This window comes from Oncorhynchus mykiss, chromosome 15 (assembly GCF_013265735.2).
Source record: "Oncorhynchus mykiss isolate Arlee chromosome 15, USDA_OmykA_1.1, whole genome shotgun sequence".
NCBI classification, from domain to species: Eukaryota; Metazoa; Chordata; class Actinopteri; order Salmoniformes; family Salmonidae; genus Oncorhynchus; species Oncorhynchus mykiss.
Window position 1 is genome coordinate 32,557,421 of NC_048579.1, and position 288,358 is coordinate 32,845,778.

Here is a 288,358-nt window from a genome sequence, read left to right on the forward strand (position 1 = left end):
CCTAATGTTCCTTGCAGGGGAGAGAAGTGATTTATTTTTCCGAAGTACGCTCTCTCTCCATAGTTATTGCTAAAATACCTGAAGTACGAAAAGTAACTAAACACCTTTATTTTTTTGCTCTCAAAAGCGGATAATCAAAGCCACGTCGCAGACAAGTACACAGCACTTGACATTTAAAGTAATTCCCCTTTGAGATAACATCTGCAGTATTTACCATTATTGCCCATCTCCGCGAATGTCTTAAAAAAGGTGCATTGTGTGCAGTGCTTGAAAACAGCAACCATTTCGTTGAATCCCAGCCAACTTGGCAACTTGACTTGATGACAGCAAAATGTTTTATTTTCTTATTTTATTACCAAGTATACAACAAATATCTACATTCAAATACCACATACTGTAGCATAACTGACACCACACGTTTCAAGTCGAGTCCGCCCAATCAAAAATGATCAAAATGTCCTCCTATTATTTCACATCATCTTTGACAAAGAAGTCCCTTTGTTTATTTGGCGTCGTTTTGCTGAAGTACATTTTCTTCTTCTTTACATATGGCACTTGAAGAAGCAGATTATCAAAGTTATCAAAGTCTATGGGACGGGATGCGAGGGTTGAGATCAAGCAACAATGTATGGCAGAGTTGGACTACACCCCTAAGCTGATACCCTGATGAAATGCTTTTTACCATATCGTACAACCCCTGGTTTTACTCATCCAGCTATGTTTATAATGATGAGTAAAACATTTACGGTAACTGGCCATCCTTCATTTCAAATACAGATACTGTAATGTCCCTCAGTCTTGCTGTGGTATCATGGACAGTTTATTTCAAAACAAGAGTTTAAAGATTGTGTTTGCGTCCCAAAATGCACCCTATTTCCTATATAGTGCACTACTTTGCATTGTGTGCAATTTGGGGGACACACATTTCCTGATGAATGCATGATCATGCTTTATGCTCCTAACCAGCAGCAAAACAACAAAGGGTTCAAAGTAACAAAATATGAATCGATACATTTAACAAATAATCTTAAAATCCAAATAGGATTACAGAGTTTCCATCTCCCTTACTATGTCTGAAACAAGACACTGAGAAATGCCGGGAGAAACATTGTCTTCGAAACACAGAATTGTAATTAGACGCCATTGAAACATTTATGTTACATCATAACTCTTGAACATATTTGAACATATTTTATGCCGAACCCACAACCTTGGGATAACATCAAACCAGTGTTTGTTTGATTCCCAAAAATAAGTTATAAGAAATATAAATACAGCACATGAAAAAATAAATAAATTAATAAGAGACAGCCACATATTGAAGTTACCCTTAATGGAAAAAATTGCAGTTCTCAAATCAAAATGGTCATCAAAAATGTATCTTACTCTTCCTTTTTTTCCCTTGTGTCAGTGGCTTGGAATACAAAAAGCAAAGTCTTAACCGAAATATTGTCAAAACAAACCAACAAAAAAGAAGTCAGCATTTCAGAGTTTGTTTGTGTCCTGCGTAAGTGTGTGCAGGAAGGTAAGGCTAAGTATGTTGAGTCCCTTGTTTTCCCCTCATTCCCCTCTCTTGTGTTCATCTGAGGGGAATGGGACCCTTTGGACCAGAGAGCTGCTGGCGCCTGTGGCTAGGGCCTGGGTCGGCCAATAGAGTTAACTAACGTGTTGCTTTGAAGCCCTTTGCTTTGAGGGCCTTGTGATGCTAGCTGTCTGTCAGTCAGTCAGTCCAGGCTACTCTCAAGCCTCTCTTGGAGTTGGGGAAGGGTGGTGATGGCAGCCACACAGCTAGGAGGAAACCCAGCTCAGGGTTGAGTCTACCCAGCTCTAAGGCTATAGAGAAGAGGCGATGCTGCAGTGGTGCTATTGCAAATTCTGCAGTTCTACGGCGAACACACCTTTCAAATTCATTCTCTCTATTTCTCTCTCTCTCTGTTCCTGTCTATCTACATGTCTCCGTTTCAGCCATAGTCTCTCTATGTTTCAGTCTCTTCTTCCTATAAGATGTGTGTATATAGGGGTGAGTCTCTTGTTCCTTCCTCCCCTCTACCACATGGGAGGGTTGTTTGTCTCCAGAACCCCGTACATCTCTGCCAGTTTCTTAAACCTGGGCCCCCAGTCATTGAGATAATCATACTCGTGATCAGTATTGGAGCAGCCAGACTGCAGCGAGCTCAGGGACTCAGCCACCGATCCCTCCCCCTCATAGGCGTAGGTCTGTAGGGAGTCGTAAGGTGGGGCGCAGGGGTCCAAATCCGCCTCCAGAAGCTTGGATAGCACATACCCCTGCACGTTGCTGTCTCCACCAACACAAACGCTCCCTGGCCAGCCCACACATGCAAGGGGAACGTAGCGTGAAAGGCTCTCGATTTCGGGCAGCATGTCCTGACGTTGCTTCCCCACTAGGTGGGCCTCGTGGGGGTTCCACATGGCAGCGATGTCGAAGGCCTCAGTGTCCTCCTCTCCACCCCCCTCGTCATCGTAGCGGACGATGTTCTCGTGGACGTTGTCTTCCTCATCGTGCAGGTAGGGCTTCTTACGGTGGCTCCGGAGGGACAACATGAGCAAGATCATCACTAGTGGAGAAAAAAGAGACATGGTCAGATACAACATGAACCCCAAATATGGAAGATTATTAATGGTTGCTTCAGTGAGTTTAGTGAGTTAGTGTACTATACTAAGACGTTCAATATACGCATAGATATGGTAAAAGAGGGTTTGTATAGAGTGGAATATGATGTTGTTGTATACAAAGACAATACAAATATACAGTAGCTCATTAAGTACGTGTAAAGCAGATCAGCAGTGGAGAAAATCACTTCAAAGAACATGATCATGACCTACCAAGCATCACGAAGATACATGCCAGTATGGCGATGAGTGCCCCTCTGCTCAGACTAGCCGGTAGGTGGTAGGCCTCAGCATTACAGGACATAACGTTGCCCTCCACATCGCAGCTACACACACGGATAGTCAGGGTGCTGGTGCTGGTCTGGACCGGCAGCTCTCCATCTGAGATAAAGATTGGAAGGTAGTAGACTGACTGGTCCTGCTGAGACCAACCCCCACGCCGCGTCAGGATCCATGCTGTGTTATCTACATCGAGGACAGAGAGAGAGAGGAGCCTGGTTAGATACATATATACACTGAGTGTACAAAACATTAGGAACATGCTCTTTCCATGTCATAAACTGTCCAGGTGATTCCAGGCTACGATCCCTTATTGATGTCACCTGTTAAATTCACATCAATCAGTATAGATGAAGGAGGGGAAACAGGTTAAAAGAAGGATTTTTAAACCTTGAGACATTTGAAACATGGATGCCAGTCACACCGGTTTGAGTGTGTCAAGAACTGCAACGCTGCTGTGTTTTTCATGCTCAAAAGTTTCCCGTATGAAGAATGGTCGACCACCCAAAGGACATCCAGCCAAATTGACAGAATTTGGGAAGCATTGGAGTCAATATGGGCCAGAATCCATGTGAAATGTTTTCGACACCTTGTAGAGTCCATGCCCTGATGAATTGAGGCTGTTCTGAGGGAAAAGTGGGGTGCAGCTTAACATTAGGTAGGTGTTCCTAATATTTGTACACTCAGTGTATGTTACATCATTACCAAGAGTGGTGTTTGTCAGACCATGAGTCATCCCATGCTACACGTGAACATAAACGGATGCTACACGTAAACGTCTGTAGCATCCGAAAGGTTTGACCTACAAACTATTATGACTCCACGACCCTCTACGGCCCCCTTCAGATGTCAATGTGCCAACCTCTGTTTGGTAGCGTCTGAACCGTTTGGGCTACAAACTAATGTGGAAAACGGAGATTCTCACGAACACGCCTCTATGGAAAATGGAGATTCTCACGAACACGATGGTGTTCTCCGTTTTGTTCTATGTACCCCACAGTGCATAGAATGACTCATCTGAAGGTAATCAGTACTGTTTTTTTTTTTTTAAACACATGGAATATGAAGTAAGTTTTTCACCTTTATATATCTCCTAGCTTTAGGACAGGTACTTTTGTTTTTTTAGGACAGGCACCTTTTTCTTATTATTTATTTTTTGACTGTCCCTTTTTGCCATTTATGAATTTTATTTTACCTTTATTTAACTAGGCAAGTCAGCGAAGAACAAATTCTTATTTTCAATGACGGCCTAGGAACAGTGGGTTAACTGCCTGTTCAGGGGCAGAACGACAGATTTGTACCTTGTCAGCTCGGGGGTTTGAACTTGCAAACTTCCGGTTACTAGTCCAACGCTCTAACCACTAGGCTACCCTGCTGCCCCATTTTGTTTCTATGGGCTGTAGTAGTAAAGGCCAAAATCAATATTATATATTTTATATACCTGCATATATTTTTTTTAAATTGTTTTTGATACCTAAAGTGGTCCTAAAATTCAAAATCAAAATCAAACCCACACCTTAGACTCGAAAGAATTAAGCACAAAAGGGAAATTATGTCAACAGAAAATGGTAGTCCAGGTAATGATGTGGGTTTTACTGCTGTATAATAAAGCCTTTATTTACCTTGGTTGTCTCTGAGGGTGAAGTTGGGGTTGTTAGCAGCCTCTGGTGCCAGGCTGTAGTAGAAATGCTGACCTCCCAGAGGATCATCTGGGTCTATTGCTGTCACTGTCTGAATCAGCTTAGGTCACCAGACAACAAGACAACAGCCAGGAGATGGGAGAGAGAGACAGTTAGGATCGCTGACCTGAGACAAGTTGTGAGTGAAACTGTCAGATATTACATACATTCATATTATGCAGATATTTCTTTACAGTATTCCATCAATTTGAATAATTCTTCATACGATAAAATCACAGGTCTGCAAATAGTGGTTATTGGTCTGCCTCTGTTCACGTCTTGCGTGTGTATCTTTCTTGTGTATGTGTGTGTGTGTGTGTGTGTGTGTGTGTGTGTGTGTGTGTGTTTGTGTGTGTGTGTATGCCTCTGTACCTGTCCAGCCTTGGCGCTCTCACAGACAAATGCTTCAAAATAGTGTGTCAGCGATGGAGGGTTATCATTCACGTCCAGAATCTTCACAGCTACAGACACACTCCCGATCATACTGGGATTATCTGGAAGAAAACACACACACACATGCACACATACAAGTTAGTGTACAAGACACACACACACACTAGCCGATGACGAAAGACAGACTAGGATGAAATACTCAGAATGGTTGATTAGAATAAGATTAGAATAAGACATTTGAATACCTTAATCAGCTGTGTAATTGGCAATGGAAATGCTAGCAGGCAGTAACTACTTCCTCAGCTTTCATCAAACAATTGATCAATCAATAGCTTGACTTCGGCACTCTCCAGTTGAGGGTGAATGGCTCTCTGTGCTGCATGTGTGTGTGTGTGTGTGTAGACTCCAAGTAACAACTCTCTCTCTCCCCCTCCATCTCTCCCTGGGGCCTGCAGCTACAACACAGCCCTCCCACCACACTGGAATATTTACATTCTTCTGCTGTCTTTTCTTGTCCCTGTCCCTCTCCACCCCCCTCTCCTGATAACCAATTGAGTCATATGTGCCAATTTGACCCAATTCAGGTGTGTTTTATTCAATGAAGCCGTTAATTAAAACAAAGCTCCACTCGTTAGTGTGCATTCCAAACAAACAGAAACAAAACAAGAGGACTGAAGGTGACTCTCCTGGGTCCTGAATACTCCTGCTGTGTACAAGTCTGTTTTATATTATCACACAATATAATATTATAATGTGGCCTCATTCAAAATAAACCAGATATGTGTGTATGTAACATACTGTATGTGGCTTTGTCCCAAATGGCACCATGTTCCCTATATAGTGCACTTATTTTGTACTATTGTAGACAATAGGGTGTCATTTGTGTGTGTGCGCGCGTGTGTGTGTACGTGTGTGTGTGTGTGACGTACTCATCTCCATTGCCAGGACGGTGATGTTATGCCAGGATAACTCTTCTCTGTCCAGCGCCAGCACCGTCATCAACGCCCCGGAAGTGATGTCAATGTAGAAATATTTCCCCAGGTCAGTGGTCATCTCTATGGAATACCTGGTGACAGAGGGACACAATGGTAACCAATGTTGAGTAACACTTATCTGGTATTTACATACATTGCCTTCACAAAGTATTCAAACCCCTTGACTTCTTCCACATTTTGTTTTGTTACAAAGTGTTATTACAGTGGACTTAATTGTCATGTTCTTTCTCCAAGATCTACACCGAATACTCTGTAATGTGAAAGTGGTAGAGAAAAATTTTAACAATTGTTTAAAATCGATGAAAAATAAAACACGGCGATATCTTGATTAGATTCAACACCGAGTCAATACGTGTTAGAATCACCTTTGGCAGCGATTATAGCTGTGAGTCTTTCTAGGTAAGTCTCTAACATGCCAACCACACCGCTCGTGTCACGTGTGTGAGTGTTTCAAAATAAATGTACACATACATGTTACTCAATCATTGCACCCACTCTGCTAGCGCGTGTCAACGAGAGTCTGCGTAACCAGGCACTAAAATAGAACTTGAATCTATTTGTGACACTTGACGCGCTGCAAGTTCCACCTCTCCAATCTCCTGACTGGTTGTTAGGAGGATATGCAGTGGCTTGCGAAAGTATTCACCCCTCTTCGCATTTTTCCTATTTTGTAGCCTTACAACCTGGAATGAATAACTTCACCATGCTCAACGGGATATTCAGTGTCTGCGATCTACCAATAGGTGCCTTTCTTTGTGAGGCATTGGAAATCATCCCTAGTCTTTGTGGTTGTATATGTGTTTGAAAAGTCCTTGAAAAAATTGTTTAGGGTTGCCATAACAAAGGGGTTGAATAATTATTGAATCAAGACATTTCAGCTTGTCATTGTTAATTCATTTGTAAAAAAAACCAAAACATTTTCAACATAATTCCTCTTTGACATTATGGGGTATTGTGTGTAGGACAGTGACCAAAACTACTCAAGTAAATACATTTAATTTGTTATACAACAAAATGTGGAAAAAGTCAAGGGGTGTGAATATAAATCATGCACATATCTTTATCTATTGCATGGGCTGTTGCGTTTTCTTGTTCAAGAAATACTAATGAAAATTGTTATTTTTAACATGAGTTCTTCTTTATTCTAGTTAACCGGAGATGTAAAGAATAGTGAGTGCATTGAACTGGAATCTCCCGCGCTCCAACTGACATGTGTGGGCTGCACGTGGTCACGTGGCATCAGATACATTGTGCCACATGAGCTTGGAATTTTGGATGCAGTAATTACAGAATTACTGCAGTTGAACTGCAGTTATACTGTACTCTAACTGCAATATACCAAAATAACACAGTTTTTGCTGCAGTGTAACTGCAGTTAGAATGCAGAATAGCTGCAGCTCTGTAACTACTGCATCCAAAATACCACAGTTGACCGCAGTTACTACACTTTTACGACAGTTTCACAACTGAAATATTTTTGGGGAAGGGTCGTGTGTGTTCATGCACTTTCTAACATTAAAAAATGTCTCAATTCTGGGGGCACCCTCACAAAAACGTTTGCAGTCAGAGTGCAGTATAACTGCAGTACACATTTTTCAGTGTAACTGCAGTTCGAGTGCAGTGTCACGACTCTCCTGTGAAGATCTGAAGGATCAGGTTACGGTGGCTCAGCTCTACAGCGTCCTCTCTCTCTCCCACGCTGTATTCCAAGCAGTTTTGGTGGTCCGTGGACACTTAAGGAAAAGTCTTGTCGAGTTTGTTTCATTTGGTGACCTCATGAAGGACAGGAGACACTTTGTTTGTATACACTTCTCAATTATGAGGATTGCATCTGAATGTTGTGTAAAATACATGATTTATCATAAGAATACTTTTGGAAAGATAACAATGTGATCTTAGTCTTCTAAATAAGAATTGTTTTTCATAGTGACTTATGATCAGTCAGTTGCCACGCACCCATGAGCACAGATATTACACGGTGTCATGGAATGCCCCCTTTTCTACTAAAAGTATAAAACCCATTTACGACAAAATTTACATTAGACCAGAAAACATGGAAGCTGTCGCCACTTGTTGAAATGGTTGGCAACTCTACCAAAGGACAAGACCAGAGAACGTGGAGATCATTCCCACGTTGAAATGGCTAAGATATCTACAAACTAAAAAACAATTATTCAGGCTGCAGCTGTTTAAGTACTTTTAGTCTGGTAAAAGCAACTGGTTCAAACGACCGAATGGTACTCTGACATATCTATTATAACAAGCTACGACTATGAAATACTTTGATCTCTGGTGGACAAACCAGAGACTTTCTGTCGAATATCTGTCCAGCAGACGGACCGGCGATCGCAGAAAGGGACAACAAAGGCATACACTATGTCATTTGAAATGTATTTTCGAATCAGCTGTTGTTCATGTTCAAAGTATTATAATTTCCATGAATGTTGTTATCGACTCGGAATTTCCCCCTCTTGAGCTGTCCCCACCCTTCACTAGTGACTTTTCTTCGTGTCATGTTAGTAACCAATGTATGACCTACTGTGTGGGTGTTCATGTAATTATGTGATTGATTAGTTAGTTAAGCCAATTTCTATATCGCTGATTCATGATTAATGTTAGGGTTCGTGCAGATATCCAAGGGTTTGCGACATTCAGGAATGAGACTGATGAGGTAATAATACATTAATAGAAAACTGTAATCAATAAGATAATAAAATATCTGAAGAGATATTTTCGGGAAATTGTAACTCTATAAACAACATTTTCCCGTGGTGCCTCAACTTCCTAGTTAATTACTATTCCACGATTCGTTTAATTATGGAATAATTACACATAGAGAATTTATTTGATTATATAACAGTCTTCACATTTAATGACAGCAAACGCTATGAACAACAGTATAACTGCAGGACACTGCAGGTATTCTGCAATTACTGCGTCCAAATACCACAGTCGAATGCAGTTACTACACTTTGACTGCAGTTTCAAAACTGAAATCTTCTTTTGTAAGGGAAATGCAATTCGAGCTAGCTCCTCAAACCGTCTCAGTTGTGATCGAATCAGCAATATATCTGCATTCTGCCAAATTGAGCTGCAGCACAGAGCTGGTGTGTGTGCGTATACATGCAATGGGCTTTACTGTGCTGTGCTACACAGGCTGGCTCATCTCCTGCCACCACGGGCCACTTTCCAAAGCGCTCCTCAGAGAACATCACACAACAATGAGTAAACAGACAGCCACTCAGAGATGAAGCCAGATGAATAGGGGGGGGGGGGGGGGGGGGGGGGGCACTACTTCAGGACACAGCTTAATCCCATATTCATAGGGTCTCAAAGAAGGAAATTAAGTCGATTTAGAATCCTACTGGGAAAGACCTGAAAGAACAAACATAGGCTCTGTGTACAGTGATCGCTCTTTTTCCCTCCCTCCCTCCCTCCCTCCCTCCCTCCCTCCCTCCCTCCCTCCCTCCCTCCCTCCCTCCCTCCCTCCCTCCCTCCCTCCCTCCCTCCCTCCCTCCCTCCCTCCCTCCCTCCCTCCCTCCCTCCCCTTTCTGTCTCAGTGTGAACTAAACTCCCAAAGGCAGGCTTCCTGACCCATCATTGTGCAGCAGTACACACAGAGAACATGGAGAGAAAATGGAGAGAGTTCTCAGCTATACACAGAGAGAGTCCTTGGCAGAATCACCTGGTCTGTCAGACTGGTTTAGACCCTACACACACATACACACACACACACACACACACACACACACACACACACACACAAGATGTGGAATGGCAAGCTGTCAATGTTTAAGGCAGACCCAGCACTCTATGTACTCTCCTTTACTGATTTGTGTGTGTGTGTGTGTGTGTGTGTGTGTGTGTGTGTGTGTGTGTGTGTGTGTGTGTGTGTGCGCCAGCATGTGCGCCAGCATGTGTGCGCCAGCATGTGTGTGCCAGCGTGTTTTTGTGTGTGTTTTGGGAACCATGATCCCGGGGGCAGGGAACATGCCCAGCATAGGCGATGGTAGGGGAAGATCCCCCTAAAGGAGCACTATTAATATCACTCTATGGTGTGTGTGTTTGCCAGTGACAGTTAGAGACAGCAAGTGTTGGGAGAAAGCGGGAGAGAGAGAGAAAGGCCTTCTCTCTCCTGTTGTATTGATTCCCCCATTTAAGGTCAACCTTATTCCCAATGGGTTTTGGTCAAAAGTAATGCGCTACATAGGGAAAAAGGTGCAATTTGGGACGCATATGTTGTCTGTCATATAGTAATGTTAGCCACACCATTTGGCCACGGTGAAACAATTGCAATTCAAGGTTGATGCTCTTACTGTAGTCATGCTCACAGGGCTGGTTTGATTTGCATCCTCACACACATAATTCCCAGAGCTTTCCCTATCTGCTTCAAGCGTGTCCCCCAAATGGCACCCTATTCCCTATAGCACTAAACAGGGAATAGAGTACTATTTGGGACACTTGCTGAGACTGAGGGGTTTTAATATATTCACTAAAGCCACATTATCATTTTATTTTTATTTTTTTTATTTTTTTTACCCCTTTTTCTCCCCAATTTCGTGGTATACAATTGTTTTAGTAGCTACTATCTTGTATCTCTCATCGCTACAACTCCTGTACAGGCTCGGGAGAGACGAAGTCATGCGTCCTCCGATACACAACCCAACCAAGCCGCATTGCTTCTTAACACAGCGCCATCCAACCCGGAAGCCAGCCGCACCAATGTGTCGGAGGAGACACTGTGCACCTGGCAACCTTGGTTGGCACGAACTGCGCCCGGCCCGCCACAGGAGTTGCTGGTGCGCGATGAGACAAGGATTTCCATACCGGCCAAACCCTCCCTAACCCGGACAGCGCTAGGCCAATTGTGCGTCGCCCCACGGGCCTCCCGGTTGCGGCCGGTTACGACAGAGCCTGGGCGCAAACCCAGAGTCTCTGGTGGCACAGCTGGCGCTGCAGTACAGCGCCCTTAACCACTGCGCCACCCGGGAGGCCCTAAAGCCACATTATCTAACAGACAGAGCATTACAAAGAGGGATGACATTGGCATACCAGCATTCTGAAATAGCAGTTCATTTTAATGGCGAGAAATGATTTGTACTTGGATCCCATACAAATACACTATATATACAAAAGTATATAAACACCCCTTCAAATCAGTGGATTCGGCTATTTTCAGCCACACCCGTTGCTGACAGCTGTATAAAATCGAGCACACAACCATGCAATCTCCATAGTCAAACATTGGCACTAGAATGTCCTTACTGAAGAGCTCAGTGACTTTCAAGGTAGCACCGTCATAGGATGCCATCTTTCCAACAATTCAGTTCGTCAAATTTCTACCCTGCTAGAACTGCCCCGGTCAACTGTAAGTGCTGTTATTGTGAATTGGAAAACGTCTAGGAGCAACAACGGCTCAGCCATGAAGTGGTAGGCCACACAAGCATACAGAATGGGACCACCGAGTGCCGAAGCGAATGCGGTGTAAAAATGGTCTGTCCTCGGTTGCAACCCTCACTACCGAGTTCCAAACTGCCTCTGGAAGAAACATCAATAACTTTTGTCGGGAGCTTCATGAAATGGGTTTCCATGGACCAGCAGCACACACACAAGCCTAAGCTCACTATGCACAATGCCAAGTGTCGGCTGGAGTGGTGCAAAGCTCCCCACCATTGGACTCTGGTGCAGTGGGACCATGTTTTCTGGAGTGATGAATCACGCTTCACAATCTGGTAGTCCGACTGACAAATCTAGGTTTGGCGGAAGCCAGGAGTACGGTACCTGTCGCAATGCATAGTACCAACTGTTAAGTTAGTGGAGGAGGAATAATGGTCTGAGACTAGGCCCCTTAGTTCCAGTGAAATTTAATCTTAACGCTACAGCATACAATGACATTCTATACGATTCTGCACTTCCAACTTTGTGACAACATTTTGGGGAAGGCCCTTTGCTGTTTCAGCATGACAATGCCCACATGCACAAAGCAAGGTCCGTACAGAAACTGTTTGTCGAGATCGAGCTCTGACCTCAACCCCATCGAACACCTTTGGGATGAATTGGAACACAGACTGCGAGTCAGGCCTAATCTCCCAACAGAAGTGCCCGACCTCCCGAACGCTTTTGTAGCAGAATGGAAGCAAGTCCCTGCACCAATGCACATAGTGGAAGGCCTTCCCAAAAGAGTGGAGGCTGTTATAGCAGCAGCAGGTGTCCAGGTCATGTCGTGTATCTGGCTCCAGCTGAAATTAGCACATTGAAAGATTTTCAAATCTGACAATCCAAAAATGTTTAGCCTCAAGTGATGTGAATGTTGATGAGTAGCAGTGTGAGATGAGCCCCTGACCATTAGTGTATTCCCCATATAGTGTATTATCCTCTAGATATAGGGCTGGGATATTGTACATTGCTGCAAATTGACCTCAAGAAGCCCAAACAGATATAACATTTGACCGAAAGTAATGAATAGGGTGCCATTTGGGATGCACAGTGAAACTACGCTACACTCTAACCCAACATCTGCTCTGTGAGTGAGGTAAACACATTGCATAATTTAAAATGATGGGAAAGTCTCCTAATACCACACAATCCAGTACAGTGGACTGATTAGGGTCCTTAAAAATGCCAGATCATCATCATTAACACCATCTTCATTGCCAATGAACTAAAATCGCATAGCCCATTGTCTATATCACTCTGAGCTGTCACATCAGCTCAATGTTTTATTTAAACACAGCCTTGTACACTCCAATACCATACTGACACCATCTGGCCACAAGATGACATTACATGACATTGGTTAAAACATTTTGGGTGGTATTTTGCTGTTAACCATGTCCTCACCTGATGGAGTTATTGGAAGCATCAGGGTCTCTGGCAGAGACCGTCTTGAACACTGTGCCAATCTCTGCTTCTTCAGAGACCTCTATGTAGTATGCAGCAGAGCTAAACTCTGGGGGCTCGTCTATATCCTCTACGCTGACGTGAACAATGGTAACATGGCTGAACGGGCCCTTGTCCAGAAAACGGTGGTCCAGGTGTGTGTTGGCTCCTTCTATCTTCAGAGTGTAGCTTGCTTTGCTCTCAAAGTTCAGAGGCTAGAGGGGAGAGAGGCGATGTTTACCGCATTGGTAGGTACGTTGTGTCATAGGTGTAATTCATATGAATAGTTAAATGATGCGGCCGCGGAGGTTTCTGTGCACTTCGGCACTTCCACAAAAAAAAAAGGTTCACAGGTGGGTTGAGAAAGGATCCACTAGGAGTGAACCAACAATCAAATAATGAATCTAAATTAAATTGAATTCAACGTGACTTATTGCATTTGCATTTTAGTCATTTACGGCTGTGTCGACTCCTCTGTCCTCTGTCAGAGGCATGTCATTACCTTTCATTGAAGTCTAGCCCGTGTGTGTGTTTTCATTGGTGTAACCTTTCATTGAAGTCTACCCTGTGTGTGTGTTTTCATTGGTGTAACCTTTCATTGAAGTCTACCCTGTGTCTGTGTTTTCATTGGTGTAACCTTTCATTGAAGTCTACCCCGTGTGTGTGTTTTCATTGGTGTAACCTTTCATTGAAGTCTACCCCGTGTGTGTGTTTTCATTGGTGTAACCTTTCATCGATGTCTACCCTCTGTACCTTTTTGATGGTGATGATGCCAAACAGGTTGGTGGGGTCTGTGCTGATGTCGAAGGTGTCCCTCCCGTCTCCGTCAATGATGCTGTACCTCATCTCTGCGTTGATGCCAATGTCACGATCCTTCGCCCGGATACGACCCACAACAGACCCCACGGGAGCCGACTCCAGAACGCTCATCTGATACAGCTCTGAGAAGGGGAAGGAGATAGGAGAGAGAGTGTTAAATGCATTTCTTTAGTTGATGAGGTATTATGTAATAACATGTGTTAGCTCATTGTTCCTCTAGAGGGTGCCACATTTATGTAATTACACCAGGACATTAGAAGGATAAACCACAGACCGTTGAGCAGAAATTGGTTCAGTCTGAGAGACGGTTCGCAAAATGGGTTGTATTGTCTTATGGGTCAACGAGAATTAATTTCACCAATTTAACCTAATTTCAAAAACAGGGGTGACAGCGGTTCTCAATTTGCCGTGCTCCCTCTGTCTGAACTGAAACGGTCACACATTATGGTTGTCAGACAAGCGCACCCGAAGCTCCTCACAACGTATTAAAGTCTCACTTAAGCGACGTGACTAATTTGAGAGAAGAGAGGGGGACGTGGGGGAAATAAGGGGGAGAGAGAGGAAAAGTCGAGGCCACCAGTCAGGCAGAAAGCTAGGGGATATGGCTGAGGATAGACAGATGATAGAGAGAGATGAACTGCCGATCTCTCATTGGACGGTAATGTGGAGATCAGGAATGGGGCCAATCAAAGAGACAGCATTGGGGCCGGAATGGGACTGGTGGCCGGGTGAAGAGAAAGAAAGAGAGGTGGGGGCATGGGGCGACTGGTGGCCGAGGAGGGATGGAAAGAGGGAGAGTAGTGAGAGGGTGGGGGATGGGAGTTGATGGAGGGATGATGAGGACAGAAAGAATAGTGTGAGAGTGGGGAGGGTTAATGGGCTGGTGACAGACTGGTGGCCAAAGTAGATGATGAAGAGGAAGGAGAGAGAGAGAGAGAGCATGGTCTGAAGGAGAGGGACAAGCGAGGGGATACACTGTTGATTAAGTGGTGGAGAGGGTTGGAGAGAAAGAGCAAGAGGAGAGGACAGCAGAGACGGAACAGGAAGCGAGACATCCCACTACCATTTTTTCTGACTGATATACAGTCAATGAACTAAGTAGACCAGACCCAGCTGCTGTCACATTGGTGTCTATGAGAGAGCCACCCCTTAAGTAGACCTGAAACGTAAAAAGAAAAAGGCCTGAGTGGTAAATGGCCTGAGTGGGACGTCTTCATTTATCCACCATTTTTGAAGACAGAAGAGGCAGAACAAGAGGTGTGGAGAGGGAGGGAGATAGTTAATGAGAATGATGACAAGGGATTCAACAGTTGTGAAGATAAAATGAAGAATGGAATCCAAATAAACAAAAAGGCACAGGAGAAGAGAGGAGGCTCTGCTTCTTACTCTGATCAAACATGGGTGGGTTATCGTTGACGTCGCTGAGGGTGATGTTGACGACAGTGGTTCCAGCCAGACCCCCTAGCTGGCCTCCCATGTCCTTGGCCTGGATGATGATGGAGTAGATCTCTCTGACCTCTCGGTCCATGCCCGCCAGAGACACACGCACCTCGCCTGGGGGGACAGGGGGAGAGAGAGAGAGAGTGGGAGGACAATGAGAGAGAAAGAGGGGGACGGTGGAGAGGAGAGAGAGTTTGAAATGGTGTGATGGGAGGGTTAGCAGTGTAGTAGATGACGGGTCGTCAGGCAGATTAGGGACACATCTCAGACTGGGCACCAAATAACACAGCATTAAAAATGTAGTGCCTTTTTCTTTTAGTGGAGCCCTATAGTGCAAAAGGGAATAGGGGAGTGCCATTTCGGTAGCAGCCAGTGTCTTCTTTTAACGAATGAAGTCAGAATGTTATACTGTAGTTCAGGGATCTTCAACTTGATTCAGCTACATGGGAATTTTTTCTTGAGCGTATGGTCAGGTAGCCAGAACATAATTACCAATAATTTGGAGACTGCAAATTTATCGCAAGAAGCCCAAACAAATATAACATTAGACTAAAACATTACTTCAAACCTTGCTTACATTTGTATACGATCACATATACAGCGCAGTATTCAGACACCTTCACTTTTTCCATATTTTGTTGCGTTACAGCCTTATTCTTAAATTAATTCCCCCCAAAAATCCCCCCATCAATCTACACACCTTACCCCATAATTACAAAGCAAAAACAGGTTTTGTGATTTTTGTTTGCAAATGTGCCAGTCAAAGGTTTGGACACAGCTACTCATTCAGGCCTTTTCTTTAGTTTTACTATTTTATACATTGTAGAATAATAGTAAGACATCAAATCTATGAAAAAACACATATAGAATCATGTGTTAACCAAAAAAGTCAAACAAATCAAAACATATTTTATATTTGAGATTCTTCAAAGTAGCCACTCTTTGCCTTGATGACGGCTTTGCACACTTTTGGCATTCTCTCAACCAGCTTCACCTGGAACGCTTTTCCAACGGTCTTGAAGGAGTTCCCACATATGCTGAGCACTTGTTGGCTGCTTTTCCTTCACTCTGCTGTCCAACTCATCCCAATCTCAATTGGGTTGAGTGATTGTGGAAGCCAGGTCATCTGATGCAACAGTTCATCACGCCTTGGTCAAAAAGCCCTTACACAGCCTGGGGGTGTGTTGGGTCATTGTCCTGTTTGAAAAACAAATCATAGCCCCACTAAGCGCGAACCAGATGGGATAGCGTGTTGCTGCAGAATGCTGTGGTAGCCTTGCTGGTTAAGTGTGCCTTGAATTGTAAATAAATCATAGACCAGCAAAGCACCCCTACACCATCACACCTCCTCCTCCATGCTTCACGGTGGGAACCACACACGCAGAGATCATCCATTCACCTAACTCGTGTTGTCTGGTTTGCTTAATATAATACATTAGTAATTATTTATACTTTTACTTTTGAAATTTAAGCACATTTAAAACCAAATACTTTTTTACTTTTACTGAAGTAGTATTTTACTGGGTGAATTTCACTTTTACTTGAGTAATTTTATTTAAAATTGGGTTCATTTTACAACACTGGAAATAGAAAAAATAAAGAAAAACCCTTGAACGAGTAGGTGTGTCCAAACTTTTGACTGGTTCTGTATATATACTTATTTTTTGCTCAGAAATTCGACTTGCAGGCCACCAGTTGGGGAACTCCGCTGTAGCGAATGTATTTGCTTATTGATTTTGGATTTGCCAGTTGTTACATTGGCAGCCACAAGAGGGCATTCTTAACCCTGTTGATATGTGCCATATGTGTTTACATTCAAACTGTATTATATTCAGCCAGTATGTGTGTGTGTGTGTTACCTGGAGTAGCAGATGGGAGTGCCTCAGTTATGTGCCAAAACATGGAAGTCTACTAACATAACTAAAGCACATCCATTGTAACTACTATTGTTAATTAATGCAGGTCTGACGATGTTTTGACACTTTGGTTTTGGTTTCCCCTGTGCTTTACATACCAGTCTTGGGCTCTACAGAGAAGTATGGCTGTCCTTGCAGGATGCTGTAGACCACTCTGGCACTGTTACCATATGTAGGGTCATCAGCATCTGTAGCGGTCAGCCGAATCACCTCAGTGCCTGGGGAATGAGGCGGGGAGGGAGGGAAGGGGGAGAGAAGTAGAAATAGAGTGACCTGGTTGAGCAAAAATATTTCCACACAACTGGAATGACTCATTCTGTTTCTATATGGCTATTTCAACAAGGCCTGTTTACAAAATGCATCTGCATAAAACTGCTTCAATGTTAACAATAGGTGTAGGCTATTAGTAACTGCAGTTATTTTCCGCCTCAAGGTATCTGCACTCACTGGTGGATTTATAAATATTGTATCCCACTGGTGCAGTGTGTAAGTAGAGACATCATTTTGATGGCATTATGACGATACTGCAGAGACATAATTATTTTGGCAATTGTGCGCACATAACCGAACATCCTCATCTCCTTCCCAGCGTACACTACTCACAGAAACACACTGCTGTGAATAACCAGCACAACAGAGACATACTGTATAATAGAGAAACAGAGTTTGCTAACTGAGCTACTAGAATTAAAAAATAAGCAAAGACTGTTCATGAATGGATGAATGGAACGTGTAGAGGCAGCAGCATGGTGTTCAGCTACACTCTCTAGCTGTGTTTCTGAAAGGGTCCTGGTCAAAAGTAGTGAACTATATAGAGAATAGGCTGCCATTTTGGATGCACACTGTGGCTTTATATGCCGATTCTCCACAGTTCTCCCAAAATGTGCACTTACACACTTTCTGTCAAGGATTTAAAAACATTGGTGTAACCACTGGCTTGAGGGAGTTTCCACTATTGTAAAATCCATTCAAGGATTTTGACCACCACAATCTCTACTGACTCACCGATGGTTGACATCTCAGGTATGGTGGCTTGGTAGGGCCCATCCTGGAACCTAGGTTCATTGTCATTGATGTCCTGGATCTTAACGATAAACTCAGATTCAGGCTCTAGGGGTCGGTCTGTCTGTCTGTTCCAGGCCTGGGCTTTCAGCAGGTACTGGGCCTTGACCTCGCGGTCCAGCCTCTTGATGGCATGGATGTCTCCTGTACTGTCATCAATGGTGAAGGTGGTGCCGGCACCGTCTCCTGATAGTATGTACTTGATTGAGCCATCCCCTAGGTCCATGTCTGAGTGGAGCTGTGGGGGTCACAGGTCAGAGGTTAGGGGTCAGAGGTTAGAGGTCAAGAGAGGTTAGAAAGTACACCTTTGTTGTAGGGCCCTGGTCAAAAGTAGTGCACTAGGGTGCCATTTGAGACGCAGACTGAATATGAATATGTGATGCTATCATTTGACTTCACTGAATCTGTGACATTTCACTACTTCACTGTTTCACGTCACAAGATGGTGGTTCAGAAGATTTCTGTACAAGAAATGAATAGAACATGGAATAGAGTGCTTTTTTTGGGACAGTTCCACTATCTACAGATCTAAAGTTTAACTCCTGGCTAGACACCTTTCACACTGAGAGGGTCTCCTCTGCTTTGTTATATAGGCTCAGACAAAAAGGACAGTCATCCACACTAGTGCTCCATATAAATTAATGTGGAATGTACTGTATGTGCAGAGGTGTCACGCCCTGATCTGTTTCACCTGTCCCTGTGATTGTCTTATTTTCCCCAGTGTATTTATCCCTGTGTTTCCTGTCTCTCTGTGCCAGTTCGTCTTGTATGTTTAGTCAAGTTTTTCCCCATACTCCTTTTCTATTCTCTTTTGCTAGTCTTCCCGGGTTTTGATCACTGTCTGACTCTGGACTACTTTCCTGCCTGCCCTGACCTTGAATCTGCCTGCCCTTCGGTACCTATTGGACTCTGAACTGGTTTTGACCTTTTGCCTGTTCATGACCATTCTCTTGCCTACCCCTTTTTGGATTAATAAACAGTGCAAGACTCCAACCATCTGCCTCCTGTGTCTGCATCTGGGTCTCGCCTTGTGCCGTGATAAAAGCTTGTGTCCCAAATGGCAAATTCCCTACATAGTGAGTTACTCTTGACCATGGCCATATGGGAACCCGATGGGCCCTGGCCAGAAGTAGTGCACCAGGGAATAGGGTAGGATTTGGGAGCAGACACAGACATTCATTGGCACAGGAAGATACCTTGATCACTCAAGCGTTGAAGTGGATTGAACATTTGATCAATGATGATAAACCCTGCAGCTATCAGAGACCACATCCAGCCGACCACCACGACATTGATTGAAAAGTTGAGAACTGTCATCAAACAGTTCAATAGTAATGATGGTGGGCATTTAGCAGATGCTTTTATCCAAAGTGACATGCAGTTAACACATTTATATCATGACACAGGATATGACCCAGATGCAGAGACAGGAGGCGGGTAGTTCGGTTCTCCGAATATTTATTATAACAAAGCGGCAGAAAAAGGGCAGGTCGCGGGCAGGCGGCGGTTCGTAATCCAAGGCAGAGTCAGAAACCGGGTCGGGACCAGAAAGACTGGAAAACAAGAACTTGAGAAATGGGAAACACACTGGTAAGACCTGACAAAACAAGACAAACTGGCAACAGACAAACAGAAAAAACAGGTATAAATTCACGGGATAATGGGGAAAAATAGGAGACACTTGGTGGGAGTGGAGACAAGCACAAGACAAACACGAACACTGTTCAACATGTCACGGAGCACGTCGTTGACCTGGGCTTGGAACACCGTGGGAGTGTTGGTCAGTCCAAATGGCATAACCAGGTACGCATAGTACCCGCTAGCCATGTTAAAGGCTGTCTTCCACTCGTCTCCGAAACAGATGGTAGGCGTTCCGAAGGTCCAACTTCAAAAAAATATTCGCCCCCTGGAGAGGCTCGAAAGCCGAGGAGAAGAGAGGTAGAGTTTTTTTTTTAGCATTTATTTTTACTGTGAGGTCCCGGTAGTTGATACACGGGCGCAGGGTGGCCGGGGAGGAAGAAGGATGAATTAACCCTGCAGCTAGGAGGATGAATTAAGGATGAACCTTGCAATTAACCCTGCAGCGAGTCCTCAATGTACACTTCCATGGTCTTGGTCTCCGGACCAGACAGGGAAAAATGCCGCCCCCTGATGAGGTGTAGTGCCAGGGAGGAGGTCAATAGCGCAGTAGGGTTGATGAAGAGGAAGAGTTGTGGTGCAGGCCTTGTTTTTTTAATGCTTTTTTTTCACCTTTAGTAAGCTATTTGAGAACAAGTTCTCATTTGCAACTGCGACCCGGCTAAGATGAAGCATAGCAATTCGACACATACAACAACACAGAGTTACACATGGAATAAACAAAACATAGTCAATAATACAGTAGAACAAAATAAAATAAGTCTATATATAGTGAGTGCAAATGAGGTAAGATAAGGGAGTTAAGGTAATAAATAGGCCATGGTGGCGAAGTAATTACAATATAGCAATTAAACAATGGAATGGTAGATGTGCAGAAGATGAACGTGCAAGTAGAGATATTGGGGTGCAAAGGAGCAAGATAAATACATACTGTATGGGGATGAGGTAGGTAGATAGATGGGCTGTTTTCAGATGGGCTATGTACAGGTGCAGTGATCTGTGAGCTGCTCTGACAGCTTGTGCTTAAAGCTAGTGAGTGAGATATGAGTCTCCAGCTTCAGAGATTTTTGCAATGTCTTCCAATCATTGGCGGCAGAGAACTGGAAGGAAAGATGACCAAATGAGGAATTGACTTTGGGGGTGACCAGTGAGATACACCTGCTGGAGCGCGTGCTACGAGTGGGTGCTGCTATGGTGAAAATTGTTGAAAATCTCCTGGTCATTGTACTCAGTGGGAATGGCTGAGAGGTCTGAGGCTTTCCCCAAGCCCGCAGAAGGACGCCCAGGGACAGGCTGTGCCGACTTGAGGCAATGTGCATGACAGAAAGGGCTCCAACCCAAAATAGAATCCCTAGCCCAGTCGATCAAGGGGTTGTGCGTCTGGAGCCATGACCATCCCAAAACCTCAGCCACATGAGGAGACTCAATGAGCAGAAACTGCATGGACTCACTGCAGTTACCTTACACTCGCAGGTTGATGGGAACCATACTGTGAGTGACCCTGCCAATACAGCTTTCGTCCAATGCTCTGGTGTCCATGGGAATGGAGAGGGGTTGTGTAGAGATGCCCAGTTCGGACACCAGGGTAGCATCCATAAGGCTCCCGTCGGTTGCAGAGTCCATGAGCACCCGGAGAGATTAAGACCGGTCTCCCCACAGTAGGATAGCATGGAGAGGAGTGTGAGTAACGGGAGATGGGAGACTCCCTGTATGAACCACCAGCGTCCTCCTACCTACTGATGAGCCTGGTCTTTTACTCGATAGGGGGATATATAATGTCCTGAGATACCACAATACATACAACTTTTGGCACTCAGTCTGCATAAACGTTCCCCAGTAGACAATCTAGCCCTGCCCAGTTGCATGGGCTCAGGAGATGGCAACAGTCCTTGATGAATCCCGGGAGAACTCGGGTGACATCGGATTCTCTCGGGAATGCATGCGTCAGGGACTTCCGGGATTCTTTGGAGGCAATGGGGAACACGTGGACGAGTGCGTGTGGCTGGGAACAGACCTCCTCGCCCTGCTCCGTTCCCGTAACTGCCCATCAATTCTTATTGTCAGGGCTATGAGAGAGTTGAGGTCCATGGGCAGCTCCCTGGCTGCGAGCACAACTTTAATTCCCTCCAATAATCCTTGAAAGAAGGTGTCGAACAGGAACTCCGTGTTCCAGGCACTTTTGGTGGCCAAAAAGTCTGCCACATTACAGGAGTCTTGACGCAGCGTGAAGTAGCTTCCAGGCTACCTTTCTCCCAGACACAGGAGAATCGAACACCATCCTTACCTCCGCCATGAAATCCTCCAGACTAAGGCAAACGCTGGATTGCTGCTCCCACACAGCTGTAGCCCAGGTGAGCTCCCTCCCGGACATTAGCATTATAAGATACTCGAACGATCTGAAGGAAACAAGGAGGGCTGTATCTCAAATATGAGGGAACACTGGAAGAGAAAATGCCCAGCAGGTCCCAGGATCCACAGCGTAGTGCTCTGGAGGAGGTAAGCAGGGTTCTCGGGAAGCCGGGTAGGCTGGGGAGAAGCAACTCTGGTAGCGGGGTTACTACGAGTCTGGAAGGATACCGTGGTGGCTTGCTACCTAGTAGATAGTCCGCTGAATTGTTCCAACAATGCATTGAAGGCATGGTCATGGCGTTCCGCCAAGGTATGGTGTCCCTCCAAAAGGTTAAGCAGTAAGTCCTTGTGTCCTCCAATGGTGGCTCCTTGGGGGGAAACAGTATTGTGGAGCTGGTCTGAGTCTGCTGGGTCAGTCATGGCCAGTTCGTACTATCACGGCTCAGGATTTGACCCAGATGCAGACACAGGAGGCTGTGATGGTTCAGTTCTCAGAATATATTTTAAAAAAAGGGGCAGGAAAAGGGGCAGAACAAGAGTAGGCAGAGGTTCGTAATCCAAGGCAGAGTCAAAAAGGGCCAGAACGGCAGGCAGGATCAGGGACAGGGCAGGCAGAAAGGTCGGATCCAGGAAGACTGGAAAACAAAAACTTGATAACTGGTGAAACGGGAAACATGCTGGTAAAACCTGACAAAACAAGACAAACTGGCAATAGACAAACAGAAAACGCAGGTATAAATACACTGTCAGGGTGTGTATGAAGGCAAAGTCAGGTGCAGGAGAGCAGAGTATGATTAAATAAAGCGCACTTTATTATAGTTCCAAACTGGGAGCACAACAAAACAAACGCGCTCCAAAAAACGGAACAATAAAGTAAAGCGCTTAACGAACATCACTTGACATGAAAACAATTACACACAAAACATGATGACGGTTAAATACAAATAGATTGATTGGGGAAATGAAAACCAGGTGTGTATGAAATCAAGACAAGACACATGGATATATGAACAATGGAGCGGCGATGGCTAGAAAGTATGACGTTGATCACCGAATGCCGCCCGAACAAGGAGAGGAGCCGACTTCGGCGGAAGTCGTGACATACACGGTGAATAATGGGGGAAAATAGGAAACACCTGGAGAGGGGGTATGTGCGTGTGTGTGTGTGTGTGTGTGTGTGTGTGTGTGTGTGTGTGTGTGTGTGTGTGTGTGTGTGTGTGTGTATGTGTTCATGCATGTCTGTGTGTGTCGACTCACCTTTCCAATGTATAGCGGCTCCAGTCCAGTGTACTCCTCCAGCACAAAGAACTGGTTCCATACCCAGCCTCTTTTCACCCTCCTCAACAGCCCTGCTCTACTTTCCTCCTGTGACCTGGCTCTATCCATACGGCCCTGGGCCTCACACAACAGGGTCAGCAGGGCTAGAGCTAGTGGGAGTAGTAGGGTGTAGACAGGCCTACCACCCCCAAGATAGTGGTGAAGTCTTTCTCCCATGATGGATACTCAACCACAAAGCAAATTGTTTTGTGTTTTCTTTAGGGATCCAATGACCCACCGATGTCGTGCCTTTATCTCTTGCGTCCTGGGAAGGTCCTCAAATGGCTAGAGAAAAGAGACAGCAGAGATGAATTTCAAAACCCTTCAAATGTAGTTGTCATTGTTGTGTCATGACACTATCGTCCTTGGCCTAAAAGCCCCTTTGCTGTTTCGTTCTTCTTTGAAACTAAGGAGGAAAGGAGGAAAGTATGGATGAATGAAAAGATGGAAAGATGGAGGGATGACAATGATCCCAGCCTATTGTGTATAACCACCGATTCCTCTTCTTTTCTGCTATTTGGTGAGTGATATTTAATGTGTGTGTGTGTGTGTGTGTGTGTATGCGTGCTTACGTCTGTGTGTGTGTGCGTGTTTGATGTGGAAGTGCGTGCATGTGCTTGTGTGTGGTAGAAAGATAGAGAGCTGTATTAAAACTTAATTAGTGGGGCCTCTCACACTGCAGATGAGGTGTGTTTAGAGTAGGAGCGGAGAGGGAGAGATTGGGGAGAGGTATGTCCTCTAGGGGCTCCAGGTTAACCTGAGAGGGACCAGGCATGATGCTAAACTCTGATACCAGCTTGAGCACGAAACCATTCTGCATTTAGCTTCTCCCTTCCCCATTTATTGTGTTGTGCTTAGAACAAGGGGCTCCAACAGGTAGATCGCGAGCTACCAGTAGCTCTCAACCCATGAGTAGCTCCCCAAACAATTCTGAAAGCACATACAGTGCCTTGCAAAAGTATTCATCCCTCTTGGCATTTTTCCTATTTTGTTGCATTACAACCTGTATTTTAAATGTATTTTTATTTGGAGTTCATGTAATGGACATGATCTGTCTCAATATATATACACCTGTTCTGAATGGCCCCAGAGACTGTAACTCCACTAAGCAAGGGGCACCACTAAGCAAGAGGCACCATGAAGACCAAGGAGCTCTCCAAACAGGTCAGGGACAAAGTTGTGGAGAAGTACAGATCAGGGTTGGGTTATAAAAATATCCTAAACTTTAAACATCCCACGGAGCACCTTTAAATCCATTATTAAAACATTGAATGAATATGGCACCACAACAAACCTGCCAAGAGAAGGGACGCCCACCAAAACTCACAGACCAGGCAAGGAGGGCCTTATCAGAGAGTCAACAAAGAGACCATAGACAACCCTGAAGGAGCTGCAAAGCTCCACAGCGGAGATTGGAGTATCTGTCCATAGGACCACTTTAAGCTAAGAGTGTGCAAGAGTGAATGCCAAGAGTGTGAATGCCTTGAATGCCAAGAGTGTGCAAAGCTGTCATCAAGGCAAAGGGTGGCTATTTGAAGAATCTCAAATATAAAATATATTTTGATTTGTTTAACAATTTTTTGGTTAATACATGATTCCATATGTGTTATTTCATATTTTTGATGTCTTCACTTTTATTCTACAATGTTGAAAATAGTAAAAATAAAGAAAAACCCTTGAATGAGTCAGTGTTCTAAAACTTTTGACCGGTAGTGTGCAGAGATGTATAGTGTTATAAATGTATTATGGATATTGCATGTTCTGATATTTCTTAATTCCTTTCTATGTTTTGTATTTGTGTGTATTGTTAGGTATTACTGTCACGTTCTGACCTTAGTTCCTTTATTATGTCTTTGTGTTAGTTAGGGCGTGAGTTGGGGTGGGTAGTCTATGTTCTTTTTTCTATGTTGTATTTCTGTGTTTGGCCTGGTATGGTTCTCAATCAGAGGCAGCTGTCGATCGTTGTCTCTGATTGAGAATCATACTTAGGTAGCCGGTTTTCCCCAGTTTGGTCGTGGGTGATTATTTTCTGTGTCTGTGTTTTCCACACAGAACTGTTTCGTTCGTTCTCCTTGTTGTTTTTACTTTTTTTGTGTTCAGTGTTAATAAATATCAACATGGACATGCACCACGCTGCACCTTGGACCTCTTCTCCTTCACCAGGCGAAAACCGTTACAATTACTGCATTGTTGGAGATAGAAACATAAGCACTTCATTGCACCTGCGGTAACATGTGCAAAATATGTATGCGAGACCAATAGCATTTGATTAGATTTTTTACTATCCCATCAAAGCCAAATTGACATTATCCCACCGCTGGTTAGACACTATTGGCTCTAAAAGCCAAACGTAACACAATATCTGCCATTTCATTTACAGCAATATTACCCATCTGCCTGTGTGGTGCGTGAGTGCATTTGTGTATCCCTTAGTTTAGCCAGTTAGCGATGCTAATGACAACCATCTTCTGGGTAGACAGAAAGGCTTTCCCCAGAATCTTCACAATAAAATGTTAACTATAAAATAGGCTTACCTGATAGAATGCTATCATGATTATTTGTCTTAAGCAGGTTCACATTAGTTTTGCGAACTATACCATGATGCGTGCAGTTCAGAAATATTGCTAGCCAGACACAGTCCTCAATTAAAGGTAAATTATAATATTATTTTCCCCCCAGACAATGGTATGGTGATGTATACATTTACATGCACTCTGAACATGCAACTGTGCTGTTTCTCTATAAATAATTGTCATTTTTACCATTATAAAATCTCTTTTACAGCAAAGACCTGGTGAAGAGTCGCAGGGGAGAAAAGAGCATGCCTATTTCAACGCTAAATACATTTGTAGCTGGAGACATTTTTTTTAAGTACCTCTTATACAAAAAAAATATTGTAAACCCCTGGCTTGGACTGTAGCAACCACCCTCAAACCCTATCTCTCTCTCTCTCTCTCTCTCTCTCTCTTCTTTCTGCATTGTTGGTGATTTCTGCTTCCCCCTCTATTTGCAGTTTCTAAGAACAACAGTAACTTCTTTCATTTCTCTCTGTCTGTCTTCTCTAAGCGTGTAGTTGCTTCTCTCCCTCTCCCCCTCTCCCCTTTTCTCCCTCTCTCTTTCTGCTGCCTGTCATAGAGGAAGTGAGAGACGCGCTGCTGTTTCTCCCTGCCGCTCTCTCTCCCCCTCTCCTCCTCTCTCAATCCTTCTCTCTCCCCCATCTATCTCCCTCTCCTCCTCTCACACTCTCCTTCTCTCATCTTTCTCCATTTCCCCCTCTCTCCCTCTCCCCTCTCTCTTTCTGCTGCCTTAGTAGAGGAGGTGAGAGGTGCACTGTCTGCCTTCTGCTAATGGCCTCAGGGTGTGATGTCATGAGATTGTAGTGTTTGTGTCCGAATAGAATTACCTTTGTGTACTAAACGCTACTCACACCGTGAACTACTGTACATGCTACATGCCTGATAGGGCAACATGCAACAAGTGGCGCACCGTTCCACAAAATATAGTTTGGCAAAGAGGAAGTGGAGAGAGTGGAAAGAGTGGTAGCGAAATGGAGAGACGGAGGAAGAGTATTTCCACCATTTATCGGGTGTAGGCACTGACTTGATAACGGATTTCCAAATGTCAAGTTTATTTGCTGCACTCGAACTGCCCACAATAATCAGAGCAAGCAAGGTCAATCATTATTTCATGGTGCTGTGGATCTTTTGATGTTTTGTATTGATTTCAAGTAATGTTTTACATTTAATCAATGTCTTTCATATGCTCTACTCAAACGGTGCCTTTATGACTCTTACTTGTTTTTCTTTCCATTTGTCAGTGAGGTGGTAACATCTGTTTGCCTCCACCACAATATATTTCCTCTCTATTAACAAGCTGCAAGGGGCAGAAAACGGACAGCTGTGTCGTGATAATGCAGAGAGGGGAAAGGGAAAAGAGAAAAATTGAAAGAAAAGACTGCTAGCAGTGGGCGTGGAGAAAGAGATGGGAAGTGGGGGGGGGGGGGGGGGGAGAACAAAAGAAAGAAAGAGAGCAGAGAAAGAAAGACTATGTTTAGCTCTATTATATAGTGTAAGAGAGAGCTCATTGTGCCGCCATGGACACTCCCAGTCTCCAAACACAGTTAATCATTATTGAAGAGTCACAAAGAGACTGGTGGCTAGGGGAGGGTGCTGAGCGTGGTGGTATTGTTGCAGAGCCCCTGATAGGAGGGGGTATATGGCTACTAGCCACCCTGGCCCTCGAACTCAGGGGATATGTCCCAAATGGCCCCCTATTCCCTATGGGCCCAGTTAAAAAGTAGTGCACTATATAGGGGATAGGGTGCCATTTGGGATGCACACTTGAACTTAGAGCCCCACGAGGGCCACTTGCAGGCTGGGTGAGCCCTGACCCCCATGGGCCCCTCCTGGTCCTACCCTATTCTGTCTGTTTCCATTCTCTCTCCATTCTTTATATTCAATTCCCCATGTTGTTCATTATGAAGTAAAATTATCTCCTCGCTAAACCCTCCACACACCCCTTCACCCCCCCCAGCCCTTCCCTCTCAGGGTTCACGACTCTGTGTTTGTGTGTGTGTGTGCTGCTCTCGGCAGAGGTCAGGGCATGCACCCATTGCATTCTACCTCTTTTTTTGTTGTGTCTAATGAGGTGACATGCTACATAGTTGTGCTGGCTAAACATTCCACATATCTCCCTCAGACTAATCTGATGGTTCTTCAGATTAGCAGCTGCTCTTTCTGCTCCTGCCTTTACAACCTACCACACAAGATTCCCCTGTCCAGAACAAAGGAATGGTTGGATAGATGAATGGATGGAAGGAGGAGGGTGGATGGATGATTGGTGTAGGAGACATCATATGAGAAAGCTTAAGTAGAGGTATTTTCCCACCACAATGACATGTTCTACTGACTTGAGGATTTCGGAGGGAAACGGTAAAAGACAGTTTAACTTTCAAAGAGAACAGCGTGCCTTATAAAGATGTGTGTCGTTCTCAAAGCGTCCTGTTGCGCTGTCTATGTGTGTGTTTGTGCATTGCATGTTTGAGTGCGTGCTTGTGTATCTAATGTGTGTGTCAATCAAGGAGGGGATGTAACAATCAACAGCAGTAACAGCTGGTGTTCGAGGAATTAAAGGACCATATTGTTGAGTCATCAAACTCTCAGTCAGTCTGTCAGCATGGCACCCTTTTCCCTATATAGTGCACTACTTTTGACCTACCATAGGGTGCCATTAAAGACCATGCACTAATATTTGGCGAAAAAATACCATCAAAACCACTACTTTCCCTCTCCCATTCCCTTAGGCCTACTAAAGAGGAAAACAAGGTGAAACACACATGAAACAAGGTTATCACAACTAACAGAACTGTACAAAAAACCCTCTGCTGTTAGTCACTCAGACTCTGTGAACTCAGCCTGACTTTTGTGCTCTGCTGCAGATCATGTGACATTTTATTTACATTTTTTTCACAAAGTCAATCTCACATGATGGTTGCCTACTTCCTGTCGAGCGAGCACTTTCTTCTCAGGAGCAGCGGTGTGCTTGTCTAAAACAGAGTTATACACTCTGCTTACCAAACCATCAACAATGACACTCCAACAATGTAGCCATTGAACACTGAACAGATAACTTTGACTTTCTCTCCACTTTGTGTGTGCTAACAACAGTGTGGTAAACAACATATCTGTTGAATAGATAACTTTCAGATATATAACTTAATGTGGTGCGGCAGTGTGTCGTTGAACAGACATGCCACAATGTAGGCCTACCTATTGAAGAGATAACGTTCCGACTTTCTCCCAACTTTGTGTGTGGTGTGACAGTGTGGTCCCATGTCCTATGTAGACCCAGGTCTGCCTTTAAGGTCATTCATAAGGCTTAATTTCACAGTGGGCATGTCCGTATCCTCCATTCACCCCTATCTAAGAGGACCCCCGTTCCTAAATGGATCATTAATGACGGAGTCACCGTGAAAGAGGGGCGGAGTTGGGGCTCCAGCATCATAAAACCACAGGGAGATACGTCATGGCTAATTTGTTAACCACAATTGATTTTGCATGGTGGAGAAAGTAGCCATCACTGAGACACTTCATATCTTTGACCCCAGAGAAAGATGGATGCACAGTATCTGGGTTATTTAGGGCAGCATTGATGGGTAACATCCTGGTGTGGGTGGCCAGATTCCCACCTATGTTACACTGAGAAAACATAAGCCATTTTCATATTCAAAGAAAAGTCAAAGAATTATAGATTTTCCATAAACTATTCAAAGTAGGTTAATTTTGGATTGAACCCCACTACTTTGCGGTACCTTAGCCTGCATGTGCCTTGTTGTAAAGCCCATTCCAATGATTTCTTGTAATCGGTATATTTTTTTATATGACAGAAGAAATTTACCAGGTTTTGTGATTTTCTCAGCGGCAAAGGGTCAATGGTATGGTGATATCACAGACAGTTCACAGAGGGAGGCAGTGATCTTCAAATGCTGTTTGGAGCAATAGGAGGTGTGTCTTCTCTATGCCATCACTCTCAGATCGCGAAGATGTTTGTGTATGTGCGTGCGCGGCGTATGTATGCAAGCAAGCGTGTGTGTGCCTGCACCCCTCTTGCCCCCAACACCCCACCTCCACCCCCCAGGACTGGAAGAAGAGCTGGCATGGGGCATGCTCTGAACCTGCCTCTGCCACACTCCCTAATTGTAGCTGGCACTCCCAACCCCCAGCCTCTCTCCGTGTAGCTGTAACCCCAGCCACTGTCTGTGCTGCTGCTGCAAAGTGAGGGTTCTCTATTTCCCTCCCCATGGGTTGTTTAATGTGGTGCTCCTAATTATGCCCTACCCTCTCTATATATCCCACTCTCTCTCCCTCTATCCTTCTTCCCTTCCTCTCCATCCTGCCTCTATGTGTTCTTGGAGGCCACGTGTGAGCCTCTGAAAACTATAGGATGTACAGTACATTGTGCTGTGAACCAGGTAGTGTTGCTGTCTCTGTCTGGAGCAATGGGCTAGCACCCTTAGTGCCATGGGAAGGGCAAAAGTTATCACCACATTTTTTCCTACCTGCTCCTTTGTCCTATTCTTTTCCATAACAATATCGTTTCGTCCTTCTTTTCTCTCAAGCTCATTGTCTTATTCCAACTATCTTGCACTTTCTTTCTCTTTCCATCGCTGGTGCTGCTCTCTCTCGCTCTCTCTCTCTTTCTTTCTTTCTCTCCCCATGCACATACAAAAAGAAACCTTGTGATTTATGGAGAAATTAAATCACACAAATTGGCATTCATCCCGACCACTGGTGCATGGAAATTATGTCACGGGGCATGAGTGTCACCAGGAAAGTTTGCAATCCATGTCACTCCACCACAAATTAACCAACAGAGTCCTGGGATTGCGTCCCAAAGGCATCCTATTCCCTGCACAGTGCACTACTTCTGACCAGGGCCATGTTCAAAAGTACTGTCCTATATAGGGAATAGGGTGCCTTTTGGGATGCGACGCTGCAGACAGCAGAGGGCCTCTTCAGTACTCGAATATCCCTTCATAATCACTCCAAAACATCTCTGCAGATGGAGAGATTGGGATAGGTTATTGTTGAGATGGAGAGGTACTTATTCTCTGCTGCATAAACGCTTGAGCATTTAGCGATTCAGAGATTCCTTTTCTGTTATCCTGTCCGTCTGTGTCGGAATGTTGTTTAAAAACACGACTGGGAGAGTAGAGCGTCGGAACGTCTGGGTGTGCATCTCAAATGTCACCCTATTCCTTTTGTAGTGCACTACTTTTGACTAGGGCCCATAGGACTCTGGTCAAAAGTAGTGCACTATATAGGGAATAGGGTGCCTTTTGGGATGTAGCCTGAGATTGTCTAGGAACCCTTTGAAGCTGTTGTTAGTTATTACAGAGACTACACAGCAAAACCTCAGCATAATGTGCGTCACTCAGTTCCGTGAATGAGCGTTAATCGTCCCAACTTCTGACACGGATAATAGCCACAATGTCTTTGTGTCTTTGTGCACACTTGTCAATCCGGTTTATTTCCCAGCTTCGGGTTGACAAGGAGACAGCTTAATGGTTTTGAAGAAGATGACAAAAGTCCTCGTCATGTTGAAAAATTAAAGCCTTCACTGTGACTGAGGTTTGAACACTAAACTAAAGTCCAGACTTTAAATGCAGCGTATTTGAATTGCCACCAGGGCTAGACGTGTACTGAAGGACCCCATACAGTTTTGAGCCCAGGTTTGTATTCGAGTTATACTTTGCCACAAGCATTCTCATAGATCAATTAATCTCTCCTCAAATTACTCAAGTCCATTCTTGACAAATAAAAATGATGTACAAAATGAACATACATTATAAGCAGGTTACAGCTTCAGTTAGCTTGTCTCACTTTGCACAGGTTTCTCATTTCCATTTCTACATATAAAAAAAAACAAATGTCAAAAGGATAACATCAAGACAATGACTGAACATTCTAAACATGCAGAAAGGAAATGAGAAACCATTATCATTGACTGCAATGTCCCAACAGTAACACCCATTGAAGAATTTAATTGAAATCTCTCAATGATGATCATGTAGAAAGGCATTTGAGAAGTCAGAATAATTAAAAATTCCAGGCCTTACCTTCTTTCTCTGTCCTTTTCAGACAGTTTTTGCAATTTTTTCTTCTTTTCTTATCCGTCTCTTCTTTTCTCTCCACTCTCACTAAATTGCACTTGGTAAAGTTGTGGAAGTAACTGCCTGCAATGCATCAGTTCCCCTAAAGTTACTTTGGGTCCATGCTCCCTCTAAACCACACTGGGTGTCCTTTGTAAAGTTTCTACTTCTATCACTCATTGTCTCCCTGTGTCTCTCTCTCTCTCTTTCTCTCCACGCTCTCTCTCTCCAGGCTCTCTCCCTTTTGCTTTCCACAAGCTCTCTCTCTCTCTTTCACTCTCCACGCTTTCATCCACAGTGTCATCTTGCCCAGGAGCCAATCAGACTAAAGGACCATTGGCTGCTGTGTACAATCAGGGGTCCGCAACCAGAAATATGCAACCTGAGGCAGGGGATGGGAATGCTTCTCAGAGCAGAGCAAGAGAGCAAGAGAGAGAGCGAGAGAGAGCAAGAGAGAGAGAGAGAGAGAGAGAGACAGAGAGAGAGAGAGCAAGAGAGAGAGAGAGAGAGAGAGAGAGTGAGAGGCACCAGCGATTGAAGAGAGAGAGAGCGAGAGAGAGAGAGAGAGAGAGAGAGAGAGAGACACCAGTGATTGAAGACAGAGAGAGAGAGAGCGAGAGAGAGAGAGAGAGAGACCAGTGATTGAAGACAGAGAGAGAGAGAGCGAGAGAGAGATAGAGAGAGAGACACCAGTGATTGAAGACAGAGAGAGAGAGAGAGAGAGAGAGAGAGAGAGAGAGAGAGAGAGACACCCGTGATTGAAGACAGAGAGAGAGAGAGAGAGAGAGAGAGAGAGAGAGAGAGAGAGAGAGAGAGAGAGAGAGAGAGAGAGAGAGAGAGAGAGAGAGAGAGATAGAGAGAGAGACACCAGTGATTGAAGACAGAGAGAGAGAGAGAGAGAGAGAGAGAGAGAGAGAGAGAGAGAGAGAGAGACACCAGTGATTGAAGACAGAGAGAGAGAGAGAGAGAGAGAGAGAGAGAGAGAGAGAGAGAGAGAGAGAGAGAGAGAGAGAGAGAGAGAGAGAGAGAGAGAGAGAGAGAGAGAGAGAGAGAGGCACCAGTGATTGAAGACAGAGAAAGTGCTAGAGAGCTGGAATAAAACAATGAGCGTGAAAGAAAAGGACAAAATTAAATTATATTGTTATACAGGGTGGGCAGGGATGGGTTTTTGTGCCACAAAAGCCACTAATTTTGTCTTTCAGTATTTGCAAGTGAATAAAGTACCTTATGTGGAGGTGGAGGCAGAGAGGGTTGACTAATTTCCTTGAGCAGCGAAGTAGAAAACAGAGAAAGAGGAAGGGAGAGGAAAGGAAGAAAGATTTTTTAAAATATTTTTTTCTCTGTTTGTGTATGTCCTACACAAACTGATCTACATAAGGATTTATAGGCACAAAATATGAAACTTAAAACTACATTATATTGCCTTGCCTTGCCCATTCAGAGACAAAGCAATTTGTTTTTCAGATTTCCGTCAAGATTTGGGAAATTAGATGCATGCCAGTACCTACAAAGCCTCCATTAAACATGGTCACAGAAAATCTGATCCCTGTTCAGAATAGAGAAAAATTATCATCTGGAAAGAGGAGAGGGAGGAAAAAACGATATTTAATTTAAAGCAATCATGAAAGTAATATAGTTAAGTGTTGAGTGTTTTAAGTGTGTGCAGATTTGTGCATGTTGTTTTTTTACTTCTTTCCACTTTAGAACAAAGTGGGAGAGGAATTACTCAACCATGAATAGACAGAAAATGTAAATATATTAGCTACAGGAAGGAAGTATGATGTGGCGTGGCTTTGTTCAAGCACTCTGGGTTTATGGAATGTGCTATACCAAATAAAATGCTTTATCATTGGTTTTTAATTAGTAGCATATTATAATGCAACCGGTGGCTCTTATTATCAACTGTTCCAAGCTATTTTGATATTGGAAAACTCCAAACATAACCGCGGCAGCAGGTAGCATAGGGGAAAAGAGTGTTGGGCCAGTAAACAAGAAGTCGCTGATTCGAATCCCCGAGCTGACTAGGTGACACATCTGCTGATGTGCCCTTGAGTAAGGCACTTGACCCCGAATTGCTCCTGCAAGTCACTCTTGATAAGATCACCTGTTAAGTTATGTAAATGTGAATTACCCATATTTGCACTGTGAGTTGTTTATTTTCTTTTCTGTCAACATATTTGGCTCTTTTTTGCTTCCTCTCCAAGCCTTTCCAGTCTCTTTCATCTTCCTGACAACATAATTTAGTCTGTTGTATGGTACTAAAAATACAGATGAGGGCTGTTGTCATCTTCCACAGAACAGATGGTCAAAAGGTTGCTCTCTCTATCAGTTCAATATGTTTCTTTCCCTCTACCTCCTTCAACTCCTCTCTTGTCCCTTTCAATATGTCTCTTTCTCATTTGCCAGCCCATTCTTCTTCTCCCGGTCTCCCCACGACCTCTTTGTTTCTTTGAAGACCTGACTGGTTAGTGCCTCAGCCAATCTGTCAGACAATTCTTGACTGGGCCCCCGAGAAAAGGCAGGGGGTCTCGACCCCTCTCAGTCCCTCTTGGTCCTGCTTTGTCGGGCAGGCTGCGATAGGAGGAGAGGGGTGGGGTATGACAGGGTGGCATTCCACCCCATTGAGCAGTGGCCTTCATCACACTGGCAGGCTGGCAGATCGTAATTGGCAGAACAAATTGAACGTATGGGCTTATCGAAAGCAATGTCTATTTTTGGGGTATTTTCAGTGTTCTAGGGGTGGAGGAAGTCTGGGGAAACAGGGAAACAGAAGGGGTCCACCACAATAGTTAGCTTAGAAATAGATTGGAATCAGTTGTGTTCTGGTTGTTCTGCTAATCTGGACATAGGTTGGTGTGATATGCAGAACATTATAGGGACACGGTGTGTTGTCATGCCTTATGGATAATCTCTGCCCACTCAAAAGGTTTAGAGTTGTCGATTGGCCAAGGAGGAGGAAGAAACAACTTGTTCCTGTCACCTATTAGTTACATGAACAAATTGGTCATGATACGGTAGAACTAGACTATAAGATTTGTGACCTTTCAGTTGCGCCTCGCCCGACTTCCTTTACAGCTGAATATGACAGATAACTAATTTAAACTGACATAGAGAGATGATCGCACTAATTTGGAACCTTAACTCGGTTAAACATTTGATGTGGCCTGGGATGAATAAAGTATAAAGTATGAGGATTAATGTCACTACCACTGGTAGAGGGATAGAAAGAAGGAGAGAATCAGAAGAAAAGAAAAGACAAAAGGAGAAAACGCAAGTCCTCCATGTTGCCTGACTGAGATGAAAGAGGAAAGAAAAGAAAGCAGTCTTTTCTGCCCAAGATTAAAAGTGGCAGAGAGCAAAAAAACACCAAAGTGATCCCTCATGTCTTTGGGGCACGCAGCCAAAGCTTTTCATGTCTATCTCCACTTAGAGGTAGAAACAAAGGAACATTAAGAGAGGAAGTGTTGACTCCTAGCACAGCAGATAGATGCATCTGTTTGTCTGTGATTGTGGCGTAGAGTTGTGTACAGCATGGTCATTACAAATGTACCAGAGATAAATACTACCTGGTGGTGTCCCAAATGGCGCCCTATTCCCTACATAGTTTATACACTATTTTTGACCAGATCCATATTATTTGTTTTTCACCTTTATTTAACCAGGTAGGCAAGTTGAGAACAAGTTCTCATTTACAATTGGGACCTGGCCAAGATAAAGCAAAGCAGTTCGACACATACAACACATGGAGTAAAACAAACATACAGTCAATAATACAGTAGAAAAATAAGTCTATAGACAATGTGAGCAAGTGAGGTGAGATAAGGGAGGTAAAGGCAAAATAAGGCCATTGTGGCGAAGTAAATTCAATATAGCAAGTAAAACACTGGAATGGTTGATTTGCAGTGGAAGAATGTGCAAAGTAGAGATAGAAATAATGGGGTGCAAAGGAGCAAAATAAATAAATAAAGTACAGTAGGGAAAGAGGTAGTTGTTTTGGCTAAATTATAGATGGGCAATGTACAGTTGCAGTAATCTGTGAGCTGCTCTGACAGCTGCTGCTTAAAGCTAGTGAGGGAGAAAAGTGTTTTCAGTTTCAGAGATTTTTGTAGTTCGTTCCAGTCATTGGCAGCAGAGAACTGGAAGGAGAGGCGGCCAAAGGAAGAATTGTTTTTGGTGGTGACCAGAGAGATATACCTGCTGGAGCGTGTGCTACAGGTGGGTGCTGCTATGTTGACCAGCGAGCTGAGATAAGGGGGGACTTTACATAACAGGGTCTTGAAGATGATCTGGAGCCAGTGGGTTTGGCGAGTATGAAGCGAGGGCCAGCCAACGAGAGCGTACAGGTCGCAGTGGTGCGTGGTATATGGGGCTTTGGTGACGGATGGCACTGTGATAGACTGCATCCAATTTATTGAGTAGGATATTGGAGGCTATTTTGTAAAGGACATCGCCGAAGTTGAGGATTGGTAGGGTGGGCAGTTTTACAAGGGTATGTTTGGCAGCATGAGTGAAGGATGCTTTGTTGCGAAATAGGAAGCCAATTCTAGATTTAACTTTGGATTGGAGATGTTTGATGTGAGTCTGGAAGGAGAGATTACAGTCTAAACAGACACCTAGGTATTTGTAGTTGTCCACATATTCTAAGTCAGAGCCGTCCAGAGTAGTGATGTTGGACAGGCGGGCAGGTGCAGGCAGAGATCGTTTGAAGAGCATGCATTTAGTTTTACTTGTATTTAAGAGCAATTGGAGACCACGGAAGGAGTGTTGATTGGCATTGAAGCTCGCCTGGAGGTTTGTTAACACAGTGTCCAAAGAAGGGCCAGAAGTATGCATAGAGGTGGATCAGAGACTCACCAGCAGCAAGAGCGACATCAGTGATGTGTACAGAGAAGAGAGTCAGTCCAAGAATTGAACCCTGTGGCGCCCCCATAGAGACTGCCAAAGGCCCGGAAAACAGACCCTCCGATTTGACACACTGAACTCTATCAGATAAGTAGTTGGTGAACCAGGCGAGGCAATCATTTGAGAAACCAAGGCTGTCGAGTCTGCCGATGAGGATGTGGTGATTGACAGAGTCGAAAGCCTTGGCCAGGTCAATGAATACGGCTGCACAGTATTGTTTCTTATCGATGGAGGTTAAGATATCGTTTAGGACCTTGAGCATGGCTGAGTTGCACCCATGACCAGCACTGAAACCAGATTGCATATCTGAGAAGGTATGGTGGGATTCGAAATGGTCGGTAATCTGTTTGTTGACTTGGATTTCGAAGACCTTAGAAAGGCAGGGTAGGATAGATAGGTCTGTAGCAGTTTGGGTCAGGAGTGACCTCCCCTTTGAAGAGGGGGATGACTGCAGCTGCTTTCCAATCTTTGGGAATCTCACACGACACGAAAGAGAGGTTGAACAGGCTAGTAATAGGGGTGGCAACAATTTTGGAAGATAATTTTAGAAAGAAAGGGTCCAGATTGTCTAACCTGGCTGATTTGTAGGGGTCCAGATTTTGCAGCTCTTTCAGAACATCAGCTGACTGGATTTGGAAGAAGGTGAAATGGGGAAGGCTTGGGCGAGTTGCTGTGGGGGGTGTAGTGCTGTTGACCGGGGTAGGGGTAGCCAGGTGGAAAGCATGGCCAGCCGTAGAAAAATGCTTATTGAAATGTTCAATTAAAGTGGAATTATCGGTGGTGGCAGTGTTTCCTATCTTCAGTGCAGTGGGCAGCTGGGATGAGGTTTTCTTATTCCCCATGGACTTTACAGTGTCCCATAACTTTTTTGAGTTTGCGTTGCAGGAAGCAAATCTTTGCTTGAAAAAGCTAGCCTTGGCTTTTCTAACTGCCTGTGTATATTGGTTTCTAGCTTCCCTGAAAAGTTGCATATCACAGGGGCTGTTCGATGCTAATGCAGAACGCCATAGGCTGTTTTTGTGTTGGTTAAGGGCAGTCAGGTCTGGAGAGGACCAAGGGCTATATCTGTTCCTGGTTCTAAATTTCTTGAATGGGGCATACTTATTTAAGACGGTGAGGAAGGCAAAAAAATCCAAACAGGCATCCTCTACTGATGGGATGAAATCAATATCCTTCCAGGATACCCCAGCCAGGTCGATTAGGAAGGCCTACTCGCTGAAGTGTTTCAGGGAGCGTTTGACAGTGAAGAGTGGAGGTCGTTTGACCGCTGACCCATTACAGATGCAGGCAATGAGGCAGTGATCACTGAGATCTTGGTTGATAACAGCAGAGGTGTATTTAGAGGGCAAGTTGGTTAGGATGATATCTATGAGGGTTCCCGTGTTTACGGCTTTGGGGTGGTACCTGATAGGTTCATTGATCATTTGTGTGAGATTGAGGTTATCAGGCTTAGATTGTAGGATGGCTGGGGTGATTAAGCATGTTCAAGTTTATGTCGCCTAGCAGGACGAGCTCTGAGGATAGATGGGGGGCAATCAGTTCACATATGGTGTCCAGAGCACAGCGGTGAGAGACTTGTTTTTGAGAGGTGGATTTTTAGAAGTAGAAGTTCAAATTGTTTGGGTACAGACCTGGATAGTAGGACAGAACACTGCAGCCTATCTTTGCAGTATATTGCAACAGCGCACCCTTTGGCCGTTCTATCTTGTCTGAAAATGTTATAGTTAGGGATGAACATTTCAGAATTTTTGGTGGTATTCCTAAGCCAGGATTCAGACACGGCTAGAACATCCGGGTTGGCAGAGTGTGCTAAAGCAATGAATAAAACAAACTTACGGAGGAGGCTTCTAATGTTAACATGCATGAAACCAAGGCTATTACGGTTACAGAAGTCATCAAAAGAGAGCGGGAATAGGAGTGGAGCTAGGCACTGCAGGGCCTGGATTCACCTCTACATCACCAGAGGAACAGAGGAGGAGTAGGATAAGGGTACGGCTAAAAGCTATGAAAATTGGTTGTCTAGAACATCTGGAACAGAGAGTAAAAGTGGGGCGATAAAATGGCTTTGAGGTATAATGTACAGAGAAAGGTATGGTAGGATGTGAATACAGTGGAGGTAAACCTAGGCATTGAGTGATGATGAGAGAGATATTGTCTCTAGAAACATAATTGAAACCAGGTGATGTCATCGCATGTGTGGGTGGTGGAACTGAAAGGTTGGATAAGGTATGGTGAGCAGGGCTAGAGGCTCTACAGGGAAATAAGCCAATAAACACTAACCAGAACAGCAATGGACAAGGCATATTGACATTAAGGAGAGGCATGCTTAGTCGAGTGATCATAAGGGTCCAGTGAGTATTGAGGTTGGTTGGGGTCACGGCGATTCAGACAGCTAGCCGGGCCATCGGTAGCAAGCTAGCAGAGGATGGAGGTCTGTTTTTAGCCACCTCGTGCATTTCCATCGGTAGATTAGTGGGATTCCGTGTGGTAGAGGGGATCAATACAATTGGCAAAATAGATATAGTTATAGTGACCCAATAATTTTTTTCTGATAGACCTATTCAGATAGCAGCCGTTAAGACAGCTAACGATTAGCGGGCCGCAGATGGGCTTTCAGGTAACTTCGCGACGGAGGGGCCAGTTGGATAACTCTCTCGGGCAGATAGCGTCGGTAGTCCAGTCGTGAAGGCCCGGTGGGGCTCCGCATTGGCAGTAAAACGGATCAGGATAGGTGATTGTAGCACAGGAGTGGCTGATGGAACTCTTCAGCTGGCTAGCTCTGGAATAATTGATGTTTGCTCCGGGATCAACATAAGCCAATAGTCACACGATAGCAGCTAGCTAGCTGCGAGATCCAGGTGTAAATGTCCAGAGCTTGCGGTTGAAATCCGGGGATATGGAGAGAAAAATAGGTCCGGTATGTTCTGGTCTGAGTTGCGTTTTACAAAACTGCCGATAGATTTTTGAGCTAAAGGATAACTGATGACCACAAACCGTGGTTAGCTGAATACTAACGTTAGCCAGTAAATTGGTTAGCTTCTGGCTAGCTTCTGGCTAGCTTCTGGTTAGCTTCTGGTTAGCTTCTGGCCAGCTTCTTTTGTAGATTTCAGATTTGAGGTAAATAATATATATATTTTTTTATTGGTGAGGCCGGTTGCAGGAGAGTGTTTTGAAGTTGAGTTTTTGGAAAATAAAATATATAAAAGATATGCGACGAAAGGTAAATATATATATATATATATATATATATATATATATATATATATATATATATATATATATATATATATAAGGACGTCTGACTGCTATGCCATCTTGGGCTGAGAATAACAAAATACAGACTGTTCTGTATAATTATAAGACCCCAGGATTTAGCACTGGGCAAACTAAAGTGCACTCTGCTGTGTCCCAAATGGTACCCTATTCCCTATATAGTGTAGGGGAAAGTGGGGCATGTTCAGCCATTTTTTACATTCAGCATCACTACGTCAAGGGGAATATAGTATTACTTCTAACAAAGATATCTACAGAAATAATCAGAATACATGTAAAGATAACAGTTTTGAAAACAACTTCAAAAAGATAAGAAGTCTCTCCAGGTATGGGTTAAGTTGAGCATATAGGGACAGGGTAAGTTGGGCAAGGTTGATGGTGTCCTTTGACAGTGGGTGATGGTACTGGTAGATCAAAGTTTAATTCATGGAATGGGGGTGAGGTATGTTGTATATCATAAAGGTATGCCTACATTCAGAGAAACAGTAGATATCTCTGTTAAATATCACTTACCCTTCCACTTCTTGACCAGTTGTCTGGAACAGATTTGTTGTTTCGATGTGCCAATTTGAGGCTACTAAGCCCATTAAACTGGTTCACAAGATTCTTGATACATTTAGCAAGCTCAGACTTCATGTCATGCCATAAGACCTTGTGTGCCTCTGCTACTCTATCATAGCCTCCCTTTTACGCACTGTTAGATTCTGGGTGATATTTGGAACAATGTCATAAGCAAAAGCATAGTATATAAAGAAGTGAAAGAGACTGGTTTTTACATCAGAAGTTAATGGCTATCCGCAGGAGACAGATGGCTTTGGAATGTGTTGGGTGGACAGGAGGAAGTCACAGGATTGCTATAGGGGAAGCGGATGTACATCTGTGGATTAGGTGAAGGAGGGGTTGAGGTCAGGTCAGATCCCCTGAGGGGAGAAATTATGGTTTATTATCATATTACCCTTTTCCTGTCGAACCATAAGACGTAAGGATTGGAGAGAAGGAGAAGGGCCTAAAGTGGAGTATATATACTTGTGGTGGAAACATGTTTTTGTCCGAATGCAGCTGTGTCAACCCTTTGGGAAGAAGTCAACTTGGTTAAGCTTCTCTAGTGTCCGTGAGTTATTTACTCTGAAAATTAGAACCTAACAGCACGTACATGTTCACTTTCTTTTTTTTGTCATTGTACCTCTTCATTGTCATTCAGTCATTTGTTCATCCCTTGCTGCTGCTCAAATGGACGTCTTCACTTCTCTTACTTCCTTGGCTGCTCTCTGAAGAACCTCATGGGGGGCTAGACACCTGTTTGTTTTACATTTTTAAACAAGGGGCATGATGATGTCTGGTCTGTAACAATAAAAATGCGTCTTGATTTCATTGCAATATACAGTACCTTGCAAAATGGTTCATCCCCCTTGGCATTGTTCCTATTTTGTTGCAATACAACCTGCTATTTAAATAGATTTTTATTCAGAGTTCATGTCATGGACATGCACAAAATAGTCCAACTTGGTGAACTGAATTTTTTTTTGGAGTGCATATGTATTCACCCCTTTTCTATGAAGCCCCTAAATAAGATATTGTGCAACCAATTACCTTCAGAAGTCATATAATTAGTTAAATAAAGTCCACCTGTGTGCAATCTAAGTGTCACATGATCTGTCACATGATCTCCATATATATACACCTGTTCTGAAAGGCCCCAGAGTCTGCAACACCACTAAGCAAGGGGAACAACCAAGCAGTTGGCACCATGAAGACCAAGGAGCTCTCCAAACAGTCAGGGACAAAGTTGTGGAGAAGTACATATCAGGGTTGGGTTATAAAAAATATCTGAAACTTTGAACATCCCACGGAGCACCATTAAATCCATTATTAAGAAATGGAAAGAATATGGCACCACAGCAAACCTGCCAGGAGAGGGCCGCCCACCAAAACTCACAGACCAGGCAAGGAGAGCATTAATCAGAGAGGCAACAAAGAGACAAAAGATAACCCTGAAGGAGCTGCAAAGCTCCAAAGTGGAAATTGGAGTATCTGTCCAAAGGACCACTTTAAGCCATACACTCCACGGAGCTGGGCTTTACGGAAGAGTGGCCAGAAAAAAAGCCATTGCTTAAAGACAAAAATAATCAAACACATTTGGTGTTCGCCAAAAGGCATATGGGAGACTCCCCAAACATATGGAAGAAGGTACTCTTATCAGATGAGACTAAAATGTAGCTTTTTGGCAATCAAGGAAAACGCTATGTCCGGCGCAAACCCAACACCTCTCATCACCCCGAGAATACCATCCCCACACTGAAGCATGGCGGTGGCAGCATCATGCAGTGGGGATGTTTTTCATCGTCGGGGACCGGGAAACTGCTCAGAATTGAAGGAATGATGGATGGCGCTAAATATAGGCAAATTATTGAGGGAAACCTGTTTCAGTCTAACAGAGATTTTAGACTGGGACGGAGGTTCACCTTCCAGCAGGACAATGACCCTAAGCATACTGCTAAACCAACACTCAAGTGGTTTAAGGGAAAACATTTAAATGTCTTGGCTCAACATACACCAACGCAAACATTTGGACTTTATTAGCCCACAAAGCTTCAAGGATGCAAATTCATGCTAAGTTAGGACCTCATAGTGTAGCTTATAAAGACTCCAACTGATGTACAAAAGTATTTGCTTTGGTTTAGATACAAGCATCATGAAACATATAACACAATCAATTAATCTGACTTTGTGAAAATCAGGTATTTAGACTAAACTTGCTTATGACTTTTTCCATATGCTTTCTTCCTTTACACACTCAATTAAATGATGACCTCTTCCTAAATATTTGGTCACATGATAAACTGTGTATGGTTTTAGAAACAAGGGGTGGCTCAATTACCCTTTAGCTCAACTTACCCCACTCTCCCCTACTACTTTGGATCAGGGCCCATGGGGCTCTGATCAAAAGTGGTGCGCTATGTAGGGAAAAGGTGGACTATGGTCAGAAGTAGAACAGTATATTCGGAATACAGTGACATTTGGGATGTAATCAATATTGTATATAGTTAAGACAGCAAGATTAAGCACAGGGTTCATTTGAGTGAACATTTAGTATTTGATGACAGTAGTTCAATGTGCTCTGTCTTGGAGCTAGCTAGCTGTGTCTTCCTACTTCCTATTTTTTTATGTAAATGTGACCTTTCCACATTTCCCCTCTAGGCTCTAAACACTACAACCTCGCTAGACTATTGACTTTCACTACGACGTTCTAACTGGTACCCTATTCCCTATGTAGCGCACTACTTTTTACCGGGGCCAATTGAGCTCAGGTCAAAAGTACTGCACTATAGGGAATAGGCTGCCATTTGGGATGCAACCATTGACTTTCACTCTTCCCCAACTTCCCATCCACGCCGTGCCTAGCTCATTGTCAAGGCTTCGTTTGCTTCTTCCCTGTGACACGTAGCTGTGGCGTTCTCGTTTGGGATAAAAGGCTTCTCCTCTGCCGTTTGATGCTGAATTCCTCTGGGAATAGGGTGCTAGCTGGCCCTGATACACTGACAGGAGCCGAAGAGACAGCACAACCAGCAGATTTCAGAACAACGGGGTCCACTGCAAACTTTGGGAACATGTGTGTGTGTGTCTGTGTGTGTGTCAGGGAGACTGGGAAAACATATCTCTCTGTACTGATATAGCCCCCCCCACTCATCTCCGCCCCCCTTCCTCGAACCCCTACTCTCTATGACCCTGTCCTTGTCTCTGCTACTGTAATATGCAGCGCCATTATGCAGCAAAATCAGAGAACGACAAGAGGAACCATGGAAGCTGACTTAAAAGGTGCAGACTTAAAGGACGGATGATGACCATCACAAGGAAACGCAGCAACATAGAAACAAACACAGAAACATTGAAACACACGCAGAGGATGAATGAGTCCCTTGTTTGTTCTGTGTTTACTGGCTCACTCTGTATTGGATCTTCAACGATCCAAGAGAGGAGTGATACTTCAGAAAGATAAACTGTGTCTGGATGGAAACAAACCTGGTCTGAGTTCCAAATGGCACCCTATTTCATATACAGTGCACTACTGTTGACTACAACCCATAGGGAATGCGGTGCCATTTGGGATGCAGGCCTGGCTTACCACCATGGAATAAGTGGTTATTCATGTTTTTTTTCCTAGTCAGTCATGAAGTTTCCATGTAGCTGTCCATATTGATAAACATGAGCTTTTTACTCACAGTTTTCGGACAGCCGCAACACCCTGCCCATTTGTCAGACGAAAAGTAATTCCACTCATTCAGTAAATCACGGATCACTTTAACCCACTAACTGGGTCATATCTCAATAACCTAACATCAATAACCCAACCTTGCTTCTTAAAAAGAAAACAACACAACTAAGTGGCCCAATGCCATCAACCCAGCAAATGGGTAAATCAAACCACCCAGCATTTTATAGAGTTTATGTACTGTATGCGCTGAAGGCAGCAGACCTAACCGCTGTCAGGGGTATTCAACTCTTACCATATGAGGTCCAGAGCCTGCTGGTTTTCTGTTATACCTGATAATTACTTACACTGGTGTCACAGGTCTAAATCAGTTAGATTAGAGGGGAATTAAAGGGGAATTAATTTTTAAAAAGTAGTGGCACTGGCTTCGAGGTCCAGAGTTGAGCTTGAGGGCACTAGACCATCCCAGGCCACAAGTTGAATTGCTTTCAATGACAGGACAAGGGAAGTATGCTAATAATCCATTGGTGAGACTCACATCTCACATCTCAACGTTAGCTTCCCAGCTAGCATATAATGTTCGGATAACCATGTTTCTTAGAGCTTGGTGAGAGCGTGGTTGTTCTATGGTTATCTTGCATACAACCTTCCCACAACTTTCTGGGAAAGGTGCAGGATAGTTGCTTGGCTTTGAAACATTCTCAGCACATTTAAGGAACTTGACAAAATAACATTATTATCTTGGTATTTCATTACTTTAACAGAACGTTTCCTAAACGATCAAACATGTTTAGATTTCATTTCAATTTTGGTCATGTTCTAGGAACGTTCTTCAACTGGTTTTATATTGGCAATGTTATTATATTGGCAATGTTATTGATATTGGCAATGTTTCAATACTTCAGCATAATGTTTCCTACAGGATTACTCATGATTCCATTGAAAGTCATGTTCTCAAATTGTTCTGAAAGCCATGAGAAAACTTTATTAACGTTCAGAGAACATTCTAAGAATTGTATTTAAAACATCCATTCTGTTCTCAGAATGTTTTAAGACAGCTTAGAAACCACATTAATTAACCAATAAGGCACAAGAGGCAGTGCTTCTCGCGTGCCTTGTTGCTTTTATGAAACTGTTACTAACATATGAAAAATATATATATATTTTCATTAAAACTTTTTTATAATAAGTCAATTCATACAATTACATTCTTCCACCAGAAGATATAGACTCAACAAAAATCTGGTTGTTAGTTATTTTGGTCATTTTTTACATAGTTGCTATGCAAAAGGTCTGGTCATCCGTTTAAAACAAAATGGTTTCTATGCAGGTTGGATAACACTCTTGTCACATGCTAGCTAGCTAGTCAACTTCAGTTAACTCAGTCAGGTCATATATTGATCCTGGAATGACAGGACACAGCACGCATTTTTGTTTGTTTGAGATTTTTTTTGTATTGGCATTTACTTGGATATATCCATGATAATGATGTTGATGAGTGATTTCAATTTGTTCAGAAAAAAATGTCTTGTCTCTGTTATGGCCAACACAGCACGGCTTGGAACGCTGCTCGTCCAACCAGCATCCAGGATCCAAACAGCCAGTTTTATAAAACGTTATTAATGTTCAGAGAATGTTCTAAGAATGTTATTTAAAAACATACATTCCGTTTTCAGGAACAACAAAACCCCCTCTATCCTCTATCTTGTTAAGTGTGTTCAGGGGTGTTAGCCACTCCCACTATTTCAGCCACACCTGATGAGTGCCTGTTTGAATACACTAAAAGCTTGTATTCATAAAAATACATGGCATGCTAGCTCCATCTGGGGGGCACAGTGGACTAATTCCATGCATAGAGAAGAGTTTTGAATCTCACTGACAAAATGTTTTTGCATGATTAATGCCTAAGGAAATTAGTTTCCATGTGTCCTATCTGTGCTCGGGGGTCACAAAAGTGAGAAAAAAAAATAGCAGTGTTATCAAAAGTCTAATTGAAACATTCGGTGATTCAGTATACTCAGAGCGTTAATAAAACCTCCCAGGAAAACTTTCAACGGACCAGAGTAAAATATTTTCACAACCTCCCTGCAGCCTAAAAAATAAACGTTCCTAGAACAGGTGAAAGTTTCACTTCTGGTCTCAGAACATTTTTTTAAATGTCTGTTTACCGGTCAGGAAACGTATGGCTTCGTTCCCACAACCAATGTGAAACCAAAAACATACATTCCCATAACATATGCTAGCTGGGTTGTTTAGAGTCCTGGATGCCAACACATTTAACTTGTTCAACTTTAGTTCAGCTACTCCAAACATCACGTGATTTTTTTGGGGGGGCCCATTTTTTATTTATTTTTTGAACACTGTCTGTCACTGGCCTCTACAACAACTCAAAAGTAGTGCGACTCGGATATAGGATCTTAATTTGAGCCAGTTTGCTACTGCAGGAAAAGAATCCTGCAGGAACAGGACATTTGAATTATTATGCTGATCATAATGAATGGGCATTTTTGTAGGGGTTGATTCATTTTTCGCTAATCAAGTGTGAATGTTCAAAGTGGAACATTGTCATGCCCTGATCTGTTTCACCTTTCTTTGTGATTGTCTCTACCCCCCTCCAGGTGTCACCCATCTTCCTCATTATCCACTGTGTATTTTTACCTGTGTTCTCTGTTTGTCTGTTGCCAGTTTGTCTTGTCTTGTTTGTCAAGCTTACCAGCGTTTGTCCTGTCAGTGCCTGTCTTTTCCCAGCGTCTCTTTTTCTCACCCTCCTGGTTTTTCATCCTTGCCTGTCTTGACCCTGAGCCCGCCCGCCTGACGACTCTGCCTGCCCCTGAGCCTGCCAGCCTGTACCTTTGCTCCTATCTTGATTTCGACCTCTGCCTGACCTGACCCTGAGCCTGCCTGCCATCCTGTACCTTTGCCTCTGTTGCTGTAATAAATATTGTTACATCGACACGGTAACCTTATCCTGACAAGTTTGCGTTTCCTCTCAACAACAAAAGAGTAACCAAATGAAAATCCTACATCTGTATGTATGAAATAGGATGCCATTTTGGATGCACATATCATGTACTACTGACCCCACCATCTCGGCAGCTTTCTATCCAGATGCATTTTTTTTTTTACTGCAAAGACAATGACAGCAGAAGGGAAGGAATCTTTACCCCCCAAACCCTTTATCCCCAAGCTTGTGACATGTTCATTTCTCCTTTTTGTGTGATTACATTGATTGACCCATTGTTGACTAATTGGCTTCCACAAGGAGCAGTTGAATGTGTGTGTGTGTGCCTGTGTGTGTATGTCTGTGTGGCAAGACTGAATAAGAAAAAGGACGTAAAGTGAAGTAAAAAACAAATCCATCAAAAATTACTCAAACTGCTCTTTGTTTCACAAAAGAACAGAACATATTATTGAAAGTTCAAGAACAGGTAGACAAGAAGACACAAAACAATGCTCTCTACCCTACAGCTTGACTTTAGCACCTGTTTTTCCATAAGATTGAATTATGTATCATAATCACTCAATCCTGGATCACAACCCATTGGGCAGGTGACAGAACCATGTCAAATCGTTTCAATGACAGACTGCAGTAACAATAACACTACTGTGTGTGTGTAACAATCACACTACTGTGTTCAGATCCATTAATTATCCTATAGACTGGTGCTCTAAATGTCGCTCTGACTGTCACTCCGAGGCTGGAACGGTCGCTATAAATTATTTCAAAAAGAGAGATGCTTCTGAACCAGTTAGGCAGTCAGAGAACTGGGAAGTTTTGTGAATTGCCTGTCTGAGGTGATGCAATTCCCTGTCTGGTCTTCTCTAGGGGTATTTATAACTAGGCTATTCGGCTGAAATACCAACACCTTGGTGTGTGTGTAGCCCAATAGGGCTCTGATCAAAAGTAGTGCACTATGTAGTGAATAGGTTTCCATTTGGGATGCAGCCTAGGGTCTATAGATAGCTCAGGTTTCTATGGCCCTTTCAACCAGGGGCTATGAGTTTAAGGTAATGTGACATTTCTGGGACTTCTGTATCTTCCTATTATGACATTCTACTCCAGGAGAAGAAAGGAATATACTCCATATAGTCAAATCACATTGCTATGTATCTGAGTCTATGTCCCAATGGCACCTTATTCACTACCTACTTTAGGGCCCTGTTTAAAAGTAGCACACTACTTAGGGAATAGAGTACAATTTTAAGAAGCAGTCTAATGCTCTCATGATTCCTTACTAACTGTAATGATCAAATCCTTACTATGCTTAGAGGGGGGCGGTGGGAGCAAGGAGGTTGTCTGCCATAAGAGATTAGATTACTTCAGGATGTTGACAGTTTGGGAACACCTGTCCCTGTGTATGAAGAGATATAAAGAAGGGTTGTACTGAGTCACCTGACACAACAAGATACGTATCCTTTAAGATGAAGGACAAAGCTTGGCATATCTCTTTACCTCTCTCTATGTACTGGATATGTCTTTCACAGTCCTTTAAGATGGAAGACCACTTTCTGCTCATAAAGCTGTATGACCAAAAGTTTCATTCTAGTTATTTTTTAAGCACATTTTTACTGTTTCGGTGAGTCGAAATACAAGCAAAAGCGACACCAAAATAGTACCATACCGGTAGGTCACTTTGCCATTTCTAGAGGGAAACCATATTTTATGAGCAATTGGGGTTGACCTAGACCTATTACAACATACAGTAAGTGCAGCGCTTGATTGAGTACTGGCTCCTCAATTTTTCTTCTGCTATAGCTGCTGCACCTCTCACATAATATTATTTCAAAAGTATTGTGGAGCTCCTGCACCTAAATATAAACCGTACCAGCAACCAACATGAGTATACAGCAAATTCTCCAACGTTAAATCAACACTAAAAGAGTGGAGCCTTATACACACTGGAACCAGTGTTAAAATAAATCAACACTGAGAGTGTTAAATAAACACTGAAAGAGTGGGACCATATAAAGTACCAGTACTTAAGTAAAAATACTTGAAAGTAGTACTTAAGTAGTTTTTGTGGGCATCTGTACTCTACTTTACAATTTCTATTTTTGACAACTTCATACTTTTACTTCACTGTATTCCTAAAGAAAATGATGTACTTTTTACTCTATACATTTTCCCTGACATCCAAAAGAGCTTGTTACATTTTGAATGCTTAGCTGTACAGGAAAATGGTCTAATTCACAAACTTATCAAGACAACATTCCTGGTCCTCCCTACTGCCTCTAATCTGGTGAACTCACTAAACACATGCTTCGTTTGTAAATGTAATCTTTTTATTATTATCATTATTTTTATTTTTTTTACCTTTTGCGACAAGCAATCCCGTATCCGGGATCCTATTTATAGCGTCAAGCTCATTACCATAACGCAACGTTAACTATTCAATCGCAAATGAAATGAAATAAATATATTTGCTCTCAAGCTAAGCCTTTTGTTAACAACACTGTCATCTCAGATTTTCAAAATATGCTTTTGAACCATAGCTAAACAAGCATTTGTGTAAGAGTATTGATAGCCTAGCATAGCATTAAGCCTGGCATTCAGCATGCAACATTTTCACAAAAACAAGAAAAGCATTCAAATAAAATAATTTACCTTTGAAGAACTTCAGATGTTTTCAATGAGGAGACTCTCAGTTAGATAGCAAATGTTCAGTTTTTCCAAAAATATTATTTGTGTAGGACAAATCGCTCCGTTTTGTTCATCAAGTTTGGCTACGAAAAAAACCTGTATCCAGGAGTGTAATTATCGCAGCAAGCTCATTAGCATAACGCAACGTTAACTATTCATGAAAATCGCAAATGAAATGAAATAAATATATTCGTTCTCAAGCTTAGCCTTTTGTTAACAACACTGTCATCTCAGATTTTCAAAATATGCTTTTGAACCATAGCTAAACAAGCATTTGTGTAAGAGTATTGATAGCCTAGCATAGCATTAAGCCTAGCATTCAGCATGCAACATTTTCACAAAAACAAGAAAAGCATTCAAATAAAATAATTTACCTTTGAAGAACTTCAGATGTTTTCAATGAGGAGACTCTCAGTTAGATAGCAAATGTTCAGTTTTTCCCAAAATATCATTTGTGTAGGACAAATCGCTCCGTTTTGTTCATCACGTTTGGGTGAGAAAAAACCCGAAAATTAAGTCATTACAACGCAAACTTTTTTCCAAATTAACTCCATAATATCGACAGAAACATGGCAAACGTTGTTTAGAATCAATCCTCAAGGTGTTTTTCACATATCTATCGATGATAAATCATTTGTGGCAGTTTGGTTTCTCCTCTGAAGAAAATGGAACGCACATGGACCTAGAGATTACGCAATAATTTCGACGGAGGACACCGGGCGGACACCTGGTAAATGTAGTCTCTTATGGTCAATCTTCCAATGATATGCCTACAAATACGTCACAATGCTGCAGACACCTTGGGGAAACGACAGAAAGTGCAGGCTCATTCCTGGCGCATTCACAGCCATATAAGGAGACATTGGAACACAGGGCATTCAAAATCTGGACCATTTCCTGTATGAAATTTCATCTTGGTTTTGCCTGTAGCATTAGATCGGGGGCACTCACAGATAATATCTTTGCAGTTTTGGAAACGTCAGAGTTTTTTCTTTCCAAAGCTGTCAATTACATGCATAGTCGAGCATCTTTTCGTGACAAAATATCTTGTTTAAAACGGGAACGTCTTTTATCCAAAAATTAAAAGAGTGCCCCCTATCTCGAAGAAGTTAAACTAGGCAAGTCAGTTAAGAACAAATTCTTGGGGCCTCCCGGGTGGCGCAGTGGTTAAGGGCGTTGTACTGCAGCACCAGCTGTGCCACCAGATACTCTGCCCGGAGGTCTGTGAGGCGACGCACAATTGGCATATCGTTGTCCGGGTTAGGGAGGGCTTGGCCAGTAGGAATATCCTGGTCTCATCGCGCACCAGTGACTCCTGTGCTGGGCGCAGTACACGCTAACAAAGGTTGCCAGGTGCACTGTGTTTCCTCCGACACATTGGTGCGGCTGTCTTCCGGGTTGGATGCGCGCTGTGTTAAGAAGCAGTGCGGCTTGGTTGGGTTGTGTATTGGAGGACGCATGACTCAACCTCCGTCTCTCCCAAGCCCGTACAGGAGTTGTAGTGATGAGACAAGATAGTAGCTACTAACAATTGGATACCACGAAATTGGGGAGAAAATAGGGGTAAAAAAAAGAAGAAAAAATAACAAATTCTTATTTTCAATGACAGCCTAGGAACAGTGGGTTAACTGCCTGTTCAGGGGCAGTTGGGTTAACTGCCTGTTCAGGGGCATCTTGGGTTGGAGCATACCACTAGCAATCTGTTTGAAGTTTGAAAAAAAGGATTTATTTATTTTTGTTATTTTTTTTAGTCCAGGGGAGGGTCATGTCATTTGTAATTGATTAAATGTCATATTGCTCAAGGTTTGAGAATTAGATTCTCTGCTGGGCAAGCACTATCAAATGCACCTAGTGTGGTCTCAATAAAATTATCCATGGCCTATACTATATGAGATAGGCCTATGCTATATGAAGAGCATGCTCGGAGAAGCACAGGGAAAAGTGACATTTATAAGTAAATGTAGTTATTTCCAGAGATTTGCCCGACTGGGATGGTGTATATAAAACTGGGCTACCATGCATTACACACTGTCATGGAAGGCGTTCCCAATCATGAGCCCCCACAACATGATGCTGCCACCCCCGTGCTTCACGGTTGGGATGGTGTTCTTCGGCTTACAAGCCCCTTTTCCTCCAAACATAACGATGGTCATTATGGCAAAACATTTCTATTTTTGTTTCATCAGACGAGAGGACATAATTTAAGTCAATTGGAGATGTACCTGTGGATGTATTTCAAGAACCTACCTTCAAACTCAGTGCCTCTTTGCTTGACATCCTGGGAAAATCAAAAGAAATCAGCCAAGACCTCAGAAAAAAATTGTAGACCTCCACAAGTCTGGTTCATCCTTGGGAGAAATGTCCAAATGCCTGAAGGTACCACGTTAATCTGTACAAACAATAGTACACAAATATAAACACCGTGGGAACACACAGCCGTCATAACGCTCAGCAAGGAGACGCGTTCTGTCTCCTAAAGATGAACCTACTTTGGTGTAAAATAGTGCAAATCAATCCCAGAACAACAGCAAAGGACCTTGTGAAGTTGCTAGAGGAAACAGGTACAAAAGTATCTATATCCACAGTAAAACGAGCCCAATATCGACATAACCTGAAAGGCCGCTCAGCAAGGAAGAAGCCACTGCTCCAAATCCGCCATACAAAGCCAGACTATGGTTTGCAACTGCACATGGAGACGAACATTGTACTTTTTGGAGAAGTATTCTCTGGTCTGATGAAAAAATAATATAACTGTTTTTTCATAATTACCATAATTATGTTTGGAGGAAAAAGAGGGAGGATTACAAGCCGAAGAACAACATCCCAACAGTGAAGCACGAGGTGGCAGCATCATGTTGTGGGGGTGCTTTGCTGCAGGAGGGACTGGGGCAACTCAGAAGGACAATTATGTGGATATATTGAAGCAACATCTCAAGACATCAGTCAGGAAGCTTGGTTGCAAATGGGTCTTCCAAATGAACAATGACACCAAGCATACTTCCAAAGTTGTGGCAAAATGGCTTAAGGACAACAAAGTCAAGGTATTGGAGTGGCAACCACAAAGCCCTAAACCCAATTCCCCAAAAAATTTGTGAGCTGAACTGAAAAAGCGTGTGCGAGCAAGGAGTCCTACAAACCTAATTCAATTACACCAGGTCTGTCAGGAGGAATGGGCCAAAATTCACCCATTTTATTGTGTGAAGCTTGTAGATGGCTACCCGAAATGTTTGACCCAAGTTATATAATTTAAAAGCAATGCTACCAAATACTAATTGAGTGTACGTCAACTTCTGACCCACTGGGAATGTGATGAAAGAAAGAAATAAAAGCTGAAATAAATAATTCTCTCAACTATTATTCTGACATTTCACATTCTTAAAATAATGTGGTGATCCTAACTGACCTAAGACAGGGACTTTTTACTAGGATTAAATGTCAGGAATTGTGAAAAACTGAGTTTAAATGTATTTGGCTAAGGTGTATGTAAAAACTTCTGAAATCAACTGTACTTTAAAACCACGATACCATTACTTAATTTGTAATGGTTTAGGATGGTTCGGGACCATCACGTGACGTCCTGACGACTGGTAAAACAAATGTCCGGAGAAAATCTTAAGCATGAAATACACTGAGACTCTCACTGCCGATAGACTGCCAGTAGACTGCCGATAAGTTCTTATCACAGTGGGAAGACGTTCCTACTCTAGAACAAAAGCAGTACATGCTGTGTGCCGACCCAGTTCCGACGAACCTACTGTTTCTTCTTGTAGAATTGTAATTGTCGTCACTCGCCAATAGCTTGACTTTGAGCCAATCAGAGAGCACAAACCCCCATGTGGGGTAGCCAGCAGGAGTGACAACAAAAACAAAAAAAGACGGCATTTTCTCTGTACAGCCACAGATGAGCCAGGCACACTGCATATGCAATCTAGGACATTGGATGGTAGCTAAGTGCACAGACGCATTGCACACAGCACTAAATCCTTCCTTTAAGCTAGCTAACCACTAGCTAGCTTACATTTTTAATTTCAACTTTATTTAACCAGGTAGGCTAGTTGAGAACAAGTTCTCATTTGCAACTGCACCTGGCCAAGATAAAGAAAAGCAGTTACGACACATACAACAAAACACAGAGTTACACATGGAATAAACAAACATACAATCAATAATACAGTAGAAAAAAATATATACAGCATGTGCAAATGAGGTAGGATAAGAGAGGAAAGGCAATAAATAGGCCATGGTGCGAAGGAATTACAATATAGCAATTAAACACTGGAATGGTAGGATGATGTGCAGCAGATGAATTTGCAAGTAGAGATACTGGGGTGCAAAGGAGCAAGATAAATAAATACTGTATGGGGATGAGGTAGGTAGAAAGATGGGCTGTTTGCAGATGGGCTATGTACAGGTGCAGTGATCTGTGAGTTGCTCTGACAGCTGGTGCTTAAAGCTAGTGAGGGAAGTAAGAGTCTCCAGGTTCAGAGGTTTTTGCAGTTTGTTCCAGTCATTGGCAGCAGAGAACTGGAAGGAAAGGCGGCCAAAGGAAGAATTGGCTTTGGGGGTGACCAGTGAGATATACCTCCTTGAGCGCGTGCTACGGGTGGGTGCTGCTGGTGACCAGTGAGCTGAGATAAGGCAGGGCTTTACCTAGCAGAGACTTTTAGATGACCCTGAGCCAGTGGGTTTGGCGACGATGGTGAAGCAAGGGCCAGCCAACGAGAGCATACAGGTCGCAGTGGTGGGTAGTATATGGGGCTTTGGTGACAAAACGGATGGCACTGTGATAGACTGCATCCAATTTGCTAAGTAGAGTGTTGGAGGCTATTTTGTAAATTACATCGCCAAAGTCGAGGATCAGTAGGATGGTCAGTTTTACGAGGGTATGTTTGGCAGCATGAGTGAAGGATGCTTTGTTGCAAAATAGGCAGCCAATTCTAGATTTAATTTTGGATTGGACATGTTTAATGTGAGTCTGGAAGGAGAGTTTACAGTCTAACCAGACACCTTGGTATTTGTAGTCCACATATTCTAAGTCAGAACCGTTCACAGCAGTGATGCTGGACAGGCGGGCAGGTGGGGGCATCGATTTTTGAAGAGCATACATTTAGTTTTACTTGCATTTAAGAGCAGTTGGAGGCCACGGAAGGAGAGTTATTTGGCATTGATGCTCATCTGGAGGTTAGTTAAACAATAAATGTAACACATCTGAAATTGGATAGGCCTACACAGTGCATTCGGAAAGTATTCAGAACCCTTGACTTTTTCCACATTTTGTTATTATACAGCCTTATTCTAAAATGTATTCAATCATTTTTTAACACACAATACCCCATAATGACAAAGTAAATCAGGTTTTTAGACATTTTTACAAATGTATTAAAAATAAAAAACTGACAAATCACATTGACATAGTATTCACACCCTTTACACAGTACTTTATTGAAGCACCATTGGAAGTGATTACAGCCTTGAGTCTGATTGGGTATGAGGCTACAAGCTTGGCACACCTGTATTTGGGGAGTTTCTCCCATTCTTCTCTGCAGATCCTCTCAATCTCTATCAGGTTGGATGGGGATAGTCGCTGCACAGCTTTTTTCAGGTCTCTCCAGAGATGTTTAATCGGGTTCAAGTCCGGGCTCTGGCTGGGCCACTCAAGAACATTCAGTGACTTGTCCCAAAGCCACTCCTGCATTGTCTTGGCTGTGTGCTTAGTGTCATTGTCCTGTTGGAAAATGAACCTTCACCCCAGTGTGAGGTCGTGAGCTCTCTGGAGTATCTCTATGTACTTTGCTCCATTCATCTTTCCCTTGATCCTGACTAGTGTCCCAGTTCCTGCCGCTGAGAAACATCCCCACAGCATGATGCTGCCACCACCATTCTGTGCCGTAGGGATGGTGCCAGGTATCCTCCTGATGTGACGCTTGGCATTCAAGCCAAAGAGCTCAAGCTTGGTTTCATCACACCAGAGAATCTTGTTTCTCATGGTCTGAGAGTATTTAGGTGCCTTTTGGCAAACTCCAAGCGGGCTGTCATGTGCCTTTTTCAGAGGAGTGGCTTCCATATGGCCACTCTACCATGAGGGCCTGATTGGTGGAGTGCTGCAGAGATGATTGTTATTCTGGAAGGTTCTCCCATCTCCACATCGGAACTCTGGGGCTCTGTCAGAGTGACCTTTGGGTTCTTGGTCACCTTCCTAATCAAGGCCCTTCTCCCCTGATTGCTCAGTTTGGCCTGGCGGCAAGCCCTAAAAAGAGTTTTGGTGATTCCAAACGTCTTCAATTTACGAATGATGGAGGCCATTGTGTTCTTGGGGACCTTCAATGCCTCATGCATTTTTTGGTACCCTTCCCCAGATTTGTGCCTTGACACAGTCCTGTGTTGTGTCTCTACAGACAATTCCTTTACCTCATTGCTTGGTTTTTGTTCTGACATTCACTGTCAACTGTGTGACCTTATATAGACAGCTGTGCATTTCCAAATCATGTCCAATCAATTGAATTTACCACAGGTGGACTCCAATCAAGTTGTAGAAACATCTCAAGTATGATCAATGTAAACAGGATCCACCTGAGCTCAATTTCGAGTGTCATAGCAAAGTGTATTACTTGACCTCTTGAAGTTTGTGGGCACTATCTTTATGTTTGGAAAAATAACGTTCCCAAAGTAAACGGCCTATTTCTCAGGACCAGATGCTAGAATATGCATATAATTGGCAACTTATGATAGAAAACACTCTAAAGTTTCCAAAACCGTAAAAATATTATCTGTGAATATAACAGAACTGATATTGCAGGCAAAAACCTGAAAAAAATCCAATCAGGAAGTGACTCTTATTTTGAAAGCTCTGTGTTCCTATGCATCCCTATTGACCATTGAAAGGGATATCAACCAGATTCCTTTTTCTATGGCTTCCCTAAGGTATCTACAGCCGTTAGACATAGTTTCAGGCATTTATTTTGAAGAATGAGCATGAACAACCACATTACGTAAGTGGTCAGGTGTAGGCTCTGAGTGATTTTTGCGCAAAAGAGAGGCGGCCATTGTTCCTCCCGGTCCTAGTGAAAAGCCAACTGTCCCGGTTGATATATTTTCGAATAGATATCTGAAAAACACCTTGAGGATTGATTATAAAAAAACCTTTGTCATGTTTCTGTCAACATTATGGATATAATTTGGAATTTTTGTCTGCGTTGTCGTGAATGCTATTTCCGGTGGATTCCTGGGCATAACACACCAAACTAACAGAGATATTTGGATATAAAAAATATCTTTATGGAACAAAAGGAACATTTGCTGTCTAACTGGGAGTCTCGTGAGTGACAACATCCGAAGATCATCAAAGGTAAACGGTTAATTTGATTGCTTTTCTGATAATCGTGACCAAGCTTCCTGATGCTAAGTGTACATAATGCTATGCTATTACACAAACGCTTGTATTGCTTTCGCTGTAAAGCATAATTTCAAAATCTGAGACGACAGGGTGATTAACAAAAGGCTAAGCTGTGTTTCGCCATATTTCACTTGTGATTTCATGAATATGAATATTTTCTAGTAAGATTTTTTGACTGTTGCGCTATGCTATTCAGCGGTTGCTGATGACAAATATACCGGATCCGGGATGGGTAGTTCTAAGAGGTTTTAAGTAAATAAGGCATTTCAGTTTTTTTATTTGTATTACATTTGCAAAAATGTCTAAAAACATGTTTTTGATAGGAACAAAAATAATTTTATACATTTTAGAATAAGGCTGTAACATCACATAATTTGGAAAAAGTCAAGGGGTCTGAATATTTTCAGAATGTACTGTATATCGTTTTGGAATGATGGGAGAATGTATACAATCTTATCCTCTGCCCCATTTGAAAGAGCTTCTTCAATGTCAGCATCCCAAATAACACCCTTTCCCCTATGGGTCTTGGTCAAAAATAATGCACTATATAGGGAACAGGGTGCAGTTTGTGGCACACAGAGTATCAAACATGGTAACTGGACAAAAACAGTATTGTTGTTAAGGCTCATCTTATCAGAAACACTTATGAACGAGATCCAGTTCTGCTCATCCTCCTTTTTTTTCAGATAAAAACAACCTAGCAGATTTGTGTGAATGTTACCTAAAGGTGATTTGTTATTTTCTAATTTATTTGGTGTAGTATAATCTAAAGTTGAACTGGGGAGAGTAATAAGCAATTAGGCCTTGTTTATCCCCACAACTCAGAAAGCAGTAATCTGGACTAAACAGCCTGGGGACAAAAATAATGCAATTAATTATCTGCATTAAGGGCACATGACTATGAGAAAACAGAGAGAAAGGTGGAAATGTAATTATCCACAGAGGCAGAGAGGCAGACACCTCCACACTGCCTTGGTACATGGACTGAGATGGGCTGTGTCCCTCTCTCTCTCTCTCTCTCTCTCTGAGTTGCTGTATTTCTCTCTCTCTTTCCTTCTCTCTCTTTCTGTGTCTGTTTCTCTCTTTCAATTTCGCTCACCCTCGCTCTCTCTCTCTCTCTCTCTGCCACTCTCTCTGCTGAGAGAGAGTAAGAGAGCGAGAGAGAGAGACAGAGGGAGAGGGAGCAAGACAGACAGATCAAGGACCAGGTAACACGTGTTACGCTGCATTCTGGTTGTCTGTGCTGTAGTGTAGTGTGATAACTGTGTATTCAGGAAACACAGGGGGGAATGAATGAGGAGGGAACTATATGTGGACGTGCCACTGGCTCCAGTGGGTGATTGTCATGGGAGCACAAGCAGGATGTTGAGGCAGGTTGACATTAATTGTCTTGATTCTTGTCCTGGAGGCAGAACTGAGTCCTTGTCTATCCCCTTCGATAGGCCAGCTGCAAAACCGAAATATTGTAAACAAAAATCATTAAAACACATATGAGGGTTAGCAGTGTAGTTGGGGTTAAGGTTTGGTTTAAAATCAGATTTTATGACTTTGTGACTGTGCTAGCTAGTGACCACTCGGCAGAGCTGCCTCCAGAACAAGATTCATGATGAAAAACGCTAACCTATGATGTAGAGGCAATGCAGCTGGGGTCTTAGTCCAAAAGAGGCCGTGGTCAAAAGTAGTGTACTATATAGGGAATAGGGTGCCATTTGGGATGCACACAAGATTTATGCTGAAACACAAATCTCTAGCATAGAGCCATTGTTCTGGTTTCAACACCTCTGTTTCCCATGTGGGGGAGAGAAGACTGCCTTTTGGGGATACTGGCCCTGCTTACAGAACGCTGATGTACTTTTTCTCAGATGTACTCTGAATTTCTCAAAAACACACATTCACAGGCAGCAACACACACACACGTGCATGCACACATGTAAGCAAACATGCAAATATGCAAGAACAAATGTGCAAACACACAATCACACTGCATGTCTTTACATGTATCTATTGTCTATCCATCCATCTTTTCCATAACAAATAAACAGCTAACATACCGTCTCATACATGGTAGTCACTACCTTGTGCCACAGTCATAAACCACTCCCATTTCTACAATGAATCTTTTTAAATGTGATTTTAAACCTAACCACCACCTTAAACCTAACCTTAAACACTGCTAACCGTATGTCTGACCCTAACCTTAAATTAAGACCAAAAATGCACATTTTTGGAGCCAATTCTGATTTTCTGGCTGTGGAATATGACTGTGGCTGTGGAATCTGACGTTGTGGCCATGGAAACTAGTGGAAACCCACATACACTGTATATCAAGCCTTTCTAATGAAAAATGTATACTAACTCATTGGCCTCTCATAGTCTCACCCTCTCAGCCTCCTATCCTCCTTAACTCTGCCCTAGACCCGAGACACTCATATGGGAAGGGCTTGTGTGTGTAAGTGTGTCAAATCAAATCAAATTGTATTGGCCACATACACATGGTTAGCAGGTGTTGTTGTGAGTGTAGCGAAATGCTCATGCTTCTTGATCCAACAGTCTAGCAGTATCTAACAGGTAATATCAAACAATTCCACAAAAAAAACTATTATCTAACAAATTCCTCACCAAAACCTAATACAAATAATCTAGTAAAGGAATGGGATGAGAATATATAAGTATAACATATATGGATGAGCAGTGACAGAGCGGCTAAGATGCAATAGATAGCAAAGAATAGATAGTGAAGAATACAGTATAAAGTATATACATATGAGATAAGTAATGCGAGATATGTAAACATTCTTAAAGTGGCAATATTAAAATGACTAGTGCTCCTTTTATTAAAGTGGTCAATGGTACCAAGTCTGTAGGTAGGCAGCCACCTCTCTTCGCTAGTGGTGGCTGTTAAACAATCTGATGGCCTTGAGATAGAAGCTGTTTTTCAATCTCTCTGTCCCAGCTTTGAGGCACCTGTACTGACCTCGCCTTCTGGATGGAAGCGGGCTGAACAGGCAGTGGCTTGGGTGATTATTGTCCTTGATGATATTTTTTGCCTTCCTGTGACAACGGATGTTGTAGGTGTCCTGGAGGGCAGGTAGTTTGCCCCCATTGATGCGTTGTGCAGACCGCACCACCCTCTGGAGAACCCTGCGGTTGTGGGCGGTGCAGTTGCCGTACCAGGCGGTGATACAGTCCGACAGGATGCTCTCAATTGCGCACCTTTAAAGGTTAGTGAGGGTTTTCGGTGACCAGCCACATTTTACAGCCTTCTGATGTTGAAGAGGCGCTGTTGCACCTTCTTCACCACACTGTCTGTGGAACATTTCAATTTGTCGGTGATATGTACACCAAGGAACTTAAAACTTTCCACCTTCTCCACTGCTGTCCCGTCAATGTGGATAGGGAGGTGCTCCCTATTCTGTTTCCTGAAGTCCACGATCATCTCTTTTGTTTTGCTGACATTGAGTGAGAGGTTATTTTCATGACACCACACTCTGAGGGCCCTCACATCCTCCCTGTAGGCTGTCTCGTCATTGTTGGTAATCAAGCCTACCACTGTAGTGTAGTCTGCAAACTTGAAGATTAAGTTGGAGGCGTGCATGGCCATGCGGTCGTGGGTGAACAGGGAGTACAGGAGCGGGCTGAGAAAGCACCCTTGTGGGGCCCCAGTGTTGAGGATCAGTGGAGTGGAGATGTTGATTCCTACCTTCACCACCTGGGAAGGAAGTCCAGGACACAGTTGCACAGGGTGGGGTCGAGACCCAGGGTTTCAAGCTTAATAATGAGTTTGGAGGGTACTATGGTGTTGAATATTAAGCTGTAGTCAATGAACAGTATTCGTACATAGGTATTCCTCTTGTCCAGATGGGATAGGGCAGTGTGCAGTGTGATGGCGATTGCATCGTCTGTGGACCTTTTGGGGCGGTAAGCAAATTGGAGTGGGTCTAGGGTGACAGGTAGGGTTGAGGTGATATGATCCTTGACTAGTCTTTCAAAGCACTTCATGATGACAGAAGTGAGTGTTACGGGGAAATTGTCATTTAGTTCAGTTACCTTAGCTTTCTTTGTGGCCATCTTGAAGCATGTGAGGACAGCAGACTGGGATAGGGATTGATTTAATATGTCCGTAAACACACCAGCCAGCTGGTCTGCGCATTCTCTGAGGTCGTGTCTAGGGATGCCGGCCCAGACGGCATCCTTGCGAGGGTTAACACGTTTAAATGTTTTACTCACGTCGGCCACGGAAAAGGAGAGCCCACAGTCTTTGGAAGCGGGCCGTGTCAGTGGCACTGTATTGTCCTCCTAGCGCGCAAAGTTGTTAAATTTGTCTGGGAGCAAGGCATCGATGTCTGCGATGGAGCTGGTTTTCTTATTGTAATACGTGAGTGTCTGTAGACCTCTTGAAGCATGGAATCCGATTGGTCAGACCAGAGTTTGTGTAGATCTAAGCACGGCGCTTCCTGTTTTAGTTTCTGCCTACAGGAGGGGAGCAAGAAGATCGAGTCATGGTCAGATTTGAAAAAAAGCAGGCCAGGGGAGGGCCTTGTATGCATCGTGGAATTTAGAGTAGCAGTGGTCGAGTGTGTTACTCGCTCTTGTACTGAAATTGATATGCTGATAGAATTTAGGTCGCCTTGTTCTCAGATTAGCTTTGTTAAAATCCCCAGCTAAAATAAATGCAGCCTCAGTATGTGGTTTCCTGTTTGCATCGAGTCCAATGAAGTTCCTTGATGGCTGTCTTGGTATCCGCTTGCGGGGAGATATACGCAGGTGATGATAACCGAGGAGAGTTCTCTTGGGAGATAATACGGTCGGCATTGATTGTGAGGAATTCTAGGTCAGGTGATCAAAAGGACTTGAGTTCTTGTATGTTGTTAAAATTACATCACGAGTTGTTAATCATGAAACATATACCCCGCCCTTCTTCTTAACAGAGAGATGTTTGTTCCTATTGGCGTGATGCACTGTAAATCCCATTGGCTGTATGGACTACTACAGCATGTCGCCAGCTAGCCATGTCTCCAAAAAAACAGTATGTTACAATCCCGGATATCCCTTTGGAAAGCAACTCTTGCCCTAATTTTGTTGACATTGTTAACTAGGGACTGGACATTAGCGAGTAATATACTCGGAAGCGGTGGGTGGAGTGCACACATCCGAAGCCTCACTAGAAGATCGCTCTGGCACCCTGTCCTCCGACGGCGTTGTTTTGGGTCGGCCTCTGGAATCAGTTCGAATGCCCTTGGAGGTGCAGGCAATTGATCCGCTTTGGGAAAGTCGTATTCCTGGTAGTAGTGCTGGTTGTGCTGGTAAGTTGACGTCTCTCTGATATCCAATACTTATTCCCAGCTGTATGTAATAACACTTATTAAGGTTTTCTGGACAAACAATGTAAGAAATAACACTTAAAAAAACAAAATACTGCACAGTTTCCTAAGGACTTGAAACGAAGCTGCCATCTCTATCGGTGTCATCTTCCTAAGTGTGTGTGTGTGTGTGTGTGTGTGTGTGTGTGTGTGTGTGTGTGTGTGTGTGTGTGTGTGTGTGTGTGTGTGTGTGTGTGTGTGTGTGTGTGTGTGTGTGTGTGTGTGTGTGTGTGTGTGTGTGTGTGTGTGGCAGCTCGGTGGAGTAATTGCTGCCCACTTGACCCTGAAGGATGCACGGCGGGTGGATGGAGTGGTAGGGTCAGTTGTAGGGTTTTAATGGTCTCTGAGAGAATGTGAGGTCGTTAATAAACGCTAATGGGACTCTCTCAGCACTGTCTGTCTGCACCACAAGACACATACTGTAACGATCTTCTTCATCTGAGGAGGACTATGAAAGATCGGACCAAAACGCAGCGTGGTAAGAGTCCATTTTAATAAAATCTAACTGAACACTGAATACAAAATAACCAAAGTTAAACAATTAAAATCGAAACAGTTCTGTATGGTGAAACACATACACAGAAAACAACTACCCACAACCCATAGTGGGAAAACAGGCTGCCTAAGTATGGTTCTCATTAAGAGACAACGGTAGACAGCTGTCCCTGATTGAGAACCATACCCGGCCAAAAACACAGAAACACAAAAACATAGAAAAAATAACCTAGAACGCCCACCCTTGTCACACCCTGGCCTAACCAAAATAGAGAATAAAAAGCCTCTCTATAGCCAGGGCATGACACATACACACACAAGCAGACACACACACACACACACACACACACACATACAGTGCCTTCAGAAAATATTCACACCTCTTCACTTTTTCCACTTTTTGTTGTGTTACAGTCTGAATTGAATAATGGCTGTGATAGGAGACAATTGAGGATGGATCAACAACATTATAGTTACGTACTGGACAATACTAACCTAAATGACAATGTGAAAAGAAGGAAGCCTGCACAGAATACTACATATTCCAAAACATGTATCCAGTTTGCAACAAGGCACTAAAGTAGTACACCACAGAATGTGGCAAAGAAATGTACTTTTTTGTCCGCAATGCAAAGCTTTATGTTTGGGGGCAAATCCAACACATCATTGAGTACTCTTCATATTTTACAGCATAGTGGTGGCTGCATCATGTCATGTCTATGCTTGTCATCGGCAAGGACGAGGGAGTTATTTAGGATAAAAAATAAATGAAATTTAGCTAAGCACAGGCAAAATCCTTGAGTAAAACTTGATTCATTCTGGTTTCCAACAGACACTGGGAGACAAATTAACCTTTCAGCAGGACAATTACCTAAAATACAAGGACAAATATACAGTGCCTTTGGAAAGTATTCAGACCTCTTGACTTTTTCCATATTTTGCGACATTACAGCCTTATTCTAAAATGGATTTAAAAAAACTCCTCAGCAATCTACACACAATAACCCATAATGACTCATTCAAAATAAAAAACAGAAATACCGTACTTACAAAAGCATTCAGACCTTTTGCTATCAGACTCAAAATTGAGCTCAGATGCATCCTGTTTCCATTGATCATCCTTGAGATGTTTCTACAACTTAAATGGAGTCCACCTGTGGTAAATTTAATTGATTGGACATGATTTGCCTTGATGACAGCTCTGCACAATCTTGGCATTCTCTCAACTAGCTTCATGACCTGGAATGCATTTCAATTAACAGCTGTGCCTTATTAAAAGTTAATTTTTGGAATGGATTTTCTTAATGCGTTTGAGCCAATCAGTTGTTTTGTGACAAGGAAGGGGGGTATACAGAAGATCGCCCTATTTGGTAAAAGACCAAGTCCATGTCAAGTACAGCTCAAAAAAGTAATGCATAGAGAGTCCATCATTACTTTAAGACATGAAGGTCAGTAAATCCGGAAATGTTCAAGAACTTTGAAAGTTTCTTCAAATGCAGTCGCAAAAACCATCAAGCGCTATGATGAAACTGACTCTCAACAAATAGCACTTGTTGGCTGCTTTTCCTTTACTCTGCAGTCCAAATCAAAAATATATTTTGTTTAAACCTTTTTTCCTTACTACATGATTCCATCCATATGTGTTATTTCATAATGTAGAAAATAGGAAAATGAAGAAAAACCCTGTATATATTTTTTTGTAATTTAAATTTAGAGATGTGATTTTGTTAAATTATCCCTAGTTTTCTTTCAAGGATTAATAATATATAACAGCTAAAACCATCGAAACAATATAAATTTAGTAAGAAAAAGATTCAGTCTGTGATTAAAAAACACATTGTATGAGAGCGAGGCCATGATCGAGATTGAGCCCACAACCCAAATAGCACCCTATTCTCTATATAGTGCACTACAGAAAAAGCTCTGTTCAAGGGTAGCGCACTACAGAAAAGGGTGCCATTTGCGATGCTGCCGGAGTGTTATATCTATCCCGTCTCTCCCGCCTCTCGTGTATCGGTTGTTCTTTGAGGCGCTGCGATAAACACCCGTGTCGAGACGAGGAAGTGTTCAGACGTCTATGGGATCGATTGGGTGATGGATCAGGCCTGGGGATAAATTACACACAGCTTCAAAATCGTCGTAAATTTGTTAAGCAAACAGGGAATTGATCTACAGGGAGACTTGCTTTCAAACTGCTAACAGCAGAGACAGATAGAGATAGATTTCAAAAAAAGAAAAAGTTAATGAGAGAGAGAGACAGAGATTGACAGAGGTGAAGAGAGAAAGTAAACAGAGAGCGAAAGGGAGAGGAGAGTGAGTAGGTGATGTACAGATAATGGTAGTGAGTGCAGGATGGAAAGGCAGCGTGCCACCCTGCATTTGTAGTGACTTCCGCCAAGGTCGGTCCCTCTCCTTGTTCGGCCGGCCCAACACACACCGATCCACCTTTAATTTTCCATTTGTTTTGTCTTGTTTTCCCGCACACCTGGTTTGTATTCCCTCATTACTCGTCTTGCATATAACCCTCTGTTTCCCCCCATGTCAGTGTGTGGAATTGTTATGTGTAAATGTATGTGTACTCCAGGCTGGTTTGCACCGGGTTGTTGTAATCTGTGTGTGTTTAGTTTTCTTAGTACCGTGTTTTGTTTGCCTCAATAAAGGTCTCCGTTTGCTACCCATTTCTGCTCTCCTGCGCCTGACTTCCCTGCAGCCAGTTACGCACACCTTTACAGTATTTGCCACATCGTTACATAATTTCTGCTTCCCAAATGACACTCTTTTTCCTGTGTCGTGCACTACTTTTGACCAGGGCCCGGCCCATAGAGCAATAGAGTATGCAGATTATGACACTTCACAGACCCTATACAAAGCAATTCCTCACTCAGACTTCTGATGGTAATCAGACTTTTACAGTATGTCTCCGTTTGACAAATATATTCCTGTTTTCAAATGTTTACATCCTGAGAATGGCCACCTGGCATATTTCATACTATTTCAAATAAGTTTTTCTCCCACAACTCAGACCCCCACCAAGATACTTTCCTAGCGCCATTTCCTATGCCAAGGTTGTGCTTAAGGACAGAAGACACATGTCAACAGTGGCACATGATTTATGCCTTGGGACACTAACCGTGTAGACTAGACCTGAGTTCAAACATCTGACAATGTTTTCTACTCACTCCCAATGTGTAGGATGACCCTTTCAGCATGGACTATATTAGATGCGAGTTTGCCTTAACAGATCATTAGGAGAAGGGTATGTTTGCAAGGAATAACAATATGTCACGACAGAGGCATATTAGTTCCAACCACAGTATGGAAAAAGAAGCAGAGCCTTGACTTTTTCACAAACTCTCTTCCCTGAATAACTGAGCCCCCTGCTTGGCCTGGCCTCACACAGTTTATTCCTTGAACAGATAATCACTGCTATAAATACGAGAGGACAAAGAGAATCAAGGCAGCCGTTCAGACACAGCACCTCTTCCATACACAACCAGGAGAGAGAGTTTATTTGACTTAATCTGGGTGTTATGAGGGTGGGACTGTTTGTGTGTTGGGCCAGTGGGGACTGATTGGACGGAGAGCCTGCATCCAAAATGACACCCTATTCCCTATATAGGGCTCTGGTCAAAAGTAGTGCACTATGTAGGGAATAGGGTAGCATTTTGTGTGGAGATAGACGGAACCCAGAGCAGCGTGTGGTATTTGTTATTTTCCACTGGTCCAGATGGCCTTCACCTCATGTTGATCTTGAAACGCTGCGCCTGACAAGCCCGCCAAGCCTCTCCTCCACACAGCGGCCGACGGGAGGCAAGAAGAACCAAGATGTTAAACACGCGCCCCCCGGCTCCTCCCCTCACTCCTCGCCTCCATGGCGACACAGGGATTGTGCTTGTGTAATGGCTATGCCACGAACCGAGAACCAGGTTGAGCCAGAGGGAGAGAACGAGGGAGAGAGATTGAAAGGGAGGGAAGTTGGATTTGAGGTTGAGCCTGAGGGTGAGAAAAATGAGAGAAAGAAAGAGACAGAAGGAGGGAGTTTGCAGAACAAAACCCATCAGCTCCGCCTCAGTCTGGGTTCTGTGGGATGATGCCTGCCGTCTGTGTGTGTGTGTGTGTATGTGTGTGTGTGTGTGTGTGTGATGGGTTTAGGGATAAGGTTAGGGTTAAATTAAAGGTTAGGGTTAAGGGTTAGGGAAAATAGTATTTTGAATTGGAATACATTTTTACTCCCCAAAAAGTCCATAAAATTCAACAGAAAAATCTGTGTGTACAGTATGCGTGTGTTCTATGGGATGATTTCTGCATTCTCTCTGACGCCATGATGGGATAATTTGTTGGAATACCGCTCTACCATTGTGACCTGGAATCATTATAATGACTGTTGACTGCTACCCTGCTCTGAGCACACACATGGTTTCCTCCTAATCCCTCTCTCTCTCTCTCTGAGTGTCCTCTGTGTAGTTCGCTGTAACAGAACACCATTCTTTATGCACAGAGAGCAGCCAGAGAGCAGTCTCCATGCACCGCTGAGTGGTAAATTGCACATGATTATGGCTGCTCAGTCTCTGTACTGACCCCATGTCTTTGTCCTTAACCCTATCTATAGCCAGATAGACATACTACATAGCACCTCTTCACTTCTCCTCACTAACCCTATCGCCAGACACTCAACACACTGGATGATTCCCAAATGGCACCCTATTCCCTACATAGTGCACTACTTTGACCAGAGCCCTGGAAATATTAGTGGTATTATATAGCCTTATAAATCATGCCTCTATAGTCCTAGCATCAGCAAACAGGCATTCACTTAGCATTGTGGCCATTTATCCATAGCTTTTATAGTAACGACCAAGCTTCCACTTTGCATCATGATTCAGGGCTCATAGTGGTTCGCTACTACAGACAGTGACTCACGTGGTCGTGGCTTGCTATGTAATTGAGGTAGACAGGCATCAAGGCATTCCGTTACTGTTCAAATGAACGTTAGAACTTTGTGTTGTCAAGGATGGGCTATTGTAGCAGATCACCACATTGGGTTCCACTCCTATCAGCTAAAAACAAGAAGAAGCGACTGCCAGTGGGCACGTGATCACCAACACTGGACAATTGAGGAGTGGAAAAACATTGCCTGGTCGAACGAATCCCGGTTCCTGTTGCATCATGTTGATGGCAGAGTCAGGATGACTCCATGGCCCCATCCTGCCTGGTGTCAATGGTACAGGCTGGTGGCAGTGGTGTAGTGGTGTGGGGAATGGCACACGTTAGGTCCCTTGATACGAATTGAGCAATATTTCCATGCTCCGAATAATTCAGGCTGGTCTGGAGGTAAAGGGGGCTCCAACCTGGTGCTAGATGGATGTACCTAAAAAACTGGCCACTGAGTGTGTCTCTACATGAACTACACAGATCTGAAAAAGTGTCAAACTTTTAGATGAACGATTAAACAAAATGTATACCTAAAGAGTCTGTTCAAGTCACTTCAGGTAAACACCGCCAACATTACATTCAATATTACATCCAACAACAACAAAGCGAAAGCCGCTATATACACACACCACATGACCTGCCTGCACAGCAGTAATGGCTTGCCTGGAGGTGGAGATTTCTCATTCTCATGTAGAGCACACATAGCAGGGAGAGCAGGCAGAGCTTAGCTTTAAAGACAGAGATGCCTGGGGGACATTGGAGGGAATGGCTCGCCTGGAGGCAACACGGCCGAACAGCAAGGCTCAGAGTTTAGTGGGAAAGAAACACAACAGGAGGTACGGTAGTCTACAGACACACTCTGACATTTCAACAAACCAAGAGAGTGGTCTTAGAACCAACTGCTACACTGCATATCATTACAGCAGGGGAAAATGCAAAATAGCCTGGGACCAAGATATTTACTATGAGTCCCACATGGCACACTACATAGTGCACTACTTTTGAGCCCTGCACTCTTAGAAAAAATGGGTTCCAAAAGGGGTCTGTGGCTGTCCCCATAGGAGAACCATTTTTGGTTCCATGTAGAACTCTTTTGTGTTCTATGTAGAACCCTCTGTGCAAATGGTTCTACATGGAACCCAAAAGGGTTCTACCTGGAACCAAAATGGGTTCTTCAAATGCTTCTCCTTTGGGGACAGCCAAATAACCCTTTTTTGGTTCTAGATAGCACTTTCTTTTGTAAGACTGTAGGCCCTGGCCAAAAGTAGATCATTATAAAGGGAATAGGTTGCCATTTGGAATGCAACACTAGCTTAGTCTGCAGGGTGAGGAGAAGGTGTTATGGTGAGGTGAGGAGTTAGAGACAAACAGGCCGAACCAGCTTCGAACGTAGATCTGAGGGCCCGCGGGTCCACACATAGCACATAGGGCTTGTTGGTCCACAGTACACCTCCTCCAGTTGCTCTGTGCCTTCTCATCTTCCTGCTCTCTATGCCTTCCTTTGTCTTTGTCGCTCTTTCTTTCTCTCTCCTCTCTTTCTTTCTTTCTCTCTCTCTCTATTTTTTCTGATCGCTCTCCCCTTAGCGCTGCACTGCAAGAACAATGAAGTCTAAAGTCTTTCTCTCTCCCACTCTACCTTTGTCCTATTTGTGCTGAGTTGCTGCTGCTCCAGCCAGTCTAACCTCTCTCTCACTCTCTGTGTCTCTCTCACTTCTCTTGTTATCTGGTCAGGTGAACATGTTGCATTTGAGGGTTGCCATGCTCTGATTGGTACACTTTACCTTACTACCTCTTAAATAGTTAGATAAAAAATATAAGTAATAGAAGTAGCATCTAATACTAATAGCAGAAACTGAAGTCTGGTCCAGTGTGAGTTGAGTTTAAAGCCTAACAACTTCAGGCTATGGAAACAATTATTTATCTATCCTCTTTCTATCTCTTTCCCTCTCTTTCCTAAAGATGTGCACAGGTTGACTGTGATGACCTGTGTAAAAGGGTGAGAGTTTTTGCATCCAAAATGGCACCCTATTCCCTATTTAGTGCGCTACTTTTTACCTGGGCCCACAGCGTGTGATTTCCGACCTAGCCCATAGTTCTCCAGTTGGCAGCTGTGAAACGTGTTGAGGGGAGTGGGTGTATGTGTGTGAGAGAGAGTGAGAGCAGGTTGTAAGGTGTGGGAGTGGGTGGGTGGACAAAATGATTATCCTTCATGGTAAGTTTCTTTCTCTGCATGTTCCTGATCTGTCACTTCTATTTTATCAGTGTGTCTGTGTGTCTGTGGTGTAGTGTGTGTGTGTGTGTGTGATTGTTAGAGTCTGTGCATATGTGTGAGTGCATGTGGGTGGGTTTGTGGTTGGGTGTAGAAGGGCATCTTGGAGAGGGGAGAGGAGATCAATCACAAGATGTCTTAAAAGCCTCAAGCTTCTGTCGAGCGTCTCTCAAACCTTGTCACTTATGAATCATTGATACTTCGTTTTATTTTTAGCGTGATTCTTTTTTTAGTGTCACTTATTATTTAAATTATTTCAATATGCAGTATGCAGAAATCACTCCAACATTTCCTGGTTGCTATAATTCTAATAGTTTCCCTAATTTCAGTTTATGTGACAAAACAAGCAAATATTGGACCTCCCAAGTGGCTCAGTGGTCTAAGGCACTGCATCGCAGTGCAAGCTGTGCCACTAGAGCTCCTGGTTTGAATCTAGGCTCTGTAGCAGGCGGCCGCGACCGGGAGACCCATGGGGTTGCGCACAATTGGCCCAGCGATGTCCAGGTTTAGGGGAGGGTTTGGCCGGCAGGAATGTTCTTGTCCCATCACGCACTAGCGACTCCTGTGGCGGGCCGGGCGCAGTGCACGCTGCCACGGTTGCCAGGTATACAGTGTTGGCTTCCGGGTTAAGCAGGCATTGTGTCAAGAAGAAGTGCGGCTTGCCTGGGTTGTGTTTTGTTGCCTCTCCCGAGTCCGTACGGGAGTTGCAGCAATGGGACAAGACCGTAACTACCAATTGGATACCATGAAATTGCGTAAAAAAATTTTTTTTTTAAATCATTTGTAGTGTAGAGAATCATTAAACCGCTGTGAAATATATTTTCCATAACAAAAATCCTTGTTTTTTCAGCTGTTTGAAGCTGATGTACAAAACCGAAAGTAAAAGATGCAAAAACAAAACTTAAGAACGGGAAGCATAGAAATGCCGCACATAAAACAGATCTAACACTTCTTAGATTTGTTTTCAATGAGAATGACACATCCATAAGTCACATTTCTTTGTGAATTTGGTCGGTTCGCCCAAAACCTTTGCTACTGCTGAACTACGCTCCTGATAAATGTTAAGAATTAAAAGGTATCTTAATAAAATCAAGAATCTCTTCAAGTGTAATGCTTGTACATGCACACTGTGAGATATGTCGGAGGGTGAAGCCGACAGTGAAATAAAATAACATTGACGGTTTACTTGAATTATTGGTATTATCTTCAGAGCTGGCGGATTATTACTTATTCAATACACTCAATCGCTTATAGACATGCTCCGGTACTTTGGCGACTTAAGTAATTATGAAATCTCCCGCTTTGTGCTGGATGTATCAATAATCATAGATTGTGCATGCATAATCTATGAGTAGAACTACTGTTTTACATCAATTATCCACACAATTCCTAGTTTGAAAGAGACTGTTTTCTGGAAGCTGTGCAGCCTCATTTCCCCTACATTTCCCCTAATGTGGGCAAGCATCCTAGCAATTCCAGTTTCAGCCAATGAGTTTCAGACCCTCGCAATTTGAGTGACAGCTAGCAAGACAGTAGAGGGAGAGAGAGAGCATGGTGCACATATCTGCACATTTGTGACGTACTATGCAATTTTTGGCAACCAGTTTTGGCAACCAGTTTTGGCTCTTGGTTGCTACTTTCAGAATTACTGCAGACCGTCCAAGCTTGAATAATTTTTCTGAGTAACACTTCAGCGGTGACATCCCTGGTCCAACAATGGCATGATTGCAACACCAACACTGCTCAAATCATAGGCAAATGCAGCTTTTTAGCCTAATAATGATGTTGCCTCAGAAGGAATGGTAGGCTATAGACTGTTATGTGTACTTGGTAATTGGATGCTCTTCCGTAGCTAACTGGAAATATGTTTAAATGTACGATCAGGGCTCTCACTAGGATTTTCTGACATGGTATTACTGATGTAGGCCTATGGTTGGTTTAGGGGGGAGGTCCAAACTGGGTCAGTCAACTCGCCACTGAGGAAGTTGGAGCATTGAGCATTTTTGAAAAACCTGTAACTGGCTAAAAAGTATACCAAAGTACAGGGGAATATATTTTACACTGAACACAAATATAAATGCAACGTGTAAAGTGTTTGTCCCGTGTTTCATGTCTCATTAGCTGAAATGAAAGATCCAAGAAATGTTTCATACGCACAAAAAGCTTATTTCTCTCAAATTGTGTGCACAAATTTGATTACATCCCTGTTAGTGAGCATTTCTTCTTTGCCAAGATAATCCATCCACCTGACAGGTGTGGCTTATCAAGAAATGATGAAACAACATGATCATTACACAGGTGCACCTTGTCTTGGGGACAATAAAAGGCCACAGATGTCTTAAGTTTTGAGGGAGCGTGCAATTGCCATGCTCACTACAGCAAAGTCCTCTAGAGCTGTTGCCAGATAATCTTCACCCACGTATCGTCTGAGAACAGCTACCAAGACAGCTGATGAAATTGTGGGTTTGCACAACCAAAGGGAAGCTCATCTGCGTGCTAGTCGTCCTCACCAGGGTCTTGACCTGACTGCAGTTCAACATAGTAGCCGACTTCAGCAAATTCTCGATGGCCACTGCATGCTAGAGAAGTGTTCTCTTCACGGGATGAATCCCGGTTTCAACTGTACCGGGCAAATGGCAGACAGTGTGTATAGCATCGTGTGGGCGAGCGGTTTGCTGATGTCAGTGTTGTGAACAGAGTTCCCCATAGTGGCGAGGGGTTATGGTATGGGCAGGCATAAGCTACAAACAACGAACACAATTTCATTTTATCAATGGCAATTTGAATGCACAGAGGTAACGTGATGAGATCCTGAGGCTCATCTGTCACCAACACCTTATGTTTCAGCATGATAATGCACAGACCCACGTTGCATGGATCTGTGCACATTTCCTGGAAAATATCCCAGGAAAATATCCCAGGTCATCCATCTCTAAATTTCTTCCATTCTTCTCTGCAGATCCTCTCAAGCCCTGTCAGGTTGGATGGGAAGCATTGCTGCACAGCTATTTTCAGGTCTCTCCAGAGAAGTTCAAGTGGGTTCAAGTCCAAGCTTTGGCTGGGCCACTCAAGGACATTCAGAGACTTGTCCCAAAGCCACTCCTTTGTTGTCTTGGCTGTGTGCTTAGGGACATTGTCCTGTTGGAAGGTGAACCTTTACCCCAGTGTGAGGTTCTGGAGCAGGTTTTCACCAAGTATCTCTCTGTACTTTGTTAATCTTTTTACCTTTATTTAACGAGGAAAGTCATTCAAGAACAAATTCAATGACAGCCTATCGGGGAACAGTGAGTTAACTGCCTATCGGGGAACAGTGAGTTAACACGTTCAGGGGCAGAATGACAGATTTTCACCTTGTCAGCTCAGGGATTCGATCCATTAACCGTTCGGTTACTGGCCCAATGCTCTAACCACTAACCTCTAACCTGACGCTATCTTTGCCTCAATCCTGTCAGGAGGCCCAGTCCCTACTGCTGAAAAACATCATGGTGGTAGCATGATGCTACCAGCACCATGCTTCAATGTAGGGATGAGGCAAGGTTTCCTCCATAATTGTCACTTGGTATTCAGGCCAAAGAGTTCAATCTTGGTTTCATCAGACCAGAAAATCTTGTTTCTCATGGTCTAAGAGTCTTTAGGTGCCTTTTGGCAAACTACAAGCGGGCTGTCATGTGCCCTTTACTGAGGAGTGGCTTCCGTCTGATTGGTGGAGTGCTGCAGAGATGGTTGTCCTTCCAGGAAGGTTCTCCCATCACCACAAAGGAACTCTAGTGCTCTGTCAGGGTGACCATCGGGTTCTTGGTCACCTCCCTGACCAAGGCCCTTCTCCCGCGATTGCTCAGTTTGGCTGGGCGGCAAGCTCTAGGAAGAGTCCTGGTGGTTCCAAACTTCTTCTATTTAAGAATTATGGAGGTCACTGTGTTCTTGGGGACCTTCAATGATGCAAAACATTTTTGTTAACCTTACCCATACCTGTGCCTCGACACAATCCTGTCCTGGAGATCTAACGACAATTCCTTCGACATCATGGCTTGGATTTTTGTCTGATATGCACTGTCAACTGTGGGACCTTATATAGATAGGTGTGTGTCTTTCCAAATCATGTCCAATCAATTGAATTTACCACAGGATGACTCCAATCAAGTTGTAGAAACATCTCAAGGATGATCAATGGAAACAGTATGCACCTGAGCTCCATTTTGAGTGTCATAGCAAAGGGCCTGAACAATTTTTTAAAATAAGGTATTTGGTATTTAATGTACAGTATTTCTATTTTTTAAGGTATTAGGTATTTCATTTTTTTTGCAAAATTTTCTAAAACCTTGTTTTCCCTTTCCCTTTTCCCTGTCATTATGGCGTATTGTGTGTAGATTTCTGAGGATTTTATTTAATTTAATACATTTTACAATAAGGCTGTAACGTAACAAAATGTGGAAAATGTCAAAAGGTCTGAATACTTTCCGAAGGCGCTGTAATATTTTGGAAAAAGTTTTTGGCAAACACTTAGTTCTCCATTTCCCCTACCCCTTTACCTCACACATCAGTGGTATCAATGAACAAAGTGGAGAGCAGCCATCCAGCTACAGTGGTTCGTCCTTTAAAAGTTGCATCGTTCTGATGCGCAGCTTGCACTGGTGCCATTATCGGTAGTTAGTGCTAGTTTGACCACCAGAGGGCATCTTTGAGAAGCATCTGATAGCCTTCAACAGTGACTGTACTGGAGAATAAAAAAAAAAAAATTTGTAAGAAGGTAGTATATGGGATTGATTTTAGGAAATGTTTCTTCATTAATTTGATTAATATTATGGTGTTTATATTTCAAGAAAAATGAAAAACCCACTGGGTTTCCGTTAAGATGGAATGGAAAACATAGCGCTGTACAATATGATGAATCCCCGTGTCTTGCGGGCATGCGGGAGACCGGGGTTCAATTCCCAGACGGGGAGGAAGGAGTAGGCTGTCCTTGTAAATACGAATGTGTTCTTAATTGAATGTAGAAACATCTCAAGGATGTGTTATTCCATAGATGTGATGTCCTCAATATTATTCTACAATGTATAAAATAGTAAAATTAAAGAAAAACATTGGAATGAGTAGGTGTGTCCAAACTTTTGACTAGTACTTGCTTAATTCATTTGATTAATATTATGGTGTTTCTATTTCAAGAAAAAAAAAATAGCACCATTGTACATCTCCATATTTTAATTTCCATTCAGATGGAATTTAAAATATGGCGCTGTACAATGGTGCTAAAGTAATTGTAGGCTATTGCTTCAAATCCTATTGCTTCTAACTTCAATATGCTCTTGAAGTAAATAAGACCTACATCACTTTTACAAGCATTTCGCTACACTCGCATTAACATCTGCTAACCATGTGTATGTGACAAATACAATTTGATTTGATTTGACTTTTAACAGCATATTACTCAACACTAGTGAGACTCATGGCGCCAAAGGCAGGCCCACAGTATATCGAGAAAATATGACGTGACTCTCCGCCAATAATTACGTATAGAGGATTGGAGGATATTTCTGTAATTCAGTGATATTTATTCGTTATGGATCCATAACTAAATAAACATCGGCATTTTCAAAGAGTAGTTTTATCATTATTTTATTAATGAAAGCATAAAGATGGCATTATTAGTTACATTGTATTAGTTTGAACGTGCAGATGGCGCAAAGAACAGCGGGAACTTTTCCCTTGGCAGCATCATTATTAGTGCAATGCCCCTTAAGAGTGTTGTTCTCCCTTCCCCATGGGCTAGGTCTGTCTTCTGCAGCCCATCCCGTGCCCCCTGTCCTTGTGCCTTGAACCTTGCACGTGTTCAGTGGATACAACTGGAGAACTGCAAGGCAATCCCATTGTGCACCACTTGGGAGCCATGACCAATACGACCAATATATTTTGTCCTGAAAAATACAGAATAATATATCTGTGAGAATTTCCAAGGGGATTTTATATAATTATAAATCAATAATAATATTATATTAATAATTGCTTTGTTTAACAAAATAACAATATTTTGGAGATTATTTTGTTTTTAAATAACAGAAAATGAGCGAGGAAAAACACCATTCTTGAATATGGTGTGAGACATGGTTAATAATTTGAAAATAAAACCAGTTTGTAATTTAGAATGATTTATTTCTGTTTTTAGAGGGAGAGAAATCAAAAAACCTACAGTCATCTCATTGGTCTCCCAGTGGAGGCCGGCGTTGAACTGTAGCAACACAGCTGTAGCAACACAGCTTGCACTGCTATGCTGTGTCTTAGACTATTGCACCACTTAGGCACCATAAAACATGACAGGTCGGGAGTGGGCTACAGTAAGATCATAATAATCCTAACAAAATAAAAAAATTAAAACCTTAGTGTAATAACAGTTTTAGTAAGTAATACTGAAGCCGTGCAAAATCATCAATTTCTATTTAGGTTTATGTCGCCCATTCATTGTCATTTAGAGACATAGTAGGACCCAAAAGCATAACCAGTGCTCTAACTCCCCCTTGCGCTGGTCTGTAGCAATGAAGTGGTGATACACAGTACCGTACAAAACCACAAATTACCTCTTAATCTCGCAGCATAATTGCAAAACTTTTAGTGGAGCAACCACTGTAGAAGGAGAAAATAGTACTACGACAACGGGGGTGGGCCAGAGCGGAGAGCTAGGGAATAGGGTGCCATTTAAGATGTATTCCTACAGCAGTTCAGTGGGGTCGCCAAAATGTAGGAACAAAAAATGAAGAGTATACATTATTGTATGGGACAATATACAAACGTTTTTGAGAAAGATCATTTGAAATGAATTTATTGGTTTCTTTTAATTTTCATAAGATGTGGAAACATAATGAATTCAAGGTTATTTGTTGATGTAAAAATGTTAAGGTTTTAAGGTTGTGTCATAATCAGTGGTGTGTATTCATGGATGCCAAGAAATATCAAATGAAAAAAACATAAAATAATGTACCTTTCGTCTCTTCATAATCTTCCTTCAATTCGCAAGAGGCTGAATGTACAGTGCCTTGCGAAAGTATTCGGCCCCCTTGAACTTTGCGACCTTTTGCCACATTTCAGGCTTCAAACATAAAGATATAAAACTGTATTTTTTTGTGAAGAATCAAAAACAAGTGGGACACAATCATGAAGTGGAACAACATTTATTGGATATTTCAAACTTTTTTAACAAATCAAAAACTGAAAAATTGGGCGTGCAAAATTATTCAGCCCCCTTAAGTTAATACTTTGTAGCGCCACCTTTTGCTGTGATTACAGCTGTAAGTCGCTTGGGGTATGTCTCTATCAGTTTTGCACATCGAGAGACTGAAATTTTTTCCCATTCCTCCTTGCAAAACAGCTCGAGCTCAGTGAGGTTGGATGGAGAGCATTTGTGAACAGCAGTTTTCAGTTCTTTCCACAGATTCTCAATTGGATTCAGGTCTGGACTTTGACTTGGCCATTCTAACACCTGGATATGTTTATTTTTGAACCATTCCATTGTAGATTTTGCTTTATGTTTTGGATCATTGTCTTGTTGGAAGACAAATCTCCGTCCCAGTCTCAGGTCTTTTGCAGACTCCATCAGGTTTTCTTCCAGAATGGTCCTGTATTTGGCTCCATCCATCTTCCCATCAATTTGAACCATCTTCCCTGTCCCTGCTGAAGAAAAGCAGGCCCAAACCATGATGCTGCCACCACCATGTTTGACAGTGGGGATGGTGTGTTCAGGGTGATGAGCTGTGTTGCTTTTACGCCAAACATAACGTCTTGCATTGTTGCCAAAAAGTTCAATTTTGGTTTCATCTGACCAGAGCACCTTCTTACACATGTTTGGTGTGTCTCCCAGGTGGCTTGTGGCAAACTTTAACCGACACTTTTTATGGATATCTTTAAGAAATGGCTTTCTTCTTGCCACTCTTCCATAAAGGCCAGATTTGTGCAATATACGACTGATTGTTGTCCTATGGACAGAGTCTCCCACCTCAGCTGTAGATCTCTGCAGTTCATCCAGAGTGATCATGGGCCTCTTGGCTGCATCTCTGATCAGTCTTCTCCTTGTATGAGCTGAAAGTTTAGCGGGACGGCCAGGTCTTGGTAGATTTGCAGTGGTCTGATACTCCTTCCATTTCAATATTATCGCTTGCACAGTGCTCCTTGGGATGTTTAAAGCTTGGGAAATCTTTTTGTATCCAAATCAGTCTTTAAACTTCTTCACAGCAGTATCTCGGACCTGCCTTTTGTGTTCCTTGTTCTTCATGATGCTCTCTGCGCTTTTAACGGACCTCTGAGACTATCACAGTGCAGTTGCATTCACGGAGACTTGATTACACACAGGTGGATTGTATTTATCATCATTAGTCATTTAGGTCAACATTGGATCATTCAGAGATCCTCACTGAACTTCTGGAGAGAGTTTGCTGCACTGAAAGTAAAGGGGCTAAATAATTTTGCACGCCCAATTTTTCAGTTTTTGATTTGTTAAAAAAGTTTGAAATATCCAATAAATGTCGTTCCACTTCATGATTGTGTCCCACTTGTTGATTCTTCACAAAAAAATACAGTTTTATATCTTTATGTTTGAAGCCTGAAATGTGGCAAAAGTTCGCAAAGTTCAAGGGGGCCAAATACTTTCGCAAGGCACTGTATCTGACCGGAGAAAGCATCAGAGCTAGCAAAACACCTCTGTCTCTGCATGTGTAGCCCCTCTATGTGATGCTGTGTAGTCAAAAAGAGGATGATATTGTTGTTGCCTGTAGCATTGAACGAATGGGAAACCAGCGAGAATTTGACCTCCCTTGATAGAACATTTATGAAATAATGGCCAATCAGCCTTAAGCTAAACTGAGCGAGCTCAGCTGTGAATGGTCCTGGTGCACCAAAGAAAGTGTCCAGGGAAGCCACTTTGGATTTGGCTTCACACCAATCACATCACATCAAATACCAAACTTCATTGACAGAAAATAATTGAGTTGTTGCATCTCGTTGTGTTGTTGTCCTCCGGTGGCTAGCTAGCTAACTAAAATTGTCCCTTTCCTTTCATCGTTGCCTATGAAAGGAAGTTAGGCTAGCGAGCAAGCATTTTATCCAGGTTGCCTGGGACAAAAAAAGTTAAAGCATGTACTGTATGACAGAGTCATAGACCGTTTTGTCGAAAGAGAGGAGGATGACATGTGTTTCTCTACAAGTATGGTGTCAACAACTGTTTCTACTTACACGCACGCACACACACACACACACACACACACAAACACACACACATACACAAATCAGTGCCATGGACAGCCACATCATATTTAGCTTAGGTTTATTGGACTAAATTGTTTTTGGTATCTTTTAATTGTCACTCTATTTGACTAAGCATACTGTACGTGATTTGATGATGTTGAAATGTTAAAGTTGAAATGGTGCTGTAATAGTGGAGTCAATTCCTGTTTTCTTTGCAACCTCGGGTAGCCTAACTCTCCATGGTTCTAAATCAATAGTTGTTTAGTAAACAGCATATCACGGGTGCAAGGCTCTATGAACTAACAGGTTCTAGAGCAAACAACGCAATTATCACAACACATAGGTGGTAATATGGCAATTTGTTTTCCTGGCTTGGCTTTCCCAGTTGTTTTACCCACACCGCTACTGGTGTCATTCAATTTTTGGTAGGGTGTGGTAGTCTTTTTGGGTATGCAAAAAAATAGAGTTTTAAGTATAACAGTTTTAAATGCATGGATGTCATACTAATTTCGGCTTTTCATCTAGTAGAATTTTCTGCACACTATTGAGGAAGCGAATTGTATCATGACAATCACAATAGGGAATTCGCTCTACAAAAATTAACGAATGGCAGGCAAGAAGCTGTCACATTCTGACATTCGTTCGTGTGTGTTTTCCTTGTTTTAGTGTTGGTCAGGACGTGAGCTGGGTGGACATTCTATGTTGGATGTCTTGTTTGTCTATTTCTATGTCTGGCCTGATATGGTTCTCAATCAGAGGCAGGTGTTAGTCATTGTATCTGATTGGGAACCATATTTAGGTAGCCTGGGTTTCACTGTGTGTTTGTGGGTGATTGTCCTTATTCCTGTCTCTGTGTTTGTTTGCACCAGATAGGCTGTATAGGTTTTCACGTTACGTTTTTTGTATTGTTTGTTTTTTTCTTCGTCATTAAACATGTTTCAAGAATACCACGCTGCATTTTGGTCCGACTCTACTTCACCTAAAGAAAGCCGTTACAGAAGCGTGATTACACCTCCTCAGTATTAATGATTTGTATGTTGATATTTGAAACATTCTGCATATGTTTGTACTAAATGTACATTCTAAATAGTATGTAGTATGATTAGTACACAGTATGCAGTTCTACAGTAAGTAGAAGGCAAGCTAGATTTCGGCAATGGCCACTGTGACTCATGTCTTCCTATACTGTATCTGCAGCCTACACATCTCTGTTCCAAAGAAAGAACAAGATGTCACTTTGAATTGAACACGCAACCTCATATTTTAGAGTATTATATGTTCAATATGTGACTGTCAATATTATTGACCTTTTGTACCTTCTCCTTTCACCTTTGACTATGCTGTTACCAACATCCTGTGCCCATTCTTTTCTTTCTCTTTGCTTTGACAGCTGACCTGTCATAAAAATGCATACTATGCTATGCACTCACAAAAAGAAGAAGCTGTACATCTCATGTTGAAATACATTTGCGGCCACATATATTGGCACTGTGCCACTTTTCTTAACCCTTGTGTGGTGTTCGGGTCTGTGAAACCCATTTTCAATGTATACTAAAAGAAAAATGATACAATGAATTATTTTTTCAACCTGAGACTCCTTGGCTTGTTTTCTGTGAAGAACATGTAAAATAACATACTTCAATTGAGTGCACCCCCCTATGTGGACCCGAGGGTGATACATGTTTGTGTGTTTCTAGGTGAAAACAAGTAAAAATGAAACAAAACTGTTTGCTGTGAGCCTTCACTCTGTCTTTCTCCTCCCTGGGCCTGCTGTTTCAACATAGCACCAAGAACCTGGTTGTCTCCCTGCCGGTCTGCCTGTCTCCCGCTCTTCTCACACTCTCCACACTTTGTAGTGTGTAAAACTACACAATGTCTTGCGGGAACCTGCACAATGTTATTATAATACATTATTGTAAAAAAATGCAGGATTTTCACAAACTTTACTCCAGCCAGTTGCAAATTGGGGGAGGGACACAGCAAATAAATAGCTTTGCATGTGTGGCTCATTATCACAATCAATCAGTATGGCAAAAGTAATCTTTGCTCAGAGGGCCTTAGAAAAAATGTTTGCACCAAGAGAAGCTAGTGTGGAAGGAGTGTCTTCCACTTGGAAGATGAAGAATGTGTCAATTCGGAGTCTGACAGTGAGTTGGAAGAAGAGGATAAGATTGACCCTCAGCCAGCCGTAGGACCAGCCCATAAGCAGCCAGCCCCAGGACCAGCCCGTCAGTAACCAGCTCATCAGCAGCCTGCAGGAGGAGATACAGTGCCTTGCGAAAGTATTCGGCCCCCTTGAACTTTGCGACCTTTTGCCACATTTCAGGCTTCAAACATAAAGATATAAAACTGTATTTTTTTGTGAAGAATCAACAACAAGTCGGACACAATCATGAAGTGGAACGACATTTATTGGATATTTCAAACTTTTTTAACAAATCAAAAACTGAAAAATTGGGCGTGCAAAATTATTCAGCCCCCTTAAGTTAAAACTTTGTAGCGCCACCTTTTGCTGCGATTACAGCTGTAAGTCGCTTGGGGTATGTCTCTATCAGTTTTGCACATCGAGATACTGACATTTTTTCCCATTCCTCCTTGCAAAACAGCTCGAGCTCAGTGAGGTTGGATGGAGAGCATTTGTGAACAGCAGTTTTCAGTTCTTTCCACAGATTCTCGATTGGATTCAGGTCTGGACTTTGACTTGGCCATTCTAACACCTGGATATGTTTATTTTTGAACCATTCCATTGTAGACTTTGCTTTATGTTTTGGATCATTGTCTTGTTGGAAGACAAATCTCCGTCCCAGTCTCAGGTCTTTTGCAGACTCCATCAGGTTATCTTCCAGAATGGTCCTGTATTTGGCTCCATCCATCTTCCCATCAATTTTAACCATCTTCCCTGTCCCTGCTGAAGAAAAGCAGGCCCAAACCATGATGCTGCCACCACCATGTTTGACAGTGGGGATGGTGTGTTCAGCTGTGTTGCTTTTACGCCAAACATAACGTTTTGCATTGTTGCCAAAAAGTTCAATTTTGGTTTCATCTGACCAGAGCACCTTCTTCCACATGTTTGGTGTGTCTCCCAGGTGGCTTGTGGCAAACTTTAACCGACACTTTTTATGGATATCTTTAAGAAATGGCTTTCTTCTTGCCACTCTTCCATAAAGGCCAGATTTGTGCAATATACGACTGATTGTTGTCCTATGGACAGAGTCTCCCACCTCAGCTGTAGATCTCTGCAGTTCATCCAGAGTGATCATGGGCCTCTTGGCTGCATCTCTGATCAGTCTTCTACTTGTATGAGCTGAAAGTTTAGAGGAACGGCCAGGTCTTGGTAGATTTGCAGTGGTCTGATACTCCTTCCATTTCAATATTATTGCTTGCACAGTGCTCCTTGGGATGTTTAAAGCTTGGGAAATCTTTTTGTATCCAAATCCAGCTTTAAACTTCTTCACAACAGTATCTCGGACCTGCCTGGTGTGTTCCTTGTTCTTCATGATGCTCTCTGCGCTTTCAACGGACCTCTGAGACTATCACAGTGCAGGTGCATTTATACGGAGACTTGATTACACACAGGTGGATTGTATTTATCATCATTAGTCATTTAGGTCAACATTGGATCATTCAGAGATCCTCACTGAACTTCTGGAGAGAGTTTGCTGCACTGAAAGTAAAGGGGCTGAATAATTTTGCACGCCCAATTTTTCAGTTTTTGATTTGTTAAAAAAGTTTGAAATATCCAATAAATGTCGTTCCACTTCATGATTGTGTCCCACTTGTTATTGATTCTTCTCAAAAAAATACAGTTTTATATCTTTATGTTTGAAGCCTGAAATGTGGCAAAAGGTCTCAAAGTTCAAGGGGGCCAAATACTTTCGCAAGGCACTGTATATGTGGATGTAAAAAAAGTGAAATTGAATGGTCTTCTTGCCCAAGGAATGAGCCACCGCGCATGGCCAATGCGATAAGGATGCAACCAGGGCCGAAGCGGATGGCGGTTACTCATGTGCAGAACATAAATTCTTCTTTTGAACTGTTCATCCCAGACACAATCCAGAAAATAATTCTGGACTGCACTAATTTGGAGGGAAGGCGTGTTTTTGGAGAGAGATAGAAGGAGATGGACCAAACTCATTTACATACTTTGCGTTTTCAGACCCAATGGGGAATCCACAGAATCCCTGTGGGATGCAGACAATGGCAGAGAACTTTTCCGTGCAATAATGGATAAGGATTATCCGCTTTGATAACCGAGACACCTGACCAGCTTGGTGGCAGAGAGACAAGCTAACTGCAATCAGGTCAGTGTGGGACAAGTGGGTGGACCGTCTTCCCCTGTTTGACAAACCTTTAACCAACTGGTGGATCTGTCTATCTGGTTGGATAACCTGCTGGTCATCCATGCACGTCCTGTGGGAACCCTGTCGGTTCCATCTCCCAGCACTCCCGCGCCAGTGCCCATGGAGTTGGGAGGGGCTGCGCGTAGGGAGGCTGGAGGAGGGGCCTTCACGTGCACCATCTGTGGCCGCAGAGGGCACACTGCCGGTCGGTGCCGTGTTGGTCCCTCTGGGATTCGAGACAGCAGGCAAGGCACTCTGACGTAACCCCAGGTGAGTCTACACCACTCTCATCCAGAGTCCTCTGTTGTCCACCTGTTTGTACCTGAAAAAGTATTTTTTTGTGTCCTCGCCAGACAAGGTAGGCCATCACTTTACAACATTCCAATGTTATAGTCTTGTCAATCTCTCAGGCATACTTTTTTTTTTGCAAATGGGATCAATGGGAGAGATGGCCAAATACTGATTTCAAAACAAAATGGATGACATTCTTATTCATATTATCAAGACATGAGGTTAGTATCAAAATAGCTTTAAAAGATGCCCTGGCTATAAAGTTGAATCTCGGGTATAATATCCTATAGAGTCAACTTAAAATCTGGTATTCTGTTATTTTAAAATAGCCTAAATGTTCCGTATCATAATGAGACTAAATTAAATGACATAGGCCAAACCTTTGTGTCTTTCCTCACTCGAAAGCCTGCTCACTAATGTTAATACTGAAGTTGAAAATAGTAACTTGATTAAATTGGAATGATAATGATAATGATGATGATGGTGAGAGCCCAGTATAGCCTAACCCTTTAATCATAGGCTATTGCTACTTTGTCTCTCTAAAATCACAATGTTTCGATTTCTAGTCATGTCACAGTCTTTTTCAATTGAAACGTCTAAATATCAGCCTTATACCAGATAATTTTTTTTTTACATGGAATGTTCTGTTTTCATAATTGATCACAATTTGGTATGCTTTAGCCTATAGCTAATATTTGCCCATATGAACACATTTAATTTAGGCTATATAAATATGCATGATTTAATAATGAAAAGCAGCAAACAGACACAAATAAAATACTCATAAATAGTCAATAGGCTATAGAGCTGGCTTCACAGTTTCCTCGCCCAATAGCCAGCCTACAAGGAAAATCAACATATCTCAACAACATTGAGAGCATGAGGGTGTCTGTACTGTGTGGTACCTTTCACTAAAGGTTTTGCTCTACAAAAATACAAGTAAGCACTTGTTATGTGTGTTTGGGGTTGTTGTCATACTGGAAGACCCACAACCTTCAACAGAGACACAGTTTTTGAGTTGAACATTGCACTTCAAAACACCTTAATAATCTTCTTATTTCTTCTTGCACACATTCAAGGCCCTGAGTACCAGTATCAGAGGTAACAAAGCAACCGCACAGCATTATCGAACCTCCCCCATAGTTGATTGCAGGAAGTTTGTTATTTTCTTTTAACCCTTCATTTGGTCATTGGTAAACATAGAAAGACCCAAATGCTGAAGGAGACACAAGAGAGTTTCTCAAAAACCCACCTAAACAAGCCTAAATCCGGGGGGAAATGGTTTGTGGACCAATGAAATAAATGTAGAGCTCTTTGGCAACACAGATCAGCACTGTGTTTACGGATTACAAAATTAAGCATTGAATGAAAAGATGGGGGAGGTTTGATAATGCTGTGATGTTGCCTGGAGACCAAACAGTGAATTTCTAAATACATCGTCTTCACCATGACAGTGTTTGATTCTGGAAATGGCACTCTCAGGTCCTTTACAAGCCGGAATGTTGAATAAAATGACACTACTGTTCAAAAGTTTGGGGTCACATTTGGGGTCCTCAACCGGCAGCTTCATTAAATAGTACCCGCAAAACACCAGTCTCAACGTCAACAGTGAAGAGGCGACTTTGGGATGCTGGCCTTCTAGGCACACACATAGACCTACGTTTTAAAGTCGGTTTGATGATACTTTTCTGTGGATCATTTATCTGACATTTTTGTTTAGCTGAGGGACCAACACTATGGACAATCAGCATAATTTTATTCAACACTCGTGACATTTAGGATTTTTCTACGTAAATAATGTAATGTTTACAGACAGATTATTTCACTTATAGTTCACTGTATCACAATTCCAGTGGGTCAGAAGTTTACATACACTTAGTTGTCTGTGCCTTTAAACAGCTTGGAAAATTCCAGAAAATATTGTCATGGCTTTAGAAGCTTCTGATAGGCTAATTGACATAATTTGAGTCAATTGGAGGTGTACCTGTGGATGATTTCAAGGCCTACATTCAAACTCAGTGCCTCTTTGCTTGACATCATGGGAAAATCAAAATAAATCCAAGACCTCAGAATAAAAATTGTCTCTTCGCTGGCCATGGCAGGCCAACACTGACATGCCTGTCTTGCAGGAAATCACATACAGAACGAGCAGTATGGCTGGTGGCATTGTCATGCTGGAGTGTCATGTCAGGATGAGCCTGCAGGAAGGGTATCACGAGGGAGGATGATGTCTTCCCTGTAATGCACAGCATCGAGATTGCCTGCAATGACAACAAGCTCAGTCCGATGATGCTGTGACACAACGCCCCAGACCATGACAGACCCTCCACCTCCAAATCGATCCAGATTACAGGCCTTGGTGTAACGCTCATTGCTTCGTCGATAAACGTGAATCCGATCATCACCCCTGGTGAGACAAAACCACGTCTCGTCAGTGAAGAGCACTTTTCGCCAGCCCTGTCTGGTCCAGCGACGGTGGGTTTGTGCCCATAGGCGACGTTGTTGCCGATGATGTCTGGTAAGGCCCTGCCTTATTAAAGGCCTAAAAGTCCTAAGTCCAGCCTCTCTCAGCCTATTGCGGACATTTTGAGCACTGATGGAGGGATTGTGCATTCCTTGATGTAACTCGGGCAGTTGTTGTCGCCATCCTGTACCTGTCCCACAGGTGTGATGTTCGGATGTGCCGATCCTGTGCAGGTGTTGTTACACGTGGTCTTCCACTGCGAGAACGATCAGATGTCCATCCTGTCTCCCTGTAGCGCTGTCGAAGGAGTCTCACAGTACGGACATTGAAATGTATTGCCCTGGCCACATCTGCAGTCCTCATGCCTCCTTGCACCACGCCTAAGACACGTTCACGCAGATGAGCAGGGACCCTGGGCATCTTTCTTTTGGTGTTTTTCTGAGTCAGTAGAAAGACCTCTTTAGTGTCCTAAGTTTTCATAACTGTGACCTTAATTTCCTACCGTCCGTAAGCTGTTAGTGTCTTATCACAGTTCCACAGGTGAATGGTCATTAATTGTTTATGGTTCATTGAACAAGCATGGGAAACAGTGTTGAAACCCTTTACAATTAAGTTATTTTGATTTTTACTAATTATCCTTGAAAGGCAGGGTGTTGAAAAAGGGACGTTTATTTTTTTGCTGAGTTATATATTATATATATATATATATATACACCAGTTAAAGGTTTGGACACACATAGCAAGGGTTTTTCTTTATTTTTACTATTTTCTACAATGTAGCTGTACAGTAGAATGATAGTGAAAACATCAAACCAACACACATGGATTCATGTAGTAACCATAAAACGGTTTAACAAATCAAATATATTTTATATTTGAGATTCTTCAGTAGCTACCCTTTGACTTGATGACAGCTTTGCACACTCATGGCATTCTCTCAACCAACTTCCTGAGGTAGTCACCTGGAAGGCATTTCAATTAACAGATGTGACTTGTTAATTTGTGAATTTATTTTCCTTCTTAATGCATTTGAGCCAATCAGTTTAGTTGTGACAAGGTAGGGGTGGTATACAGAAGATAGGCCTATTTGGTAAAAGACCAAGTCCATATTTTGGCAAGAACAGCTCAAATAAGCAAAGAGAAATGACAGTCCATCATTACTTTATGACATGAAGGTCAGTCAATGCAGAACATTTCAACAACTTTGAAAGTTTCTTCAAGTGCAGTCGCAAAACCATTAAGCGCTACGATGAAACTGGCACTCATGTGGACATTTCTCACAGGAAAGGAAGACCCAGAGTTACCTCTGCTGCAGGGGATAAGTTCATTAGAGTTAACAGCCTCAGAAATTTCATCCCAAATACATGCAATTAACAGACACATCTCAATATCAACTGTTTAGAGGAGACTGCGTGAATCAGGCCTTCATGGTCAAATTGCTGCAAAGAAACCACCACTAAAGGACACAAATAGTAACAGTGCTATGGCCAAGAAACACGAGCAATGGACATTAGACCTGTGGAAATCTGTCTTTTGGTCTGATGAGTCCAAATGTGCGATTTTTGGTGGTTTCCACTGTGAAGCATGGAGGAGGAGGAGGTTTTATTCTGTGGGTGTGTTTTGCTGGTGACACTGTCTGTGATTTATTTAGAATTCAAGGCACACTTAAACACAAAAATAAGCCACCATATTTGGAAAAAGGTACTACGGTCAGATGAGAATAAAATTTAGCATTTTTTTTTTTTTTTGAATTTTACCCCTTTTTCTCCCCAATTTTGTAGTATCCAATTGTGTAGTAGCTACTATCTTGTCTCATCGCTACAACTCCCGTACGGGCTCGGGAGAGACGAAGGTTGAAAGTCATGCGTCCTCCGATACACAACCAACCAAGCCGCTGCTTCTTTAACACAGCGCACATCCAACCCGGAAGCCAGCCGCACCAATGCGCCGGAGGAAACACCGTGCACCTGGCCACCTTGGTTAGCGCACACTGCGCCCAGCCCGCCACAGGAGTCGCTGGTGCGCGATGAGACAAGGACACCCCTACCGACCAAGCCCTCCCTAACCCGGGCGACGCTAGGCCAATTGTGCGTCGCCCCACGGACCTCCCGGTCGCGGCCGGTTACCACAGAGCCTGGGCGCGAACCCAGGACTCTGATGGCACAGCTGGCGCTGCAGTACAGCGCCCTTAACCACTGCGCCACCCGGGAGGCCAAAATTGAGCATTTTAACCACCAAGGAAAATGCTATGTCTGGCACAAACCCAACACCTCTCATCACCCCAAGAGCAACATCCCCACACTGAAGCATGGTGGTGGCAGCATCATGCTGTGTCGATGTTCTTCATCGGCAGGGACAGGGAAACTGGTCAGAATTGAAGGAATGATGGATGGCGCTAAGTACAGGGAAATTCTTGAGCGAAACCTGTTTCAGTCTTTCAGAGACTTGAGACTGGAACGGAGGTTCACCTTCCAGCAGGACAATGACCCTAAGCATACTGCTAAAGCAACACTCAAGTGGTTTAACTTCTTATGGGCAGGTGGGATGGTAGCGTCCCACCTGGCCAACATCTGATGAAATTGCAGAGCGCAAAATTTAAACTACAGAATTATAAATATTTAACTTTCATAAAATCACAAGTGTAATAGATCAATATAAAGCTTAACTTCTTCTAAATCTAGCCGGTGTGTCAGATTTCGAAAAGGTTTTACGGCAAAAGCACACCATGCGATTATCTGAGGACAGCACCCTGCATACAAAACCATGAAAAACATATTTCAACCAGGCATGTTCGACACGAAAGTCACAAATAACTATATTAAATGTCTTACCTTTGATGATCTTCTTCTGTTGGCACTCCAAAAAGTCCTATATACATCACAAATGGTCCTTTTGTTCGATACTGTCCTTCTTTATATCCATAAAATCTCAGTTTAACCTCTCTGAGCACGGAACCCGCTAGCGGGCTGAAATTCCACAACATACGGTGATCGCTACTTAAATAGTCATATTAAACATTCATGAAAATACAAGTGTCTCACATGTATCGAAAGCCTAGAATCTTGCTAATCCAACTGCGTTGTCAGATTTAAAAAAGGTTTTAATGCAACAGAACACGATGCGATTATCTGGGCATAGAGCCCCATAAAAAACAAACATTTCAACGAGCACAGGTGTAACGAAAACCCAAACTGCATTAAAATAAATAGTTTACCTTTGACGATCTTCGTCTGTTTGCAATCCCAATGCTCACTGTTACACAATGAATGATATTTTGTTTGATCAAATCCATATTTGTAGCCTAACACAAAACATTTTGTGAACCGCTTGTGTCGTGAATTCCGTCTCATTCCATTTTCGACGACACATTCCAGGTAAATAACCCACACAGAACGTGACTTTTCCAGTCATGTTTGGTTTCACTGCAATCAACTGGTTTGTTTGAAACACAATCAAACCTGATGGGTCATTTCGCGAGACGTATTGACTGAGAGAAACCGACTTGAAGACAACAAGTCATGACATCATTGTGCACTAATGATTTGCCCGCTGTTTCGTTGATTGACTGAATTTTAACCCAATGACCACTTATCGTCTTGAAATCTAGCTGGGTAGATAGCCAATGAGCTGAGGAACACTGCAATATGCAATGGTTATGAAGACCAATCCATGTAGGAAACTCCTGCGTAAAGAGTAATTCGCTATTGAACAGTCATACTGGAAGGAGCCAAGCATGTGGCGCACAGCCCTTTTTCGGTAACGCGCATCCTTAGCTGTTTATATATCGAACATCATGGCGAATAAGTCAGGGAAAGCTAAATCTAAGACTAGATATACGAATGTAGACAAAATTATAGAGGAAATTGATCGTGACAGTGAAACAGATCTTCTTTTGGAAGAAGATTCAGCTAGCGACCATAGCTTTGACTACAAAATGGAAGCATATTTTTTGAACGGCGAGGACATCGTTTTGGACTGGTAAGTTCTTCTCATGCTAATGCCGTTGTTTGAAATTAATAATATAAAATATTCTTTGTGATTTTAAAAACATTTTATTTGCAATATATAAAAATGTAATGAAATGTGTTAAGTACACATTGTCTATGCGTATTGGGTGGGGGTATGTTTGTATGCATGTGAATGACCCTTAGCCTATGTTTGTGTGTGTATGTATATACACTGCTCAAAAAAATAAAGGGAACACTTAACTGGCGTGCTTCAGTCAATAATCCACCCAGTTTCCCTCCATCAAAATGCATACAAAATTAATCCCAAACGTTACTAATAAACTTTTCCAAACAAGTCAAACACATTTATAATCAAACCTTAGGTGCCCTAATGCATAAATAAACAATAAAATTGAAGACGTGCTCTCATTAACGCGCTTGGAAACACTACAGTCAAAATGGGAGCTACGTAGAAAAACTACAATTTCTGGATTTTTTTTCTCCAAAAACCAGCCTGAAACTCTTTCTAAACTGTTGACATCTAGTGGAAGCCCTAGGAACTGCAATCTGGGAGGACTTTGCCTTATAATAAAATTGACAGCCATTGAAAATAGTGGTAAACTGAAATTATTTTTGGGGGGGATGGTTTGTCCTCAGGGTTTCGCCTGCCATATAAGTTCTGTTATACTCACAGACATTATTTTAACAGTTTTAGAAACCGTAGAGTGTTTTCTATACCAATTCTATACCAATTCTACCAATCCTGGATTCTGGGCCTGAGTAAAAGGCAGTTTACTTTGGGCACGCTTTTCATCCAGACGTGAAAATAATGCCCCCTACCCAAGAGAGGTTAAGGTGAAACATTTAAATATCTTGAAATAGCCTAATCAAAGCTGACCTCAATCCAATTGAGAATCTCTGGTATGACTTAAAGATTGCTTAAAAATCCCAGTGGCTAGATGTACCAAGCTTATAGAGACATGCCCCAAGAGACTTGTAGCGGTAATTGCTGCAAAAGGTGGCTCTGCAAAGTATTGACTTTGGGGGGATGAATAATTATGCACGCTCAAGTTCTGATTTTTTGTCTTATTTCTTGTTTGTTTCACAATAAAAAATAAAAGTGCTAGGCATGTTGTGTAAATCAAATGATATTCACCTCCAAACAATCTATTTTAATTCCAGGTTGTAAGGAAACAAAATAGAAAAAATGCCAGGGGGGTGAATAATTTCGCAAGCCACTGTTTCTACCCAAGAACTAGTAGGTCTACCTAATATAGGATACCTACTTGAATCAGCTCAAATAGATAAACTCCATGAGGCTGATCTCCCTCACGTTCTCGCCACTCAGTGAAATTGCCCTCCACTGTTGTCCGCCACCACTCTCTTCCAGCCATATCTGGAACTCCGATACAGACAGACAGGCAGACAGGACAGACGGCTGGATGGATGGATGGACACACGCACAGCCAGTGTGAGACCCAGGCCACATTTTCTTTTACAAATGCATACTCTATTGAAAAGCTTTCCGAAAGTAGTGTCCTACCTCTCAAGAACCCAAGGCCAAACAGCACTGGAGTCATGAAAAGGGCTTCTTCTATAATAGACACATACCACTCGAGCAACTTCCAAGTATCTTACTTTCTGGTTAAGATAGAAATTATACATATAACCATGCTAGCTAATTGTTCCAATGCATCTTCTAAATGTGAAATTACAAGACACAAATAGGCACTTACCTAAGGGTGTTTCACAATGTCCTCATTGTTGTAAAGTTAAAGTTAGCTAGCTAGGCTAGTCAGTCCCAGTGGGCTAGCTAGCTAGCTAGTAGCCACTGAACCCTATTTTATACACTAGCTGGCTAGTTAGCAGAAAACACTGTTGCCTGTAAGCATTGCCAGCTAGCTAGCCAATGGAGACATGTCATCTATACCTCCTCTCTACACACTGCCTACATGGAATGTGTCTTGTCTTCTCCCGATCCTCCTCTGGGGCTCCTTGTAGCCAGTTGACTTATTATTACGCACACCTGTCACCATTGTTACGCACACCTGCGCCTCACGAGACTCACCTGGACTCCATCTCCTTCCTGATTACCTCCCCGATATCTGTCATTCCCTTTGGTTCTTTCCTCAGACGTTATTGTTTCTGTTTATATGTTTCATGTCTGTATGCTACTCGTGTTTCTTGCTGTAGTCTATGTTTGTTTATTTGCTTAATTCACTCCCAGTACTTACTTCCCGATTGTTAGTGTGTAGGTTACAGAATGAATATGCCAAAACTTTGCAAACGCAAAAAAGGCAGTGAAAGCAAAGGCCAGGCCATGTAACCAAAGATAGCAAAAAGGGAAGTGTTTCATCGCAATATCATTGAAAATGTTTCTCAAAAATGTTGCCCAAATACAGTTGAATGCGGATTTGATTATGCTGAGCCACAGGTCTGTGAACTGTTAGAAGCGGTGAGTGAGGAGCGTCCTTCTCAAATCGAAGAGTAATTTGCGTGGCTCGGTCAACAAGAAAGCATGGTGCATCGTCCAGAAACATACATCTTTTTTCCATAAAATATGTTTGAAGTTTCAAACACATTTTCATTGGGAAGGCAGATAAAGCAATCACCATTACATGTGAAAACACAGAATCCTACTCATTACTTTCGTTTTGAGCCGACTTCGCCATGGGCATTAAACGGGCACCTGTCTCACAAGAACCTAGAAGGCAGCCCAGTTCCAAAATTATTGCAATAACCTATCACCCATTACAAAACACGCCTACCCGGGCACCCGGGCCAGATTTATCAAATCCCCTCAATGGCAGATGCCTTCTGTCTATCTCCTGATTGCCTAGCCTTATGGGTGTCTTAGTTAGCTAGATTAGATTATCTCCCCAGAGACCAAAGAAAAATCCTGATTTTATATTTTTTATAGCGCCAACCATGTCCTTCCCAACACAGAGATTCAATCAGAATATCATTGAAAAGCATAATATGATTAGAATATCATTGAAATATGATTGTAAACATTAAATATAAATTAAAAGGCCATTTCTTTCTTCAACCTACAACAATTAATTCTGAATGGATAGTTCAGAACTTCTGCTGTTTTCTATAGACTGTATGGAACACAATATACACTGAGTACACAAAACATTAAAGACACCTTCTCTTTACATGACAGACTGACCAGGTGAATGATCCCTTGTTGATGCCACCAATTCAATCAGTGTAAATGAAGAGATAAAATGCTAAAGAAGGAGTTTTAAGTCTTGAGACAATTGGGAAGGGGCGGATTTCTCACTTATGGGTGGCACAAATTGGGATATGGTGGAGGGGAATGGGCAAGGTAAATACAAATTAAATGCTGTAGTATGTACTGTAGTTGACTTTTTTTTTGTGGACATTACTGTAGTATTTACTATAATATTCTAGGCCCTAGTCAAAAAATTATATAGGATTCCGATAACAAAATCCTGTTAGAATCCAAAAGAAAATATTATCCGATTTTTGAACCTATCCTATAGGATTTTATCCTGTAGGATCGCACCTACAAGTGCAATAGGACTGTTTCCTAAATCTGAACAGGGGATTCAAATAGGATTTTGTTATTTGAATCATATAGGATGTTTTGACAAGGTAAAACATTATTTAAAGGAGATCAGAGGATTATGGTATTTGACAGGACAGATGTAAATACAGATTGGGATACATGTAGAGAGGGTTTAAGGGCACAGGCAGTCAGTCATCCAAGCCGGGGCTCAAACCCCCATTGCCAAGGAGGCATATGTGGTCCACAGTCAGGATCTTAGACGACTACGCCAGACTCCGTCAGACTCAGTACACTGATATGATTTTTCTATTAGATTCTTAAATACAGTATAATATCCTTTTACTTCTGTTTTTACATAAAAAGTCCTATAGGAGTCCAATAATGTCCTATTAATTTTTCGATGAGAATTGCACAGATATTTATATTACATTCTAAAGGATTCATCCTCAAAACATAGCTATATACTCTGTAGTTAACTTGGTTGTTTAAAATATGGATCTCCCAAATTCCAAAGAATATGTACATAGTATATGGATGAGCGATGGCCGAGCGGTACAGGCAAGGTGCAGTAGATGCTATAAAATACAGTATATACATGTGATATGAGTAATGTAAGATATGTAAACATTATTAAAGTGGCATTATTTAAAGTGACTAGTGATCCAATTATCCATTTATTTAAAGTGACTAGTGATCCATTTATTAAAGTGGCCAGTGATTGGGTCTCAATATACGCAGCAGCCTCGCTGAGTTAGTGATTGCTGTTTAGAAGTCTGATTGGCTTGAGATAGAAGCTGTTTTTCAATCTCTCGGTCCACACAAGCCTTTAGATTATGTGAAACCTTGCAGAGATTGGGCCTGAGTGATTAGGCTACTGTAAACTTGGTATCATTTGATTGGTCAATGGTGGTTGGTTTTGGGTTGATAAGGTCACACCTTCAGATGTTATGAATGGAATGGAGGTCTATTCTCTCTTATTCTGTATCCTGTCCATTGGAGGCAAGTTTATGATCAATTCTCATTTCCTATGCTTCTAGTAGGCATCTCTTTGTTCATGCATTGTCTTGTAAGTTAACCTTAGGATCTATTATGTCTAGAATTATACTTTGTTTAATGTCAGTACTGCCTTGTAAATTTAAGCTTTATACCTTGTATGTGAATTCATACAATAATACCTACTTTGATATTAATCCCAAACGTCTTCTCTTGCTTTGAATTCAGATTGAATTGAATTTCCAACATCTCAGCTAATTTCAGTCTCCCAAAACCAGACATTTGGAGAGTCTTTGTAAGTGAAGTTTCTATCTGGGAAGTTCACTCAAGGGTAGAGTCCCAAATGGCACAGTATTTCCTATATAGTGCACTACGTTTGACCAGGTCCCATAAATTCCTGTTCAAATGTAGTGCACCATGTAGGGAATAGGGTGCCAATTGGGATATAACCTCTATGTAGTCAATCTAACTTTGACAATAGTCAAAAGGGAGGAGACAAAAAGTGTTTTCACTGCTACCAAAAAAGTGGCAGATTAAATCTTTCAGCCAGGTGAAGATTGACTTGTCTGCAGAGGAATGTGTGTGTGTACGCATTCTTGCATGCGTGTGTCCTTGTGTTGCTGTGGAGGAAAACAAACGGCAGACACATCTTCCTGTGATGCGTTGCCAATTCAGACAGAGGAAGATTGAGGAGCCCCAGCCTGGAGATAGCTCTCCTCTCCATAAATCATGTTGACAATTGACATCCCAAATGGCAACCTATTCCCCACATGAAAAAAGACAACACTATAGTATAAATACTATAGTATTCACTGTAGTACTCTGTAGTATTTACAGTTAACTATAATATAATTACTGTAATAAAATAAATGTAGTATATACTATAGTAATTAATGTAGATTTTACAGATTGTAGTATACTGTATTATTTACTGTAATGTTTTTTGGACTGAACTGTACTGTAGTATTAACTGTAGTGTTTTTGAGGATTTTAGTATACTGTAGTACATACTGTTCTATTTTTTCAGACTAGGATTTTGTTGTATTTAAAGTAGTATTTTTATACAAATTGCTGTAGTATTTAGTATAGTGTTTTGTTTTATTATATCTGATGTAGAATTGAAGGCTTTCTCCTTCTCCTTGAGGAAACCTAATTGAAAAATAAAAAAAAATCTAAATGTTCATAAACTTTAGGTAGGTAGGACTAGGGACTGAATGGATAGTTCAGTGCTGCTGCTTTTTTTGATAACCTGTAGGTGTCACGAATTTTACCGAAGGTGGCTCCCCTTCTTGTTCGGGTGGCGCTCGGCGGTCGTCGTCGCCGGTCTACTAGCTGCCACCGATCCTTTGTTCTGTGATCGTTTGGTTTTGTCTAATTGTTTGTACCTGTTCATTGTTTGGTTGTTAGGGTGGTGTTATTAAAGTTTGTTTAGCCCGCTTCTGTTTGTGCGGGCTTGTTCTTCTGTATTTTGTGAGAGGTGTTAGTGTTTTGCTGGGTTTTCTGTTATTTTATCTAAGGGTACTATTTGTTTTAATAGTTACGCCTGTGTTGGGTAATACTATTTTGTTATTTGGATTTTGGACATTAAAGCGTGTTTTTTCCCGCATCCTTTGCTCTCTGCGCCTGACTCCACACCCATTCACTCATTGAGCGGTACAGTAGGGAACACAATATATGATATTTACCTGGTATGTAGGTTTCTTACTTATGGGTGGCACAAATTGGCATATGGGGAAGGGGAATGGGCAGGGTATATGGTCATAAAATACTGTAATATTTACTATAGTAAAAAAAGTAATGTTTTAACGGACTGTAGTGTTTTTGCAGACATTACTGTGGTATTTGCTACATTCTTTTGTGGAAAATGCTGTAGATTTTACTATAGCACTATAGTATGTATACTACAGTATACTACAACAATCTATAGTAAGTACTACACATGATTGAGGGATACTACAGTGTGTAGTATAGTATTCTACAGAATTCTATAGTTAGTGCTGTAGTATTCTTTAGTAAACTGTAGTATTTTTTCATGTGGGTAGTGCACTACTTTTGACCAGGACCCATAGGGCTCATCGGGCTATGGTTAAAAGTATTGTACTATGTAGGGAATATGGTGCTATTTGGTATGCAGACTGAATAGGGGGAGTTATTCTATAAATATTGTCTGAAGGGGGCCAGATATGCGACCAATTACTTTCTGTGCTGTTAGTGGGACATAATACACTTCATGATATGGGGCTATGGGTGTCCAGGATGGGTGAGGGGATAGAATGCCTGATATTGTAACGTTCGTCGAATTGGGTAGACCAAGGCGCAGCGTGATTTGGGTTCATCATAATTTATTTAAATGTGAACCAGCAACAAAACAATAAAGAGAAACAAACAAACGAACGTACAGCCTTGTAGGGCTCATAAGCAACAATACAAAAACAAGATCCGACAAACAACAGGTGGGCAAAGGCTGCCTAAATATGATCCCCAATCAGAGACAATGATAGACAGCTGCCTCTGATTGGGAATCATACCAGGCCAACATAGAAATACAAAAACTAGACTACACATAGAAATAAAAAACTAGAACACCCTCCAGTCACGCCCTGACCTACTCCACCATAGAAAATAAAGGCTTTCTAATGGTCAGGACGTGACAGATATGGTGTCTTGAGGTGTGTGTCACACCCTGATCTGTTTCACCTGTCTTGTGCTTGTCTCCACCCCCCAACATGTGTCTCCCATTTGTCCCCATTATCTCCTGTGTATTTATACCTGCGTTTTCAGTTTGCCTGTTGCCAGTTTGTCTTGTCCTCTTCAGTCCTACCAGCGTGTTGCAGTGGTTCCTGTGCCCTAGTTTTTGGTTTTCTTAGACTTCCCAGTTCTGATCTTTCTGCTGATCCTGCCCGCCGTCCTGTACCTGCCTGACTCTGATTTGGATGGCGACCCTTTGCCTGCCTTGACTACCCTTTTGCCTGCCCCTTGTACTATAATAAACTCAGAGACTCGTACTATCTACCTCCTGTGTTTGCATCTGGGTCTTAGCCTGAGTCCTGATAGTATGAACTGGCCACGACTGACCAAGCAGACTGGGACAAGCTCCGCAACGTCTTCTCTTCCCACGGAGCCACCATTGGAAGACACGAGGAGATACTTCAAGGTGTTACGGATTCCAGACCTTTGCGGAACACCATGACCGTGCCTCTTATATATTTTGCTGGAGAAATTCTGTGTATTATCTATTAGGCAATACAGTAACCCCCAGACTGTCACTTACCCTGCTACCAGCGGTGCTTCTCCCCAATCTACCCCGGCTGCCCAAGAACCTCCTTACCTCCTCTAGGATCCTGCCGGGCGTTTCTTTCCCAGTGTTTTCTCAGCTTTGAGCTGCAGCCCTCTTAATTTCCCTCGGATCGCTCGAGAATAGCGTACTTGATAATGCTTTTGTCTTGAAGGGCTCTCACCTGGGCTACGGTGGTGTGGGAGCAACAATCCACTGTTTGACTCAGTCTGGAGGAGTTTGTGGCGGAGGTACGTAAAGTTTTAGAATCTCGATTGTCTGGGAGAGAGGCGGCTCATAAGCTGCTCCATCTACGTCAGTACTCCCGTAGTGTGGCAGACTACGCAGTGGATTTTTTCACTTTGGCGGCTGAGAGTGGCTGGAACCTGGAAGCTCTGTTCGATGCGTTCTTTCACGGATTATCGGAGGTGATTAAAGACGAGCTTGCAGCCCGGGAGCTGCCCGTGGACCTCGACTCCATCGTAGCCTTGACTATCCGGATCGATGGGTGGCTACGGGAACGTAGGAAGGAGAGGGACCTGCTCCCTGTCGCGCTCGCTCATCCTCAATTTCCACCTCGCCCCCGGGGAATCGCGGAAAACCCTGAAGTCCACATTTCCGAGTGGATCCGATGTCACCCGAGTTCTCTCGGAAGTTACCGTGGGCTGTCGAATCGTCTCCTCCAGAGCCCATGCAATTCGGCAGGGCTAGATTGTCTCCTGCTGTGTGCTTATGCAGACTAAACACCAAGACCTGGCTGTATTGTGGAGCTATGGTACATTTCTTATCTACCTGCCCATTAAAAGACCAGAGTCATCAAGTAGGTACGAGTATGTTGATCAGCCTTACAGGGAGTTTCCCATCTTCCATTTCTCATACCCCTCTCCATGCTATCCTGTTGTGGTGTGACCAGTCCAAAGCTCTCTGGATGCCCATTGACTCTGGTGCCGACATTAGCTTTATGGACGTTAACATGATGTCAGAACTGGGAATCTCCACACAACCCCTCTCCATTTCCATGGACGTCAGAGCGCTGGATGGGTGGTCTATTGGCAGAGTCACCCACACTATGTTTCCCATTAACCTGAGAGTGTCAGGTAATCACAGTGCATCTATGCAGTTCCTGCCCATTGAATCTCCTCATGCAACCGTGGTTTTGGGGTTTTCATGGCTCCAGAGGCACAATCCTCTGATCGACTGGGCTACAGGTTCTATCATTGGTTGGAGCCTGTTCTGCCATGCGTGTTGTCTGAAGTCAGCACAGCCCGCCCTAGGACGTCTTCCTGCAGGCCTGGGAGAAGCCTCAAATCTCTCCGCCATTCCCACGGAGTACCAGACCTCCGGGAGGATTTCAATAAGGCCCGCTACATCTCTCCCTCCCCATCGACCCTAAAACTGCGCTATCGACCTTCTACTACACCGCTTCGAGGTTGGCTTTATTCCCTGTCGGGTCCAAAGACCAAGACGATGGAGAGGTACATTGAGGATTCCGTTGCTGAAGGGAGTATTTGTCCATTTGCTTTCCCCGCTGGCGCAGGGTTCTCTTTGTGGAGAAGAAGAACAAAACCCTATACCCGTGTATCATCTAATGGCGCTACATTTTTGGGATAGGGGGCAAAATATTCACTTTTGGATGAATAGCATTCCCAGACTGAACTGCCTTCTACTCTGTCCCAGATGCTAATATATGCATATTATTATTAGTATTGGATAGAAAACACTGAAGTTTCTAAAACTGTTTGAATGATGTCTGTGAGTATAACCTGTTCATTTAAAAAAAAAAAATTTTCCCGAATTAAACGGGATATTTTGTCAGGACAAGCTGCTAGAATATGCATATAATTGACAGCTTAGGATAGAAAACACTCTAAAGTTACCAAAACTGTAAAAATATTGTCTGTGAGTATAGCAGAACTGATGTTACAGGCGAAAGCCTGAGAAAAATCCAATCCGGAAGTGATTCATCTTTTGAAAACCCTGCGTTCCGATGCGTCCCTATTGAGCTGTGAATGCCCTATCAACCAGATTACACTTTTTACGTATTCCCCAAGGTGTCTACAGCATTGTGACGTAGTTTTACGCATTTATGATGAAGAATACCCGTAGGTGGCTTCATTGCGCAAGTGGTCACCTGATGCTCCCAGAGAAATACTTGCGTAAAATACCCCGGCTGCCCAAGAACAATCGCTTCTACTGAGAAACCAATTGATATTTGAAAAACACCTTGAGGATTGATTATAAACAACGTTTGCCATGTTTCTGTCGATATTATGGAGCTAATTTGGAATATTTTTCGGTGTTGCCGTGACCGCAATTTCCGGTCAATTTCTCAGCCAAACGTGAAGAACAAACGGAGCTATTTCGCCTACAAAAATTATCTTTTGGGAAAAAAATGAACTTTGGCTATCTACCTGGGAGTCTCGTGAGTGAAAACATCCGAAGTTCATCCAAGGTAAACTATTTCATTTGGTTGCTTTTCTGATTGTCGTGACAAGGTTGCCTGCTGCTAACAAGGCATAATGCTATGCTAGCCTATCGATAAACTTACACAAATGCTTGCCTAGCTTTGGCTGTAAAGCATATTTAGAAAATCTGAGATGACAGGGTGATTAACAAAAGGCTAAGCTGTGTTCCAATATATTTCACTTGTGATTTTCATGAATAGGAATATTTTCTAGGAAGATTTATGTCCGTTGCGTTATGCTAATTAGTGTCAGATGATGATAACGGTCCCGTTCACGGGATGGGGTGTCACTAGAGGTTAACAGAACTCATGGCAGGCGAAAACCTGAGAAAACTCCAACCAGGAAGTTGGACATCTGATGTTTGTAGTTTGTCAAAGCTTGGCCTACCCAATACACATTGAGATATGGATGAGGTTGCACTTCCTACGGCTTCCACTAGATGTCAACCGTCTTTAGAAACTTGAATGAGGATTGTACTATAAAGGAGGGGCTCATGAGACCTCTTTGAGTCAGTGGTCTGGCAGAGTGCCTTGGACTCATGATGCGCGCTCCCGACAGAGTTGCATCTCGTTCCAGTGCTTTTCTGAAGACAAAGGAATTCTCCGCTTGGAACATTATTGATGTTTTATGTTAAAAACATCTTAAAGATTGATTCCATACATCGTTTGGCTTGTTTCTATGACCTGTAATGGAATCTTTTGAGGTTTTATCTGGACGAAATGCTCACGCCTCATGAAGATGGATTACTGGGCTAAACACGCTAACAAGTGGCTATTTGGACATACATGATGGACTTTATGGAACTTTATGGAACAAATCAGTCATTTCTTGTCGAACTGGGATTCCTGGGAGTGCCTTCTGATGAAGATCATCAAAGGTAAGTTAATATTTATGGTGTTGTTTCTAACTTCTGTTGATTCTAAAATGGCGGATATTCCTCTTGCTGTTTTGGGTTCTGAGCACCGTTCTCAGATTATGCTTTTTCCATAAAGTTGTATTAATCTGACATAGCGGTTGCATTAAGGAGAAGTCTCTCTTTAATTCTGAGAATAACAGTTATATATTTTATTAATGTGTATTATGAGTATTTATGCAAAATCACCTGATGTTTTGGAATCAAAACATTACTGCACGTAACGCGCCAATGTAAAGTGAGTTTTTTTTCTTCATATAAATGCACATTATCGAACAAAACATACATGTATTCTGTAACATGATGTCCTATGAGTGTATTCTGATGAAGATCATCAAGGGTTAGTGATTAATTTGATCTATATTTCTGCATTTTGTGACTCCTATCTTTGGCTGGAAAAATGGCTGTGTGTTTTTTGGACTTGGCTATGACCTAACATAATATGTTGTGCTTTCGCTGTAAAGCATTTTTGAAATCGGACACGATTGGTAGATTAACGTCTTGGTGACAGGGGGCAGTATTTTCAAGTCCGGATGAAATGCATGCCCAAATTCAACTGCCTACTTCTCATCCCCAGAAGATAAGATATGCATATTATTGGTTGATATCGATAGAAAACACTCTGAAGTTTATATAACTGTTTGAATCATGTCTGTAAGTATAAAATAACTTATTTAGCAGGCGAAACCCAGAGGACAAACCATTCTGATGTTTTTTTTTGAGGTCACTCTCTTTTCAACGTGTTTTCATTGGAAATCCAGGTTTCTAAGGGACCTTCTTGCAGTTCCTATCGCTTCCACTGGATGTCAACATTCTTTAGAAATTGGCTGAGGTTTTTCCTTTGTGTATGAAGAAATACGCCATCTTGAACGAGGGTCACTTGGAGTGTACTGTTAGAGGCGCGGAACGCTTGCCCTAGAAAGGTTAAATGACATCACAGTTAAAAACTGTTACCCTCTACCACTCATCTCCTCAGCTTTCGAGCCTCTCCAGGGGGCGACGATCTTCTCTAAGTTTGACCTTTGGAACGCCTACCATCTGGTTTGGATTTGGGAGGGAGACGAATGGAAGATAACTTTTAACACGTCTAGCGGGCACTATGAGTACCTTGTAATGCTATTCGTACTGACCGATGCTCCCGCAGTGTTCCGGGCCCTGGTCAATGATGTGCTCCGTGATATGTTGAACCGGTTCGTGTTTGTCTACCTTGACGTCATCCTTGTTTTTTTCCCGGTCAGCTCAAGAACACTTCCTCCACGTCCAATAGGTCCTTCAGCGTCTCCTGGAGAACCAGATTTTTGTTAAAGCAGAAAAATGTGAATTCCATTGCTTCACTGTCTCCTTCCTAGGATACATCATTGCTGCTGGAAATATTCAGATGACAAGGTGAGAGTGGTGGGGAATTCCAGAGTGCAGCGGCAACATTTCCTGGGGTTTGCTAATTTCTACCAAAGCCTCATCCGGAGTTTCCCCCCTCAGCGCTCCCAAGGTTCTGTTCACATGGTCTCCAGCAGTTGGCCGGTTCTTCTCAGAACTCAAGCATTGGTGTGGACTGATCACAAGAACCTGGAATACCTCTGCACCGCCAAGCGCCTCAGCTCTAGGCAAGCGCGATGGGCCTTTCTTTTCAACTGGTTTAACTTACCATCTCCTACCGCTCGGGGGCCATGAATGTGGAGGGGTGGCTAACCAGAAGGGGGGATGTTGGACCCTGCCCATTCCTCGGTCCTGTAATGGGCACATTCCATCAGACTTGCCTGCCATTCTGGCCTCCGTCGGACTCTGGCTTTTGTGCGACAACACTTTTGGTGGCCCAGCATGGTTCCTGACGTCTCCTTGTTCGTTGCCGCCTGCACTGTGTGCTCAGAATAAGACTCCACAGCAAGCTCCAGCTGAACTCCTTCAACCACTCCCTTTTCCTCACCGCCCCGGTCTTGTATCTCTGGACACTGGTCTCCCTCCATCAGATAGCAACACCACTATCCTTATGGTGGTGGATGCTTTCCAAAGCCGTCCATTTCATTCCCATTCCCAAGTTACCCTCAGCCAAGGAGACGGCCCATTTCATGGTGTAGTACGTCTTCCGGATCCATGGACTTCTGGTGAACATGGTCTCCGACAGCGGTCCTCAATTCTCATCCAGGTTCTGCACCCTCATTGGGTCATCGGCCAGCATGACCTCCGGTTTTAAACCCCCAATCCAACAGTCAGTCGGAGTGAGCCAATCAGGACCTGGAGACAGCTCTTCGTTGCCTCATCTCCGCCAACCCCACCACCTGGTGCCAGCAACTTGTGTAGGTGTAATACACCCTTCCCTGCTCGGCCAGTAGTCTCTCGCTTTTTGAGTGTTCCATGGGATATCAGCCCCTCAGGTTAGCATACCCTCGGCCCAGATGTTCATCCTCCGTTGTCACCATACCTGGAACAGAGCCCCGTCCTCTCTTGTCAAGACCACCTCCAGGTATCGACGACAGTCAGACCGCCACCGGACCTCTGCTCCCCGCTATCGTCTCAGGCAGAGGGTATGGTTGTCCACTCGGGACCGCACCCTCCGTATACATCCGACTTAAACCCCTGTCTTCACAGCCCTTTGTCTCCTGGACCCAGCCCTCATCACTGAGCTCGGCTGCCGGCACCCGGTCGACCAGGTATGTGCCCAGGTAGGGCGCCAGGTAGGGCGCCAGGTAGGGCACCAGAGGGGATGCTTTTCTCCACCCCCCCCACCCCCCCACCCCCCCACCAGGTGTCTCCCATTTGTCCCCACTATCACCTGTGTATGTATACCTGCATTTTCTGTTGCCAGTTCATCCTGTCCCGTCAAGCCCTTTTGTTTTTCTTAGTCTTCCCAGTTCTGATCTTTCTGCCTATCCTGATTCTGCCCGCCATCCTGTACCTGCCTGAGTCTGACTTGGATTGCAGACCCTTTGCCTACATTGACTACCCTTTTGCCTGCCCCTTGTAATATAATAAACTCTGAGACTTGGACTATCCGCCTCCTGTGTCTGCATCTTGGTCTTAGCCTGATTCCTGATAGAGAATGTGTGTGTGTGTCCGTGCCTGTCCATGCGTGTGTATGTCTACGTGCTTGTGAGCGTGTGTGTCGTCATCGATAGGAGGCCTAGTCAGGCCGTTAAGAGAGCTGTGTTTATGCAGCCTCCACCAGATGTTGATTCCTCCATGAAACAAATGACAGAAATGGCCCACATACAGCTGAGGAGACTAATTTGGAGTCAGGGTTCCCAGCGGGCACCACCAATTCTTTCTCTCTCTCCCCCCTCTGTCCATCATTCTCTCTCCCACCTCCCCACCCCCATCACTCTATCTCTATTAACACCTTTCCCCAACATAACATTGTAAAAGGAGTATTACACCATCTGGCCTCATATTATGAATTTGTACAAACTGTACTCTAATATAATAAACAGCAGAATTTAAAAGAGTACTTGTTGAATAGTGTAACGTGCTAAATTATAATTTGAGGGGCAGGGAAGGAGGAATAAGTTAGACTAACTGCTGCTGTATACTCCTTGGAGAAGTAATTGACTTTTATCGCTCTAAACACTCAGCTATAAAAAGCCTTAGGTCCAGAATGCCAAATGTGTAAAGCTATAAACATTACAGTGACAGAATGATTTTGTGTAACGTACTTGTATACAATTCTTACATGTATGAGATTCTTGTATTTGATAATACAACATAATCTGGCGAGGTCAATTGTTATTTGTAATCCCTAATCTTACTACATTTGCACCCACTGTACATATATTTTTCTATTGTGTTATCAACTGAACGTTTGTTTATCCCATGTGTAACTCTGTGTTGTTGTTTTTGTCGCACTGCTTTGCTTTGTCTTGGCCAGGTCGCAGTTGTAAATGAGAACTTGTTCTCAACTGGCCTACCTGGTTAAATGAAGTTGAAATGAAAAAATAAATTAAATAAATGTGTATTCTCTGTTTATTGCTTGGATGACTGCTCAGGTGATAATTGGTAATGTGCTAAATACTTTTCAGATCCCATCCCTACAGCACTGTGAATAATAAACTTGATGACCACGGTTAGAATTTGTCTCTACGAACGGTATATAGTTTGTTCTGCAAACATTTTACTTAATAACAGCTTCCCCTAACCACAGCTCCCCTTATCCCATTAAACAGTGTGGGGATCCACCAGGGATTCAGACTGGGGTGAAGGGGAAAATGGGTCCCTGACTTACAGAAATAATTTGAGTCCTATTCATTATTCATGTAACTCCACTGTCTTTATGTTCTTCACCTTGCTCTGCAGTAAAGACTTTGTTTTGTTATTGTTGTTCAAACATTTAAAGCCAGTGCTAACAACAATTGCTCACTTGAACTCCATGGTCTATAGCAGGGTCAGGATGAAGTGTGTTTCAACCTGGAGACATGTTCAGACATGACCGCATCTACTCCAACAGGATGACACTGCACTATCAACTCCATGATCAAATGTATGAGGACATGCCATGAGGTGTTTGCTTTTGCATTATTGATTGTGTTGTTCGTGATGTATAATAGTAGAGTAAAGCTGTGTTTTTCAACCTCTGGTTCATGGAGCAGGTGCTGAATAAAGTATGGTTTGTTTAAGCTAGAGAAACATGTCCATACATAGCCCTACTCTCACAGGAGGACACAAAACCATCAAATCCATCCGAAAAGGTTTCAGGCCAGGCCTGAACATGATAGCCTGGGTAGCAGACCTTGGTTATTGGATGTCGGGAGGCTCATTTTAGAGGGCACCTCTGTAGATACCACCTGTCTTATGTCTGATAATTGATTCTCATGGACAGATCTAGCAATGTACAGAGCCCATGCTGGTTTCACCCTTCCTCCCCTCTTTCTATCCCTCCATCCCCCAGCCCTTCCAACTCTGTGATTCCGTCAGATCTGTCAGATCCACTAGGCAGGTTATAGGATCTCAATGGGTGGGGTTGGAGCGGTAGGGAGGTTGTAGGTGTTGAAGGGGATCTTTTTCTCAGAGAGTGGGCTTAAGAGGGGGGGGGGGGGGAGGGGGGGGCAGAGATAGATCAAAAGACCCCGCAGCGAGGGGAGCCAGAGGATAGGCCCAGGATATGTCCCAAATGGCACTCTATTCCCTACATAGTGCGCTACTTTTAACCAGAGCCCTATGAGTCCTGGACAAAAGTAGTACTCTACTCTATAGGGAATAGTGTGCAATTTGGAACTTAGACGCATAAGCTTCCTCCCCCTATCCCATCAAACGGTGTGGGGCTCCACCAGGGATTCAGAATGGGGTGAAGGGAGAGATGGGTTCTGACATGAAGCCTGCGCTGCTGCTCCACTCCTCCCTCCTCGCCGGGATCCAACAGCTTTTTGTTTTCCACCGTGTCAGTCATTACAATCTCCCCTCTAACTATAAGTCTACTGCGGTATCGACTGGTATATTAAGAGGAGAATATGAAAGAATCCAGAAATAGAAAGAGAATATGAAAGAAAAATGGTTTTAAGGAGAAAGTTAGAAACTGTCCAGTAGAGTTTCTTCTACCCAAAACAACATCCTATACTGAACTTCTTTCTACGTCGGTGTTTGTTCATATACGGAGGGTTACAATATATTATGGCTGGGTAGAGAAAGGTTTGGAAATATCCCTCTGATTTCCTTTATGACAGTACAACCTTTCAACTTCACCCACTGTTGTAGATTATGTGGTTGAGCAGTGTAGGTTGCGTGTGTGTGCATTTTTCATGTATTTATCCTTTATTTAACTAGAAATAAAGTCAGTCATATAAGTCAGTTAAGAACAAATTCTATTTACATTGACGGCCTACCCCGGCCAAACCCTAACCCGGACGACGCTGGGCCAATTGAGCGCAACCCTATGGGACACTAAATCACAGTCGTTTGTGATACAGCCTGGAATCAAACCAGGGTCTGTAGTCACGCCTCTAGCACAGAGATGCAGTGCCTTAGACCGCTGTGCCACTTGGTAGCCCAAACATGCACGTGTGTGTGTGTGGCCTGTGTGTGTGCGCTTGAGTGTCTGTCTATGGCAAGCCATAACGGTACCCCACTGCTCTGCAACTGAGAGCTCATCCTTTTATCCCCTGCATGTGACTGTGGCAGGCTGCCAGAGTCCCCTATCATTTAACACAGTACACCTGTTGGGGTGAAACTGATACTCACTGATAATGGATTGGAGTTCAAAGAGGAGGCTGCTCACAGGAAACTTTTCCAGAGGTCAAATTTCAGAAGCAATCTTGTGAATCTAAACACGCATACACTTAGGGGGCACAGACAGTGACATGCACACGTACGGGCGTGTACGTGCGTAGGCACACACACACACACACACACACACACACACACACACACACACACACACACACACACACACACACACACACACTCCCGTGGAAGGCATGGCATGCAGCTCTAAAATATGTTAGACCTGGAGACAGTCCAAAGGAGAGAGAGAGAAAAAATGAGAGAGAGCAAGCAAGCTATCGAGTGAGAGAGAGAGAGAAAGCCTTTAATGCTGTGAGGGAGGAGAGAGTACAGGGACCTAATGGGTCTGTGTGACAGATTTATGACATCTCATCCCTCCATTTCTACAACAGAAAAAAAGTTGACTTGAGGGCTCCGACTCCACAGAGAAAGAGTGATTCATTTTCCACTACCAACTACCATGAGGTGAGAGTAGTAGACGGTTTAATATTGGGTTATTTCTATGAGTGGGGAGGAGAGTAATAAAATGTAATCACTTTCAAACAGGACCAAGGGCAAACCGTACTCCCTCATGCAGGCCTGATTATTACTTTGGCCTCGGCTGAAGGTCTATTGGCTGTTTATGTACGTGTGGGCCCAATAGACAGATAGTTAAATATACATTGTCTGAATGGTAAGAAATTATGATTACACTTGCGTTACAGTTGAGTTTCTTTTTATAAATATTATAATAATATATGAGACTATAACTCAATTGATATGGTAGCTGAAAATCCAAAGAAAACCAACCAGAATTGTTTTTTGAGATCCCCATGCTTTTTCAATGGAAAGCTATGGGTCCTATGCAATTCAAGCTCCCAGATTGCAATTCCTATGGCTTCCACTAGATGTCAACAGTCTTTGTTCATCGTTTCAAGCTTGTTTCTTCCAAAACTAGGAAGAATTTTGAGTTTCGGTACCGGGAGTCACTGTTGGAAATCAGTCTGTGGGCGCGCAACGAAGAGGACGCGCACTTGCTAATTTTACTTTGCTATTGAAAATACTTCTTTCCGTATGAAACATGATAGTTTATTTACATTTTAGGGTACCTGAGGATTACACTTTTTGGGATATAAAGAAGGATTTTATCTAACAAAACGACCATGCATGTTATAGCTGGGACCCTTGGGATTGCAAACAGAGGAAGACTTTCAAAAAGTTAGTGATTATTTAATCGCTATTTGGGATTTTATGAAGCCTGTGCTGGTTGAAAATTATGTTGATGTGGGGTGCTGTCCTCAAACAATTGCATGGTGTGCTTTCTCTGTAAAGCCTATTATAAATTGGACAATGCAGTTAGATTAACAATAATTGAAACCCTCTAATTTTTACCCCCTTTTTCTCCCCAATTTCATGGTGTCCAATTGTTGTAGTAGCTACTATCTTGTCTCATCGCTACAACTCCCGTACAGGCTCGGGAGAGACGAAGGTTGAAAGTCATGCGTCCTCCTATACACAACCCAACCTAGCCGCACTGCTTCTCAACACAGCGCGCATCCAACCCGGAAGCCAGCTGCACCAATGTGCCGGAGGAAGCACCGTGTACCTGGCAACCTTGGTTAGCGCGCACTGCGCCCGGCCCGCCACAGGAGTCGCTGGTGCGCGATGAGACAAGGACATCCCTACCGACCAAGCCCTCCCAAACCCGGACGACGCTAGGCCAATTGTGCCCATGGACCTCCCAGTCGCGGCCGGTTACGACAGAGCCTGGGCGCGAACAGAGCCTTGGGCGCGAACCCAGTCTCTGAATTGCGCCCCTCCAATTTCACTGGATGTTCTCGACAGGTGTCCTGCTGACTTGAAGCCCAGCCCTAACTACACCAGTACAGGTGTATTGTATTAACAGGCCACTGTTGAAGAGGGATTGTCCAGTCAGCTAGAGAACTGAATGCTGTAGAGTACAGTCTTAGAAAAAAGTGTTAATTGGGGTTCTTTATAGAACCCTTTTATCTAAGAGTGTAATATCTTGTTTAACAGCTAGACAGCACTCCAGACCTTGGTTTACTGTAAATCATAGGCATGTGTGTTTTCTTTCACATAGCTTTAGCTGTGTTTGATAGAGCTTGCCTGCATGGTGCACAATGGAATCAATGGCACATTCCCAAAGTGCAAACCCCGCCCATCTGGCATTGAAGGAAGCCTCAATTAAACACTTAAAGTATTTGAAATAGAACAAATGCTATTTGAACCCAGGTGTGTTGTGCCGTTGGATTGTATTACATTTGCATTATGTGGTCATGCATGCACGAACGCACACGCACACAGATGCATATGATTAAAGCTGTCATTTCATGACATCTCCCCTGCGCACATTGAAAACTAATGAACTGAAAACTGAGGCATTCAACAATTAACATGAGCTTTGGTATGCCACGAAGCATCCTCTCGCCCCAGACGCACACACTCACGCAGCCATACGTCCCAGCCCTGTCCTGTCTGACCTGATGTGAGCTCTTAACACAAGACAGCCCACAGCTCCAGCACGTCTCTCTCTAATCAACTTCATTAGGAAATTGATTTCTGCATGTGGCCTCACATGTTTGAAATATCCTCCTCAGGAGCCTTCTCTCAGTGAAAGTCGGAATGAGAGAGAAGAAAAAAGCTTTGGTGAATCAATTTAAGTTAATTTCAGTCTTCGTAGAAGTGTTGCTGTCTATTACTTTTAAGCTACTGTCATTTTGAATAGATTCATTGCCTGAGAGCTAGACAGGAAAAAAAAGAAAGAGAAAACATGATTGCTTTCATAATCCCAAGAGGGGAAGAAATAATTCAGTGTCTCAGGTTAGAGAGTTGCAGAAAGAAGTGGAGCATATAGATGCAGTAGATTCATCAGAAACCAAAGGTTCAGCCAAAACCCTTAAAACCCATGGACCAAGGTTGTTGTTCTGTTAGTGTTGTGTTGCATGCTTTAATTTGTGTCATTACAAACCATCTACCTTAAAAACAACTTCCAACAAGCACATATGCTGGCATTGCAGAATAACCCCTTTTATAAGAGTGATACAGAGAGGTGAGCTGACAGGTGAGGAGTCTACATGCTATAGTTCTGACGCATGACGCGTTGACATATACTGTAGCTTTGTTTATTGACATTTGGCTTCCTATAGCTAAAGCCTTAGAGAATACATTAAGAAACTTGAGAGAAAGCTGGATAAGTCATAGTATCTCCATTAAGTAGCATCACAGTGAAAGATGAGTCAAATGTATTTGATAGAACAATGGTTCTGCTGTGATATGAGTAACAGCACCGCATGTAGAGAGTACTGTATATGCTGCCTAGACATTTCAGGACATAAAAGTATCAGGGGAAACATTTATGAACAATACGTACATACAAAATATACCCCAAAACATGCGTGCGCAAGTTTTCCAGCAAAAGTTGGCATTTATGAAAAACTGAACTTAATGTTCTTAGCTCCACACAAACTGTAGACCATGCACATGTTTTCTGGTGGTCGAAGTACTGTATTGCAAGCAGGCAAGTAAGTATTTTGTGCAAATTGTGGATATGATGACACGCTTATTCATAAAATGTAGCCATTTGCCCTTAGTGAGAAGAGCAAAAATCTACTTGTTTTATTTTTGGAATCTAAAAATATTTGACATAGAAATATATTTCCTATTTATTTCATTTTAATAGCCGTTGCAGAATAAATTCCTTACCTTTGATGGGTTTATATTAAAGTAGACATCCTACTAATTACCATGCACATCTGTAATTTGTTTGGGCCTAGTTGCCCAATCAAAATAGATAGGCTATGTATTTCAAGTTTTGCTGTATGCGATCTCATTGGTAGCATGGTTTATAATACAGAGGTGAATTTAGCAGGTGAACAGACAGTTGATATTTTACATTGAAGTATGTATGTTACTACTGTAAATACAAAAACAATTTAAAATAATTGTAGCCTAGACAATGTTTCAGAATTCATGGGCAGTCAAGCAAATTTAGGTTGGGGGAGAAGTCAATGCAAAATATTATTGAATTCAAACGTTAAGCTGACAGGTCCTCAACAATTAGCCATTGTTTTTTCTTTCAAAAACTTGCCAAAGTCCTGCCAAATACAGCAGAAGGTAATGCAAAATATTTAAAGATTCTGCCAATATCACCAAAAATATTTTGATAGAATTTGCTCTTGCCCTTTGTTTTGGAAACTGCTGTGACTTAATTCCAATAGTTCCAAATTATACCATAAAAGGTGAATGGAGAGAATTGTCCATAGTTATAATGCTTGTTCAAGCGCACACAGTTTTCCACAGTTTTACAATGTATGTATTCTTTCCAGAAATATTTAGCGATATTTAGTGTGAAATTTACATGACAGTTATGAGGCCCCAGAACATAAAGACATCTGTCATCTGCAGCACCTTCATAGCCTCTTCCTACCACTCCCTCTAGTGCTCATCCTGTGTGTGTGTGGAGACAGGTGTGCTGGAATCAGAGCAGATTCCCACCAGCTGCAACCTGTTCCACAATCAAGACCTCTTCAAATGCTCAGTCTTGCTACTTCCACACGGCAAGATTGTAATCTCTGCCAGTCCATATTTCTAGCTGTTTATTCCTGTTGTCCTGTTTTCCCTTGCCTGACACTGTTTTCCTTTCCGCTACAGTTCTGCCCGCTCTGACTCTGGTCCCCGCCTCCAGTCCAACTTCTCGTTAGTCCTGCTACTCTGTCCTGGATTCCCCACTCTATGCTCCCTTGGATTTCCCCCCGGACCTGCTAACTCTGTCCCAACACCTCTCGCTCCAGCCTCAGCCTCCGCACCTGGTTTCCGGCACCCCGCCCGAGCTTCCCCTGGCCTGCACGCAATCTCCCCCCCATGTTTCAATAAATACCTTGGTTACCTCATCCCAGTCTCCTCATCTGAGTCTGCTCTTGGGTTCACTTGTTCCACTCCGTGGGACATTATACTAATTTCCAATAAATATTGAGGGTCTTATTCTGGTGACATGATGATTGATGCTTGAATGCCATTTGACCAATACAAATAATGTTGCTCTTATCCATAATAATCTCAATTTAGGTAGCCTACCCGCACTGAATCTGCGAGCTGTTGGCTAGAGCGTATGTGCCACGACCACAATGCGCACATTTGCTACAGTATATAGCGCAACAGTTTTTGTGACAAAACAATCAGTTGAAAATGCGATGAAAACCCATTTAACCCTTGTGTGGTCTTAACATTCTGTATACTCACCTTGTCCTAAGGGTGAAAAATGACCCGTCTTCACTAAGCCCCTATAATAAAGCAGCTTAATTGAATTTTAAACCTCAAATCTTGTTTTCATGAAGACACAACCTGTCATTCACCTCAAACTTTATGATTATCTGGGTTTTCCCTTTTCACATTGCAAAAAGACTGCATTTATCAGTGGACACCACTCATTTTTATTACACCTGTCTTTGTTTTCTGTACTAAAGTAGAGGTTGCTAAAGGTACTGCATAGGTGTAAACATGCTTTCTTTTAGCAAGAGATAGCACTTGTGTAGCCTAAGAAAGTAGCAGAAATGTGCAGAAAGTAGTTTTGAATGGATTTTATTGAAGGGAAACAATAACAGTCTTGAACTTTTTTGGCAACATAGTATTCTTATATACTGTACAATGAGGAATTCAACTACAAAATACTTGTCTTCTCCCATTTTTTGAACCATTGCTCCCACCCACAAGGTGTATAAACAACAACTAAGAATAAAATAATATAATAGATACAAAACAAATACATGAAGAACATAAATCAATCAACTCCAATTACCACATGTAGGACAGCATGCAATGTATTTCTCACATGTGCAGCACATAGTATTTGTTTTACAGTCCTTCTTTGGGGGACAGAATTGGCATCTCCTCCTCTTGCCTGCCCCAGCTGCAGCCTCAGGTGGATCAGGACAAGATGCAGCCCCCTGAACAGCTTTCAAAAGCACTACAGAGGATGCTGTGCGGGGGGGAAGTGCCTTTCCCAGCTGCTCCAGGAACACCCTCTTGTTCCGCTTATCAGGCATCCAGGTAGGGTTGATTTTGTTGTATGAGGACACATCAATGACGTTATGGAAGATGACCAGGGAACAGCGGGTAGTCATCTTGCACCTTGTCCAGGTTGTCCACGCCTCCTTTGTTGTGGTTGTAGACCAGGATGATGGCTGGCTTCCTGTCCTCACGATCACTGATCTCAGCTGTTTTGTACAGTTTGCTCAGGAGGACCACATTCTTGTTCCTCTTTGGGAGGTAAGAAAGTAGAGTGGTGGTGGGGGTGAAGGCAAACTTTGATGAGAAAGCCTCTCTCCTCCTTGTTGCAAGGAGTGCAGGGTGGAGCTCATGCTTGTTCTTTCTAACTGTGCCAACCATGGTGATCTTCCTCTTTAGGAGCTGCTGGCCAAGTTCATAAGAGGTGAATAAATTGTCACAAGTGACATTTTGCCCCCTCAGTCCATCTGTCACATCAAGCACAACCCGCATCCCCTGGTTCTTCTCCAGGCCTCCACTAATCAGCTTCCCTGTGTAGACTTGCATCTTCCAAGCGTAGCTGGATTGTGCGTCACAGGCCACCCATATCTGGATGCCATACTTTGCTGGCCTGCTGGGCATGTACTTCTGGAAATGACAGCAACCTTTTGACAAAAGAGATAACAATCAGTAATTAGTATCAGTTTCACAGAAAACAATCACATAAATCAATGATATTACAACCATACATAATACAATTAACAGTGAAAATCACTTACATTACAGATATGAAAATAAAAATGTACCTCTGAATGGAACCAGTTGCTCATCCACTGGTAATTCAGGTCCAGGCTTGTAGAAGTATGGCAGAGGCTTCACCCACTTCTCCCAGACCTCACTTATGGCTGGCCGCCAGTTTGTCTTGCATGTCTTGACTCACGGTTATCAAATCGTAGAATTCTTGAAAAAGTGTGAAAGACTCAGTGGCATCGTGGCACAGAAATCGCCCTTCCACTCTCTGCATCCCAGAGACTACAAGCAGCCTCGCCTCGGGACTTATACACACCCGCTAAGATTAGCAGCCCTATGTAGGCACGCAGGTCAATCTCATACATCCTTTTCCAATGATCTCCATATTTACTGAAACAATTCAAATTTGTCATCTCCAGGATGATTTGTTCGATGGCTGGTGTGATGAACATGTAGAATGTTGAGACGATGTCCTGGGCATGGGCAACTGCATGTCTTGTGGGCCCTGGGGTCATTCTTATGACATTTTGTGCTGCCATCCTGCCTTGTTTGTCATATGTTGACAAGGACCATGTTGTGTTGCTTTTCTTTGACAAAAATGTCTCTCTTTCAGCTTGGGAGATTTCTTATTGATCTGAAGACGATGCATTGAGCTCTGGGCTGTATTCTTCCCCTTCTTCTTCTTCAGATACCTCATCCTCTTTTAAATCATTGTTCTCTTGTTCCTCCTGGACATCTGAAAAAATCAGATCTACGACCTGTTGGGCACTGAAACGTGCACTCATGGCTTCAGCAAAGAGAAAACTGTAAGGACTGTCATCTGCAGCACCTTTATAGACTCTGACTGCATTCCCCATGAGTAAACAGTGCTTTGAAGAAATGTTTATTTTGTCAGAAATGTTTATTTTGTCTGAAATTGTTTTTATTTTGTCTGTGAACTTGTGTCACGTGTGCGGTCGTGGAGGGGAGATTCTGCACATACACAATAACGTTTTAGTCTTGTCTGAGTTCATTCAGTAGCACACAATCTAAATTTCTCATTGTGTGTGTGTGTGTCTTTGTGTTTTTTGTGGTATGTAAATAATTTTATAACTGCCGGGTCAAAAATGACCCTAAGACAATCTTTGTACCCTGGTGGTGTACAGCTTTGATGGAAATACGAACAAAGGCAATCTTTCACTTTTTCTAATGTTGGGGTCACTCTAGGAAAAGTCATACAATTTCAAGTTGAAAAAATATAATTTAGTGTTTGGAAAATGCGCTTATTATTTTATGCAGATTTTAGAATATTTGCATGAAAATCTGTCACAAATTGGATGGAAACCTAACTAATGATGTACATTTTTTCAGAAATCTCCCATTTGGCATGTCTCTTGTGAATCGATTCACAACATCACTGACGGATTTGTTGACTTGACCACTGCGTTTTGAACAACCCTAGCTAGATGAAAGGAGAAACATACAAGTCTATTTGCCATAGATGAATTGTGTAAACTTTTAATTATATTTGCTGACACCCAACAGTCAAGTATTGGCACCAGTAGAGTAGCTATATAGCAATGTAGACCACACCCCTCTGTGAACATGCCTTATCCAATGTTGGTTACAAGGCATGTTACCATTGGTGTATTAAAATGAGCATTAGGGTGATATCACCTTATCCCCTTAATAATCCCGCCTCCTGAATCCAAGTGTTTGACATGGGGGAGGGACCAGTAACTTTATCATCACACTTTTTCAATGTAAATCATCATACTTTGATCTGGTTTCATCCAAATATCAAATTGAATGAAAAATATAATTGTATCTGTTCATAACCTTTAAACACACCACAGTCATAGCAATTAAAAAGATGATGTTACCTTTACCGATACGGTTGTTGTAGTTAAGTGGGCTACTTACAGGTTTACTTTTGTATTAGAAAATACATGTATTCTTATTAATGGTAACAAAATGCATGACTTGTACTTCAGGCAAGTGAAGTACAAATTACACAAAAGATATTGAAACTATTGAAAGACGTATATCAAATACATGCGTGCATTGTACATCTGCAACAGTTTACTAACCACTGTTCTTCCAGTAATGCACTGTACATTCTAGAAATACAGTATGTTGCTGTATTCAGGTTTTGTGTTTAAGTCAAGGTCCTGTACATCTGTGTTGCCAGTAATTTACTGTAAAAACTACAGGACATTTTTTACAGTGTGTGAAACACGAATGTTGTGCTTTACAAGTCCATGAGGACTGGGCATTCTGATGAAAGACTCTCATATCAATATGTCAAATAATGTGGTGAAGTTACTCTTCACTGTGATATTGTATTGTACCAAAACCCAGCTGTTGACAATGTAAAGCACAGCATGTGTACACTACCAGCCTATGAGTGATTAACAGAGAGCTTTTCCACCAGCCTAAAACAATGCCATCAGGAATCTTACACACACACACACACACACACACACACAAAGAAAAAACTATGCCAACAGAGATCTTTCAGCATGCCACGCTTTCAAAGGAGCTGTATGTCTGGTACCCCATAAAACACTAGGCGCAGGACTCCTGCATTCATTCAATTAAGAATTTACAGCGCTATTGATTTCCACACAATCAAAGTACGTCAGAATTCTGCAAACACGATGCGGAGCAGTTTTCATTAGCCTTCAAGCTCTACCTGAGAGGATAAAGCCATTGGTCAGCAACATGAAGAGATGATGGAGAGATGATGATGGACAACTTGCAGATAAACTCAACACTTTTTACTTCTCAGTGTTTCCTCCTCGGCCCACAATGCCTTTCCTTTCCTCTTCACCCCTCTCTTTCACTGTCTTCCCCGTCCTCTCCTCCAACTGCCTCTGCCCTGCTCTCCTCCACTGCCTCCTTTCCTCCACCCTTCTCTTGATGGTTATTTATCATAGATGCACTGTACTGTACAACTATTTCCCTCCTAATTGTTCTGTTATTGCACATGTCTATTCTCTTTGATTTCTTGCCTTATAAATTAACCCTCCTGCTGTGTTCCAGTCGAATTGGACCAATTTAATTAATTTTTTCTCTGAAAAATGTAGTTCATTTAATCTGATTGTCATACGGTTCCATGACTTTGTCCACACAGGGCATCTGAACACACAAAATACATTTAGATGATTTTCATAAGGTTTTGGGCATTTTATTTAACTTTTGTGCATCTATGGTGTTCCCGGTCAAAAATGACCTTTCATTAGAAATGAATGGGTGAGACTACAATTAGTGTATAAAATTGAGTTCAGGCACATGCTCATTCATCAGATGGACACACTTCCTCTCCCAGACCCCCACATGCATGTGTGTTTGAGCACATACACCTCACTCCCCTTCTCGGCTTTCCCACGGGAACCTTTCCCCAATAGAATCTTTCCCCCACGGGAACCACACCTGTTGGCATTCTCACAAACAATCGCAACATTGTTTAAGTAATATATATTTATAACTTTTCTCGCAGCTCTGATATATATATCTTTTTTGAGGCCTTGCTCACAATTCATTCTGTGGCAGCACAATGACCAAACGATATACTGCATGTGAGGCTCTTGATCGTGACACTGGTGAGGAGGAGAGAGTCCTTGTTAAAATATAAAACAATGTAATCTGTGATAAATAGTACAATAACCCAAAATAACCCATACATTATGCTTTTTTTACTAAAAACACGAGGCCATGAATAGCAAATAGAAGTTCAAAACTTGTAATGTTCACAAGAACTTAAGTTGATGAAACGATCTAACAACAACGTTAGGTGATATTATGTGTATTATTATCGATTTATAATCAGCTACAATGGGGAGGTCATTTTGGACCGGGAAAACAGAATTGATTAACATGAAACGAACACAACAGGAGGGTTAACCGTAGGTGGCTGATAAGTGTGGGCCTGATTTACCTAAGAAAATGCAGAGATTAAAATTCAGTTTGTTGGGTATTCTAGGAGGGGAAACAGTTTTCAGTAGCTCAGAGTTTGTCTTTGCATTTCCATCAGATCAACCTGCCTTTGTGTTGCTGTTTTTCTATCCCACTTTTTCTACCATCTCTCACAGCTTTCACGTTAAACCTCTCCCCATACCCACATTAAAAAATACTATAGCATACAATGGTAGAATTCACTGTAGTGATATTGCTGACTTTACTGTTGCATTAACTGCAGTATTTTTGTGGACTGTGGTTAGTATTTACTTTAGTGTTATGGACATGACTGTAGAATTATGTCATATTGACAGTTTACAGCGTACTGTAGTATTTACTGCTGTGTTTTTGCCGATATTAATGTGCTATTTAGTATAGTGTTTTTGTTTTATTATAATTCACATAGCAGTGGGGTTTTCTCCTTGAGGAAAACTACTGGACAAAATACTCAAAGATTTAAAACAGCATACTGTATGGTCTACACTTGGCATGTGCAGATAACTGCCAAAATAAAGGAAATACCAATACCTAAGTCTTGGGGCGTTGTGCAACCACGAGCCGCAAGAACAGCTTCAATGCAAAAAAGGTGCTATCTAGAACCTAAAGGGGTTATTCGGCTGTCCTCATAGGAGAACCCTTTAGAGAACCCTTTTGGGTTCCAGGCAGAACCCTTTTCACAGAAGGTTCTGCCTGGAACCAAAAGGGGTTCTACTTGGAACCCAAGGGAGTTCTCCCATGGGGACAGCGAAATAACCCTTTAAGAACCCTTTTTTTTCTAAGACTGTACAAGTGTCTGGAGCTTTATTTGGAGGGATGTGATGCCATTCTTCCATGTGAAATTCCATCATTTGGTGTTTTGTTAACGGTGGTGGAAAACGCTGTCTCAGACCCAAAGTCTCTGAGATCTTTTCTTCTAACCATGGTAGCCAAAATAATGGGCAACAGGGCATACATGACGCTAAGTATGAGGGATGTTAATTATTTAATTAATTCAGAAACCACACCTGTGAGGAGCACCTGCTTTATATACTTCGTATCCCTCGTTTACTCAAAAGTGTTTCCTTTATTTTGGCAGTTACATGCAGTGGTGTAAAGTACTTAAGAAAGAATATCTTGAAGCACTACTTTTTTTGTTTTTTGGAGGTATCTGTTCTTTAGTTTTTGACAAGTTACTTTTACTCCACTGCATTCCTAAATAAAATATTTTACCTTTTACATTTTTCCTGACACCCAAAGGTGCTCATTACATTCCAAATGCTCTGATAGGACAGCAATAATATGGTCCAATTCATACACCTGCCAATATAATGCGCTGTCATACCTACTGCCTTCGATCTGGCGGACTCACTAAACACAAATAGTGTGTTTGTAAATTGTTTCTGAGTATTGGTGTGGGCCCATGTCTGTCCGAAAAATGTTAAAACAAGAAAATCTGTCCATCGGGTTTTCTCAATATAGAGAATTTGATTTGATTTAATTTCACTCAAGTATGACAATTGGTCACTTTTCCACCATTGTACTTAAGGACATTTCAAACCAGATACATGTAGTAATTTTTTATTAAGGTATTTTTTACTTTTAATCAAGTGTGACAATTGAGTACATTTTCCACCACTGGTTACTTGTAGGTTTCTCACTTATAGGTGGCACAAATTAGGCTGTGGGGGAGCAGAAAGGGCAAGGTATATGCAAATTAAATACTGTAGTATATACTATAGTAATTACTGTAGTGTTTGCTGTAGTGTTTTGGTGGTCTATAGTATATTGTACTATTTACTATAGTATTCTACAGTATACTACACAAATTGTATACTAAGTACCTCACATGATCAAGGGACAATACAGTGTGTAGTATAGTATTATACAGTGTAGTACAGTAATGCAAGCGGAGGAAATGGCACAGCAGCCATTTTGGGAGGGAGTGTGGATGACCACACACCATAGCAGTCAAACAAAAAATCGATCAGCTAAATTTGAGATACTGTACTGTAGTACTGTACTGTAGTATTTTTCATGTGTGAAGCTGGTGTTAATTGTTAAAAACTGTTTCCTGTAAAAGACTGATAGGAGTGTCCTTTGACTCTGAGCTCCCGAGTGGGTCAGCGATCTAAGGCATTGCATCTCAGTGCTAGAAGCATCACTACAGAACCTGGTTTGATTCCAGGCTGTATCACAACCGGCCATGATTGGGGGTCCCATAGAGCGGCGCATAATTGGCCCAGTGTCGTCTGGGTTAGGGTTTGGCTGGGGTAGGCCGTCATTGTAAATAATAATAAGAAGTGAGAGAGAGACTTAGAAAGAGATAGAAGGGTGGTGGTGTGGCCTTGAGAGCATACATGTAGCTGCTTAATTAATTCGGTCACAGCGCCCTATAATGAAACCTTTATTCAGGGGGAATGAGGGGGGATGGCAGGGGGCTTGGCAGAGAAGAGAGCGGTTGTGTTTCGGAGAGAGGGTGAAAAATAAAAATCCCAGTGTCCACAGTTGGCTTTCCCTCATGTCAGCTGCCTTGGTTACAGAGTTAGCTGCCAGCAAGCTCCAGCACTGCAGCTCAGTCCCACTCTCCCTCTTCTTTTTCTCTGGCTACCTCTCACTCTCTCTCTCTCTCTCTCTCTCTCTCTCTCTTCTATCCCTCTGTCCCCAACACCTCTCTTCTCTCTCTGTCTTTCTCTATCCCTCTCTGTATCTCTATGTCTGTCTGTGTGTCTCTTTCTCTCTGTCTCTCTCTCTCTTGGCTCCAACATATTATTATTTTTTCCAAGTAGACAGGATCTCATTCAAAAAACAACAGTATTCTATGTCCCTCCCTCCTGCCACAGCACCATTCTTTTAAAATCTCTCTTTTCTCTCCCGGCTCATTACATGTGACACAATCAGTCACATTGACAACAACACTAGCATCAACATCACTCCACACAAACAGAGAATAAAGTATTCACAAATACAGTATACAGCTAATATTGTACGTTGATACTACCATGTGTCAGATAGAGCTTCCCAACTTAATAGGTAATACACAGCTAATAAAAAATAAAAAAACTCAATTGTATTTGGTAGCTTTTTTTGTTCTATACAGTTCGAAATATGCTATTGTTGCATTTCATGTATGTCAATGTTAGCATACAATTCAAAAATTGGTGAGTTTAAGGAACAGTTTTGTTATTTTCACTGGTCGAGCATCAATGAAAAATTGCTTTTTGTTGCTTGTTTACATTTCACCAGATACATCTGCGACAAATAAAGACAACTCCTACCTGGTGTTGCACACCACAGCCCCTCCAGTACTGGATGAGTCTTCAGAAGTTAACTTATTTTTCTCCGTCTCTGTCGTTCCATTCATTTACATTCTTCTTTTGTCTGCCTATCTATTTGTCTGGAGTTCTTTTTTTCAAAACGTGGGCTTCCCGCTTATCGCACAGCTCTGGTGAAAGGTCTGGTGCACTCAGAAGAAGAAGAAGAAGTGAGTGAAGAGGATAGAGGAGACGGATGGAAAGAATAAGTCTGACACCTCGTGATCAGCTCAGCTCCCTGCTCTACCTCTGCGCTCCTGCCTGCCTGCCTGCTCTCTCTCTCTCTCTCTCCCTCTCCTCTTAGAGCTGCACTGAACGAACGACCAAGTCCAGAGGGTCCCTCTCCCTCACGCCACCTCCGTCCTGTGCTGCTGCTGCTGCTGCTTCAGCCAGCCTCTCTCTTTCTCTCTCCATTTCTCCCTCTCTCTATCTCTATCCCTACTCCAGCCACATGCATATTCAGATAAATGCACCTGAAATACACTGCACTAACCCAATGGTGTCAGATATCACCCCATCATTCTCATTTGCTTTCTAACTATTGATCTCTGTGTGCATTTTACTAGAATGTTGCAACCCTACATTCAGGCCTGATATGGCCTTTAAAGCATGAGTTTCAGGTCTCTATATTAGGGTAAGGCTAGGACTCAAAATAAGACCTTAAGAGATGTGTAATGTATTGCCATAAGACAGAAAACGAACACATTCAACAATGTCTCTGTCACTAACAAATACAGTCATGGGTGGTAACTCTACATTTCACTCAAAAAGGCATGGCACGTTGGGAAATTATATTGAATGCATGGCTTAATGGGGGAGTAAAAATGATTGATACAACACTGATACTAACACCAATCTGGAACCCCTAGAGCAGGGGTCTCAAACTCATTCCACAGAGGTTCGAGTGTCTGCGGGTTTTTGTTTTATCCTTTCACGTAGACCTTTCCTGAAATCAAATGGCTAAATCTCCCTCTAGTGGAATGTTATTAATATTTTTTATAATTTCATAATTAATAATCATTATTAAAAAAACTGCTGAAAATCCAGTGTTTCTTTATCAAATGCTTGTGTTATATTTCAGTTTTCTGTGATGTATGTAACGTGTAATATTGGGATGCAAACTCAAAACTGAATACATTTCATGTCACGCGGGACTAGGTGTGTGTGCAGGAATCAGACGCAGAGAGAGAGTAACGAAGTAAAGTGCTTTACTATTGCACACCAAACTGATAAGCCCAATACAATACAGGGTGCAGGACACTATACCAGACAACCCAAAACTACAGGGTGTCCAGTATAGAAAATAAAATACACCCCGACCTAATATGTACACACATAACAAAAGACAATCCCGCACAAAACAAGGGCGGGTCAAACTACTACATATAGGGAAGCTAATTAAACCAAAATACACACAGGTGAAACTAATAAGACCAAAACCAACAGACAAACGAAAAAGGGATCGGTAGCGGCTAGTAGGACGGTGACGACGACCGCCGAGCACTGCCCGAACAGGCAGGGGAGCCAACTTTGGCGGAAGTCGTGACATTTCAACTCTATATATCTTCTTTTTTATAAGCCCATAACCATGTGCATAACTAGGTTTCCATCCAACCATTTAATGCAGATTAATTAACTGACACATAAAAAAGTCACAACTGGGCTGATGATGCTGGTACAATTTTATAAATCCAGACAAAAAAGTTATTTGGGTAAAAGTCATTATGGCGGTGGAAACCCCTTTATGCGCAAATATTGATGTAATAATATTTACATCTATATTTACCATTACTACTCAGGAAAGCATACAGTTTATTAGGCTACAGAGGAAATGAATGATGATGAACTTCACAGAGTGGTGAATGTGCAAGGTGATGAGCTTGATGCTCCTTTCCAATAAATATCGAGGGTCTTATTCTGGTGACATGATGATCGATGATTGGCTGCCGTTTGACAAATATACGGAACAAAAATATAAATGCAACATGCAACAATTTAACAGATTTTACTGAGTTACAGTTTGTTTAAGGAAATCAGTGAATTGAAATAAGTTCATTAGGCCCTAATCTATGGATTTCACATACTGTAAGTGGGAATTCAGATATGCATCTGTTGGTCACAGATACCTTAAAAAAAGAGAGGGGCGTGGTAAAAAAAAAAACTGTCAGTATCTGGTGTGAAAACAATTTGCCTCATGCAACTCGACACATGTCCTTCGCATAGAGTTGGTCAGGCTGTTGATTGTGGCCGGTGGAATGTTGTCCCACTCCTATTCAATGGCTGTGCATAGTTTGTGCATAGTAGACTTTGGCGGGAACTGGAACACGCTGTCATAGACGTCGATCCAGAGCATCCCACACATGCTCAATGGGTGACATGTCTGATGACTATGCAGGCCATGGAAGAACTGGGACATTTTCAGCTTCCAGGAATTGTGTACAAATCCTTGCAACATGGGGCCATGCATTTTCATGCTGAAACATGAGGTGATCGGGGCAGATTAATGGCATGACAATGGGCCTCAGGATCTTGTCACCGTAGCCCTGTACATTCAAATTGGCAACAATAAAATGCAATTGTGTTTGTTGTCCGTAGGTTACGCCTGCCCATACCATAAGCCTACCGCGGGATACTCTGTTCGCAACGTTGACATCAGCAAACCACTCGTCCACATGGTCTGTGGTTGTGATGCCAGTTGGACTTACTGCCAAATTCTCTAAAACGATGTTGGATGACGCTTATGGTAGAAACATTTATATTAAATTCTTTGTCAACAGCTCTGATGGACATTCCTGCAGTCAGCATGCCAATTGCACGCTCCATTGAGACATCTGTGGTAAAACTGCACATTTTAGAGTGGCCATTCATTGTCCTCAGCACAAGGTGCACCTGTGCAATGATCATGCTGTTGAATCAGCTTATTGATATGCCATACCTGTCAGTTGGATGGATTATTTTTGGCCAAGGAGAAACGCTCACTAACAGGTGTGTATACAATTTGAGAGAGATAAGCTTTTTGTCCATATGGAACATTACTGGGATATTTTATTTCAGCTCATAAACATGGGACCAACACTTTGCATGTTGCGTTTTATATTTTTGTTTAGTGTAGAAATAATATCTCATCCATAATAATATCATAATGTCGGTAGCCTACCCGCACTGTATCTGAGAGATTCTGGCTAGAGCGCACATGCCAAGAGTGGGCACATTTGCTATATAATGCAACAGTTTTTGTGAGAAAACCATCAGTAGAGTTGACATGGGAATTTAACTGCAACATTTGTTTTACGTGCACTATGTCATCACGCAAAGCTATTTATCAGCAAAAAGTCTGTTTGATGGAAGCACATCTCCAATGGGAAAATGTGCTGGAAACCTAGCTTGTGAGGTGTATACTTTTATTTCAAAGTAGATTTATTCAAGATTACCAACAAACACTCTGTGTGATCCTGATTTAGCCCACTGCAGTAGACGTTTTAGACCTAGACAACCAGGTGAGGGGAGTTCCTTACTAATCAGTGACCTTAATTCATCAATCAAGTACAAGGTTGGAGCGAAAACCTGCAGACACTCAGCCCTCCTGGAATGAGTTTGACACATGCCCTACAGGGTCACTGTGACTCTGTCTGTTTGAGTAATGACAACAAAATCCCTGAACTAACTGTACTCAAATATATTAAGTGCAACAGGTTTCATCAAAAGTTTTGCGTAATGGTAGCACTTTGGGGTTTACAGTGTTGGGGTTTACAGTGTTGGGGTTGCATCCCAATTTGCACCCTTAAACCTACACAGCATACTACTTTTGACCAGGACCCATAAGGGATAGGGTGCCATTTAGGACGCAGCCTGGATCTGAATGCCGATTACCACATACAGTTATGTGGACCTTCTGTCCTCGAGAGTCTACACTGATTACATTAATAGCAGGCATACCATCTGCAATATGGCAAATTACTACACAGCATATTGACAAAAACACATTAATGATAGTAATAATAATGAGCAAAGATTGACTGTGAGTATTTGTGTTAGTGTGCGTGCGTGCCTGGTTAAGGTCAGAGATTATGCATGTGCCTGTGTCGGTGAAGTAGTGTTATGATATGAACACAATAATAGATGGCAGCACTGAGAATAGAGTTTGCTTCTGCAGTGGCTCTACTCTACTACTAATAAGCTGAGAACCTTTTTCTTCATCTCACACAAGTCAACCAAGTCAATTTTTTTAACATCCATTGTGAATGATAGTTCCTCAGTATTTGAAAAATATTTCCAACACTCCTAGCCTTGATAATCACCAAGCCTTGGTGTGAAAGAGCAAAAAATCATGAGCTGATGATCCCATTTTCAGTTGATATGTCATAAAAAAACAATGTCTTTCCCTAGCTCATTGACGCAGGAATTTCTGAGGGCCCGGAATGGAACAGTTGATACAATGTTGCAAGTTCACTAGCGACAACTTTCTGCCTGGACCAAGTGATGATTTGGTACAATGTTGCACCTCACAAGCAATAGCTTCAGTCAAAACAGATACAAAGGAGTAGAGAGATTAATGATGATGGAAGTTATAGGCCTACTGCTGCATTAGCCTATAGGCTATCTCTGAGTTCTATGCTTTCATTTCTTTAGCCAACAATGGATCACAGTGTATCAATGTGTCCATATTGCAGAGGCTGATGCTGTCACCATAGTTGAATTTTAACTTTTTGATTTTTATAATTTTACTTCAGATTTTTATGATTAACCACGTGACAATGATTTTGAGAAAAAAAACGTCATTATTTAAATGAAAGTGAAAATGTGAGTATAAAAATAATAACAGCTGGCATGCAGATCAGTAGAAACGGTAGGATAAATTGTAAGCTTCCCCAAACTTGAATATCCTGATCTGCCTATGGTCTTAAGAATTACACCTTTTTGAAAAAAATGTAATATGCAAGCGCGTCCACACATAGAAGATCCAAAATCGTATCTGCCTATTGAAATCCTAGGCCCTTACAACTGATTCGATCTGGTGCCGACCCTGCCTAAAACATTTAAACACGAACAACCATTTTATTAATGGGAACAACAAAATCAAACTAAATGCTTGGATTTGTTTAGAAAAATGTATGTTATTTGTCTTTGTGTAGCATAAGATGAATCACTAAATATTAAATACATCCACTCATTCAACAGTTTTTCTTTATTTGTACTATTTTCTACATTGTAGAATAATAGTGAATCGATCAAAACCATGAAATAACATACATGAAATCATGTAGTAACCAAAAAAGTGTTAAAAAAATCTAAATATATTTTATATTTGAGATTATTCAAAGTAGACACGCCTTGCCTTGATGACAGCTTTGCACACTCTTGGCATTCTCTCAACCAGCTTCATGAGGTAGTCACCTGGAATGCATTTCAATTATTAACAGGTGTGCCTTGTTAAAAGTTAGTTTGTGGAATTTATTTCCTTCTTAATGTGTTTGAGCCAATCAGCTGTGTTATGACAAGGTAGGGGTGGTATACAGAAGATAGCCCTATTTGGAAAAATACCAAGTCCGTATTATGGCAAGAACAGCTCAAATAAGCAAAGAGAAATGACAGTCCATCATTACTTTAAGACATGAAAGTCAGTCAATGCGGAACATTTCAAGAACTTCAAGTGCAGTCTCAAAAACAATCAAGTGCTATGATGAAACTGGCTCTCATGAGGAACGCCACAAGAAGGAAGACCCAGAGTTACCTATGCTGCAGATAATAAGTTCATTAGAGTTACCAGCCTCAGAAATTGCAGCCCAAATAAATGCTTCACAGAGTTCAAGTAACAGACACATCTCAACATCAACCGTTCAGAGGAGACTGCGTGAATCAGGTCTTCCTGGTCAAATTGCTGCCAAGAAACCACTACTGAAGGACACCAATAATAAGAAGAGACATGCTTGGGCCAAGAAACATTTTTTGTTCCCAACGCCATGTCTTTATGAGACTCAGAGTAGGTGAACAGATGTTCTCCGCATGTGTGGCTCCTACCGGTGGTTGCATTGCTGGTGACACTGTCAGTGATTTATTTAGAATTCAAGGCACACTTATCCAGCATGGCTATCACAGCATTCTGCAGCATTACGCCATCCCATCTGGTTTGTGCATAGTGGAACTATCATTTGTTTTTCAACAGGACAATAACAACAGGACACACCTGCAGGCTATATAAGGGCTTTTTGACCAAGAAGGAGAGTGATGGAACGCTGCATCAGATGACCTGGCCTCCGAAATCCCCCGACCTCAACCCAATTGAGATGGTTCGGGATGAGTTGGACCGCAAAGTGAGGAAAACAGCCAACAAATGCTCAGCATATGTGGGAACTCCTTCAAGAATGTTGGATTCCAGGTGAAGCATTCCAGGTGAAGCTGGTTGAGAGAATGCCAAGAGTGTGCAAAGCTGTCATAAAGGCAAAGAGTGGCTGTTTTGAAGAATATATAATATAAAATATATTTTGATTTGCTTAACACTTGTTTTGGTTACTACATGATTCCATATATTTTATTTCATCATTTTGAAGTCTTCACTATTATTATACAATGTAGAAAAAAGTAAAAATGTAAGAAAAACCCTTGGATTTTTTATTTTATTTTACCTTTATTTAACCAGGTAGGCAAGTTGAGAACAAGTTCTCATTTACAATTGCGACCTGGCCAAGATAAAGCAAAGCACTTCGACAGATACAACGACACAGAGTTACACATGGAGTAAAACAAACATACAGTCAATAATACAGTATAAACAAGTCTATATACAATGTGAGCAAATGAGGTGAGAAGGGAGGTAAAGGCAAAAAGGCCATGGTGGCAAGGTAAATACAATATAGCAAGTAAAACACTGGAATGGTAGTTTTGCAATGGAAGAATGTGCAAAGTAGAAATAAAAATAATGGGGTGCAAAGGAGCAAAATAAATAAATTAATTAAATACAGTTGGGAAAGAGGTAGTTGTTTGGGCTAAATTATAGGTGGGCTATGTACAGGTGCAGTAATCTGTGAGCTGCTCTGACAGTTGGTGCTTAAAGCTAGTGAGGGAGATGAGTGTTTCCAGTTTCAGAGATTTTTGTAGTTCGTTCCAGTCATTGGCAGCAGAGAACTGGAAAGAGAGGCGGCCAAAGAAAGAATTGGTTTTGGGGGTGACTAGAGAGATATACCTGCTGGAGCGTGTGCTACAGGTGGGAGATGCTATGGTGACCAGCGAGCTGAGATAAGGGGGGACTTTACCTAGCAGGGTCTTGTAGATGACATGGAGCCAGTGGGTTTGGCGACGAGTATGAAGCGAGGGCCAGCCAACGAGAGCGTACAGGTCGCAATGGTGGGTAGTATGTGGGGCTTTGGTGACAAAACGGATGGCACTGTGATAGACTGCATCCAATTTGTTGAGTAGGGTATTGGAGGCTATTTTGTAAATGACATCGCCAAAGTCGAGGATTGGTAGGATGGTCAGTTTTACAAGGGTATGTTTGGCAGCATGAGTGAAGGATGCTTTGTTGCGAAATAGGAAGCCAATTCTAGATTTAACTTTGGATTGGAGATGTTTGATATGGGTCTGGAAGGAGAGTTTACAGTCTAACCAGACACCTAAGTATTTGTAGTTGTCCACGTATTCAAAGTCAGAGCCGTCCAGAGTAGTGATGTTGGACAGGCGGGTAGGTGCAGGTAGCGATCGGTTGAAGAGCATGCATTTAGTTTTACTTGTATTTAAGAGCAATTGGAGGCCACGGAAGGAGAGTTGTATGGCATTGAAGCTTGCCTGGAGGGTTGTTAACACAGTGTCCAAAGAAGGGCCGGAAGTATACAGAATGGTGTCGTCTGCGTAGAGGTGGATCAGAGACTCACCAGCAGCAAGAGCGACCTCATTGATGTATACAGAGAAGAGAGTCGGTCCAAGAATTGAACCCTGTGGCACCCTCATAGAGACAGCATGAGGTCCGGACAACAGACCCTCCGATTTGACACACTGAACTCTATCAGAGAAGTAGTTGGTGAACCAGGCGAGGCAATCATTTGAGAAACCAAGGCTGTTGAGTCTGCCGATGAGGATGTGGTGATTGACAGAGTCGAAAGCCTTGGCCAGATCAATGAATACGGCTGCACAGTATTGTTTCTTATCGATGGCGGTTAAGATATCATTTAGGACCTTGAGCGTGGCTGAGGTGCACCCATGACCAGCTCTGAAACCAGATTGCATAGCAGAGAAGGTATGGTGAGATTCGAAATGGTCGGTAATCTGTTTGTTGACTTGGCTTTCGAAGACCTTAGAAAGGCATGGTAGGATAGATATAGGTCTGTAGCAGTTTGGGTCAAGAGTGTCCCCCCCTTTGAAGAGGGGGATGACCGCAGCTGCTTTCCAATCTTTGGGAATCTCAGACGACATGAAAGAGAGGTTGAACAGGCTAGTAATAGGGGTGGCAACAATTTCGGCAGATAATTTTAGAAAGAAAGGGTCCAGATTGTCTAGCCCGGCTGATTTGTAGGGGTCCAGATTTTGCAGCTCTTTCAGAACATCAGCTGAATGGATTTGGGAGAAGGAGAAATGGGGAAGGCTTGGGCGAGTTGCTGTTGGGGGTGCAGTGCTGTTGACAGGGGTAGGAGTAGCCAGGTGGAAAGCATGGCCAGCCGTAGAAAAATGCTTATTGAAATTCTCAATTATGGTGGATTTATCAGTGGTGACAGTGTTTCCTATCTTCAGTGCAGTGGGCAGCTGGGAGGAGGTGTTCTTATTCTCCATGGACTTTACAGTGTCCCAGAACTTTTTTGAGTTAGTGTTGCAAGAAGCAAATTTCTGCTTGAAAAAGCTAGCCTTGGCTTTTCTAACTGCCTGTGTATAATGGTTTCTAGCTTCCCTGAACAGCTGCATATCACGGGGGCTGTTCGATGCTAATGCAGAACGCCATCGGATGTTTTTGTGTTGGTTAAGGGCAGTCAGGTCTGTGGAGAACCAAGGGCTATATCTGTTCCTGGTTCTACATTTCTTGAATGGGGCATGTTTATTTAAGATGGTTAGGAAGGCATTTAAAAAAAATATCCAGGCATCCTCTACTGACGGGATGAGGTCAATATCCTTCCAGGATACCCCGGCCAGGTCGATTAGAAAGGCCTGCTCGCTGAAGTGTTTCAGGGAGCGTTTTACAGTGATGAGAGGAGGTCGTTTGACCGCTGACCCATTACGGATGCAGGCAATGAGGCAGTGATTGCTGAGATCTTGGTTGAAGACAGCAGAGGTGTATTTAGAGGGGAAGTTGGTTAGGATGATATCTATGAGGGTGCCCGTGTTTAAGGCTTTGGGGAGGTACCTGGTAGGTTCATTGATATTTTTTGTGAGATTGAGGGCATCAAGTTTAGATTGTAGGATGGCTGGGGTGTTAAGCATGTTCCAGTTTAGGTCGCCTAGCAGCACGAGCTCTGAAGATAGATGGGGGGCAATCAGTTCACATATGGTGTCCAGAGCACAGCTGGGGGCAGAGGGTGGTCTATAGCATGCGGCAACGGTGAGAGACTTGTTTTTAGAGAGGTGGATTTTTAAAAGTAGAAGTTCAAATTGTTTGGGTACAGACCTGGATAGTAGGACAGAACTCTGCAGGCTATCTTTGCAGTAGATTGCAACACCGCCCCCTTTGGCAGTTCTATCTTGTCTGAAAATGTTGTAGTTTGGAATTAAAATGTCTGAATTTTTGGTGGTCTTCCTAAGCCAGGATTCAGACACAGCTAGAACATCCGGGTTGGCAGAGTGTGCTAAAGCAGTGAATAGAACAAACTTAGGGAGGAGGCTTCTAATGTTAACATGCATGAAACCAAGGCTATTACGGTTACAGAAGTCGTCAAACGAGAGCGCCTGGGGAATAGGAGTGGAGCTAGGCACTGCAGGGCCTGGATTCACCTCTACATCGCCAGAGGAACATAGGAGGAGTAGAATAAGGGTGCGGCTAAAAGCAATACGAATTGGTCGTCTAGAACGTCTGGAACAGAGAGTAAAAGGAGGTTTCTGGGGGCGATAAAATATCATCAAGGTATAATGTACAGACAAAGGTAAGGTAGGATGTGAATACAGTGCAGGTAAACCTAGGTATTGAGTGATGAAGAGAGAGCTATTGTCTCTAGAAACATCATTGAAACCAGGAGATGTCATTGCATGTGTGGGTGGTGGAACTAATAGGTTGGATAAGGTATAGTGAGCAGGACTAGAGGCTCTACAGTGAAATAAGCCAATAAACACTAACCAGAACAGCAATGGACAAGACATATTGACATTAAGGAGAGGCATGCTTAGTCGAGTGATCAAAAGGGTCCAGTGAGTGGAGAGGTTGGTTGAGGGTCACGGCGATTTAGACAGCCAGCCAGGCCATCGGTAGCAAGCTAGCATAGGATGGAGTCTGTTGTTAGCCACCTCTTGCGTTCGGTCAGTAGATTAGTGGGGTTCCGTGTGGTAGAGGGGATTAATCCAAATCACACAACAACAACAAAAATAAGAACAATTGATATAGTTATAGAGGCCCGAGAAGAAAACATATTGATTATGCTTCAGGGGCTACAAAGTTTGAGCATGTTATAAATCACAGGGATCAGGCTGTATAAATAAGACCCTGCCTCCACCTCCACCTACAGCTATCCTGGCCTGTACCCTGCCCTGCGAGACAGCAAAGAGAACACAATTATCACTACCTTCTTCACAGCAGAGATAGGAGGAGAGAACAAGTGGGGGAGGTAGGGAGAGCGAGAGAGATATAAAGCCAGACTTTGGAATAGAGAGAGAGAGACTGGCTGGAGCAGCAGCAGCACAGACAGAAATAGAAAGACCGACATTGGAATAGAGATACGTAAATAGACCGTGTGGGACAGAGAAAGGAAGAGAGTGTAATGTTTTGATCTTACTGAATAGGTGTAGGCCACAATTTTCAAACAGTGTCTCATGGTGAGATCAAAACACAGCCATCTAAACTAGTCTCGACTTGTTGGGTTAATCAGTTGCTTGGTCACCAAGGCACAGATATACTTCTCCAAAACCAGCTCCATACTAAGTCTCAGATTAGATACTTTTAGTCTGAAGGGTAATTTAAACCAGTTCTTTACCAAAACTCTATGGAAACAAATGAGAGCCTTTCAGTCTGAGGTGTAACTGCAGTTTAGTTGTTACCTGTTTTGCAACATGGCAAGTCTGAAAGAAAACCTATTACAAGACATAGTGGGGAGACAACACGCAAATGCAGTCCTAAACAAACAAAACCTTTACAGATTTTACGGGTCAACATTTCTGGGGTTTCTCCTTTGAGTTCTTCCAGGCGTATACCAGAATACCAAGATTTACGGTGCATTCGGAAAGTATTCAGACCCGTTGACTTTTTCCATATTTTTTTACGTTACAGCCTTATTCTAAAATATATATTTTTTAAATCCTCATCAATCTACACACAATACCCAATAAAAACAAAGCAAAAACTGTTTTTTAGAAATGTTTGTGCATTTATTAAAAATATAAAACTGAAATATTACATTTACATAAGTATTCAGTCCCTTTACTAAGTACTTTGTTGAAACACGTTTGGCAGTGATTACAACCTAGAGTCTTCTTGGGTATGACGCTACATGCTTGGCACAACAGTACTTGGGGTGTTTCTCATATTCTTCTCTGCAGATCCTGTCAAGTTCTGTCAGGTTGGATGGGTCTCTCTAAAGATGTTCGATCGGGGTTCAAGTCCGGTCTCTGGCTGGCCCACTCAAGGACATCCAGACTTGTCCCGAAGCCACTCATGCTGTGTGCTTAGGATCGTTGTCCTGTTGGAAGGTGAACCTTCGCCCCTGTCTGACGTCCTGAGCACTCTGGAGCAGGTTTTGATCAAAGAGCTCTCTGTACTTTCTCACTTGCTCATCACCTTTCCTTCAATCCTGACTAGTCTCCCAGTCCCTGCTGCTGAAAAATATCACCACTACATGATGCTGCCTCCACCATGCTTCACCTTAGGGATGGTGCCAGGTTTCCTCCAGATGTGTCGCTTTGCATTCAGGCCTTAGAGTTCAATCTTGGTTTCATCAGACCAGAGAATATAGTTTGATAGTTGCCTTTTGGAAAACTCCAAGCCGACTGTCATGTACCTTTTACTGAGGAGTGGTTTCAGTCTGGCCACTCCACCATAAAGGCCAGATTGTTAGAGTGCTGCAGAGATGGTTGTCCTTCTGGAAGATTCTCCCATCTCTACAGAAGAACTCTGGAGCTCTGTCAGAGTGACCATCGGGTTCTTGGTCACCTTCCTGACCATATTAAACATCTCCAATCCAAAATCAAATCTAGAATCGGCTTTCTATTTTGCAAAAAAATCCTCCCTCACTCACGCCGCCAAACTTACCCTAGTAAAACTGACTATCCTACCGATCCTCGACTTTGGCGATGTCATCTACAAAATAGCTTCCAAAACTCTACTCAGCAAATTGGATGCAGTCTATCACAGTGCCATCTGTTTTGTTACCAAATCACCTTATACCATCCACCACTGCAACCTGTATGCTCTCATCGGCTGGCCCTCGCTACATATTCGTCACCAGACCCACCGGCTCCAGGTCATCTATACGTCTATGCTAGGTAAAGCTCCGCCTTATCTCAGTTCACTGGTCACGGAGCGATAACGTTCCAGCAGGTATATCTCACTGATCATCCCCAAAGCCAACACCTCGTTTGGCCGCCTTTCCTTCCAGTTCTCTGCTGCCAGTGACTGGAACGAATTGCAAAAAATCGCTGAAGCTGGAGACATTTATTTCCCTCACCAACTTTAAACATCAACTATCTGAGCATCTAGCTGATCTCCTCAGATGTACATAGTCCATCTGTAAATAGACCACCCAATCTGCCTACCCCATCCCCATACTGTTTTTATTTTATTTACTTCTGCACACCAGTATCTCTACTTGCACATCATCATCTGCTCATTTATCACTCCAGTGTTAAACTGATAAATTGTAATTATTCGCTCCTATGGCCTATTTATTGCCTACCTCCTCATGCCTTGTGCACACACTATATATAGACTTTATTTTTTCTCCTGTGTCATTGACTTGTTTATTGTGTTATTGGCTTGTTTATTGTTTACTCCATGTGTAACTCTGTGTTGTTGTCTGTGTCACACTGCTTTGCTTTATCTTGGCCAGGGTCGCAGTTGCAAATGAGAACTTGTTCTCAACTAGCCTACCTGGTTAAATAAAGGTGAAAAAGTATCTTCTCCCCCAATTGCTCAGTTTTGCCAGGCAGCCAGCTCTAGTAAGACTATTTTTGGTTCTAAACTTATTCCATATAAGAATGATGGAGGCCACTGTGTTCTTTGGGGCCTTCAATGCTGCAGACATTTTTGGGAACCCTTCCCCATATCTGTGCCTCAAAACAATCCTGTCTCGGCCCTCTAAGGACAATTAATTCGACCTCGTGGTTTTGTTTTTGCTCTGACATCCACTGTCAACTGTGAGACCTTATATAGACAGGTGTGTGCCTTTCCAAATCCTGTCCAATAAATGTAATTTACCACAGGTGGACTCCAATCAAGTTGTAGCAACATCTCTAGGAAGATCAATGGAAACAGGATGCACCTGAATTCAATTCGAGTCTCATAACAAAGCGTCTTAATACGTATGTAAATACGTTTTTTTTTTTAAACTAGCAGAAATTTCTAAAAACCTGTTTTCAGTTTGCCATTATGGGTTATTGTGTGTATATTGACGAGGAAAACATATCTAAGAAGTTTTATAATAAGGCTGTAACGTAACAAAATGTTGAAAAAGTCAAGGGGTTATAATAATTTCCAAATGCACTGTATAACTGACTGAATCGCCTCAGCATGCTTCCCTTCATTTTCTCTCTCTCCCTCTTTGTTTTGCTCTCTGCTAATGGACCCAGCAGCTTTACTGGAAGTCATAGGGAGCTAGTCGGACACACCAGATGCACCCCTCACAATGCGGGTGATGGCCAAATAGCCAGCCAGAAGTTGACAGGCGTGCCAAGTCTCTGTGATGCATCAACCAATGGGAGATTTTACAGATAACGAGAAAAACAGAAACATACATACAAGAAAACCATCTAAACTGATTACGATTGAATAAACTTGCGCATGTGATTGACCAGTCTGGCCCGATGGTCAATGTAATATGTGAATGAGTGTGCTTGAATTATGATGATTGCTCTGAAATTGCATTATCAACAATCCCTACTTTTTGTGACAGTTGTTTTTGTGACTGACTGGTTGGCCATTTGGCCATGACAGTTTGGCCTGAGCTCATCTAGCAGACTGCATAACAAACTTTGTCATTGGTCCTCTGAAGGACTCATGCAGCGTCCAGCCGTCTCACAGCTGTCTCCGCCATGATTCTTACTCTATCCCAAATGCCACCCTATTCACTACTTTGACCAGAGCCCTAGGGAATAGGGTGCCATTTGTGACACAGCCGCTGACAATTTGTACCTAGACACTTGAGTGACTTGAGATACTTCCACGACCTGTCAATGATAGATTGTCATTTGTTGACAGACCTCAAATCCCGATGAAGGCACAGTGTGACAAAACTGGCTAATTATGAGCCATGCTTTACATTATGGAGTTCTATCTCAATGTCTTATGAGTATGCTGGCATTACATCTAGAATATTGGTAGTATCACAGTCAGGCCTGAGGAGAAAGAGGAACTCCTAGTATCCCTGATAGCAAAGACATCAGTTGCTTTTTTACTTATTTATGTGGTCCGACCAACAGAAAACACACAAATTATTCAAGTGACAAATGTACAAATGGAGTAGATTGACGGACAACTTGTCCAATCATCACAGAGAATGTGTAGGCTGCATGTAGTATTGGGAGTGAGAGCAAAACAGAATTCGAGAGAGGAGTTTCTTGTCTTGACAGTTACTGAAGGGCAAGTCTCTCAGCCATCTCTATCTGTAGGCTGGATGTCTGTCTTCTCACAGTGTAACACACTCTAGAGCTACTATGTATGATGGGCATACAGTCCATTTAGGTCTGAAAAGAAAACTGGTCTCTAAAGCAATGTCATCTAATAAGCCAAGGAAAAACATTCAATATCTACTGAAGGAAGAATACTGCAAGGACTCAGTGATAAACGTTTGAAGTTTAAGTTTATTTATTGTTGAAATTGTGTTTCTTTTTTTATGTTCAAAGATCAACACACAACAACAGAGCATCTCAAATGCAATGACCATTCATTCACAACACAATACCGTTTTGTCCAATACAGTAATAACAAAATAATAAAATGGGTTCCCAATAGAAAGTGCATTAAATTGTGCGTGTCATTTCACAGTCCCTATTGTGCCATGAGATGTTGTTTTATAAAAAAATTTTGGACTTCACCAAGTGAGATGATAAGCGAGTATGTTATTGTAAAAAATATTAATATTTAACACAATGCGGTTTGATTTTCATAAGTCCTTATTTTGTGGGCTTAGTTTTACCATAGTACAGGGGCCTGAATCCCATACTCATCACTTTGTACCAAAACCAAGTCCATTATTATCATATTTCACAGCAAGCTCTATTGCAGGGAGATTTTTTGAATTGAGTTTCAATATCTATGTTTTTGCATGCACATTGATTGATTAATCTGCTAGTCAAATATATGACATACATTTTTCGAAACTATTCCAATCTATTACTTGGACTTATTGCACATTTTTTTTCACCTTTATTTAATTAACCAGGTAGGCAAGTTAAGATACTGGTTCCCATTTGGGAATCTACCCTCCCACGTTCAGCTGGAACGGTGGCGCATGGAACGCAAAAATATTCTTAGAAATATTTAACCTCCACACATTAACAAGTCCAATAGCTCAAATGAAAGATAAACACCTTGTTCATCTAGCTAGCAAGTCAGATTTCTAAAATGTTTTACGGCGAAAACATAGCACATATATATGTCAAACCACCACCAGACACAGCTCATTTGAATAGCCAAAACATGCAATCAACAAACGCAGGATTAAAAAATAAATCATTCACTAACCTTTTGAAAATCTTCATCAGATGACAGTAATAGGACATGTTACACAGTACATTTTTTTTTCAATAATATGCCATTTATATCCATAAATGTCCATTTACATTGAGTTCATGTTCAGAAATTAGTCACAAATGTCCGCAGGAAATCTAGGTAGCGCGGCAAGATAACGTAAATAGACATCATAAACTTTGACTAAATATACATGTTCTACATATAGTTAGAAAGATACACTGCTTCTTTATGCAATCGCTTTGTTACATTTATTTTTAACGTTACAGAAATCGCACACTATTCAATATTCTGAGACGGCGCTCAGATATAAGCTACATTTCTCCGTAATGTTGGAGTCAACAGAAACACAGATTTCAGCATAAATATTCCCTTACCTTCGATGGTCTTCGTTCAGAATGTTCTGGAAAGGTTCATACTTACCCAATACATCGTTTGGTTTCAAGTCTTGCGTCTTTGTATTAGCTACTGCTAATAACATCAGCTGAAATGCACCCAAAATGTCCTCTGGTCCGGAAAAGTTGCGCATCAAAACTTCAAAATTACATATTATATGTTGACTAAACTGGTCAAACTAAGTGCAGAATCAAGCTTTAGGATGTTATAGACATACAAAACAATTTTCAATTCAACCGGTCTTTGCTTGTCCTTCTTTTGAGTGCTGGAACAAAGGAATGGCTGGGACCAATTCGCGCCACAACGCACAACATATTTTCTCATGGCACACACTAATTTCACTCCCATAGGGCCAATTCTCGCGGGATTTGAACGATTAAAAGCTCTACTGAATGAGGACATCTAGTGGAAGACATAGAAAGTCTCCCCAGAATCATAACTGGTTGGGAAGGGTGGGGGCGATGACGTCAAAGTTGCTCCAACTTTCATGACCACAAAAACTAGTTTGGAAGAATGCCTGCCCTGCGAGTTCTGCTATACTTACAGACATAATTCCAACGGTTTTAGAAGCTTTAGAGTGTTTTCTATCCAATAATAATTATTATATGCATATATTAGCAATTTGTGACAGATTTCTTTTTTTGTTTACTAGGGGTACCCAATTCCTCCAAAGGGGGCATAAGTCTGCCATATCCTTAACAGGTTTTAACCCTGTGGCACCACCATAGAGACTGCCAGAGGTCCGGACAGCAGACGCTCCGATTTGACACACTGAACTCTATCAGAGAAGTAGTTGGTGAACCAGGCGAGTCAATCATTTGAGAAACCAAGGCTGTCGAGTCTGCCAATGAGGATGTGATGATTGACAGAGTCGAAAGCCTTGGCCAGATCAATGAATACGGCTGCACAGTAATGTTTCTTGTCGATGGTTATTTATTTCTTATTTATGGTTAAGATATCGTTTAGGACCTTGAGCGTGGCTGAGGTGCACCCATGACCAGCTCTGCAACCAGATTGCATAGCAGAGAAGGTATGTTGAGATTCGAAATGGTCAGTAATCTGTTTGATGACTTGGCTTTCGAAGACCTTAGAAAGGCAGGGTAGGATGGATATAGGTCTGTAGCAGTTTGGGTCAAGAGTGTCCCCCCCTTTGAAGAGGGGGATGACCGCAGCTGCTTTCCAATCTTTGGGAATCTCAGACGACACGAAAGAGAGGTTGAACAGGCTAGTAATAGGGGCGGCAACAATTTCGGCAGATAATTTTAGAAAGAAAGGGTCCAGATTGTCTATCCTGGCTGATTTGTAGGGGTCCAGATTTTGCAGCTCTTTCAGAACATCAGCTGACTGGATTTGAGAGAAGGAGAAATGGGGAAGGCTAGGGCGAGTTGCTGTAGGGGGTGCAGTGCTGTTGACAGGGGTAGAGGTAGCCAGGTGGAAAGCATGGCCAGCCGTAGAAAAATGCTTATTGAAATTCTCAATTATGGTGGATTTATCAGTGGTGACAGTTTTTCCTATCTTCAGTGCAGTCGGCAGCTGGGAGGAGGTGTTCTTATTCTCCATGGACTTTACAGTGTCCCAGAACTTTTTTGAGTTGGTGTTGCAGGAAGCAAATTTCTGCTTGAAAAAGCTAGCCTTGGCTTTTCTAACTGCCTGTGTATAATGGTTTCTAGCTTCCATGAACAGCTGCATATCACGGGGGCTGTTCGATGCTAATGCTGAACGCCATAGGATGTTTTTGTGTTGTTTAAGGGCAGTCAGGTCTGGGGAGAACCAAGGGCTATATCTGTTCCTGGTTCTAAATTTCTTGAATGGGGCATGCTTATGATGATTAGGAAGGCATGTAAAAAAAATAACCAAGCATCCTCTACTGACGGGATGAGATCAATATCCTTCCAGGATACCCCGGCCAGGTCGATTAGAAAGGCCTGCTCGCTGAAGTGTTTCAGGGAGCGTTTGACAGTGATGAGTGGAGGTCCTTTGACTGCTGACCCATTACGGATGCAGGCAATGAGGCAGTGATCGCTGAGATCTTGGTTGAAGACAGCAGAGGTGTATTTAGAGGTTGGTTAGGATGATATCTATGAGGGTGCCCATGTTTACGGCTTTGGGGTGTTACCTGGTAGGTTCATTGATAATTTGTGTGAGATTGAGGGCATCAAGCTTAGATTGTAGGAGGGCTGGGGTGTTAAGCATGTTCCAGTTTAGGTCGCCTAGCAGCACGAGCTCTGAAGATAGATGGGGGGAAATCAGTTCACATATGGTGTCCAGAGCACAGCTGGGGGCAGAGGGTGGTCTATAGCATGCGGCAACGGTGAGAGACTTGTTTTTAGAGAGGTGGATTTTTAAAAGTAGAAGTTCAAATTGTTTGGGTACAGACCTGGATTGTAGGACAGAACTCTACAGGCTATCTTTGCAGTAGATTGCAACACCACCCCCTTTGGCAGTTCTATCTTGTCTGAAAATGTTGTATTTTGGGATGAACATTTCTGAATTTTTGGTGGTCTTCCCAAGCCAGGATTCATGTTACTGAAATGGTTGTTCCAGTTTAGAAGTTTAAGGTAGTCTAATATATTAGTCTACCCAATCCTGGCAGTCATTGTGAATGCAGGTTGCAGGTGAATAGGAATTTAAAATGTTGGATATCCAATAGGAATTACATATCACTTTACAGGTTAGCATAACGGAACTTCCAGGACTGATGTGTCCTGTAAACTATGAGTTTCAGGCCACTGTAGTAGGTTAAAACTAGGCCCTCAAAAGAAGACTTTAAGAAACAAGTATTATCTTAAATAGTTGAATTTTAATGACAACATATTCTCTTAGGATCCCACTTGGTGATGACCACATGACTGAAAATGAAAGAATGCAACAACCATGTCTCTGTCATTAGCAAACACATTCATGGTTGGTATGGTAACACTACAATTCACTCGAAAGGCACCCTGGGCTATTATACTATTTCCCTTGAGGGCCGAAACATTTCAGTTACATTTTTTTGTATGGTTCTTCAAAGAACCATCCCATTTATGGTTCTTTGGGGGACCCTAAAAGGTTTCCCCTGGCCTATACCATCGCTCTCAATAACCTTATTTAGTTCAAACGTGCACATTTCTTTTTTATAGTGTGCACAAATTCTTATTAAAGAAAAGTCCCACTCAAAAGCTATATTTTCACATTTTTTCACTAGTCCACTGTGAAAAAACATCATGACTATGTATTTTGAAAGATATCTTGAAAAGTTGATTGCTGACATGCACAACATGTAAGAACATCGGACTATGAAACAAATACCAAAATACTTTTCGAGTGGAATTTTACTTTAACGTCACCTCAGAGATCATCACATCACTTCCACAATCTTAATAATTTTAACACATAATATTAATCTATTCCCACTGAATGGAGGGTTAATAATCTTGCCTTCAGAGCCCCAGTCCTTATAATGATTCATCCTCATTGGGGCGGCAGGTAGCCTAGTGATTAAAGCGTTGGACTAGTAACCGAAAGGTTGCAAGATTGAATCGCCGAGCTGACAAGGTAAAAATGTGTCATTCTGCCTCTGAACAATTCAGTTAACCCACTGTTCCTAGGCTGTCATTGAAAATAAGAATTTGTTCTTAACTGACTTGCCTAGTTAAATAAAGTAAACAAATATTTTTAAAAACTCCTAAATGGCACTCTATTCCCTATGTAGTGCACTACTTTGGACCCTAGCCCATGCGATATTCAAAAGTAGCACATCATGTAGGGGATATGGTGCCATTTGAGATACAACCTATTCATTCGTGTCTTGTTTGATAGGCTTCGCTCACCAGATGTTGATTGGTGTGTCCTCTGACACCACAAGCGATTTGCTACAGAGAACCAAGCCTGCTCAGCCATGCTGCATTCCAGGGGTGGGAGACTGGGGATTGTGCGTGTGTGACTTCCATGGGAGACCCTTGGCTCCATGTACTTTCTATTAAAATGGCCACGGTCTTTTTTGGATTAGTCAGGAAATTGATTGTTTCACTTTCATAATGTTGTGTCTCATAATAAATCCCCAGTGAAAGCCATATGGACTGACTGGAGTTTGGGGTTGTTTTTCCCGTCCTATCTCTGAGTCCATGGGGAACGACACTCGCTCCCAAGCAATGCTCAGCGGACATGATACAGAGATGAGGGGGGTGGGGAGGTGTTGCGATTCTCAGGGGACATGCTGGGGCAGGAGGGAGAGAGGGGTGTTGGGTGTGATGCGGCTCTAATGTGAGTCTTGTCCATGTGCACGCATGTTGTGGAACTAAGCCCCTAGCCCCAGGAGAGGGAGAGTGAGAGGGGGGACAGAGCCCTCAGCTGGCCTTCCTCAGCTGCCCCCTTTGTGGGGAGACACATGGTCACACAGGACCCTGGCTGGAGATCAGAACCATCAGAACCCTCTCTCCATCTCTCTCCCGCTCTCTCTCTTTCCTCTCTCTTTTCTCTCTCTCCCTCCTCTTCCTTCCATTCCCTCCCTCCCTCCACAGGGACTATGTTAGGTGGCAGTGGCCACAGAACAGCTTCTCCATCCCTCCTGCTGCTACCCAACCCCCTCATCCCTAACGAGTGGACTGCATCTGGATAACAAACAAACTACCCTATTCTGGTCCAATATGATATCTCTCTCTCGGCTCCAACATACTATTATTTTCTAGAAGTAGAAAGGATCTCATTAACACACCAACAGTATTCTAATCTCAATCTCCCTCCACAGAGAACACCCCCAACAACCCTTCTCTGCTACAATTGGATTGAGAGGGAAGCAGTGAATGGTATGGTTCATCCCCACTGTGATTACCCAAGATGGAGCTTGGAACTTGGAACGGAGGAGGGTTGGCTTGGCTGGACATAGGCCCCAGGTAAGAGTGAGGGGTTTTGGGGGACGTGGGGGAAGATGAGTTGGGGATTGTGGGGTTTTGCTTCCCAATGTGGCAGTCACACCATCCCCAAGAGAGACCGTCTGGTGGGTGGCTCTAGTTTTAGGAGTTAGACTGCCCATTCACTGGGTCCTGGGGTGTGTGCGTGCTTGTTGTCATTTTACAGCAAAAAAACCCACATTAATTCAGCTGTAAAAATTCTGTGACTTTTTTGTTGTTGAGTGTATTCTGGTCCAACATGGTCCAGCTGGTCTGCAAAACCACACCCATCATTATCAAGTTTGCAGTAAAAATAAAAATAAAAGTTTATTTCAACATCTGTGTTTTTGTACGTAATTAATCAATTAAGTCAACTTATGCTACACAAAGATACATAACATACATTTTTCTAAACTTATCCAATCCGTTATTGGACTTACTGCAGCCGTTGCCGAAATGGTTGTTTAGGTCAACTTTTGGTGGATAAATGTATGCTTTCAGGGTGGGTGAGAAAGAGTTGGATGCAGTTGAATCAGTGAAGGTAATCTATAGTGGACTTGTGACATTTGTTTGTGTTTCTTCTGACCAGAGGGAGCAGGCGCTCCGTGTCATGCAACTTGGGTCAAGATCTCTTTTCTTGCTTTGCTTTTAGGCGCAGGGAACAATTCAATTTAAATCACTCTGCCTGTTTCTAAGAATTTGTACGATCCTTATTTGCATAAAATGGACAGAGACCAGTCTACCAAAATTAGCCAATAGCATTTATTCTCGAGAGCGCTGCTCATAATATCATGTACATTGGTTTATATTCATCACATTTCGTCAAGGCATCTTGAAGGCTCTTTCTTCTCTCCGACAAGGAAAAAGATACTTCTAAAGTCCATTCCAATCCACTAGCGCACATACATGACACACAATATATCTGGATAAACTCCTGAAGTCTCACCATAGTTTATTACCACTTAGCAGACAGTTCCAGTCCCCCCCAGTTACGGAAAACCTGGAGGGGCTCTCGCTGTCCTATTTTATCGCCACAGATTTATAGCTGAGTCGGTTCAAACATAGGTTAATGTTCCTCTTTGCTTACTTTAGACACACACATCCATTCCTTCCTCCACAATGGTTATCATTTCCAATTATCCCTTATCCATGCTACATAACCTCTTTCTTATGAACTAACATAATACATCAGATATAGTAAAACAGGGTAGAATTCAATTAGTTATAGTTATAGTTAAATGTATACATTGTTTAGCCATTATTCATAAACAGAACCATTGAAAGGAGTGATTTTTGGATTAGCGTTAAAGTGTGGAGGTGGAGTAATTGAAGTTGAAAATTCCTGGTGTTTGTGATGCCTTTTCTTTGGTGCGACGTGGACCAGGTGGGGAGGGTGGGGAGAGTTGAGTCAGTCTCTCTACAAAAGTCATGTTAGGATATATAAGTTATCCTGTTAGAACTTTGGTGCAGAATTCACTGCGTTGTTTCTGGTGTAACGTTTATGGTCATGTTGCAGCAGTGTGTAGGAGGGAGATTCCAAGATGTTGGAAGTATGCAGGAGGGCATGGGACAGAGGATTGTTTAGTTTCGGTGAATGCATTTGTATGTGTCAACTGTAGGGGTGCTCATGTTGCTGGGGATTGGAAGTGTCAGGTTCGAGAGAGGCGGATTGAAGGCAGGTTGTAGTGGCCAGAGTCAGAGTAGTGGGGAGTAGTGTCATATGTTGAGGCAGTGAATAAAGTGGGGGAGGATGGGTCAAGGGTGAGGGATTCTGAGAGGATCCCAGTGAGTGTTTTAGTAAATGAACACAATATAATAAAAAAATAAAAAAACACGAACAACGCACAACGCACAGAAATTACACAAAAACAGAAACAATAATGCCTGGGGAAGGAACCAAAGGGAGAGACATATATAGGGAAGGTAATCAGGGAAGTGATAGAGTCCAGGTGAGTCCGATGACGCGCAAATGCGCGTAACGATGCTGACAAGTGTGGCCATAAAGAGCAGCCTGGTGACCTAGAGGCCCGGAGAGAGAGCACGTGACAAAGAAGAAGGAGGTGGTGGTGGTGGTTTAGGTCAGGGATGGTCAACTGGCAGGCCAAGTATCTTAACATACTGTTGAGAGCTAAAATAATAGAATACATAAGGTGCAATTTCTAAATTTGGTTGTGAATCAGCAGTCACACAATGATCACATTCTTTGATTGGTAAGTTCATTTAGTGGCCAGCTTTCTAAACTCATTGTCAAATTACCTACCGGGGTGGGCCTATTGATCATCAGTTATCATGTTAAAAACTGCCAACATTTGCCTCCACCCTATGTCAAAATGGGTAGAATTGTTGGAAATTAGCTGTAAAACTGGGGGAGGTCATGGATGTAGGTACACATACCCACGAGTCACTGCAGCCCCTCTTTCACTTTGCATGCCAGCATAATGTGACTTGATGCTGTTTTGCTTTAGCTTATGGTTGTCACCAATGTCCAAAACACAGCGAAGGCTGGTCACCAGCAAAAACCCAAGGAAGGATGCAGAACCAGCTAGACCATGCTGGTCAGACCAGTTTGACCAGCATTGTCCAATCAGCATGGACCAGCTTGAAATACATGCTGGTTTATGTTTTTTTTTCAGCCCTGTGCTGGATCCGGCCTGACCGAGATGTGCTTGGTTTTTCCAAGACAGAGGAAACCTTTTTTTGTTTTTTGTAAACACTTTTTGTAAACACTCCTTTATTTATTTTACTAGGCAAGTCTGTTAAGAAAAAAAATCATATTTTCAATGACAGCCTAGGAACAGTGGGTTGTTGCAACTGCAACTGCCTTATTCAGTGGCAGAACAACAGATTTTGTCCTTGTCAGCTTGGGGATTTGATCTTCCACCCTTTTGGTTACTAGTCCAACACTCTAACCACTAGGCTACCTGCTGTCCAACGCTCTAAACACTAGGCTACCTGCTGTCCAACGCTCTAAACACTAGGCTACCTGCTGTCCAACACTCTAACCACTAGGCTACCTGCTGTCCAATGCTCTAACCACTAGGCTACCTGCCGCCTCTCTAACATGGCACGTATTGTATTCCTTCCTCTATTGTGGGAGATTGACAGAGCAAATAGAGCGTGGGTCTTATTGTGATGCCATGCAACGTTTGTAGAAAGAGTGCGGTGGAATTGTTAGCAGTTGGACTGAAAGTCAGCTAGAGAAATATGTATTGAAAACAGAAAATAATCCTGCAATTAGTTCTGGTTAGAAAAAAAAACGAATAGTTTGAGGAATTATTTTTCATCATAATTTGCTTAATTAAGAAAAAAGAACTGCGTGCTGTTTTAAAATCACAATTCTCCGTCAGTTGGTTTGAATAGAAATAAGAACTAAACTATCAGAAGCTATTGTACATTGGAGAAAGTCTTATAGCCATCTGTTTACGACTTATATCACTGGAAGACATACAACATTACTTCAATATTTCAATTTTCTCAAGCTAGATAGACGTGTCTCTGGCTAAAAATTGCCATGGTCATCTTGAGAAGACCAATCTGCAGACAGTCATTGGACCAACGCACAATGCAAAGCATCTCCATCATACACATTGTAAATATGTCCCAAATGGCACCCTATTCCCCCAATATACCTGGTGCAAAGGAGTGCACTTTAAAGGGAATAGGGAGCCATTTAGAACACACCCTATTATTGTTGCGCAACCAACCTCCTCAGCATACACACCCTCTCAATACACTGACTGCACTCTTAGAAAAGCAATTTATTTCATGCCATTGCCCCCTGAATTGTATAAACCAGTCACTTGAGGTAGAGAAGAAAACAAAACAAATGCACTGAACATAATCAGTTGTTGGAAAGAAGTTCACATTTTTCTATGAACTGACTATTTATACTGAACAAAATATAAATGCAAAATGTAAAGTGTTGGTCCCTTTTTTCATAAACTGAAATAAAAGATCCCAGAAATGTTCCATATGCACAAAACCTTAGTTCTCTGAAATTATGTGCACAAATTAGTTTACACCTCTGTTAGTGAGCATTTCTCCTATGCAAAGATAATCCATTCACCTGACATGTGTGGCATATCAATAAGCGGATTAAACAGCATGATCTATACACAGTTGCACCTTGTGCTGGGGACAATAAAAGGCACTCTTAAAGTGCAGTTTTGTCATACAAGACAATGCCACAGATGTCTCAAGTTTTGAGGGAGTGTGCAATTGGCAAGCTGACTTAACAAATGTCACCAGAAATGTTGCCAGAGAATTGAAGGTCAATTTCTCTACCATAAGCTGCTTCCAACATCATTTTAGAGAATATGGCAGTACATCCAACCGGCCTCACATCCGCGGACCAGTAGTAGCAGCAGTGTGAAAACAAAGGGGGTGGGGGTCAATGTAAATAGTCTGGGTGGCCACTTGACTAAATGTTCAGCAGTCTTATAGCTTGGGGATAGAAGCTGTTGAGGAGCATTTTGGACCTAGACTCTGGTACCGCTTGACGTGCGGTAGCAGAGAGAACAGTCTATGACTTGGTTGACTGGATTCTTTGACAATTTTTTGGACCTTTCTCTGGTACTGCCTGGTATGTAGGTTCCGGATGGCAGGAAGCTTGGCCCCAGTGATGTATTGGGACATATGCACCACGCTCTGTAGTGTCTTACGGTCGGATACAGAGCAGTTGCCATACCAGGCGGTGATGCAACCGGTCAGGATTTTCTCGATGGTGCAGCTGTAGAACTTTTTGAAGATCTGGTGGCCCATGCCAAATCTTTTCAGTCTTTTCACGACTGTCTTGGTGTGTTTGGACCATGATGGTTTGTTGGTGATGCGGACACCAAGGAACTTGAAACTCTCAACACGGTCCACTACAGCCCCGTCGATGTTAATGAGGGCCTGTTCGGCCTTCCTTTTCCTGTAGTCCACAATCCTCTCCTATGTATTGTTCAAATTGATGGAAAGGTTGTTGTCCTGGCACCACTCTACCAAGTCTCTTACCTCCTCCTTATAGACTGTCTCATCGTTGTTGTGGGATCGTTGTGTTGGGATATGTACGTACGGTCACTGTGGGTATGACGTCATTAATGCACTTATTGCTAACTGAGATGGTGTACTCCTCAATGACATTGGATGAATCACGGAAAAAATTCCAGTCTGTGCTAACAAAACAGTCCTGTAGCGTAGTATCCGTGTCATCTGACCAATTCTGTAATGAGCGAGTAACTGGTACATCCTGCTTTAGTTTTGACTTGTAAGCAGGAATCAGGAGGATGGAATTATGGTCAGATTTGCCAAATGGGGGCCTGGGAGAGCTTTGTGTGCATATCTGTGTGTGGAGCAAAGGTGGTCTAGAGTTTTTTTCCCCTCTGGTTGCACATGTGACATACTGGTGGAAATTAGGTAAATCAAGTTTTCCTATATTAAAGTCCCCGGCCACTCGGAACGAAACTTCTGCATAAGCATTTTCTTGTTTGCTTATGGCCGTATACAGCTCGTTGAGTGCGGTCTTAGTGCCAGCATCGGTTTGTGGTTGTAAATAGACAGCTACGAATAATATAGATGAGCACTCTCTTGGTAGACAGTGTGGTTCACAGCTTATCATGAGGTACTCTACCTCAGGCGAGCAAAACTTCGAGACTTGTTTAATTTTAGACTCTCCTGCCCCTCTTCTTACCAGACGTAGCTACTCTGTCCTGCTGATGCAAGGAAAACCCAGCCAGCTCTAATTATCTGTGTCGTTGTTCAGCCACGACTCGGTGAAACATAAGAAATTACCTTTTTTAATGTCCCATAGGTAGGATAGTCTTGACCGTAGATCAGTGATTGCACGTTGGCCAATAGAACAGATTGTAATGGCAATTTACTCATTCCCCTACGAATCCTATCAAGGCACCCCATACTTTTCTTCATGCAATTGGCGGTTATTTGGGCTTGGCCTCCGGAGAGCATTATATCCTTCGCGTCGGACTCATTTATTTTATTTTTTTTGTCCAGTTCAAGGTTAGTAATCCCTTTTCAGATGTCAATAAGTTGTTCTGGTCATAAGAGACAGCACTAACAACTTTATGTACAAAATAAGTTAAACAAAGCCATAAAAACTAACAAAATAACACAGTTGGTTTGGAGCCCGTAAAGCGGCAGCCATCCCCTCCGGCGCCATTATAATAATGCACTACACAACTGATACATTCAACCATCAGTGCTGTTGCCATATTCTCCACAACAATGACTAGAGCTTCAACCATTCAACCATACAGTCAGTATACAACTTATTATGAAGTCCTCTTGAGACTAGTCTAGTGATCATCATCTACACGATTGTTTGACCGGAGGACTGTGTTGATCAACAAACTAAATACGCCAGGCAGTCACAATTGCAGTAAGTCAGCCAGTCAGTCAGTCCCTCAGAACTAAAACCTGTCTGCCCCCAACTGATTGCTTTTATCTATTCCATAGAGACAGCTGTGCATCCCAAATGGCAGCCTATTCCCTTTGTAGTGCACAACTTTTGACCAAAGCCATATGGGCCCTAATCAAAAGTAATGCACTATATAGGGAATAGGGTGCCATTTGAGACTTAATAATCACAGCATTAGGTGGCAGTGCATGCCTTTTTGTTAGTGTACCCTTTCATCAGAGATGTCACAGCTGACCTTTCTCCTAGAGGAATAGTCCAGTTATTTTAAACTTTTCTCTTTTCTTTTAGATTCTATTTTGGGTGACATTTCTTTCTATCAACCAAACACATTTTGACATAAAATGAGAGAACGATTGGAGGGCTCTTTTTAAATGCTTCATAAAAACATCAATTATTCCAGAGTGGGATAAATTAAACCATTTAATTTTGAAGCATGTTGCTTCTGTAAAATTAGCTTTTGCTCATTTGAAAACTCTCTCCTTCTCTTTCACCTCTCAAATAGACATGGGATATTGAAATGGGAATAGTTGATGCTTTCATATCAAAATCTCATTAAGGATATCGTGCCTTTTTACCGGGTTTGCACATCCCCACCCACCAAAAAAGATAGAAATAAATGTAAAACAGAACAAAAACTACATAGCTTCTGGCCCCATGGTGATCACTACAAGGAATTGATGCAAATCCAGGAGGTGAACCTAATGTCACACCATCAGTACTGAGAGATATTTTTGGAATTATAATTAAACCAGAGTTTTTCATCCGATGACTTATTATATGTCAGTATTACCAGCTTTTGAATAGTACCACACATGTTAAGGATTATGTTCTGCTGTCTACTGTCTAGAACTTCTTTGTACTGGCTGTTTGTGCAAAGACCGAAATTCATCTTTCCCTTTCCTCTATTCTAGTAATTGGGACTGGATCTTAGAAGACCAGGGTTAGCTAGCATTAACCCCCGATGCAATGGTATAGGAACAGGTGTTGTCATACAGTAGTCCAGGACTCGGACTTGACCTGGACTCAAGTCATGATTACCGTCCGTAACTCGTGACTCGACTCGGACTCGACCAGTGGTGACTCGGACTTGGACTCGGACCTAAACACCTTGTTGTCAGAAAATCTCTTTCCCGTGATTAATTGACTGCTGTAGCTACTGTATTCGCTAGCTAGCCCTCCTGACTTGCAACACTGTAAGTCGGCTAGCTTTCTACATTATTAAAATGTAGCTTCAAAGATTGTTAGAACATCTTTTAGGCTATCAAGGGACTTGCAACTCGATTTGGGACTCCATATGACTCGGACTTGGACTCAAGGTTTAGGGACTGCGATCAGGACTACCTTGACCAAAATTCAACAATCAAGACTCCATTGTATGGGTATACAGCAAATTATCAAGTGTTAATAAAATAAAATAACACGGTGTTAAAAAAGTGTTGAGTCTGTGGACCCATATAGACACTGGAACAGTGTTGATTAAGAGTCTATTGACGCACCCGTGCATCAATCCAAAAAACATAATAAAAAAATACCCATCAAAATCTGTCATTTTCAGCTAGAGACATCTGCATTGGCTGCTTCTCAATCCACCGCATCCGCCTATGTTGGCCTTCCACAGAGCTACTGCACTTTTTATCAGAACAGAAGACATTCTGAAAATTGGTCTTTCACAAAAATTTCTGTAGCATCCGAATAGTTTGGCCTACTAAGTAATATGGACACTCTATGGAAAGACTGAGACTCTCACGAACATAATGGTGTTCTCTGTTTTGCAAATGTCACGGGAATCTTCTGAAGGTAACCCACTACTGGTAAAAAAAAATGTAAATTTTTGTCTTACTTAAGTATAATTACAAGCATTTCATAAGTGCCAAAGGCTTTTATTGACAATTACATGAAGTTGATGCAAAGAGTCAATATTTGCAGTTTTGACACTTCTTTTTCTAGACCTCTGAAATCCACCCTGGTATGCTGTCGATTAACTTCTGGGCCACATCCTGACTGATGGCAGCCCATTCTGCATAATAAATGCTGGGAGTTTGTCAGAATTTGTGTGTTTCTTTTGTCCACCCGCCTCTTGAGTATTGACCACAATTTCTCAATGGGATTAAGGTATGGGGAGTTTCCTGGCCAGTCTGCAACACCACTAAGCAAGGGGCACCACCAAGTAAGCGACCCCATGATGACCAAGGAGCTCTCCACACAGGTCAGGGACAAAGTTGTGGAGAAGTACAGATCAGGGTTGGGTTATATAACACTATATCAGAAACTTTAAACATCCCACAGAGCACCATTAAATCGATTAAAAAAAAATGTGGCACCCCAACAAACCTGCCAAGAGAGTGCCGCCCACAAAAACTCACAGACCAGGCAAGGAGGGCATTAATCAGAGAGATAACAAAGAGACCAAAGATAACCCTGAAGGAGCTGCAAAGCTCCACAGCGGAGATTGGAGTCTCTGTCCAAAGGACAATTTTAAGCCGTACACTCCACAGAGCTGGAAAAAAACAGAAAAAAACATTGCTTTAAGACAAAAAATAAGCAAACAAATTTGTTGTCCGCCAAAATGCATGTGGGAGACTCCCCAAACATATGGAAGAAGGTACTCTGGTCAGACTTGAAGGACTGATGGATGGCGCTAAATACAGGGAAATTCTTGAGGCAAACCTGTTTGTCTTCCAGAGATTTGAGACGGGGACAGAGGTTCACCTTCCAGCAGGACAATGACCCTAAGCATTCTGCTAAAGCAACACTCATGTGGTTTAAGGGGAACATTTAAATGTCTTGGAATGTCCTACTCAAAGCCCAGACGTCAATCCAATTGAGAATCTGTGGTTTGATTTAAAGATTGCTGTACACCAGCGGAACCCATCCAACTTGAAGGAGCTGGAGCAGTTTTGCCTTGAAAAATGGGCAAAAATCCCAGTGGCTAGATGTGCCAAGCTTATAGAGACATAGCCCAAGATACTTGCAGCAGTAATTGCTGCAAAATGTGGCTCTACAAATTATTGTTTTGGGGGGTGTATAGTTATGCACGCTCAAGTTTACAGTTTTTTTTTGGCTTATCTCTTGTTTGTTTCGCAATAAGAAATATTTTGCATTTTCAAAGTGGTAGGCATGTTGTATAAATCAAATTATAAAAACTGCCCCAAAAAAATCTATTTTAATTCCAGGTTGTAAGTCAACAAAATAGGAAATATGCCAAGGGGAGTGAATACTTTCGCAAGCTACTGTTTGTCACTCTGGTTGTTGGAGCTGTCTTTTGTATGGTGAGCTTGGGCTTTATCAAGGTTTGTTTGTTCGATAATAGCCAGTGCCTACGTAGCCACAGACCTCACTGCACATCACTGTCAGACAGTAGAAACTAGCAACGATGTCCAGACCCAGGTGGATCCTACCTACAAAGGATCCCTCCCTTGCTTAGTTCCATGAAGTACCTACTGTATTAGCTGGATAGCTCTTCTAATGTAGGTAAAAGGAAGTAGTCCTGCACAAGCTGAATTGGCTCATTGGAGCAGGAGCCTTTTTCCTGTTTCCAAAGCTGGATGTTCAACTACACTCCTGGAGAGGACGCTAGTCTATCTCCTTAATGAGGAGTACAAAGCAAAGACACATCAGGTCCCATTTTGTCAGTCTTTTGTAGGACTCAGCTGGTGTCAAACTCCCAACCTTCCAATCCCAGGGTGGACACTCCAACCACAAGGCCACTGCGTTGTTCATGTAGAACACTGTAAGTCAGTGAAATGTTGCTTCAAAAACCTTTGGAAAGCAGATTTTAGCCTACCAAGGGACTTGTGTCTCGATTTGGGACTTGCACATATAGGACTAGTTAAGTTAGTGTGAAATTTAAAAATATATATTAAAAAAAACATAGGATATGGACTCGGACCAGAACACTGGGGACTAGGGACTACGTAATTTGTAGAGGAATACTGCTACAGTCTTCAGGAAGTCAAGAGGTCTCTGTGAAGGTTACAGTGAGTTGACGTCCTAACAAGCATCTCCTATGATGGCCTTCTGAACCCCGACCTGACACAACCCCGACCTTTCAGTCCCCCTGACTCCCCCACTGTTGTTTCAGATAGTATTACAGTACTTCCCACTATGCTACTTCTCTCTCTTAAAATCCTACAGTTCAACATTGTGTGGTACCTAGTTCTCTGGAGCCCTTTCAAGTTAAGCAAACATATCATGAGAAGGAATTACACTAGCTAGGTGGGAATAACACTCCTTGCACTCGAGGAAATAGGGTGATTTTCAAATGGAATCTTTGACAGCGAATTGGGAACATTTGTCCCTGAAACAAAACACTCCCTCAGTCCTGGAGGGGGCAGGTGGATAAAAAAATACTACAGAAGAAGTATGCGTCCATTTTCCGTATGGGCCCTGGTCAAAAGTAGTGCACAATATAGGGAATAGGGTGCCATTTGGGATGCACTACGTCTCAAAAGGATAAGGTGTAAAGAAGGTAACCCATTTAAATAATGATTGATATCTTAAGATGGGGAAAACTAGATTTCACTTTCATTAGGATTTCAAATGGTTTATTTACATGACCGACCGAGGGATACAGTATCATCCTTGGATTGTTTGGTCATAGGACCACTCTGTAATCATATAACAATTCCCATGTCATTTTGACGACCATACAATTTAATGTACAGTATGTTCTTTGAGTAGTCTTTACTGCAAAGGTCGGTCTTGCGGCTAAGTAGTCTAATACTGCTTTTCAGGTAGCTCTATGTTTGTGATTGTAGCTGGGCAGGGAGAGGTTAAGACACATTGCTAAAAGCATATTTTCCCAGTTGTGTTTTGCGTTTGGCCTGGTATGGTTCTCAATCAGAGGCAGGTGTCGTTAGTTGTCTCTGATTGAGAATCATACTTAGGTCGCCTTTTCCCACTTGTGTTGCGTGGGTGATTATTTTCCGTGTCAGTGTTTGTTCCACACGGGACTGTTTCGTTTGATTCGTTTATTCACGTTGTTATTTTGTATTTTAGTGTTCAGGCAAATAAACATCATGAACCCGTACTACGCCGCGCATTGGTCCTCCGATCCTTCCTACTACTCCTCCTCCTCGTCCCTTACGGAAAACCCAAAATTATTTCATATGTCAAAAATGTTTTTGGAACACTTCATGTGGCATTTCACAGGTGAAAACGTGTTTTTGGAACAAATGTCACAACAAAAATTAGGTGTTTTGATACACAAATTGCTATTTTAACAGAGTTTCAATTTACATGTATTACACATGACAACATTATATATTTCATTTACACCGTAATTATTATTCAACATGTCCTCACCTAGAATATTAACTCTCAACCTCTTGGTTCACGTCATTCTGATTTTTCTGCTACGCCACAACGCCTGTGTTAATAAGTGTTATGCATTCTTACACCTTCAAAGTGAATCTCGCTTTGTTCAAAAAAAACAAAAAAAATAAACTAATATATTTATAATAGTGATTCAGGAGTAACATTGAAACAGAAAAACGTCCCCGCCAACATTAGACAACAAACTGAAAACCCTCAATTTGGTGAAATAAGTCAATTCAATCAATGATCAAATCAAAGTTTATTTATCACGCGAGCCGAATACAACAGGTATAGGTAGAACTTACAGTGAAATGCTTACTTACAGGCTCAAACCAACAGTGAAAAAAGGTATTCGGTGAACAATAGGTAAGTAAAGAAATAAAAACAACAGTAAAAAGACTGTGTGAAAAATAACAGTAGCGAAGCTATACACAGTAGCGAGGCTACATACAGGCACCGGTTAGTTTGGCTGATTTAGGTAGTATGTACATGTAGACATGGTTAAAGTGACTATGCATATATGATCAACAGAGAGTATCAGTAGTGTAAAAGAGGAGTTGGCGGGTGGTGGGACACAATGCAGACAGTCCGGTTAGCTAATGTGAGGGGGCACTGGTTGGTCGGGCCAATTGAGGTATTATGTACATAAATGTATAGTTAAAGTGACAATGCATATATGATAAACAGAGAGTAGCAGCAGCATACAAGAGGGGTTGGAGGGCGGCACACAATGCAAATTGTCCGGGTAGCCATGTGATTACCTTGCTATTCTAACTTCCGCGACGCATATAAGGCCCTGCCCCGCTCTCCTTTCGGAAAAGCTGACCACGACTCCATTTTGTTGATCCCTGCCTACAGACAGAAACTAAAACAAGAAGCTCCCGAGCTGAAGTCTGTTCAGCGCTGGTCCGACCAATCTGATTCCACACTCCAAGACTGCTTCCATCACGTGGACTGGGATATGTTTCGTATTGCATCAAACAACAACACTGCCGAATACGCTGATTTGGTGAGCGAGTTCATTAGAACGTGCGTTGAAGATGTCGTTCCCATAGCAACGATTAAAACGTTCCCAAACCAGAAACCGTGGATTGATGGCAGCATTCACGAGAAACTGTAAGCGCGAACCATTGCCTTTAATCAGGGCAAGGTGACCGGAAACATGACCGAATACAAACAGTGTAGCTATTCCCTCCACAAGGCAATCAAACAAGCTAAGCGTCAGTATAGAGACAAAGTAGAATCTCAATTCAACGGCTCAGACACAAGAGGTATGTGGCAGGGTCTACAGTCAATCACGGATTACAAAAAGAAAACCAGCCCCGTCACGGACCAGGATGTCTTGCTCCCAGGCAGACTAAATTACTTTTTTGCCCGCTTTGAGGACAATACAGTGCCACTGACATGGCCCGCAACCAAAACATGCGGACTCTCCTTCACTGCAGCCGACTCCCCAGCCGCGCCCTCAGAGCATGCGCAGACCAGCTGGCTGGTGTGTTTACGGACATATTCAATCAATCCCTATCCCAGTCTGTTGTTCCCACATGCTTCAAGAGGGCCACCATTGTTCCTGTTCCCAAGAAAGCTAAGGTAACTGAGCTAAACGACTACCGCCCCGTAGCACTCACTTCCGTCATCATGAAGTGCTTTGAGAGACTAGTCAAGGACCATGTCACCTCCACCCTACCTTACACCCTAGACCCACTCCAATTTGCTTACAGCCCAAATAGGTCCACAGACGATGCAATCTCAACCACACTGCACACTGCCCTAACCCATCTGGACAAGAGGAATACCTATTTGAGAATGCTGTTCATCGACTACAGCTCGGCATTTAACACCATAGTGCCCTCCAAGCTCGTCATCAAGCTCGAGACCCTGGGTCTCGACCCCGCCCTGTGCAACTGGGTACTGGACTTCCTGACGGGCCGCCCCTAGGTGGTGAGGGTAGGCAACAACATCTCCACCGCCGTTGATCATCTTGCCTATGCCGCTCTGTACCATCACTCATTCATATATCTTTATGTACATATTCTTTATCCCCTTACACTTGTGTCTATAAGGTAGTAGTTTTGGAATTGTTAGCTAGATTACTTGTTGGTTATTACTGCATTGTCAGAACTCGAAGTACAAGCATTTCGCTACACTCGCATTAACATCTGCTAACCATGTGTATGTGACAAATAGAATTTGATTTGATTTGATTTACCTGTTCAGGAGTCTTATAGCTTTGTGGTAAAAACTGTTGAATAGCCTTTATGTCTTAGACTTGGCACTCCGGTACCGCTTGCCATGCGGTAGTATAGAGAACAGTCTCTGACTGGGGTGGCTGGGGTTGATGACAATTTTTAGGGCCTTCATCTGACACCACCTGGTATAGAGGTCCTGGATGGCAGGCAGCTTAGCCCCAGTGATGTACTGGGCTGTACGCACTACCCTCTGTAGTGCCTTGCGGTCGGAGGCCGAGCAATTGCCGGACCAGGCAGTGATGCAACCAGGATGCTCTCGATGTTGCAGCTGTAGAACCTTTTGAGTATCTGAGGACCCATGCCAACTCTTTTTAGTTTCCTGAGGGGGAATAGGCTTTGTAGTGCCCTCTTCACGACTGTCTTGGTGTGTTTGGACCATTCTAGATTGTTGCTGATGTGGACACCAAGGAACTTGAAGATCTCAACTTGCTCCACTACAGCCTCGTCAATGAGAATGGGGGTGTGCTCATCCTCCTTTTCCTGTAGCCACAATCATCTCCTTAGTCTTGGTTACGTTGAGGGATAGGTTGTTATTCTGGCACCACCTGGCCAGGTCTCTGACCTCTTCCCTATAGGCTGTCTCGTCATAGTTGGTGATCAGGCCTACTAATGTTGTGTTGTCTGCAAACTTAACGATGGTGTTGAAGTCGTGCCTGTTCATGCAGTCGTGGGTGAACAGGGAGTACAGGAGGGGACTGAGCACACACCCCTGGGGGGCTCCAGTGTTGAGGATCAGCGTGGTAGATGTGTTGCTACCTACCCTCACCACCTGGGGGCGGCCCGTCAGGAAGTCCAGGATCCAGTTGCAGAAGGAGGTGTTTAGTCCCAGGATCCTTAGCTTGGTGATGAGACTTGAGGGTACTGTGGTGTTGAACGCTGAGCTGTAGTCAATGAATACTGTAGCATTCTCACATTGGTGTTCCTTTTGTCCAGGTGGGAAAGGGCAGTGTGGGGTGCAATAGAGATTGCATCATCTGTGGATCTGTTTGAGAGGTATGCAAATTGGAGTGGGTCTAGGGTTTCTGGGACAATGGTGTTGATGTGAGCCATTACCAGCCTTCTAAAGCACTTCATGGCTACGGACGTGAGTGCAACGGGTCTGTAGTCATTTAGGCAGCTTGAAACATGTTGTTATTACAGACTCAATCAGGGACATGTTTAAAATGTCAGTGAAGACAACTGACAGTTGTCAGCTCCAGCACACGTCCTGGTAATCTGTCTTGTGAATGTTGACCTGTTTAAATGTCTTACTCACGTTGGCTTCCAGGTTAGAGTCCCACACCTTGAAAGCAGTAGATCTACCCTTTAGATCAATGTGAATGTTGCCTGTAATCCATGGCTTCTGTTTGGGGTATGTCCGTACAGTCACTGTGGGGTCGACGTCCTCGATGTACTTATTGATAAAGCCATTGACTGATGTGGTGTACTCCTCAATGACCTCGGAAGAATCCCGGAAGATGTTCCAGTCTGTGATAGCAAAATAGTCCTGTATTTTAGCATCTGCTTCATCTGACTACTTTTTTATAGACCGAGTCTCTGGTGCTTCCTGCTTTAATTTTTTGCTTGAAAGCAGGAATCATGAGGATAGAATTCTGGTCGGATTTACCAAATGGAGGGCGAGGGAGAGCTTTGTACTTGTCTCTGTGTGTGGAGTACAGGTGATCTAGAACCTTTTTCCCTCTGGTTGCATGTTGATGGATATTAGGTAGAACTGATTTAAGTTTCCCTGCATTAAAATTAAAGTCTCCGGCCACTAGGAGCGCCACCTCTGGGTAAGTGGTTTCCTGTTTTCTTATTTCCTTATACAGCTGACTGAGTGCGGTCTTTGTGCCAGCATCCATCTGTGGTGGTAAATAAACAGCCACAAAAGTATAGCTGAAAAAAAACATATAATAGCACAATATCCACTATCCAATGATGAGAAAATAGTTAATTGATAACTAAAATAGCAGGGCAGACAGAGATGGTCAGTATTTATGTTACATATATTTGAAATATGTATGGTTATGACCATCTCATAATGGGTTATAACACTGGGCGTCAAGTAAAATGCTACTAAATTAATAATTGCAAAGCATGCTGAGTATTATTCTAATGAGCTCTACCCCTAAACAAGACAAATAAAAAGGCAGAGTTAATTTTGATATGTTGATTTTTACATATACATTTACAATTTGGTAATTTAGCACAGTCTTATCCAGAGTGACAACAACATATCACATTCATAGCAAGTACTGTAAAACGTTTCTGTTATCATTACTGGTGTTGCTGTTCGGGCCGGCTCCTTGTAAATGTATTATTGTATTTTAAAATGTAAAATGCATGTATTTTAATTGAATACATTACAAAATATTAGTATTTTGTCATTTAATTTTGTCTATTGATCTTTATGGTGTTTTGTAATTGTATTTTGTAATTGCATTTTGTAATTTTTGCCTATCCCTGAGTGCAGATGGCACTCTTTTGCTTTGTGCAGAGGTGAATTATAGGTAATAATGTGTATTGGAATGTCACAATGTGAAGTGTTCCAAAACAACATCTTTTTGCGTGTGAAATGTCACGTGAAGTGTTTAAAAAACACAAGTTTTCACATGAAATCATGGATTTTTCTGTAAGGGGATGCCAGCCATCTCAATTTCCTGCTACGCCACCAGTGTCACGACTTCCGCCAAAGTTGGCTCCCCTACCTGATTCGGGCGGTGCTCGGCGGCCGTCGTCACCGGCCTACTAGCCACCACCAATCCCTTTTCCGTTGTCTGTTTGTTTTGTCTTATTAGTTGCACCTGTGTCTATTTGTGTGCTTGATGGGCTTCCTTATTTAAAGTACGTTTACCCGCCCTTGTTTCGTGCGGGATTACTCATATGTTACGTGTGTATGTTTTTTTGGTGTTCGTGCTCTGGACCTGGTACCCTGTGTGTTGGGTTGGTCCACATTTTCCGCGCCCTGTCTTGTTTGGCATTATTCTCAGTGCGATATTAAAAATGCACGTCTTCCTGTGGAACTATATGCTCTCTGCACCTGATTCTTCCCTTACGCACCAAGTTACCCGTGACAACCAGGTCTGTGGCCATGACACAGATCGGCCACAGATTTATTGGCAAGAATTTCTGCACAGCTAAAGTTTCCCAGAATCAAGTCAATAATTGTGTGATTATCTGACAACACCAATGGAAATGTAGCAATGCTCACTACCGAGACATTAATACATTACAGACCAAAAGGTGGCAAGTAGAAATCCAGAGCGATGAGGGCCTTAGACAGGGGCAAAGGTTTACCTTCCAACAGGACAACAACCCTAAGCCCACAGCCAAGACAACTCAGGATTGGCTTCGGGGGAAAGTCTCTGAATGTCCTTGAGTGGACCATCAGGGCCCTGATTTGAACCCGATCGAACATCTCTGGAGAGACCTGACAATACCAGTGCAGCGATGCTCCCCAAACAACCTGACAGAGCTTGAGAGGATCTGCAAAGTAAAATGGGAGAAACTCACCATATACAGGTGTGCCAAGCTTGTAGTGCCAAACCCAAGAAGACTCGAGGCTGTAATCGCTGCCAAAGGTGCTTCAACAAAGTACTGAGTGAAGGGTCTGAATACTTATGTATATGTGATTTTTTTTTTAATATATTTTTTTCTACATTTGCTATATATTCCTAAAAACCTGTTTTTGCTTTGTCATAATGGGTGTCGATTGAGGTGGGGGGAAAAAACAATTTAATCCACTTTAGAATAAGCAGTGGTGGAAAGTACTTAAGTAAAAATACTTTCAAGTACTACTTAAGCAGTTTTTTGGGGTATCTGTACTCTACTTTACTACTTATATTGTTGACAACTTTTAATGCACTACATTCCTAAAGGAAATAATGTACTTATTACTCCTTACATTTTCCCTCACACCCAAAAGTACTAGTTACATTTTGAATGCTTAGCAGGACAGGAAAATTGTCTAATTCACACACTTATCAAGAAAACTTGCCTGGTCATCCCTAATGCCTCTGATTTGGCAGACTCAAAAACACAAATGCTTAGTTTGTAAATTATGTCTGAGTGTTGAATTGTGTCCCTGGCTATCTGTAAAAAAAAAAAGTACAAAAATAATGCCATCTGGTTTGCTTAATATAAGTAATTTGAAATTATTTATACTTTTACTTTTATACTTAAGTATATATTACCGATTACATTTACTTTTGATAGTTAAGTAAATTTTAAACCAAATAATTTTAGACTTTTACTCAAGTAGCATTTTACTGGGTGACTTGTTGTCTATTAAGGTATCTTTACTTTTAATTGGGTACTTTTCCACCACTGAGAATAAGGCTGTAACGTAACATAATGTGAAAAAGTCAAGGGTTCTCAATTCTTTCCGAATGCAATGTACTTCTGCTGGGTAAGCCTACTTTGCAGTTAACATTTAATTGAGAGGCTTTTGGAGAAATTATTTCTGTCAACCCACAATACTTTTATCACATCAACTGGCTACACACTGAGTGACAGGTTGAGATACATTTTTGTAATCACGGTGACAGACATTGAAACTTTCAATACTGCCTTGCATACGATTGCCTGCATCTAGCTGATCTATGGTGTAATCATTAGTCCAACAGTTGAAAACGGTAGTTTCTATTGGAAAAATTCAGGAATATTTATCCTTGTTTTGTTCCGTTTGCAACAAAATCATCAGAATTAATACACGGTTGATCACACAAACATACAGTATTTCACTTTCATAGTAGCCACATACAAACAGCATGAACCCTTTTATTGTTGTATAATTCCTTCTCACATTTATGCGCTCTCCTCCTCTCACCATTTCCCTTTGCTTGTGGATTTCAGTGCACAACACAAGTCAAACCTTCATATCATAACCGCTAACCGCTACACACAGCCTACATTGTTGTCACCATATTAGCTAACGTCAAGTCAAGATAGCTAATAGAACTAAAGTTTTAATTTGATTGGGTGGACAGCATGTCAGTTTATGCTGCAAGAGCTCTAATTGGTTGGAAGTTGTCATAATTACTGTGTATGTCTATGGAAGGGGGTGAGAATCATGAGCCTCTTAAGTTTTGTATTGAAATTCGACGTACCCTGAGGTGGACGGAAACTAGCTGTCCTCCGGCTATACCATGGTAATACCCCGCAGAGTGCTGTTTAGGCTTCTTTAAACATTGCGAAACAGTGTGTTTTAATAAATTATTTGGTAACGTGAATATATTTAGAAGAGATGTCTCTAAAAATAAATGTTTTAATGTTTCACTATTTATTTATTTTTTCACTTCCCAGTTGCATTACTAATACCCTAGGTTATTGTAAGAGTATGATATTCTATGAGGCTTGATTATGTTATTTCTTGGCACCTGCACATTGATTTTGCTCTTTTGACTGGTTCCTATAGTTACAGTGCATCAGAAGTATTTTTTTTGCATAATACCTGATGGATGGCTCTCTGTTATGGTCTTACACACTTAGCATGCATCCCAAATGGCACCCTATTCTCTATCTGTTGCACTACTTTTGACCAGGGCCCTCTATTGGCTCCGGTCAAAAGTAGTGCCCTATATAGGGAACAGTGTGCAATTGGAGATGCAGGCATGTTATTGACAGACACCGTTCAGATGAAGGTACAGCTTGTTTTCAACTCTGTTATGAACCCAATCCCCTTTAGAAAGTAGAAATTACCCACCTCCAGAGCTGAAGACTGCTTAGGCAATTGTCTTTTGTATGTATTTTTGAGGGGGATGAAGGAGGGGATAGGGTGGAGTGCTTTACCTCTATTTTTTCTATGGGAAATAAATTACTTTTTCTCTCTCTCAATTCAATTCAATGGCTTTATTGGCATAGGAAACATGCTTACATTGCTAAAGAAAAGAAAATAGTTAATATCTTTTTTTAAGAACAGTAAACATTACACTCACAAAAGATCCAAAAGAATAGAGACATTTCAAATGTTATTTTATTGTTATATACAGTGTTGTAATGATGTGAAAATAGTTAAAGTACAAGGGAAAATAAAGTTACATTCAGTGGCGTAAAAAAGTATTCACCCCCTTGGGATTTTTTGGGGGTTTGCATTATTTGCTTTCCACCTCATGCCTACCACTTTGAAGATGCAAAATATTTTGTATTGTGACACAAACAAGAAACAAGACAAAAAAAATGTAAACTTGAACGTGCATAACTAGCGTTTTCCTTGATGGCCAAAAAGCTCATCTGATCAGAGTACCTTCTTCCATATTCTTGGGGAGGCTCCCACATGCATTTAGGAAAATACCAAATGTGCCATATTCTTTAAAAAATGTAATAATGGATTTAATGGTGCTCCGTGGGATGTTAAAAGTTTCAGATATATTTTCATAGCCCAACCCTGATCTGTACTTCTCCACAACTCTGTCCATGACCTGTTTTGAGGAATGCTTGGTCTTCATGGTGCCGCTTGCTTAGTGGTATTGCAGACTCTGGGGCCATTCAGAATAGGTCTATATATACTGAGATCATGTGACAGATCATGTGACACTTAAATAACGTTCACCTGTGTGCAATCTAACTCATTATGTGACTTCTGACAGTAATTGGTGCACCAGATTTTATTTAAAGGCTTCATAGCAAAGGGGTTGATGTGATAACATGCGTCTTGGTGAGAGGTGTAGGAGTCAGGCGCAGGAGAGCAGGGATGTCTGAGGAGCGTGTTTAATAATATAGTCCAGCAATGCAAACGGCACAGAACAAAAATCCCAAAACTACGCTCTCGAATAATCGTGCAAACACACGGAGGAACTAACACAGTTCCGACACTTTACATACACGTGCGTAATAGCGAAAAAACAACAAACATCAAATACCATCGAACGCAATACACACAAGACTAATCCTGCATGAATTACGGCAGGTAACAGCTGCCCTATATACCCACAGAAATCAAAGCAATTGAAAACCAGGTGTGAAAAGGAACACAGACAAAACAACCAGAAAAAGGGTTCGGTAGTGGCTAGTAGACCGGCGACGCCGAGCGCCGCCCGAACAGGGAGAGGAGTTACCCTCGGTAGAAGTCGTGACAGTACCCCCCCCCCCTGACGCGCGGCTCCTGCAGCGCGACGACGCCGGCCTCGAGGACGACCCGGAGGACGAGGCGCAGGGCGATCCGGATGGAGGCGGTGAAACTCCCTTAGCATAGGAGGATCCAGTACGTCCTCCACCTGCACCCAGCATCTCTCCTCCGGACCGTACCCCTCCCAGTCCACGAGGTACTGAAGACCCCCCACCCGACGCCTCGAGTTCAGTATGGACCGAACTGCATACGCCGGCGCCCCCCGATGTCCAGGGGGGGCGGAGGGACCTCCCGCACCTCATCTTCTTGAAGCGGACCAGCCACCACCGGCCTGAGGAGAGACACATGAAACGAGGGGTTAATACGGTAATACGGGGGGAGCTGTAACCTATAACACACCTCGTTTATTCTCCTCAGGACTTTGAATGGCCCCACAAACCGCGGACCCAGCTTCCGGCAGGGCAGGTGGAGGGGCAGGTTTCGGGTCGAGAGCCAGACCCGGTCCCCCGGTGTGTACACCGGGGCCTCGCTGCGATGGCGGTCGGCACTGGCCTTCTGCCGTGCTTCGGCCCGTTTAAGGTACCCATGGGCGGCCTCCCAGGTTTCCCTTGAGCGTTTCACCCAATCGTCCACCGCAGGAGCCTCGGTCTGGCTCTGATGCCATGGTACCAGGACCGGCTGATAGCCCAACACACATTGGAAGGGCGACAGGTTCGTAGAGGAGTGGGGGAGTGAGTTCTGGGCCATCAACGCCCAGGGGATGTACTTCGCCCACTCCCCTGGCCGGTCCTGGCAATACGACCGCAGAAACCTACCCACATCCTGGTTCACTCTTTCCACCTGCCCATTACTCTCGGGGTGAAACCCAGAGGTCAGGCTGACCGAGACCCCCAAACGTTCCATGAAAGCCTTCCACACCCTGGACGTGAACTGGGGACCCCGATCAGAAACAATATCCTCAGGCACCCCGTAGTGCCGGAAGACGTGAGTAAACAGGGCCTCCGCCGTCTGTAGGGCCGTAGGGAGACCGGGCAAAGGGAGGAGACGACAGGACTTAGAAAACCGATCCACAACGACCAGGATTGTGGTGTTGCCCTGTGACGGTGGCAGATCGGTCAAGAAGTCAACCGACAGGTGTGACCAAGGCCGCTGTGGAACGGGAAGGGGTTGTAACTTCCCTCTGGGCAGGTGCCTAGGAGCCTTGCACTGAGCACACACTGAGCAGGAGGACACATAAACCCTCACGTCCTTGGCTAAAGTGGTCCACCAGTACTTCCCACTAAGACATCGCACCGTCCTCCCAATCCCCGGATGACCAGAGGAGGGGGATGTGTGAGCCCACCAAATTAACCTGTCTCTAACCTCCAGCGGAACATACACCCGTCCCGCTGGACATTGTGGTGGAGTGGGCTCAACACACGATGCTCGCTCAATGTCTGCGTCCACCTCCCACCTTACAGGTGCCACTAGACAAGAAGCCGGGAGGATGGGCGCAGGATCAATGGCCCGCTCCTCCATATCATATAGTCGGGACAGTGCGTCTGCCTTAGTGTTCTGGGAGCCTGGTCTATAGGAGATGGTAAACCTAAATCGGGTGAAAAACATGGCCCACCTTGCCTGACGAGGGTTCAGTCTCCTCGCTGCCCGAATGTACTCTAGATTACGGTGGTCAGTCCAGATGAGGAAAGGGTGCTGGGCCCCCTCAAGCCAATGTCTCCACACCTTCAGGGCTCTGACAACAGCTAGCAGCTCCCGATCCCCCCACGTCATAGTTTCGCTCCGCCGGGCTGAGCTTCTGAGAAAAGAAAGCACAGGGGCGGAGCTTCGGTGGCGCACCCGAGCGCTGGGAAAGCACGGCTCCAACCCCAGCCTCGGATGCGTCCACCTCCACTATAAATGCCAAAGAGGGGTCCGGATGCGCCAGCACGGGAGCCGAGGTAAAAAGAGCCTTCAAGGGACCAAAAGCCCTGTCCGCCTCAGCCGACCACCCCAGACGCGTCGGCCCCCCCTTCAGCAGTGACGTAATGGGCGCAGCCACCTGCCCAAAACCCCGGATAAACCTCCGGTAGTAGTTGGCAAACCCTAAGAACCGCTGCACCTCCTTTACCATGGTTGGAGTCGGCCAATTACTCACGGCTGCAATGCGGTCATCCTCCATCACCAACCCCGATGTGGAAATGCAATATCCAAGGAAGGAGACGGCCTGTTGGAAGAACGAGCATTTCTCAGCCTTGACGTACAGGTCATGCTCCAACAGTCTCCCAAGTACCCTGCGCACCAGAGACACATGCGTGGCCCGTGTAGCGGAATAGACCAGAATATCATCGATGTAAACCACCACACCCTGACCGTGCAGATCCCTGAGAATCTCATCCACAAAAGATTGGAAGACTGCTGGAGCATTCTTCAACCCGTACGGCATGACGAGGTACTCATAATGGCCGGATGTGGTACTAAACGCCGTCTTCCACTCATCTCCCTTCCGGATACGCACCAAGTTATATGCACTCCTGAGATCCAGTTTTGTGAAAAACCGTGCTCCGTGAAATGACTCAATCGCCATGGCAATGAGAGGTAGCGGGTAACTATACCCCACCGTGATGGAATTTAGACCTCTATAGTCAATGCACGGACGCAGACCACCCTCCTTCTTCTTCACAAAAAAGAAACCCGAGGAGGCAGGTGAGATGGAGGGCTGAATGAACCCCTGCCCCAGAGATTCCGATATGTATGTCTCCATAGCCACCGTCTCCTCCTGTGACAGGGGATAAACGTGACTCCTGGGAAGTGCAGCGCCTACCAGGAGATTTATCGCACAATCCCCTCGTCGATGAGATGGTAATTGGGTCGCCTTCTTTTTTACAGAAGGCGATAGCCAAATCGGCATATTCTGAGGGAATGTGCACGGTGGAGACTTGGTCTGGACTCTCCACCGTTGTAGCACCGATGGAAACTCCTACACACCTGCCTGAGCACTCCTCCGACCACCCCTGTAGAGCCCTCTGTTGCCACGAAATCCTGGGGTTGTGACGGGCCAACCAGGGGATCCCCAACACCACCGGAAACGCAGGAGAATCAATGAGGAAGAGACTAATTCTCTCCTCATGACCCTCCTGCGTAACCATATCCAGTGGAGCCGTGGCCTCCCTGACTAGCCCTGACCCTAATGGTCGGCTATCTAAGGCGTGCACTGGGAAGGGTTTATCCAGCTGAACAAGGGGAATCCCTAACCTGTTCGCTAAACCGCGGTCAATAACATTCCCCGCCGCGCCTGAATCTACTAGTGCCTTATGCCGGGAAAGAGGGGAATATTTAGGAAAAACAATCCATACATACACGTGACCAACAGGGGGCTCTGAGTGAGCCTGGTGCCGACTCACCTGAGGTGTACGGGCAGTGCTCGGCCTGGCGTCTCGACTCCCGGGGTGACCCCCCCAGCACCGGTCAGCAGTGTGCCTTCTGCGACCACAGCTGGCACAGGAAAGGCCCCCTCCTCCGGTCGCCCTCGCTGAAGCACCTCCTAGCTCCATGGGTGTTGGAGTGGTGGAGCTGGGAGATGGAACTGACAGAGCCCGATCTGGACGTCCGCGGGTCGCCAGCAAGTTGTCCAACCGAATGGACATGTCGATCAATTGGTCCAAGGACAGGGTGGTGTCTCTACAGGCCAGCTCCCTACGGACGTACTCACGCAAACTACACCTATAGTGATCGATCAAGGCCCTGTCGTTCCATCCCGCGCCAGCGGCCAAGGTCCGGAACTCTAGAGCAAAGTCCTGAGCACTCCTCCTCTCCTGCCTCAGATGGAACAGCCGTTCACCCGCCGCTCGACCCTCAGGTGGGTGATCAAACACGGCCCGAAAGCGGCGGGTGAACTCTGGGTAGTGGTCCCTCGCCGAGTCAGGATCGTTCCACACCGCGTTGGCCCACTCCAGGGCTTTACCTGCGAGGCAGGAGACGAGGGCGTTCACGCTCTCACCCCCCGAAGGAGCCGGACGAACGGTCGCCAGGTATAGGTCCATCTGGAGTAAGAAGCCCTGGCACCCGGCCGCCGTCCCATCATACTCCCTCGGGAGGGCGAGTCGAATTCCACTGTGCTCAGGCAGTGAAGGAGAGGGTAGTGGTACTGGTTGGGGTGTAGCTGATAACGGTGTGGGAAGGCCACCTCTCTCCCATCTCTCCATCGTCGCCATCACCTGATCCATGGCGGTCCCCAGTCGGTGTAACACTGCCGTGTGGTGTTGAACTCGCTCCTCCACGGACCCTGGAAGTGCGTCCGCTCCTGCTGACTCCATAATTATATTGGTGCAGGATTCTGTGATAACATGCGTCTTGGTGAGAGGTGTAGGAGTCAGGCGCAGGAGAGCAGGGATGTCTGAGGAGCGTGTTTAATAATATAGTCTGTTGTAATAACATATTAAAACATGTAATGACGCCCGAACAGGGAGAGGAGTTACCCTCGGTAGAAGTCATGACATTTGAATACATATGCACACACCACTTTTCCATTTTGTTATTTGTTCATTTCACTTCACCAATTTGGACTTTTTTGTGTATGTCCATTACATGAATTCCAAATAATAATCCATTTAAATTGCAGGTTGTAATGCATCAAAATAGGTAAAATGCCAAGGGGGATAAATACTTTTTACACTGATTTTTGTTCTTCACTGGCTGCCCTTTTATTTTGGCAACAGGTCACATATCTTGCACATATGTGATGGCACACTGTGGTATTTCACACAATAGACATGGGAGTTTATCAAAACTGGATTTTTTTTCAAATTCTTTCTGGGTCTGTGTAATCTGAGGGGAAAATGTGTCTCCAACATGGTCATAAATTTGGCAGTAGGTTAGGAAGTGCGGCTTAGTTTCACCTCATTTTTTGGGTAGTATGCACATACAATGTATTTTGCTGAGAGCCTGGTCTACCTACGGCGGCATCTCTCAATAGCAAGGCTATGCTCACTGAGTCTGTACATAGTCCAAGTTTGTCACTGTGTTCAGGTATTCTGCCGCTTTGTACTCTCTGTTTGGGGCGAAATAACATTCTGGTTTGCTGTTTTTCTTTGTTTTGTTAATTCTTTCCAATGTGTCAAGTAATTATATATATTTTTTCTCATGATTTGGTTGGGCCTAATTGTCTAGCTGTCCTGGGGCTCTGTTTGTGTTTGTGACCAGGAGCAGCTTGATTATGGGACTCTTCTCCATGTTAATCTCTCTGTAGGCGATGGCTTTGTTATGGAAGGTTTGGGAATCGCTTCCTTTTAGGTGGTTGTAGAATATAACATCTCTTTTCTGGATTTTGATAATTAGCCATGCATTTTTTTGGTGTTTACGTTGTACACTGAGGATATTTTGGGGGAATTCTGCATGCAATTTTGTGTTTTTCCCATTTTGTGAATACTTGGTTGGTGAGCGGACCCCAGACCTCACAACCATGAAGGGCTATAGGTTCTGTAACTGATTCCAGTATTTTTAGCCAGATACTAATTGATATTTCGAATGTCATGTTCCTTTTCATGGCATAGAAGACCCTTCTTGCCTTGTCTCTCAGATCGCTCACAGCTTTTTTATTTATTTGTTTCACCTTTATTTAACCAGGTAGGCAAGTTGAGAACAAGTTCTCATTTACAATTGCGACCTGGCAACTTGTAGAAGTTACCTGTGGAACTGACGTTTAGGCCGAGGTACATATAGTTTTTGTTTGCTCTAGGACCACAGAGTCTAGATGGAATTTGTATTTGTGGTCTTGGCAACCATTTTTGGAACACCGTTATTTTTGTTTTACCGAGATCTACTGTCATGGCCCAGGTCTGACAGAATCTGTGCAAAAGACCTACACTGTAGGTGCTGCTGTAAACTCTCTTTGGTTGGGGACAGAAGCACCAGGTCATCAGCAAACTGTAGACATTTGACTTCAGATTCTAGTAGTGTGAGGCCAGGTGCTGCAAGACTGTTCTAGTGCCCTTGCCAATTCATTTATCTATATAATATGTCGAAGAGGGTGGGGCTCAAGCTGCATCTCTGTACCACCTCACGGCCCTGTCGAAGGAAATGTGTGTTCATTGCCAATTTTAACAACAAACATGTTGTTTGTGCACATGGATTTTATAATTTTGGATTCCCCTCCCCCCACCCCCCCAACACCGCTTTCCATCAAGGTGTATAGCAGACCCTTATGCCAAATTGAGCCAAAATAATTATTTAAATCAATGAAATATGAGAAGACTTTGCCCTTGTTTTGGTTTGTCAATTAAGGTGTGCAGGGTGAATGTGGTCTTTTTTAAAGGAATTTGGTAAAAAGGCAATTTGATATTTGTTCAGTACATTGTTTTTCAATGAGGAAATGTGTGAGTCTGCTGTCAATGATAATGCAGAGGATTTTCCCAAGGTTGCTGTTGATGCAGATCCCACTGTAGTTATTTGGGCCAAATGTATCTCCTTTTGTATGGAGGTGTCAGTCCTTGGTTCAAACTAGTGGGGAAAAAGACAGAGCTGAGGATGTTGTTACAAAGTTCAAGTATAGCCAATTGGAATTTATGGTCCATATACAGTACCAGTCAAAAGTTTGGACACACCTACTCATTCAAGGGTTTTTCTATATTTTAGCAATTTTCTACATTGTAAAATAATAGTGAAGACATCAACACTATGAAATATCACATATGGAAACATGTAGTAACCAAAAAAGTATTAAACAAATCAAAACATATTTTTGATTCTAAACATTTAGGTACATACAAGTGTCTTATATAGGCTAAAAGCTTAAATTTGTGTCAATCTAACCGCACTGCCCGATTTACAGTAGCTATTACAGCAAAAACATGCCATGTGATTGTTTGAGGAAGGCACCTCATATCAAAATATTATTCCACCGGCACAGGTTTCATACATTAGCAAATAACGATTAAATATTCCCTTTTTGAAATTCTTCCTCTAATTTGTCATCCAAAGGGTCCCAGCTGTAACATGTAGTGTCATTTTGTTAGATAAAATCCCTCTTTATATCCCAAAAAGTCTGTTTACTCAATTGAATTGAGTAATCCACTTGTTCAACATGCAGAGAAAGGAATCCAAAAATCTACCCCTTAACTTTGTTTCAACAAGTCAAAATACATTTCTATCTACTCCTCAGATAGCCTAAAATGTAATCAAACTATAATCAAACTATGATATTTCTCACGGAAAGAAATATGTTCCATAGGAAACAGATTAGCAGGACCGTAGGGACTGCGTCCCTGTACTAAAACTGATATTTCCTATTAGTTTTTGATGTTACAAGCCTGAAACCTTGAACATAGTCTGATGACACTATGTGGAAGCCGTATGAATTACATTCAGAGAGCTAATTTTCAATATGACCTCGCTATTGCATTTCTAAGAGGACAGTCTCTCAAAAAAAAAAACATTCCGGTTGGTTTTTCTCCTACCGTATCTATTGTATTATATTCTCCTACATTATTTTAACATTTCTGCAAACTTCAAAGTGGTTTCTTTCCAATGGTATGAATTATATGCACATCCTGGCTTCAGGGCCTGAGCTCCAGGCAGTTTACTTTAGGCACGTCATTCAGGCAGAAATTGAGAAAAAAGGGGCCTAGCCCTAGGAAGTTAAACAAATCAAAATATATTTTATATTTTTGATTCTTCAAGGTTGCCACCCTTTGTCTTGATGACAGCTTTGCACACTCTTGGCATTCTCCCAACCACCTTCACCTGGAATGCTTGTCCAACAGTCTTGAAGAAGTTCCCACATGCTGTGCACTTTTTGGCTGCTTTTACTTCACTCTGCGATCCAACTCATCCCAATCCTTCTCAAATGGGCTGGGGTTGGGTGATTGCGGGGGCCAAGTCATCGGATGCAGCACTCCATCACTCTCCTTTGGCAAATATCCTTTACACAGCTTGGAGGTGTGTTGGGCCATTGTCCTGTCGAAAACAAATTATTGTCCCACTAAGTACAAACCAGATGGGATGGCGTATCACTGCAGAATGTTGTGATAGCCATGCTGGTTCAGTGTTCCCTGAATTCTAAATATCAAAAATACCAAAAATACCAAATTTGGACCACCGGCCTAATGTCCATTGCTCGTGTTTCTTGACCCAAGTGAGTCTTCTTATTGTTGTCCTTTAGTGGTGGTGTCTTTGCAGTTTTTCAACCATGAAGGCCTGATTCATGCAGTCTTATCTGAACAGTTGATATTGATATCTGTTACTTGAACTCTGTGAAGCATTTATTTTGGCTGCAATCTGAGGCTGGTAACTCTAATGAACTTATCCTCTGCATCAGAGGTAACTCTGGGTCTTCCTTTCCTGTGGCAACCCCGTTTCATCATAGCGCTTTGTTTTTTATGACTGTATTCCACCCCTACCTTGTCACAACTGATTTGCTCAAAATGCATTAAGGAAAGAAATTCCACAAATTACCTTAAAGCACACCTGTTAATTGAAATGCATTCCAGGTGAGTACCTCCCAAAGCTGGTTGAGAGAATGCCATGTATGTGAAAAGCTGTCAAGGGCAGGGAAGCAGGACTGACGAGACGAGGGACTGGGGACAGGGACTAGAGGCAGAGCGGACGGAACTGTAGTGAAGAGAAAAGCAGCGTCAGGCTAGGGAAAACATGCACATTGGGATAACAAGATCTATGCAGGAACAAACAGCTTGAAACGTAGATTGTCTGAGCAGAGATTACGATCTGGCAGCGTGGAAATAGCAGGGCTTTGTCGAGGTCTTGATTATGAAACATGTTGCAGCTGGTGGGGATCTGCTCTGCCTCCAGCACACCTGTCTCCACTCACACAATCACATGCACCCACACACAGAGAGAGATATGGAGAGATCACTGGGGGAGTGACAGGAGGTTAGGGAGACAGGATGAGAAGTAGAAGGTTTGGCAGGGACAGATGTAACACAAAGGGTGGCTACTTTGAAGAACCTCAGATTTAAAATATATTTTGACATTATTTGTGTGTTATTTCATAATTTAGATGACTTCACTATTATTCTACAATGTAGAAAATTGTACAAATAAATCAAAAACATTGAATGAGTAGGTGTGTCCAAACTTTTGAATGGTACAGTATTTATAATTTCATTTAGGATACCATCAACGAACTAACACTCGCTTCCCACTAAAAACAACACACACCTCCACCTTCATCCCTACTTCCTCCCCTCTGTGTGTGAGATGATGAGAAGCTTTAGAATATTAAGTCTGGATCCCATTGTCTAGTGAGAGTAACAGAGCAAGAGCCTGCTGTTAGATTAAAAACAGAATCAGAAACACCATACAGTGGCCAGGGAGGCAGAATTAAACACAAAACTGTCTCTCTGCATTCCTTCCATGCTTTCTTTCCACCGAATGACAGATTAAAAGCTGATTTATGGAGAGAATACATAAATGTGCCTTCCAACATCAGAACAGCCTCAATTCGTGGGTGTATGGACATTACAAGGTGTTGAAAGCATTCAACAGGGATGATGGCCCATGTTGACTCTAATGCTTCCCACAGTTGTCAAGTTGTCTGGATGTTCTTTGGGTGGTGGACCACTCTTCATACACACAGGAAATTGTTGAGTGTGAAAACCCCAGTTCAAAGGCACTTAAATCTTTTGTCTTGCCCATTCACTCTCTGAATGGCACACGATCCATTTCTCAATTGTCTCAAGGCTTAAACATCCTCCTTTAACATGTCTTCTCCCCTTCATCTACACTGAATGAAATGGATTTAACAAGTGACATTAATCAGGGATCATAGCTTTCAGCTGGATTCACCTGGTCAGTCTATGTCATGGAAAGAGCAGGTGTTCATAATGTTTTATACACTCTGTATATATCAACACCTCAGGCAATGGAGTGCTTCTCTTCTGTGTTCCATAAATTAAATACTAATCAATTTGTGGTTGATACTTTTTTTTGTTTTAGTGTAATTTGCTTATCTGATGATGACCTCATTTAAAAACAAATGGTAATTTCAAATTTAGGCAGAGCATAAATGTAGAGTTTTGGTAGTTGTCAAAGGTTAATGAAATGGAGAACATGTCGAACATCTAAAATTCCTGACAAGAGTATGCCACAGATTTATACTTTTTCTGGGTAGGTGTCACATAACTGAGTGTGATACTGTATGTCACTGTAACACCCAAAGCTGGGTTTGCCATTTAAGATTAAAAAATATATTTTATCAGTCTTTGCAAACAGTTCGAACAGATTTCTTGTACATGACTAAATGCAACTCTTGGGAATATGCAGACTTGCATGCAGTGCATTTTTCCTTAAGATGTAAAGTTTTAGGCCTCACCTCACTGTCCCTTAGTAGTATGCGAATATCTAAAATAGTTGGTCTTAGTCTGAGCTCCTAGAATATGTATGTGTCCCAAATAGTACCTTCCAAAATGGTACCCTATTACTTATATAGTGCACTACTATTTAACAGAATCCTATGGACCCAAAAGTAGTTTACTATATAGGTAATAGGGTGTTATTTTGGATTCAGACAATATCTATGCTGCAATTATTTACAGTAAATTCTGTGTCCTTCTGCCAGGCAGTGAGATTATGAAATAAATCTTTCTCAGCCAGCCCATGCCCTGCCAAAACTGTGAATGATAATTTCCTGTAATGACATACAAAGGAAGTAGCAGAAATCTGCCTGTTCCTTTCTCCTGTCATTGTAATGACACCCTCAGGTGTAAGAGCTTTGTCCCTGTCGAAGGGTTCAACAGACTGTCAGTGGTTCAGGAGAGGGGAACTACCTGTTCCTGCTAAAGTACTGCTGTCTGTGACCTTTATGAGAGTGTGTTAATTAGATTGTGCCCCAAATGGCACTCTATTCCCTATGTAGTACAGTATAGAGATCTTCACAAGTCCAAAAAGTTGGACCTATTCTGAAATGGACCCGTAGCTTTACCAAAAGGAGCAATTATGCATAAATTATTATAGTTTTTACGGAGGCCTGTTCCAAATGGACCCGAGAACAGTCAGACCCATTCTGAAAAGGCCCATGGCAAAACAGACCCAAACAGACATGTGTCCATTTGGATTCAAGAAACCGGTTCAGATCCGAGAGTAGAAAGAATGAGAGAAAGACACCTCCGACCTGGCACAGCCAGCGCCATCAATAAACAAGGAATATTCGCCAAATTGGCCATGTTCTTAAAAAAAGCATTGAAACAAATTACACAACAAATATTATTTGCGTTTTGATGTGTAACATTGCAAAACATTATAGTGTATAGTTTAATGCTATTGGTTTTTACTTTCCTTAACTTCTCTAGGGTAGGGGGCAGCATTTGGAATTTTGGATGAAAAGCGTGCCCAAATTAAACTGCCTTCTACTCAGGCCCAGAAGATAGGATATGCATATATTTGGTAGATTTGGATAGAAAACACTCCAAAACTGTTAAAATAGTGTCTGTGAGTATAACAGAAAGAATTTGGCAGGCAAAAACCTGAGAAGAATCCATTCAGGAAGTAGGATTTTTGTTGCTGTTGTAGTTTTCTATTCAATGCCATTACAGTATCCGTTGATTTAGGATTCAAATTGCAGTTCCTATGCCTTCCACTAGATGTCAACAGTCTTTAGAAATTGTTTCAGTCTTGTATTCTGAAAAATGAGGGAGTAAGAGCAGTCTGAATGAGTGGACCCTGTCGTGTCACAGAACGTTTTCATGCGCGCGACCGAGAGAGTGCCTTTCTCGTTTACCTCTTATATTGACAACGTTATTGTCCTGTGGAAATATTATCGATTATTTAGGCTAAAAACAACCTGAGGTTTGATTATGAATATTGTTTGAAATGTTTCTACGAACTTCACGGACACTATTTTCATATCTTTGTCTGCCTGTTGTGACTGCGTTTGAGCCTGTGGATTACTGAAGAAAACGTACGAACAAAACAGAGGTTTTTGGATATAAAGAGACTTTATCGAACAAAAGGAACATTTATTGAATAAATGAATGTCTTCTGAGTGCAACCATATGAAGATCATCAAAGGTAAGTCATTAATTTGATCTCTATTTCTGACTTGTGTATGTAACTCTTCTACTTGGCTGGTTACTGTTTGTAATGATTTGTCTGCTGGGCTATGTTCTCAAATTATCGTCTGGTATGCTTTCGCCGTAAAGCATTTTTAAAATCTGACACCGTGGTTGGATTCACAAGAATTTAATCTTTAAACATATGTAAAATAGGTGTATCTTTTCTGAATCATTATAATGAGTATTTCTGTATTTGAATTTAGCGCTCTGCAATCTCACTGGATGTTGGCCAGGTGGGACGCTAGCATCCCACATACCCTAGAGAGGTTAAACAATAATTGTCCACCTGACTGTTCACCTGTCAGATATTTGAGCACTAAATGCATAAAGGCATTGCATGCATAGGCTTAGGGGTCCACTGTATGATATTAAACAGCCACCACTAACATTGAGCGGCTGCTGCCAACACACTGACTCAACTCCAGCCACTTTAATAATGGGAATTGATGGAAATGGATGTAAAATATATCACTAGCCACTTTATAAACAATGCTACTTAGTATAATGTTTACATACCCTACATTACTAATTTCATATGTGTATGTATATACTGTACTCTTTATCATCTACTGCATCTTTATGTAATACATGTATCACTAGCCACTTTAAACTTTGCCACTTTGTTTACATACCCTAAATTACTCATCTCATATGTATTTACTGTACTCGATACCATCTACTGTATCTTGCCTATGCCGTTCTGTACCATCACTCAATCATGGGGCAGCAGGGTAGCCTAGTGGTTAGAGCGTTGGACTAGTAACCGGAAGGCTGCAAGTTCAACTCCCCAAACTGACAAGGTACAAATCTGTCATTTTGCCCCTGAACAGGCAATTAACCCACTGTTCCTAGGCTGTCATTGAAAATACATACATTGTGATCTCGAAATTTTGGTGGACCAGTGAAGTCACGTCCTGATCTGTTTTACCTGTCTTGTGCTTGTCTCCACCCCCCTCCAGGTGTCGCACATCTTCCCCATTATTCCTTGTGTATATATACCGGTGTTCTCTGTTTGTCTGTTGCCAGTTTGTCATGTTTGTCAAGCTTATCAGCGTTTGTCCTGTCAGCTCCTGTTTTCTCCCAGCGTCTCTTTTTCTTGCCCTCCTGGTTTTGACCTTCGCCTGCTCCATCTCTGTACCCGCCTGCCTGACCCCTCTGCCTGCCCCTGAGCATGCCTGATGACCTGTACCCTTGCTCCATCTCTGGAATATTGACCTCTGCCTGCCTTGTCCTGTCTCTTGCCTGCCTCTTAGGCTATTAAATCATTGTTTATTCAAAGTGTCTGCATCTGGGTCTTACCTTGATCCCTGATACACTAGTGCATTACTACCGATAGGGCTAGTCATCACAAACAGGCAACTGCCAAAATAATGCAAACAATTGTCTTAATGAGGGAAACAAAGTGTTTGTGACTGACCACTGTCGTGGTAATTCAGTACTGGGAGAGACTTGGTCATTTATTCAAACAATCATCATTATTTAAACCTCTTTGGGATACGGGGCAGCATTTTCACTTTTGGATAAATAGCGTGCCCAATTTCAACTTCCTGCTATTCATGCCAAGAATATACGATATGCATATTATTATTAGATCTGAATAGAAAACACTCAAGTTTCTAAAACTGTTTGAATCATGTCTGTGAGTATAACAGAACTTATGTAGCTGGCAAAACCCCGAGGACTAACCATTCAGATAATTCTTTTTGAGGTCACTGTCTATTCAATGAGATTTCATTGGGGAACTGGATTTCTAAGGCACTTGTTTGCAGTTCCTACCGCTTCCACTGGAGATCAACAGTCTTTGGAAAATGGTTGAGGTTATTCCTTTGTGAAATGAAGAAGTACGGCCATCTTGGATCAGGGTAACGTTATGTGTACTGTTTGAGTGTTGCGCAAGACTAAAAATGTAGCGTTAGTTTGTGATCCTCCTGTATTGAAAACAGATTCAATTTGATCGATTGTTAACGCTTAAAAATACCTAAAGTTGTATTACAAAAGCAGTTTGAAATGTTTTGGCAAAGTTTACAGGTAACTTTGAGATATTTTGCAGTGCCGTTACACAAATTGGAAGCAGTTTTTTTCTGGATCAAACGCGCCAAATAAATGGACATATTGGATATATATTGACGGAATTAATCTGACAAAATTACCATTTGTGATGTTTATTGGACATATTGGAGTGACAACAAAAGAAGCTTGTCAAAGGTAAGGCATGATTTATATTTTATTTCTGCATTTTGTGTGGTGCCTGCATGGCTGAGATATGCTATTCTCTCTTTGTTTACTGTTGTGCTATCATGAGATAATTGCTTCTTATGCTTTTGCCAAAAAGCCTTTTTGAAATCTGACATGTTGGCTGGATTCACAACGAGTGTAGCTTTAATTTGCTATCTTGCATGTGTGATTTCATGAAGGTTTGATTTTTATAGTAATTTATTTGAATTTGTCGCACTGCATTTCCCCCGGATTTTGGCCAGGTGAGATGCTAGCATCCCACATATCCCAGAGAGGTTAAGGAAGACCTCAATTTGAGTCTACCCTACATATACAGTTGATGTCAGAAGTTTACATACACATTAGCCAAATACATTTGGATTAATATATATACAGTGTGTTCAAATGGAGGAAAGGCAATAAATAGCCTATAGTAGCAAAGTAATTACAATTTAGCAAATTAATACTGGAGTGATGGATGTGCAGATGATGATGTGGAAGTAGAAATACTGGTGTGCAAAATACCCCAAAAAGTTAATAAAAACAATATGGAGATGAGGTAGGTGTTTGGATGGGCTATTTACAGATGGGCTGTGTGATTTTTGCAATTAGTTCCAGTCATTGGCAGCAGAGAACTGGAAGGAAAGGAGGCCAAAGTTAGTGTTGGCTTTGGTGATGACCAGTGAGATATTCCTGCTGGAGCGCGTTCTACGGGTGGGTGTTGTTATGGTAACCTGTGAGCTGAGATAAGGCGGAGCTTTACCTAGCAAAGATGTATAGATGATCTGGAGCCAGTGGGTTTGGCGCCGAATATGTAGCGTGGGCCAGCCGATGAGAACATACAGGTCGCAGTGGTGGGTAGTATATGGGGCTTTGTTGACAAAATGGATGGCACTCTGATAGACTGCATCCAGTTTGCTGAGTAGACTGTTGGAGGCAATTTTGTAAATGACATGATCGAAGTCAAGTATCGGTAGGATAGTCAGATTTACAAGGGTATGTATGGCAGGGTGAATGAAGGATGCTTTGTTGCGAAATAGAAAGCCGATTCTAGATTTAATTTGGGATTGGAGATTCTGGAGGGAAAGTTTACAGTCTAGCTAGACACGTAGGTATTTATAGTTGTCCATGTATTCCCAGTCAGAACCGTCCAGAGTAGTGATGCTAGTCGGGCGGGTGGTTGCGGGCAGCGATCGGTTGAAGAGAATGCATTTAGTTTTACTAGCATTTAGGAGCAATTGGAGGCCACGGAAGGAGTGGTGTATGGCATTGAAGCTGGTCTGGAGGTTAGTTAACACAGTGTCCAAAGAAGCGCCAGATGTACACAGAATGGTGTTGTCTGCATAGGTAGATCAAGGAATCACCCGCAGCAAGAGCAACATTGTTGAATTATACAGAGAAAGGAGTCGGCCCGAGAATTGAACCTTGTGGTACCCCCATAGAGACTTCCAGAGATCCGGTCAACAGGCCCTCCAATTTGACACACTGAAGTCTATCTGAGAATCAGTTGGTGAACCAGGTGAGACAGTTATTTGAGAAACCAAGGCTGTTGAGTCTGCCAATAAGAACACGGTGATTGACAGAGTCTAAAGCCTTGGCCAGGTCGATGAAGACGGCTGCACAGTGCTGTCTTTTATCGATGGTGGATATGATATCGTTTAGTACCTTGAGCGTGGCTGAGGTGCACCCGTGACCAGCTCGGAAACCGGATTGCACAGCAGAGAAGGTACGGTGGGATTCGAAATGGTCAGTGACCTGTTTGTTAACTTGGCTTTCGAAGACTTTAGAAAGGCAGGGCAGAGTGGATATAGGTCTGTAACAGTTTGGGTCTAGAGTGTCACCCCATTTGAAGAAGGGGATGACGGCGGCAGTTTTCCAATCTTTAGGAACCTAGGATGTTACGAAAGAGAGGTTGAACAGACTAGTAATAGGGGTTGCAACAATGGCGGTGGATAATTTTAGAAAGAGAGAGTCCAGATTATCTAGCACAGCAGATTTGTACGGGTCCAGGATTTGCAGCTCTTTCAGGACATGCTATCTGCTATCTGGATTTGGGTGAAGGAGAAGCTGTGGGAGCTTGGGCAAGTAGCTGCGGGGGGTGCGGAGCTGTTGGCAGGGGTTGGGGTAGCCAGGAGGAAAGCACAGCCAGCCGTAGAGAAATGCTTATTGAAATTCTCGATTATCATGTATTTATCAGTGGTGACAGTGTTTCCTAGCCTCAATAGAATGGGCAGCTGGGAGGAGCTGCTCTTATTCCATTGACTTTAGTGTCCCAAAACTTTTTGGAGTTATAGCTAAAGATTGCAAATGTCTGTTTGAAAAAGCTTGCCTTTGCTTTCCTAACTGACTGTGTGTATTGGTTCCTGACTTTCATGAAAAGTTGCATATCGCGGGGATTATTCGATTTTGCGAACAAGCTTTAACTTCCTGACTGATGTCTTGAGATGTTGCTTAAATATATCCACATAATTTTCCCGCCTCATGATACCATCTTATTGTTTGTACAGATGAACGTGGTACCTTCAGGCATTTGGAAATTGCTCCCAGAGATGAACCAGACTAGTGGAGGTCTACACTCTTTTTCTAAGGTCTTGGCTTGATTTTCCCATGATTTCAAGCGAAGAGGCACTGAGTTTGAAGGTGGGCCTTGAAATAAATCCACAGGTACACCCCAAATTGACTCAAATTATGTCAATTAGCCTATCAGAAAATTCTAAAGCCATGATATAACTTTCTGGAATTTTCCAGGCTGTTTAAAGGCACAGTCAACTTAGTGTATGTAAACTTCTGACCCACTGGAATTGTGATACAACCTCTTAATTATAAGTGAAATAATATGTCTGTAAACAATTGTTGGAAAAATTACTTGTGTCATGCACACAGTAGATGTCCTATCAGACTTGCCAAAACTATAGTTTGTTAACAAGAAATTTGTGGAGCTGTTGAAAAACACATTTTAATGACTCCAACCTAAGTGTATGTAAAATTCAGACTTTTTATAATTTCATCACGTATTGATAGCTTGTCCAAGCCTACCTCTCTCAGTCCTCTGTCCGAGACCTGGTACCCACCCGTGCCCGCTACCTCTCAGATCATAGGCGGGTCCAGCTGCTCAATAATAAGTGTTTTTTGCCCTGAGATCCCAATTTCTGATCCCCTGTGCACAGTTTTCCTAGATCTTGAGCAGCGGTCACCAGGTGAAGTAGCAGTAGACTTGTGAGAGCAGTGTTCCAGTGTGACCACATTGTATTGAATCCTGACATTGTTGAGACAGTGTGTGCTACATTGATACTGTTATTACTTTATGCTGTCCCCTATGAGGAGAAGCATGTCAAGAAAATGTATGTGTACTGTTTATAGGTTGTCAGCTCAGGAGACATACACTGAGTATACAAAACATTATGAACATTATTAGCTCTTTCCATGACATTGACTGTTCAGGTGAAAGCCATGATCCCTTATTAATGTCACTTGTTAAATCCACTTGAATCAGAGTAGATGAAGGGGAGGAGACAGGGTAAATAAGGATGTTTAAGCCTTGAGACAATTGGGACATGGATTGTGTATGTGTGCCATTCAGAGGGTGAATCGGCAAGACAAAAGATTTAAGTGCCTTTGAAAGCTGCCAGAGCGCATGGGGACATTGCTTACATCTGCTATGACAGGCCTGGAAGGGATGAGAGAGCCAAGCCTATGGGTCCGTAGCTTCAACCCTGAAGCATACACACACTTACACACACCAACTGATTAATGGACTGTTTAGTTTTATTTTTCTATTGCTTTATTGTTGTTTTTCATATTTTGTCTGAAAAGCTAAACAGGAAAAGGCTGAAAATAGCCAATATTCATATATGTAGCCTTAGTTCATGAAATCAATAACTTGTTAACATCAGATAACATTCATATATTAGCCATTTCTGAGACTCACTCAGATAATTCCTTTGATACAGCAGTAGCAATACAAGGACATAACATCTATAGAAGAGACATGAATGCTTACGGGGGAGGTGTTGCTATATATATATATATATATATATATATATATATATATCCCTGTAACGCTTAGAGAAGATCTTATGGCAATGTTATTGAAATGCTGTGGTTGCGGAATCACCTGCCTCATCTAAAGCATATTCTATTGGGGTGTTTCTGAAAGGCCACCAAGTGTGAAATGCTTGATAGTGTAAGTGATGCAAACATAGAGTTCTACTTTCTTGTGGACCTGAATATTGACTGCTTTTCATCAAGCTGTCTGCTCAAGGAAGCTACTCACTGCAACCAGTGGCAGTAATCTAGTTCATGTTATTAACCTCTTAACTTTTTCACACATACCAACAAACAGGTGAGATCTTTCAACAGTGGTCCCTGTAGCTTACGATCAAACTGCATTTGAGCTGGCCACACCGTTTTTTCACAGAAACAAGTACATTTTTGGATGCAATGTTCAGACATTCACAGAAGTAGCTACAGCATAACACAATCATTTCAACCATAAATTCTAGGCTACCTTTGTCCTTGCGCTAACTGAGGAAAGACTGGCTCAACACAAGTGGTCATATTTTTTTAAACTCTTGGCTGACAAAAACTAGAAGATGAATTAGCTAATAGCAATTACTAATTATAATTAATCACATCACGGAACAGCTCACCATTGATCGAAATAATTGCATAAAACACTTTCTAGAAATCGAAAGTAATCCGACGATGGGTAGTTTGTGAATGCCGCCATGTTTGTTTTTTCGCATCGACCAAAGATAATAAGAGGAGATAAGATGAGTTTGGTCTATAGTATGCATGTTAAAAAGAGTGTGTCGTCCAGCATTGTTCACATCACCTCATTCACTTCCGGGAAGTTTACTCAAAAAATGTGTGAACCCTCCCTCACCCTATTGTGTTATAACATCTTTGGTCCAACACACCCAGAATGCATTGTGTGTCATCAAACATGGCTCCACAAATAGCTGGATTTAACTTGGCTCATCATAATCAGTACAACCTTCAAAAAAGTATTTTACACACACAATATGTGTCCATTACAATCTATGCAAGAATAGGAATGCATCATTTGTCACCAGAACTTGAACACATGTGAATAAAACAGTAAATAAATAAATAAATAATTACCACGCAAGACATTTTCTGATAGTGATTTATTGATACAAGTGGCATGTCCCGGCAGTCAATCACGTGACCTCTCACTCCCACTCTGAGCCATTCAGTGTTGTTGTTTATGTATGTAGCTAGTGAGCTAAGCTGTAGCATTAGCAAAGTATTTAAAAAATAAGACAACTCACAAATGCAGAAATTAGGGAGACTTGTATATATTCTGACAATGAGTATTAAAATCAGGAATCAGATCCTGACAGTGACAGTGAGCTTCCCCCCCAACCTTGTATCCATTGGGAACCCTGAATCTGAGGACCACTTGTCCACTGACAAAATCCCAGGTCATTTGAAGATGCTGGTTGTGATTGAGGCAGACCGGTAGTGGATGCAATACAGGAGTTATGCGGTAGCTGGACGGCCGCCAGCTATTTCACCCATCCTGGCCCTGCTGTTAGCTTTGATGAGTCCCAGTCTGGAGTGCAAAGCCCCTTGCCATTTCCCTCTGAGGCAGAGTGCTTCAAGCTGTTTCTGACAGAGAAGCTGGTGGGAGACATAGCAGAGGAGACCAATCGCTATGCCTTGGAGCTACAGTAGAAGAGAGAGCCAGGAGTGAGGGAGAAACTTGCTAAATGGGTGACAACCACAATTAGTGAAATGTATACCTTCCTGGTGACAGCCCTTCTCATGGGAATAGTAAAGAAGAACTCCCTGAGAGAATACTGGAACACAGATCCTATGTTTGCAACTCCCTTCTTTGCCACCCTCTGTTCCCAAGACTGATTCCTAGTTCTGCTGCGATGCTTGCATTATGTCAACAATGCTTCTGCCAACCTAAATGACCCGTTACACCCGTTACACACGGATAAGAAATGTTCTTATCCGCTTGACATCAGCATTTGGTTGGGTATTTGTGCCATACAAGGACCTATAAATTGATGAGTCCCTTATGTTATGGAAGGGTAGGCTGTCTTTCTGTCAATATATTCCCTCCAAAAGGCACAGGTTTGGGGTCAAGTTCTTTGTCATGTGCGACGTGAAGACAAGAGTTTGCCCAGGACATTATAGTCTACAGAGGGTCCACCATTGACATCCAACATTATGAGGGCCTTGGGGTTTGCGGGTCCATGGTGATGACCATGCTAGCTCCTCATCTCGGCAAGGGACACACTTTGTATGTGGATAATTGATACAGCAGTCCCAAACTCTTCCTGCATCTCCTATCCAACAGCACAGGGGCCTGTGGCATAGTCAGGTCGAACAGGAAGGGGATGCTGGCATTCGGATGCAGGAAGATGCAGAGAAGGAAGGTGGAGTTCAAGGAGAACGGTCAACAGCTGGCAGTAAAGTGGCATGACAAACGAGACGTCCATGTCCTCTCCACTGATCATACAGCAACCATGTCGGCCACAGGGAAAGTGGACCACCTGGCGGGAGAGAGAAGGATCAAAACAGACTGTGTGCTTGACTATAACCTCACAATGGGGGCAGTGGGTAAGGTGGACATGATAAAAAACTTTGTGGAATGCACTTAGAAAACAGTGTTATAAGAATATATTTGATCATCACTGCTGCCCTCAATGGCCACATACATTCACCGACAACTAACAGGTGAGATTTTTGTAATTGGACGTACAGTTCACATACAAATCACATACATTTCCATCATGCAATTATAGTGACAATCTCTCACCTACCTACCCACTGCCTCATCATCCTCTCCCTTCCCTTCCCTCATCCTCCCCACTCCCTCTCCCCCATAGGTAAAATCATTACCTACCAAAACTGCAGAAAAAACCTACTGAGAGAGCTGCTGGAGGAGCACCACACCCCTCGGCTCCCTTCCACTGGGGGCCTTCCTGCTGCAGACAATCCCCTACGCCTCACTGCACGGCATTTTCCCTGCAAAGTCCCTCAAGCTGCTGCTCAAGGTAGTCACACAAGGAGGCACTGCAAAGTCTACCTTTGAGGTTGAAGAAATACATGTGTTTAGTTTTGGACACACCTCCATGTGTTTCAACATGCTTTGGGGAGTATCATATGCTCAAGCACTGTTGAGCACATCTACAGCAATTACTGACTGACTAACCTGACAGGTGACTTGACAGGTGGACCTGCCATGATACTATGCTTTAGAGGTGGGGGGGTGAAAATGCAGTTGTTGTTCAATCACTGTATGGATAGGAAATATGGGTTATGCATATTTATTTTGTTCCTCTCCTAAAACAAGTTTGTTGTTGTTGTTCAACCATCACCAATACTTTAATAAATAGACTATTAGACTATTACCTATTGGCAATGTGTTTTCTTGCTGTGTTTTCATCCAGTAAAACTGCGAAGGAGTGTATGCTAGAATACAAAAGCTGTCCTCAATCTTCAGCTCGGAAATATCCGGTTCCAGTCATGATATTGGCAAATACTGTTTGTGTGTGTCGTTTCTGAAAGTACAGAATAAAGAGGAATTATTAGTAATTAGAATACAATATCAGGATATAGCAATAAAGCAATATTTCAAAGAATTAACAAAATCACACATGAGTTATAACAGTAAGAAGTTATAACAGTAAGAAACAGTAAATGTTGAGCTCCTCAAGGGCAGTGCAGGTCAGAACAGAGCTATGCTAAATAGGCCAAATGAAAACAAACCATAATCATAAGGCCAGGGGAGCTTCAAAATACAACACAAGCTAATACTTATTTGATGCAATTAGCATTGTTTTACAGAGCTAACCTTTTATGGCTGCAGGGGCAATATTGAGTAGCTTGGATGAAAAGGTGCCCATTGTAAACGGCCAGCTCCTCAGTCTCAGTTGCTAATATATGCATATTATTATTAGTATTGGATAGAAAACTGGTTTCTGTTGGCTCCAACATGGCGGATAATTTGGCTACTGTTCTGAGCTCCGTCTCAGATTAGTTCATGGGTTTCTTTTTCCGTAAACTTTTTTTGAAATCTGACACAGCGGTTGCATTAAGGAGAGGTAAATCTATAATTCCATGTGTGTAACTTGTATTATCATCTACATTTATGATGAGTATTTCTGTTGAAAGATGTGGCTATGCAAAATCACTTGATGTTTTTGGAACTAGTGAATCTAATACGCCAATGTAAACTCAGATTTTTTTATATAAATATGAACTTTATCAAACAAAACATGCATGTATTGTGTAACATGAACTCCCATGAGTGTCATCTGATGAAGATAATTCAAGGTTAGTGATTCATTTCATCTCTATTTCTGCTTTTTGTGAATGCTATATTTCGCTGGAAAATGGCTGTGCTTATTGTGGTTTGTTGGAGAACAATAATAATTGTTTGTAGTGTTTTTGCTGAAAAGCAAATTTGAAATCGGACACTTTGGTGGGATTAACAACAAGATTAACCCTAAAATGATATAAAACACATGTATGTTTTTGGAATTGTAATTATGAGATTTCTGTGGTTTTAATTTGGCGCCCTCTATTTTCACTAGTAGTTGTCATATCGATCCCGTTAGCTGAATTGCAGCCATAACAAGCTAATAGATTAATGTAGCTAGCTACATAAGCATGATTGGATGTAACACCATAAAGGTTATATGAAATTAGTAATGTTCCCTCGCGTGTCCGCAGTTATAAGGAATATGTTATACTCCATAAATACAGTGAGCTACAGTAGAAACGACATAACACGACATACAGAAACTATTATAGCGTAATAAGGCACTTACTTTGATATAAATGCACATATTTTCAAGGTTATTATCATGTAGTAATGAAAACAACAATGAATGCGATGCGGGCACCAGACTGAAAATGTGAACATGTGTGTGCAGGTCCTGTTTTGACTGGAGATGCGCAAATTCCTGCAGACTTGATTTGCAGAAACAATTGGGAAGTGCTTGGAGAAGTTTGTCCGGGTCAGTAATGTCTAAAAAAGGTATTATACGCAAAAGTGAAATGGCTTACTTTTATGTGAATTAATGAAGAGGCGAAACAGACCTCAATTCAAACTGTTGTTCGGAAATAATTAGAAATTGATCAATTGAAACATCCTATAAATAAAAACAGGCGGCTTGTCTTGGTTGGAGGGTAGCGCAGATTAACTGTCCTGTTGCGTAACTCACATTTTGGAACAGTGAGCACAGTCAGACATCACATGCATAAAAAAAACTCACACTGGGGCCACTGTTAGAGATATTTAGAACTCATGTATGAAAAGGTTATTGAAAAGGTTGACAATTTTTTTCAATTTTCACCTAAAATAACATACCCAAATCTAACTGCCTGTAGCTCAAGACCTGAAGCAAGGATATGCATATTATTGATACCATTTGAAAGGAAACACTTTGAAGTTTGTGGAAATGTGAAATTAATGTAGGACAATATAACACATTAGAACTTGTAAAAGATAATAGAAAGAAAAAACATGCGTTTTCAAATTTTTGGGGGTTAAATCATCTTTGAAATGCAAGAGGAAGGCCATTATATTACTTAGGAGTCTAGGCGCAATTTAGATGTTGGCCAATTGATGGCAGCAGTGTATGTGCAAAGTTTTAGACTGATCCAATGAACCATTGCATTACTGTTCAAATCGTTGTATCAAGTTTGCCCAAATGTGCCTGAATTGGTCAAGTGAAACATTTTCAAGTATATAACAATAGAGAACATACAACAATTTTTTGGTAATAAAAAATGTAAGTTTACACAGTCCCAGGTATGCCATATATTATGGATAATTAGCTTCCCTACAGAAAAGGCACTGACCTTCACACATCTATATGGGGGGAGGGCAGACACAGCAGGGGTTCAAACTGTAGAATCCAGTTCCTACATTTGACTATAAAAATTGATTTCATCAAACAAAACTATGCTACATTTAAAATTTGCTAAATTTGAAATTGTGTTTTTTTAACGGTAGAGACTCAGAACAAAATTATATATCATATACTGTATTTTGAGGAACAATTGGAAAGTAATTCTGCTTTGAAAGTTAATACATTTGTAACCTCACTTTTGAGAAAATGGCCTTTGAATGTTTTGGTACTACTACTTAATTCTTGATACTACCCATCCCGCATGCGGGAGCGTAATCATAGCCTCAAACTAATTAGCATAACGCAGCAGACATAAATCTTCCTAGAAAATGTTCCTATTCATGAAAATCACAAATGAAATATGTTGAGACACAGCTTAGCCTTTTGTTAATTACACTGTCATCTCAGATTTTCAAAATATGCTTTACAGCCAACGCTAGACAAGCATTTGTGTAAGTTTATCATGGCATAATGCTATGCTAGGCTCTGCTACCAGCAGGCAACATTTTCACGAAAATAAGAAAAGCAATCAAATTAAATAATTTACCTTTGAAGAACTTCGGATGTTTTCACTCAGGAAACTCCCAGTGACCACTTGCTAAATGTGGTCCCTTACGGCTATTCTTCAACATAAATGCGTAAAAAGACGTCACAATGCTGTAGACACCTTGGGGAATACGTAGAAAGCGTAAGCTCATTTGTAGCTCCTTCACAGCCATATAAGGAGTCATTGGCATGCAGGGCTTTCAAAAAATGGGTCACTTCCTGGTTGGATTTTTATCTGGGTTTCGCCTGTAACATCAGTTCTGTTGGAAACATCAGAGTGTTTTCTATCCAAAACGGGAACGTTTTTTATAAAAAAATGCTGCCCCCTAGTTATAAAAGGTTAAAACCTCTTAGTGATCCCTTCACGCGCCAATCCCTTTAGCGAGATCGATTTGACAACATCCAGTGAAATTGCAGAGCTCCAAATTCAAACTATAGAAATATCAATATTCAACATTCACGAAAATGTAAGTGTATTTACATTTGAAGAACTTCTTCTTTTTGCAATCCCAAATGTCTCAGTGACACAATGAATGGTCATTTTGTTCAATGAATTCCTTCTTAATATCCCCAAAATGTCCATTTATTTGGTGTGTTTGATTCAGAAATACACCTGTTCCAACTCGCCCAACACGACTACAAAGTATCTAATAAGTTACCTGTAAGCTTGGTCCAAACATTTCAAACAATGTTTCTAATCCAACCTCAGGTATCCTAAAATGTAAATAATCGATCAAATTTAAGACGGGATAACTGTTTCCAATACCGAAGAAAAATAACACGGAGTGCGCTCCTGTTCACGCGCACCAAAATAGTAGGGACCTTCAGAGTGACACATGGAATGAATAGCACTACTTCTTAATTTCTCAAAAGAAAAACATCGACCAATTTCTAAAGACTTTTGACATCAAGTGGAAGCCATAGGAACTGCAACCAGGATCCTAATAAATAGGGTTTCCCATAGAAACCCATTGTGAAATCCTATGACCTCAATTTTATTTTTCCTGGATGGTTTGTCCTCTGGGTTTTGCCTGCATGATCAGCTCTGTTATACTCACAGACATTATTCTAACAGTTTTAGAAACCTCAGTGTTTATCCGTCTATCCAAATCTACCAATTATATGCATATCCTAGCTTCTGGGCCTGAGTAACAGGCAGTTTACTTCGGGCACACTTTTCATCCGGACGTCAAAATACTAGCCTTAATAAGAAGCTCCCCTTTGCCTACACCCATTCAGCATTGTTCACACCGTATTAAGCCAGCCCCATCCATCTCTTTAAGGATTCACATTTAAGGATTCACATGTAAGGTAATTTGCTAAACAGTGGGTAGTGTACTAAAGATTAAGACTAACAGTGGTAAAAGTAGTAGCCTAAAATAAGGAAAAACCCAGGTAAACAGAAAATGTCCAGATAAAAATATTTTATAAATATTAGATGACACATATTGTCAATATATTTAAAATAATGTACAGTATGTACAAAAACAACATCAATAACGATATCAGTGATAGATGAGTTAGTTATAATGCATACAATCAGGGGTAAAGTGACTGAGCAGCAGGATAAAAACATTGTAGCAGCAACGTATGGTGTGTGTGTTAGGAGAGAGTCATTTGAATAGCAGCACTGCAGATAGTGCTAATGACTGGTCCATCCTAACCACGCATGAACAAGGGAATCTATTTTCGGATAGTCTGTTTCTGTCCTGCCCTTGACTTTGGTGCAGGGCACGTGATGTCCATAGGCTCTTCATCGCAAAACTTCCTGATGATCTCAAAAAGATGTGTTTCTATAGGTGTGTCCAGGTGGTGATTGTACAAGCAGACCATCTATGGGAGGAGGGATGTCAGCATTGCGCAACAGCTGAAACCTTGTCCAGACTGAGTCCGAACGCTCCTTGGCGACAACACCAGACTCAAGAGCATTGAAGCTGTAAAACGGAAATAACGAAAAAAAATTGAGAAGACATTACACCTTGCACAACATAAATTCACCTCCCAAGTTTGGATAAGAAGAAGAAGAATAACCTCATACAATGCATTACAAATTATATTCACCTGAAGTGCTGCTACTTCTTGGTCTGTGGCAGCGGCCTGAAGTACAGAGTCAGATGTTGTTGCCACCCATAGCTTTCCACCAGCACGGTACCATCCTCCAGTCCAACCAGCTGTGGGATGTTGACCCCTGTCACAGTGCTGTCCTTCACAACACCAGCAATCTCAAACAAAGTGTTCACTCTGGTCTTTCTGAAAGCGCTGCTTGATGAGGCTGGGAAAACATGGTGTGATCAGGAAGTGAAAGTCCAGACTGGTGGACCATGCACAATACCAGAGCACAAACTTGTTCTTGCTTTGGCCACTACAGTTATCACAATTCAGGTCCACACGTTTTTCCCCAACTCCGTAGTTGGTGAAGAAATGGTGCATGTAGTTGATGACTGCGCTGCCCGCTTTGCTGGATGACATGCCTTCCTCAATCAAGTAGTTGACTTGTGGTATTCCTTCACAGCAGCAACCAAACAAGCCACACTTGCGAGGTGTTAAAAGTAGATGGGACCTGGCTACATAGGGTCAGAAGGATAGTGCACCTGCAAACAACAAAATAACATTAAGATGAATTAAAATGAATTGTCTCACCCCTGTCAGTCTTTACACAGCTCAGTGAAAGGCATTTGCCCACCTCCCATATAATATATATAATATATATATATATATATATATATATATATATATATATATATATATATATATATATATATATACACTGCCGATTTTTCAGGTATTTTTCAGGTATTCCTACTTACAAAGCATGTAGAGGTCTGTAATTTTTTTCATAGGTACACTTCAACTGTGAGAGACGGAATCTAAAGCAAAAATCCAGACAATCCCAATGTATGATTTTTAAGTAATTAATTAGCATTTTATTGCATGACATTAGTATTTGATGCATCAGAAATGCAGAACTTAATATTTGGTAGAGAAACCTTTGTTTGCAATTACAGAGATCATACGTTTCCCGTAGTTCTTGACCAGGTTTGCACACACTGCAGCAGGGATTTTGGCCCACTCCTCCATACAGACCTTCTACAGATCCTTCAGGTTTTGGGGCTGTCGCTGGGCAATACAGACTTTCAGCTCCCTCCAAATACTTTCTATTGGATTCAGGTCTGGAGACTGGCTAGGCCACTCCAGGACCTTGAGATGCTCTTATGGAGCAACTCCTTAGTTGCCCTGGCTGTGTGTTTCAGGTCGTTGTCATGCTGGAATAACCAGCTACGACCCATCTTCACTGCTCTTACTGAGGGAAGGAGGTTGTTGGCCAAAATCTCGCGATACATGGCCCCATCCATCCTCCACTCAATACGGTGCAGTCGTCCTGTCCCCTTTGCAGAAAAGCATCCCCAAAGAATGAAGTTTCCACCTCCATGCTTCACGGTTGAGATGGTCCAGATGGTCCTCATCCTGACATGACCCTCCAGCATGACAATGCCACCAGCCATACTGCTTATTCTATGCGTGATTTCCTGTAAGACAGGAATGTCAGTGTTCTGCCATGGCCAGCGAAGAGCCCGGATCTCAATCCCATTGAGCACGCCTGGGAACTGTTGGATCGGAGGGTGAGGGCTAGGGCCATTCCCCCCCAGAAATGTCCGGGACCTTGCAGGTGCCTCGTGAAAGAGTGGGGTAACATCTCACAGCAAGAACTGGCAGATCTGGTGCAGTCCATGAGGAGGAGATGCACTGCAGTACTTAATGCAGCTGATGGCCACACCAGATACTGACTGTTACTTTTGATTTTGACCCCCACTTTGTTCAGGGACACATTATTCCATGTCTGTGGAACTTGTTCAGTTTATGTCTCAGTTGTTGAATCTTGTTATGTTCATACAAATATTTACACATGTTAAGTTAGCTGAAAATAAACAAGGTTGACAGTGAGAGGATGCTTCTTTTTTTGCTGAATTTATATATATATATATTTTTAAGTGTATCTATCTATCTATCTATCTATCTGTCCTTAATCAGTATAAAGGAGGAAATGTTGCTTCCTTGTTGAGAAAAATCAAAGCTGTAATGCATCCGGATGTGTTTACTTGCTGGTTCAGTAGTGACCCCCAGAGAAAACTGCAGGTCTTGACAGGTGGTCTTGCAGTCAGCAACTATTTTCTGGCCCGGGCTTGGTGCTTGAGATGTGGGGCAGCAATTTTGTCCACAGATACCTGAAGGAAGACAGCCCGATGACACATACCTCTGGAAAAAAAACAGAAATAATGTGAGATGAATAAAAGTAGTACCAATCATGTTCAATTCATGGTCAATTAAATAATCAAAACATGTTTATGATTTACATAACAAGTGTTGTCATCGAGTTCTTGTAGAGACGCCACACGGCTGCTTTTGTCACATGGGATGGCAGCAGCTGTCCACCAATGTGTGTCCTGGGTGGTGTCCTGGTAATACTTTTAAAATGTATGTAGTTCTGTCCTTGAGCTGTTCTTGTCTAATGATGTTTTATGTGGACCCCAGGAAGAGTAGCTGCTGCTTTTGCAACAGCTAATGGGGATCCTAATAAAATACCAAATACCAAAAATTACATTATCTTCTGCGTAGTTGTTGATGAAGTTCACCACTTGCTGCAAGTCCTCATGCTTCAGGTGTAACCTGTGCTTGCTTGGGCCAGCTCTCTTTTTGATGGGAGACATTAGACCATTCTCCTTGTATGACTAGTGGAGGAGAGTCAGGCGTGTTCTACTGATGCTGAAAGACAAATTCCAGATACAAATATTTTAGCATTATTATACAATAGATGCGAAATGGCGTTCTGAGATAACATCAATACACACAGTTCGTACACTCAATGTTAGCTTGCATGCCAGCCATCTAACGTCAGCTAGCTAGCTAACAGCAGGCTTTCTTGGGGTATTTTGTTTAGACATGTAGCTAGCTAGCCAGCCAACAATGAACCATAATCTCAATCCATAGAGTACTAGCAATACAAATCGATTGTCATAGCTAGCTAAAATTAATCAAATAGTTTCAATGTTAGCTAGCTAACATTAGGCTATAACTAGCAATGTGAAATGGCATTCTGAGAAAACATCACTAACGTTACACACAACTCATACACGTAATGTTAGCTAGCAAGCCTGCCATCTAATGGAAGCTAACGTTAGCTAGCTAACAGCAAGCTTTAACTTGGGATCTTTTGTTTAGACATGTAACGTTAACTAGCTAGCTAAACAATGAACCATAATCCCAATCCATAGAGTTATCTAGAGTTATCCAAATAGGTTCAATGTTAGCTAGCAAGCCAGCCATCTAACGTCAGCTAGCTAGCTATCAGCAAGCTTTAACTTGCAATGAGAACAACTTTCTAACAAAATTTGAAATGTATAATATCTGAAACTGTAGCGAGACTCTTACCCATATACATGGATGAAAGCTTCACGGCAGATTGCAACCCCTTTCATTAAATAAGAAGTCCTGTGTTTCTGTTTTGTTTGCACAGCTTGCTTGTCCCGTTGTGTCAAGTCACTCTGGTTCACACTGACCATGTGCAATGCCCTAAAAATCATCAGATCTTTTTGAAGGTGTAATCCGGAGACAGCTGTTTTATACAATAGCCTTCAGTGTTAACTTTTTGACTCCCTATGCCTTTGAAATCTCCTTTTCATACTCTGCTTCTACCAGACATTTCAATGATTTCAAAACTTGGTCAACTTCTTCTGTGACAACAACATTGTTGATCACCATTTCTTCCCCATCACTGTCATCAGAAGACCCTACAGTGACTTCTTCAATGAAAAATGTTTTTACCTAAATCAGGGATTTCCTCATCGTCTGATACATTTTCAGAGTCAGTAAAAGTCAGCAAGGCATGATCGTCCTCCAGAAAGTAGTCCATCACAACTTTTTCCCACTGACCTTTGTAGATAGCGCCTGATAAATACAGGGCAGTAATGTTACTGAGAGCAATAGCAACATATTTGCAGTTCTCCATCGCTAATGTTATGTCTTTAAAAAAAAATGTAATATAAAAGATCATCTACGCACAACGAGCAGATCATTTTATAGACAAAAGATTCTACACTGCAGACCAATCTAAAACTAATCTCTCAGCATGTCCAGCCCACTCATTATCTCAGCCAATCATTAAAGTTCACATGTTCAAAAAGGTATTTTTGCCCCCCAAAAAACATTTTTTACCCTTCAAACGTCTCTCCTGTAAACTTGTATCTTGCAACACACACACAGTTTCCTGAAACGGGTCACATACCTTCCAACAAGCTTAGAGGAAAGTCTCTGTCCTCAGGCCTGCAGGGGAGCCAAAGTAATTCCGCTACCCAAGAGTGGGTTCTAACAGCAGATGTACTGTGGCTTGCAAAGGTACCCTTTGACATTTTTCCTATTTTGTTGCCTAACAACCTGGAATTAAAATATATATTTTTTTACTTTGTATCATTTGATATACAACAACATGCCTACCACATTGAAGATGCAAAATATTTTTTTATTGCGAAACAAGAATTAACACAAAAAAACAGAACTTGAGCGTGCATATACTTTATAGAGCCACCTTCTGCAGCAATGACAGCTGCAAGTATCTTGGGGTATGTCTCTATAAGCATGGCACATCAACCACTGGGATTTTTCCCATTATTGAAGGCAAAAGTACTCCAGCTCCTTCGAGTTGGATGGGTTCCTCTGGTGTACAGCAATCTTTAAGTCATACCACAGCTTCTCAATTTGATTGAGGTCTGGGCTTTGACGAGGCCATTCCAAGACATTTGAATGTTTCCCTTTAAACCACTCAAGTTTTGCTTTAGCAGTATGCTTAGTCATTGTCCTGCGGGAAGGTGAACCTACATCCCTGTCTCAAATCTCTGGAAGACTGAAACAGGTTTCTCTCAAGAATTTCCCTGTATTTAGCGCCATGCATCATTCCTTCAATTCTAACCAGTGTCCCAGTCCCTGCCGATGAAAAATATCCCCAGAGTATGATGCTGCCACCACCATGCCTCACTGTGGGGATGATGTTCTCAGGGTGATGAGAGGTGTTGGGTTTGCGCCAGACAATGCTTTTTCTTTGATGGCCAAAAAGCTACATTGTAGTCTCATCAGACCAGAGTACCTTCTTCCGTATGTTTGAGGAGTCTCCCACAAGCCTTTTTATGAACACCAAACATGTTTGCTTATTTTTTTCTTTAAGTATTGGATTTTTTTCTGTCACTCTTCCATAAAGGCCAGCTCTGTGGAGTGTACGGCTTAAAGTGGTCCTTTAGTCAGATATGCCAATCTCTGCTCTGGAGCTTTGCAGCTCTTTCAGGGTTATCTTTGGTCTCTTTGTTACCTCTCTGACCTCGTTGCCTGGTCTGTGCATTTTGGTGGGAGGTCCTGGCAGGTTTGTTGTGATGCCATATTCTTACAATTTTTAAATAAGGAATTTAATGGTGCTCCGTGGAATGTTCAAAGTTTCTGATATTTTTTTATAACTCAACCCTGATCTGCACTTTTCCAAAACATTGTCCCTGACCTGTTTGGAGAGCTCCTTGGTCTTCATGGTGTCGCTTGCTTGGTGGTGCCCCTTGCTTAGTTGTGTTGCAGACTCTGGGGTCTTTCAGAACAGGTGTATATATACTGAGCTCATGTGACACTTAAATAAAATCCACCTGTGTGCAATCTAATTAATTATGTGACTTCGGAAGGTAATTGGTTGCGCCAGACTTTATTTAGGGGCTTCATAGCAAAGCAATACATATGTGCACACCACTTTTCATTTATATATTTTTAGAATGTTTTTAAACAGGTAATTTTTCAAATTTCACTTCACCAATTTGGACTATTTTATATAAGTCCATTACTTGAAATCCAAATAAAAATCGATTTAAATTGCAGGTTGTAATGCAACAACATAGGATAAACAAGAAGGGGAATTAATACTTTTACAAGGCACTTTATACGTTTGCTGCCAGCTCCTAGCAAACTGTTGAAAAAATGGTGTGTTGACCAATTACAATGCTATTTCTCTGTAAACATATTATCAACAGAGTTTCAGCATGCTTATAGAGAAGGATACTCAACATGCACATATTCCTGATGATTGGTTGAAATATATTGATAATCAGAAGGTTGTGGGAGTTGTACTGTTAGATATCAGTACATCCTTTGATATTTTTGACCTTAACCTGTAGTTGAAAAAACATTCTGTACTAGCCAAACATTTTGGCATACCTACTCATTCAACGGGTTTTCTTTATTTCTACTATGTTCTACATTGTAGAATTCTACAAGACAGTCTACATTCTACAAGACATCAACATTATGAAATAACATATATGGAATCATGTAGTACCCAAAAATGTGTTAAATTAATGAAAAAATATTTAAGATTTTAGATTCTTCAAAGTAGCCTCCCTTTGCCTTGATGACAACTTTGCACACTCTTGGCATTCTATCAACCAGCTTCATGAGGTAGTCACCTGGAATGCATTTCAATTAACTTCTTGAATCTACTTGAGACGCACATGTCCCAAGTAGGCACCTGGAAATGCAAATGCGCTACGCTAAATGCTAAATGTACTCGTTAAAACTCAAACCTTGATCAAAATTCACAAGCAGGGTATTAAATTAAAGCTACACTCGTTGTGAACCTAGCCAGCAAGTCAGATTTTTAAAATGCTTTTCGGCGAAAGCATCAGAAGCTATTATCTGATAGCATGCACCCCCCAAAATGCCAGCTCGACACGTAAACAACAGATTTTGCGATAGACGGCGCTACCCAAAACGCAGAAATAAAATATAAAACATTCATTACCTTAGACGAGCTTCTTTCTTGGCACTCCTATATGCCCCATAAACATCACTATTGGGTCTTTTTTTCGTTTAAATCGATCCATATATACCCAAAATAGCTTTGTATAGAAGTAGTGTCATTCAGAAAAATTCATCGTTTTTAAACGCTGCGTAATTTTTTAAAATTAAAAAAGTCGACGATAAACTTTCACAAAACACTTCGAAATCCTTTTGTAATCCAACTTTAGGTATTAGTAAACGTTTATAATCTATCAAAACGATTACAGGGCGATGTCTCTTCAATAGGTCCTCACTTCAAAAACAATGCAATCTGATCTCTCCCTGAACTGCATCCGGGTGAAGACTGGAAAACTTGGGGTCAGACAGATGGATTTTCCAACAATTAATTCGATTGAAAATTAGTACAATGGCGCCATCGTGCGGAATTTGTATGAAGTGCAGGCAAATTTCCATTAAATTCTGTTCTCTTTTAACAACTGGTGGAAGTGACTTATGGAAATTATTTTTTGCTTTCAGAGAGCAGTTTTTCTTGCGTTTTTCAATGAAACACACGCTCTGTTATAGTCACAGCCGTGATTTAACCAGTTTTATAAACTTCAGAGTGTTTTCTATCCACACATACTAATCATATGCATATACTATATTCCTGGCATGAGTAGCAGGACGCTGAAAAGTTGCGCGATTTTTAACAGAATTTTCAAAAAAGGTGGGGGTAGATTTAACAGGTTTTTAACAGGTGTGCCTGGTTAAAAGTTAATTTGTGGAATTTCTTTCCTTCTTAAGCCAATTGGTTGTGTTGTGACACGGTAGGGGTGGTATACAGAAAAAGCCCTATTTGGTAAAAGACCAAGTCCACATCATGCCAAGAACAGCTCATATATATTTTGATTTGCTTAACACATTTTTGGTTTCTACATGATTCCATATGTGTTATTTCATAGTTAAATTTTTCACTATTATTCTGCAATGTAGAAAATAGTAAAAAAAAAAAAGAAACACCCTTGAATGAGCAAGTGTATCCAAACTTTTGACTGTTACTGTATGTAAATAAGGTATTTCTGCTTTTGTTTTTTATGTTTGCAAAACAAATATAAAACATGTTTTCACATTGTCTTGATATGGTATAGTGTGTGGATTGGTATTGTGTGTGGATCCATTTTAGAATAAGGTTGTAAAGCAACAACATTTGGAAAAAGGGAAGGGGTCTGAAGACTTTCCGAATGCACTGTGTACAGTATAGAGACATTATTGCATGGAACTCCATTCCATCTCATATTGCTCAAATTAACAGCAATCCTGGTTTCAAAAAACAGATAAAGTGACACCTTTCGGCGCATCTCAATATTAGGAAGTTGGATCTAATGTTTGTTATTCTCAGTGTAAAACTACAAAGGTTAAATGTCTCTATTTTAAGAAATTCTAATGTGACACTGTTGGATACTTTGTTGCTCTGACTACTTCATGGTGTAACTGTTCTCGTCCTCCTCTTCTGAGGAGGAGTAGTAAGAAGGATCGGAGGACCAATGCGCAGGGTGGTAAGTGTCCATATTGTATTTATTATATGAATACAAAACAAAAACAACGAGAACGAAACGAAACAGTCCTGAACGGTGAAATACAAAACACAGAACAGAAAATAAATCACCCACGAAACACAATAGAAAACAGGCTACCTAAATATGGTTCTCAATCAGGGACAACGATTGACAGCTGCCTCTGATTGAGAGCCATACCAGGCCAAACACAGAAATAGCAAATCATAGAAAAACTAACATTGACAACCCACCCAACTCACGCCCTGACCATACTAAAACAAAGACATAATAACCTATAGGGGAGGGTCTGGGTGGGTGTCTGTCTGCGGTGGCGGCTCTGGCGCGGGACGTGGACCCCACTCCATCAGTCATTCTCCACCTCTTTACCCGCCTCCGTGGCCTCTTTAATGCAGCGACCCTCGCTGCCGACCTCGGACTGGGGACCCAAGCCACGGGTCCCGAATGGACGGGAGATTCTGGCAGCACCGGACGGACGGGAGATTCCGGCAGCACTGGACAGGCGGGAGACTCCGGCAGCTCCGGAGTGAAGGGCGATTTTGGCAGCACCGGCGTGACAGGCGATTCTGGCAGCTCCTGGCTGACGGACGGCTCAGGCAGCTCCTGGCTGACGGACGGCTCTGGCAGCTCCTGGCTGATGGACAGCTCTGGGAGCTCCTGGCTGACTGGCGATTCTGGCAGCTCCTGGCTGACGGACGGCTCTGGCAGCTCCTGGCTGACTGGCGGCTCTGGCAGCTCCTGGCTGACTAGCGCCTCTGGCAGCTACTGGCGGCTCTGGCAGCTCCTGGCTGACTGGCGGCTCTGGCAGCTCCTGGCTGACTGGCGGCTCTGGCAGCTCCTGGCTGATTGTCAGCTCTGGCAGCTCCGGACAGACGGGAGACTCTGGCAGCGCTGGGCATGGGGAAGACTCTGGCAGCACTGGACAGGCGAGAGCACCTTTAGGGAGGAGACGGAGAGACAGCCTGGTGCGGGGGGCTGCCACCGGAGGGCTGGTGCGTGGAGGTGGCACCGGATAGACCGGACCGTGAAGGCGCACTGGAACTCTCGAGCACCGAGCCTGCCTGGTTGAATGCTCCCCGTAGCCAGGCCAGTGCGGCGAGGTGGAATAGCCCACACTGGGCTGTGTTGGCAAACCGGGGACACCATGCGTAAGGCTGGTGCCATGTACCCCGGCCCGAGGAGACGCACTGGAGACCAGATGCGCTGAGCCGGCTTCATGGCACCTGGCTCGATGCCCACTCTAGCCCAGCCGATACGAGGCGCTGCTATGTACCGCACCGGGCTATGCCCGCGCACCGGGGACACCGTGCGCCTCACGGCATAACACGGTGCCTGCCCGGTCCCTCTCGCTCCAAGGTAAGCACGGGGAGTTGGCGCAGGTCTCCTACCTGACTTCGCCACACTCCCCGTGTGCCCCCCAATACATTTTTGGGGCTGCCTCTCAGGCTTCCAGCCGCGCTGCCATGCTGCCTCCTCATACCGCCGCCTCTCAGCTTTCGCTGCCTCCAGCTCTGCATTGGGGCGGCGATATTCCCCAGCCTGTGCCCAGGGTCCTTTGCCGTCCATGATCTCCTCCCATGTCCAGGAGTCCTGAGATCGCTGCTGCTGCTTCCCGTTACCACGCTGCTTGGTCCTTTGGTGGTGGGTGATTCTGTAACGGTTCTCGTCCTCCTCTTCTGAGGAGGAGTAGTAAGAAGGATCGGAGGACCAATGCGCAACGTGGTAAGTGTCCATATTGTATTTATTAAGACATAATAAAATAACTAAGTTCAGAACGTGACACATGGTGCCCCCATGAGGAGAAGTATTTGTTACATTGGTGCAATAACCAGGATGTCTATCAGCAACATGGTATCATTAGAATATTTCAAAATATTGATATTCAACCCTTGTAGTTATATGTCAGCTAAGAAATACACATTAGTTAGCTCAGGTGACATAACTGGCTGGCCGGGAAGAAGGAGGGGGTCAAAAAGAGATGGGATTAGTTTAGATGAGCTGGTTTTAGCTAGTGTATCTTCACTCTGTAAAATGACATTCCCTGACACTTGAAGTCATTATCATCACTGATCCATGGGTGCCAGCATTCTTTGGTTTTGTGGTTCAAACAATCAATCCCATTACTTGCTCATGGGGAGTGGGGTACTAAAACCTGGCAGGATTGGGAGGCTACATGCTACAGTTGCATGAGGGAATGCCTTGTTCACTCTTTTCTTCTACAGGTGCATTTCTAATTAGGAAATGTCCTCTGAATAATTTCAACCTTTTTGAATGCACCATATTTAGAAAGAGTAAAATTGAATTACAGGTTATAGCTCTGTACCTTAAATAAATGTTTACTTAATTAAATAAGCAGGCTGACTGTTTTGCAATGATATCAAAGCGAATTTTTAATAAAGACTATTATTATTTTTCTCTTTTCTTTTCATCCCCCTATCCTTCGAGTTGTTGAAACTTATTTGATTTTCTGTGGTTCAGAGAAAAATATCAGATTAATTAACTGATTAGTTCACCTTTGTTTCAACATCCCGCTGCTAAGGCTGTTGGTATTTTGCAGCCGGCAAAATACATGTGGCCTACTTGTCTACCAGCCTAATTGGTCTGTAGCCATTAATAAACCCAGAAAACCGTGATTCATTGTTTCTGTCCCAAATGGCATCTTATTCCCTTTATAGTGCACTACATTTGACCAGAACCCATAGGGCTCTGGTCAAAAGTAGTGCAGTATATAGAGAATAGTGTGCCATTTGGGAGACTATCCTGTTTTCAGTTCTAAACCTGACGGCTGGTTGGTTTTTACTGTGCATGGATGGAGCATCTTTAAATAATGAACGAGTCATGTAGTCTACTCTTTGGGTTTGTTAAGGGCTGTGCGGTCCCCTATTATTTTTAATGTCTGTTTGTTCATATTCACCAGTCTGAGCGTGCTGGGTTTTTAATGAAACAAATATAATATTCTCAGTATTTTTTATTTTTTTGCCCAGTGTTGTACTTTATTGCATCTACGTCTGTAAGACCTAAAGTAAATAAACCAAACTTCAACTTTTCATTTCACCATCTTTCCACCCCCTTTCACTCCATTGCATGTAAGTTTATGTCTATTCTCTGTAGGCTACTTGTAAACCCACAGGTTGTGGTCATGGTAGCCATGTTTAGATTTCACAGCATTGAGGAGATAGAGGAGGAGGACAAAGGGAAGGACGAGAAGGAGGAGGTGGAGGTTTCTGTGGTGCAGGTTTTGCCAAGGTGAGATGCAGCTGTGCTTGAGAGTCACTGCTAATGAAGCAGCTGAGCCCTCCTCCTCTGCTCCACTCATCTATACTACCCTGCCCTCTCCTATCCTATATTCTCCTCTCTACCCCTCATCTTTCCTCTCCTGTCCTCTGCTCTGTTTTCCCTCTCCTCTCAGTCTCTGTTATTGCCCTCCATACACTTATTTTCAATCTGGGATGACACACTTGTAGCAATGATTTAGATTTACATGCTTCAATAAATTTCACCATACAATGTCAGTGCTGTTTTTGATGAGAATTATTATGGATATGACAAGAGCCATTTGTGTTTTTGTCCATCAAGATTAGGCTTCTGCGATGAAATTGGTACTCTTGGATTTCCCTCCTCTGCCAGCCTGGTATCAACTGATAAGCGTCAGACTGTCAAGATTTTGCAAAAAGATATGCATCACGAGTCAACACATTGTATTCAATGTGAAAAGATGTACGTCAAGGCTGAACACATTGAAGCATAGCTCAATTCAAGCTGTTGACACATAACTCAATACATTGCATTAATTCAAGGCAATAAAGTTAATGATAAAGATGCAATGGGTAAATTGGTGAAAGACTCAGACAGACAGACATACAGACAAACAGACATAAACTCAGTCAGACAGACATGTCTCTCTCTCTCTATATATTCTCTGATCCCACCTCTTCTCTTTATCGCTTTCTCTCCCTCCTCATATCTCCCATTCTTTGCCTCCCTCTGTCTCTTTCTCTGCCTCCTCTTTATGCTCCCTCCTTTTATTATTTCTTCCGCCCCCTTCTTTCATCCCCTCTACCATCTCCCCCCTCTCTCTCCTTCTCTCCCCCTCTTCTAGCTCTCTCATTCTACCTCCTCATTCATTTGTCTCTCTCCCCCCTTTTCTCTTACTCCTCCCTCCCTCCTTCACCCTTTCCCTTGCTCTCTTGCCCCTTTCCTCTTACATTCTCTCTCCCTCCTTCTTTCCTACCCTACCACTTCTCTCACCTTTCTCTCTCTCCCCGTTGAGGCGGCAGGTAACCTAGCAGTTAGAGCTGGCTCGATCCCTGAGCCAGCAAGGTGGAAAAAAAACTGCCGTTCTGACCTTGAGCAATGCAGTTAACACCAACAACAACAACCGCTCCTCGGGCACCGATGATGTCGATTTAGATAGATAGATAGATAGATAGATAGATAGATAGATAGATACTCTCTCTCTCTCTCCCTCTCCATGGAAGAAAGACACATCCACTCACAGACAGACAGGCAGACTCTAAACCTAACCCTACACTGTAAACCCCAAGGCATTTTTAACTCAAATAGGTCTAGTAAGTTTTATTATTACTTAAAAATAAGTTATCACTTAAAACATTATTGTTGTACTAACTCAAAACTAAATGAGAAGTCACATCAACTCTAGTTTCTTTTAACTTTTTTCCCTGCATGATCTACCGCAAGTTTAATTTTGGAATTGTTTTTAATATCAGCTATTTTGCATGCACATTGAGTGATTGGTTGATACATTTTATGCTACACAAACATAAATTACCTACATTTTTCTAAATTAATCCAACGATTTAGATTTCTTGCGTCTGACACAGAAATGGTTGTTCCATTTTAAATGGCTTAGGTAGTTGCAAATCCCATTCCAAACCCTGACAGTCATTATGACTGCAGGTTGAAGGTGAATAAAGTGTTAAACTGTGGGATATCCTAACTCTGGCTGGATTTTAATAGGAATTACACATCACTTTGCAAGCCAGAATAATGTGATTTTCTGGTAGGGTTGCAAAATGTTTAAGTGTTTTGGTAAATTTCCCAGGTTTTCCAGAAATCCCGGTTGGAAGATTCTTGGAAATCCTTCAACCAGAGCAGCGTTCTGTAAATGTTCTTGTTCTGGAACGTTCAATTGAATGTTCAGATGGTGTCGACAAACATGGCAGCTCTGCTTCTAGCTCCTAAGCAACTTTGTAGTATTTGGTTTTAATTTTTTACATTCTTTACATTTTTAGCCCAGAACGTTTTTTGTGTGTTATTACACACAGCCAGAAAGAACCTTTAGATATCAGAGCGAAGATAAATCACCAGCATTACGACTAGGAATACAATTTTACCAAATTTGATCCTGTGTTCTTACCCTCCAGGTCAATTGAACTTTTCCTAGAGGCTGCTCCAAGAAGAGTTATTCGGAGTGGATTTCTAGTCTTACTCAGTAGGCGTGCAAACCATCCACTGCTTCCGAGTATATTATAAAGTAGACAAGCTCAGGGTGAGGATGTCCTTCCAGAGAGACATCAGGGACTGCAACATACTCTGTTTCATGGAATCATGGCTCGCTGGATATACTGTCCATACAGCCAGCTGGGTTTTCAGTACATCGTGTAGACAGGAATAAAGAACTCTCCGGGAAGAAGAAAGGCAGTGGTGTATGTTTCATGACTAACTACTACATGGTGTAATTGTGATAATGTACAGAAACTCAAATCCTCAAGGCCCACAAGGAACTACACTGGACTTTGTGCAAACTGGAAACCACATATCCTGAGGCCGCATTTATTGTAGCTGGGGATGTTAACAAAGCAAATTTGAGGAAAAAGTTCTATTAACACATTGACTGTAGTACTCACGCCGGAAAAACACTCGACCACTGCTGCTCCCCCTTCCGGGATGCCTATAAGGCCATCCCAAAGCCAAATCAATTCATGACTCATGACTCAAATAGGAAGTACCCGCTCTAAGGTCTATTCTATGCTGGTATGACCAATCGGAATCCATGCTACAAGATTGTTTTGATAACGCGGACTGGGATATGTTCCGGGTAGCCTCTGAGAATAACATTGACGTATACACGGACACGGTGACTGTGTTTTTCCCACTGTGACTATTAAAACCTACCCAAACCAGAAACCGTGGATAGATTGCAGCATTCGTGCAAAACTGAAAGCGCAAACCTGAAAGAACAAATTTAACCATGGCAAGGTGACTCGGAATATGTCAGAATACAAACAGTGCAGTTGTTCCCTCTGTAAGGTAATCAAACAGGCGAAATGTCAGTACACAGACAAAGTAGAGTCGCAATTCAATGGCTCATACACGAGACATATATGGCAGGGTCTACAAAAAAATTACAAAGGGAAAACCAGCCACGTCGCATACACCAACATCTTGCTCCCAGATAAACTGAACACATTCTTCGCCCACTTTGAGAATAACACAGTGCCACCGGCGCAGCCCGCTCTCAAGGACTGTGGGCTCTTGATCGCCAAGGCCGGCTTGAGTAGACATTTAAAAGTGTTAACCCTCGCCATGCACCCAGCCCCAGACGGCATCCCTGGATCCACAGACAATGCAATCACCATCGCACTGCACACTGCTCTATACCATCTGGACAAGAGGAATACCTATGTAAGAATGCTGTTCATTGACTATAGCCTTCAACACCATAGCACCCTCCAAGTTCACCATTAAGCTTGGGGCCCTGGGTCTGAACCCTGCCAAGTGGAACTGGGTCCTGGACTTCCTGACGGGCTACCCCCAGGTGGTGAAGGTAGGAAACAACACCTCCACTTTTGTGATCCTCAACACGGGGATGCAAAAGGGGAACCGGGAAATTGAAAAATATTAAATATGAAAAATAATTAACTAACTCTATACTCATTACAACCCATCACCTTATTCCATTACTGTAACCCTATCTGATCCTACACCAGGCCAATGGCCTGAGAGGACGGGACACTACCACTCAACACACGCTGTAACTGTACTGAAGTCAAATATCATACCCCTAAGTACACTATATATAAAAAAATATGTGGAAACCCCTTCAAATTACTGGATTCGGCTATTTCAGCCACACCTGTTTCTGACAGGTGTATAAAATTGAGCATGCAGCCCTGCAATTTCCATAGACAAACATTGGGAGTAGAATTGCCTTACTGAAGAGCTCAGTGACTTTCAACGTGGCACCGTAATAGGATGTCACATTTCCAACAAGTTAGTTCATCAAATTTCTGCCCTACTAGAGCTTCCCTGGTCAATTGAAAGTGCTGTTATTGTGAAGTGGAAACGTCTAGGAGCAACAACGGCTCAGCCGCGAAGTGGTAGGCCACACAAACTCACAGAACGGGAACGTCGATTGCTGAAGCGTGTAACGAGTAAAAATCATCTGTCCTCGGTTGCAACACTCACTACCGAGTTCCAAACTACCCCTGGAAGCAACGTCATCACAATACCTGTTCATCATGAGCTTGGGTTTCCATGGCCGAGCAGCTGCACACAAGCCTAAGATCACCATGCGCAATACCAAGCGTCGGTTGGAGTGGTGTAAAGCTTGCCGCCACTCTGGAGTGAGGAATCACGCTTTACCATCTGGCCATCAGAAGGATGAATCTGGGTTTGGCAGATACCAGGAGAACGCTACCTGCCCCAATGCATAGTGCCAACTGTAAAGTTTGGTGGAAGAGGAATAATGGTATGTGGCTGTTTTTCATGGTTCGGGAAAGGCCCATTAGTTCCAGTGAGGGGAAATCTTAATGCTACAGCATACAATGACATTTTAGACAATTCTGTGCTTCAAAATTTGTGTCAACAGTTTGGGGAACGCCCTTTCCTGTTTCAGCATGACAATGCCCCCATGCACAAAGTGAGGTCCATACAGAAATGGTTTGTCAAGATCTGATGTGGAAGAACTTGACTGGCCTGCACAGAGCCCTGACCTCAACCCCATCAGACACCTTTGGGATGAATTAGAATGCCAAGTCTCCGTATAAATGCACCTGCACTGTGAGAGTCTCAGAGGTCCGTTAAAAGCGCAGAGAGCATCATGAAGAACAAGGAACACACCAGGCAGGTCCGAGATACTGTTGTGAAGAAGTTTAAAGCCGGATTTGGATACAAAAAGATTTCCCAAGCTTTAAACATCCCAAGGAGCACTGTGCAAGCGATAATATTGAAATGGAAGGAGTGTCAGACCACTGCAAATCTATCAAGACCTGGCCATCCCTCTAAACTTTCAGCTCATACAAGGAGAAGACTGATCAGAGATGCAGCCAAGAGGCCCATGATCACTCTGGATGAACTGCAGAGATCTACAGCTGAGGTGGGAGACTCTGTCCATAGTACAACAATCAGTCGTATATTGCACAAATCTGGCCTTTATGGAAGAGTGGCAAGAAGAAAGCCATTTCTTAAAGATATCCATAAAAAGTGTTGTTTAAAGTTTGCCATAAGCCACCTGGGAGACACACCAAACATGTGGAAGAAGGTGCTCTGGTCAGATGAAACCAAAATTGAACTTCTTGGCAACAATGCAAAACGTATGTTTGGCGTAAAAGCAACACAGCTCATCACCCTGAACACACCATCCCCACTGTCAAACATGGTGGTGGCAGCATCATGGTTTGGGCCTGCTTTTCTTCAGCAGGGACAGGGAAGATGGTTAAAATTGATCGGAAGATGGAGCCAAATACAGGACCATTCTGGAAGAAAACCTGATGGAGTCTGCAAAAGACCTGAGACTGGGACGCAGATTTGTCTTCCAACAAGACAATGATCCAAAACATAAAGCAAAATCTACAATGGAATGGTTAAAAAAATAAACATATCCAGGTGTTAGAATGGCCAAGTCAAAGTCCAGACCTGAATCCAATCGAGAATCTGTGGAAAGAACTGAAAACTGCTGTTCACAAATGCTCTCCATCCAACCTCACTGAGCTCGAGCTGTTTTGCAAGGAGGAATGGGAAGAAATGTCAGTCTCTCGATGTGCAAAACTGATAGAGACATACCCCAAGCGACTTACAGCTGTAATCGCAGCAAAAAGTGGCGCTACAAAGTATTAACTTAAGGGGGCTGAATAATTTTGCACGCCCAATTTTTCAGTTTTTGATTTGTTAAAAAAGTTTGAAATATCCAATAAATGTTGTTCCACTTCATGATTGTGTCCCACTTGTTGTTGATTCTTCACAAAAAAATACAGTTTTATATCTTTATGTTTGAAGCCTGAAATGTGGCAAAAGGTCGCAAAGTTCAAGGGGGCCGAATACTTTCGCAAGGCACTGTATCAGCATGATGACACCTACCCTTTCCGGAATTACAATATTCTACAAATATGTTAGTAGCTCACTCCAGATACGTATCTCCCTGGACTCATACACTAACAGGGAGATTTCGGAGGTACGGATTGGATGCATATAGCGGAGAATATCTTTGCTTCGTATATGAAATTAAGGGCATGCTTACATCCTTAGAAAAAAAGGTGCTATCTAGAACTTAAAATGGTTCTTTGGCTGTCCTCATAGGAGAACCCTTTGAAAAAAACTTTTTGGTACCTGCAATCAAATAACCAATGGAGGCCGTTTTCCTGCCAGTTCATTTTTCAATAATGTTAGTTAGGCTACTCTGGTTATTTCACTCCACACATCAACCACTGTTTGAGGAGCATGCTGTGTGACAGGTGATATTCCCTCCAAACTCTGTATGCTATGAGCTCTCGAAACCCTATTTCTGCAACTACCCAGTGCTTAATTTTGGAAACCAAGAGAAATCTGTTCAGGAATATTGATAGTATTTGTTGTTTTCACAACAAAACATATTTCATTAAACTGTTGACTGCCCCTCTCTCTGTATGCTTGAGAAATGAATGATGGAGAGAGGAGGAGATGGAAACACACGGTGTAGAGGTATTTTGTAGCTAAAGGTAATGTGTCAGCCAATTAATTATGAAATATAGAAAGAGCCCTATTGTTAGGCTATTCAAAATCAAATTCAAATTCACTATAATTGTAGGCTAACTCTGTCTGCTGCCGTGCACAATCTATGAACCAACAGCATTGCCTAGGCCTATACTTTCTCTCCCAGAGTCATGGATAGAAAGTTTGGAGCTCAGCACAAGGAAACCAGTTCATCCTGCATGCATAATAACACTCCACACTCCACACTCAAAGGAGATTACTAGAATTTGTTTAATTTTAGAGTATATGCTCGACCAATTATGTACCAAAGACTCAGTTTCAACTTGTTGTTACACTTAAAATGCATCAATAGTAGTGAGATGAATTTTAAAAGCATGAAACTGTTCTGATTACAAGTGTTTAATGTAATTTTCGATTGCATTTGAATTGATGTCAGAGTGGTTAGAGGGACAATTAAACCCTGAGTACCAGGCCATTAGCGACCTAATGGTCATTAACGAGTTGGGTACTACCAACGCATGTCCAGAGTGCATAAAAGGAGATTACCGTGACTCACCGGTCATATGGAATTTTACTGTGACCATGACTCATGATTTACGGTGTGGCTTTAATACTGTCACCACAACAGCCCTACGTGCACACAGTAACAGAGTGGCAAAGACAAGAGAGGATGCTTTCATTATTTTAAAGTGAAACACAGACAAACAGGTAATGAAGGCAGAGTAATGGGATGGAAGGGTAGTCCTGAACATATCCGCTGACAATTATAAAGGGTCTTCCTGTGTGCCAGATTTAAATGGATATGCATGCACACATAGACGTGTAATGTTTTGTTTGATAGTGGCCGGCGGTTGGTGATTGTGTGGCTGGCACGATCCCATCAGAAACTGAGAAAGGGAGGGAGGTCTGGGTCTCTGATAATCTCAATCCAAATGATTGTTCTTATAACCATAGAAGAAGTTGACTGTTGTTACAAATTAAGTGTATGTACTGTATGTAAAGTTATTTCGGAAAGTATTCACACTTCTTCCCTTTTTCCCACATTTTGTTACGTTAAAGCCTTATTCTAAAATGATTTAAATACAAACATTTCCTCATCAATCTAAACACAAAACCCCATAATGACAAATCAAAACAGGTTTTAAGAAATTGTTGCAAATGAATATACAGTATATACAAAAATGAAATACCTTATTTAGAGTTGAAGTCGGAAGTTTACATACACCTTAGCCAAATACATTTAAACTCAGTTTTTCACAATTCCTGACATTTAACCCAAGTAAAAATGATCTGTCTTAGGTCAGTTAGGATCACCACTTTATTTTAAGAATGTGAAATGTCAGAATAATAGTAGAGAGAATTATTTATTTCAGCTTTTATTTATTTCATCCAATTCCCAGTGGGTCAGAAGTTTACATACACTCAATTTGAATTTGGTAGCATTGCCTTTAAATTGGGTCAAACGTTTTGGGTAGCCTTTCACAAGCTTCCTGCAATGAATTGGGTGAATTTTGTCCCATTCCTCCTGGCAGAGCTGGTGTAACTGAATCCCTTTTGTAGGCCAACTTGCTCGGTTACGCTTTTTCTGCCCACAAATTGTCTGTAGGATTGAGGTCAGGGCTTTGTGATGGCCACTCCAATACCTTGACTTTGTTGTCCTTATGAAGTATGCTTGGGGTCATTGTCCATTTGGAAGACCCATTTGCGACCAAGGTTTAACTTCCTGACTGATGTCTTGAGATGTTGCTTCAATATATCCAGATAATTTTCCTGCCACATGAAGCCATCTATTTTGTGAAGTGCACCAGTCCCTTCTGCACCCCCACAACATGATGCTGCCACCACTGTGCTTCACGGTTGGGATGGTGTTCTTTGGCTTGCAGGTTATGTCCATATAGGACTCGTTTTACAGTGGATATAGATATTTTCTCCAGCTTCTTCACAGGATCCTTTGCTGTTGTTCTGGGATTGATTTGCACTTTTCGCACCAAAGTACGTTCATCTCTAGGAGACAGAGCGTGTCTCCTTCCTGAGCGGTATGACGGCTGCATTGTTTGTACCTTCAGGCGTTTGGAAATTGCTCCCAAGGATGAACCACACAGAACAATTATTTTCTGAGGTATTGGCTGATTTCTTTTGATACAGTGAATTATAAGTGAAAACGTCTTTAAACAATTGTTGGAAAAATGACTTGTGTCATGCACAAAGTAGAAGTCCTAACCAACTTGCCAAAACTATAGTTTCTTGACAAGAAAATTGTGGAGTGGTTGAAAAAGTTTTAAATGACTCCAACCTAAGTGTATGTTAACTTCCGACTTCAACTGTATATAAGTATTTAGACCCTTTGCTATGAGACCCGAAATTGAGCTCTGGTGTATCATGTTTCCATTGATCATCCTTGAGATGTTTCTACAACGTGATTGGAGTCCCCCTGTTTTAAATTCAATTGATAGAACCTAATTTGGAAAGGCAGACACCTGTCTATATAAGGTCCAACAGTTGACAGTGCATGTCAGAGCAAAAACAAAGGCATGAGGTTAAAGGAATTGTCCGTAGAGCTCCTATACTGGATTGTGTTTAGGCACAGATCAAGCGAAGCATACCAAGACATTTCTGCAACATTGAAGGTCCCCAAGAACACAGCGGCCTCCATCATTATTGACTCAAAATCAAATAAAATTTTATTAGTCACATGAGCCAAATACAACAGGTGTAAACCTTACAGTGAAATGCTCACCCCATGACTTTGTTTGGAAAAGTCAATATAATATGGTGTTATGTGCATAGAACCATCCCCTTAGCCTTTCATTCCACTATATCCTATCTAGTCTTTGTGATGTCCCCGTTTAATGATATGGTACTCATCTAATCTGAGGCCACGAGAGCTGTGGGCTGATTGTGGATGACCCTAAAAGTAATTACAAGGCACCTTGCCAACACAGGGAATTAGGCTAATGTTTTGGATAAATAATTAATCACAACTGTCGACTCAGTGGAGATAAATCACCAGAGAGCTAACAAACACATGACAATGGCAGTAATTATCAGATAGACTTTGTTTTTCCAAACACCCCCTACCTAAGGACTTGATGTACTGGGGGCTCCCGAGTGGTACAACGGTCTAAGGCATTGCATCTCACTGCTAGAGGTGTCACTACAGACCCTGGTTCAATTCCAGGCTGTTTCACAACCGGCCATGATTGGGAGTCCCATAGAGCAGCGCACAATTTCTCAGGATTTGTTAGGGTTTTGCTGGGGTATGCTGTCACTGTATATAAGAATTTGTTCTTAACTGACTTTCCTAGTTAAATATACAAATACTCTGAGGTAATTATTATTATTTCTTTCGGCGATGTAGTTGTAGCAATTATGAATAAAGAGTCTTATAGTAAGCTCATGTAGGTTGGTCATCTTAAATAATAATAATCAAACAAATCAAATAGGAAATGTAGCCTTCCCAAAGTCTCAACTACTTCTTTAACTTAGAAATTACTTTTCTTGGATGGTGTTTTGTTGTCTGAAGAATAAGCTCCTTCTTGTACACATTTTTTATGTAAATGGAGCCTAACTGAGAGGGGAATAAAAATGGTTGTTATATGAATTATCAATTGAAACACCAGTGTAGCATTGCTAACAGAGATTTACTATGAAACTTCCAATTACAAACAAAGACAAGGTTAACGTAGATCAATTTTCATAAACAAAGCATTATGCAAAAGTTAACTGTTAAGTCCACAACCATCTCGATTTGCCACATTGCTGCAATGCTTGCCCAATGTCATAACTTCCCGCCCGGCAATTTCTGTTCCAGAGAAAAATGGAGCTTAACTTCAGTTTTAAATGGAAGAAGCTTGGGACTACTAAGACTCTTTCTAGAGCTGACCACCTGGCCAAACTGACAATCGGGGAAGAAAAGACTTCGTCAGGGAGGTGACCAAGAACCCTTATGGTCCCTTTGACAGAACTCTAGAGATCCTCTGTAGGGATGGAAGAACCTTCCAGAAGGACAACCACCTCTGCAGCAGTCCACCAATCAGGCCTTTATGGTAGTGCCAGACGGTTAAAAGGCACATGACAGCCCGCTTGGAGTTTTCCGAAAGACACCTAAAGGATTCAAACCAAAATTGAAGTCTTTAGTCTGAATGCCAAGAGTCATCTCTGGAGGAAACATGGCACCATCCCTACGGTGAAGCATGGTGGTGGTAGCATCATGCAGTGGGGATATGTGTCAGTGGCAAGGACTGGGAAACTATTCAGGATCGAGGGAAAGAACAGAGCAAAGTACAGAGATGTAAGTACAGAGATGATGCAAATCATCAGAGATGATGCAAATCAGACCTCTACATTTAAAATACCCTTAAGATATTCGTACATTAGGCTTATTAGCATTTTTTTGTTCTTCATGTTCCCCTTTTTATCTCTGGGGCAACGGTACTCCATTCTGTTTATTTATGTTTTATCTGTCGGCCCCAGCCGCGAACTAATGCTCTGTGTGTAGTTAATCCGACCCTCTCTGCCTAGTCGCCATTTTACCTGCTGTTGTTGTGTTCGCTGACTAGCTGTTGTTGTCTCACCTCCCAATCAAGACCTGTGATTACTTTATGCCTTGCTGTATGTCTCTCTCAAACATCATTTTATTTCACCTTTATTTAACCAGGTAGGCAAGTTGAGAACAAGTTCTCATTTACAATTGCGACCTGGCCAAGATAAAGCAAAGCAGTTCGACAGATACAACGACACAGAGTTACACATGGAGTAAAACAAACATACAACCAATAATACAGTATAAACAAGTCTATATACAATGTAAGCAAATGAGGTGAGAAGGGAGGTAAAGGCAAAAAGGCCATGGTGGCAAGGTAAATACAATATAGCAAGTAAAACACTGGAATGGTAGTTTTGCAATGGAAGAATGTGCAAAGTAGAAATAAAAATAATGGGGTGCAAAGGAGCAAAATAAATAAATAAATTAAATACAGTTGGGAAAGAGGTAGTTGTTTGGGCTAAATTATAGGTGGGCTATGTACAGGTGCAGTAATCTGTGAGCTGCTCTGACAGTTGGTGCTTAAAGCTAGTGAGGGAGATATGAGTCTCCAGCTTCAGAGAATTGTGCAGTTCGTTCCAGTCATTGGCAGCAGAGAACTGGAAGGAGAGGCGGCCAAATAAATAATTGGTTTTGGGGGTGACTAGAGAGATATACCTGCTGGAGCGTGTGCTACAGGTGGGAGATGCTATGGTGACCAGCGAGCTGAGATAAGGGGGGACTTTACCTAGCAGGGTCTTGTAGATGACATGGAGCCAGTGGGTTTGGCGACGAGTATGAAGCGAGGGCCAGCCAACGAGAGCGTACAGGTCGCAATGGTGGATAGCTTTTGGGGCTTTGGTGACAAAACGGATTGCACTGTGATAGACTGCATCCAATTTGTTGAGTAGGGTATTGGAGGCTATTTTGTAAATGACATCGCCAAAGTCGAGGATTGGTAGGATGGTCAGTTTTACAAGGGTATGTTTGGCAGAATGAGTGAAGGATGCTTTGTTGCGAAATAGGAAGCCAATTCTAGATTTAACTTTGGATTGGAGATGTTTGATATGGGTCTGGAAGGAGAGTTAACAGTCTAACCAGACACCTAAGTATTTGTAGTTGTCCACGTATTCTAAGTCAGCTCCGTCCAGAGTAGTGATGTTGGACAGGCAGGTAGGTGCAGGTAGCGATCGGTTGAAGAGCATGCATTTAGTTTTACTTGTATTTAAGAGCAATTGGAGGCCACGGAAGGAGAGTTGTATGGCATTGAAGCTTGCCTGGAGGGTTGTTAACACAGTGTCCAAAGAAGGGCCAGAAGTATACAGAATGGTGTCGTCTGCTTAGAGGTGGATCAGAGACTCACCAGCAGCAAGAGCGACCTCATTGATGTATACAGAGAAGAGAGTCGGTCCAAGAATTGAACCCTGTGGCACCCCCATAGAGACTGCCAGAGGTCCAGACAGCAGACCCTCCGATTTGACACACTGAACTCTATCAGAGAAGTAGTTGGTGAACCAGGCGAGGCATTCATTTGAGAAACCAAGGCTGTCGAGTCTGCCGATGAGGATGTGGTGATTGACAGAGTCGAAAGCCTTGGCCAGATCAATGAATACGGCTGCACAGTAATGTTTCTTATCGATGGCGGTTAAGATATCGTTTAGGACCTTGAGCGTGGCTGAGGTGCACCCATGACCAGCTCTGAAACCAGATTGCATAGCAGAGAAGTTATGGTGAGATTCGAAATGGTCGGTAATCTGTTTGTTGACTTGGCTTTCGAAGACCTTAGAAAGGCATGGTAGGATAGATATAGGTCTGTAGCAGTTTGGGTCAAGAGTGTACCCCCCCTTTGAAGAGGGTGATGACCGCAGCTGCTTTCCAATTTTTGAGAATCTCAGACGACACGAAAGAGAGGTTGAACAGGCTAGTAATAGGGGTGGCAAAAATTTCGGCAGATCATTTTAGAAAGAAAGGGTCCAGATTGTCTAGCCCGGCTGATTTGTAGGGGTCCAGATTTTGCAGCTCTTTCAGAACATCAGCTGAACGGATTTGGGAGAAGGAGAAATGGGGAAGGCTTGGGCTAGTTGCTGTGGGTGGTGCAGTGCTGTTGACCGAGGTAGGAGTAGCCAGGTGGAAAGCATGGCCAGCCGTAGAAAAATGCTTATTGAAATTCTCAATTATGGTGGATTTATCAGTGGTGACAGTGTTTCCTATCTTCAGTGTAGTGGGCAGCTGGGAGGAGGTGTTCTTATTCTCCATGGACTTTACAGTGTCCAATAACTTTTTTGAGTTAGTGTTGCAGGAAGCAAATTTCTGCTTGAAAAAGCTAGCCTTGGCGTTTCTAGCTTCCCTGAACAGCTGCATATCACGGGGGCTGTTCGATGCTAATGCAGAACGCCATAGGATGTTTTTGTGTTGGTTAAGGGCAGTCAGGTCTGGGGAGAACCAAGGGCTATATCTGTTCCTGGTTCTAAATTTCTTGAATGGGGCATGCTTGTCTAAGATGGTGAGGAAGTTACTTTTAAAGAATGACCAGGCATCCTCAACTGACGGGATGAGGTCAATATCCGTGGCGTGACGCACAATTGGCCTAGCGTCGTCCGGGTTAGGGAGGGGTTGGCCGGTAGGGATATCCTTGTCTCATCGCGCACCAGCGGCTCCCGTGGCGGGCCGGGCGCAGTGCGCGCTAACCAAGGTTGCCAGGTGCACGGTGTTTCCTCCGACACATTGGTGCGGTTGGCTTCCGGGTTGGATGCGCACTGTGTTAAGAAGCAGTGCGGCTTGGTTGGGTTGTGTATCGGAGGACGCAAGACTTTCAACCTTCATCTCTCCCGAGCCCGTACGGGAGTTGTAGCGATGAGACAAGATAGTAGCTACTAAAAAACAATTGGATACCATGAAATTGGGGAGAAAACGGGGTAATATTTAAAATATATATATATATAAAAAAAATGTAAAATGTGGACATCTATAAGTACCTAGGTGTCTGGCTAGACTGCAAACTCTCCTTCCAGACTAATATCAAACATCTACAATCCAAAATCAAGTCTAGAGTCGGCTTTCTATTTCTGGCTATTTCTGGCACTGGCTCCAGGTCATCTACAAGTCTATGCTAGGTAAAGCTCCGCCTTATCTCAGTTCACTGGTCACGATGGCAACACCCACCCGTAGCACATGCTCCAGCAGGTGTATCTCACTGATCATCCCTAAAGCCAAAACCTCATTTGGCCGCCTTTCCTTCCAGTTCTCTGTTGCCTGCGACTGGAACAAATTGCAAAAATCTCTGACGTTGGAGACTTTTATCTCCCTCACCAAATTTAAACATCTGCTATCTGAGCAGCTAACCGATCGCTGCAGCTGTACATAGTCCATCGGTATAAAGCCCACCCAATTTACCTACCCCATCCCCATACTGTTTTTATTTCATTTACTTTTCTGATCTTTTGCACACCAGTATCTCTACCTGCACATGTTCATCTGATCATTTATCACTCCAGTATTAATCTGCTAAATTGTAATTATTCACTCCTATGGCCTATTTATTGCCTACCTCCTCATGCCTTTTGCACACAATGTATATAGATTATTTTTTTTTCTACTGTTATTGACTTGTTTATTGTTTATTGTTTACTCCATGTGTAATTCTGTGTTGTTGTCTGTTCACACTGCTATGCTTCATCTTGGCCAGGTCGCAGTTGCAAATGAGAACTTATTCTCAACTAGCCTACCTGTTTAAATAAATTTGAAAAAAAAAATAATAATAATAATATTCAGCCAGTATTGTAGTATCAGTCTCTCTCTCTCTCTCTGCTCTCCTCTCTCTCTCTCTCTGAAACGAAAGTAGCTTTGCTCTCTATGTGAGTGCCAGCTCCCATAGCCGCTAGCCTGCCCACCTGCGGCACTGGTCCCTTGTCTTGTCCACACTCCGCTCGCCAGTCACCTCTCAATTACAATGTGTGATTTTTAACCATTCTGTTATCTTAACTTGTTATGGCTGCAATCCCACTATCGGGATAAGTGTCATCAACAACCGCTGAATAGCATAGCGCTACATTCAATAAATATTACTACAAATATTTACATTCATGAAATCACAAGTGCAATATAGGAAAACACATCTTAGCCTTTTGTTAAACCACCTGTCGTGTCAAATTTTGAAATTATGCTTTGCAGCGAAAGCAATCCAAGCGTTTGTGTAAATTTAGCGATCGCACGATAAAACAGTAAGTACACTAGGCATCAGGAAGCTTGGTCACAAAAATCAGAAAATCAATCAAATTAATCGTTTACCTTTGATGATCTTCGGATGTTTTCACTCACGAGACTCCCAGTTACACAACAAATGTTCCTTTTGTTCTATGAAGATAATTTTTATTTGCTTCCCGCATTATGTTCAAAAATCCACAGGAAAGGGTGGTCACGACAACACAGACGAAAATTCCAAATAGTTTCCATAATGTCCACAGAAACATGTCAAAGGTTTTATATAATCAATCCTCAGGTTGTTTTTAAAATATATAATCGATAATATATCAACCGCAAATGTCTTACACAGTAGGAGAGGGAAAAGCAATACCTATCCAAACTCTGTTGCGCAAGCAAAACTCATGTGATCACTTATCGTTCTGGCTCATTTTTCAAAATAAAAGCATGAAACTATGTCTGAAGACTGTTGACACCTTGAGGAAGCGAAGGGAAAAGGAATCTGGTTAATATCCCTTTAAATCCAGCAAAGGGAGGCTATGGAACATGGAGTTTTCAAAATAGAAGCCACTTCCTGTTTTCATTTTCCTCAGGGTTTCGCCTGCAATATCAGTTCTGTGTTATTCACAGACAATATTTTTGACAGTTTTGGAAACTTTAGAGTGTTTTCTATCCAATACTAATAATAATATGCATATATTAGCAACTGAGACGGAGGAGCTGACCATTTACAATGGGCACTTTTTCATCCAAGCTACTCAATACTGCCCCTGCAGCCATAAAAAGTTAACAATTTTCAATGTAGTGTCCAAAACGTCTAGCAAGAGCCTCTCGGTGGATGCTGCAGTGCACCCAAGATGCGTCAGGTGCAACTGCTTGCACGCGCGTTACCACTTTGTCTCCGTCATGGCTTTTGCGCCATCAGTACAGATACAAACACATCTTTACCACAAAAATCCATTTGATGTCACAAAGCTGTCCAGCACTTAAAAAAGTTCCTTTCCCGTCGTCCTGTCCTGTTTCCAGTGGTTTTCAGAAGAGGATGTCTTCCTTAATTGACAACCAAAAAAACGTAACGGACATATACCAGGAGCTGTGCCAGGCCAGCCACGTCTGTTGACTCATCCAGCTGTAATGCATAGAATTCACTGGCTTGTATGCGAAGCAGTAATAGTTTCAAAACGTCTCCTGCCATGTCACTGATGCGTCGGGAAACAGTGTTGTTTGATCAAGGCATTGTCTGTTTAGTTTTTTTGGCCTTTTCCCCCAGCATTGTCCCAGGCAGCAGGAAAAATTAAGTCCTCCACAATAGTATGGGGCTTGCCTGTCCTAGCCACTCGCTAGCTCACCATATAAGACGCTTCCAGCCCCTTCTTATTAATGATATCTGTTGCTTTTATACATGTCTTACTACTCAAAAGTTGTTTTAATTCTCGCTCAAAACACTCATGTGGCTTATTTTTCAAATTGTCATGTCTTGTTTCAAAATGTCTGCGCAAGAGTGAACGTCTCATTGAGTTGTGAGATACTACTTTTGGACAAAAAACACACTGTGGCTGAGGAAAGGCACTACCCACAATATACTGTAAGTGAACCCCAATTAAATGTAGTTCTCATATTTGTGCCTGTTTGATGGTCCAACGTCCTTGTCTGTTGTTCGGTGCTTTTAAGGGGGCAGTAGCTCTTCGGCTGCATCAGATTCACAACTGTCAGTGTCCATGCTAGCTGGGCTAACAACAAATGTAGAATTACATATGCTAGCAATGGATGTCCTCGTGGAAGCAGAACAGAACAGCAGTACTACCAGTAGAGCTTGTATGTGTCTCTATGGACGGGGGCCTTACTTTATTTAACCATGTATCCATTTTCAAGCAAACGGAATGAGCAGCAGCTACGTTTGGCTACATACGGCCACGAGAGTGTAACGGTTATTGTAATTAGATGTAAATTATTTGACTAGGCTACCTGTATTTGACATTGTGGTGTTATTTCGCTGAACACTAGATGGTTTAATTTTTATTTTTGGCAGTGAAAAGAGGCTACTCTGGCTAGGTACCTGATGTTCCTGCTGCGCCACCAGGTCCATGGAGATAATGTCCATACATACAGTGTTTTCAGACCCCTTGACTTTTTTCCAGATTTTGTTACATTACAGCCTTATTCTAAAATTGATTAAATTGTTTTTCCCCCCTCATGAATCTACACAGAATACCCCATAATGACGAAGCAAAAACAGGTTTTTAGAATCTTCAGTAAATGTATAAAAACACGTAAAACCCATTACTCAGTACTTTGTTAGAGCACCTTTGGCAGCGACTACAGCCTCAAGTCTTCTTGGGTATGACGTTACAAGCTTGGCACACCTGTATTTGGGGAGTTTCTCCCATTCTTCTCTGCAGATCCTCTCAAGCTCTGTCGGGTTGGATGGGGTGGGTCGCTGCACAGCTATTTTCAGGTCTCTTCAAAGATGTTTGATCGGCTTCAAGTCAGTTTGAGGTCCTGGGCGCTCTGGAACACGTTTTCATCAAGTATCTCTCTGTAATTTGTGCCGTTTATCTTTACCTCGATCCTGGCTAGTTTCCCAGTTCCTGCCGCTGAAAACTTTCCCCACTGCATGATGCTGCCACCCCCATGCTTCACCGTAGGGATGGTGCCATGTTTCCTCCAGACGTTGCACCTGGCATTCAGGCCAAAGAGTTCAATCTTGATTACATCAGACCAGACAGTCATGTTTCCCGTGGTCTAAGAGTCCTATAGGTGTCTTTTGGCAAACTCCAAGCGGGCCGTTATGTGCCTTTTATTCAGGAGTGTCTTTCGTCTGGCCACTCTACAATGGAAGCCTGATTGGTGGAGTGCTGCAGAGATGGTTGTCCTTCTGGAAGGTTCTCCCATCTCCACAGAGGAACTCTGGAGCTCTGTAAGAGTGAGCATCGGGTCCTTGGTCACCTCCCTGACCAATGCCCTTCTCCCGCAATTGTTCAGTTTGGCCAGGTGGCCAGCAAGAGTCTTGGTGGTTCCACACGTCTTCTACTTAAGCATGATGGAGGCCACTGTGTTTTTGGGGACCTTCAATGCTGTAGACATTTTTTGATACATTTCCCTAGATCTGTGCCTTGACACAATCCTGTCTCGGAACTCTACAGACAATGGGCTGGGGACCGTCGTGGGAGGTTCCGGACTGTGGCCCGTCGTGGGAGGTTCCGGACTGTGGCCCGTCGTCGGAGGCTCCGGACTGTGGCCCGTCGTTGGAGGTTCCGGACTGTGGCCCGTCGTTGGAGGTTCCGGACTGTGGCCCGTCGTTGGAGGTTCCGGTCTGTGGCCCGTCGTTGGAGGTTCCGGTCTGTGGCCCGTCGGCGGACGCTCTGGACTGGGTACTGGACTGCTGAGGCACACTATAGGCCTGGTGCGTGGTGTTGGCACTGGTGGTACCGGGCTGGGGACACGCATCTCAGGGCGAGTGCGAGGAGCAGGAACTGGGCGTACTGGACTGCCGAGGCGCACTATAGGCCTGGTGCGTGGTGTTGGCACTGGTGGTACTGGGCTGGGGACACGCACCTCAGGGCGAGTGCGGGGAGGAGGCACAGTATACACTGGACCATGGAGACGTATTGGAGATCCAGAACATAGAGCTGGCTCAATAGGTGCTGGCTGGATGCCCATTCTAGCCCGGCAATTGCGAGGAGCTGGAATAGAGCGCATCGGGCTAGAATAGCGCACTGGAGACACCATGAGCATCTCTGCATACCACGGTGCCTGACCAGTTACACGCTCACCACGGCAAGCACAAGGAGTTGGCTCAGTTCTCCTACCTGACTCAGCCAATCTCCTCGTGTGCCCCCCAAAAAAATATATTGGGGCTGCCTCTCGGGCTTCCGTGCTAGCCGTGTTCCATCATATCGTCACTGTTCCTCTTCTCCTGTATTTCTCCTCGTAGTATCGCCGTTCCGCTTTCGCTGCCTCTAACTCCTCCTTAGGACGGCGATACTCTCCCGGCTGTGTCCAGGGTCCTGCTCCATCTAATACCTCCTACCAGGTCCAGGATGTTCTCCACTCCTCTCTCTCCCGGGTCCAAGATGTCCACTCCTCTTTGGCACGCTGCTTGGTCCTTTTTTGGTGGGTTATTCTGTCACGTTCGTCATAGTGAGGAGACCAAAGCGTAGCGTGATTAGAATACATTCTTCTTTTAATGAAGGAAGAACACGAAGAACACTTAAACAAGCAAACCAATACAACAAAACGAATGTGACGTTATGAACAACGATTGCTGACACAGGCATACGTACATAGGCAATAACCCACAAACCACCCAAGGCATGTGGCTACCTAAATATGGTCCCCAATCAGAGACAACGATAAACAGCTGCCTCTGATTGAGAACCAATCTAGGCAACCATAGACTTAAAAACACCTAGACTTATAAACATGCAAAAACCCTAGACAGGACAAAAACACATATCACCCTCGTCACACCCTGACCTACCCGAAATAATAAAGAAAACAAAGATAACTAAGGTCAGGGAGTGACATTGACTTGTTGCTACGAGATCCACTAAACAAAATCGTCAGATAACATTTATTTCCTGTTAATTATTCATTTGTTCTGGTGTTGTTACATTTGGCAAGCACAGCAAATAACCACAGAGTTAGCATGATGTGAAGGTAGAGAAAGATCATTTTACCTTGTTAGCCAGCTACATGGAATAATTTATATCATGACAGCCAACAATGTAACTAAACTACCCTTACATAAATGCATGTTTTTTGTTCAATGCCATGGCAGGAAAATACCTGATAGTACCATGGTAGATTTTCATTGTAGTACCATGGCAGGAAAATACCATGGTATTTTCACCAGTAATGTAGTGTAACCTCTTAAACCCTGGGACCTTGATATGGTATGGTGAGAAGAATAAAGTGAGTCTGAAACATTGAAGATTTAAAAATGTTAGTTTATCCCGTGCTTCTCTCTTCAATACAGTTTTCAGTTTGCTCATTCTCATTCAACTGACTTGGCTATTATTTTACAAGTTTAAATAGCCAACGTTCTGATATTTTTTTTTTAAAAGGTATCAATTATCATCTTATCTCATAGAAACATTTTCATCATGTTATTCTCAACAAATGTCTAAAAACAGCAAGTTACAATGTTTCCCTTTGTTAACACTTTGTGTGAACGTTCAATGGTCCTGTCGCCATGACTATGACAGGCTAGCTTGACTGGAGCTAACAGACTTTTATAAATTAATCAAAACATCATAAAAAAGAACAACATCTATATCATTAAACTCTGCTTAACTTGGTGTTTCATTTGCTAAGCGGTATTACTGCTCACCGTGATGATAACGTTTAAAATATTTAGCTCATCTAGTGCTTCTCTCTTCAGTTTACAGTTGGCTTGGCTCTCTCATTCAATTGACTCACTGACTAGGCAGGCTAGAGCGAGAGCCACTGTAAAGTGAGAGTGTGTGATGCAGCCACTAGAGTGGGCGGCTCCCTCTGAGGGCCAAAACAAGCTCAACACCCCTTGAATATAAATACTGTAAACTATTACAAAACTATTATCTCACATTCTCCCACATTTGAGGTTTTAGGATTTGAAAAAGTGTACCATAACTGTATTACCCCTTTTTCAAAACAACTGTTTCCCTTTTTCTTGTATGTCCACGGGCGTGGAAGGAAGCTATAGTACACAGAACAAAAATATTAAATAGAACATGCAAAAATATAAAATCAGTCAATTGAAATAATTTAATTAGTCTCTAATCTATGCATTTCACATGGTGAGTGAAGTAGTCATGAAAAGGAATGGCAAAATTGAAAGATTTTGTCATAAAATGACCCAGCAATTTCAATGAACGATGGAGATGAGTTGGGTTTTCTGCGTCTGTTGGTCACAGATATCTTTCCAAAAAAAAGGTAAGGGGCATGGAACAGAAAAACACAGTATCTGGTACCATAACCCCACTGCCACCATTGAGCATTCTGTTCACAACGTTGACATCAGCAAACCACTCGCCCATGAGACGCCATACAAGCAGTCTGCCATCTGCCCGGTACAATTGAAACCGGGATTCATCCGTGAAGAGCACAGTTCTCCAGGGTGTCAATGGCCATTGAAGTTGAGCATTTGACCTCGGAAGTCGGTTACGACGCCAAACTGCAGTCCGGTCAAACCCCTGGGGAGGACTGAGAGCATGCGGATGAGCTTCCATGAGATGATTTCTGACAGTATGTGCAGGAATTCCATGGTTGTGGAAACCTACAGTTCCATCGGATGTCTGGGTGGTTGGTCTCAGACGATCGCGCATGTGTAGAAGCCGGATGTTGAGGTCCTGGGCTGTCATGGTTACACGTGCTTTGTTGTTGTGAGGCCAGTTGGATGTACTGCCAAATTCTCTAAAATGACGTTGGAGGTGGCGTATGGTAGAGAAATGAACATTCAATTATCTGGCAACAGTTCTGGGGGACATTCCTGCAGACAGCATGCCAATTGCATGCTCCCTCAAATCTTGAAAAAGATGTGGCATTTTGTTGTGTGAAAACGGCACATTTTAAAGTGGCCTTTTATTGCCCCCAGCACAAGGCACACCTGTGTAATGGTAATGTTGTTTAATCAGCTTCTTGATTTGCCACACCTGTCATGTGGATGGATTATCTTGGCAAAGGAGAAATGCTCACTAACAGGGATGCAAACAAATTGTCACACCCTGATCTGTTTCACCTGTCCTCGTTATTGTCTCCACCCCCTCCAGGTGTCGCTTGTTTCCCCCAGTGTATCCCGGTTTTCCTGTTGCTCTGTGCCAGTTCGTCTTGTATGTCCAAGCCTACCAGCTTCCTGCTTTGCCTTTTCTCCTTTTGCTAGTCCTCCCGGTTTTGATCCTTGCCTGTTCTGGACTCTGTACCCACCTGCCTAACCATTCTGCCTGCCCTGACCCTGAGCCTGCCTGCCACTCTGTACCTCCTGGACTCTGATCTGGTTATGACCTTTTACCTGTCCACGACCATTCTCTTGCCTATTCCCTTTGGATTTATTAAACATCTTAAACTCCAACCATCTGCCTCCTGTGTCTGCATTTGGGTCTCGCCTAGTGTAATGATACAAATGCACAACACTTGAGAGAAATAAGCTTTTTTTTTGTGTGTATGGAACATTTCTGCTAACTTTTATTTCAGCAACACTTTACATTTTGCGTTTATATTTTTGTTCTGTGTAAATATAATAGTTTTTCTTGAGTTTATTTTTTAACAAAGCTGAGATTTTACTTTGAATTCCAAAGTGTAATAATACATGCAAAACTAGTGACTAACACAGGCGTTGTGGCATAGCAGAAAGGTCAGAGTTCAAATCCCAAGTCAGGAAATGTTGAGTAAAAATTGTGTAAATAAGCATACACAATGTAGTCAAAGAGTTTCAGATCTGTAAGTTGGAAACACTATGTTAAAAGCAATGTGTGTATTATAATGACTGATTTTCATTTTTGCATGTTAAATGTCCCAAAAACACAATCACATCTCTTTCTATCTTTCTCACGCACACTTTTTTATCTCAATCAGCGTGGACATGATTTGACGGAACAAATTAATTGCAGGTCATAACATTATTTCCATCTGTAAAGATTCCATTCAAAACACAATACTTATTTCATGAGACAGTCGACATGGTTCATGCCATTGTCATCCTTCATTGAACATAAATATATTTCACAGAGAAAGAGAAAGTGGGTTTGCTATAGAAGCCATCATAAAAGAACACATTATCATCAGTCACATTCAATAAGTATAATTAACATCTGACATACTGTAAGCTACTAGATGTATCGTCTTCGTGATGAGAGCGGATTATTGCTGCTGGGCTAAGAATTTACTTATTTTACAAGAACAACTACAGTGCCTTGCAAATGATTATCCCTCTTGGCGTTTTTCCTATTTACATGCATAACAACCTGTAATTTAAATGGACATTTATTTGGATTATATATATGTAATGGACATACACAAAATAGTCCAAATTGATGAAGTGAAATGAAAAAAAGAAAATGTTTCAAAACATTCTACAAAATTAAAAACAGAAAAGTGGTGTGCATATGCATTCACCTCCTTTGCTATGAAACCCCCAAATAAGATCTGGTGCAACCAATTACCTTCAGAAGCCACATAATTAGTTAAATAAAGTCCACCTGTGTGCAATCTAAGTGTCACATGATCTGTCACATGATCTCAGTATATATATGTATACCGGTTCTGAAAGGCCCCAGAGTCTGCAACAACACTAAGCAAGGGGCACCACCAAGCAAGAGGCACCATGAAGACCAAGGAGCTCTCCAAACAGGTCAGGGACAAAGTTGTGGAGAAGTACAGATCAGGGTTGGGTTATAAAAAAATATCCCATGGAACATCCCACGGAGCACCATTACATCCATTACTTAAAAATGAAAAGAATATGGCACCACAACAAACCTGCCAAGAGAGGGCCGCCCACCAAAACTCCCAGACCAGGCAAGGAGTGGCAACAAAGACACCCTGAAGGAGCTGCAAAGCTCCACAGTGGCGATTGGAGAATCTGTGCACCATCTGTGGCCCACTTTAAGCCGTACACTCTGAAGAGCTGGGCTTTAAAGAAGTGTGGCCAGAAAAAAGCCATTGCTTAAAACTAGCTTAGGGATAGGCGGGACGCAAATGTCTCAACTGGCCAAAAGCCAGGGAAAATGCAGAGCGCAAGATACAAATAAAATACTATAAAATTCAAACTTTCATTAAATCACACATGTAAGATACTCAATTAAAGCTACCCTCATTGTGAATCCAGCCAACAGGTCAGATTTTAAAAATGCTTTTCGGCGAAAGCATAAGAAGCTATTATCTGATAGCCTGCACCATCTGCACCAGCAGTAAACAAAGGAGTTAGCATATTTCAACCCTGCAGGCGCTACACAAAACGATGAAATAAAATATAAAACATGCATTACCTTTGATGAGTGTCTTTTGTTGGCACTCCAATATGTCCCATAAACATCACAATTGGTCCTTTTGTTCGATTAATTCCATCCATATATATCCAAAATGTCCATTTATATAGCGCGTTTGATCCAGAAAAAAACAGCTTACAAAAAACGCAACATCACTGCAAAATATTTCAAAAGTTGCCTATAAACTTTGCCAAAATATTTCAAACCACTTTTGTAATACAACTTTAGGTATTTTTAAACGTTAATAATCGATCCAATTGTAGACTGGGGTATCTGTGTTCAATACAGGAAAGAAAACAAACCAGCGCCACTTTTCACGTCTTGCCCAACTCACAAAAGTGTCCCCAGTTCCTTGCTGGCCTACTTCTTCATTGCACAAAGGAATAACCTCAACCAAATTCCAAAGACTGGTGACATCCAGTGGAAGTGGTAGGAACTGAAAATGGGTCCCTGAGAAATATCCCTTTGCAATAACATGTCAGGGAACAGAGGCAAAAAAATCTAAAATTCTGAACAGTTAGTCCTCTGTGTTTTGCCTGCTACATAAGTTCTGTTATACTCACAGACATGATTCAAACAGTTTTAGAAACTTCAGAGTGTTTTCTATCCAAATCTATGAATAATATGCACAAGCGGGTTGTCATGTGCCTTTTACTGAGAAGTGGCTTTCGTCTGGCCACTATACCATAAAGGGCTGATTGGTGAGTGCTGCAGAGATGGATGTCCTTTTGGAAGGTTCTCCCATCTCCATAGAGGACTCTGGAGCTCTTTCAGATTGACCATTGCGTTCTTGGCCACCTCCCTGACAAAGGCCTTTCTCCCCTGATTGCTCAGTTTGGCCTGGTGGGCCAGCTCTTGGAAGAGTCTTGGTTGTTCCAAACTTCTTCAATTAGAGAATGATGGAGGCCACTGTGTTCTTGGGGAACTTCAATGCAACAGATATTTTTTGCTACCCTTCCCCTGATCTGTGCCTCGACACAATCCTGTCTTGGAACTTCCAGCGCGGACAGAGATGGCGGCCTCACTTCGCGTTCCTAGGAAACTATGCAGTTTTTTGTTTTTTTTACGTGTTATTTCTTACATTGGTACCCCAGGTCATCTTAGGTTTCATTACATACAGTAGAGAAGAACTACTGAATATAATAGCAGCGTCAACTCACCATCAGTACGACCAAGAATATGACTTTCCTGAAGCGGATCCTGTGTTCTTCCTTTCACCCAGGACAACGGAATGGATCAAAGCCGGCGACCCAAAACAACGACTTCGTAAAAGAGGGAAACGAAGCGGTCTTCTGGTCAGACTCCGGCGATGGGCACATCGCGCACCACTCCCTAGCATACTTCTCGCCAATGTCCAGTCTCTTGACAACAAGGTTGATGAAATCCGAGCAAGGGTAGCATTCCAGAGGGACATCAGAGACTGTAACGTTCTTTGCTTCACGGAAACATGGCTCACTCGAGAGACGCTATCGGAGTCGGTGCAGCCAGCTGGTTTCTCCACGCATCGCGCCGACAGAAACAAACATCTTTCTGGTAAGAAGAGGGGTGGGGGCGTATGCTTCATGGTTAACGAGACGTGGTGTGGTCAAAACAAAATACAGGAACTCAAGTCCTTCTGTTCACGTGATTTAGAATTCCTCACAATCAAATGTCGACCGCATTATCTACCAAAGGAATTCTCTTCAATTATAATCACAGCTGTATATATTCCTCCCCCCCCAAGCAGACACATCGATGGCTCTGAACGAACTTTATTTGACTCTATGTAAACTGGAAACCACATATCCTGAGGCTGCATTCATTGTAGCTGGGGATTTTAACAAGGCTAATCTGAAAACAAGATTCCCTAAATTGTATCAGCATATCGATTGGGCAACCAGGGCTGGTAAAACCTTGGATCATTGCTATTCTAACTTCCGCGACGCATATAAGGCCCTCCCCCGCCCTCCTTTCGGAAAAGCTGACCATGACTCCATTTTGTTGCTCCCTGCCTACAGACCGAAGCTAAAACAAGAAGCTCCCGCGCTGAGGTCTGTTCAACACTGGTACGACCAATCTAATTCCACACTCCAAGACTGCTTCCATCACGTGGACTGGGATATGTTTCGTATTGCGTCAAATAACAACATTGACGAATACGATGATTCGGTGAGCGAGTTCATTAGAACGTGCGTTGAAGATGTCGTTCCCATAGCAACGATTAAAACATTCCCAAACCAGAAACCGTGGATTGATGGCAGCATTTGCGTGAAACTGAAAGCGCAAACCACTGTTTTTAAACAGGGCAAGGTGACCGGAAACATGACCGAATACAAACAGTGTAGCTACTCCCTCCGCAAGGCAATCAAACAAGCTAAGCGTCAGTATAGAGACAAAGTAGAATCGCAATTCAACGGCTCAGACACAAGAGGTATGTGGCAGGGTCTACAGTCAATCACGGATTACAAAAGGAAAACCAGCCCAGTCACGGACCAGGATGTCTTGCTCCCAGACAGACTAAATAACTTTTTTGCCCGCTTTGAGGACAATACAGTGCCACTGACACGGCCCGCAACCAAAACCTGCGGACTCTCCTTCACTGCAGCCGAGGTGAGTAAAACATTTAAACGTGTTAACCCTCGCAAGGCTGCAGGCCCAGACGGCATCCCCAGCCGCGCCCTCAGAGCATGCGCAGACCAGCTGGCTGGTGTGTTTACGGACATATTCAATCAATCCTTATCCCAGTCTGCTGTTCCCACATGCTTCAAGAGGGCCACCATTGTTCCTGTTCCCAAGAAAGCTACGGTAACTGAGCTAAACGACTACCGCCCCGTAGCACTCACTTCCGTCATCATGAAGTGCTTTGAGAGACCTCCACCCTACCTGACACCCTAGACGCACTCCAATTTGCTTACCGCCCAAATAGGTCCACAGACCTACTTGTCACCAAAAACACTCACAAACTTCTACAGATGCACAATCGAGAGCATCCTGGCGGGCGGTATCACCGCCTGGTACGGCAACTGCTCCGCCCACAACCGCGAGGCTCTCCAGAGGGTAGTGAGGTCTGCACAACGCATCACCGGGGGCAAACTACCTGCCCTCCAGGACACCTACACCATCCAATGTCACAGGAAGGCCATAAAGATCATCAAGGACAACAACCACCCGAGCCACTGCCTGTTCACCCCGCTATCATCCAGAAGGCGAGGTCAGTACAGGTGCATCAAAGCTGGGACCGAGACACTGAAAAACAGCTTCTATCTCAATTCCATCAGACTGTTAAATAGCCACCACTAACATTGATTGGCTGCTGCCAATATACTGACTCAACTCCAGCCACTTTAATAATGGGAAATGATGGGAATTGATGTAAAATATATCACTAGCCACGCTAAACAATGCTACTTAATATAATGTTTACATACCCTACATTATTCATCTCATATGTATACGTATATACTGTACTCTATATCATCTACTGCATCTTTATGTAATACATGTATCACTAGCCACTTTAAACTATGCCACTTTGTTTACATACCCTACATTACTCATCTCATATGTATATACTGTAATTGATACCATCTACTGCATCTTGCCTATGCCGCTCTGTATCACTCATTCATATATCTTTATGTACATACTCTTTATCCCTTTACACTTGTCTGTATAAGGTAGTAGTTTTGGAATTGTTAGTTAGATTACTCGTTGGTTATTACTGCATTGTCGGAACTAGAAGCACAAGCATTTCGCTACACTCGCATTAACATCTGCTAACCATGTTTATGTGACAAATACATTTGATTTGATTTGATCTATACTGACAATTCTTTCGACCTCATGGCTTGGTTTTTGCTCTGACATGCACTGTCAAATGTGCAACCTCATATAGACAGGTGTGTACCTTTCCAAATCTTTTCCAATAAATATAATTTTCCACAGATAGACTCCAATCAAGCTGTAGAAACATCTTAAGAATGATCAATGGAAACAGGATTTACCTGAGCACTATTTTGACTCTCTGCAAAAATGTCTAAATACCTGTTTTCTCTTTGTCATTATGGGGTAATGTTTGTAGATTGATGGGGAACATTTTAGAGTAAAGCTGTAACATAACAAAATGTGGAAAAAGTCAAGGGGTCTGAATATTTTTTGAAGGCACTGTATCTACATAGTAAAGAGAACAGGTCCCATTACCGACCCCTGTGGTACACCTTTTGTAATATCCAGAAAACTAGAATTAACACCATCAGAGATCACACATTGAGTACTGTCTGACAATTTTCAAACCGCTTGCAAGAAGCCTGATCCAGGCCTATTTCATTCATCCTTTGAATAAGAATATGATGGTCAGTGATAAAGAAGGCCTTGGAAAGGTCTAGAAAGAAGGCATCACAATGATTTTTATGATTCATGCAATTGAACACACAATATAAAAAAAAATACAACTGAAACTGTGCTATGTCAAGGTCTAGTGCACATTTAAGAATAGAGTGAGAAGTTAAAAACCTGAGCTGAAAGTTAGTCAGGGTTTTTAAAACTTTGGAAAGGCAAGATCATTTGGAAATGGGACGGTAGTTATCCAAGTCAGTAGGATCTCCTCCTTTATGTTGGGGGAGAACATGTGGCTCTTTCCAGATATTAGGGATAACACCAGCAACAATTGTTAAATAAAAAATATAGGTCAGTGATTCTGCAATAAGTGGGGCAGAGAGCTGCAGTCAGAAGGGATCAAGTGAATTAGACCCTATGTTTTTTTTTTACATCAATCTTTATCAAAGCACTTTATACATCATGGACTTCAAAGGGTTTAAATGAAAATAAAATATGAGTCAGTGCATAATTTTCTACAATCTGTTCTGAGGTGACTAAACGGCTCCCTCTAGTGGGATTAGATACATTTTCAGAGATTATCTTTTCAAACAGGTGGACAGCCGTAGCAAAATGGTTTGTAAAAGCATCACAAATGTCAATTTTGTCTAGAATGGAACCAGACTGTCAAAATATGCTGGGGCAACAAGGGGTGGAGTTGTGTTTAAAGTATGTGACCACTTTACAGAAATTGGCTGGATTACCACAATTCTCTGAAACACAATTCAATAAATATGTTGATTTAGCTTTTTCAACCAGGGACAGACGTCTATTTCTCAAATGTCTGAAGGACTTCCAATCAGATGTAAAATCAGTCCATCTAGCCTTAGCCCAGGCTAAATTCCCTTCCTATAACATTTTCAAAAGTTTTACACGGCATGTGTTATCTGCCACAGAGTTAAACACAGAAATAAATCAATTAAAGGCCTGAAAAGAAAGAATAGCGCTAGAGGGGATGGCTGCCATTTTATTGGCTTATTGTGCTATTTTGTGTGTTTATTTTGCATTATTTGTAATTTGGTGTGTACATAATGTTGATACTACCATCTATTATGACCGAAAAGAGCTTCTGGATATCAGAACAGCGATTACTCACCTCAAACTCGATGAAGACTGCCTGCATCGAGGCAAGCAACACTGAAGCATACACGAGAGCACCAGCTCTTCCGGACGACTGTGTGATCAAGCTCTCCGTAGCCGATATGAGCAAAACCTTTAAACAGGTCAACAGTCACAAGGATGCGGGGCCAGACGGACTACCAGGACGTGTACTGAGAGCATGTGTGGACCAACTAAGCAAGTGTCTTCACTGACATTTTCAACCCTCCCTGACCGAGTCTATAATACCTACATGTTTCAAGCAGACCACCAGACCACCCTGTGCCCAAGAAAGCGAGGCTAACCTGCCTAAATGACTACCACCCCGTATAACTTGCGTCGGTAGACATGAAGTGCTTTAAAAGGCTGGTCATGTCTCACATCAACACCATCATCCAGGAAAACCTAGACCCACTCCAATTCGCATACCGCCCCCACAGATCCACAGATGGCGCAATCTCAATCGCCCTCCACACTGCCCTTTCTCAACTGGACAAAAGGAACACCTATGTGAGAATGCGGTTCATTGACTACAGTTCAGCGTTCAACACCATAGTGCCCACACAGATCATCACTAAGCTAAGGACCTTGGGACTAAACACCTTCATTTGCAACTGGTTCTAGACTTCTTGACGGGCAATTCCAAGGTGGTAATGGTAGGTAACAACACATCTGCCATGATGATCCTCAACACGGGGGCCCCTCAGTGGTGCATGCTTAGTCCCCTCCTGTACTCTTTGTTCACCCACGACTGCGTGGTCAAGCACGACTCCAACACCATCAATAAGGTTGCTGATGACACAACAGTGGTAGGCCTGATCACTGACAGCGATGAGATAGCCTATAGGGAGGAGGTCACAAACCAGGCAGTGTGGTGCCAGGACAGCAACCACTCCCTCAACATGAGCAAGACAAAGGAGACGTTTGAGGGCTGAACGCGCACCCATTCTCATCAACGGGGCTGTAGTGGAGCGGGTCGAGAGTTACAAGTTCCTTGGTGTCCACATCAACAAACTATCATGGTCCAAACACACCAAGAACGTCGTGAAGAGGGCACGACAACGCCTTTTCCCTCTCAGGGGACTGAAAAGATTTGGAATGGATCCACAGATCCTCAAAAAGTTCTACAGCTGCACCATCGAGAGCATCCTGATCGGTTGCATCATTGCCTAGTACGGCAACTGCTCGGCATCCGAACATTCGGTGCTACAGAGGGTAGTACATACGGCCCAGTACATCACTGGGGCCAAGCTTCCTGCCATCCAGGATCTATATACTAGTCTGTGTCAGAGGAAGGACCAAAAAATTGTCAAAGACTCCAGTCACCCAAGTCAAAGACTGCTCTCTGCTGCCGCATGGCAAGCGGTACCGGAGGGCCAAGTCTAGGTCCAAAATGCTCCTTAAAAACTTTTACTCCCAAGTCATAAGACTGCTGAACAATTATTAAAATGGCCACCCTGAGAATTTGCATTGACACCCCTCCCCCATTTGTTTTTTCACTGCTGCTACTCACTGTTTGTTATCTATGCATAGTCACTTTACCCCTACCTGCATGCACAAATTACCTCGACTAACCTGTACTTCCGCACATGGACTTGGTAACGGTACCCCTGTATATAGCATCATCAGTGTTATTTTATTGTTTTTCTTTTTTTCCTTTATTTAACAAATATTTTCTTAAAACTACGTTGTTGCTTAAGGGCTGTAATGAAGCATTTCACGTTAAGGCACATGTTAGGCACATGTTACAAATAAAATTGTATTTTATTTCATTTTGATTTGATTTGAGTCAGTGATAGTTGACACAAACCCCCATCCACTCAACCCCTCAGAAAAAAATGTTGCTCAGTCAAATTCCTAAAATGTCTCTGTAATAATGCATGAACGAGATTTAGGTAGTTTAACATCTCTTTTACAGGCAAAGTGACAATGGTCACTGAACTCAACGACAAATATCACATTGGCTGTAAACTTTTTTTTTTAAACGCATTTGTGAGAATAACATCTAACAGAGTAGATTTTTCACATCGTTTAATGTTGTGGCCAGTTGGTTTGGTTATCATCTGAGGTAGATTTAGCTCAGTAGAAATATCTTTCAGGCCATCAGATACTGGCATCAACCAATCTAGATTCAGATCACCCACTATCAGTTATTCAGATTGAGCATAGCCAGCAGGTCAGACAATTTGCTTGGAGGCTGAAGGAAGATAATAAATTCTCACTAGCGTCAGATGGGCATTTTTTACAAAGTTCCACATTTAGGACTAGACATTAAAATATCTTTGGAACAGAGCTGGTGATGGATACAGAAACATTTCAATTGTTGTTTGTGGACAGTGCCTTTGTAAACTATTCAGACCCATTCACTTTCTCCACATTTTGTTGCGTTACAGCCTTTTTCAAAAATTGATAAAACATTTTTTTATCAGCAATCTACACACAATGTTCCTATAATGACAAAGCGAAAAACAATTTTACAAAAGTAAAAATAGAAATACCTTATTTACATAAGTATTCAGACCCTTTCCTCTGAGACTCGAAACTGAGCTCAGGTGCATTCAGTTTCTATTGATCATCTTTGAGATGTTTCTACAACTTGATTGGAGTCTACCTGTGGTAAATTAATGTAGCGGGTGCGTAATTGGCGGCAGAGAAGTCAGGCGCAGGAGAGCAGAACTGGGTGATAACCAGAGATTTATTATTCAAAACCAACGGTATCCAGAACAGCAAGAAAAATAGGCACAAAAATAACCTGTCGTGCGCTCACGGGGAACGTGCACAAGCTCTACAATAAACAATCCCACACAAGGACATGGGGGGAACAGAGGATAAATGTACATCAAGTAATTGAGGGAATTGAAACCAGCTGTGAGGAAGAACAAGACAAAACACATGGAATATGAAAAGATGATGGCTAGAAGGCAATGCAGACTGCTGCCCAAACAAGGAGAGGACGCGACATCTGTGGAAGTCGTGACAATTCAATTGATTGGACATTTTTATTTTACCTTTATTTAACTAGGCAAGTCAGTTAAGAACAAATTCTTATTTTCAATGACAGTCTAGGCACAGTGGTTAAACTGCCTGTTCAGGGGCAGAACGACTGATTTGTACCTTGTCAGCTCCGGGGTTTGAACTTGCAACCTTCCGGTTCCGGCTAAATACTAGGCTACCCTGCCGCCCCCGACATGATTTGGAATGGCACACACACATATACAGCTCTGGAAAAAATTGAGACCACTGCAAAATTATCAGTTTCTCTGGTTTTACTAGGTATGTGTCTGGGTAAAATTAACATTTTTTTTTATTCTATAAACAACTGACAGCATTTCTCCCAAATTCCAAATAAAAATATTGTCATTTAGAGCATTTATTTGCAGAAACTGACAACTGGTCTAAATGCTCTAAATGACAATACTTTTATTTGAAATTTGGGAGAAATGTTGTCAGTAGCTTATAATATAAAATTAAAATGTTCATCTTACCCTAACACATACCTATAAATAGTAAAACCAGTGAAACTGATCATTTTGCAGTGGTCTCTTAATTTTTTCCATAACTGTATATGTATTCAACAAGCAAAGTGATCATGCGGTTTACATGTGGCTGCTAGTTCTGTGTTTGCGTGTCATCAGGGGTGTATTTATTCAGCTGATTCTATTGAAAAACATTTCTTAAATGGAAGCAAACAGAACAAAATGAGGATAAACATAATTTAATTTGTCCAACAGAAACTATAATTTGCAACTATTGTTCTCAATAAGTCTGTAGCCATATGTCTTTTATGATCACAGACCTGGTGGTGTAGCAGGCCATGTACAGTAACAGGACATTTCAAGTTGCTAGTGACCAAGAAGTTATCAGTAAAATTAAATATTTTCAATTACAATTACATTTTGCACATGGGTTTTCACTTGCTCAAATGTTGTCACGTGTAGTTTCATGGTATCACGTTGGAATGTCACATTTATTTCACGAGATCATGTTATCACATTAACTTCATGTAAAATAAAACGTGATCACATGAAATTCATGTGGTTTTACCGTAAATGTTCTGTGGGGTCTCAAATAAGAAGGTCACTTTAACTGGATAATACTCAAAGCAGCCCACTCATTTGTTCTTCTAAATATAATTGAGCAGTTTAGCCCCTATGAATATGAATAACGCCTTGTATTAGTTACTAATGCTTCTGTTGGTCACAGTCGGACGGAGATAATTAGCGGTAGCTACATATCTAACTCCCAAATAATTTATTTTGATTTACTATGTTGGTGAAGTTTTGAAGTTTGTCAGTCCACGCAGACACCAGAATGAGGGGGCTATAATGAAGGCTAGGGTTAGGGCTATGAATATGGCTTGGTTTAGGGCTGAGGCTGGATCTGTATTTGTGTGACACACACCCCACAGACACTTCTGCCCCCTCCCCATCCCTCCTGCTTCCTCCTGTCTCTCCTTGATAGCACTGGCCTAACAAGGCTGTGGGTTTACCTGTGCGGGCACGATTGGACAGGTGCCTAATCATCTGGCCCCAAGTCAGCCATTGGCCAGCCAGTATGGTCAGCGTCCAATGGCACAACAGATGGGCCCTCTCAGGACCGGACCAATCTCATCTGCATTCATATGCTGTAGAGGAGAGGAAGAAAATAAGCATGGAAAAGGAGAGGATCTTAGAGGCATTTCTCTCATCCTTTACGTTCAAGGAAGAGGACAGTAGGATAGGTATATGGAGTTGGTACACATTGCATCCTAAATGGCACCCTATTCCCTTTATAGTGCACTTTAGGGCCAATAGGGTTCTGGTCAAAAGTAGTGTGCTATATAGGGAATAGGGTGCCATGTGGTATGCACACACCCCATTGAATAGAAAAAAAATGTCCAAAGCTATGAGCAAAGCAGAACATGAGGATTATAACAAGCAGAGCAGATTACTCCTCCTGTAGGCTGTCAATTAAAGGGGAATGGAAACACTTTAGGAAGTAAATCTAAGCAAAGAGATGTATTCAATCCACTAATACTAAACATGCGCATTTAACATAACATCTCTATATTTAGTATTTTGATCGTCGACAATGACTGACAGCAGTGCGTCACTGGCAGGAATCATCACATGTGCTGTAAGTATTGAGTCTTCGCGCGGAGAGTGAATTCGAAGAGAGTAATGTTTGGTGCGTACATCGATGATGGCAACAAGAAGTAATAATTCAAACATGAACTGTATAGCGCCAGGTAGTTGGAATTGGCTCCAAAAAAAATAATTCAGTAAGCTACCATCGGCTGCCCGAGGCCCCACAACTTTTGAAGAAGTGGCTCCATGTCCTGATGAGGAAACTTGCCAGCTCGAGCCAGCAGGATCTTGGACAGCACTTTGTGGAGACAGAATTTGCGATGAAGGGCCCTTTCGATTCGGCAACCGGGAGTTTCCAAATGGAAAGGAGTCATACATTGAAGACCTTAGGGTTATGGTGTAAGGGTTACCGATCGACCATGAACAACTTTGCTGACTTCGGAGTCAAGCAAAAGCGACTGAATGGAGGAGGCAAGGCGAGTCAGTGTAATGGAGCCTGAAATAACGTTAACCGGTCATGACCGTTGTTGACTAGGCTAGTGTTAGACACTGCAGATCTTTGTTGCAACTCTAGTTGAAGGTAACTGGCTTATTGCGTCTGAAGTGTATTGTGTAACACCCTCCAGCAAATAATGTTAGCAAGCAACTCAACTGCAACTAAACTTGCAACACAGTTTCTCCGTGTACCTGTTATTAGTTAACATTAGTTAATGTAAACTCACTCACTTTTGTACATTGCCTTGGTCCGTACAATTGACCTTATTTTAGCGCCCAAAAAACGTAATACTTCCAGATCAACTGTAATGTCAATACCATTGTAAATTTCTCCCCTTTCTAACATAATTCATGCCGAGACCTGACTCTGCCCGTTTCTGCATAATTCAACAAGGCAATGAGCTCCGTCGGGTCTTTTACAAAATGGCGGGTGGGGAAGCGAAACTAATGTGTGGTAGTGAGAAGGAGGAGATGTATGGGAAAACTACTTTTTTTCACTCGATCTGTCCAACTTATCACCTTATCGCCTCTAAAATGTAAATAAAACTCTAAAGAGTTTATATAATGTGTCATTACATACCTGTTTGTGTCGATTTTGAATCGTGTTTTTAGGGCGGTGCTAAAGTGATCTTCAGAAGTAACAGTGGCTTTGAGAATCATGTTCTCTTGCAGTGATGATGAAAAAAATGACTAGGTATCCCCCCTTACCCCCATCACTGTCCAATTCTTGTTTTTAAACGAGAGAAGTGTTACACCTGGTGGAGAGAGATTGTAAGACAGAAATAGTTGCTTAATGCGTGCTGTACGTTACGGCAAGACACGTCACGATGTAACGGAGGGTCAGTTTTTTTCAACTTTTTTCCAATACTATAGGGCCATTACCATGTCGATCAACACTTGAATAGAAACGTAGTTCACACCACAGATCTTGAAGTCAACAGATTCGCTACAGTCCCATTAATTTTCTTTGCAGCCTCTTTGAATGTCGCGGTTGCGCACATTTGTACGGAAGGGGGTGAGTTGATGTTCCATGTCAGATAGTCAAGTACTGTAACGTAATACATTTTGTTGACAGATTTGTTTTTGTAATGTTTTGTTTGCTCCACCTCATTTAGCTAGACTGAAATTGACATGGTTACTGTTTGCTGAAAAACAAATGTCCCTGTATTTGCTGTGTGTGTGTGTTGGCGAAGCATACAAGAGAGGTAGCTTGTTAATGCCAACTGATATATTTGGGTTCAGTTGTCTTCAGGATGATATCTATATCCCCGAAAAGGATTTCATCCTGGAGGAGACTGTGCAGGAGGCAGAGGAGGTACTTGCAAATGCATGTTATTTCTAAGGCTATTGTTTATTTCAAGTACAGTATATGCAGTGATTAATGAATATAACTATAGCCTAATATATGCCTTAATTGTTTTCTACCAACAGGAAAGAATGGTTAGTACAGCATGCCAAACTGACCCCTGGGTGCCAGAGTGTTCCTGTGATGCGGTGGAAAAGAGGCCCACCGGGACCATCACTAAAGAATCACAATCATCACAGTGCAAGCCAAGATATATCAATCACTTCGGGGGAGTGGGCTGGTGTTCCAAATATGGAGAAGGAGAAGGCCATTCAACAGCGAATTCAAAGATACACCCATCCATAAAGGGAATCGGAGTGGAATTGCTTTTCCACTTATTTTTTTTTACCGTTTCAACAGATGTGCTACCTTGTCCCGGTCCTGATGTTTCGACTCTCTCTCTCAACCTATGAATGCTCAGCTATGAGGTATTGAATTGTTGCACCCTCTATAACCATTGATTGTGGTTATTATTTTGATGTAAAAAGGGCATTTGTAAAATACATTCAATTGATTGTTTGCTGTGCTGGATGCTGTGGATTTACTAACTGTCTGAGTGATGGGACATTTATATAGAATCTAACATATTTTGGTGTGTATTTAATCTGCATCTTAACTTCTTATAAAGTGGCAATCAGCAGTATAAACAATAACAAAGTGCCTCTCTGCTCCTCTTTTGGTAAAAAGCTGAGGGATGGGTCTGGAGAAATGTAACCACTCTCAAAATCATAGACAGGGCTATAGATGCTAGGACTGACCATCCATGATATCAAAATTGTAATCCTGTTTCTATGATCTGTTTTCACTACCATGTACCCAGTTCACTTTGGATAAAGTTGTCTGCTAAATGGCATATATTATTAAAGTCTACTTTGACCCAGTGTAGTTACCATTCCTCTCCAAAGATGGCAGCCAAAGCTAGGTGAAGTCACTACAGGGACACAGGGTTTATGCTCGTTAAAGGTATGTTTATCTTCAAAGCAAGTTTATCTGGTTATGCTTCAACCTGTTGTTATAGTGGTGAGCTAACTAATACTATTTTTACATAAGGTGCAGGCATTACATCTATGTCTTGAAAAAATTATAGCAGACTAGATATTCTAAATTAACTTGTTTTATTTAACCATTCATGAAAATACAAGTGTCTCAAATGTTTCGAAAGCCTAGAATCTTGCTAATCCAACTGCGTTGTCGGATTTAAAAAAGGATTTACTGCGAAAGAATACAATGCAATTATCTGAGGATAGAGCCCCATAAAAAACAACTATTTCAACCAGCACAGGTGTAACAAAATCAAAAACTGCAATAAAATAAATTGTTTACCTTTGACGATCTTCCTCTGAATGCAATCCCAATGCTCATTGTTACACAATGAGTGGTCTTTTGTTTGATAAAATCCATTTTTATAGCCTAACACGAAACTTTTTGTGAACCTCTTGTGTCGTGAATTCCGTCTCATTCCATTTTCGACGACACATTCGGTGTAAATACACACATTATTAAACGTGACTTTTCCAATCATGTTTGGTTTCATTGCAATCAACTGGTTTGTTTGTAACTTGTTTGTTTGTAACACAACCAAACCTGATGGGTCATTTCGCGGGACGTATCGACTGACAGAAACCGATTTGAAGACAAGTAATGACATCATTGTGCACCAATGATATGACCGCTGTTTTGTTGATTGACTGCATTTTAACCCAATGACCACTGATCGTCTTGAAATCTAGCTGGGTTGATGGCCAATGAGCTGAGGTAAACGGCAATATGTAATGTTTATGTGTTGGAAAACCAACCCATGTAGTAAACTCTGACGTAAAGAGGGTCATTCGCCATTGAAGTTTCATACCGGAATGAGCAACGCATGTTACGCACAGCGTTGTTTGGGTAAAGCGCGTCTTCAGCTGTTCATATATCAATCAGTATGGCGACTAAGTCAGGGAAAGCTGAATGTAAGTCTAGATATACAGATGTACACACAATTTTAGAAGAAATTGATCAGGAAAGTGAGACAGAGATTGTTGGAAGACGATTCATTTAGCGATTCCCAAATGGAGGAATATTTTTTGAACGGAGAGGACATCGTTTTGGACTGGTAAGTTCTTCTCATGCTAATGCCGTTGTTTGAAATTAATAATATCAAATATTATTTGTGATTTTCAATTTGAGCAGCAATATATAAAAACGTAATTTAATGAAATGTGAGATGCGTGTGTCTGCCGCCCCACCCCCACATGAAATAGCCTATTTGAGGCTGTTGAGGGGAGGGCAGGCCCACAACAATGGCCAAAGTGAAATGGAGACAGTAGATACAGCTGGTCTGTTGTAATATAATAAAGACAGTAGATCTAGCTGGTCTGACATAATATAATATAGACAGTAGATCTAGCTGGTCTGTCATAATATAAATGAGACAGTAGATCTAGCAGGTCTATCATAATATATTCAACCTTATGTTCCTTGTACTCTATATATATATCTGTTTACTATACCTGTTGATACAGGGCTCATATGTGAAACTATTCTGACTGAACATTTTCTCTCACAGTGACACTGACTCCGAATGGGAGCCCCCAGTGCCAAGGTGTCCATCGCCTACTGAAGCTGGTTCATCCAGACGGACACCTGTTGTCTCAGCGCTACTGGGGCATGGACCACAACAAATGTCTCCATTCCAACTGCAATAAAGGACTACAACAAGAGCATGGGAGGTGTGGAGCTGTCAGATGCGCTGATAGGCGATTACAATGTTCTCCATAAGACAATGAAATGGTACAAGACCTTCTTCTATCATTTCATCGACATTGCTGTGGTGAATGCATTCATCCTACACAAGGAAATGGCTAAGAGCTGTGGAAAGACCCCCATCTCACAGCTAGCCTTCAGAGAGCTGCTCATCAAGGAGCTTGCTGGCTACAGCACCACTGCACCACGTTCTGGCCCCTCTACCTATGTCCCTTCTGCTCCTGCCTCAAGTGGTGTTCATCTGCCCAAATGTATTTATGCAGGCATGGATGTGCCTCGGGGCCAAAAGGGCACAGCATGGAGGCGTCACTGTGTTCTTTGCAAAATTAAGTCCCCCATCACCTGCACCACATGCTTGGTGACCCTCTGCTTTACAGCAGAAAGAGACTGCTATGGCAACTGGCATCAACAGCACAATATTGTGTAGAGGACTGAGGGTCTTCCAAATATTGAAAGTGTTATTTTGTAAATGTATATATTTTTTTCTTGTTTTTTCTCAAATTTTGGGGGGGGCGTGTGTTAGAATACATTTAGGTATTTTGTATATAGTTATTCCATTCAAAATGTATAACTTCACCAATTTGGCCACTTGGGTACTTTGGGCCACTTGTGTGGGACACCTGGGTGACTTCATGATAAATGTCATGTCGCACACTCATTTTGGAAGTTATCATTCTGAAACTTTGCACAAGTACTGTTGCACTCTTATGTTTTTCACTGAAATTGTCCCCATCATCCTATCTGAATGTTTGTTTTATCTTGTTCATTTTAAAGATGATGATACAACAATGTTTTCTTCATTGTATTATCTAATCCAGATCTATTGTGTTATATTCTCCTAAATTCAATTCACATTGACACAAACTTCAGAGTGTTTTCTTTCAAATGAAATCAAATAATATGCATATCCTTGGTTCTGAGCCTGAGCTACAGGCAGTTAGATTTGGATGTCTTCAGGAGGAAATTGAAAAAAGTAGGGGGTAGCTGTAAGAGGTTTTTAAACTGAAACTCTATGTAAATAACTTTGCTTCTGGATACTGCCCGCTTCACGGAAGAAATGCCCATAGGGTGAACTGGCGATAAACTGCCAGCCTGTATGCTCTGTTAATAAAAGTAAACTAAATCATAATGTATTAATAATGAGCACGCTCCATTATTGGTTAGGGTGAGATTTCATGAATCATGATGCTGTCTGCGATTCAAAATCTGGTCGTCTAATCAAAAGGTAACTGTGTTAGCATCGCGCCAAATAGCGATGGTGATAAACATCATTATAGGATACTGATAATATATATTGAGCACGTACCTACTACTGATTTTAACCTTAAACAATTTAAAATCAAGCAAAATTTCACCAATTATTTAACTGGCATATCGGCTGCTGACTGGTCGAGTAACCTCTTCTGCCAGGAAATCCTTCTTAAGGATTAGTTACAAGTCCAATAAATACATCGCCATCCAGACAGATTGATAGGAATCTCTGACTGGATGTAATACAGCCACCATCCGCTGGGATTTTGTGTTGTATCGCCACCAATTATTATTGTGGATGTAAATGTTTTTCCTCATAATACTGGACTTTTGGACCACCATTTTATTAAGTTTGCAATCGCAACAAATTATTGTCTTAGACCCCAACCAAGAATTATCAAAAGCCATGTTTCAAATTCACTGACAACCCAAAGATTCCTCGATATCCTTCCAGACTCTCTCCACCTGACCAAGGATGTCAGAGTGCAAACTAAGTTTACTACCTAAACTTGCATAATACCCTAGATGCAGTCGCACCGCTAAAAATAAACAAAACATTGTCACAAGAAACTATCTACCTGGTATACAGAAAATACCTGAGCCCTGAAACAAGCTTCCAGAAAATAGGAAGACTTGCTTGGAAAGACAGTACCGTGCAATATTAAACCGCATTCACTGATGCTTGACTAACCTACTTTTCCATCCTGATTGAGGAGAATTAAAGCAAATGAAAAAGTATTTTTATACTGTTGCGAAGCTAACTTAAAAGCAGCACTCCGTAAGTGAGTATGGCCTTCACTTCAGCAGTGACGAATTCCTCAAATTCTTAGACGAAGAAAAATCCTCTTTGAATATGCGTATTTCTCCAAAACTCAGTTGTTCTGATTCTACACTGATCTGTCAGGACCTCGGATCAATGGAGACACTCAAGTTGTTTAATCCTGTATCCCTTGACACAATCACAAACATTGTCATGGCTTTATAACCTCCACAGCAATCACAAGCTGGCAGAGTATTTAGTTCATTACCAAGAACAGCTTGCCTACAACTGCTGTGAACACACATCTCTGTTTTTGGACATTATTTCCTTTCTGACCAATTTATACATCACCGTGTGTGAATACCAAAACTCTGTTTTTGGACATTATTTCCTTTCTGACCAATTTATACATCACCGTGTGTGAATACCAAAACTGATGTATAAATTGGTCAGAAAGGAAATAATGTCCAAAAACAGAGATGTGTGTTCACAGCAGTAGGCAAGCTGTTCTTGGTAATGAACGAAATACTCTGCCAGCTTGTGATTGCTGTGAAGGTTATAAAGCCATGACTAGGTAGGTATATGTTTTCCTGAAAAAGTTGTCAATTGTTTAATAATATTTTCATCATTATGTGTCTATTTTTTTAATGCTAGCTATCTAACATTGTTAGCTACATTTTTTTAACCTTTACCTAGGCAAGTCAGTTAATAACAAATTATTTTTCTCAATGATGGCCTAGGAACAGTGGGTTAAGTGCCTGTTCAGGGACAGAACGACAGATTTGTACCTTGTCAGCTTGGGGATTTGAACTTGCAACCTTACGGTTACTAGTCCAATGCTCTAACCACTAGGCTACCCTACCGCCCCTTGCCTGTCATTGTTAGTCTGATGTTGCTATTTTTGTTTCAGTCATTGGATTATTATAATAGATGAGAGCTGTGCATCTTGTGTTATTATTGCTAAATGAATGTGCCTAATTTTAGTATTTATACCATTGTATTCATGTTATTTCCAGACCACATCTTATATGGATAAATGGACAGTTTATTGGATAATCACAACTGAGTGACATGGCACAGAATTGCATACATTGTTAGGGATAGGGGGCAGCATTTTCACTTCGGATGAATTGCGTGCCCATAGTAAACTGCATCCTACTCTGTCCTAGATTGCTAATATATGCATATTATTATTACTATTGGATAGACAACACTCTGAAGTTTCTAAAACTGTTTGAATTATGTATGTGAGTATAACAGAACTCATAGGGCAGGCAATCTTCCAAACAGGAAGTGGAAATTCTGAAGGCAGGTCTAATTTTAAGTCATTGTCTATTCACTTCCAAACAAGATATGGATCTGTTAGCACTTCCCACGCCTTCCACTAGATGTCAGCATTCAGTAGAACGTGGAATGAACATCCTAGTGTGAATTTTGACCAAACGGGAGGGGAATGAGTCACTGTCCTGGTAGAATGCCATTTCCTGGTTGCGCAATTGTCTGTTGATATCACCTGCGTTCCATTTGACTGCAGACGAAAACGAATGCTCCGGTTGGAACGTTATTGGATATATATGAAAATAACATCCTGAAGATTGATTCTCTACTTAGTTTGACCAGTTTATTCGACCTGGAATATATATTTTTGAAGTTTTCGTCTGAGTTCGCCTGGACCAGCGTCAGCTTTTGGGCACGTGAGCTGATAGTGGTAGCAAATGCAGCTAATTGGACACTAGTAATGGACGTTATAGAACAAAACAACGATTTATTGTGGAACTAGGACTCCTTGCACTGCATTCTGATGAAAGATCATCATTGTAAGGTAATATTTATGATGTAATTTCGCATTTCTGTTGACACCAACATGGCGGAGAAATATATTTACGTCTTAGCGCCGTTTTAGATTATTGCATGGTAGGCTTTTTTCGTAACGTTTTTTATAAATCTGACACAAAGGTTGCATAAGAACCAGTGTATCTTTAATTATACAGTGGGGCAAAAAAGTATTGAGTCAGCCACCAATTGTGCAAGTTCTCCCACTTAAAAAGATGAGAGAGGCCTGTAATTTTCCTCATAGGTACACTTCAACTATGACAGACAAAATGAGATTTTTTTCTTCCAGAAATCACATTGTTGGATTTATTATGAATTTATTTGCAAATTATGGTGGAAAATAAGTATTTGGTCAATAACAAAAGTTTATCTCAATACTTTGTTATATGCCCTTTGTTGGCAGTTACAGAGGTCAAAAGTTTTCTGTAAGTCTTCACAAGGTTTACACACACTGTTGCTGGTATTTTGGCCCATTCCTCTATGCAGATCTCCTCTAGAGCAGTGATGTTTTGAGGGAGTCGAAAACAGTAGGTCCGGGACAAGGTTGCACGTCCGGTGAACAGGTCGTGGTTCTATAGCCGCAGGCAGAAAAGTTAACTGGAGCAGCAGCACGCCAGGTAGACTGGGGACAGCAAGGAGTCATCGGGCCAGGTCGTCCTGAGGCATGGTCCCAGGGCACAGGTCCACTGGGAGGGGAGGGAGAGAGAGAGAATTAGAGGGAGCATACCTAAATTCACACAGGACACTGGATAAGACAGGAGAAATACTCCAGATATAACAGACTGAGCCTAGCCCCCTGACACAAACTATTGCAGCATAAATATTGGAGGCTGAGACAGGAGTGGTCAGGAGACACTGTGGCCCTGTCCGACGATACCCCTGGACAGGGCCAACCAGGCAGGATATAACCCCACCCACTTTGCCAAAGCACAGGCCCACACCACAAGAGGGATATCTTCAACCACCAACTTACTACCCTGAGACAAGACTGAGTATATCCCACGAAGATCTCCCCCTCAGCAGGGGGGGCAACCCGGAGAGGAAGATCACGTCAGTGACTCAACCCACATTCAATAAGATTTAACCATAATTTATTTTCAGAATTCAAGTCAATTTATGAGTATGAATTAGAGGTCGACCGATTATGATATTTCAATGTTGACACTGATTATTGGAGGACCAAAAAAAGCCGATATCGATTAATTGGACAATTTTTATTTATTTATTTGTAATAATGACAATTACAACAATACAATTACAACAATTTAGCCTCAAATAAATGATGCAAAAACAAAGTGTTGGAGAAGTAAAAGTGCAATATGTGCCATGTAAAAAAGCTAACATTTGAGATCCTTGCTCAGAAGATATGAAAGTTGGTGGTTCCTTTTAACATGAGACTTCAATATTCCAAGGTAAGAGGTTTTAGGTTGTAGTTAATGTAGTATTTATTGGACCATTTCTCTCTATACCATTTGTATTTCATATACCTTTGACTATTGGATGTTCTAATAGGCACTTTAGTATTGCCAGTGTAACAGTATAGCTTCCGTCCCTCTCCTCACCCCTACCTGGGCTCGAACCAGGAACACAATGACAACAGCAACCCTCGAAGCAGCGTTACCCATCGCTCCACGAAAGCCGCAGCCCAGAGCGAGTGACGTTTGAAACGCTATTAGCACGCACCCCGCTAACTAGCTAGCCATTTCACATCAGTTACACCAGCCATTAGGCTGATAGGTTTGAAGTCATAAACAGCGCTGTGCTTGCAAAGAGCTGCTGGCAGAACGCACAAAAGTGCTGTTTGAATGAATGTTTACGAACCTGCTGCTGCCTACCATCACTCAGTCAGACTGCTCTATCAAATCATAGACCTAACTATAACATAACACACAGAAATACTAGCCTTTGGTCATTAATATGGTCGAATCCAGAAACTATCGTTTCGAATAGAAAACATTTACTATTTCAGTGAAATACAGAAACGTTCGGTATTTTATCTAGTGGGTGGCATCCCTAAGTCTAAATTTTCTTGTTACATTGCACAACCTTCAATATTATGTCATAATTACGTAAAATTATGGCAAATTAGTTTGCAATGAGCCAGGCTGCCCAAACTGTTGTATATACCCTGACTCTGCGTGCAATGAACGCAAGAGAAGTGACACAATTACACCTGGATAATATTGCCTGCTAACCTGGATTTCTTGTAGCGAAATATGCAGGTTTAAAAATATATACTTCTGTGTATTGATATTAAGAAAGGCATTAGTGTTTATGGTTAGGTACAGTCGTCCAACGATTGTGCTTTTTTCGCAAATGCGCTTTTGTTAAATCATCCCCCAGCAGGACACGCTGGATAAACTAGTAATATCATCAACCATGTGTAGTTATAACTAGTGATTATGATTGATTGTTTTTTTTATAAAATAAGTGTATTGGTAGCTAGCAACTTGCCTTGGCTTCTACTGCATTTGCGTAACAGGCAGGCTCCTCGTGGAGTGCAATGAGAGGCAGGTGGTTAGAGCGTTGGACTAGTTAACTGTAAGGTTGCAAGATTGGATCCCACAAGCTGACAAGGTGAAAATCTGTCATTCTGCCCCTGAACAAGGCAGTTAACCCACCGTTACTAGACCGTCATTGAAAATAAGAATGTGTTCTTAACTGACTTGCCTAGTTAAATAAAGGTATATACATTTTTTTAAAAACGGCAAAATCGCGCCCAAAAATACAGATTTCCGATTGTTATGAAAACTTGAAATTGGCCCTAATTAATCGGTCATTCCGAGTAATTGGTCGACCCCTAGTATGAATATTCAGCTGTGAATCCAAAATACACTTGCAGATTTTTTATCTGGGTGCGTTCAGTGTTCTGTCACTGTTGTCACGTTACCAAGGATTCGTACGCTTGTAGAAAGTTTTGTAAGTTTGTGGAATTAGATTGGCAAGTAAACGTTTTATTTAATCAGCTTTGGGGCAGGCCATTTTACTCTTTACCAATCAGTTCCCTCTGACAAAACCCCAGCCATCTAACCATTGGCTCATTGGTCCATCAATCAAATCTCAGGAAGTAGCTACCCACATGAGCAAGAGAGGTTAGGTAAATGAAACCAAAACGATCTACATGAAGGTAATCGTCTAAATAAATGCCATTATTTAGCTAGTTATCTAACTGCTGGGGGAAAGCTAGCTTGCTAACTCCCACCATCAACACTGCAGTGTAGCTAATGTTAGCTAGGTTTCTAGAAAATAAAATCTACATATTTGCTAGCTGTGTTATAAAGACTTTTCAATGACTTTTGGACAGTACTTCATTGCACTGCCTGTTAATTGATGAATTGGTGACTGAAACAGTTGGCGAGAAAAATGCCTGTCCCAATTTCACTGCAAATAGAGTAGTAGGCTGTATTGGTTGGGTATCATTTGGCTGATGTGCACCTTTACATGAGTGTTTAATTAGCCTAGTTATCCAAGTTACTGACTGACTAGGCGTACTGTAATTCATGCTTTGTTGTTTTTGCATATCAGGTGGAGAGGGAGTAAGCTCATGAGAAAGCAGAATGCTGCCAGACCACCACAGAACCCTAGAGGTGTTACAGTCAATGTATGAACTGGATATTGTATATGAATTGCCCCTTTATATCAATGACTCTAACAAAATAGTTGGTTTGTTCAGCAAATGCTAACACGGCATTGGTGAGGAAAGGTACATAATGTATTTATTGTCATCTCGCTGTCAGGCCACTGCATGCTGTGACAAAGGCCTGGATGGTGACACATCTGCTTTGATTTGCCTGACTGAATACTGGGGTCTTCAGTGCTACCTTCCCTTTGATTACAGTAAGAGTCTCCTTATCTGTTTTGTAGCCATTTAACTTGTACTGTATGTAACCACTCAAATTCATACAAACTGCTACGAACACAAGAACTGACTTATGTTCCACATGTTCCTGGCTGCGTTTAGACACGCTGCCCAATTCTGATATTTCTTTACCAGTCACATCAGATCTGTTCACATCAGATATTTTTCAGATATTATCTGATTGGTCAAAATAACAATTAGTGAGAAGAAAGAAAATCTGACTTGGGCTGCCTGTCTAAACAGAGCCTATATGTCCTACTCATCAATCTTATTTTGGATATATAGTTTAGTTGGCACACCTGCATGCTGTATTATATACACTAATAAAAATGTATTCACCCTGGATATGAGACTTGATTTTTGACATTTTTTAATCGTAAACTCTAAGTGTTGGCAGATGTTTAAGTTACCATAGTAGTTAATAAAAATGAGAAGAACAACAGGCAAAAAAAAAAAAGTTTGTTTTTGCCGATAAAAAAATGTTCATGAGTCGTTTTTTACAAAACTTGATTGCATTTGGTGGTAATCCCCTAAATTGGACCATGTAAAGCCTTGTGTTGAGCTGTCCATCAGAAAAGTTGCAAAGACTATCCATCAACCATAAAAAAATGTAAAACATAATTTTTCTTCACCAAACAGCTGCGTTTGGACATGGATTTTATGCATTATGGTTTGAAGGTAGCCTTACTCTGTGGTTCAAGTTGTATCTTCATGTCTGTTTTACAGTTTTACATATTCATAAGATTGATCAAGTTGTTACCAGTTTACTTTTAGCTAGCTAGTCTATTTGCATGGCCTGGATGTGCATTGCTTGCTCTCTGGGGTTTAACGCTCGGTTTTCGTTTACACACTTTGTGACAACTGCTGATGTAAAATGGGCTTTATAAATAAATGTGATTGATGGATTGACATTACATAGAGCATATGGCTACAGAGTGTAGACTGAGTGCCTTGCTGAGTGGAGGAGTGGCGCTATCACAAACTGCTGGCTCCAGGGTAAGCACCTTGACCTAAAAATGTACCCCTTTGCTTTGTATTGTTTCTGTAACACATCTGGTTGCAATTGTTCTTTTTGCATTATTTGTTGTTGTGGTTGAACATAGAGCAGCACACAGATAGACACACACACACAAATACACTCCCCACACACACATAAAAGTTAAAATCTAAGTTGGTAATAATGAGGGGTATAGAAGACGCCAGCCTGCCTGCCAACTCCCTCACATGCACACACACACCTCTTTCACAGGCAGTGGGTTGGATGCAGCTGCTGCCCTACCTGCTTGCCTGGCTGTCGCAGAGGGAGGTTTGGTTTCTAAGGAACTGGAACCAGCGGGGTAGAGGCTGGACCCGCTATGCTTTAGCTCCACTCTGCCGCCACCCTGGAGATATTGTGACTTCTTAGCATGTCAGGCGTCCCCTAGCAGTCTGATAATTCCGGCGTGGACCTGGTGAGAGGAAGCTTTTTCCCCATGCTGTGTCCCATTGCTAAAAGGCCCAGTCCAGATGCTAAAATGCAGGCTTTGTTTTGCTCCTACGGTGTGGATTTTTGTCACCACTGTTGTGTAGTGGGGAGACGATCATAACAAACCAAACCGCATACATACATACACGCACGCACACACACAGCGCAATGAATCAAATGAAGTACTTTTGCCTGTGTTCATCACCAGAGCCACCACCAGAGCCACTTCAGCAGAAGCCTACAGTCAAAATAAATCTCTCTCTATAGACACATGCACACACACACCAGCCATTCCACATATGGTGCACATAAACATTGATATAAACACATAACACTTAACATCACCCAGCAGGCTCGTTATAACTTTGGAAGCAGATATATCCGGGTTGCCTAATGTACTGCTACAGCCCTGTTTATGACAACACAGCTACTGTGTGAGTGCAAGTGTGAGTGTGTGTTTATGATCAGCACAGCAACTGTTGGTTTCAGACATTCAAAACCTTTCTACCACTATCATAACAAAATATCATCATTGGAGAACTTCCAACAGTGTGGATGGTGATGGTTATGGGAACCTGGAGTAAAGTAATGAGCGTCAGCAGCTGACAGGCACAGATGGTGGAGTATATATAATAAGCTTTGAGTTTTAGCCTGCACTGTAAAACATTTCCTGTAATTTCTTTAACAGTATAATACTGTAATCCATTTTACAATAATCCATTTTACAGTACCAAAAAATATTACTGTAATCTAAATTAAAGTATATTACTGGATTTACACATGCTGTTGCATATTACCCAGTGTTCTTTGCAAGTTTTCATTTTGATAATTTAGCAGACGCTCTTGTCTTTAGCAACGTACAGTCTATAAGGTAAGACCCAAATGCAGACTGTGTTGAAGTAACACCGTTTATTTCAGCAACAGGGGCAGGCAAACGACAGGTCAAGGCAGGCAGGGGTAGATAATCCAGAGTAGTGGGCAACAGTACAGGATGGCAGGCAGGGTCAGGGGCAGGCAGAGTGGTCAGGCAGGTGGGCTCAGAGTCAGGACAGGCAAAGGTCAAAACCAGGAGGGTGAGAAAAAGAGAGACTGGGAAAAAGCAGGAGCTGAGACAAACTGCTGGTTAACTTGACAAACGAGACGAACTGGCACAGACAGACAAAACACACAGGTATAAGTACCCAGTGGATAATGGGGAAGATAGGCGACACCTGGAGGGGTGTGGAAACAAGCACATGGACAGGTGAAAAAGGGTGTGACACAGTCAGTGAAATCAACCAAGGACAATAGAAAAATATACAATTGTCGCTCATGGTTGGGTAGCAGTGCCATTGACCATGATACATGCAGTTGCTGGTTTATGGCTGAGCTGTGCTAGTGCCTGGTAAAGAGTTTTCAACATTTTGTTGTGTTACAGAATTAATAAAAAATGATTACATTGGGATTTGGCTTACACACAATATACCGTATTGTCAAATTAGAATGTCAAAGTAGAATGTTATGTTTTTCAACATTTTTACAAATTAATAAAAGCGGAAATGTCTTGAGTCAATAACTATTCAACCAATGTGTTATGGCAAGCCTAAATAAGTTCAGGAGTAAAAATGTGCTTAACAAGTCACATTATAAGTTGCATGGACACACTCTGGGTGCAATAATAGTGTTTATCATGATTTTTGAATGACCAGCTCATCTCTGTACCCCACAAATACAATTATCAGTAAGGTCTCTCAGGCGAGCAGTGCATTTCAAACACAGACTCAACCACAAAGACCAGGGAGTTTTTCCAATGTCTTGCAAAGAAGGGATCCAATTGGTAGATGGGTGAAAAAAAATAAGCAGACATTGAATATCCCTTTGAGCAAGATAAATGTATTAATTACACTTTGGACAGTGTAACAATACACCCAGTCACTAGGAAGATACAGGCGTCCTGCCTAACTAAGTTGCTGGAGAGGAAGAGAACTGCTCAGGGATTTCACCACGAGGCCGATGGTGACATTAAAACAGTTAGAGTTTAACGGCTGTGATTGGAGAAAACTGAGGATGGAACAACAACCTCGTACACTGAACAAAATTATAAACGCAATACGTAAAGTGCTGGTCCCATGTTTCACGAACTGAAATAAAAGATCAGAGAAATGGTTCATACTAACAAAATGCTTATTCCTCACAATTTCTGTTCACAAATGTGTTTACATCCCTGTTAGTGAGCATTTCTCCTTTGCCAAGTCAATCCATCCACCTGACAGGTGTGGCATATCAAGAAGCTGACTAAACAGCAGGTAATGGTGGTCACTTGTGGCTCATTTGGGAGAGCATGGAACTTGCAACACCAGGGTTGAGGGTTTGATTCCCATGGGGGACCAATACAAAAATGTCTGCACTTACTACTAAATGACTAAAATGTGAAAAAAACAGGTGCACCTTGTGCTGGGGAAATTAAAAGGTCACTCTAAAATGTGCAGGTTTGTCACACAACTAGATGTCTCAAGTTTTGAGGGAACAATTGTCTTTGTATTTATTATGGATCCCCATTAGCTGCTGCCAAGGCCCATACTCGACTACCACATATCTACAACACAATATCCTAGTGCATGTTGGTATTGTGTGTTCTTATGCATGTGTCTGTGCCAATACGGTGCATTAGTACTTGTAAAAAAAAAAAAGTTTACTACTTGCATAAGTTACTTGATGTGTAATAGAGTTTCATGTAGTCATGGCTCTATGTAATACTGTGCTGGACTTGGGGACTGTGAAGAGGTGAATAGGTGGCATGTCATGTGAGGTATGCAGCTGAGGTGTGTGCCAGTAGTTTGTTCAAACAGACAGCTCGGAGCATTTAACATGTCAAAACCTCTCACAAATACAAGTAGTGTTGAAGTCAATCTCTCCTCCACTTTGAGCCAGGAGAGATTAACATGCATATTATTATTTTTAGCTCTCTGTGTACATCTAATGGGCCAGTCCTGAACAGCAGTCCAGGTACAACAAAACTAGGGCCTGTAGGACCTGCCTTGTTGATAGTGTTGTTAAGAAGGCAGAACAGTACTTTATTATGGACATACTTCTCTCCATCATGGCTAATATTGTATCAATATGTTTTGACCATGACAGTTTACAATCCAGGGTTACTCCAAGTTAGTCACCTCAACTTGCTCAATTTCCACATTATTCCTAACAAGATTTAGTTGAGGTGTAGGGTTTAGTGAATGATTTGTCCTAAATACAATACGTTTAGTTTTTGAAATATTTAAGGCTAACTTATTCCTTGCCACCCATTCTGAAACTAACTGCAGCTCTTTGTTAAGTGTTGTAGTTCTTTCAGTTGCTTCAGTAACTGACGTGTATAGTGTTGAGTCATCCACATACTGTACATAGACACACTGGCTTTACTCAAAGAGAGACTGACAGCTGTAATCACTGCCAAAGGTGATGCTAACACTCAGGGGTGTGAATACTTATGTAAATTAGATATTTCTGTATTTCATTTTCAATGAAATAATAATGGTATATTCTCTTAACTAATTTCAAAGTACCACCCTGTAACCAACATCCGAGAAGGTATGTTTGCAGAGGGCCGTGGTTTATATACTGTAGCTAGATCGTTACTTTACTGGTAACAATTTGACTGTAGGGTGTCAGCAAATACTGTATAACTAAAAAGTTACACTGTTCATCTATTGCAATGATAATTACAGTGCTGTGAAAAAGTATTTGCCCCTTCCTGATTTCTTATTTTTTTGCACATTTGTTACACTTAAATGTTTCAGATCATCAAACAAATTTTAATATTACACAAAGATAACCTAAGTAAACACAAAATTCTGTGTTTAAGTGATCATTTTATTTATTAAGGGAAAAAAGCTATCCGAACTGTCATGGACCTATGTGACAAAGTAATTGCTCCCCCTTGTTAAATCATTAATTTACTGTGGTTAATCAAATTTTTTGGAAAGCTGAGTTCAATTTCACTAGCCAAACCCAAGCCGGATAACTGCCAGAACTGTTGAATCAAGAAATCACTTAAAGTGAAGTAGGCCAAAAGATCTCAAAAAGCAAGACATCATGCCGCGATCCAAAGAAATTCAGGAACAGATGAGAAACAAAGTAATTGACATCTATTAGACTCGAAAGGGTTACAAAGTCATTTCTGAAGATTTGGGACTTCAGCGAACCACGGTGAGAGGCATGGATAAAATGGAGAAAATTTGGAACAGTGTTGAACCTTCCCAGAAGTGGCCTGCCTACCAAAATTACCCCAAGAGCGTAGCGATGACTCATCCAAGAGGTCACAAAAGAACCCACAACAACATCTAAATAACTGCAGGCCTCAGTTAAGGTCAGTGTTCATGACTCAACCATAAGAAAGAGACTGGGCAAAAATGGCATCCATGGCAGATTTCCAAGGCGAAAACCACTGCTGACCAAAAACAACAAAGGCTCGTCTCACTTTTGGCAAAATTATCTTAATGATTCCCAAGACTTTTGGGAAAATATTCTGTGGCTGACGAGACAAAAGTTGAACTTTTTGGAAGGTGTGTGTCCCGTTACAAGTGGCGTAAAAGTAACACAGCATTTCAGAAAAAGAACATCATACCAACAGTCAAAAATGGTGGTGGTAGTGTGATGGTCTGGGTCTGCTTTGCTGCTTCAGGACCTGGATAACTTGCTGTGATTGATGGAACCATGAATTCTGCTCTCTACCAAAAAAAATCCTGAAGGAGAATGTCCGGCCATCGGTTCATGACCACAAGCTGAAGCACACTTGGGTTCTTGGGTACACCAGCAAGTCCACCTTTGAATGGCTTTAAAAAAAATGAAGGTTTTAGAGTGGCCTAGTCAAAGTCCGGACTTGAATCCGATTGAGATGCTGTGGCGTGACCTTAAAAAGGCGGTTCAGGCTCAAAAAACCCTCCAATGTGGCTGAATTTAAAAAAATCTGCAAAGAAGAGTCGACCAAAATTCCTCCACAGCGATGTGAAAGACTCATTGCCAGTTATCACAAACGCTTGATTGAGTTGTTGCTGCTGAGGGTGGCACAACCAGTTATTATGTTTAGTGGGCAATTACTTTTTCACATAGGGCCATGAAGGTTCTGATAGCTTTTTTCCCTTAATAAATAAAATCATCACTTAAACTGCATTTTGTGTTTCCTTGGGTTATCTTTGTGTAATATTAAAATGAGTTTGATGATCTGAAACTTTTAAGTGTGACAATATGCAAAAAAGTAAGAAATCAGGAAGGGGGCAAAAACTTTTTTCACAGAACTGTATATGTTTCCCCTTTCATCTGTGTCTAAAGTAAGCTAGTGACTGACTTCAGCCAGCATGGAAAAAAGGGTGGGGGTGGGGTCATTCAAAACTCTGACGCTGATGTCAATTTACCGCATCTGTCAGTGCTGCTGTAAACTGCATCACAAGAGACATGCAAAAGAGGAGATGTAAAAAACAATTGACATCGTTGATGCAATTTCAATGTGTGAAATGCTTTGTATCAGCAAATTTGCTTGAGATGTTTTTACTGCTCACTGCATCTGTAACGAGTGCGCTGAGAGTTGGGACGCAAGTTCAGGGAGTGAGTGTTTTAATAAATAAGTGAAACACGAAACACAAACAATGCACAGCCATGAAACAGAAACAATGCCGACCGGGGAAGAAACTAAAGGGAGTGACATATAAAGGATAGGTAATCAAGGAGGTGATGAGTCCAGGTGAGTGTCATTTTGTGCCTAATGCTGGTGACAGGTGTGCACCCTAATGAGCAGCCTGGTGACTGAGAGAACGGAAAAGGAGCACACATGACAGTATCCCCTCCCCGACTCGCAGCTCCAGCTGCAGGACATCGACCAAGATGACAATCCCGGGGATCAAGAGCGGACCGGTCACCTCTGCTAAGACGCGGGAACCTGTCGATCCGGCTGAGGCACGGGAGCATGACGACCTAGAGTGCCGGAGAGAGAGCATACGTGAGTACCCCCTCCCCAGGCGCATTCGGCTCGAGCCGCAGGACGCCAACCACAGGGATGATCCCGGGGATCCGGAGTGGACCAGTCCCCTCCGCTGAGGCGTCATTCTGTAATGAGGGGGCTGAGAAATGGGAAGCAAGTTCAGGGAGTGAGTGCCCAGAAACCAAAGGGAGTGACATATAATGGGCAGGTAATCAAGAAGGTGATGGAGTCCAGGTGAGTGCCATTATGCGCCTAACGCTGGTGACAACATCACCCCCTTTGAAGAGGGGGATGACCGCGGCAGCTTTCCAATCTTTAGGACAATGTGAAAGAGAGCTTGAACAGCCTGGTAATGGGGATTGCAACAATGGCGGCGAATAGTTTTAGAAAAAGAGGGTCCAGATTGTCTAGCCCGGCTGATTTGTATGGGTCCAGGTTTTGCAGCTCTTTCAGAATATCTGCCAGCTGGATTTTTGTGAAGGAGAAGCTGGAGAGGCTCGGGCGAGCAGCTGCGGTGGGGGCAGAGCTGTTGGCCTGGGTTGAAGTACCCAGGAGGAAGGCATGGCCAGCCGTAGAGAAATGCTTATTGAAATCTTTGATTATCATGGATTTATCGATGGTGACCGTGTTATCTAGCCTCAGTGCAGTGGGCAGCTGGGAGTAGGTGCTCTTGTTCTCCATGGACTTTACAGTGTCCCAAACCTTTTGGAGTTAGAGCTACAGAATGCAAAGTTCTGCTTGAAAAAGCTAGCCTTTGCTTTCCTGACTGACTGCGTGTATTGGTTCCTGACTTCCCTGAACAGTTGCATATCGTGGGGACTATTCGATGCTATTGCAGTCTGCCAGAGGATGTTTTTTGTGCTGGTCAAGGGCAGTCAGGCCTGGAGTGAACCAAGTGCTATATCTGTTCTTAGTTCTGCATTTTTTGAAAGGGCATGCTTATCTAAGATGGTGAGGAAATTACTTTTAAAGAACGACCAGACATCCTCGACTGTCGGGATGAGTTCAATATCCTTCCAGGATACCCGGGCCAGGTCGATTAGAAAGGCCTGCTGGCAGAAGTGTTTTAGGGAGCGTTTGACAGTGATGAGGTGTGGTCATTTCACCGCGGACCCATAGCGGATACAGGCAATGAGGCAGTGATTGCTGAGATCCTGATTGAAAACAGCAGAGGTGTATTTGGAGGGCAAGTCAGGATAATGTCTATGAGGGTGCCCATGTTTATGGATTTAGGGTTGTACCTGGTGGGTTCCTTGATGATTTGTGTGAGATTGAGGGAATCTAGCTTAGATTGTAGGACTGCCAGGGTGTTAAGCATATCCCAGTTTAACACACCTAACAGAACAAACTCTGAAGTTAGATGTGGGGCGATCAATTCACGTATGGAATCCAGGGCACAGCTGGGAGCGGAGGGGGGTCGATAACAGGCGGCAACAGTGAGAAACTTTTTTCTGGAGAGTCTATACTGTTTGGGTATAGACCTGGAATGTATGACATAACTTAGCAGACTATCTCTGTAGTAGATTGCAACTCCTCCCCCTTTGGTAGTTGTATCTTGACAGAAAATGTTGTAGTTGGGTATGGAAATCTCAGTTTTTTTGGTTGCCTTCCTAAGCCAGGATTCAGACATGGCAAGGACATCAGGGTTGGTGGAGTATGCTAAAGCAGTGAGTAAAACATAGGGAGGAGGCTTCTGATGTTAAACCTCTTGGAACTACCCATCCCGTATCCGGGAGAATTGTCATCAACTGACACTAATTAGCATAACGCAACGGACAAAAAATATTCCTAGAAAATATTCATATTCATGAAATCACAAGTGAAATATAGTGAAACACAGCTTAGTCTTTTGTTAATCACCCTGTCATCTCAGATTTTGAAATTATGCTTTACAGCCAAAGCAAGACAAGCATTTGTGTAAGTTTATCGATAGCCTAGCATAGCATTATGTCCAGCTAGCAGCAGGAAGCTTGGTCACGAAAATCAGAAAAGCAATCAAATTAACCGTTTACCTTTGATGATCTTCGGATGTTTTCACTGGCGAGACTCCCAGTTAGTCAGCAAACGTTCATTTTGTTCCATAAAGATTTTTTTATAGCCGAAATACCTCTGTTTGATGGTTGAGAAATCCACCGGAAACTGTGGTCACGACAACGCCGAAAGATATTCCAAATTATATCCATAAAATCGACAGAAAAATAGCAAACGTTTTTTATAATCAATCCTCAAGGTGTTTTTCAAATATCTATTCGATAATATATCAACCGGGTCAGTTGGCTTCTTAGTAGGAGCGAGAGAAACAATGGCCGCATTTGTCTATTACGCACATATCACTCTGAGAGCCACCAGCTGACCACTGACACAATGTTGTCGCTCACGCTCATTTTCAAAATAAAAGCCTGAAACTATGTCTTGTGACACTAGACACATTAGGGAAGCCATAGAAAAAGGAATCTGGTTGATATCCCTTTCACTGCTCAATAGGGATGCATAGGAACGCAGAGGTTTCTAAATAAGAGTCACTTCCTGATTGGATTTTTCTCAGGCTTTTGCCTACAATATCAGTTCTGTTATACTCACAGACAATATTTTTACAGTTTTGGAATCTAGAGTGTTTTCTATCCTAACATGTCAATTATATGCATATTCTATTATCTGGTCCTGAAAAACAGCCCATTTACTTTGGGAATGTTATTTTTCCAAAAATGAGGCTTTTTCGATCACAGAAGTCAACAAATGATGGTGCCTGGGGACACGCAGGGCCTAGGTTTAAGTGGGAGGCCCTGGTACACAACTGAGTAAGAGGACAAGTACATTAGATTGTGTAGTTTGAGAAACAGACGCCTCACAAGTCCTCAACTGGCAGCTTCATTAAATAGTACCCACAAAACACCACTCTCAACATCAACAGTGAAGAGGCGACTCCGGTATGCTGGCCTTCTATGCAGAGTTGCAAAGAAAAAGCCATATCTCAGACTGGCCAATAAAAAGAAAATATGAAGATGGGGAAAAGAACACGACCACTGGACAGAGGAAGATTGGAAAAAAGTGTGATGGACAGACAAATCTAAGTTTGAGGAGTTCAAATCACAAAGAAGAACATTTGTGAGACAGAAAAAAATGAAAAGATGCTGGAAGAGTGCTTGACGCAATCTGTCAAGCATGGTGGAGGCAATGTGATTGTCTGGGGGTGCTTTGGTGGTGATAAAGTGGGAGATTTGTACAGGGTAAAGGGGATATTGAAGAAGGAAGGCTATCACTCCATTTTTCAATGCCATGCCATTCCCTGTGGATGGCGCTTATTGGAGCCAATTTCCTCCTACAACAGGACAATGACTCAAAGCACAGTTTTAAACTATGCAATAACTACTTAATGAAGAAGCAGTCAGCTGGCATTCTGTCTACAATGGAGTGGCCAGCACAGTCACCGGATCTCAACCCTATTGAGCTGTTGTGGGAGCAGCTTGACCGTATTGTACATAAGAAGTGCCCATCAAGCCAATCCAATTTGTGGGAGTTGCTTCAGGAAGCATGGGGTGAAATCTCTTCAGATTACCTCAACAAATTGACAACTAGAATGCCAAAGGTCTGCAAGGCTGTAATTGCTGCAAATGGAGGATTCTTTGACGAAACCAAAGTCTGAAGGACACAATTATTATTTCAATTAATAATCATTATTTATAACCTTGTCAACATCTTGACTATATTTACTTTTCATTTTTCGACTCATTTCATGTATGTTTTCATGGAAAACAAGGACACTTCTAAGTGACCCCAAACTTTTGAACGGTACTTATAAAGACCACAATCAATTACAATTAAAAGATTTGTGAAAAAACAACAACTCCAAACCCAGACATTTCCAGAGAATAGATATAATTGAGAAACAGATTATCTTCAGAAAGCAGAGCATAGTTAGTTTCAGTAACAGACCTTAACTTCTTGGTGACAGGGGGCAGTATTTTCACGTCCGGATGAAATGCATGCCCAAATTCAACTGCCTGCTACTCATCCCCTGAAGATAAGATATCCATATTATTAGTAGAAAACACTCTGAAGTTTTTGAGGTCACTCTCTTTTTAATGGTTTTTCAGATGGGAATCCAGATTTCTAATGGACCTTCTTGCATTTCCTACCGCTTCCACTGGATGTCACCAGTTTTTAGAAATTAGCTGAGCTATTTCTTTTGTGTGATGAAGAAGTAGCCCTGTTCAGAACAAGGGTCACTTCAAGTGTACTGTTAGATAGAGGCGCGTGACCAGAAAGCTAGCTACAGTTTGTTTTCCTTCTGTATTGAACACAGATCACCCCGTCTTCAATTTTATTGATTATTTGTGTTAAAAAATACCTGTATTACAAAAGTAGTTTGAAATGTTTTGGCAAAGTTTACAGGTAACTTTTGAGATATTTTGTAGTCATGTTGTGCAAGTTGGAACCGTTTTTTTTCTGGATCAAACGCGCCAAATAAATGGATATTTCGCATATATATCGACGGAATTAATCGAACAAAAGGACCATTTGTAATGTATATGGGACATATTGGAGTGCCAACAAAAGAAGCTCATCAAAGGTAAGGCATGAATTATATTTTTATTTATGCGTTTTGTGTCGCACCTGCAGGGTTGAAATATGCTTTTCTCTCTTTGTTTAAAAAGGTGCTATCCTCAGATAATAGCATCGTTTGCTTTCGCTGAAAAGCCTTTTTGAAATCTGACATGTTGGCTGGATTCACAACAAGTGTATCCTTAATTTGGTATCTTACATGTGTGATTTCATGGAAGTTAGATTTTTATAGTAATTTACTTGAATTTGGCACTCTGCATTTTCACTGGCTTTTGGCCAGGTGAAACGCTAGAGTCCCACATATCCCAGAGAGGTTAAAATTGGTTGTTTTAAACGCCAGCATGTGGTGGCAGCCAAGATTCTACTGTCCTTGTCTCATTTAATGCTTGTCACGTGTAAAATATCAAGCACTTATTATAAAACAAATATCGGGCAATCAAATGAAATATTGCACTTTATGGGATCCAGAACCTACTTCAACAAAGTTAATGAACTCTCAGAAACTTTAATACTTTAATAGTTTTCCTACTCATGCATCTTCATAAAGACCCTCTTCCCAGAAGTCTGCGGGCGAGGAATGTCATTTCAAACAGCTGTGCAGGAGAGAGAGCGAGAGAGAGGATCCTCATGTTGAATCTCATCCCTCCTTCCCCTCCTCCTTTCCCCCATTCACTTTTCATACCTAGCAAATGTCAATGGATTGTCTTGATTTTGTGCAGGGTTGCCTAAAGGTGAAGAAATTAAGAGCGAGTGAGATGAGAACAAGGACCTACCGAGACTTCCATAGGTTCCTAATCACCTTTATGGTACCAAAGGGCTGTGGAGGAGTTGGAGGAGGCTGGGTGTGTGTGTGTGCACGCCCAGATGCACACACACACACACGCACGCACGCACGCACGCACGCACGCACACACGCACACACACACACACACACACACACACACACACACACACACACACACACACACACACACACACACACACACACACACACACATACACACACACACACACACACAGGCTCCCAGGGGCAGTGTTAACAAGAACCCTCATCAGCCAGTCATTTTGAGGGCTCGAGGTCTGCTCCCAGACGACTGCATGAGTGCGCACTTTCACATTGTGTTTGTGTGTGTGCCTCCTGAATCCGACACTGATGAAACAACAACCAACCTACCACCCTTCCACGGTCTGCCTCTTCCTCTTTCCTCATGAACTCACTACAGTACCGCACAACAACTAGCATCCACTCATAAACAAACACACAAACACACACAAACAATCTACACATTGTCATTGATGTCAGACAGACATACAGTGCATTCAGAAAGTATTCAGTGCCCTTCCCCATTTTCAAATTTCGTTACTTTACAGCCTTATTCTAAAATGGAATAAATAATTGTTTCCTTGTTAATCTACACACAATACCCCATAATGACAAAGTGAAAACAGGTTTTAAGAAATGTTTGGAAATGTAAAACAAAAAAAATAGATACCTTATTTATATATGTATTCAAACATGAAAATGTGAAATATCCTTATACATGTCATTGAGGGAGAGAGGGGAATGTAGAATATTTACATTATGTCAGAATGTTATTGTTAGAAATCAGGTAGCCTTTAACAGACCCTTTGCTATGAGACTCGAAATTGAGCTCAGCTGCATCCTGTTTCCATTGATCATCATTGATCACTCCATTGATCATTCAAATTGATTGGAGTCCACCTGTGGTGAATTCAATTTATTTGACATGATTTGGAAAGACATACACCTGTCTATATAAGGTCCCACAGTTGACATTGCATGTCAGAGCAAAAACCAATCCATAAAATTCTGCAGTATTGAAGGTCCCCAAGAACAAAGTGGCCCAAATGGAAGAAGTTTGGAATCACCAAGATTCCTAGAGCTGGCCACCCTGCGAAGCTGAGCAATTGGGGGAGAAGGGCCTTAGTCAGCGAAGTGACCAAGAACCAGATGGTCACTCTGACAGAGCTCTAGTTCTTCTGTGGAGATTGGAGAACATTCCAGAAGTACAACGATCTCTGTAACACTCCACCAATCAGATCTTTATGGTAGAGTGGCCAGACGGAAGGCACTTGACAGCCCGCTTGGAGTTTGCCAAAAGGCACTTTTGAGAAACAAAATTATCTGGTCTGATGAAACCAAGATTCAACTCTTTGGCCTGAATGCCAAGCGCCACATCTGTAGGAAACCTGGAACCATCCCAACAGTGAAGCATGGTGGTGGCAGCATCATGCTGTCGGGATGTTTTTCAGAGGCAGAGACTGGGAGACTACCCAGGATCGAGGGAAAGATTAACAGAGTAAAGTACAGAGAGATGCTTGATGACAACCTGCTCCAGCGCACTCAGGAGCTCAGACTGGGGCAAAGGTTCATCTTCCAACATTACAACGATCCTAAGCAGAAAGTCAAGACAATGCAGGAGTGGCTTTGGGACAAGTCTCTGAATGTCTTTGAGTGTCCCAGCCAGAGCCCAATCGAACATCTCTGGAGAGACCTGAAAATAGCTGTGCAGTGAAGCTCCTCATCCAACCTGACAGAGCTTGAGAGGATCTGCAGAGAAGAATGGGAGAAACTCCCTAATTACAGGTGCGCCAAGCTTGTAGCCTCATACCCAAAAAGACTTCACAGGTGGTAATCGCTGCCAAAGTTGCATCAACAAAGTACTGAGTAAAGAGTCTGAACACTTGTGATAAATCTATACATTTTTTTTTATTAGCAAAACACCCAAAACCGTGTTTTTTGCTTTGTCTTTATGGGGTATTGTCTGTAGATTGATAGTCCATTTTAGAATAATGCTGTAGCGTAACAAAAGTCGAGGGTTATGTATACTTTCCAAAGGCACTGTATGTGGTCTATGTTTTAAGTACTGGTACATCAGCCTCTCACCCACTCATAAGCAAACACACTAATACATATTTATAATACACATTTACCTAGAAGTTCATAATCCCAGTTCCAGGATATTTCTGACAGTGTGTATTAAACTACAGATAAGTAAAACCGGTAATGAGCAGTGGTTTTTGGTTGTAATGGAGGGGTTATGGTATATCAGCCTCTACCCTCTAAAACCACTGGTTCTCTCATCCACTTCGCATATTGACAGCAATAACATCTCAAATATAGCATTGCTGCAACCAGGAGAAGTATGGTCAGGTAAAAACTTGTAGCAGTCCTGGGTAGAAAATAGTTGTATTTTGTAGATTATTTTGCAATACTCAAGGTTTGTCGCTTATAGATTGTAGAGTTTCTTCTGAAATGCAACTATTTTCTTTGATATTCAAATACAGGTCTCAGAAAAACAAATAGCAGTCATCAGATTAAGGAAAGTAAAGTAAAAACATAATGGAGCCCCGTGCGAGGAATCTAAGACAAAATTAGGCCTTACTGTTGAATTCAGCCTATATTAATTGTGTAGCAAGTTACGTTATACACCACTAGAGCTGTAGCCAGGAGTATCATTGAGAGTGAGTTTGTGTGTTTCATTTCAACCCAGATAGCAGGGAAAGATTGTCTCTGGTGTTGTATACTTGACTAAGGACCAGTGTAGAGGGTTAATTTGAATTATTATGTTTCCAGAGCTAGAAAATAAGGCCCAGCCTATTACGGAAATTTGAGAAAATATATTTGTTTGGCCAAAGCAAGGTATTATATCTCTGTCTCTCGCGACTCAGGAGCGAGCAGACTCGGCGAGTATTCATTTCTAGAGCTAGGACATGAGGGCCAGCCAATTAAGGACATTTGAGAAGATATATTTGTTTGGCCAGAGCAAAGTATTATCTCTCTGTCTGTCGCGCTTCAGAAGTGTGAGCATACATGCCGAATATTTCTTTATGTTATCGCCGTGTTCCGGTTACATTCCGGTTACGAACGAGCACAAACTCTTGAACAAAATCGTCTTTAACAGGAACAACTTGATTTAGCAAAAAATAAACAGGTAAAGCTGACGAGTTATCTACAAACGGGGCGTGCAACTTGATAACATGCATGCAGTTTTGATGAACAACACTCAAAGCAATAATGTTCTTGTCCAAATGCTGCAGACCAAAGACAATCAGATAATGAACGCAATGACCAATTTGGATGACAAAACAACGGAACTCATGAGAAAGATGGAAAAAGTGATTTCCAAGCAAGTGGAGGAAAACTCATCACTGAATCTCTCGATCCACACTGAAGACCTCTACCTGCAAATCGTGACAGTATAAGTATGAGGCCGAACGGAGCAAGTGCGACACTCACATGTCTAAAATAAGTACTTTAAGCGCCCATGTGGACTATGCAGCAGAATACCACCCTTAGGTACCATCTGGAGGAATTCAAGAAAAGTCACACGCTACAGCCTCAACTACTCAACAAAGCAACTAAGCTCGCAACCAGAGTTCGGTACACAAAGGAGTGAAGATGACAGATGGTTTCAGACTTTGTCTCTCAGGTGTCCCTTAGTCTTCTCTTCTTGGCCATTTGGCACAGAGTAATATGGCACCTCTTCAACAACAAAGCCAACGCTTGGCTTCTCCTCTTGGCCTTTCGGCCCACAATTCCCCACAGGATGAAGCCAACCCTCTCCACGCACTTGGCACGGAATGCCTTGATAAAATCGACAAAAACTTTTTCAGGACTGCATAACCTGTAATGTGTTAATTAATTGATTGGGGCTCAACAATATTGCTGATCTCTCAAACATTGTTCACAGATCTCAAAAGGGCTTTGCACCCAGCTAAACGTTGGTTAAAAACGGAATGATGCGACACTAAACTTTGAGGTTTCACTCAGACTGCCTCTCCCAATGCAACTCATGCTGAAACTACACTTCCAAGATGTATCGCTTGTCACCCTGTGTATGTTACCACCCTCGAAACTGAACAGCTGCTACTCAGAGCACACTTGATGAATTGATTGATCCCACTGATGGATTGGAAACACAGTCAATTGTGGTCACAGGTAACCATGCCATCTCGACTGACCACACTGTCTTCTAGCACTGGCTGCAACACAGTCATCCACGAGGAGTATCTGTCGAAAGGGCCCATTGGGAAAAATAAGTTTTGACACGTCATGGTGCAGAACCTGATTCCAGCAGATATTACGATATCTCGTCAGCAAACCTGATTATTACCTATTATTTTCATGATTTTGAGCCAGCAGTCTCTGTGAGTGAGCAACTTCCCTCCTCCTTGGAGTCATGCAATACTGTAGCTACCCTAGAGATTAACCTCTCTAGGATAGGGGGCAGCATTCGGACCCAGAAGATATGATATGCAAATAACTTGTAGATTTGGATAGAAAACACTCTAAAGTTTCAAACTGTTAAAATACTGTCTGTGAGTATAACAGAAATGATTTAGCAGGCGAAAACCTGAGAAAAATCCATTCAGGAAGTAGTTTTTTGGGGGTTTTGTAGTTTTCTATTCAATGCCATTACAGTATCCATTGACTTAGGACTCCATTTGCAGTTCATATGCCTTCCACTAGATGTCAACAATCTTTAGAAATCGTTTCAGGCATGTATTCTTATAAATGAGGGAGTAAGACCAGTCTGAATGAGTGGACCCTAACGTGACGCAGAGTTTTATCAGGCGCATGTGCATTTCTTGTATACCTTTTATATTGACGAGGTTATTGTCCGGATTAAATATTATAGATCATTTAGGCAAAAAAAAACAACCTGATGGTTGAATATAAACATCGTTTGATATGTTGCTATGAACTTTACGGATAGAATTTTGAGTTTTTGTCAGATTTTTTTTGACTGAGTTTGAGCATGTGGATTACTGAAGAAAACGCACTAACAAAACGGAGGTTTTTTGATATAAAGAGACTTAATCAAACAAAAGGAACATTTATTGAGTAAATTAATGTCTTCTGATTGCCACCATATGAAGATCATCAAAGGTAAGGGATTAGTTTTATCTCTATTTCTGAGTTTTGTAACGCTTCTGCTTGGCTGGTTACTGTTTGTAATCATTTGTGAACTGGGCTATGTTCTGGACTAGGTATGTTCTGGGCTAGGTATGCTTTCACCGAAAAGCATTTTGCTGGATTTAAAGGGATATGAACCAGATTCCTTTTCCTATCGCTTCCTCAAGGTGTCAACAGTCTTCAGACATAGTTTCAGGCTTTTCTTTTGAAAAATGAGAGAACGATAACATCGCATCAAGTGGTCACATGAGTTTTTCTCGCGCAACAGAATTTAGATAGGTATTGCTTTTCCCTCTCCTACTGTGAAAGACTTTTGCGGTTGATATATTCTCAATTATACAGTGGGGCAAAAAAGTATTTAGTCAGCCACCAATTGTGCAAGTTCTCCCACTTAAAAAGATGAAAGAGGCCTGTAATTTTCATCATAGGTACACTTCAACTCTGACAGACAAAATTAGAAAAAAAATCCAGAAAATCACATTGTAGGATTCTTACAATTTATTTGCAAATTATGGTGGAAAATAAGTATTTGGTCAATAACAAAAGTTTATCTCAATACTTTGTTATATACCCTTTGTTGGCAATGACGGAGGTCAAACGTTTTCTGTAAGTCTTCACAAGGTTTCCACACACTGTTGCTGGTATTTTGGCCCATTCCACTATGCAGATCTCCTCTAGAGCAGTGATGTTTTGGGGCTGTTGCTGGGCAACACAGACTTTCAACTCCCTCCAAAGATTTTCTATGGGGTTGAGATCTGGAGACTGGCTAGGCCACTCCAGGACCTTGAAATGCTTCTTACAAAGTCACTCCTTCGTTGCCCGGGCGGTGTGTTTGGGATCATTGTCATGCTGAAAGACCCAGCCACGTTTCATCTTCAATGCCCTTGCTGATGGAAGGAGGTTTTCACTCAAAATCTCACGATACATGGCCCCATTCATTCTTTCCTTTACACGGATCAGTCGTCCTGGTCCCTTTGCAGAAAAACAGCCCCAAAGCATGATATTTCCACCACAATGCTTCACAGTAGGTATGGTGTTCTTTGGGTGCAACTCAGCATTCTTTGTCCTCCAAACACAACGAGTTGAGTTTTTACCAAAAAGTAATATTTTGGTTTCAAATGACCATATGACATTCTCCCAATCTTCTTCTGGATCATCCAAATGCTCTCTAGCAAACTTCAGACGGGCCTGGACATGTGCTGGGTTAACCATGGGGACACGTCTGGCACTGCAGGATTTGAGTCCCTGGCGGCGTAGTGTGTTACTGATGGTAGGCTTTGTTACTTTGGTCCCAGTTCTCTGCAGGTCATTCACTAGGTCCCCCCGTGTGGTTCTGGGATTTTTGTTCTTATGATCATTTTGACCCTATGGGTTGAGATCTTGCGTGGACCCCCAGATCGAGGGAGATTATCAGTGGTCTTGTATATCTTCCATTTCCTAATAATTGCTCCCACAGTTGATTTCTTCAAACCAAGCTGCTTGCCTATTGCAGATTCAGTCTTCCCAGCCTAGTGCAGGTCTACAATTTTGTTTCTGGTGTCCTTTGACAGCTCTTTGGTCTTGGCCATAGTGTAGTTTGGAGTGTGACTGTTTGAGGTTGTGGACAGGTGTCTTTTATACTGATAACAAGTTCAAACAGGTGCCATTAATACAGGTAACGCGTGGAGGATAGAGGAGCCTCTTAAAGAAGAAGTTACAGGTCTGCGAGAGCCAGAAATCTTGCTTGTTTGTAGGTGACCATATACTTATTTTCCACCATAATTTGCAAATAAATTAATACAAAATCCTACAATGTGATTTTCTGGATTTTTTTGCTAATTTTGTCGGTCATAGTTGAAGTGTACCTATGATGAAAATTACAGGCCTCTCTCATATTTTTAAGTGGAAGAACTTCCACAATTGGTGGCTGACTAAATACTTTTTTGCCCCACTGTATATTTTAAAAACAACCTGAGGAATGATTACAAAAAACATTTGACATGTTTCTGCAGTCATTATGGAAACAATTTGGAATTTCTGTCTGAGTTGTTGTGACTGTTCTTTCCTGTGGATTTCTGAACATAACGCGACAAACAAACGGAGGTATTTTGGATATAAAAATAATCTTTATGGAACAAACGGAACGTTTGTTGTGTAACTGGGAGTCTCGTGAGTGAAAAAATTTGATTGCTTTTCTGATTTTCTTGACCAAGCTTCCTGATGCTAAATCTACAGTGCCTTGCGAAAGTATTCGGCCCCCTTGAACTTTGCAACCTTTTGCCACATTTCAGGCTTCAAACATAAAGATATAAAACTGTATTTTTTTGTGAAGAATCAACAACGAGTGGGACACAATCATGAAGTGGAACGACATTTATTGGATATTTCAAACTTTTTTAACAAATCAAAAACTGAAAAATTGGGCGTGCAAAATTATTCAGCCCCCTTAAGTTAATACTTTGTAGCACCACCTTTTGCTGCGATTACAGCTGTAAGTCGCTTGGGGTATGTCTCTATCAGTTTTGCACATCGAGAGACTGAAATTTTTTCCCATTCCTCCTTACAAAACAGCTCGAGCTCAGTAAGGTTGGATGGAGAGCATTTGTGAACAGCAGTTTTCAGTTCTTTCCACAGATTCTCGATTGGATTCAGGTCTGGACTTTGACTTGGCCATTCTAACACCTGGATATGTTTATTTTTGAACCATTCCATTGTAGATTTTGCTTTACATAATGTTATGTTGTGCTATCGATAAATTTGCACAAATGCTTGGATTGCTTTCGCTGAAAAGCATAATTTCAAAATCTGACACGACAGGTGGGTTAACAAAAGGCTAAGCTGTGTTTTCCTATATTGCACTTGTGATTTCATGAATCTAAATATTTTATAGTAATATTTATTGTATGTAGCGCTATGCTATTCAGCGGTTGTTGATTACACTTATCCCGATAGGGGGATTGTAGCCATAACAAGTTAACTTCTCATGTCCTTTTATACACCTCCGCAAGCACCACGGCTGTCTCAGGAAAAAAAGCATCAACGTGCAGGGTGGACTCTGATTCCAATGATACATTTTCCTCTTTGAGTTGGACTGAAACCCCTTTCTATGAAACTAACGACGTCAGTCCCGCCACTGACCCGATGACTCTCACTGGTAAAACACTGTGCGATATCGCAGAAAGATATCCTCATCTCAGTTTGCAGGTACTGGAATGGTTCCCACATGCAGAAATTGTGGTAACTGGCAAGCCTCTAAGCGTTTTGACGATTTGGTTGAAAGGTTACTGCCAATCTACTAAAAACGCGGATACTGACAACAAAGGGGCCAACCTTTTAGTTTGTGCCTTTTAGTTTGTACCAACACCAACCGCTGGGGGGAATACTAGCCCAGACCCATGATGAGCCTCATCGAGTCCAGTGGGCGGGGGTCGAGACTACGTGCAACACTGTACGAAGTCGCCCGAACAGGAAACAATTAAAGATGTAAACTTCCCCACGAGAACAGAGAGGAGCTGACAAGCCCCTCGACGGGAATAACCTTATAATACATCTGAGATATCACTGAGGTATCCCACACTGGTCGAAAATAAGTCCAGTGGACTGTCCACCTCCCCCCAAAATGTTTTAACAATAATCATTCCTTGCAATGTGTAGTCTCAACTACAATGCAACTAGAAAACTGCTCTAATTATGTATTCCGGTTGGATAGCATTTCGGAATAAATTGGTAGGGTAGCTGGTACAAATAACAGAAAGACATTCCAGCCACTATCAGTATGAAAGTTAAAGACCTAAAAATTCGTATTGCCCTTGATAACAGCAACAGAGGAGGTAGTAATCACTCAGATCGCAACACGTGGAAGGGAATCTCCAAAACACTCTTCTAATGGTTAACACACATGCCGCTAATAAATAGAACCCTCCATTCAGGAGATAAGTTATTAGAAGTCATGAACCATGTTCACACTGTGTACGACTGGTTCAGTGCTTATAGAGTACTTTCGTCATGAGATTAGCTCCTCCGTGGATAGCATAGCTATTAAATAGACTCATTCATGCCTATCACCAATGTTGTAAGACACATTGACTTGTAGTAAAACCTCTACAGGTCTCCATGGCATATGGCTTGAGTTCGGCACCGATTCTTACTGACACCCGTTCATTGACATGGAAATTATCTGATGGTGTCAGACTCATTCTGAACAGGTACAGCCTACCATGATGTTTGGATTTCTTTCCCTTGGTATGTGCTCTTGTGTAAGCATAAACACACGTGTACACCAGAACATTTAATGAGGATTTATGCTCGGATTACTTTTTATTTTTTAATTTTTTTATTTCACCTTTATTTAACCAGGTAGGCTAGTTGAGAACAAGTTCTCATTTACAACTGCGACCTGGCCAAGATAAAGCATAGCAGTGTGAACAGATAGCAACACAGAGTTACACATGGAGTAAACAATAAACAAGTCAATAACACAGTAGTAAATTGTTTTTTTTTAATAAAAAAAAAGAGTATATACATTGTGTGCAAAAGGCATGAGGAGGTAGGCGAATAATTACAATTTAGCAAATTAACACTGGAGTGATAAATTATCAGATGGTCATGTGCAGGTAGAGATACTGGTGTGCAAAAGAGCAGAAAAGTAAATAAATATAAACAGTATGGGGATGAGGTAGGTAAATTGGGTGGGCTATTTACCGATGGACTATGTACGGCTGCAGCGATCGGTTAGCTGCTCAGATAGCAGATGTTTGGAGTTTTCTAAAAGGCAGTTAAAGACTCTCAGACAATGAGAAACAAGATTATCTGTTCTGATGAAACCAAGATTGAACTCTTTGGCCTGAATTCCAAGTGTCACGTCTGGTGGAAACCTGGCACAATCTCTACAGTGAAGCATGGTGGTGGCAGCATCATGCTGTGGGGATGTTTTTCAGGGATAGGGAGACTAGTCAGGATCGAGGGAAAGATGAACGTAGCAAAGTATAGAGATGTCCTTGATGAAGGGACATTCACCTTCCAATAGGACAATGACCCTAAGCAGACAGCCAAGACATCACAGGAGTGGCTTCGGGACAAGTCTCTGAATGTCTTTGAGTGGCCCAACCAGAGCCCAGACTTGAACCCGATCGAACATCTCTGGAGAGACCTGAAAATAGATGTGCAGCAACGCTTCCCATCCAACCTCACAGAGCTTGATGAGATATGCAGAGAGAGAAACTCTCCAAATACAAGTGTGCCAAGCTTGTAGCGTCCTACCCAAAAAGACTTGATGCTGTAATAGCTGCCAAAGATGCTTCAACAATGTACTGTGTAAAGGGTCTGAATACTTATCTAAATGTGCTATTTCATTTTTATTTAAAAAAATATATAATTCTATCAGCAAAAAAAATGTTTTGCCTTGTCATAATGGGGTATTTTGTGTAGATTGATGAGGGGAAAAAAACAATTTAATACATTTTAGAATAAAATGTAACAATGTAAAAAAGTCAAGGGGTCTGAATGCTTTTGGAAGGCACTGTATGTGTCAGGGGGGCTAGGGTCAGTCTATCTAATCTGGTGTAATTCTCCGGTGGTATCTGGTATTCAATGGACACCCTGACCTGTTCACTGGTCGCGCTACCTTGTACCGGACCTGCTGTTTCAACCTTCTCTCTCCTTTCTTTCTTTCTTGCTTTCCTGCTTTCTTTCTTTACCACACCTGCTGTCTCGACCTCTGATTGCTTACCTATGAAAAGCCAACTGACAATTACTCCTGAGGTGCTCACCTGTTACACCCTCTATAGCCACTGTGATTATTGTTTGACCCTGCTGGTCATGAATGTTTTAACATCTTGAAGACTAATCTGGCGCTAATGGCCATGTAGTTTTATAATCTCCACCCGGCACAAGCAGAAGAGGACTGGCCACCACCCAGAGCCTGATTCCTCTCTAGGTTCCAGCCTTTTAAGAGTGTTTTTCCTAGCCGTCGAGCTTCTCCATCTGCACTGCTTGCTCTCTTGGGTTTTAGGCTCAATTTCTGTATAAGCACTTTGTGACAACTTCTGATGTAAAAAGGGCTTTATAAATACATGTGATTGATTGATTGTCAGTTCCCCAGCCTTGTTAAAGGCTGACGTAAGCACGTGATACTAAAGAGCCATACCAATGTTTCATTTATAGTTAGTCCTTGCCACACCATCATACCAGTCAGTGTGAAAGATTAGCTACAGTAAAAATGTATTTGCATTCAGTTGACACTAAGTTATTGCAAATTAAACATTAACTTTCTTTGAACTAGCTTCCATTAAGCCACTGGAAAATGCACAGTCTCTTCTTCAAAGCACAGATCTTGATTATCACAAATTCTTGCAAAGATTGCAGCACTGACATCAAAATAAAATAAAGGTTAAATTAATTTTAAATAAGGATGTCCTGAACATAGAAATAAATCACTTAAACTTGTACAACATTTCCGTTTATGGTTGGCACAAGTACAACATATTTTAAACCATACCCCCAAATATGCTAATGATCCCGCAACAGCACAATGCCCCCACTCACATTTCAAAGTGCAGTAATGATTGTACCTCATTTTGAATATATTGTGTAGACAAATGTACCATTGATCTGCACATTTACACTAAAACTTACCGACCAGTACCATGTGAATTCCTGTGTACCACTGAAGGTACCGTATGTGTACATTTGACCTTTGCACACCAGGGAACAACATTGTACTGCAACTATACTGTTATTTTTGAGAGTGTGTGGATATACGGTATGTTCCGGGAAAAATTGTATCTGGTGGCACTGGTGAGACATTAATGCATGTAATGTGTCCCTGAGTATTGTTACTTTTTTGTTGGTGTTATCAGATAATCACATAATTATTAACTTGATTCTGGGGATCTTTTAGATGTGCAGAAATGTATTCTTGCCAATAAATCTGTGGTCGATATCGTTTCATGGCCACAAACCTGGTGACGTTCAGGAAATTCAGATTGCTGGCATGCCCCTTAGTGAAAATTCACATGCTTTTTCACACGTGGAAACATGTGGTTGTGTGTTTTTTAAAGATGAAGACCATGTTACAAATATCCTAAGAGTTTCTCAAGATATTTATTTTACCAGTCGTCAGGATGTAACATGGTCTCAAACCATCCCAAACCATTGTTAGTAAAACAATGAAATAGTACGGTGGTTTTAAACAGTAGTACACTGTTTAGCTAAAGTATGACACCACCTGGGATTTCTAATGTTTCAAAACCACATGTTTTCACATGTGAAATGTTACATGTGAAGTGTTACAAAAACATTTGCAGCATGTGAAAACAGTGTTTTTTTTCCATAACGGAATGGTTGAATGATAATTTTTGAGCAGACGAACTCTCCAATGTTTCACCAAAATGATCTGTTTTACTACAACCTTTGTGGAACATGTGTTGTGCATCAGTTGTACAACCGGAGTGTGTACAGGTCCCTTGAGACAAACAATTGGTCTTTGCTATGACACCTGGTCTGTGTAGCTGACAGGAGTGACAGTCAACAGACCTGTGGACAGCTGGAGACACAAGGTTACTTGTTTATGCCTGCTTTGTCTGCTTGGCTTTCTCTTATTTTCCTCTCTGCCTCTCGCTCTCTCTTTCTCTCTCTCTCTCTGCCTTCTCACTCTTGCTCTTTCTCCTCCCTCTACCATCATGTTGCAACTGAAACATAGCCACTCAGATTTTCACATTGAGAATGTGGGTTGTTTTCATTTCAATAAATATAAAATGTGTAAACAGAAACTAAATACATTTTATAATTCACATCCTTCAGCCATTCTTGAGGTAAGATAACTTTCACTTTGTTGTTTTTGCTTTCATGAGAAATTAGTTCATGTTGAGGCAGTACTGTAAATACATAACAGAAAATAGATTTACAAGAATGTGGAAGTGGAAGGCTTTTTGGGTGACATGACTAATTCTGCAACTTAATATTGAGGTATTCATATGTCAATAGCAATACTTACCACTTGAAGAATATACAGTCCAACAATCAAACAGGTTTATAAGGGTAGGGGGTGTCACGCCCTGGCCTTAGTTATCTTTGTTTTCTTTATAATTATGGTTTATGTAAGTTTTTCGATCACTAGAAAAAACATTATGAACACCTAGCATCAAATTAGCTTGGTTCACGAAAATCAGAAAAGCAATAAAATTAATTGCTTACCTTTGATGATCTTCGAATGTTTCCACTCACGAGACTCCCAGTTACACAATAAATGTTCCTTTTGTTCCATAAAGAATATTTTTATATCCAAAATACCTCCGTTTGTTTGGCGTGTTATGTTCAGAAATCCACAGGCACAAAATAGTATTCGTAATGTCCACAGAAACATGTCAAACGTTTTTTATAATCAATCCTCAGGTTTTTAAAAAAAATATATAATCGATAATATATCAACCGGCACTGTATCTTTTTCAGTAGGAGAGGGAGAGACAATGGCTGCCCAAGCTCTGTTGTTCAAGCAAAACTCATGCGAACACCTGACGCAATGTTATCTTTCTCGCAAATTTTTTAAAATAAAAACCTGAAACCTTGTCTAAAGACTGTTGACACCTTGATGACATGATAGGAAAATGAATCTGGTTGATATGCCTTTAAATGGAGTGAAGGCAGGCTATGGAACATGGAGCTTTCAAAATAGAAGCCACTTCCTGGTTTGATTTTCCTCAGGTTTTCGCCTGCAATATCAGTTCTGTTATACTCACAGACAATATTTTGACAGTTTTGGAAACTTTAGTGTTTTCTATCCTACTCTGTCAATTATATGCATATTCTAGTATATGGGCCTGAAAAATAGTCTGTTTACTTTGGGAACGTTATTTTTCCAAACATACAAATAGTGCCCACTAGCTGAAAGAGGTTAATGCTGTATGGATGTCTTCTGCATGTGCTGCATCTGGCTCATAACTGGTATCAACAAAGCAAGCACAAGAATAGAGATGTACAAATTAATTATCATCAGGAGATGATCGCTAACTTTGCTAATAGACTAGCCACGTCTGAACGCGTTCTACAGACAGACAGACAGGCAGACCGACAGAGAAAGAAAACACTACAAACACAGTAAAAAGACCACCAGCTGAAACTAAGTGATAAAGACTATGTACCAAATGGCACCCTATTGCCTATATACAGTAGCACACTGGTCTCTGGTCAAAAGAAGTGCACTATATTGGGAATAGGGTGCTGTTTGGGACACATACAACGTGTGTGTTGAGTTTCATCTATGATTGCTTTGACTGTTCGTGGACTTGACTTCAACACTCCCCTAGGGTCGTCAGAGCTGCCTATTGAAGTTTATTGATGATGGCTTCTTTACTCACGTCTTTGTGCCAACCCTCTTATAAATAATCAATATCGAGGACAGATGACACAGTGCGGATTGTTAATCCTTTGAATGGAACATTTTGATTCTCACTTGATTTTGGTTCTAACCAATCTCAGTGTTTCCTGGAAAACGGAATTATAAGATACCAACCAATGTGATGGTGTTTCTTCACTGATTTTTAACCATCAAATAAAACCAACCACTATTTATAATAAGCACTTTTGTGAAAAGATAAAGAGGTCATGTGGAAATGAATTGTTTTCACAGAAAAAAATCAGAGGAGGAATATACATACAGTATATCAATTCATGATTATCTTGCTTAACAATTCATTTCTGGAGCATTTTTCCTTTTTCTCCTTTTGAGTACCTGGAGGGAGGAATATGTTTTCTACCCTTTTGTTGGCTTCCGCTCCATGTGTGTGGAGCTGTGGAGCTCGAATCACTAAGATTATTCCCAGTGAACACAGTGTCTCTCCACCGCAACCTGATTTGGTACTGCCCCTGTCAAGGACCGAGTGCAATGAAGAACACAGCAGTGTGGTGCTTTAGGAGAGGCTCCACTGTCAAGCCTGGTAGGAGTTTGAATAGCTGTGTTTGTGTGTGTATGCCATTGCGTATATGCATCCATGCGCATGTGAGTGGGTGTGTGTGTGTTTGTGCAGCAGCAGGGCATAGCTCCCTGGTCTGATTGTACTGATACATACCACCAATAAAATAGAGGGGACACTAATGTAGTCAGTGTGAGAAATAACTTTCACATATCCACACCAGAGCAATTATATTAACCTCTGCAGAATTGGTGGGTCACCCTCGTAACGGTTGAGCTAACGAAGGCTAATGTGATTAGCATGAGGTTGTAAGTAACAAGAACATTTCCCAGGACATATACATATCGGATATTGGCTGAGAGCTTAAATTATTGGTAATCTAAATGCATTTACCAATTTACAGTAGCTATTAGAGTAAAAGAATACCATGCTATTGTTTGAGGAGAGTGCACAATTACGAACTTGAAAAGTTATTAATAAAATAATTAGTCACATTTGGGCAGTCTTGACACAAAGATTTTAACCGAAATGCAATGGTTTATTGGATCAGTCTAAAACTTTGCACATACACTGCTGCCAAGTGCCTATTAATGTTGATTTTACCTAATTTTAAGAGCACGTTCAACCTCATAAAAACATGTTTTCCTGTATCAAAAGGGGTAAAAAAAAATGCTACAGCAAGTGCCTATTAACCCTTTCACACGTATCATCACACAGGTGTGATCGTTCTACAGTGGTCCCTGAAGCGTTAGATCACACCCGTGTGATTAGGACGGTTATTTAGAACGCTTATTTAGAATGGCCAGTTTTGAATGACGCAACAATCAACATTTGAGCTGGCCACACTTTTTTCAGAAACTATTTACGCAAACACAGTCCTTACAAAGTTATGTCCAGAATGTGATCAGTTTATTTTTGGATGCAATGTTCAGATATTCACATAAGTATCTATAGCATAACACAATCATCCAATCCGGCAAATGTAGGCTACATTTGTCCTAGCGCTGAGGAAAGATTGATGCAACACAAGCGGTGATATTTTATAAACTACAATATGAATTAGCTAATAGCAATTACAATTTATAATTCATCACATCACGGGTGAGCTCACCATTGATCAAAATAATTGAGTAGAACACTTTCTAGAAATCGAAAGTAATCCGACGATTAGTTTTCAGCGTGCCACCATGCTTTTTTCCCTCACAGAAACCAAAGATAATAAGAGAAGACAAGATACATTTGGTCTTTATAGTATGCATGTTGAAGGGGTGTGTCGTCTACCATCGTTCACATCCCACCTTCCCACCATTCACTTCCTGAAGTTCCCAAAAAATGTGTGAACCCTTACTCAACTAATCTTTTTACAGCATCTTTGGTCTGACAGATGGTTACGTTAAAGCCAGAATGCAATGTATGTCAACAAACATGGCTCCATAAATAGCTGGAATTAGCTTAGCTCATCATAATCAGTACAACCTTCAAAAAAGTATTTTACACACATAATATGTGCCCATTACAATCTATGCAAGAATCGGAATGCATGATTCACAGTTGACGTCGGAACTTTACATACACTTAGGTTGGAGTCATTAAAACTCGTTTTTCAACCCCTCCACACATTTCTTGATAACAAACTATAGTTTTGGCAAGTCGGTTAGGACATCTACTTTGTGCATGACACAAGTAGTTTTTCCAACAATTGTTTACAGACAGAATATTTCACTTATAATTCACTGTATCAAAAGAAATCAGCCAAGACCTCCACAATTCTGTTTCATCCTTGGGAGCAATTTCCAAACGCCTGAAGGTGCCACGTTCATTTGAACAAACAACAGTATGCAAGTATAAACACCTTGGGACCACGCAGCCGTTATATCGCTCAGGAAGGAAATGCATTCTGTCTCCTAGAGATGAACGTACTTTAGTGCGAAAAGTGAAAATCAATCCCAGAACAACAGCAAAGGACCTTGTGAAGATGCTGGAGGAAACCGGTACAAAAGTATCTATATCCACAGTAAAACAAGTCCTATATCGACATAACCTGAAAGGCCTCTCAGCAAGGAAGAAGCCACTGCTCCAAAACCGCTATAAAAAGGCCAGACTACGGTTTGCAACTGCACATGGGGACAAAGATTGTACTTTTTGGAGAAATGTCCTCTGGACTGATAAAACAAAAATAGAACTGTTTGGCCATAATGACCATTGTTATGTTTGGAGGAAAAAGGGGGAGGCTTGCAAGCCAAAGAAAACCATCCCAACCGTGAAGCACGGGGGTGGCAGCATCATGTTGTGGGGGTGCTTTGCTGCAGGAGGGACTGGTGCACCTCACAAAATAGATGGCATCATGAGGAAGCGAAATTACGTGGATATATTGAAGCAACGTCTCAATACATAGGTCATGAAGTTAAACCTTGGTCGCAAACGGGTCTTCCACATGGACAATGACCCCAAGCATACTCCCAAAGTTGTGGCAAAATGGCTTAAGTACAACAAAGTCAAGGTAATGCTACCAAATACTAATTTATACTAAATACTAATAGAGTATGTAAACTTCTTACCCACTGGGAATGTGATGAAAGAAATAGAAGCTGAATTAAATCATTCTCTCTACTATTATTCTGATATTCCACATTTATTAAAATAAAATGTTGATCCTATCTGACCTAAGACAGGGAATTCTTTCTTGGATTAAATGTCAGGAATTGTGAAAAACTGACTTTAAAAGTATTTGGCTAAGGTGTATTTAAACTTCCGACTTCAATTGTATCATCGGGACTTGAAAAACTCATATCAATTACCACACAAAACATTTTCTGATAGTGATTTATTGATACAAATGGCGCGTGCAGGTAGTCAATCACGTAACCTCTCACTCCCACTCTGAGCCAATCAGTGTTGTTGTTTGTGTATGTAGCTAGTGAGCTAAGCTGTGGTGTTAGCAATGTCTTTCAAAAGGGGACAACTCACAAGAGATTCTGACAGTGACAGTGAGGAGCTGCCCCCCAGGCATTGAGAACCCTGAATCTGAGGACCCCTTGTCCACTGACAAAGTCCCAGTCCCTTTTGAAGATGCTGGTGGTGATGGAGGCAGACCGACAGTGGATTACTGCACCTGTACATAGCCCACCTATAATTTAGCACAAACAACTACCTCTTTCCCAACTGTATTTAATTTATTTATTTATTTTGCTCCTTTGCACCCCATTATTTTTATTTCTACTTTGCACATTCTTCCATTGCAAAACTACCATTCCTGTGTTTTACTTGCTATATCGTATTTACCTTGCCACCATGGCCTTTTTTGCCTTTACCTCCCTTCTCACCTCATTTGCTCACATTGTATATAGACTTGTTTATACTGTATTATTGACTGTATGTTTGTTTTACTCCATCTGTGTCGTTGTATCTGTCGAACTGCTTTGATTTATCTTGGCCAGGTCGCAATTGTAAATGAGAACTTGTTCTCAACTTGCCTACCTGGTTAAATAAAGGTAAAATAAAAAATAAATAAATAAATATTTGGAACTCACGCATGAAAGGGTTATTAAGTGCCAAATAAAGTACCAGGGTTGACTGTAGCAGGGTTGACAATTTCAGCCAAAAAAACCCTTGTGACAAGGGGAATGGAAGCTTGTTGTATGCAATTGAATGCAAGCTTTACAATTACTATAATTTGTGTGTATATTTTCAGCCAGTCTATCGATGGGTAACAGCGTTGTCGTGTTATGCTCAACCCACTCAGTTTTCCACCACGAAACACCAGAAAATTGCCAAAACCACTAAAGCCAGCTCAAATGCTTTCTCAAACACTATGATTTAACTATTAGAAGGTCAATGTTTATTTTGAAAAACGTAATTTAATAGGAATAGTTTCACCATATTAAATTGAGAGTTCGGTTCACACAACATGGTTGATCTTAAAATTAGGGACATACATAAATGAATCACTAATCACATTAAAATATAATCATCTTCAGAAAGATCTTTGTAAAAAATAACCTGGGTGTCACGTTCTGACCTTGATTTTCCGTTGTTTTGTATTTATTTAGTATGGTCAGGGCGTGAGTTGGGTGGGCAGTCTGTTTGTTTTTCTATGTTTTGGGGCATTTCTATGTTTTCGGCCTAGTATGGTTCTCAATCAGAGGCAGGTGTCATTAGTTGTCTCTGATTGAGAATCATACTTAGGTAGCCTGGGTTTCACTGTGTGTTTGTGGGTGATTGTTCCTGTCACTGTGTTTGTTGTCACAGGATAGGCTGTATAGGTTTTTCACGGTCCGTTTGTTGTTTTGTAGATTTAAGTTATTTCATGTATTGTTCATTTTCCATTAAAGAACATGAGTAACCACCACGCTGCGCTTTGGTCCGCCTCTCGTACAGACGAATGTCGTTACGGAATCACCCACCCCAACAGGACCAAGCGGCGTGGTAACGGGCAACAGCGGCACAAGGAGGAATGGACTTGGGACGATGTGTTGGACGGCAAGGGTTGCTACACATGGGAGGAGATCCTGGCGGGAAAGGATCGCCTTCCATGGGAACAGGTGGAGGCAGCGAGGAGAGCAGAGGCAACCGGAGAGAGGAGCCGGCGATATGAGGGAACACGGTTGGCAAGGAAGCCCGGGAGTAAGCCCCAAAAAATTCTTGGGGGGGGGGGGGGGGGCTAACAGGGAGTATGGCTACGCCAGGTAGGAGACCTGAGCCAACTTCCTGTGGTTACCGGGGGGCTAGAGAGACCGGGCAGGCACCGTGTTATGCTGTGGAGCGCACGGTGTCCCCAGTGCGGGTGCACAGCCCGGTGCGGTACATTCCAGCTCCGCGTATCGGCCGGGCTAGAGTGGGCATAGTGCCATGAAGCCGGCTCTACGCATCTGGTCTCCAGTGCGTCTCCTTGGGCCGGCTTACATGGCACCAGCCTTGCGCACGGTGTCCCCGGTTCGCCTGCATAGCCCAGTGCGGGCTATTCCACCTTGCCGCACTGGCAGGGCGACCGGGACCATTCAACCGGGTAAGGTTGGCAGGCTCGGTGCTCAAGAGCTCCTGTGCGCCTGCACGGCCCGGTCTATCCGTCACCACCTCCACGCACCAGCCCTCCGGTGGCAGGCCCCCGTACCAGGCTGTCTCTCCGGCCCATCCTTACAGGGGATTCCTCCTCTCCAGCGCTGCCGGAGTCTCCCGCCTGTTCGGCGCTACAAGAGCTACTCAGTCCGGCGCTTCCAGAGTCTTCCTCCTCTCCAGCGCCGCCAGTGCCGCCCGTCTGCCCAGCGCCGCCAGTGCCGCCCGTCTGCCCAGCACCGCCAGTGCCGCCCGTCTGCCCAGTGCCGCCCGTCTGCCCAGCGCCGCCAGTCAGCCAGGGGCCGCCAGTAAGCCAGGGGCCGCCAGTGCCGCCAGTCAGCCAGGGGCCGCCAGTAAGCCAGGGGCCGCCAGTGCTGCCAGTAAGCCAGGGGCCGCCAGTGCCGCCAGTCAGCCAGGGGCCGCCCGAGCAGCTGCCCCTCTGTCCAGAGCAGCTGCCGCCCCTCTGTCCCGAGCTGCTATCACCCCTCTGTCCCGCGCTGCTATCACCCCTCTGTCCCGAGCAGCTGCCGCCCGTCTGCCCAGCGCCGCCAGTGCCGCCCGTCTGCCCAGCGCCGCCAGTGCCGCCCGTCTGCCCAGTGCCGCCCGTCTGCCCAGCGCCGCCAGTCAGCCAGGGGCCGCCAGTAAGCCAGGGGCCGCCAGTGCCGCCAGTCAGCCAGGGGCCGCCAGTAAGCCAGGGGCCGCCAGTGCTGCCAGTAAGCCAGGGGCCGCCAGTGCCGCCAGTCAGCCAGGGGCCGCCCGAGCAGCTGCCCCTCTGTCCAGAGCAGCTGCCGCCCCTCTGTCCCGAGCTGCTATCACCCCTCTGTCCCGCGCTGCTATCACCCCTCTGTCCCGAGCAGCTGCCGCCCCTCTGTCCCGAGCAGCTGCCGCCCCTCTGTCCCGAGCAGCTGCCGCCCCTCTGTCCCGAGCAGCTGCCGCCCCTCTGTCCCGAGCTGCTATCGCCCCTCTGTCCCGAGCTGCTGCCGCCCCTCTGTCCCAAGCTGCTGCCACCCCTCTGTCCCGAGCAGCGTCCCCTCTGTCCGAGCAGTTGTCCCTCTGTCCCGAGCAGCTGCTTCACCTCTGTCCCGAGCTGCCCCTCTGTCCCATGCAGCCCCTCTGTCCAGTGGGGTCATTGAGAGGGGTGGCCATGGTGAGAAAGCCACGGAGGCGGACAATAAGGCGGACTAAGACAATGATGAAGTGGAGTCCGCGTCCCGCACCACAGCCGCCACCACGGACAGACGCCCACCCAGACCCTCCCCTATAGGTCAAGGTTTTGCGGCCGGAGTCCGCACCTTTGGGGGGGGGGGGGGGGGTACTGTCACGTTCTGACCTTGATTTTCCGTTGTTTTGTATTTATTTAGTATGGTCAGGGCGTGAGTTGGGTGGGCAGTCTGTTTGTTTTTCTATGTTTTGGGGCATTTCTATGTTTTCGGCCTAGTATGGTTCTCAATCAGAGGCAGGTGTCATTAGTTGTCTCTGATTGAGAATCATACTTAGGTAGCCTGGGTTTCACTGTGTGTTTGTGGGTGATTGTTCCTGTCACTGTGTTTGTTGTCACAGGATAGGCTGTATAGGTTTTTCACGGTCCGTTTGTTGTTTTGTAGATTTAAGTTATTTCATTTATTGTTCATTTTCCATTAAAGAACATGAGTAACCACCACGCTGCTTTTTGGTCCGCTTCTCCTTCTACAGACGAATGTCGTTACACTGGGTTTTACAATAATGGTGAAAAGTTTGGGATTAAGTGGGTTAAAATCTTCCTGGAAGTCGGGATGGATTTGTGGAGTGACACAACACTTTAGCAAGTCTTTATTCATATTCAAAATCTAGTAATTGTTTTATTATCCATGCAGTCTGTATTAAAGGGAACTTCATTTAATATAACAGGCTTTTAAAATGCAATATTGGTGCACAATTTCTACTTAAAATATACAAGTGACAGAAAAAGACACACTTTTCGTGGAAAGACCCTTGTATCCAAATGGCACCCTATTCCCTATATAGTGCACTACGTTTGACCAGGGTACAGAGCGTGTTAAATATGCATAACAGCATCTTGCAAATATGATTTCTGTCCCTGTTTCCTCAGTAATACCATCATGCTTAAGCTCTTGTGTTCCTCCACATGCCATGGCACCATTAACACGTTGCCTGGGGAATGATTGGAAGGTGTAAGGCTTATAAAACACATACGTTTCAGTACAGTAAGAGAGCACTGCACAAGCACAGCACTCCCACGACACTACCAGACAATACAGCTGCAGCATTCACTATTGATCCGGCTTCAGGTTTAATCACATTCTTATGTAAATATGATAAAATAAATAACCCCTGCTCATCAGTTCAATAAAAACATTTTCATCACCCAAGAGGTAAGGTGCACTGAGCACACTGTGTCAGAGGTGGAGCAGGGTCGGCTAGCATTATGGCATCTTTAACATAACTTTATATTGATTATAATTGTAATAAAATAGATATTATTATGCTAGGGGTTAAACTGGTTGGAATTATACGCTTTGTCATCCGATGGGAGTAATTTCTTCGTTAAACGTGGAAATTTCAAGTGGGAAAATAATTTGAGGTCACTTCCATTATACACAAAAATCACATTTCAACCTCTGACAGTATGACACGACACAGAAAATCACGATTATTTGTGCATTATTCCTTCACAGCTACATCTACTATCCCTCCCTCTCTCTCTAATCCACCTTAAGATGAGTTTCCTCTTGACATTTGAAAACAACCAACCTTCAAACTTGCTAAATAAAACTGCATGATAGAAAAGGAACACTGAAGAAAGAACATAGAATGACAGAAAGAGAAAGAAAGAATACCTTCATTTTGTGTGCTCCTTTAATATCCCCATCCTCCCGGTGTTCATTTCAGCTCAGTCTTTTGTCCAAGGCCTTTTTAATAATTATATTAATTATATTGACATTGTTGAGTATCCTCCTCTAATTGTAATGGGATCACCGGGGTGATAAGGCTGTCGATGTATTCCAAATGGCACCCGATTTGTCCTATATAGTGCACTACTTTTGACCAGACCCCTATGGACTCTGGTCAAAAGTAATGCACTATATAGGACAAATCGGGTGCCATTTGGAATACATCGACAGCCTTATCACCCCGGTGATCCCATTACAATTAGAGGAGGATACTCAACAATGTCAATATAATTAATATAATTATTAAAAAGGCCTTGGACAAAAGACTGAGCTGAAATGAACACCGGGAGGATGGGGATATTAAAGGAGCACACAAAATGAAGGTATTCTTTCTTTCTCTTTCTGTCATTCTATGTTCTTTCTTCAGTGTTCGTTTTCTATCATGCAGTTTTATTTAGCATGTCTGCATGCCTTCTGTGTCAGAGATGCTCTGAGCCCCGTCGGGATCACACACTGGAAACTGATGTGAAATGGCTAGCTAGTTAGCGGTGGTGCGCGCTAATAGCGTTTCAATCGGTGACGGAGCCGCGGCTTTTGTGGAGTGATGGGTAACGATGCTTCGTGGGTGACTGTTGTCTGTGGGCAGAGGGTCCCTGGTTCAAGCCCAGGTAGGGGCGAGGAGAGGGACGGAAGCTATACTGTTACACATACACTCTGAGCCCCTTCGGGAGTTTCTGTCATTCTCCCCTCTCTCTCATCTGAATTAGATCAAGTTCAGGCTGATAGGTGTGTTCCAGTTCAGTGCCGCTACCATATAAAATGGGATGATTGGTAAACATGTGTCTCTGTGTGTGTGTGGGGTGTGTGTGTAGATGCATGCATCCATGTCTGTGCGTATGTGTGCATGCATACGTGTTTGCCTGAGTGTGTGTAAATAAAGAATGTGCTAATTATATTTATTTAGCATAACAAGCTTCACCATCTGCTCCTAACATTAAACCCCACTGCACCAACAACAGTAAAACAGTGACTCTGCTAGGACAATCCATCTCCACCAGTCAGTCCTCCAACTGTTCTCTGTTCTCTCTGGTTTCTAAGAAAAGAGATTGAATGCTGAAATTCCTGGTTTGAATTCCTGCTTTTAGTCCTATGGGGACACTAGTCCACCCCCTATGGCATCATAGACTTGATTATGGATGCCCTGTCTAGTGATTTAATTTCTGTGGGTAAAGCACCTTGTGTCTTTGGGCTTGTATCTTGACCCTGTTTGTTGGAGATAAAAAGTCACCATCCATCATGTAGGGCGATGTCCGAGGATGCTGGGAGTAGGGCCCCTGTATCACACACACACACGCAAACACACTATAATGGGGTAATAGGTGGATAGGGGCACATCAGATGGGGAATAACAATTGTAATTTTCTTTTCTACCGCCTTGATGTAATAGATGAAAGCCAGAGCGGCCATCATGTAATAGGGCTACTTAAGTCTGTCAAGATGGGAGAAATCTTTACCCCGGTCGGTGTTATTTACCTAGCTATTTTCTCTCCTTTATGTGGTTAAATATGCTTGGTCTGAATGCTCTCTGATGAATAGGAGAGGGCTTTTCACCACCTCCCCCCTTTCGCGATAATAAAACTTCTTCAGAGGCGACAAGGCTTTTAGTTTTCAACTCCAGGCCCCGAGCCCTGCAATCAACAGTCATTTAAGATATGACAGATCTCCGCCGCTAAAGAGGTGCTCCGGCCATGCGGAATAATCATACTGTTATCCTCTACTTTGACATCATTAACGGTCAAGAAGAGTCGTGATACAGACCCCTGAGGTGAGACAGAGACAAAATCAAACAAACAACAGATGTTTTATTTTTTGCATGCTGAAATAGATTGTATTTCACTTGTCCTCAGACTACTTTAGCTACCCCACCAGGTGACCTGTTGGCTCTTGTTCAGAGGAAGAGACCGAATGAGGAGAGGAGGAGGAGGAGAGGGTGTTGTAGCCTGTAAGTTTTGACACAGGTAGTTTTGTGTGTTGATGCATGGTGAATGTGTGGACATGTGTGCATCCCAAAGGTAGTGTACTATATAGGTAATAGACTGCCATTTACAACTCAGCCCATGTTCACTTCTCAGAGACTAGACTGAATATCAAGTTACCTTGTCATTTAGTCACATGCTGAGTTAAGAGGTTGAAATAACATGTTGATCTCTAAGGTACAAACTGTAAACAGCTTTCTATATTGAAACTGATGATCTGTGCTTGCATCTCAACATCTAAATTGACTGCTACATCAACATAATTGTCACCATTTTTTCATTCGCTCATGAGTTTCCTGTCAAAATACTATAACACTCAAATACGTTTTCAGTTGAAAATGCAAACTCTACTGTCTAGGTGGTTAAAATCCTCATGCAAATTCTTCTCTGCTCAACCAACCTAAATAGAAAAACCCAGAAATCTTTTTTTCTGGTAGATTTGTATGTTTTCGATGTGACTGAACGCTCTCATAGACATACCATTAGAGACGCCCACTCACTCTACCATAGAGCTTGATGATGATCACTACTAACCAGTTGCTGCAACCCCTGTGGAATACGCTAGTCCTGATTTAGGGATGTGTCCCAAATGGGACCCTATCCCTTATTGGCACTGGTCAAATGTAGTGC

General features: G+C 42.4%; 1 protein-coding gene across 2 annotated transcripts; it reads right to left on the reverse strand.

The window, feature by feature from the left end:
- Positions 1-317: 317 nt before the first annotated feature.
- On the reverse strand, positions 318-122,427 carry LOC110490012 (cadherin-20). 2 transcript variants are annotated; one of them, XM_036944302.1, is made up of 12 exons: positions 122,102-122,427; positions 23,338-23,682; positions 18,037-18,331; positions 17,130-17,249; positions 15,062-15,229; positions 13,610-13,797; positions 12,818-13,071; positions 5,912-6,048; positions 4,962-5,083; positions 4,533-4,650; positions 2,845-3,096; positions 318-2,576 (listed from the first exon to the last, which is right to left on the reverse strand). In XM_036944302.1, the coding sequence occupies exons 2-12, from the start codon at positions 23,572-23,574 to the stop codon at positions 2,047-2,049; spliced, it is 2,421 nt and encodes an 806-aa protein (XP_036800197.1). In that variant the 5' UTR covers positions 23,575-23,682; positions 122,102-122,427; the 3' UTR covers positions 318-2,046. The 2 variants fall into 2 exon arrangements, with proteins under 2 accessions (XP_036800197.1, XP_036800196.1); XM_036944301.1 differs by lacking the exon at positions 122,102-122,427 and adding an exon at positions 32,015-32,431.
- Between the last annotated feature and the right edge of the window lie 165,931 nt (positions 122,428-288,358).

Bases quoted from the DNA above. Each gene is read 5' to 3' on its own strand.
- LOC110490012 (XM_036944302.1), bottom strand. From the start codon at position 23,574: ATGGGAGAAAGACTTCACCACTATCTTGGGGGTGGTAGGCCTGTCTAC. The intron at 13,798-15,061 runs GTAAGAAGCAGA...TCCCCTTCTCAG, and splicing joins CCCACCCATGTTTGATCAGA to AGCTGTATCAGATGAGCGTT. The intron at 4,651-4,961 runs GTACAGAGGCAT...TGGTGACCTAAG, and splicing joins AGAGCGCCAAGGCTGGACAG to CTGATTCAGACAGTGACAGC.